At 45.2% G+C, this 202,172-nt stretch overlaps 11 protein-coding genes, 3 long non-coding RNA genes and 2 other non-coding genes across 48 annotated transcripts; 8 read left to right on the forward strand and 8 right to left on the reverse strand.

The window, feature by feature from the left end:
* Positions 1-3,102: 3,102 nt before the first annotated feature.
* On the reverse strand, positions 3,103-3,295 carry LOC121059925. Its single transcript, XR_005814686.1, has one exon. It is a non-coding gene; the product is annotated as a U2 spliceosomal RNA (small nuclear RNA).
* A 1,482-nt stretch (positions 3,296-4,777) lies between these two features.
* Positions 4,778-6,749, reverse strand: LOC121059873. Of its 5 annotated transcripts, none has more exons than XR_005814675.1 (5): positions 6,617-6,749; positions 6,187-6,370; positions 5,969-6,083; positions 5,663-5,885; positions 4,778-5,150 (listed from the first exon to the last, which is right to left on the reverse strand). It is a non-coding gene; the product is annotated as an uncharacterized LOC121059873 (long non-coding RNA). The 5 variants fall into 5 exon arrangements; XR_005814677.1 differs by having other exon boundaries at positions 6,664-6,680; XR_005814676.1 differs by lacking the exons at positions 5,969-6,083; positions 6,187-6,370 and having other exon boundaries at positions 6,567-6,749.
* Positions 6,750-8,359: 1,610 nt separating this feature from the next.
* On the forward strand, positions 8,360-13,897 carry PHB (prohibitin). Of its 2 annotated transcripts, none has more exons than XM_040537062.1 (7): positions 8,360-8,500; positions 9,065-9,190; positions 9,588-9,749; positions 10,266-10,408; positions 11,184-11,300; positions 12,437-12,532; positions 13,526-13,897. In XM_040537062.1, exons 2-7 carry the CDS (start codon positions 9,103-9,105, stop codon positions 13,736-13,738), a joined length of 819 nt encoding a protein of 272 aa, XP_040392996.1. In that variant the 5' UTR covers positions 8,360-8,500; positions 9,065-9,102; the 3' UTR covers positions 13,739-13,897. The 2 variants fall into 2 exon arrangements, with proteins under 2 accessions (XP_040392996.1, XP_040392997.1); XM_040537063.1 differs by lacking the exon at positions 8,360-8,500 and adding an exon at positions 8,519-8,683.
* An 8,022-nt stretch (positions 13,898-21,919) lies between these two features.
* Positions 21,920-52,411, forward strand: ZNF652 (zinc finger protein 652). 2 transcript variants are annotated; one of them, XM_040537048.1, is made up of 6 exons: positions 21,920-21,938; positions 39,115-40,274; positions 43,675-43,822; positions 44,131-44,246; positions 47,005-47,149; positions 47,553-52,411. In XM_040537048.1, the coding sequence occupies exons 2-6, from the start codon at positions 39,366-39,368 to the stop codon at positions 48,065-48,067; spliced, it is 1,833 nt and encodes a 610-aa protein (XP_040392982.1). In that variant the 5' UTR covers positions 21,920-21,938; positions 39,115-39,365; the 3' UTR covers positions 48,068-52,411. The 2 variants fall into 2 exon arrangements, with proteins under 2 accessions (XP_040392982.1, XP_040392981.1); XM_040537047.1 differs by lacking the exon at positions 21,920-21,938 and adding an exon at positions 22,130-22,450.
* Positions 52,412-62,141: 9,730 nt separating this feature from the next.
* On the forward strand, positions 62,142-71,090 carry PHOSPHO1 (phosphoethanolamine/phosphocholine phosphatase 1). Of its 11 annotated transcripts, none has more exons than XM_040537058.1 (5): positions 62,479-62,616; positions 64,579-64,681; positions 67,405-67,691; positions 67,906-67,995; positions 68,552-69,929. In XM_040537058.1, the coding sequence occupies exons 3-5, from the start codon at positions 67,647-67,649 to the stop codon at positions 69,308-69,310; spliced, it is 894 nt and encodes a 297-aa protein (XP_040392992.1). In that variant the 5' UTR covers positions 62,479-62,616; positions 64,579-64,681; positions 67,405-67,646; the 3' UTR covers positions 69,311-69,929. The 11 variants fall into 11 exon arrangements, with proteins under 11 accessions (XP_040392993.1, XP_040392992.1, XP_040392988.1 ...); XM_040537054.1 differs by having other exon boundaries at positions 67,575-67,691; XM_040537055.1 differs by having other exon boundaries at positions 62,526-62,616; positions 63,730-64,681; positions 67,575-67,691.
* A 28-nt stretch (positions 71,091-71,118) lies between these two features.
* Positions 71,119-76,822, reverse strand: ABI3 (ABI family member 3). Its single transcript, XM_040537017.1, has 8 exons — positions 76,472-76,822; positions 75,361-75,528; positions 74,284-74,460; positions 73,493-73,575; positions 73,137-73,232; positions 72,540-72,722; positions 72,289-72,455; positions 71,119-72,062 (listed from the first exon to the last, which is right to left on the reverse strand). Exons 1-8 carry the CDS (start codon positions 76,706-76,708, stop codon positions 71,902-71,904), a joined length of 1,272 nt encoding a protein of 423 aa, XP_040392951.1. The 5' UTR covers positions 76,709-76,822; the 3' UTR covers positions 71,119-71,901.
* A 630-nt stretch (positions 76,823-77,452) lies between these two features.
* Positions 77,453-80,757, forward strand: GNGT2 (G protein subunit gamma transducin 2). Its single transcript, XM_040537064.1, has 3 exons — positions 77,453-78,440; positions 79,056-79,145; positions 79,533-80,757. Exons 2-3 carry the CDS (start codon positions 79,062-79,064, stop codon positions 79,656-79,658), a joined length of 210 nt encoding a protein of 69 aa, XP_040392998.1. The 5' UTR covers positions 77,453-78,440; positions 79,056-79,061; the 3' UTR covers positions 79,659-80,757.
* A 1,291-nt stretch (positions 80,758-82,048) lies between these two features.
* Positions 82,049-82,120, reverse strand: TRNAQ-UUG. The gene has a single exon. It is a non-coding gene; the product is annotated as a tRNA-Gln (tRNA).
* Positions 82,121-91,617: 9,497 nt separating this feature from the next.
* Positions 91,618-123,066, reverse strand: IGF2BP1 (insulin like growth factor 2 mRNA binding protein 1). Its single transcript, XM_040537049.1, has 16 exons — positions 122,983-123,066; positions 121,383-121,985; positions 120,284-120,344; positions 99,940-99,988; positions 99,368-99,419; positions 98,077-98,140; positions 96,040-96,321; positions 95,177-95,311; positions 94,815-94,937; positions 94,168-94,303; positions 93,915-94,037; positions 93,488-93,604; positions 93,215-93,289; positions 92,734-92,865; positions 92,435-92,548; positions 91,618-91,841 (listed from the first exon to the last, which is right to left on the reverse strand). Exons 2-16 carry the CDS (start codon positions 121,555-121,557, stop codon positions 91,749-91,751), a joined length of 1,731 nt encoding a protein of 576 aa, XP_040392983.1. The 5' UTR covers positions 121,558-121,985; positions 122,983-123,066; the 3' UTR covers positions 91,618-91,748.
* Positions 123,067-131,512: 8,446 nt separating this feature from the next.
* LOC121059484 (gastric inhibitory polypeptide) lies at positions 131,513-140,287 on the forward strand. Of its 3 annotated transcripts, XM_040536364.1 has the most exons (7): positions 131,513-131,717; positions 132,031-132,216; positions 134,287-134,414; positions 135,476-135,622; positions 135,970-136,101; positions 138,946-139,038; positions 140,064-140,287. In XM_040536364.1, exons 3-7 carry the CDS (start codon positions 134,341-134,343, stop codon positions 140,071-140,073), a joined length of 456 nt encoding a protein of 151 aa, XP_040392298.1. In that variant the 5' UTR covers positions 131,513-131,717; positions 132,031-132,216; positions 134,287-134,340; the 3' UTR covers positions 140,074-140,287. The 3 variants fall into 3 exon arrangements, with proteins under 3 accessions (XP_040392298.1, XP_040392299.1, XP_040392300.1); XM_040536365.1 differs by having other exon boundaries at positions 131,513-132,216; XM_040536366.1 differs by having other exon boundaries at positions 131,518-131,717; positions 138,183-140,287.
* A 464-nt stretch (positions 140,288-140,751) lies between these two features.
* On the forward strand, positions 140,752-145,526 carry SNF8 (SNF8 subunit of ESCRT-II). 3 transcript variants are annotated; one of them, XM_040536361.1, is made up of 8 exons: positions 140,752-140,871; positions 141,096-141,146; positions 141,611-141,749; positions 142,082-142,186; positions 143,752-143,824; positions 144,423-144,564; positions 144,787-144,861; positions 145,286-145,526. In XM_040536361.1, the coding sequence occupies exons 1-8, from the start codon at positions 140,818-140,820 to the stop codon at positions 145,421-145,423; spliced, it is 777 nt and encodes a 258-aa protein (XP_040392295.1). In that variant the 5' UTR covers positions 140,752-140,817; the 3' UTR covers positions 145,424-145,526. The 3 variants fall into 3 exon arrangements, with proteins under 3 accessions (XP_040392295.1, XP_040392296.1, XP_040392297.1); XM_040536362.1 differs by lacking the exon at positions 141,611-141,749 and having other exon boundaries at positions 141,096-141,183; XM_040536363.1 differs by lacking the exon at positions 140,752-140,871 and having other exon boundaries at positions 141,098-141,183.
* A 285-nt stretch (positions 145,527-145,811) lies between these two features.
* UBE2Z (ubiquitin conjugating enzyme E2 Z) lies at positions 145,812-159,056 on the reverse strand. Its single transcript, XM_040536360.1, has 7 exons — positions 158,513-159,056; positions 156,711-156,783; positions 154,708-154,895; positions 152,723-152,834; positions 152,004-152,116; positions 151,385-151,475; positions 145,812-148,334 (listed from the first exon to the last, which is right to left on the reverse strand). Exons 1-7 carry the CDS (start codon positions 158,845-158,847, stop codon positions 148,164-148,166), a joined length of 1,083 nt encoding a protein of 360 aa, XP_040392294.1. The 5' UTR covers positions 158,848-159,056; the 3' UTR covers positions 145,812-148,163.
* Positions 159,057-161,118: 2,062 nt separating this feature from the next.
* On the reverse strand, positions 161,119-163,393 carry ATP5MC1 (ATP synthase membrane subunit c locus 1). 3 transcript variants are annotated; one of them, XM_040536368.1, is made up of 5 exons: positions 163,284-163,393; positions 162,771-162,819; positions 162,106-162,183; positions 161,654-161,829; positions 161,119-161,335 (listed from the first exon to the last, which is right to left on the reverse strand). In XM_040536368.1, exons 2-5 carry the CDS (start codon positions 162,807-162,809, stop codon positions 161,221-161,223), a joined length of 408 nt encoding a protein of 135 aa, XP_040392302.1. In that variant the 5' UTR covers positions 162,810-162,819; positions 163,284-163,393; the 3' UTR covers positions 161,119-161,220. The 3 variants fall into 3 exon arrangements, with proteins under 3 accessions (XP_040392302.1, XP_040392301.1, XP_040392303.1); XM_040536367.1 differs by having other exon boundaries at positions 163,226-163,326; XM_040536369.1 differs by lacking the exon at positions 163,284-163,393 and adding an exon at positions 163,023-163,205.
* Positions 163,394-163,478: 85 nt separating this feature from the next.
* Positions 163,479-176,210, forward strand: CALCOCO2 (calcium binding and coiled-coil domain 2). Of its 8 annotated transcripts, none has more exons than XM_040536357.1 (14): positions 163,479-163,590; positions 164,926-165,042; positions 166,945-167,133; positions 167,658-167,760; positions 168,127-168,260; positions 168,990-169,115; positions 169,617-169,744; positions 169,856-169,946; positions 170,742-170,864; positions 171,615-171,701; positions 172,740-172,835; positions 173,515-173,656; positions 174,057-174,094; positions 174,638-176,210. In XM_040536357.1, exons 3-14 carry the CDS (start codon positions 166,951-166,953, stop codon positions 174,812-174,814), a joined length of 1,428 nt encoding a protein of 475 aa, XP_040392291.1. In that variant the 5' UTR covers positions 163,479-163,590; positions 164,926-165,042; positions 166,945-166,950; the 3' UTR covers positions 174,815-176,210. The 8 variants fall into 8 exon arrangements, with proteins under 8 accessions (XP_040392291.1, XP_040392293.1, XP_040392292.1 ...); XM_040536358.1 differs by lacking the exon at positions 163,479-163,590 and adding an exon at positions 163,950-164,143; XM_040536359.1 differs by lacking the exon at positions 164,926-165,042 and having other exon boundaries at positions 163,491-163,590.
* LOC121059487 lies at positions 170,871-183,566 on the reverse strand. 2 transcript variants are annotated; one of them, XR_005814571.1, is made up of 3 exons: positions 183,447-183,566; positions 178,420-178,646; positions 170,871-171,606 (listed from the first exon to the last, which is right to left on the reverse strand). It is a non-coding gene; the product is annotated as an uncharacterized LOC121059487 (long non-coding RNA). The 2 variants fall into 2 exon arrangements; XR_005814572.1 differs by lacking the exon at positions 170,871-171,606 and adding an exon at positions 173,663-173,859.
* A 151-nt stretch (positions 183,567-183,717) lies between these two features.
* Positions 183,718-198,583, forward strand: LOC121059839. 3 transcript variants are annotated; one of them, XR_005814660.1, is made up of 3 exons: positions 183,718-185,088; positions 186,148-186,301; positions 188,371-198,583. It is a non-coding gene; the product is annotated as an uncharacterized LOC121059839 (long non-coding RNA). The 3 variants fall into 3 exon arrangements; XR_005814662.1 differs by lacking the exon at positions 183,718-185,088 and having other exon boundaries at positions 185,669-186,301; positions 188,371-193,064; positions 193,585-198,583; XR_005814661.1 differs by lacking the exon at positions 183,718-185,088 and having other exon boundaries at positions 185,669-186,301; positions 188,371-188,448; positions 189,786-198,583.
* The last annotated feature ends 3,589 nt before the right edge of the window (positions 198,584-202,172 follow it).

Genomic DNA, 202,172 nt, shown 5'->3' on the forward strand with positions numbered 1-202,172 from the left:
AGGCCTAGGCCTAACACTAGGCATAAACCTAGGCCTAGAAATCCAAACCCTAAACCCTAAACCCTAACCCTAACCCCAACCCCGACCCTAACCCTAACCCTTATCCAATATGGCCTCCGGGAATTTCAATGCCCAGTAACTACATCTCCCAGAATGCTCTGGGCAACCAATATGGCCTCCAGGAAGCCCAGTGCCGGAAAACTACCTCTCCCGGAATGCTCTCTGAAACCAATATTGCCTCCCGGAAGCCTAGTGCCGGAAAACTACGTCTCTCGGCATGCTCTGGGAAACTAATATGGCCTCCCGGAAGCCCAGTGCCGGAAAACTACATCTCCCGGCATGCTCTGGGAAACCAATATGGCCTTCCGGAAGTGCAGTGGCTGAGAACTACATTTCGGAGCACACTCCGGAAAATTGAGCCTCACTGCTTGCCGTAGGACGCCATTATTTGCTTTCTTCTATTTCTCCTGTCGTTTTGTGTTTATGGAGGTTTTTCCCCCTAACCCTAAATACTACCTAACTATATACTAACTAATACTACCTAAATACCTAACACTAGGCATAAACCTGGGAATAAAAATCCTAACCCTAAACACTAAACCTTAACTCTAACCCTAACCCTAGGCCTAACCCTAGGCCTAGGCCTAAACCTACGTCTAGGCCTAACCGTAGGTCTGACCCTAGGCCTAGGCCTAACACTAGGCATAAACCTAGGCCTAAAAATCCTAACCCTAAACCCTAAACCCTAAACCCTACCCCTACCCCTACCCCTAACCCTAACCCTATGCCTAGGGCTAACCCTCGGCCTAGGCCTAAACCTACATCTAGTCCTAACCGTAGGTCTAACCCTAGGCCTAGGCCTAACACTATGCATAAACGTAGGCCTAAAAATCCTAACCCTAAACCCTAAACCCTAACCCTAACCCTAACCCTAGGCCTAGGCATAGGCCTAAACCTACGTCTAGACCTAACCGTAGGTCTAACCCTAGGCCTAGGCCTAACCCTAGGCATAAACCTAGGCCTAAAAATCCAAACCCTAAACCCTAAACCCTAACCCTAACTCTAACTCTAACCCTAACCCTAACCGTAGGGCTAACCCTCGGCCTAGGCCTAAACCTACGTCTAGTCCTAACCGTAGGTGTAACCCTAGTCCTAGGCCTAACACTAGGCATAAACCTAGGCCTAAAAATCCTAACCCTAAACCCTAAACCCTAAACCCTAACCCTAACCCAATATGGCCTCCGGGAGTTTCAATGTCCAGTAACTACGTCTCCCAGAATGCTCTGTGAATCCAATATGGCCTCCCGGAAGCCCAGTGCCGGAAAACTACCTCTCCCGGCATGCTCTGGGAAACCAATATGGCCTCCCGGAAGCCCAGTGCCGGAAAACTACGTCTCCCGGAATTGCTCTGGGAAACCAATATGGCCTCCCGGAAGCCCGGTGCCTGAGAACTACATTTCCCAGCACACTCAGGAAAATTGAGCCTCACTCTTGCCGTAGGACGCCATTATTTGCTTTCTTCTATTTCTCCTGTCGTTTTGTGTTTATGGAGGTTTTTCCCCCTAACCCTAAATACTACCTAACTATATACTAACTAATACTACCTAAATACCTAACACTAGGCATAAACCTGGGAATAAAAATCCTAACCCTAAACACTAAACCCTAACTCTAACCCTAACCCTAGGCCTAACCCTAGGCCTAGGCCTAAATCTACGTCTAGGCCTAACGGTAGGTCTAACCCTAGGCCTAGGCCTAACACTAGGCATAAACCTAGGCCTAAAAATCCTAACCTTAAACCCTAAACCCTAACCCTAACCCAAACCCTAACCCTAACCCTAACCCTAGGCCTAGGCCTAACCCTAGGCCTAGGCCTAACCGTAGGTCTAACCCTAGGCCTAGGCCTAACACTAGGCATAAACCTAGGCCTGAAAATCCTAACCCTAAACCCTAAACCCTAACCCTAACCCAAACCCTAACCCAAACCCTAACCCTAACCTACACCCTAACTCAAACCGAATCCCAAACCATAACCGTAAACATAACCCTAACCATAACCCTAAACCTAAAACGAAATCTAAGCCTAAACCTACCCCTACCCCTACACCTAACCCTAACCCAAACCATAATCCTAAATGTAACCATAACCCAAACCGTAACCGTAACCCTGACCGTAACCCTAACCTTAACCCTAAACATGACCATAACCCAATCCCAGACCCTAACCGTAACCCAATCCCAGACCAGACCCCAGACCCGACCCCAGACCCGACCCCAGACCCTAAACCCTAACCCTAAACCCTAACCTAAGGAGAAACCTAACCCTAACAGTAATCCTAACCGTAACCATAACCGTAACTGTAACCCTAACCCTATCCCTAAGGGATCTAACATAACCCTAACCCTAAAAGTAACCCTGACCCTAAAATTAACCCTGACCCCTACCCCCTAACGCCCCCTACCCCCTAACACCCCCTACCCCCTAACGCCCCCTAACCCAACCCTAACCCCTAACGCAACCCTAACCCTAACCCGAAATATAACGCTAACTGTAGGGTTTAAGGGACAGGACCTGTTGATGTCTGGCATGCCTCAGGAACATGGCCGGAGGTGTAGTCTGCTGTCACAAGGTGCTTGCAAAGCCTGCCTGACAGGCAAAACAGACTAACAACATCCCCCGACCAACTCAGGGCCCACACTGGCAAAAGGAATAAACAGACTGCAAACAGGCAGTGGTAAGTTTACAATATCTATAGAACTCAGTCCTGTCCCTGTGGTTAGTTTACAGTATCTATAGAAGTCCCTTATCCTCCAGGGCTATCCTGTCTCAGTACCTGCTATTGTTCTACTGTTAACCCTTTAGTATCCATTTCTTACTTCAACTCAGGCTGCCCCTAAAGGGGTATCCGTAACACGCCGGGCCGCGCCCGTCCCTCCGCGGAGCCAGGAGCCCCGAGGCCTTTCCTCGCACCCCAGGACGGTACGGCGGCAGCTGCCAGCGGGCTGTTGCTACACGTGCCCGGGAACCGAGAGCACTCGCCTAAAGCTCGCTCAAGACCGCTCCTTAGCCCTGCTTTCGGCACCACCGCAGGGGCTTTCCAGAAAAGACGCACCGTTCCAATAGGTGCTGCAATACCGGGACGATGCGCGGAACCGACGGAATCAGGCTCTGCACCCAACTCCCGAGCCCAAAATCCCGTTTAACACAAAAGTCCTCTCACCGTCAACGTATCAAACATAAACCTGACAAACACCTATACTACACTCGATCTCAGCCAAAAGGCCGAAAAGCAAACTATCGTCATCCCCCACACGCCCCTCCCGCTCCCGCACACACCACCCCTACGTCATGGCCACTCTGCCAACCGCCTGCCCCGTGCTCTCGACGCTGAACCAAACGCCTCTCCGCCTTTTGGCCGCTTCCTTCGGAGCCATGACCCCGCCGCGCCCCGGCGCCGCTCAGCCGGAGCCTCCCAGCGGCCCGTTCGGGCCTCCGCGCGCCACATTAGCGGAGCTCCGCGCTTAATTTGCATGCCCCGCCCCCGGCACCGCCTCTCCCTCCCCACCGCCCACCAGCTGCGTGCACCGCCCACGACGCCCCTGCGCCCCACCCCTGCGCCACGCTGATTGGTGCTGCTCGTCCCTGTATTTGCATTCGCCCCGCCTCTTCCCCCCCCCCCCCTCCGCCCCCGCCTGCCTGCCTCCGTCCCCGACGCGATTTGCATGCCCCGCCCATCGCTTCGTAGCCGCGCCGCTAGCTGCCGCCTCATTGGCCCGGGGCCCAGCGCGACCGCCCCGGCGGCACCGACCCCGGCTACGGCCTTCCCGGCCGCTCCGGGAGGCCTCGGTGGGAGGGCTTGGGCGGCCGGCCGGGCTCCGCAGATCGCTGCCGCCGGCGGGGGTCCTCCGACCCTCCGTTCAGCGCCCGAGGCCGCCGCCTCCGGAACGAGGCCCGGGGCCCGGCCCGGCGCGGCGACCGGGGGACGGAGCCGTCGCACGAGGAGGGGCTGCGAGCGCTGAGCGCCCTCGGGCCGGAGGGGAGACGCTTTTTCTGCACCAGGAGCTGGGAGGAGACACAACCGGGACAGTGACCCTAAGGGGGTGTCCGTAACGGACGACATCACGCGGAGCACCGACTGGGAAGGATGGCGACGGGTGGCCACTGCTCAGGAACTGGCTGGGTATTCGGACACACATGGTGAGCAATTGCAGCGTGCATCAATAGTTTTGTGTATACATACACATGATTATTGTTGTTGTTATTATTTTCCCTTCATTTTCTATCCTGTTAAAACGGTTTTATCTCAATCCGCAAGTTTTACCCACCCCCAATTCTTTCCCCTTTCCCGGGGCAGGGGAGAGGGGGGCACTGGGCACCAACGGCTGCACATGGTGCTGAGCTGCGCGCCAGGTTGAAGCACAAGAGCCAGAGAGGCTCCCACTGCCCCGACATCATGGCCAGACCATAACCTTAGGAATGGTCAAATTAGGAATGGTCACCTGCTGTAGCCATGGGCTGCAGTGCAGAGGTGGAAGAAATAAAACTAAGCGAAGAATGATATGGAGCCATAGGGCTTGGCCCGGCGCAGCAATATGAAATGTGACCAAGGGATTGGAGACGCTATTACAAAGAGGGGCTGTGGGTAGGGACTGTGCTTGGGCTGGAGGGGAGACAGCTCCAGGCCCCCATCCCATGCAGAGACACCAGAGAACAACACAGGGCTGTGTGGGCATGGGGTCACAACCGAAACCAGTAGGCACTGCTCAGAAAAGGAGCTCCAAATCCAGCTCTTTACCTCTATGATTACATTAACATAAAACCATCTCACTGTCAACTTGCCAATCATTAAATGCTAAAAAACAACAAGTCTTTTTTTTTTGCCCTCAGTGTTCTTTCTTGGGGAAGCTGCTGGCTGCACGCTGTTATCTGCTCCTGGAACATAGCTACTTCTTCTTCACAACATGTCGCTCACAGATCCAGGTGTCTGTTCCTTCCACTCTCACTGCCATTTGCATTGTTAATGGCACTAGGAATGGACCTCGCCATCGCGGTGGGAGTTCCTCCAGCAGCATTGTATGTACACCCAGTCTCCAGTTTTCAGGAAGTGCTGCCGTTCTGGATTTATTTGGGCCAAGAAGGCTTCTTCCACCTGTAAATAACAGTCACTGATGTTTTACAGAAGTTAGTGAAACACAGTCATCAAGATTCATATCTGCCACTGGCCAAGGAGGCAATGCAAATCTCATGCATTGGCCTGTAAGTACCTCACAGGCACTTAATCCCAGCTGTTTAATGGCTATGGTGCATATACTAAGTGAAAGGTTGGGAATCACCTCAACCCTACTCCTTCCTGTCCCTTAACATAAGTTAGCTGATTTTTTTTTCTAGACTTTGTGGAGACTAGAGGCAATGAAAACACTCAACATAGCAAAATGCTGCATTAAATGTTGCACTATTATCCTCATCAAGTATGCACCCCTATCTGATAAAGGGTGGCAGGGATACCCCCAGGGTAAGAGAGGGGGTTCAGAGAGCCTGACAGAAGGATGGAGACAGAGAGCCAGGGCAGTGAAGAGCACAAGAAAGAAAGGGAAGCAGGGACAGGTGGAGGGGTGGGGGGGGGGTGGGGGCGGGTGGCGAAATGGGCTGGGCAGTACTCACTGCAGTTCCCACTCTTGGTGCCACCAGGAGGATTTTGCAGTTCAGGCACTTCTTGTTCACTCTTTCCCCCAGCTTCCTCCTCTTTATGGGTCTGGTGGCTCAGCTGTCACATACCCAATCCAAGGGGTCTTGCACACTTTACATGGGCCAAAGCTCTGCCAGCCTCAGCCAGACACAGATGACCACAGTGGCCACAGGGGATAAAGGGACTTCAGTGCCAGCCCTGGCAAAGAAAGGGAACAAGTCACTGATAGCTGCTCTTCTTCACAGAGCCTGCCCTGGGCTGCTGGCCCTCCTCCAACTGACCAGGAGCTTTTCTGAGCAGTTGCTTGGAAATTCCCTGCGTGGGCAGACCTGGGCCTCGGGCTGCCGCCCCTCCGTTCTGCACTGGGGCTCCTGCCGCTTCCTGCCCGTGGACACCCTGGGTAGCATCCATGGGAATGGCCATGCTCCTGGCCACTGCAGTCCCCCACACCCACTTCCAGCAGGACACCAAGCATGCCCCCCCCTCAAGCCCTCCTTACCAATATTCACGGGTGGCACCCTCGAGCCTGTAACCACCAAAGGGTCTTGCCTGCCTCACTGCCAGGAGCTGCACACAAAACCACGTGCAGCCAGCAGGACTCTGTGCCTCCCAGCGCGCGTGAGCTGGCCGGGCTGTGGGAAAGCCAGCCTCACAGACACAGCCCCCAAGTCCAACACGGCCCCCTGCAACAGAGCATCCCTCTCTGGCCCCACGCGGACACCAAAACGCAAATAACGCCCCCCACGCCGCTCCCCCCCCTTTCTGCTCAGACTCTTCCAATGTGGGTCCCAAAAGGCCCCCGGAGCACCGACCCCACTGCACCGAGCCCGGAGCGGTGCAGCCCCACCGCTGCCCCACCCGCGCGATGTCCTGAGGCACCACCAGCCTCGGCTGAGTCGCTGTGGCTCAGTGACCCGCCCCTGTCGCACCACCGCCGCTGTCGGCGAAACGCGCCCTCGGGGCAGCCGCGTCGCACCGCGCACGGGCGCCCCGCGGCCCCGCAGGTGGCGGCAGCGAGCGCCGCGGCAACACCCCCCAGGCTCGCCAGGCCCTACTGCGCATCCTCGCGGCGGGGCGCTACTGCGCATGCCCGAAAGGTGACGGTACTGCGCATGCGCTGAGCTAACTCCCGCAGTACCACGTTTTGGCCACCGGGTGGTGGGGCTCCCAGCCGCGGGGCTTCCTCGCGCGCGCAGCTCCGTTTGCTGCAGTGCCGCGGCTCGGTCACCAGGGGCGCGGCAGAGAGCGCGGCGGGTTCGCTTCGCGGCTCGGGAGCTGGGACGGAGCGCTGCCGAACTCGGGACACGGCTCCCAGAGCGCACCCGTCGCGCGTTCCGCTGCTTCACGGACCTGTGTGACCCTGGCGTGGCGCGGAGGACCCGAGAGGGGACAAAGCACGGGGGCGTCCTGACATTCGAGCATTTGCTGTGACTTTCCCGGGCAGGATCTGCCACAGGCTGCGCATGCTGAGTTGCAGGCACACGCAGGCAAGAGCTGAATTGTGGACGTCCTGTGGGACCCGCTCTCACTTTTAGAGCCCCCGTCTATCACCCCACTCAAAGGACAGTGGATGCAGCCAGGAAGGTTTTGGCACCAGAGCTTCTGTTTCTGGGTTGCAGAGTAACTCTGCACCTTGGTTTCCCCACCCTGAACAGAGCAGATAGGAAAGGGATCCTGCTCTGAGCTCACGGAGAGGACACAATGTTCCCTAATTGCTCCTGGGATCTGCTGGGCCTTAGAGGGTTTATCGTCATTTTCTCCCTGCTACACGGTCAGGAGTGGGCATGGTCTGAGGGGTAATGAAGTCCCCTGTGCTCACAGGTGTCACATCGGAGGGAAAATCCATCAGGGAAGGTGCCACAGTGGGTGCACAGTGGACGTGGATGCCTCTGTGCAGGAAGGGCATGCTCTGGGGTCTCCCTGGGCAGTGTCATGTTGTTTTTGTTTGTTTGTTTCTCCTCTCGTTTCCCTTTTAGTCAGGAGTCATGGAGGCAATGGGAGACAGCTGCTTCCCTTCAGCAGCACTGGTCTTCCTGCTTTTGGGGTTGCTGGGCCAAAGGGTATGCTCATGGTAATGGAATAAGGGGCCTTTGTCCTATGCCAGCACCTGTGCTCACAGCAGGAGCCAGGGTGACTCTGGGGCTGTCTCGTTTCTCACACGAAAGGGGTGACTAAGTGCACAGCAGTTGGATGCAGAACCTAGCTGGGAATGTTGCAGTCAGGCAGGGGATGTGACTGGGCTTCTGGGGTCCCTGCTTTTGTCATCACTGCCACTTCTCAGAAAACCATTTATGGTGCCCTTCAGCTCTGGGCATTCACTAGGCTGTCTGACAGCCCTCTGCACTGCCAGGGGCAGCCATGGCCCCCTACAGCCCCAGAACCCACTGCTCCTCTGCCCAGGAAGTACTGGGAAAGGCCAGTTCCAGCCCCGTTTTCTCCTGTGATTGGAAAGGAGTGGGCACACGCTGCTCCATCCCGTCTGGGCATTTAGGTAGCAACTCAGAACCCTCGCAAGTCTCAGCATTCCCCCGTGCTGGACACCGTACCAGGACAGCCCCCATCTGTCTTCAATCTACCAGGACTACAGTTCCCAGGACAACCTGCGCGCAGCGGGAGAGACACAGCCAATGGCAAGTGGCCTTGCTCAACAAGAGGGACGCCGCCGGGCTCGCCTGGAATTGTATACTGCCCGGGAAGGCGGAGAAGAACTACACTTCCCAGAATGCCACGAAAAAGCGTGGGCCAATAAGGAGCGGGCGTCTTGGCATAGTGCGCAGACGCAGTGTGGCTGGCGGTCGTGGATTCATGTGGAGGTCAGGGTCGCTGCGGGAGGAGGAGAAGGAGTGGGGGAGAGGGGGGTGAGAGAGAGAGAATCGGGGACGGCCTGGTTGGCTCCGGGGCCCGGGCTGCTGTGTGGGAGCGGGCTGGGCTGGGCTGGGCTGGGCTGGGCTGCGGGAGACAGCAGGACGTGGGCTCGCGAGGCGCCCGGCCTAGGGGTGAGCGGCCTTGGAGCGGGTGGAAGGAAGGAGGATGGGGGGGGTCAGGGTGTGGGCAGTGTAGAGGAGACCGGGGGTCGGGGCAGCGCGGGGGGATGGGGAGAGCTGTGGCCTAGGGGCAGGCGGCCTGGGCCTGCGCAGTGGTGCTGCAGCAGGGGAGAGACCCTGGAGCGCGGGTATCGGCGAGGCCTTGGGCTTAGAGCCCCAGGGAGAAGTAGCGCGAGGTGTCAGAGTGGAGGATGCCGGTGTGGTTGAAGTGGCCGTTGAGGGGGAGAAAAAGAGTTTCTGGGGTGAATGCGAACATTGCAGGTTGGGATTTTTGGAGGAGGATTAATTCTCAAATCTGTAGGCAAGTGCATGCAAAGTTGTGTGTTTTTGCAGGAGGGGCTTCTTAAAGGGGCTAGAACCTCACATGTGAAATGGCTGCAAAAGTGTTCGAAAGCCTTGGGAAATTTGGCCTGGGGTTGGCTGTTGCAGGTGGAGTAGTTAATTCTGCTCTTTACAATGGTGAGTGGCAGTATATCCTTTACTACATAAAGGATATCACTTTATATTCTTTTTGTCAGCATTTTGGTTGCTCTTTTATTGCTAATGGCATCTGGGGAAAACAGTCATGAAGCCTTGCTGAGCTGTTTTATACCTTATACGTTCCATAGGCAAGAGGATTGCAGAGTCCTTTCTCAAGAAAGCTGTCAATTAGATGCTGCTTTTGTGAGCAGCCTGAGGGGTCACCAGTTATGGCTGAGACTTTTTATTTCCTTTGTTCCTGACAGTATAATTAATCTCACCAGTTTCCTATAGCAAAAGATCTTAACTCATCTCAGTAGATTGTTTCTACAGAGAAGGTTCTGATGGTGTGTACTTTAAACTGATGATAATAGTTAAACCACTATTTCTTCCACAGTTGATGCAGGCCACAGAGCCGTTATCTTTGACCGATTCCGTGGGGTCCAGGACACAGTGGTAGGAGAAGGTACCCACTTCCTCATCCCCTGGGTACAGAAACCAATCATTTTTGATTGCCGTTCTCGCCCTCGTAACATACCTGTCATCACTGGCAGCAAAGGTGAGTATTTGAACCAGACAGCTGTAAGATTTCACTGCTTAGTTAGTAGCTAGATGGACAGAGGCATGAGAAAAAGCTTTATCACAGTCATGACTTCTATGATCTCTAACCTGCAGAAAAGGAATATTTGTGTGAGGCTTTTCTCTTCTGGACACGGGGTTTCCATGTATGCTGAGTCCAGTTTGGCACAGCATCAGTAACGGTTTGATCTGTCTTTCAGTTACAGAATGGATTAAGGGATCTTTCCTTCAGTTTTGTAAATCTTCCCTTAAACATAAAATCTCTATGTGTACAGTAGGGCCAGTAATATCCTGCATTGCAAGCTGAAGCTTAAATCCTATCTGTAAGGAAGATTTGGATCCCTAGATGGAAGGAATATTAAAAGTTACTCATTTTTGCTGGCAAAAAGAAGTCCGAGTGTTTATCCTTTCTCATTTAGTTACTCTAGAGAGGACAACTTCAGAATATTTCCTATTGCTGTGGTTTGCAGCTAAACTTCTGACTGTATTTCTCCAGATCTGCAGAATGTGAACATCACATTGCGTATTCTGTTTAGACCAGTGACTGCCCAGTTGCCCCGGATTTTCACAAGTATTGGAGAGGACTATGATGAGCGTGTTCTGCCCTCAATCACAACTGAAATCCTGAAGTCTGTTGTGGTAAGAATGGTGTGAGAACTGCTGAGCTCCACCTGTCACCTTTCTTTCTTCTTTTTAGTATCCAAGGGACCTGATAGAGTGTAGAAGATATAAGATGTAGTGCTCCAAACTAAGAAATCTCTTTCCACCTCCAGCTCTAATGGGCAATCCAGAAGAGCTAATTGTAGCTGTGCTACAATTTTGTGTTCCTCTGTCATTCTAACTGCCTGGCCTTTATTCAAGTGGAATGATGTCTGGATGGAAGGAGGCTTCTTCATGACTTGCTGTTAGCGCTGCCTTTCAGAGTGGGAGTCAGAAGACTTGGATTCTCGCTTCTCATTTATTCTTACATTTCAGCTTTCTGAAGTTTTCTGGCTTTGGAAGCATCCCCAGGGGACTACTGAATAAGCACTAACCATCTGTAGTACAGTTTGTATGCTTTTATGTGAGGTGCTCAACTGGACAGCAATTCCCAATCTTTCTCTTAATTCAAATAGAATCATTTAGGTTAGAAAAGATGAATAAGATCATCAAGTCCAACCATCACCTAACACTACCAAGTCCATCACTAAACCATGTCCCTAAATACTACGTCCACACCTCTCTTGTGTACCTCCAGGGATGGTGACTCCACCACTTCTCTGGGCAGCCTGTTCCAATGCATGGGTAGCTCAGTGTTTGCAAGCTTTGGGAGATGAATTGGATTAACTCTGGGGCTCATGGGTGCAAAGATGAGCAGGGCATGGAGAGTCATTTATGGGAGCCTTTTTCTCACTGTTGTTCACCCTGACTTCAGGCTCGCTTTGATGCTGGAGAATTGATCACTCAGAGAGAGCTGGTCTCCAGGCAAGTGAGTGAAGACCTCACAGAGAGAGCAGCAACTTTTGGCCTCATTCTGGATGATGTATCCTTGGTAAGGGTTCTTCCTTTTCAGTTTTTCTCTTTGCCCAAATAAGAGCAGTAGGGAAGAGAATCGATGGATGACCAAAGAAGGGGCCTGGAAGTTTAGACTATGTTTGTCTGTCTGCAGTTGCATGTGATGTAGTGGTTACAGTTCAAGTCAGTACCTCTAGTTTTGTCACTGGCCTTCTGTGACCTTGAACAAGCTCTTGCAGGCTCCAATGCACTGGCTTATCAACAGACTTCACTACTGTAGGGCTTTTATAGTTAAAAATGAGAAGAAAATGATTTTGTGGGTGATAGATCAGTCTGCAGTTTGCTATAAAGAAAGGCTGCTGTTCCACAGGCACCCTGAGACACAGGGAGAAAGTCTTAGGCACGAGGAGGTAGTGAAAATGTACACTTTCGATAGCATCCTTTTTTTCTGCTATGTATACTACTTCCTCTTAGTTGTGATGTCTTCTAAGGCTATTCAAGGGAGGGAGCTCTCCCCTCCTTCCCTCTACCTCCTTATAAGCTTTGAAATGAAACCTTGTGCAGCCTGACTTGTATGTGCATATCTCTCTTCTGGGATTTCCTTCACAAAATCTGCCTAGAGTAAGTAAGTAACTCTCATTTAGCTTTGAACACATAGGAAGTGTTCACAGGAAGGTGGCTTTGTAATATTTTTTTTTAAAACTTTTTTTCTGAATACACCACTTAAAGAAACTCCCCTTTCCCCTGTAACATCGCAGTGTATCTGTATGTGTCTACAGCAGCTCAGGCAGAGTACACCAGTGAATAATTGAGTGTGAAAAGTTCACGGCTGCTTGGCAGACTGCACGCTCCCCTGGCAAGGGAGGGGAGCAAACAGACTCCCTCCTCTAGGTGTGCAAGCAAGTGATGTCAGGAGAGTATGGTATGTCCCTTAAGGTACTCGTGTTAACCCATCAGGTGGATTGGAGTTGCGCTTATGGTTTCTCTTGACACTTCCAAACAAGTTGGGTAGGCCTGCTTGGTATAGTTCCTGTTACTTTGCAGTTCTTTTAGGGATACTGGTTTTCCATCTTCACAGATACAGGCAGGCTGCCCTCTACCTCAGAGGTGTGCTGTTCATAACAGTGCTGCAGTAAATTGTCATTGTTGTGGACTGTGATTTCTGTCCTCCAGACACATCTGACCTTTGGCAAGGAGTTCACTGAGGCGGTTGAAATGAAGCAAGTGGCCCAGCAAGAAGCCGAGCGAGCCAGATTTATTGTGGAAAAGGTACATTATCCTTCAGAGGAACTTTCACTTGGAAACAGTCCCGGGTATCTCTTTGCCAATCCAGCTCGTAGTGAACATCTCCTGTTCCGGGTACTGGACAGGTGAATGACAGATGTCACTGAGGGTCATAATGCTTATACAGCTCTCAGCTCTGGCACATCATTGTTGGATAGGTAAAGCCTAAGGTTCTGTTCTTGGTCTTTTGTTTTTTTTTTTTTTCCCTTTTTTTTTTTTTCATGTCAAAGTCTTGTAAGACTTCAGGACAGAAGTGCCTGCAAGGATGAGAAGAGAGAATACACTCAAGGGAAAATGTTACTTATAAATGGGGTTAAAGGTTGAGATTTGCAACCTGAGTGATCCTGCTGTTTGTGAATTTTGAGAGGTGGCTGAAGTTTTCCATGGTGTTTGGTATCATGGGCGTGAGGCCTGTGTCGTAGGAGTGTTATTAATTGCATGTGAGACTGTGTAATCTCACATCAACCCAGGATGTCAGTGAGGAGCCTGAACACCCACAGAAATAATTTCATGTAAAACTACCCTGATAGAGCTGAGAACCTGCTGAACACCTGTTAAGATTGCAAGAACCTGAAACTACACCCAGAATTCATCCAGTGGATGTAGTAAGATGCATGTAATCAGACAGGATAATTAAACAGCACAAGAGTTTATTTAGCTCCACTGGCGAAGATCTCAAATCTTTTTTAGATAACTTTCTACTAGGAGTACCCTTAGGTGGGTTGATGTTTCATGAGGTTAAGATAAGACAATCTCAAAAAGATTTTTTAAACCTTTTTTCCACAGTAGACAAAAAAAGTCAAAATACAACTTTAGAATAAAACCACCTTCTATTTTATCTCTCTCAAGTCTCCTGCTTGGGGAAAGAGCAGTAGGGTGGTGAAGTAGGAATTGCTACTTTAAACAGGACAGTAGCATTTTCCTTCCCTTTTGCTCTTGTTTTCTGTTTCATTTTCCTTCTCACTTGTTCCCTCTCAGGCTGAGCAGCAGAAGAAAGCAGCTGTCATCTCTGCTGAGGGAGACTCAAAAGCAGCTGAGCTGATTGCCAATTCACTGGCCACTGCAGGTGATGGCTTGATTGAACTACGGAAGCTGGAGGCAGCTGAAGACATCGCTTACCAGCTCTCACGGTCCCGCAACATCACCTACCTGCCTTCCGGACAGTCTGTGCTCCTCCAGCTGCCACAGTGAACCTGGCTTTGCAGCTGTAGGTAGCCTGATCACCTTTATCTACCAGATCAGCCCTTTGCAAAAGAATCTTTGTAATTTCCTGGTTGCCTAAAAGCAGAGAAAATTAAAATACAATTGATTTTGAATTCTTAAATAAAACTGAATGCTCTTCAGAACAAACTGGCATTCCTCCCATGTATGGTCAGAGTAGTGGCTCCACTGACTGTTAAGCTAGGTTTGAGAATTGCACCTTTTCATGCAGTCTGTGCAACAGGAGCAGTTTTAATCTGTTTGCTCCTGGCACAAACAAGCAGCCCAGGAGCCTCCCAGAACATGAGTGCTTGTATCAGGTGTCACAGTGATGTTCAGAACCTTTAGGCTGGCTGAACAGGGGTTGTCACATAATTACAGGTCTTAGACTACGGAATAGGGATGCTCAGGGCTTGCTCTTCAGGGAGACTGTATAGCAGCCTTCCAGTACCTAAAGGGGGCTACAGGAAAGCTGTGGAAGGACTCTTTGTCAGCGATTGTGGTGACAGGACAAGGAATAATAGTTTCAAACCAAAAAAGGGTAGATTTAGATTAGATATTAAGAAGAAATTCTTTACTATGGGGGTGGTGAGACAGTGGAAAAGGTTGCCCAGAGAAGCTGTGGATGTACCATTCCTGGAATTGTTTGAGGCCAGGCTGGATGGGACTTTGAGCAACCTGGTCTGGTGGGAGGTTTCCCTGGCCATGTCAGGGGGGTTGGAATTAGATGCTATTTAAGGTCCCTTTCAACCCAAACCATTCTATGATTCTGTGATTCTATAACAGGCTGCATTAGCTCAAAAGAACACTTGAGACGAGGTCACCTCTTTCAGAAGGCAAAATGAATACAAACTGGAGTGGATGAGGCCGGCAGCCAGGCTGCTCTCCCACCAGATGGCAGCAGCAATTCTGCTCTTTGCACCGGGAGAGTGGTGGGGACAAAGAGGTGTGTGTGCCTCTGCCTCCCCGTATGGACAGGTGAGCAGGTCACCCTGCCCTGAGCTGAGGATGCACGGAGTGGATGTGGACAAGGGCACACACAATAATACACAGTGTTTGGGCACGGGGGGGGGTGGAGGGGGGAGCACAAGCTGCCATACGAGCTTTTGATGAGCTGCCATACGAGACAGGCAGTGCTGCACCCACAGGCAGGCACAAACATTTACTCCCTGTACCAGGCTGTGCTGGTAAACGTCTGATGTCCATTTGACTCTGTATTGAGCATTTCTGATCCCTTCTCCAGGCTTTAACCCCTTTAACCTACAGTAACACACTGAAATGTGCAAATGTCTGTCTCCTTTTCTAATGCTGGTCCCAGGGTGGCTTGGCTTTACAGCGTGTCTCTTTGTAGCCCTTTCAGTGTTCCTTCTGTGCCCTTTTTGTAACCCCCAAAGGCCTTCCCTAGCTCAATACTAATTCAGGGTGGACAGAAGTAACAGAAACATCTATAGTAACTTCAGTGGCACAAGCTCATTTAGCTTGATATTAGAAAACTGCATTGAGTCTTTGGATCCAGACCATTAGTATGATGATTTCATACCGGAAGACCCGGTGTTGGTAAAAACTTGGCAGTTTTTTAATCTGAAGCCTGTATTTAGTTAGCACCAGAGCAATTACAATAATGGCAACACAGGTTTGTTGCTTGTATTTCTCTGAATACAGCCCAAAAACTAAGCTATGGGAACCCAGTTTGAGGCAAGGTCTTCTGTTTATATGCAATGAGAGACCTGCTGGGGCTGCTGCAGGGCCCTGTATGAGGGGGAGTGCAACCCTCTGTGCTGGCAAAAAGTTGCTAGAATGCATCTCCCACTTGAGAGTGAAGAGCAGCAGTTGGTTGCCACCTTTGCACATCAATGCCCTACAATCCATAGTGAAATCTCCCTGTCCACCCCACTCTGCCTTGGCTGCAAACTTCCAAAGAGGTGGTCTGTGTGTTTTTTTCTTCTCTATTTTCCCCCCAGGAGATTTGGTTTTACTTCTCTTTCCTTTCATGCTAGTGGAAGAGCTCAGCTTTTGCAGCTGGGCCAGTCTGCTAGCAATGTTCAGACCAGCCAAACAAACTTTTGTTCGTGATAAAGAGGAAACTGCCTGATTTCCTCTGTTCACCCTCTCTCTTCCTATTTAATAGATAACCAGCCTATCTGACTTGCGAGGAGACAACCAAAAGCGACCATATGGACAGATACTTGGGAGCAGTTGTAATTTGCAGAATGGCTGTTACATAGGAATGGGCATCTACTTCCTGATAGTTACTGATGCACCAGAGCTGCTGACGCCTCTCCAGGTAGGGGAGCTACCCAAGCTTGTAATGATTTGTACCCTGCAGCAAGCTGGCAGCATGTCTGAAGCAGTTAGAATGAGGAATAGGGAGGAGTTTCCTCATAGCTCCCTTTGTGCTGTTTATATCCACATGGATCAAGCAGAAAATGCCTCTGACCTAAAATGCAGAGGACGGGGGAGAAACACTCATGGTAGGAGGTAGGAAGTGAATAATTGCCTCTTCCAGGCTAGAGCTCAGATGGACTCTCAGATGGGAGATGGGGAGCAATTCTTAGGGCCAAATTTAGTTTAATTATTCCTCAGCTGGCACTAGGGCACTGAGGGCAGAGATGTTCCTCATACGCCTGTTTTCCATCAGCAGAATTAAGCTGATTTCAGTCCAGCAAGTCCATCCTGACATACACTAGTATAAGTAAATCTCAGAGGTGGGTCAGGTTTACTTAGAGATGACAACTCCCTGTGCTTTGTTTTTCTGCTTGGTGAAGCATGAGGTGAGAGTCACACCTAGTGAGAAATATCAGTGATGGGGGACAGCGTACTCTAGCTAAAGGGATGCAGAACAAACTCCAGAGAAGGTGACGTATCTGACGCCTCAGAAGAAATACAGTGGATACTTCTTTTAACCATGTGCTCACCATAACTATGGTAAATTCACCTTCCCCACCCATAGAAAGTAATAAAAAAATAAATTTATAGGCAAAGGACCTGCGGTAGAGCAGCCATCCATTTCTTGCTGAGCTCTTCTCCGGAAAGGAACTAGAGAAGCTGGGGAGACACCAAGGGGACCTGTCCCACTTGAAGAAAGCATCATCACAGTTAGTGGTTCAGCTACAGCAGCCATTTATTGCAGCTGCTTTAGCCAGGCTGAGTTTAAACTCTTATTGCACACGGCCCTGTAAAATCACGCTGAAAACACCTGTCCTTGCTATGTCCCTGAAGACACCGAGATTCCTGCAGCATTAAAATACTTGCCGGGGAAAGCTGTGTGTGTCTTCTCAAAAATGTAGAGTGAAAGTCACCACTACCACTGGTAAGCACCTCAGTCTGGAATTCTGCTTCTCAGGTGTTTGTTTATTGTATAAACACTACCTACATCCTGCTGCCCTTGAGGTCTAATCTAGGGCATGAAGAGATGCTGGTGTGTGTTAACTTCGCAATATTATTTGAAGGCAGATAACCTTTAATTGTGACCTAACGCTTAACTAGTAAAGGTGAATGGAGAGTGGGGACAAATTTCCTCTTTGAACTTCTACTTTGCTCTTATACAGTCTCAAAGGACAGCACTCAGGAGTGGTGGTTCCTTCAGAGAGCGTAGGGCTTCCTCTGACATGAGCTAGCAGGAAAAGCCCTTTCTTTTCCCATTGCTTGAAAGGATCCTGAATCCTGCAGGACATAGCAGGATACCTAAAAGATAAAGTGTCGGTCCAAGAGAACTTGGTTGGGTTGCAGTCTAGATCAGCAAGCTGTCAGTGTCCCTGCCCCTGCCTAAGTTTCTCTTCTCACCCTTGGCTTGTTTTCCCAGATGGGGCTGGGCCTGTTTGTTGCAGCACCCTTCTCCAAGGACATTCCTCCTTTGGGAAAGGAGAAAGAGTCCCACTTGCAACTGCATACTCGCGAGGTCCTTGATGCTGAGTCATGCCCAGTTCAGGCTGCTCCCAAAACAGAACTGTTAGGATGTGGAAACCTCAGCAAAACAGCAAGCTTGTGGAGAAGAGCTAGTGCTGTTCCACCAAGTCCTTCTTAGTGCCAGCCCCGGCACCAGCACCAACAAGCTACCAAGAGTCACCTCTCACTTTGGGAAGAGGCAGGAAGGCAACCCATCTCCCTGTTGGCTGTAGAAGAAAGAATGCTAGAAGGGCTGTTTCATTGGCTGCTGAGAGTTTCCCAAGAAATCATTGTAGCAAGAGCCCTGATGAAGCATACAGCCATCGCTGCCTGGGTGAAATAGAGAACTCTCATAAATTGTGCCTCATTCCGCAGCAGCACAGTTCACATGGGATTGCAGGCCCTGGACTAGACAGACATCTCCCTTACAAGAGGACTCCAGCCTGGGATTACTACCTGGTAAGACACAAAAAAACAGCCAGAGCAGCCAGCTCAGAGATTGCCCAGGAATGCCCAGCTTTGCAAACCCAAGAAGCTGAACCATGCCACAAGAAAATTAACTGCTGATATATGTAGGAACTCAACTCTGATTTTCCCCTCCCCATGCTATTCTGCAGCTGGCGTGTTAGCGGTTATCCCCAATGCAGAGAGAGCTGCATCTCAGCAATACTTGTACTCATTAGGTTTGCTTTCTCAGCAAGTCTAGAACACCCATTCCTATAGGAAAACAACAAAAAAACAGAGGTGGGTAATGCTGTGTTCTGGTGTGTGAAGTAACTGGTCCTGCAAGTTCTCATATTGTTACTGTATTTTTTACCCTGAAAGGTCCTAAGCCACTTAGCAAGAAATGATCTGGTATCTAGCAGGGGATAATTTCACCTACTGTTGTATTGCTGCTACTTCTGGAGTGAGCTGCAAAAAGCTCCTTGCTGAAACACTGCCACAGTTTAAGGCAGGAAATGAAGATCTGTATCACCTGTTCCTGGCACTGCATGCAATGAGGAAGGTGTATGAGAGCATTTCCCATACTGGTTATACTTCAGTGAGAAGAAGAATGCCAGAAGGGGCAAGGGAGCACAGCACCTTACTGAACAGTGAACAAGATGCACAAATTTGCCTCTAGAAGTTAAACAACAGTGTGAAGGGAAAGCAGAGATGACAGCAAGGAAAACAGAGGGCTGTGATAAGGATCTGTGGCTATGAGGCAGGTGTGTGCTAGGGAGCAGATCATGTGCAACCGGAGATGTGGGACCGTTCCTGTATTTTGTTTCCCTCTACCTGGCTGACATGTCTTTTCACATCAAAAACTAGATCAAAGAGAGGAATGTAAAGAACTGAAGGTAGTGGCTGAGTATAGCAGCGAACCACTCAGCTGGCTCTCTCCCTAGGAGATGTGATGGGGCTGTCTCCTGCCAGTTGTTTGACTAAAGGCAAAATGTGCAAATGTGGGCTGCCCTGGGCATTCAGGAGACAAACCACACAGTGGGACTAGGAAGAGTCAGTCTCCTCTGCAGCAGCCCATTCCCCAACACCAATGCTTAAGTGACACAGCAGGATGATAAGGACAAATGCTTTGGTGTCATCACGTCAGAAGTCCTTCAGACTCAATATCTGCACTTTGTAGAATGGCTCAGGTTAAAAGGGACATTAAGGACCGTCTAGTTCCAAAAGCCCTGCCATGGGCACGGATGCCACCCACCAGATCAGGTTGCCCAGTCTGGCCTTGAATACCTTCAGGGATGGGGCATCTTGGCATTCTCTGGGCAACTTCTTCCAGTGCCCCACCTCACCCTCTGAATAAAGAATTTCCTCCTAACCTCTAATCTAAATATCCCCTCTTTTAGTTTGAAAACATTTTCCCTTGTCCTCTCACTATCTTCCTGTGTAAAAAGTCACTCATCTTTTTTTTATAAGCTCCCATTTAAGCACAATGAGGTCTCCCTGTATCCTTCTCTTCTCCAGGCTGAACATCCCCAGCTTTCTGTCTTTCTTCATAGGGGAGGTCCCATATTTTTCCCCCCTCTCCCTCTGCAGAGTTCTGGTTGAGAAAGAGGGACTTAGTAATTCCTTTTAATTTAGGCACAGCTCATGGGTGGAGTAACATCACCCTTGTTGGCATCACCTGAAACTGAGGATATGGAGCATCTTTTACAAGAAAGGCCTCTGTAATCCTCCAGTAGCCATTTCAATGTAAGGGGACCTCATGCTGTATGCTCAGGGTAAAGAAGCCAGGGTAGAAAACTACAGACACGGCATCAGAGAAGAGGGAACAGCAAAACAACCTGGGAGACTAAATGCTCTTCCCCACACACCAGAGGGAGAACTCATCAAGGCACTGGCCTACTCTTGTCCCATGAACAGACACCAGCAGTGGCTGTGCCTTTGTGCAGGTATTAAAATAGTTGGTGGCTTCACTCTGCACCCGTGCTCCTTTGAGCAAGAATGTCCACTGCTTTCTGATGTCCCTCTGATGAAATTCAGAATTTTGAAGAGGGTCACCGCTGTCTTGTTCATTCACCTGCCAAAAAAAAAAAGGTGTCCAGCATTTTTCTTCTTGTCCTCTTAAGGCTTGAAATTCAGTTACATGGCATCCCTCGCGTACACCCAGTTAACCAACAGCAGCATCGCATCATCCCATGACATTCTCTTTATTCTTCCTCAAGAAGCTGCATTGCACAAGGGTGTTGGGCTGAACTGGAGCAATGCTAATGCTCCCAAAGCCCAGGGTCTCCCTTGACCATCCCTTCCCCCCCCTCCTGCTATACACAGTCCAAGCAGAGGAGAGAACAGACTGGGCCTGCTAATAATAGCTCCCATGGGGCTGGTCTTAGCAAAGTGCTTGTGCTCTGCTCCTTTCCCATGCCCCCACAGTAAGGGTTGCTAGGGCAAAGAAGAAAGCTCGCAACATGGTTCTGATCCACCACGGGGCTTCTCCAGCATATACTGCCCCTATCTGATCATGCACTTTGAGAGTCCCAACCCCTGCTCTGCACAGGGAGCTCAAATCTGGATTTTAAGTTCAGTAATCAAGAGAAGATCAAATGCACTAGCAGGAAGCATTTCAGAGGACAGATGGATTATTTTTTTACAGAACCTCAAATCAAGTGCTCTATGCTGTTAGGGGAGCATTTGCAGCAAACAGCAGATAAGACAACAAACCACAGGTAAAGAAAGGGTTGTAGACTAAAAGATAAAAAAAAGTGGGTGCTATGGCAGGGACATGAGTCTGAAAGTGGGCAGGAGGGAGTCCAAGTACATGACATGAGATTCCTGAAGTCCCTGGGATGCAGCTAACTACCAAAAACACTGGTGCCTTTCACCCTTCTCCTGCTTCTGCTGCTTTTGCTAATTCTTTTGCTGCTGCTAAACCTAAACCGCAGCAGTGCTCTTCCCTCCTACACAGTGCTCATAAGTGGTTTTCAAGACTATGGAGCAGGCTTTGCAGCTTCCTGGCAGAGGTTGTACTGCTGCAAAATGCTGTGCCGGCCTGGAAAGAAGCCCTGACCCACTCCACATCCTTTTATGAACCCCATACCTGACACAAACAGTGAGTTCTATCAACAGATAAACACTTCTAACTTGTCACATCTCTCATATATCACACTTAGGCCCTGTAGGTGGGTGCAATCAAGAAACCACAAGCTAGAGTTAAGTATTTATTAGTATTGTAATGGGAGAGAAAGGTTGGAACAAGTGACTACTTGGGGTTTGGCATAACAGAAACGATAGGCTCTTCCATCTACTGCGAGTCAAATTGGGCCTCGCTAGTAAGGCCCTTTTTAAGGTCTTATCTAGCTCTTGAGGGGAAGCTCTGTGACACCCTACGTGGCAAGTAGCCCTTCCAAGGCGCCTCCCAGCCCGAGACCGCCACCGTCCCTGCACGGCGGCCGCTCTGTGAGGCCTTACCCACATTTATCCCGGCGGAGCAGGGCCCCGAGGCCTGGCACTGGCCCGGCTCTCGTTCCGGCCATTACTCCCCAGGCCGCCGGCGGCAATACTGCGACCGGGGCCTTCGCCAGAGCCGCGGAGGGAGGCGCGGGCCAGGGTTAGCCACAGCGCGGCGAAGCGCTCGCCACGGCTTGCCCGGCTCAGCTGACTGCAATTAGGGCAGCCTCTGTAATTGCCTCAGCAGAGTAACGGTCGGCCCTGCCGGGAGAGTGCGGCTAAGAGGAGCCAGCGCCGTGCTCCTCCCCCCCGCCACCTCACCTGAGCCCCGCGGGGCGCCGCAACCCGCGCATGCGCGCCCCCCGCTCCCCCGGGCCTCACCTGCGCGCCGCGCTCCCCTCCGGCTCCGCCGCGGCCCGAGGTGAATCGCGAGCGGGAGGGGAACCGACGGCCGCCCGACGGCGCATGCGCCCCTGGCTCGCGTTCCCCTCGGCCTATGGGAGTTTCCCCCCTGCCCAGCGCGCTCGCGCGCGCGCGTCCCCCCCCGCCCCGCTCGCGGCAGCCACCTCCTCGGCGCGCTCCCGCGCGCGTGCGCGCGGCGGAGTCGCGAGACTGGCTGCGGCGGCCACGTAGCGCTGCGGCGGCGGCCGAGGGGAGCGGGAGCCCGGGCGGCAGCCGCGTCCGCCGGCGGTGGCGGAGCCTGGGCCTGCCCCCGAGCTCGACCCCGACCCCGAGGCGGAGGCTGCTCGAGCGCCGCTGCGGCGGCCGAGGGGGCCGAGCGGAGGCAGGCGGGGAGGGAGGGCCCCGGCCGCCCTGCCCTCCGCCCTCCCGCCTCGCCTCCTCCGCCCGCCCGCCGCCGCCCCTGCTGCGCCCCCCGCCCTGCGCCGCCCGGCATGGAAGGCGGCGGGGGCGGCCCTGAGGGGATCGGCCTGGGTGAGTGGGGGCCCCCCGCCCGGCTGGGAATCTCCTTCCCCCTTCTCCGCGGGCATGGCGGCAGCAGCCGAGCAGCGCTAGGCCCAGCCGGGGGTGGGTGGCGGAGGGAGCGGGGCAGGGCCGCCGCCCGGCCTGGAAGGGAGCGGGGCTGCGAGGGGCGGGGGGGCGCGTCGTGCCCGGCCCGCGGCCCGCGGGGGCAGCGCGCTGCGGCCGGGGCGCCCCGCGGGTGCAGGAGTGCTGCCGGGGCAGCCCCCGGCGAGCGGGGGAAACGCTCCTGGAGGCCCGGGGGTCTGCCCTGGCAGGGCACCCCGCGAGGAGGGGGCTGGTCCACCTGCTGGGAGGTGAGGGGAGAGACGGGTCAGTTGCACGAAGTGAGCGGAAAAAATAACCGTGCTGCATCTGGATGTGTTGGACCGCCTTTCCGCACATCTTGCTTTGTGGCACTGCTTTCCAGCCTCCTGTCGTGGAGTGGTAGCACGGAGGTACGGGAGCCACTGGCAGCCCTTTACATCCTTCTTGCTGCTTGCCTGCCTAATTGTGCACCCCCAGCGGTATGCAGTCCGTGATTGTTAGGAGGAAACGTTGTTGCTAAATGCACTAGCTTCTGGGACTACAGTTGTCCTTGGGTAGGTGAGGAGCTGAAACATAGCCTTCTCCAGTGGCTGTTTCTGGATCTAGGTACGTGTAGGAAAATAACAGATGTTTTTCCTCTTCCTCAGTTGTTTGCTTAGGTATCTTCCTCTTCTCATTGCTCTCAAGGTGTATGTTGTAGGCTGTGTGTCCCAGGGTTTTGATTTTTAACTGTCTTGCATCCACTTGCAGTTCTGTGGATGTTTTGGTACAGGCATTGTTAGAATGAGAAGTTAATGCTTTCAGTAAACGTTTCTCGTTTGGTTTTAATAGTATCGTGTAAGTACCTTCTTCTGTCATCACAGAGTTTTGGCACCTTGTGCAGCAGAAGTGATTTAAGTCAAAGAGAGGGAAGTACTGTTAGCATAAAAGATGTGAGGAATGTGCATTTTTATCTTTCAGGGGATGACCTGAGCTGTATTGTTCTGGGAATGGCAACTGGCACGTGCTTTGTTGGCAGCAGTGTATGTGGTGAATCGAGAGAATGAGGGTGGGTTATGCATGTAAACTGAATAAAGGAGATGTAATGTGTGAGCAATGATTTGTGAAGCATGGTCTGATGCACCTTGATCTGTCACTATACTGATTGCAGCTTGCTTGTTCACGTGTACAAGTTAGACACTCTTCCTGTGGAGGTAGTTGGTGTGTATTAACAAAACGCATATTGTAGGACTATAGACAGGACTAGAGAAAATGTTAAAAAAACACTGTGGAGTTTCAGAATCTCATATAAAAAGGAACTAATACTTTATCGTTGCAAATAATTTGCTTCCTTTATGTGGGTCTGCTGTTATCACTGGTACGTATTTGATGCCCCTTTCTCTGTCTTTCTCCCAGCATATACAATGCATTTTTTGTGCTTTTTAGAGATTAATCAAGTATATGCAATATAATTGTTTTGCTCTATGAGTTAAGTCCTTGCCCCAGGCACAACAATCAGATGTCGATAATAAAGTTGAGATATAAACTAACAATGTAAATGTGTAGTCAAGGGACAGAGATTTTGAAAGCATTTTCAGAGCGTTTGAAAGAGGAGTGAGAAATCATAAAGGCTTTTTTATTTTTCTAACCAAGCAATTGTATGTAGTGGAATATCAGAGACTTAAGATTGTATTTATCAATTCTATCTAGTATTTGGTGAGCCTAATATTCATGGGTACTTCAGTATTTATTTGCAATAACAGAACAGTTGTATTTGGTAAGATCAGTAAATGTTTTGTGGCTTAGCATTTGTAATACTTTTTTTTAAAAGTTCAAAATATTTACATGCTCAGAAGAGACTTTTTGTCATTAGAGACTTGTTAATTTGTTTTAAAGGACTTCATTGATTATATTATTATTTCACGTTTAATGCTGATACAGAAAGCATTTTGCTGATGTTCTCTGGAGACTAAATTCTTCAGCAGTTTTGTATGAATGTTTAGGTATATACAGGAACTAAATTAAAAAATCTGTGAAGCTCGTTGCAAGTGCAAGGTACAGGGACGTTCTGGTTTTGCTCTCATTGCTAGAATAATAGACTCTGAAACTTTCATGCTGAGAAGTACAATTTCGTCTAAAGATGGGAAGTCTTTATACGCACAAGAAATAGTTTATAGGTTGGAAATACTTTGTGTAGTGCAATCCCACTTAGAGCGTAAGATATACTTGTAAGAACTACTTGGGAAGAATCCTTTGAGTGTGTACAACTGCATTAAATTGATATTTTTAGTAAACAAGGTCCCATCTTCTGTTCTTTATATCATGTGCCATACCAGTGCCTAATGGAAGAGTGGTATACCATACCATATCAGATACCAATAGTGTTATCTGAGTATACGTATATTTAAGGTGATTACGACACTACATGACCTATTTCTGTGGCACACTATAATATGCCTTGTGAAAGAATAAACCTCTTTCTAACTCCACAAAAAAGACATATAATTGAAAGAGAGTGCCAACCATATTAGAAAATTGATATGTTCTCATAACAACCTGATTCTGTGGATTATTATTATATTAAAATATTTTTAACCATTCTCTTACTTGGTTAAATTCCTATAGCACAGAACAGCTCGTCTTCTAATGTATTCTGCTGTAAAACAGCCCCCTCCCTGCAAGATCCAGATCTCGTCTTCTAAACTGAAGATTAAGTACATTTTAAAAGCACACATTTTCTTTAGAAGTCATTCGTTTACATTTTGTTAAGTCTTTGCTAATTTTCTTTTTGGAATCTTATAGTTCGGGGGTGGGGGCGTCCCCCACAGTAGTTAGAAAAATTGCGGGTTCTTATGTGGAGATCATTGTATTATCATGAAGTTATACGCTTTAAATATTGATGCAATCAATGTACCTGGTGCTGTCTGCAGTTGACATCATCCTATAATATTTTGAGCTTTTTCAAGCTGAGTAAGCATGCTGAATTGTTTCATTGTTTTCCATGAGGATCTGTAGTTTTTAGCCTCTTCTTTTTGTGGATTGAAATGCCTAGCTTCCAAATATTTCCGCTAGCAAACATTTCCTAGCAAATGCTAGGCTTACAAATTTTAAAGCCTTTGCAATAACTCCTTTATTTTGTATCCAAAGCCTAAATTACTATTCTCTATTAACATAAAAATATGTTTTGTCTACAAGTTAAAAATTTAATTATTTTAAGAACAGTTTCATAAAAACATTATTTGGCCTTGAAGTTGCAAGCTCTGTTTAGGCACCTGTATGAGTAAAATTATATACTATCTCAGGTCTTTAAAGGATTTTCATTTTCAGTATTTTGAAAAGTGGGTGGGATTTGCTTATAAGTAAAAGTCATGCTTTTACTGGTTGTGAGATCTATGTGAAGACTGACTTTCCTAATTCAGCTGAAACATACATTATAACTTAAACTTCTAGTACCTAATTTCAAATTAGTTTTACAGATGCTTAGTTTTCTGAGTGGTTTTAAATTGGTGATTTTTTTTTGAATTGCTCCTCCCTCCCAAAAAACAACTGCGTGGGTAATGAAACACTGGTGGTAGCTCTGGTGCCAGCATCGTGAACTCATTAACACAAACAGCTTGCATTAGTTTCCTTGACACTTTCAGACACCCTCCCCTCAGGAGGTTTCAGACTAGTACTTTTCACTCAAGAGAAACATTTAGCTATGCTAAACATCTAACAACACTTACATGCTCTAGTGTTCTTGTTAATGTATTTTTTAAGTTTGGAAACTTGATGCTGTGGAACAGTGATTTTAGAAATGTTGTGGAAGGCTAGTCTAATAGAGGCTGGGCCTGCTTAAAGATAGGTTACTGGAATTAGGATCCGTATTGAGAAATTTGAGACAAAATCTGTTAAGCCAATTTCATTCTGGCTCCGGTACTAAATACAAGCAAACAAAGTTTTTTCAGCTGGAGTTTTGGAGGAATATTTGTGGTACCACTGTGAAGACACGTGGCTTGGTAAGGTTTTCTTCTCCGTACTTGCCCCCCACTCCACCCACACACATTTCGTAGGTTTTATAGTTGAAAATGTATGGACAAGCATCCATTGATTCATGTACTTTCTTTTATGGAAATTTGGTACACAAAAAGTTGCAAATATTTGAGTTGGAGCCTAGCTTAATCTTGCAGGTGCAGAAAGATGACTAGAACTTTGCTTTTCCTATGGCTGACTAGTCTCATGGAAAATGGTGAAAATCTGTTCTGAACTCTGTAGTTGTTTGCAAGTCATACTCATTTAAACCTTTTTAATGCTTATGTAATGAAAGGGAAATTATGGAATGTTTCTTAATAGTGCTGTCTGAAGGCAAATGACATATGGTGACAACTGTGAATTTTAGTGATAGAAGGCAGGTTATTTCTAACTAAAAGTCTGATTGCTGTTATATATTTTAAAGAAGCAGCTCTCCTTCCTGGCCACACTTCTGTAGCTTTTCTGGTTCTGTCCTTTCTAACAAACTATACTGTTTAATACAATAATGGGGGCTCTTTTGCTGATTCCTGTAACTTTTTTTTTTCCAGGCTAGTAAATTTGAGGTATTTCTCATAGAAATTATGGGGTCGGCTGTATTGCTCTTCCTCTGTTTTGTATGCTTTCTCACTGTAGTGAGTTCTGTGAATTCACTGTTAAATGTAATGCACTACACTGAGATTTCACATTTTAACTGCATGCCACTTCAAGGAAATTGATTTGGGATAGGTGTGACATGCACTATGACATCAGGAGTCTCAACATTATGAAAATACAAGTTTACAAGTTGTGGCATATAGATGTAAATTCAGAAGTTTTTAGCAGGGTCAGAAACGTGTCCTAATAAGTCTTCATCATCTATGTCATGTAATAATAAAAATGTCTGCTGTTAATCTCTAGTAAGCTGTATTGTAATATGCGTATCTTGAATCATTCGTTTCACACTTCCTAACTGCAGGACAAAATCTATTGGAGTGAAGTGCCTTTCTGACTGCAGTCTAAAAGTCTGAGAAAAGTTATGTGCAGAATTTAATTGCAACTTTTTGCCCAGCAGTTTTGTTTTAACATTAACCTTGTTGCACTTTCCTTCCAGTAGTACCTTTCTAAATTTATTCCAAATCTCCTGGCTTTGTGTTTGGTATCCCCTCTCCTTTCTCATTCTTTATTATGGTGTTTTCTATTGCCTTTTCTGAACTTGTTTCTTAAAACAGTCTATTACCTTTTTTCTTTTCCCTCTTTTAAAGTTTCATAGCTCTACCTCTAACCTGCAGATTACTCGATGAATTATCCTGCCTTCTACTTCTCTTGGTAAAATACCTAGCCCGCTTATAGTGCTATAAAATCATTTAACATAAAATCTACTGTGGACAACTGACTTCTATTATCCCACACTCCAGTCGCATTAAATTCAGACAGTAAAATGGAGCTGATTATCTGTGCTCAGTGGACACCCCTCTCCTCCTTCTCACTTCCCAACAAAAACACCAGTCTTTGTCTGTAGGGTAGCATTGGGCATTACAGAGATGCTACTCCCCGTCTTGCTCTGGAAATTAAGTAACTGTTGTTAATTTCTGCCAAGAGGGAGAAGAAAAGTTTTGTGTGTGTCTTTTTTTTCCCCAAGTGTTCTCATTCTCGCCCTGAAACTCGCTGGCTGCTCTGAAGACTGTCACTGTTACTGCAACTTGGAATTCTTGTGCTATGGAGTAGGTACTGAGGTGGTTTCTGTGATAGTTCAGACCTTTGAAAAGGTGTGAATTTGACTTGAAGCCTATGACTCTAATCCTAATGTTCTTAAGATACATCTGTGGTTTTAGATTGTAACATATTAGTAAGAAGAGAGAGCTCATACCTGGAATATTTTTATAATCATTAGGCCATGGAACTCATTTTTAAATGAACGCTTGAGCTACACAGAGGCTGAAATCATTGAAGAAAATTTCCAGTTTGCTACAGGCTCTTGAAAATACATTATTTTTTCAAGATCGATTCTTTAGCATCATCCTTGGATTTATTCTGCAAATTTGTTGTGCTTCTGGTTTTCTTACCTTGCTGTTTTATGGAAGTTGAAAGCCAGATTGCACCTGTAGAGCAAACAGGTTGTTTCAGGAAGCAAAATCTTGTAATGGATGGTAGTATTCATCAAGCTGCTTGGTGAGCTGGTTCAGAGAACTGATCCAGCTGAAAACAAATCCCAAGGAATTACTGTTTTTTGGATTGTTTTCACAAGGCAGCTGTCCCCGCAACCATAAGAATGTTAGTGCTGGCGCATGAATAGGGAAAGAGTGTACTGGCTCATTTGGCCATCGCACAGACTTAGATCAGATAAAATGAACAAATAACTTTTGCCTTACCTGATTATTGCCCTCACTTCACCTAGAGGGAAACTTAGAGCAGAGGCAAGATGTCTATAGTTGCCTGATGATGTAGAGTTAAAACTGGGAATCACATCTATTGTATCAGTGAAGAGATTTTTATGCTTGAGAATTGCACCTGACAAACGTGAAGCATGAGATGAACTGCTGCCGTGGTACACTGTGTGTTTTGATCACACGTTCAGGTGAATATAGACTTGCTGAATGGCTTTCTATCTCCATGCCTAACTGGTAACTTTAGTGAGAGTACTTAATGTAGTTTCTACTTGCAAAGGTAGAACTTTTGGAAATAAGAGTTTCTCTTGAAGTATTGTTACTTGGTTAGCATTTCTTGACAGCTGATAAATTTGTTATTAAATGTGCTTTTTGAAATTATGTAGATGCTACAAAAGCAAGACTTCATGTTCTTCCAAAAGTTTATATTGTGCATTTAAATCAATCTCTGTGTTCAGTGTTTGAAGAGATTCAGTAGCTCAAATATACTGAATGGTTTTCAGGGTTTACAGAAGCGTTTTGACACTGTGCAAAGAGAAACACACGGAGTAGTATAGTTTTAGTATTGGCACATTTAGAGTTTGTCAACACTATCTTACCTAAATGTCTCGGGAATTGTTCCAGGACGTCAGTTCCATCGGTGATTTGTGCTTGTGTGAACACACACCTCATCTTTGTACTAAAAACCACAAGGTTAAATGGAGTTGGTTTGAGTAGTGTTTGGCAATTAGGTAGTTAAAATGCTGCTAGAAGTTATAAAACTGGAACTCTGCAGGCAAATGCAGCCATATAATTTTTGTGGGCAGTTTGAAAAGAGGAGATAGTAAGAAAAGTCCAGGTAAGGAGAAGCTCCTTGTGATAGTTCTCAGTGAGTGCAGCATTTACCAGCATGAGAGAGAGACTGGTGAGTCAGGTTCCTAACCTCCTAACCAGTGTGTCTGCCACTATGCAGAGGACAGTTGTGCAGCTGCTGCAAGTATTTTGGGAGGTTTTTACAAACTTGCTGCTGGTTTCAAAGTCAAAAGTTACCTAATGTGTAAAGAGTTCTAGATTTTAAATCGGGAGGATTTCAAACCTTATCTGTAAGTACATTCCAATGATGTGAGAAGAACAAACTTTATTTTAGAGAAATCAAATTCACATTTCCATGAAGCCAAAGATTTTGCTGACTGGAAGTGAATCAGTGTTGTTGTTTTTTAAACTACATTAAATAGAGGGACTCTGTAAAATGGGTGGGTGTAACATCATGCTCTCAGCTTATGTGGGATTATTTTAAACATTCCATTATTACAGTTTAAAAGGTGAATGATATAGGAGCACATTACATGCTCTGAGGTGTAGTACAGGTTGATCAAATCTGTAAGCAAACAGAGTGTTACGGAACCTGTATGTGAGCTTTCAAAACTGAACTCTTGTAAAAAGTACAAAACAAAATGTCTTTTCCATTCTAAATATTGCGAAGGTCTCCTTTAGGGCTCACTAGGAGAAGAGCTCAGCCTATTCTGGGTATAATTCTGAATGTGGGTATTCCATAATATTTTTTTTTCCCTACCAAGATAGTGCTGTTAGCTTAAACTGAGAAAAAAACTTACGGAATGAATGTCCAGATGGAAGTTAATACTTGTCAACTTTACTTTGTGGACAGACCATTTAATTTCTTTAATAAAAATCTAATCCACTGATCTGTATATTCAAAGACATAGCTACACATCTACTGCCACTTTTGTCACAACTCACCCTGTAGGAGGAAAAATGCTAACTCTGGGAAAAAGAAGTACAGATCTTGATGACTGATTTCCTTTTTGTCTTCGTATGGCTTTGTGTGTAGCCTATGTTGTTAGCGCAATCACTTGCAGCCTTGCTAGTGATGTTTAATAAGTGTCATCACTGGGCATCCATGAAAATAAGTGAACGGTTTAAAACATTAGAATTTTTACTAGTTTTCAAAATATGCAAACAGATAATGAGGAAAGGAAGAGTTTTTAAAGCAGAGAGGAATCTAGCTTCTGAATGAGAAGAAAACCAGACCAAAAAAGTGCTTTGGAAAAAGGGTAGACTAATAGGTGAAACAGTTGCCTTTCAGTATCATGGCAGTAGGTAGTTTTGTGAACTTCTGGCACATATTTTTAGGAATATGTACATTTAAAGGGACAGAAAATCTTTCTGTAATAAGTTATTACAGAAGAGTGATTAGTGTGAAAGCTAGGTGTGTATGTGTGGATGACTGCTGTTGAGTGATAACTACCTGGTTTTGTTTTAATCTTGCTTTCTCTTTTTTTGACATTGAAAGAAATAGACAAGTCAGAATAGTTTTGAATGCAAGGAAGTTCCTAATCCAGTCACAGTGTTTAACTTTGACACATTTAAGGTAGCAGGAAGTACTAAGACTTTTTTGAATGTAGATTGTGCTTTACTAGAACATTTTTCAAAAGGGTTTTGCCTTGAAAAAGAAAACTGTTGGGGTCCATGGCTGTCATATCTAAAACTAGTTCCTAGCCAACAGAAAGAAGCCTTCAGCTTATTTCATAAACTGAGGGGTTAGAATGCTGCTGAATTCTGAAATGGTAACCTTAAACTATTTTCTGTGGAGATAATGCCTGAAAAAATTCCAGATTTACAGTTCTGGAAATCACTGGTTTGAAAACCTCTGTCCCATAAACCACATTTCTAGATACAGACAAATAATTCATCCTAAGAAATGGAAAAAATCTGGAGGTTTTGTATCCTAGTATTATGCTTTAGCTGCAAGATGTTACATAAGGCATTTTTCTCAAATTGGAAATGTGGTCTGCTTCATTTTCCATTAGACTGATAAATATTTAGAGGCAAGTTGCTCCTTACGATGAAAAAGTTGTCTGCTGAGTTAGCAGGATACCTGTCACAGATTATTTTAGGAGAGGTTGAAAAAAATAACTGGAAGATGGGACAGTCTGAATGCTGTACTGCATCTTCAGCCTTTTGTATACTTTCCTGTCATATTTCTGCCAACCTTTACTTTGAGAACTGGACAGTATTGATTCAGTCTCCAGTCTTTTGTTTCCTTCCCAAGACTGACTGCAATATCTTCAGTTACTGCCAGTGCTGTGGTGTGTGTTTTTTTGTTTGTTTTTGCTTGTTTGTTGGTGGTGTTGTTTTTTATGATGCCCGAATAGCTTTAATTTCATCAAAATACAAGCCACAGTGCTACACTTTTATATCTGATCTTTTATGTAAGTTGATGGGAAAATCTGCTTCAAGCGATTTCTGGGCTTGCAGTGAAAAGAAGATTGTGGTGATTTTTCTGTTTTCACAGTACAGTCCCAGGAATTCCTTTGTGAATGCTGCTTCTGAATGTCCTCTCAGCATGTTAAACCGTATTCCCAAAGTCTGCATCAGTTGCACAAAATAAACATTCTGATACAGTAGATTGTAAAAGCTATAGAGGAAAGTAGAAAAGAGTAATCCTAAGTGTTGACCCTATTACAGATACCATCTCTTAGATGGGTATTAAACATGACAAAATAGGCTGTTGGTCACGTTTAGTCTTTTTGTTCTGTAGTTAGGTGGGCAAAGGCAGGTTTGAGTACATCTCCGTAGAAATGCAAAGTCTGTGAAGATGTTCTGACTGTGCCTTTGTCTTGAGATAGAACTTAGAATTTAAGAACACTTTTTTTTTTTTGCATATAAAGTGTCTGAGATGCACAAGAAGGGAGTGATTTTATGATGATATAAATGATTCCCTCCTGTCTTATAGTCCTGATTACTATCTACTGACATGATGTAACTTGTACCAGGTGTGTTTTCCCACTAACAGAATTGCTATGGCTGCTGTCCTGTTTCACGCACCTGTTCTTCAGATTGTGCAAGTGTATTGAAACACTTTTTCATCTGCTCTGAAATATTGCTGATATATTGAAATGTACATGATTGGAATGTTTTAGTCAAACACTGTTTTTCACATTGCATCCACAGTTGTTTCTTGCTAATGTGCTACTGAGATTTCACAGGAAAAAAAAATAAAGAACTCTTATTACTAAAGGATTCAGTAAATCTAAACAGATATCTCTCTGATACATTTTCTTGTATTTCTATCCTGTCATGTAAAGAAATTGACATGAAATTGATTAACAGGTAACACAGACTGTACAAATGTTAACAGAAGTTAAGTGAAAAATCACACTCCTGTTTACCTCTACGTTTATACTTACCAGAAAGATACATTCACTTATCAGCCTTTCAAAATAAACACAATTGTGCTGTCTTAACATAGCCCTAATACTCTTCCTGTACCCAAATAAGGTCATTAATAGGTGTGAAAATTTTTTACTTAAAATGATTCTGCTGTTTTGAAAGGGTGAGCTATCCTGTTGTATTCTGATTTCACACAGTTTTTAGCTGTACTAGAAATTTCTACCTGTTGAATGAACTTTGACCCAGCTTCAGGAAGCAGAGAAGCTGGCCCTCCAGTTTTGGTTCGAAATTTGGGTGGTGGTCAGACTGTCACATGTCCCAGGTATGGCATAATGTTGGGGCTGTGTTTAATTAATCCCACAGCCTGCAACCACTGCCTTACATCTGTTCAGAGTAAAGTTTCATCAACAAAAATACTTGACTAGTTTGAAATTAGTGCGTTATCTTGAGTAATGTAAATGATTTATTTATACACATGGTTGTTTCACTGCTTGTAAACTGAATGCAACTCTAGTTGCCTTGGGCTGTAGTGGAGCTGCTGGATTGTAGCTTCCAACCAAAAGACATTCAGGATCCTTAACACCTTCACATTGTTAATGCATGCACAAAATGGCATTGCCTTTAATTATAACACAGTTATGTTTTTTTCTTAACTTTTGCTTTTTCTAACAGTATTTTGAGAGGTCTCATTTTATGGAAAAGAAAAATTTCAAATGTCAAGATACTCAAGCTTTCTTTTTGAACTTGGTTTAATATATAGTGGTCTATATATTGGTCTGTAAGTGGCAGAGTGGAAAACCTATTCACATCATGCAGTGCTTCTTGATTGTAAAAAGTTGCTGTGAACAGATTACTCTTAAACTGAAGCAGCAGGATGTGTGTGAAACTTAGATCTTGTGAAGTTATAGGACTTGTGTTATGGAAAGGAATTGTTCAAATAATTTGTAAAACTTTTATATAAGGTGTTTGTTATTTTGGTGCTACAGTGTTATCTATGGTTCAGATTCATCCATGGGTCAAGTTCTATATACTCGGTGGAAGAATAATTTTGTCAGGGTGTCTTGTGAGCTATATTAAAGTTGAGAGCACTTCTTACTGTGCAAAGTTGGAAGAGAAATCTAGTACAAGTAGCTCATAAACAAAAACGTATATATATTTTTTCAAGACAGGTACAGTTATTATATATATATGTATAATCATGTGAATATGTATATGTAGTCTGTATCTGTCTTGAAAGTGTGTATTACAGGGGGAAAAAACAGCTGACCAATAAACTAATGTATTTTTAATCTTGGACAATGACTATTGCAATATCTTTTTTCACAGTGTGCACTTTTCATGCAAGGTATAGGTGAGCTTCAGGAAAACCCCAAGCTCTTATCCTTCCTTCTCTTTTTCCTCATGGTGTGTGTAAAACTTATCCAAATGCCAATGATTTGCAAATTCAGGCATGGATTTTTATTTTATTTTTTACTGTAATTTTCTGGCCCTTATAGCTGTCTGGGAAGAGTAAGGGAACCTCCAGATGTTAACTAAGTAATAAATCCATACAGTGCCATCTTTGTTTCTCTATACAAATCATCCTTGTGCCTGCAGTACTTTTCCTAGACTTGCCAACCTGTAACAAAGTGAATTATACCAATGTCTGACAATTTTCAGATCTAATATTGATAACTTAATGTGGGTAACAATTAAACTGGTTTTAAAAATAATTAAATTAGATCACTCTCACATTGGCCATGAGTGGCAGGGTCATAGTTGGTTGTGGAATGCCCTGAGGTGCCATTTCATCCCTTTTCTGGGAGCCAACAAACAGTCCAGGCAGAAAGAATGAATTGTTAAGTGTATATCTGTGGAGCTGGCAGCCAAAGTACGATAGCAGGCAAACAGCTGTAGGACGTGTAGGGGTCAGTAGCTTACAGGGCCTTGATATGCAGAAATGACCATGTAACAACCGCTTCACTTACTAGCCAGGGTAAAAGCAGCAGTATTTTTTCTTTACTTATGGTGGATGCTTGCCAGCGCAGAAATCGTATGTCCTTGGCACAGGTTGGACTAAAATATGAGATGTCCAGACTTTCAAGCTGGTCCCTTTCTGAGCCCAACCAAGGACACGTAATTTGAAGCCATTAACTGTCGAGTATATTGAAGTTGGTCTGTAGTGATTTCAAGGCATCTACTGAGTCAGAGTTGAGGCAGGTAACTATCTGTACTTGTGTCTCTGTTATAAATTGTTCTATTTTTGGTACAAATAGCGTGAAGAAATGTGGTTTTTCTTCAGAAGCAGCGAAAGCATTATACAAAGTGTTAGTCCCGCATACACATGCTTCCTCCACCTACATATTTGCCTGCAAGTTGTTTCTACTTTTTTTTTCTGGGTGTGAGCCTTTAATATTTGTAGGCTTGCAAACCTTTCTCATATGATCTTTGATTACCAAATGTTGTATGTACCTCAAATGCATTCTATGCTCGTAATAGTTATTCCTCAGTTTCATGTCTTGATAGGGTTCCTCAGAAATAACTTCGAAACTGCATTTAAAACAGAGTGTAAACTACTGTTTACATTTTAATCAGATCTTTTATTGCTTCCATTTTTAGTATGGCTGAAATTCATTCTGTGAGCCCAAGCTGTTCAGCAGCTTTGAAAAAAGTGGATTTACATTTATTAAAGGGGAGGGAGGGGGGAGTGCTTCCTTATGTTTGGGATCAGAAAATTTAGAAAAAATTGTTCTGGTAAAAGATTTTTCGCAGTATTTAAAGTACTGTCTCTCAGAACTGTCAGTTGTCTAATAGCAAGTTGTTTATCTCAAGTATATAAGGAGGACTTTGCTTCACCATCTGGTTGACTGCTAAATAATGTTGTTCGAAAGATGTGGGTCCCTTGAGGGTAGCAAGGGATGTATTCAAAGTGAAAGTAGGTTACTGTTTCTGTAGAGTGAAGTGGTTTTAAGACCCAGTAGCTTTGATAATTCAGAACATGCCCCCTTTTTTTTTTTTTTTCAATTATTTTTTGAAGTGGTAATATGTTCATACAAAGTGGTTTATTATACTGAATATTCTATAAATGAGCAGAGATTAAATGATGGCAGGGTATGTAAAGAGAATATTTCAAATGCTTCAAGAGGCATTTGGACAACACTCTCAGACATATGGTTTGATTTTTGGGTGGTCCTCTGTGGAGCCATGAGTTGGACTCGCTGATCCTGGTGGGTCCATCCCACTGTAGGATATTCACAAAATTGTAGGGGTTGGAAGGGACCTCAGGAGATAATCCACTCCAACCCCCCTGCCAAAGCAGGTTCCCTAGAGCAGGTTGCCCAGGTAGGCGTACAGATGGGTCTTGAATGTCTCCAGAGGAGGGGACTCCACAACCTCCCTGGGCAGCCTGTCCGAGTGCTCCATCACCCTCACTGTGAAGAAGTTCTTTCGCATGTTGGTGTGGAACTTCATGTGCTCCATTTTGTGGCCATTGCCCCTTGTCCTGTCCCCACAGACCACTGAAAAGAGATTGGCCAAATCCCTCCATCTCCCACACTTAAGGTATTTATAGACATTGATAAGATCCCCTCTCAGTTTTCTTTTCTCAAGGCAGAACAGACTCAGGTCTCTCAGCCTTTCCTCATCAGGTAGGTGCTCCAGGCCCCGTATCATCTCTGTGGCCTTCTGCTGGACTCTTTCCAGGAGATCCCTGTCTTTTTTGTTCTGGGGAGCCCAGAACTGGACACAATGCTCCAGGTGAGGCCTGAACAGTAGGGCAGAGTAGAGGGGAAGGATCACCTCCTTTGATGTGCTGGTCACGTTCCTTTTAATGCACACCAGGATCCCATTGACCTTCTTGGCCACCAGGGCACACTGCTGGCTCATGGCCAACCTGTTGTCCGCCAGGACCCCCAGGTCCTTCTCCACAGACCTCCTTTCCAGCAGGTCATCCCCCAGCCTGTACTGATACATGCGCAAAATTCTATATGTTCTGTTGTTCTGTTCTGTCGTTCAATGTCAGCATTCAGTAAATGGGGGGAGGGGAAAGGTAACGCTTCCTTTTCATGACAAGTTTTTTTTACTTTTCCTGGTTATCTAGCTGCAGAATTCTGGCAGCCTTCCTGAATTACTCATGCAGTTTTGAAAAATACTTAATATGCTGAGGAAAGAATCTCAACATGAGTGGTTTTTGGACATCTAAATAATTTTTTAGATTTTCTCAAGGGAAAAGTTAAACGATGGATTTCATTATGTCCACTGCTTTCTAACCTCGGTATAGGGTTGTTAATTTTGGCTTGCAGTCACAACCAGTTTATTATTTACTAGTTTTTCCATCTGAATATTACTTTGTATCACAAGTCAGTGTTAACAGCCCTATCTCCATGTATTTCCTGGCCCAGCTGGGTCTTGACAACCCCCCTCCTGCCTCTCACCTCTGGAGATCGGAAGCTGGGACCTGAGACCCTGCTGAGCGGTATGCAGCAGTGGGGGCAGACCCTGGTGTTGTGAGTCTAGGTTACTCTATCTGCAGGGTGCTTGTTGAGTGCATTTGGAAATACTGGAGAACTGTTCAAGAATCTGTTTAATTAACTTCAGGCTGGTAATCAGACAACTGCTTATTGGTAAGTCACTTTCACTAGTATGTTACTTCACAAAGATTGTAGGGCAAAGTTTGGTCTTTTGTTATTCAAACCACTTAGAGGTTCATCTCCTGTTCAATTAAATTTATTTCAAAGGGGGAAATTTCTTGTGGAACAGTAAGATTGAAACTACAATATATAAAAATTGTGTCAAAATGTGTTTGCAAGGAAGGTATTGCATTTGTAGTGTAGAGAGCATTTTAACTTAGAACGAAATGGACAGAAATTTATTGTAAAAATCCTGTTTGTATTACTGCTTCAGATTGTTTTTTTTATTGTTGCTCTGATAATAATGAAAATAAAAATCAGCGTATGATTCTGCAAAGTTCAAATGTTTTATACCTGTCTGCTGGACTTTTCCCAAGTTTATAACCTCAAACTCAAGGAATTTTTCAGACCCCGACAGTAGGGATCCAGTGCTCTTCATACTTAGCTGCTCAGTCTTTCCATTTTCTCTCAGGGATCTTCTCTATCATCCAGTCATGGGATCTCCCTCAGACTCTGTATAATGAACCTCTTCTGTCTGCACCCTTTAGTTGCAAGTTTGGCTCTGACCAATTGGTATTGTAATACTGTGCTACTAAAATGTAATTGACTGGGTAAAAAATAAATGCCAGAGGTTGATTACTTGTATTTGTTAGGGATCACATGGTACTTTTTGCAAAAGGTAGTAGTAGTGTCTTGGCCAAATTCCAGCTTGGATAACTGCAAATGAAATTTAGATGGGCAAAAGTAATATTGTTTGGCTATTGCAGTGAGGAATAAATAGGTGGGGGAAAAGAGAATGAGAAGAAAAGAATAAGGTGCCTTAAATCAAGAGGCTTTGAGGGATGTCTGATGTGGAAACAAGCTGGGGGACACACTGTTCTTAACCTGATTTAGTGCTGCCAGTTGAAAATGTTTCCATTGAAATATTTTGTGCATATCTACGTTAATGCAACGTTGTTTGATATAAAAGTTCTTAATATGCCCTCTTTAGGGGTAAGGATTTGCTTTCTGTGGAAGTTACAGAAGAAGAGGTATTTCTGCATAGGTATACGTGTATACACGTTTGATGAAGAGGCATATGGGAGCTGAGCAGAGTCTTGGGGCCATCAGTGCTCCAGGAGAAACAGAGATCAGCATATTGGCCCAGCTTTCAGTTAGAAGGTGGTGATTTTTGACAGGTGCAGAGTATTCATTTTGAAATGAATAGCATGCCTTGATTTCTACTTCTGAGGGTTCTAGTACTAGTTCTGGCCCACTTAAAAGATGCATGTGTTTGTACCTAACTCCCAGTTTTGCTTGAGATAATGCTATAGGACAATCCACCCACAGCAGATACAGGTCATGGATGGTATATACCTTGTTTTTTACCTTACTTGTACAAACCCAGAAGAAATTTGTAAAGATTTTAGGGTGCTTTTTTTTTTTTTGTAATTGATCATGTTTTCTCTGTTGTCTTTTATAGATAAAATGTTCAACAGTTCATTGACAACTTTCGTCAGAAGAATAATTGCTACTGCTCTGCTCTTGGCTTAATGTCAGAGTTCTGTGACCTACGCATCAGTGCTAAACATCAGTAGAGAATCCTATTCTGTGTAGATGAAACAGGCATCGGTCATGAGAACCCATCTGAATTTAAAGCTGCTTGCTTGGTTTTCTGGGATTAAAGGTGTTCATTGAATCAGAGTGCCCCGTCCCGTCCCGTCCCCCCCCCCCATGAGTCAGACAACCAATTCTTGTCAACAGTTGGTTGAAAACTGTGCAGTGCATGTAGCAGGTATGGCGCAAGAGGACAGTCACCGTGGTCAAGTGCCACCCACATTTTATCATGGTGCCAGCCAGGAACTTGATCTATCCACCAAAGTATACAAGAGAGAGTCAGGAAGCCCTTACTCAGTGTTGGTGGACAGCAAAATGAGCAAACCACATCTCCATGAAAGAGAAGAGCAGCCGTATTTCAGGGAGAACAGATCAGTAGGAGAAGTCCGGGCTGTGAAAGAAGATAGAGAAAACTCTGACGACTCTGAGGAGGAGGAAGAGGAGGAAGATGAAGTGACTTACAAAAGGGAGCAGATTATAGTAGAGGTAAACCTTAACAACCAAACATTAAATGTATCAAAAGGGGAGAAGGGTGTCCCCTCCCAGTCCAAAGAGACTGCTGTTCTTAAGACCAGCAGTGAGGAAGAGGAGGGTGACAGTGGGGAAGAGGCCACTGAAGAAAGTAATGATGATGAGGAAAATGAGAGGCAGAAGAAAAAAGAGAAAAGAGTGGAAAAAGTTAGTGTTGCACAAAGGAGAACAAGGAGAGCTGCATCTGCTGCAGCAGCCACAACTTCCCCATCACCCAGAACTACAAGGGGTCGTAGAAAGAGTGTGGAGCCCCCCAAGCGTAAGAAGAAAGCTGCAAAGGAGCCCAAGGCACCTGTGCAGAAATCAAAGTGTGAAGAGAAGGAGACTTTAACCTGTGAGAAGTGCCCCAGGGTGTTTAACACACGCTGGTACCTGGAGAAGCACATGAACGTCACTCACAGGCGCATGCAGATCTGCGACAAATGTGGGAAGAAATTTGTTCTAGAAAGTGAGCTGTCCCTTCACCAGCAAACAGACTGTGAAAAAAATATCCAGGTAGGTTTGCTCACCTGCTTGCCAGATTTCCATACCTTCTGTTGTGCCCTAGATACAGCTAGTGGACACTTCAGAGGGGGAAATCTCTTGTGCAGACCAGATTCTGACCAAGACCTTGTCTCTACCTATCAGCGCTTTTTGGTGTCTCCCAAAAGAAGTAAATTGTAGGGAACAGAGTATGCAAGTGTTGTCTGGTTTAGCAGAGTTACTCTAGTATTTAACTACATGTTGGGGAAAACACAAAGCTACTTTAACACATGTCAAACTCTAGAGTAACTGGCCTGAAAACAAGTGCACATGACAGGAAAAAACCTACTTCTTCAGGTGCTGAGCACCTGCAGCTATCACTAGCTTTAAAGTTTCAGTGTCCTGATACTCAGTCACATATTATATCCAGATAACATTTCAAGGGAGAACAAAATTAGGATGTATATGTGGTATTGTAATTAGAAATTTTTACAATACTGGAGAGGCAAGCAGGTGAGAATGAAGCTAGTGAAGTTAGGATTTGGATTTGTGTTAAAAAGTAACCTTTTTTTAGTCCTACTGAAATAATCATAAGTAATGTACAGCATTGCTTATAGTTCATGTATGTATAGGGGAGTATATGAATTCAGTGACTGAATCTGTTCATGAGCCTGCCCTTTTTCCAGTGCAAAAAGTTCAGTAAATCTCACTGATCATAAAAAGATGTCTGGTCTTTCTTGCCAGAGGATTTGCAGCTTTTAATTGTATACAACAATGGAAACTCGTGTTGTAATGGAACTATTTTAAAGTTACAGTTGTGGAAAGAGTTTCAGAGGTTCTCATTCATCTGTGGTTTGTTCTTTGCTCATGGGCATCTATGTTCGCATGTAACTGGAGGCAATGTTGTTTTATATGGCGATTTTAACAAGCTTTTTTTGCCTTGTTAAACTAGGTACAGTGTTACCACCTACTTCAGAAATACTCCCACTGCTAGGATGAAGCAGATGGGGTTCAATTTCTGTGCAGCTGAAATGTTCCTAGTTTGTAGGGCAACAAGTTTGTTTTTTTTAGTCTGTCCAATGAGTTTTACCAGAAACATTTAAGACTTTTTTGTTGTTGTTGTTTGCTTAAATGCTAAACTGAATTTGTATTCAATTCCCACTATGCGGGAGATGGTTGAAATGTTTGTTGCAATTTCTCTTTGCTGTAAGACTCAAATGCAGCTCTATATAACACTATGCTATTTTTCCTTATGTTTCAGCTCATAGGAGGAAGACTGAAGGAAGGAATATAATATATGATAATGAGTCTTGAACATAGTAAAATACACAAACATTTCAGTATGTCCTTGCAATTTTTGAAATAAACTGAAGTTTTATGTGGCAGAGAACATTTTAATGTAAATTTCAGGGATGCTCTGTCATCCAGATGGCTCATTCACAGCATTAAATCTTTTGATTTGAACAAGAATTTATGAATAGTTTGAATGTGTGGCATAGAATGGAGAAGCATCCCGTAATCCATGCACCCATGTGCTTCTGAGGGGTTACATTCATTTCTCCAAAGGAATAAGGAAAGAAGAAGTTGTAGAAATTGTTTTATATCCTATACCAGAAGAACCAGGTCCAGATTTTTTCCCTGATATTCATAGGTGGTAGAAGCACCACTAGTTGTCTTCAAGTTCTCAGTATAAGTATATATTCAGCAATTATTTTTGTCTGTTGTAACATTTGGAATATGTTTCACAGCTGCCTGCAAATTTTCTATTGCACTTGGCAAAAGGAGTACGGGGATAGGAAAGTGTTACATTAATATAGGGTTTAATATGTCAAGGGAGATACGGAGCTTTGTCTAGAAACATGGCTTCATTATGTAAGTGGTAGTTGAACTGATAAACGTGGCTGTGTCTTCTCTGTATTTTTCGAGAAAGTGATGTAATATGTCTGTTTTTCTAGGTAACTTCTGGTTTTTATCCTTTCCAAATTAGCACCCTCACAGAATTTCTGTTGTCATCTTAGATTCCGTGTGGTAGATGTTAACAGTCTAAATTACTTGCTGCTGATCATCAGTGAAATTGTAGATTGACAGCGTCAAGGTCTCACTGAACCTTAAATGATTTTTGATCGTTTCTTAGTATTACTTTGCTCTATAGAGTCCTGTTCCGCCTCACGTCCCCGTCCCCCACCCCGGACTACAGTTTGATCCTGACTTGCCTCCAAGTAGGTACTTTCAGAGGTAAATGATCTCCTTGGAGTCAGCATGGTGAGTGGTGTACCAGATTTTCCAGGCCTGCAGAGACTTGAGCATTGTGGAAGCAGCATAACTTGCCTGTGCAGAGAAGAAACAACTCAAGTTGTCAGAAGGCATAGTATTTGCTAGTTCTTCAGTGAGCAGCAAACAGCTGTTCTTACTTGGGGGAGGAGAGTAACTGACAGGCAGAAAAATGGAGATGTACCAAAAAACACCAAACACCCCAACAGCTAACAAAAAACAACAAGCCACAATTCCTTCTTCTTTACTTCAAAGATGAAAATAACTTTGTATCCTCACATGTATGGCTGCTATCAAGTTTATACTTGGATTATTCTGGAACTTTCAAAATTGCACAAGGATTTTTATCAAGTCTTTAGCAAGAACTCTGTTGAAAAATGAGATGTGTGAAGGCCTGTGGATCCTGCTCATCACTGATTTTCTGAATGTTTCACAGTAGTTGTGCGAAGAGGTCGAAACGTTTGCACGTGGTCATTTTAGACCTTCAGTGCTACTGATAAGTATAAATGAAGAGTTAGAACATAAAAGATGAAGCCGGCAACATAAAAGATGAAGGCAGCAACTTGCTTTGCTGTACTGAATGTGTGTACAGACTCTCTGCATGGCCAACAGCTGCAAGATAGAAGCTGTCCTCTGTACAGAACTAAAAAGGTTACAAAAGGTTCAGAGTGGTCCTGAAAAAGACAGGGCTGGATGGGCAGATGGGGGTTAACAACTAGGTGGTGTTACCCTCCTCCACCTTTGTTGGCTTCTTCCCACACCATGGTTTAGATTACCAGCAGCATCGGTGCCTGTGAAGTTGTCATTTTTGTCTTAGGACTCGCTCAGTTCCTTGGAGGCTGCATCCAGCTATGTATGCTGTTGTGTTTTGGATATAAGGTAGCACAGTGGCTGTGGTGCTCTTTGGGTGGTGTCAAAATGCAGTGTATTAACACCATTTCTAATTGTGCTTGATCAGAATTTCTGGCTTTTCTTAGTGTATTTGTTTCAACTGTGAAACAGTAAGAGTAGGCTGTAGCGCAGTCTGAGACAATATACAACATTTTGCATTGGTTTGGGTTGCCTTTTGTAATGCAGGAGTAGGACACATGGATTAACTCTGCAAACTTGAATCACTGAATCTTTCTAATTTAAACTTCCTTGTATTATCCCATTCATTCAGTGCGTTTCCTGTAATAAATCATTCAAGAAGCTCTGGTCCCTCCACGAACATATCAAGATTGTCCACGGATATGCAGAAAAGAAATTCTCTTGTGAGATTTGTGAAAAGAAGTTCTACACTATGGCCCATGTGCGAAAACATATGGTTGGTGAGTTATTGATCAGTGCTTCTGTTGTTTCTGCCTCAAATGTGTCTTTGTGGTTCTTCACTTAGAATTGCTGGTTTTGAGGAGAAAAAAAAAGCAAATTCAGTTTATCCATAGCTTAAATGTTCCAATCTGTGGTACTGACAGCAAGCAAAGTGTGTATATACATACATGCGTACAAACATATATATACGTAAAAGCTGTACAAGACTAATAATCATTTTCCTTCTCAGTACCGGAGAAGAAATTTTATTCAAGAGCTTAAATGTTTGTGTGGTAGTGACCATCTCTAATGTACTGTTGTGTTGCAGCACACACAAAGGACATGCCGTTTACATGTGAAACCTGTGGAAAATCATTCAAACGCAGTATGTCTCTCAAAGTACATTCCCTACAGCATTCTGGAGAGAAACCTTTCAGATGTGAGGTGAGGCAGCAACTGTTAATCTGCTTAGATATAAAGATATAAGATATTTATTTTGTTTAACATTCTTACGTTTAGATATTATATATAAGACATAAAAATAATAACACTGTCAGTAGGGCATATGGGTGGAAACTGAATTGACTAACTTGTAGATGAGGAACAGTTCCATAAAAATTTGGGGAAAATTATTCTCTGTTTGGGGAGCACAGCAGGAGTGCATTTAACAGCAATTCAAACTGAGATGTATTTGGTTTGCTTTTACTATTGGCTGTCATGTTTTTCTCAGTTAGTACACACTACAGCAAGATTTGAATGCCAGTTTTCCCTCGGTGTTCATAGTAAAGCAGTATCATGATGTAAATTATGGTAATCCTGTTCATCCCGCCCAGTGACTTGAAACAGACAGAGGTGGCAACAGTGAAAATAAATTGCTGCTTGATTTTCGCTTGTGAGGAAAAACTATCAGCATCACTGCAAACTGTTACCTCCTTGAGATACAAGACTAGTCTAAATTGGCATTTCCTAAACTGAGTGTATGTTGTTGGAAGGGGGAAGTATCTTGCTAGTGCATTCATGTGTATTTGTGATTTGTAATTTTGCACCTGCCCTTGGGAAGGAGATCTGTATGGTATAGACTTAGCCAGTCATATGTCTAGGGCAAATAATGTCTCGGTCATGTGATGGGGATGCTTGTGGGTATCACATGAGGGAGGCAGGCCCTGATGTAGAGCCCTTCCTGTTTCCAGGTCGGGTTGGGTGGCTCACCCTGTCCACAAAGTGGAGCACAACTTCAGCATGATATGGAGTAGTAATGGTGGTATTGCAGCCATAGTCGTCTTGAGGAACTTGTAGGGAAAGAAATTACCTCATGTCAATTAATTAAAGCTGGAAAACTGTCTGCTTTTCTGAAACACAAGCCTGCTTTACAGAGCCGCTGTTGGTTTTCCTGTGTGAGCAGAGTCCTCTAGTGGAGGCATGCCGTAATCCAGCAGAGAGATCTGGCAAAGCTGCAAAACCTCCAAGTGATATGTTAAGTGAACTTTTCTGTTGGCATAACTGTGTCCCTCCCTCAGCTTTGCCAACAGCTATGTCAGCTAAAGGCTATGACTGTTCCATGCTTCTTGTCAAGGCTATTGTGGCAGCAGACCTTTTAGCACAGGTCAAATTCTATTCCCATTGAGTAACTTAAATCCTGCATTCGTAGAGTGTGAGGGTCTGTATCCATGCTGATTTCATAGAATCATAGAATGGTCAGATTGAAAGGCACCTTAAAGATCATCCAGTTCCAACGTCCCTGCCATGGGCAGGAACGCCACCCACCAGATCAGGTTGCCCAGGGCCTCATCTAGCCTGGTCTTGAACACCTCCAGGGATGGGGCATCCACAGCTTCTCTGAGCAATTTGTTCCAGTGCCTTACATCACCCTCAGAGTAAACAATTTCCCCCTAATCTCTAATCTAAATCTCCCCTCTTTTAGTTTAAAACCATTCCCCCTTGTCCTGTCATTATCTGATTGAGCAAAAAGTTGCTCTCCATCTGTTTTATAAGCCCCCTTTAAGTGTTGAAAAGGTGCAATGAAGTCTACCCGGAGCCTTCTCTTCAGGCTGAACATCCCCAGCTCTCTCAGCCTTCCTTCGTAGGAGAGGTGCTCCAGCCCTCTGATCATCCTCATGGCCCTCCTCTGGACCCACTCTAAGAGATCAACATCCTTGTGCTGGGGCCCCAGACCTGAACTCAGTACTCCAAGTGGGGCCTCACAAGGGCAGAGCAGAGGGGGACAATCACCTGCATCCACTTGCTGGCCATGCCTCTTTTGATGCAGCCCAGGATGCAGTTGGCCTTCTGGGCTGCAAGCGCGAACTGCTGGCTCGTGTCGAGCTTTTCGTCCACCAGAACGCCCAAGTCCTTCTCTGTAGGGCTGCTCTCAATGAGTTCTTCTCCCAGCCTGTACTCAAGTCTGGGATTGCCCCTACTCAGGTGCAGTACCTTGCACTTAGACTTGTTGAACCTCATTAGGTTCGCATTGGCCTACTTCTCAAGCCTGTCCAGGTCCCCTTAGATGGCATCCCTTCCTTCTGCTGTATCGACTGCACCACTCAGCGTGGTGTCATCTGCAAACTTTCTGAGGGTGCTTTCAATCCTGCTGTCAATGTCATTGATGAAGATGCTAAATGGTACCAGTCCCAGGACAGACCCCTGAGGGACACCACTCATCACCGGCTTCCACCTGGACATAGAGCCATAAACCACCACTCTCTGGGTGTGACCTTCAGGCCAACTCTTTGTCCACTGAATGGTCCACCCATCAAATCTCTCCAGTTTGGAGATCAGAATGTCATGTGGGACCATGTCAAAGGCTTTACAGAAGTCCAGGTGGATGACATCAGTCGGTCTTCCCTTGTCGACTGATGCAGTCACTCCATCACAGAAGGCCACCAGATTGGCCAGGCATGATTTGCCCTTGGTGAAGCCATGCTGGCTCTCTCGGATCACTTCTTTGTCTTGCACGTGCCTTGACATTGCTTCCAGGAGGATTTTTTCCATGATCCTCCCAGGCACAGAGGTGAGGCTCACTGGTCTGTAGTTCCCCAGATCCTCCTTTATACCCTTTTTAAAAGTGGGAGTGATGTTTCCCTAGTTCAGGGAAGTTCAGGTATTCTGTACTCCTTCACTTAGTACTTTTGAATGCTGTCCTGTGACTGCCTTGCTTTCTGATCTGTGATGCTTGAATATCATGGTTGCTGTTCTTCTGTTGCAGAACTGTGATGAGAGGTTTCAGTACAAGTACCAGCTGCGCTCCCACATGAGCATCCACATCGGGCACAAACAGTTCATGTGCCAGTGGTGTGGCAAAGACTTCAACATGAAACAGTACTTTGATGAGCACATGAAAACACACACTGGTAAGAACTTAGCAAAGAAAAGTACAGGTACTTCCAGGACAAAAACATTCCTACTCTTCCATCTGTATTCCATCCCTTGGAACTTGGGATCAAAGCTGTTATCCAGCCTAGAAAATCAGAAAGGAGAGATTAGTATGTTAATTTACGTTAAATCTAAAGAACTGCTTATAGTCCTGTGATTCACTGCTGGGGGAACTGAGAGTTTAGGCCTTATAGAAGGTTTTCTTGTGCATCAAAATCCAAAAGAGGATTTCATAAAGACTGAGGACTTCTGTAGAGCAGCTGTCTCTGCTGAACGTAGCAGTCAGAATAGATTTTGTAGTATACAGTTTGTATAAGCATGCTAAAGGAAGTCTTAGAAGATGTTTTGTGCCTAACCAGTTGCCATATCTGTGCTCAATAGGAGAAAAGCCCTTTATCTGTGAAATCTGTGGGAAAAGCTTCACCAGCCGCCCAAACATGAAGAGACATCGCCGAACTCACACAGGGGAGAAGCCCTACCCATGTGATGTGTGTGGCCAGCGATTTCGCTTCTCCAACATGCTCAAGGCACACAAGGAGAAGTGCTTCCGTGTTACCAGCCCTGTGAATGTGTCATCTGCAGTCCAGATTGCGCTGTCCACAGCTTCTCCTGCCACCACAGTCCCTGCTGTAGTAAACACACCCACCACCCCAACTCCACCTATGAACCTGAACCCAGTGAATACACTTCCTCCACGCCCCATTCCCCATCCATACTCACACCTTCACCTACATCCTCATCCTCACCATCCACATCATCTTCCGGTTCCTCCTGTTCCCCATTTACCTCCTCCTCCAGCTCTTTTTAAGAGTGAGCCTTTAAATCACAGAGGTCAGAGTGAGGACAACTTTCTGCGACACTTGGCAGAAAAAAACAGTTCAGCACAGCACCACTAACATCTTAGCTTCCTGTCAGTCATTTTCCCATTTTATGCACATGAAAACATGCCCTCATGGAAGTACAGAGGGTTAGCTGATGAGGACTTTTGTCCGTCTCTTAGCCCCAGCAGGTGATCCTTGTTTTTCCTTTGAATTGGTTAGCAAGTGAGGAAATCCTGGTTTGGATCAGCAGTGCTCATTTGAACCTGGGAATCAACAGGACTCAACCCCAATTTGCTTGTGTTTTACTGGTGACTTTTATAAATTTCAGATACTGAAACTTGTGGAATTTTATAATTTCATATCAGCTGATGAGGTATGCTTGCTTTTATATCCTGGACTTCTCCTCAAAGAGGAGAAAGCCCGGGTTTTCTTTGTACTAATCGGAAAGGCTGTGAGATTAATACAGAGCATTAATTGTATCACTGTGTATTGTAATGGATTCTTTTCAGCTTTTGGTGCCGGCTATGGAGTGAGCCAGCCACGTATCACAGTATATTTGAGCATTATAAAGAAGACAAAAAAAAAAATCTTGTTTCTGTAGCTCTCCTAACACACTCTTTATTTTACTACAGAAATTATTTTAGAGTTTTTTGTATAGACCTATTTAGTAGTTTGTTTCTAAAATGAGATGTATTTCAATAAGCGGTGTAATTTTTTCAGTGTAGCTGGACTTATGTTGTATAATAGATAAATTTTTATAATCATTGAAATGTGATTCTTAAAAGATGCATATAGCTTCTATAGTTAAAGTTATTCTTACAACTATACAACTTACAGCAGCAAAAGGTGCTTCATAGAAGAAAGCAATCCAAGAGGTCTCTGGAAATGTTGCCTCAAAAGTGATGTTGTTTTCAGAACTTTACGTAATTTATTTTAGTAGGTTGGTGGGTTGTTTTTTTTTGTTTTTGTTTGTTTGTTTGTAATGTTGGCTTTTGGTTTTTTTTTGGGGGGGGCAGGAATGTTTGGGGGGGTGTTCTTTGCTTTAAGTTCCCCTTTTCAGAGTTTCTCTTAAGATTTATTTTTGGACAAGGATGTTGAGATACCATATTCTTCCTACACTGGTTATTGTTTAGTTCAGTCAGAGTCAGGTATGAAATGGGCTAGAGAGAGAGTATCTCAAGTCAGCCAAACATCTTTTCTCTTTATGTGGGAGAGCCAGTTTTAATGGCTTTTCATGGTATGGTTTTAAGCGGGGGATCATATAAAATGCTGCTCTTCAGATTGCGTGTTGGAATTCCTGGAGTTGTTAAGAGAAGGGAATTAAGTGAAATCATAAATGTGGTGTTTCTGACTGATTGTAAAAGTGAGAAGAGAAGTTTGAATGAGACAGTGGTGTTTCAGTTGCTGTGTTAAGAAAATGCTGGTAGTGTATGTACCATGGGAAGCTCTATCCCATAAATGTAATATGCGTAAAATTATGGGATGATTTCTAGATGTTGTAGTAATACGTTTGGCAAATATAAGTTTTACAGTTGTAGGACAGGAAACTCTTAATTGTAGGCATGTCACTGTTTCATAATCTTGAGAGGCTATGAGGAGGAAATGACAAGTTTAGTTTGGGAATTGTGGGCTGGAATGCCAAATGTATTTGTTTTAACCCTCGTGTAGCAGTTATTTTTTCAGGTTTGTATGTCTCTTCAACTAAAACTAAACATAGCAGCATTATGCAATCTAGTAAATTGTTGCTACCTTCAATGAAGACAGAGGCCCAAGGCAACGTACTGTAAGTCCTCTTTTCCTTAAAATTCATACTCTCCTGTGCTGCTTTTTAAATTTGTACTCTTCTGAGCTGCTTTTTAAATTAAATCCCACCAAACTATACATCCAGATATTCTCATAGGCAGATGTCTAACTTACTATTCTGCTTACTAATGAACTGGGTTTCTGTGGCTAATGGGATTAATTTTTTTTTAGTTTTCAAGGTAGCAGAAATGGTGGAAATTCTTCCTACCATTACTTCCTCAAAGTTACTGCTGTTAAGCTCTATGTTTTTAAAACACTATATCCTTTGTCTGTTGGGAATTAGCTCCGTAGTTCATGCTTTTCATGATTTTCTACCATCTAATCATTAATGTTGTGGTTTTTTTTTTCATAACAAGCATAGGAAACTAGGAAACAGGATGGGCAATTTTGGCCCAACAAACGTATTCAGTTTTGAGCTGAAGCCCCTGCCAGCATTTCTGAAAATTAAAACAATGTGTTTTTTAAATGTTTTCTCTATAATATTTGTGTACACTCTTATCTTCTAGACAAAAAAGACAGTTATGAAGGTGAATTTACAGTCGTGATTATGACTGTTGTATTTACTGTGGCTGGTCCGCCCTAGAGGTTCTATGCATTCCATGTCACATTTGCAGCCTATATTTTCTGTTGTTCCACTATTTTATGATCAGGCCCATTATTAAATGATTTTTCAATGCTAAAAAAAAAACACACCAAACCTCTTGGTAAATCAGTTGTATTCTGTTTTTGCAAAATGGTTTTCTTCTCAATAAATTTACAGTATTAGGCGGCTATTCAGAATTCCAAGATCTGGGGCAGGTTTTTCTTTCTTTCTTTCTTTCTTGGGGTTTTTGTTTGCTTTTTTCTCTCTTTAGTTCATAGCAATGATACACTTTATAATTTTTTCCTTCCAAGACTTAGGTACTTAGGAATTCTTTCTGTGGAAGAAGATTAAACTGTTTAACCTGTTTAACTAGGCATCTGTGACAAACATACTGAAAGCTCATAGACTGGTCTAAAAGTGTTACAATCTGGTAGTTTATAAAGTACATATTTTAGAGAAAAATGAAAATAGATGTTACAGAAGACACAAAATTAAAGGTTGAGATTTGCTGTGGCATTTCACTTCTGCTTAAATTTGCATAAGTATGCACACCTACAGGGTTTGTGCAACGCTAAGGAATGTATTCAAGTGCATTTACTACTTCTTGCATATGTTGATAAGCTAACGATAATGTTTTATATTAGCTTTACTATAGTTAGTACATTAAGGGGTTGGTTTGTTAAATTAAGGGATTGGTTTGTGTTGCTGAAATGCTTCCCTCAAGAAGAGCAAAGACAAATTACACAAACTTTGGGTTTGGTTTGAATATTTCTGGGAAGTGGGACTAACATCTCTTATTTTTTTTCCAAAGCATCCTACAGCCTAAAGCAAAGTTTTACTAAATCTTTAAAATGAGATTTTTAAGAAGGAGAATTCACCAGAATTAACACTATCATTGGGAGATAGGCATTCCAAGATGAGCAGTTTAAAGGGCAGTATCTTTTCTAGAGCAATTTAAACCACTAGTCCTTTGGACAGTGCCTTATCCTTAATAAAGGCATAGGCTGTGCGAGGTTGTTTAATCAGTGTGTTATCTAAGATAAATTTAGCTTTTTGGATAAAAGTGTGGTGATTACCTGTTTTGTATTGTCATGCCTGTCTGAATTATTGACTCTCCTTTTTACACAGCTAATATGCTTCTTAGATGACCTAATTTGTATTGCTGTTGCACGTCAAAAGCACTGTCACCCACCTTGTATGGGTGACAACTGCATCTTTAATTACGGGCTTTTGAAAGAGTGCTTTAAGCTGAATTCAGGCTCTTTTCACTGGGAGATTAGTTCATATCTTAACAGTGCAGTCCATCTGGATGTTTTTGTCTTTGCCCAGTTGCATCTCTTGAGCATGTAATAGCAATTTTCAGTTTATTGGAGAGGAGAAGGTAAAACTCACAAGCATGCAGTATAAAAGATAGTGCTTCCCTTTGACAGATTTAGTCTGTTTTAGCCAAATAAGTGAAAGACCAAGTTCACCTCTGAGCTGAAAAAGAGTAGTATTTTTGTAATTTGTTTAATTTGTTGTCTGTTTCTTTGCATTATAATGTACGCAGTGGTGTCACCGTCAGTGGGACTGCGTACCATTTTGTTAGGAGTTTTAGAGAGAGGCTGTTGTGCAGAGCTGTTTCTATGCTTACAAAGATAGTGTTGCATTGACACTTTTGGTCTGATTATTACTTGCGCAGTATGTAGGCCTTTGAGAAAATGATAAAAACAATACGCAGTGTGCAAATAAGGCACTCAAGAACACTAAATAATGTCAAAATTGTACTCTTAGGAACTGAGCTCAGGGTTGTAAAATGTTTAAATGGTTATTTTATGGTTTCATATTTCATTTAATTAACAGTATTAAAACAAACAGTAATATATGTCTCCACAATTTATTTACACCCACCAATGAGGAACATCTCACTTCTAAATTAGAAGTTGGATCAAGTTTCTGTTCTTAAAGTTGGTTTTGGTCTTAAAACTGGGGAGACGTGTGGCACCTCTGAGAGATGATGGAGGTATATTAAATAAACAGTTTGCCCATTTTCATGCAGAAATGAACCAACAGTTTTTCCAGCCCATTGTGTACTAAACTGTGATTAAGATATGAGTGATTCTTAATGGAGAACGTGACTTTATTCTTATAGTTTTCCCACTTCTGAACATTGAGCTCTACTGTTTTTCAGGAGTGAGTATGAAAGTTCTTCAGACCTCTGTCCTTACAGTCTCATCGCTCTCTTTCTTTTTCTTTAATGGGTATATAATTTTTTATTCTTTTGTTTGGTGTAATTTTTATTGCTGAGCAGAAGACTCATGTAAAGTTCAAGCCTGGATATGATCTTGTGCATCTTGGTTAGAAAAGCATAGAATGGAGGTATGTGTACTTGATATAACCAATAGCCACATGTCTTTAAAGGATTATATTTGTGTGTTAAAGAAAGTGAGACTGGCACTAGATATTTTGCTGAGTAATTATAGATATTATGCACTATTTCCCAGAGTTTGTGTGCATGTGGATGAAACGCAGTAATTTTCTTTGAAGATTTAGGGGTGTTCAAAACTGGACTTAATACAACTTTCACTGTTTTAGCAGATAGAAATAGAAGGCAGTTTTGAAGTAACCTGATACTAATAGGTAGTAGTGTTTGGCAGGCCTTGGAAGGTATAAATTATTTAATTTTTGGATTTAAGCCCATTGAAAGTGCTGAAAAAAAGTTGCATGGTATATTATATGTGTATTGAAGACATGGCAGAAAAAATAAAATCCACCCTTATGGAAGGAGAAGTTCAAAAAGGCGGCAAGGACTTCTGTTTCCTTATAGACACTAGAAAAAAAGTCTTAGGGTTCCCAGATGTTCTTAATAAAGACTTTCATCCTGGTAGCAACAGGATAATTTTGCAGTTTTTAAGCTTTTAATATCATTCTGAATAAGAAATGAGAATTGCATTATTTTCATAATTATTTCCCAATTCTCCAGTAGAATTTCAGACCGAGTCAACCTATTCAAATTTATCCTGGTGCGTAAGAAAGCTTGTTGTGGATTGCAAGGGGTACCCTCTGCTTTCGGAAGTAACCAGTGCTTTTTCAGACAGAGTTGCATTCTTCTCTGTTGTTAGCTGTGCCTATTCAAATGAGGATAAAGATTTGAGAGGGATTTTTTTGGCTTTTTTTTCCATTTTAAAAATTCACCTCTCTCTGTATTTTTGCAAGTAAATCCTCATATTTTCTTGATCTGTTGCTGCCTTTACAGGTTGGAATTAGCAAATACCTTCTGGTGAAATTTCTTTGAATATTGGGAATAGCTTCCTTTGTACTGAGTCATGGCCTGTGTACGTACAAATAGTAATGTAGGCCTCTCTGTACTGAGAATTTATGTTACACAAATACTGTAGTCAAATGAAGCTCCCTGAGAACACCAGTTGGTCTAAAAGTTTAAAGTCTCTTACTTCATTATATTGCTAATTATTTCTTTCATCCATGTCTTGCTGATACCTTTAATTTAGCATGAAAATGGGTTTGTGTGATATGTGGTTGCATTTCTAATTCTTATGCCATTTTTCACGATCTACGGCTCTTCACCATGTACTGTGGCAAAAGAGCCTTATAATATGCAGTTCAAACACATTTGAAATTGAGACATTATGTAAAGTTTCCACCAACAAGGAAATACTGCTTTTGTTTATTTTGTTTGAATTCCCTTCCCTGAAAAACCTGCCAAAAGCTCCTGGGCAGAGTGTGGTAGCAGACCAGAAGTCCCCTGTGGAAGTGATCTATTAATGTTAATTATTATCTTTTGCTTAGAGAACTCTGAACAATGTTACTTTTTATTCTTAGTCAACCTATACAGCAATAGCATGGTTCCCTGTTTTTGTTTTGGTTTGGTTTTCTTTTTTAATTTTGATTTTGCACAAAGATAAAATTTGTAATAACACTGACACTGATCAGTAGAGGATGTTTTTTCAATAAACTACACATCTAAATTTTCTTGAACTAGGTGTCTGGTTTCCTAAAGGGTCATTGAAGTCAGGAGAACAAGTCAGGAGAAAGCTACAGTATTTACACCAAGTAGCCAAATTACTGACAATCCTGCCCTCAACAACCTTGAACTGAAAAAACCAGTAAGGATGGGTGTTGGTTATACTAGACTTCTTGCTTGTGTGACCTGAACAAAACTGAATGTTATAAGTGCTGTTTCTGTTTACACAATTTTGCAATTTCATTTTCATATTGCCTCCATGCTGCTTTACCTTATAGTCTGAGTAATAATCAAGGGGTAGCTGATAGTGCCCGCAGTAACTTGATCTTTTTCAGTCTTTCATGTGTGCTGGTACTGTGTGCTGCACATTTGAGTGGGATATGTGAGTTAAAACTATGTGACATGTTCATGTCTGTGAACTGTGAGCTGCAAAATAATTCTGCAGCTGTGCGTTGGCGCATCTGAGAGCTTGCAAAATGAAAAACTGAGACAGCATATTACAGAGTAGCTTCCAGTTTTGCTTTCAAACAGGAATTCAGCCTGCCTTTTTTCCTGAAGGAAAACTCAGTGCACGGCAATGAACTGAAGTGCTCTTTGCTTGCTTTCGATATAAAAGCACTAGCGTGCTTTCATCTCCATGCTTAAAACTCTTCAGCCTCTCTCCTGCACTAAGTGAGAATTTCTTAATTCCTTTACTGGGAATACAACTTTTTCCATAAGCTTTGATAAAATTAGTAAGTTTATTCAAAGAGAACTGTTGTAGAAGAGAACTTACTTAAGGGTTTCCAGTGGTGCTTACTATTGTGTCTACTTGAGCAGCCTGTGTGATTAAATTTAGTATATTACTGTCAGATGAGTAAATAAATATCCATGTTTTGCAGATGTGGAACTGAGACACTGACATTATGTAAGCAAGTGACAGCTGGGGACAGAGTTCTGAGTTATTTCTGATCCAGACTACTGCCATAACCGCAGGATCACCATTTCCCCTTTCAGTTCTTTTTTGATTTTCTGCATACTTCCCTCTGTAAGGTTTTTTCAGATAGTGGATAGAGTATATTGCAATAAAGGAGATGAGAATCAGTCAGCCCCTTTGTGGTTATACTGAAGGTACTATATACTGGCAAAAAAAAAAAACATGAACAGGAAAAATAGCAGCTCAGAAGTCTTACTCATCTCACAATGTGTTTCTGATCACTTAAGCTAAACAAGGAAGAGAACATAGCCTATGTTTCTGTTCGAGAGGTCTCAGAAAAATGATAAACAAAATTAGACTGAAAAATTATACCTTCCAAGTCAGCCGAAGCATGAAGGTATCGGCTTGCTGTTCAACCTTAGATATCCTTAATAGTCTGAAGGTCTTATGACACTTAAAATAATGCCTGTGTCCTCTTCAAACTCTAGTTTGGTAACTGTTCAGATTCTTCTGTAACATCTGCGATTTCAACAGGTATTCTACACCTCCCTTTCACAGAACAGTTCCTGCAGGGTGCTAAAATAAAATTTATTGTATGTCAGCGGAGAGGTTGAATTTGATATTAGTTGCAAGATGACCTCATTCCCGGGGGTAGAAAGAGAACCAGTGCACTGAGGGAAGAAGGTGTTAAGGAAGTCTGGTAGATACCTGTCCATTCTAGTTGCAGGTTTGTAATGGAAAAAGTATTCATCAGCCACTACCAAGGAAACTGAGTGTGTCAGAATATACTAGTTTACATAGAGTTTAGACCCCCTGAGTGGTGTTCTACAAGAAAGCCAGAGAGGGACTCTTTATTAGGGAGTATAGTGACAGGACAAGGGATAGTGGTTTTAAACTAAAAGAGGGTAGATTTACATTAGATATTACAAAGAAATTCTTTACTCAGAAGATGGTGAGGCACTGGAACAGGCTGCTCAGAGAAGCTGTGGATGCCCCATCCCTGGAAGCATTGAAGGACAAGTTGGATGGGGCTTTGGGCAGTCTGGTCTGTTGGAAAGTGTTTCTGCCCATGGCAAGGGGGTTGAAATTGGATAAGCTTTAAGGTCGCTTCCAACATAAACCATTGTATGATTTCTAAAAGAATCAGAGGTTTGCTAGTTTAAGGTTGTTAGTTCGTAGGAAAATACTTGGCTGAAGTGTTGTCTGAAAATGTAAGCTTTTTGTTATTACTGGAAGACAACTGTATTCTGTTACAGTGTCTCAGATTTTCATTTATTCCTTTTAGACATTTTCATCGTTTACAGTAATCCATCCACTCTGCCTCCTGTTTTAAAAAAAAAAAAAAGGGCAAATAATGTTAGATTGTCACAGAAGATAAATTCAGATGTTTAAGTTAATGTAGCTCATGGTACCTCACGTTTCTATCATAGGTTCAAAAGGGGAAAAGGATAATATCAGGCTTTTTAGTGATCAGGTGTGTAACAGCAGGACAATGTTTGAGGGATGGTGTGCTGGTGAGGGCTTTCACTGTGCTCCACGAGGTACTGAGTACACTGCAGTGCATTTGAAATGTTTATAGACCGAGGCACGCTGTTTGAGAAACAAACAAGAGGAACTAGAACTTTTGTCTCAGTTGCGGAGGTACAACATCATTGGCGTTAAGTGAGACTCGGTGGGAAGAGTCCTGTGACTGGAGTGTTGTGATGGGCACTTACAGGCCCTTCAGGAGAGAGAGCCAGAGCAGGTGAGGTGCAGGAGTAGCATTGCATGTAAAGGAGGGGTTGGACTGTGCAGCACTTGCACTTAGGAATGATGTGGTTGAAAGCCTCTGGGTAAGGATTGGAAGAAAAGCTAATGTGGATGTTGTTGTGGGAGCGTACTATAGATCACCAAGCCCGAGTGATGACACCAATGTATTATTCTATAAAGAATTAAGGGAAATCTCTAGATCAATTGCCCTTGTCCTTATGGACAACTTCGGCTTCCCTGGTGTTAACTGGGACTATCATACAGCAGACACAAACAGGTCCAGGAAATTCCAGAAACACGAAATAACCTTTTTTTGTTTTATATAGGTACTAAAGGAGCTGACTAGGAAGGATGTTCTCCCAGATCTGTTGTTCGTAAATAAAGATGGTCTTGTGTGTGAAGTGGTGATGGTGGCTGTCTTGGCCACAGCAATCATGAAATGGTTGAGTTTAAAATCCTTTGTGATAAAAAGCTGTCAGCAGAGCTACTGCCATGGATTTTGAGAGAGCAGACTTCAGGCTGCTCAAGAAAATAGTAAGGTACCCTGGAAATCTGCTTTTGAGGGTGTTGGGGTCCATAAATACTGGTTACTTTTTAAAAGACATCTTTTAAGAGTGAAGGAGCAAGCAATTCCTATGTGTTGGAAGTCAAGCAAGCAAGGCAGAAGGCAGGTTTGGTTGAACAGAGGTCTCCTGAAACTTAGGCAGAAGAAGAATATGTATTGACTTAGGAAACAAGGTCAGGCTACACCGAGGGACTAGCGAGATGCCAATTGCCACTGTAGGGAGAAAACTCTTACAGCCAAAGATCAATTGGAGTCAAAGCTGGCCAGTACTGTGGCAGATAACAAAGGGTTTTTTTTAAGTATGTTAACGGTTATAGAAGGGCTAAAGAGAACGTAAGTCTGTTGTGCTAATGGGTGAAGTTAAAGCAGGGATATTTAATGCCTTCTTCATCTGTTTTTAGACTGTCTGGTAGACAAAGGGAAGGCAGTGGATATGTTTGATTTTATTATTTTATATTTATTTTATTATTTTTTATTTTATTATTTTAGCAGAGCTTTTGATACTGTCTCTCACCGTATCCTGAACAAAATGTCCAGCCTACAGCTAGATATGTACACACAATATTGTGGGTGAACATACAGCTGAAGGGTCAAGCCCAAAAAGTTATAGTAAAGGGGGTAACATTAGGCTGGCAGCTAGCCATTAGTGGTGTTCCCCAGGGCTTAATTTTAGGGCCATTTCTCTTCATTGTTTTTATCAACGACCTGGACTTAGTAAGTTTGCAGATGATAGTAAATTTGGAGGAGTCCTTGATTGCCGTAAGGGCAGAGAGGCCTTACAGAGAGATCTTGATAGGTTAGAGCACTGGACAATCACCAACTGTATGAAATTTAATGAGCAAATACCAAATTCTGCACCTGGGACAGTGTGTTCCTAGTGGTACGTGTAGTCTGGGGGACAAATGGCTGGAGTGCAGCCCTTCAGAAAGTGCTCTGGGAGGGTTGGTTGATGGTAAGCTCAATATGAATTGACAGTGTTCCCTGGTGGCCAAAAGGGTCCACCATATCCTGGGGTGCATCAAGCACAGTACTACTAACTGATCAAAAGACATCACGGTCCTACTATACTCAACGTTGGTGCTGACTCACCTTGAGTAGTGTGCAATTTGGGGCTACACAATATAAGAAGGATATGCAAATACTAGAATGCTCCCAAAGGAGGGAAACAAGGATGGTGAAAGGACTAGAGGACATGACTTATGAGGAATACTTGGTTTGTTCAGCTCAAAAAAGAGGAGACTGAGGGTTGACTTCATTGCTGTCTGCAACTTCATCCTGAAGAGTAGAAAGGGAGGTGCTCATCTCTTGACCAGTGAGAGGATGCAAGGGAATGACTTAAAGCTGTGTCATGGGAAGTTCAGGTTGGATATTAGGAAAAAGTTCTTCATTGAATGGGTGGTCAAGCACTGTAACAAGCTCCTCAGAGAAGTGGTCATGGCCCCAAACCTGTTGGCGTGCAAGAAGCATTTGGACCAGTCTCTTAGGTACTTGGTTTAACTCATAGGTTCTGTGTGGAGTCAATTGGAGTCAGTAATCCTCATGGGTCCCTTCCAACTCAGAATGTTCTGTGATCTTATGATTTTTCCCATCCCACAGAGAAATTGTTCCCCAGAAGGCTGGAATTTAGTCTGTGTCCTTCCTGTTGAGAACTGCAGGAGGAACATTTTGTGGAGGATTAGCCACGAGATGGCAGTGAAGCAGGTCACTGACAGCTACTCAAAGAAGCAAATGAAGTAGATGAAGGAAGTCAGCAGCATGCTTCTCTAGTCATAACAATGTTGGAATCTTTGCATGAAGTAATTTACTGAATTAGGAATTTTTCTCCAATTTTGAAGCTGGTTTCTAATTAACTGCTAATGTCTCAGATCCCCCAAATTTTCACATTATTTAAATTGAATTTTCCTAATTAGGGCCACTAAGCACTCTTAAGTCAGTCCACCTCATAAAAGCCCTATCTTGTTGCCTATGTTCCCTGACTTCTATATGTTATATGGACCCGAACATAGGAAGTAATCTGTTTTATACAGAGCTGCATAATTCCAGTTTGGCTTCTTTTAATCCCTTGTAGTGATTTGATATCATAGCTGTTTGTTACATGAATCCTTAGTGGTAATTAGTCTTGTAAATGTTTTCCTAACTGTAATTTTTAATATAAGGCTTCTCCCTCAAGATGCTTAACTAGAGAGACAGGAGCTTTTGGTGAACAAGTTATCTCAGGGGAGTTCTTTCAGTTTGTCAGAACTAGGTGGCAGTCCTGTTGGGGAGGGGGAATCCATATTTTCCAGGGTGGAGGGGAAATATAAATCACCTTGTGGTCTGTGAGCCAGAGGATAAAGAACTTGCCCAGGATTTAAGTTAGATATTTGATAAAATTTTCTTTAAAAAGAAGTTGGAGTCGTACCCTTTCCCCTGACCACGAGTACAAGTAAGGTGCCTGGAGTGCTACAGAGCATGACTGTCTTACCTCATTTAATAATTTATTTTCATAAAAACGAACATTTACAAAACAGAAATGTTGGGGTTCCTGTCTATTGCTGGGTGAACCTAGCCACTCTGGGGAGTCTGTCTTTCTGTCTGTCTGTCTTTTGTGTCTGTCTTGATTCTTATCATTACAAAGCACGAAACTGAAGCCCAAGTTGGAGAAACCTTGGGAGAGCTGAGTTTTGACTGGATTAGCCTTGAACTGAGTGAAGCTGGCCACTTTGTGTCCAGTGTCCCAACTGCTGCACTGTGGGAGACTGCAGAAATAGATGCATGGGAAGGTCACCCCAAGTAGTGAAATGAAACAAAAGGAGTGTACAGTTTGTTGGTTTTTTGTTTGTTTTTTGAGGGTGGGGATTTTGTTATTGTATGCTCAGTATCAGAAAAAAATATATAATTTGGCCACCAAAAGTATATTGTTAGAAATAATGTGTAAGATAATACTGTGTTGAGAAGATGGCACAAGGTGACTAGCTGCAATTGAAGATTCCTTGTCCATGTGCCTTAAAGACAGCTGTAGAGGTGGTCTCCCCCCTGTGAATAAAGGAAAGCTTTAGTTTTACTCTGAGGTTCCCCGAAATACGTAGTGCAATAAGGGTTGGACCCTATCTGAAGCAGGTGGCTGGATGGATTTCATGGCGTCTACTGAACTAAGACTAAGACTAACCTAACTTTTGTGTGTCACAGGAGGGAAATTGGGGGGGGGCAGACACAAATACGTGGATTTTGTAAGCCTACAGTTACTTAAGGGCTGATGCAATCTACTTGTGGGTTAGAAAACAGGAGGACAAACATGGAGAGAAGTGTATATCAGTGAATTTCCTGCAGCATGGGGATGTTACACCCATTGCGGGGAAATTGTGTACTCATGAGAGGGTTGCCTGTCTGTTCAGGGGTTGCCAGGAGCCAAGTCAGCCCAGTGTAGGGAATGCTGTCCTCACTTGCTCTCCAGAGTTCTTCACAGTGGAAAATCACTGGGAGACTGGATCACCCTTGCCAAACTCCTCTGCCTGTGATGTTTCTGGAATGATCTTTGCCCTAGTGCCTTTCAGTAGGAAAGCAACAGAAGGCAGGGGAGAATTTGCCCTTGTTGAGTTTCCCACTTGCCTTAGACCCACTGACAAATCACTTTGAGTACAGACTTCTGTGTTCATGGAAGCTGGTTTAGCTCTAAGGGGGAGCTAATGCAAAAAGAAAAGCATCAAAATCCATGCTGTACAGAGAAACTGTGTGTGCTCTAAATCAAAAAGGCAAAATGTCTCTAACTAAATAGATGATAAAATATTTGCTTGATAAGTAGGGTTCTTTTATAAGGACAGTGACTGCTGGCAGTTATCACTACTTGAAGGTTAGTGTCCTTTAACAACTGGGAGCAAAGTCCCATTAGGAGAGGTCTCAAAATACCAACAGTTGGGCTGCACTAGTGCTCTGGTCGGTTGGAGCTGGAACCGAATTTTGGAGAGATAGGGAAATGTTAAAGGTCTAAGGACTGAGGCTTGACCACTTCGGCAATGTGGCTTTCCCCAGAGCAGCTGGCACCGGGGTGGGGGGTCTTAGTGGTCCTCATCCAGCCTGTGTACCATGCGTGCACGTAGGCAGCAGAAGGCCGTGCTTTTTGCAGCTCTTTTGAGGTTTGTGTCCTTCTTTTCTTAGACGTCGTTAATTAAAAAGCAAGACAAAAACCCAACCTCAGGCAGCCTCCTAAGTACATGTTTGTGAAGGCCGTGCTGTTACGTCCCCTCCCTGCCCACGCCCTCCGCTTGCAGACTTTGAACGAGCTCGGCTTTGCGCCCCCTTTAATCGCTGGTGCCTCCCGTACAAATTACACGTTCTGCAAAACCCAAGATACCGCTCCGCCGCCGCCCCGGGAGCAGGCGGCGGCTCGGGGCGGGGACGTGGCCGGCGTGTTCCCTGCGATCCTGCGGCGGGGCGGGCGCCTAAAATTAGCCCGGCTGCGGGCAGCGCCGGGCCGGCGGCGCCCTGGGCGAGGCGTCGCTGTCCCGGCTCGGCAGACCCGGAGCGTCCCGGGGAGCGCGGGGGGGGCCCGGCCCTCGTCCCGCCCGGGCCGGGGGCTCTGAGCCTCCGTCGGCCTGGGGAGGCAGAGCCCCCAGAAGTGCTCGATTACAAACCCGCGAATTTGCCCATATCTAGGAGAGAAAAAATAGTCTGCTGCTTGCTGCTGATGTCCCCAGGCACTCGGAGCAAAGCCCGGCCGCACGCCCGCGAGGTGCGGGGGGGGTGGGGCTGCCGGCGCCCCCGCTTGCGGGAGGGCGTCGATAAGGGCGGGGCTCTGGCGGGCACCGCCTCCTTTGATATGCGCCGGCGTGGCTGCTATTGGTTGTGCGGGCGGTGACGTTTCAGGACTGCGGTTGTCCCGTGGAGCGGCGCCGTGCCTCTGCTGCGTCGCTTTAAAGGGGCCGCGCTCGCGGCAGCCCCGGCGTCGGCGCTGGCCCCGAGGCGCTCCTGAGCCGCCGGTGCCCGGCTCCGATCGCGGCGGGTACGCAGGTCTGCTAGCGCACCTACGGGCACCGGCGGGACCCGGGCGCGCCCGGGAGGTTCCGACCCGGTAAGGAAGGTCTGGGGGCTGATCGGGCGTGAGTCGGCACCGGAACGGCTGGCGCCGGGACCGGGAGGTGCCGACCCCGGTCGAAGGCTCCGAGGGCCGGTGTACGGGGGAGGCTGGTGCCTGCTCCGGGAGGTGCCGATCTGCTGGGACTGGTGCCGGTGCCGAGAGGTGCCCGCTCGGTAGGAGTCTCCGACGGCTGATGCTGGTCCTGGGAGGCACCGATCCGGTGGGGCTACCCGAGGACCGCTGAGGCTGGTGCCGCTCCCGGGAGGTACCGGTACCCGGCAGGAGCCTCCAAGCACCGATCACGCGTGAGTCAGCCCTGCTGCGGCTGTCGCCGGTACCGGCGGGTCCCGAGGAGCGGCCACACGGGAGCTGGCACCGGCACCTGCCCTTCTCCTTGGCAGTGGGCAGCGGTTCGGGACACGTCGGTCTCGGACTCGGAGCAGCGGCCGCTGTCGGTCCCGGCGGGCTGGGTCAGGCAGCGCTCCCGGTACCGCCTCCCCCGGGGGCGAGTCGTGCCCGCCGGCCCCCGGGGACGTGTGTGCCCAGCGGCAGCAGCGGCGCCGGGCTGGGCTCTGGGAGCTGATTTTGGACTCTGCAAAGCGGCCACCGTCTGTCCGGATCTGGCATTCGTTAGCTCCCAAGTGCAGCGTTTCGGGGCCAAAACAACCTGCTTCAGCTTTTTTTTTTTCAGAGTCGAGGAGGCAGAGAGCGGTGCTTTGGCCCTGACGCTTGTTTCGGGAGCCTTTGGCTGGGAGCACGCTGTGTTTTGCTTCCTGCTAGACAGAGGGGGGGAGAGGGGGGAAAGAAAGGAACATCCCATCACCCAGAGTGACTGGAGTGTCTGCCATGCCCCATCCGAACACATGGGAAGGGAGCTGGGAGGACAAGTCCTGGCCTCAGTGGCTGCAGGGAAGGTGTTTTCCTATTTGCTCTTGCAAAGGGAATTCGGGGAGTAGCGAGAGCTATGGGGCACAGGATGCTGTGGAGGGGAGGGCAGGAATTAGGCACCATGCTGTGCAGATGGGGTCAGGGCTGGCTGAGATGTGCTGCTCTGAGCTCCAGTGTTTGGTATTTTGTTACTGGTTTGCTCATTACCTTCTGTTTCAGGAGCTGTTTAAAAAATGGTCCGAGCCAGGGACACAGGAAGGTCTGGTTTAATTCCAGGAGCAGCAAAACTGTCCAGTGATCCCAATGACATGTTCGATGGTGTTGGCGTCTGTGCTAGAGAGGAATATTTTCCTCTCCTTTGCTTTTGGGGCAACAGGACTCTGTTTTTCCTTTCGTACTGTTCTAGTGGGTGGTCAAACAAGTCTTCCAAAGGTTAGTGGTTGGATTTTGAATTTAAAAAAAAAAGGTTGTACGCTCCAGAAACATCAAATGGTTCGATAAGCGTAAAAACATCAAAAACAGAGGAGCAGATGAGCGGAGTAAGCAGGGTGATTAAAATCTGCTTGAGGGACTGTTCTTACAACTGGGAAATGCCCCAGTGCCCCATTTGCTTTCAAAGCTCAGAAGTACCCAGCTCTGAAACCAGGTGCTGATCCCTGTCCACACTCGCACAGGGCCTGATCCTGCAGCAGAGGGTGAGCGTGCAGCACAGTGCTGCTCTTCTCCCTGCAACTTGTCCTGCATTGAACCCGTTATGGGATTAAGCCCTAAATCCCATGGCGAGGCAGAGTTCCCCTGGGATGCACAGCAGTAACTAGTCTGTGGAGATAACAAGGGCAGCAAATACTGCTGGTTTCCAGTCTTTCCACTCTGGGCCTCTGTGGGGCAGAAAGATGCCTGAGGATGACTGGAGGGACAGAAAACATCAAGATTTTAGGGATAAACTACCCTGGGAAATTCTTCTGTCAGTGACACCAACAGCTCACTGCTTTTATCAGGTGTATTTTGACCCTCATCCTGAATTGGTTGTTTAACCCTTTGTGTTTCATTTTCTGTTTCAACATTCAGGCTTTGAATAATGTTAGGAAGCACAACCACTTTTATTTTATTTTGGAAGGACTTCTTTTTTTACAGAAGGTGGAAGGACACTCTTCCAGGAAGCAGCTGCCCGGTGAGTCATCTTCATGTATAAATAGCTCTGGTGGGAGTGGTACCATGGCTTGCTGCTTCACGGAGCCGTGAGGTGCAAAGTTGTGGAGGGATTTGGTCATCCCCACCACCACAGGGGAAGCCTGGGCTGCCCCCCAGCCCATACAGAGTCAGCTGTGCCCACCCTGACTGCTAGCACCACAGCCTCCCCATGCTCCTGGCTGTATTTGTCAGAGTACTTCAGAGCTGGGACATTTGTTGAGTATTTTGTCTTGTCTCTACTGCCTTCCACCTTGTGGCAGAGTCTGGGTTTAACGTGGCTGTTGCCAAATCTTGGAGTGTAGCTACAGTTCACCCTGGTTATCTTTAGATGGAGAGAAAGAGCATCAATTTCTTAAGAAGATCTTCTAATTCTGTTATCTCATGTTTCCAAATTGTAAGGAGAAAACAGCACACAGGAAAAACATCATTTGTCCAGCCTTACCCTGAAGGCCAGCAGTGAGAAGTCCCATCCTGGATCTTTATTCACAAAATAACGGTGGCTTAGATTTTATTTCCTCCTCTCATACAAGTAATGCACATACTGATGCAATTAATAGTGGTGTCAAGGAGGGCTGAGATTGGAAGAGGCCTCTTGCTGAAGCATGGCAGGGACACTCATATCTCCTGCCAGTAGATGGGGGCAGCAAGAATCCAAGTTGACACTGAAAATGGTCCAGTGGTCTCATGCTTCCGCCACAACCCTGCACGGTCCAGGAAAGGAGAGTATTTGCTCAGAGCAAGGGGTGGGATATTTCATTGTCCCCAGATGCTTCATTTTCCTGTCTGCCAGATTTCATCTCTGAACTTGTCTGCAGGTGCTCAAGTGTGTTGGAGGGACCTGGATGGGGGATGCTGCTGCCTGAGCACTCACCTCAGACCCCTGGGGCTGGTCTGAGGCTCTTCAGGGTAACAGGGACGTCACTGCAGTGTCAGTGCTGGCAACACTGGGAGCAATGAGCATGGTGGAACAACTGATTTTTGTTTTCCAACTGATGGGCACAGCTAGATTTATCCCCAGTGGGGCTATTGATGTCCATGGCACTTCAGTGAGAGCGAAGTGATGTCTTGGAGGTGGGGAGAGAAGGAAGGAGCTTGCAATGGGGCAAATTCACATGAGACCTGGGTGGCTAATGCTCCTTCAGACCTCATGCTGGTCAACTTTAAAAGGATGCCACGGTAAAATGAACCAACCTGGCTTTTCTCCAGCTCATAGATTTTTTAGGTTTTGTTTTGTTTTTTTGTTTTCAAATATTTATAACAAAACTTTAATTTGGGAGAGATGACTACATATAAGGGGATTGGGGAACCTCAGATGACAAACACTAAAGGGACTATAAACTACTATAAGATTTCTATAATATCTATGTTCAACCTCATCTGCCCATGTGTGGTATCTGTTGAGATCTGTTCTGTTTTCTGTTCTGCAAAATACAAAAATCTTAGACCCAAGAAAGCTCTTTCAGGAGTCAGATAAGCTTGTCATAGCCACATCATCTCTTATAGCTGCCTGTAACTGCTGTCATCCATGGGGGCTTTAACCAGCTGTTCCAGGGCTCTTTCCACGTGCCTGTGACTTGCTACCATAATGCATCCTTATGGTTTGAACCAAAATGATTTTTTCACTGTTGATGCAACTTTAGAATTTAAAGAAAAAAAAATGCAATTACTCTTGCACACACATTTAATACTTTTTTTCCTGTTTCTTTTGATTTGGACCTGAAAATCACAGTGACTGATTTCACCTCCAGGCTGTCTGTAACTTCATTTTGTTTCAAATAGTGTCTGTTAATAAGCATCATCTTTTGATGGAAAATTTTAACATAGAAGTTAGTTTGGGCAACCTGATCTAATGGAAGGCATCCCTGCCCATTGCGGGTGGGTTGGAACTGGATGATTTTTAAGGTTCCTTCCAACCCAAACCATTCTATGATTCTGAGTAACTAGATTTTGGTTTGAAGGTTTCATAAAAAGTTTCTTTTACAAAATTTCGAGCTGGGGTTTAATTTTGAGTGACCACTTTCTTTTGCAGTGTGCTACATTTGCTTTGCAGTTATGTTTTGTTTTAGTGGATTCAGGAACTGTTTGTGGCCAAAATAGCCTGATGCTAGACTTAAAACCAGACACATCCCAAATAAATCACCTTCAGATGACAAACTTCCTATTGTGATGCTAATATCAAAAAAAATTGAAATCCTCCTAGCTTCAGCTAAGATGAGGTACTAGCAAACAATTAAAATTTCCCACTTTCCAGTATGTTTTTCCTCATTCTGACTGTCTGCCAAAGTTCCCAGACAGGTTGATCTGTGAGGTTTGGCATTCTGAGCTTTTCTGTCACTCTGTTTTTATCACTATGGACCACAAGAGGTCGGCACAATTCAGGCAAAGTAGTCTGGGGCCTCACTTTGCTCTGGGGTAGCAGACTGGCATGTCTTTACTGGAGCTGCCTGAGCCTTTTTTTCATTCCAAGATAATTATTCCCTTTAAAAATAAAAATAAAAAATAAAAAACTACCCAAACTAATTATACTGGAAGAAAATCAGGACAATCATGGAACAGGACATGTTGGCAGGGTATATTGCTGAGCTGGGTCCTTTCATATGTGGCAAAGCCTGAGCACTTGGGAGAATTAAGGGGGCTCAGGTGCATGCCCACTCACCCTGCTCTCTACAGAGTCATTTAGTTGTTTATTTCCTGGTATAAAAGGTCGCGAGCTTGGAAGCTCACTGCAGGCCATAGACAACTCAGCGCACCACTCCACGTTGGCAAGCTGGAGCCGCATGTTTCTGAGTGCATTGTGACTTCTGATGTGGTATCCGAAGGTGACAGACAGGGAAAACAAAGTGATTAACCAACATCACCCTTGTGGTTTGCAGTGAGGAGACCAGCACAGAGAGCCCTAAACAGGACCTTCATCAAAGCGGTGCTTGGAGAGTGATGGTCTTAAAATGAAAAGGTGCTGTGAGGGTGTTGGGCTGCCATGCCTGTTTAAGGTCAGTGTGATTCTCATCTGTTTTGACCTCTCTGTCTCTTCTCAGGGTCAGGGAGCAAAAGTAAAGTGTCTGTCCTGCACTTCTCTTGACACACATGAGATGTGCAGAGAGAGCAGCTGGGGGCAGTGAGCAGATGCTGCTGGGTTCAACACTGAGAGGCTGGGGCTCTCCGGCTTCCCACATTGTCAGCAACGTGGTTTTACTTTGTTTTTAGAGACAGGCAGGCCCCAGCTCTGAGTTACCCTGGGCCTTTTGGGAGTCCATGGTGCCTGCAGAGCCCAACCCAGAGGCAAACCATGTCCAGGTAACAGAGCAAAAATTAACCTGCAAAGTCTTTTCCTCTTAGGAAGAGCTAGACTTGTCCTTGAACAGGTGAGCCTATAAGAAGGAGCAGCAGGAGGGGTTTACAGGGACACAAATCCCTTTTTGCAGGTGTGACAGGAGTGGGATGGGGAGCAAACTTTCCTCCGTCCCCTCCCCAGGACCCTTGCTGCACATAAACTCCCCAAGGCTCATGCTGTCCATGTCCTTTGGAAGGACATGTATGGCAGTAGCTTAGCACACCAACCACCTTGACTGCAGTAAAAGAATTAGCAGTAGCAAAATGATCTCTCTGTAGGAAGGATAAACACCTTAGAGTTAGGGCTAAGGTATGTCAGCAGTGGACTACCCGCCCCTCCCCCAACCCTCAGTGGGGTTAACAAGCAACATGGCAAAAGACAGGCAATGATAACTTAGCTAGGAAACATTGCTCTGTGGAGTTGGCAGCCTCTTGCTACTGTGTTTGTTGCCCTCATTGTGCTGGGTCCAAAGCAAAGCACCTTCCACTAACTGCTGGGCTTTACTCTTCCACCTCACAGGGTGTTGGTATGGCCAGCTCCCAGCCTCCAAAGTACCTTCTCATCTTCGACTTTGATGAGACCATCATCAATGAGAACAGTGACGACTCCATCATCAGGGCAGCACCAGGGCAGGCACTTCCAGAGCACATCCGGCAGACCTTCTGCGAGGGTTTCTACAATGAGTACATGCAGCGTGTCCTGACGTACATGGGAGACCAAGGTGTCAAGATGGGGGACTTCAAGACTGTATATGAGAACATTCCCCTGTCCCCTGGCATGCCTGACCTCTTCCAGTTCCTCTCCAAGAACCATGAAGTCTTTGAGATCATCCTCATCTCCGATGCCAACATGTTTGGCATTGAATGCAATCTGAGGGCAGCTGGTTTCTACTCTCTCTTCCGCAAAATCTTCAGCAACCCATCCAGCTTTGACAAAAGGGGGTACTTCACCTTGGGGCCCTACCACAGCCACAAGTGCCTTGACTGCCCAGCCAACATGTGCAAACGCAAAATCCTAACAGAGTATCTGGCAGAGAGAGCCCAGGAAGAGGTGGAGTTTGAGAGGGTCTTTTATGTGGGAGACGGTGCCAATGACTTCTGCCCTTCTGTGACTTTGACTTCAGCTGATATTGCTTTCCCACGGAAGGGCTACCCCATGCACCGGATGACCCAAGAGATGGAGAATAAGCAACCTGGAGCCTTCCAGGCCACTGTTGTTCCCTGGGAGTCAGCTACAGAGGTCACCCGCTATCTCCAGGAGGTCCTCAAGAAGTGTTGAAGATAGCTCAAAAGAAGCTTGTTTACTATAAGCATCTGGGAAAGGAGAGTCCTGGAGGGTCAGGTCCTGTACTCCATGCTCATCTGGCACTACTCACTGGGACTCCGATTCCTGGGCTGCTTTCCTGCCTTCCTCTCCACGCTCCTTTCTCCCCGGTGGTAAAAGCACTTTCTCTACCCCCCCCCCACCCCCTCACCCCAGCCTTTCCCTTTTCCATTGCCGTGTTGAGATGACGCCTTCTCTATGCAGCTTGGACATCAACTCCAGTGTCGGTGCTTGACAACACTAACAGTGTGGGTTTTTTTTTCCCCTTTTGACTTCACAAGAGCAATTCTTTAAAATCCAGAAGCCAGCTTTCCTGAAGGCTGAGCCCTGCACATGCTTCCTCTTGACTTCACCCTGCTCTCCTCCTGCTCATCTTTGTTTGTTACGCAGAAACTGCGTGCTGTCACCTTCAACCTGATGCTCTGAGGGCTCCTTGCCTCTTCAGGAAGCTATTAGAAATTTAATCCATGAAATTTGTGCTGCCCAGGCTCCACAGCTTGCCATGCACCCCACACCTTCCTCAGCTGGTGAGCCTTTTGCTGGAGTTAATTGTTGCTTAAGACTTTATTTTCTGCAGAAAGCCTTGTGGAAAGGTGGTACCTTGAAAAAAAAAAATTATATATATATATATATATATATATATATATATATTTTAATCTCTCCTATGAAGAAAGGCTGAGAGAGCTGGGGCTCTTCAGCCTAAGGAAGAGAAGGCTCCAGGGTGACCTTACTGCAACTTTTCAGTACTTAAAGGGGACTTATAAAGAAGATAGAGAGCAACTTTTTGCTGAGTCAGATAATGACAGAACAAGGGAGAATGGTTTTAAACTAAAAAAAATAAAAGAGATGGAGATTTAGATTAGGTGTTAGGAGGAAATTCTTCATTCAAAGGGTGGTGAGGCACTGGAACAGGTTGCCCAGAGAGGTCGTGGATGCACCAACCCTGGAGGTGTTCAAGACCAGATTGGATGAGGCCCCAAGCAACCTGATATGGTGGGTGGCATCCCTGCCCATGGCAGGGACGTTGGAACTGGATGATCTTTAAGGTCCCTTCCAACCCGAGCCATTCTATGATTCTATGATTCGTTAGCTCCCATTGCCCCCACCCCACTTTCCCAGGGTATGGGCACGAAGGCCACGTCCCACTACAGGGAAGAGGACCTGACTTCACTTTCTTCTTCCACCCACTGCTTTCACTTCCAGGGCAGAAGGTCCCCTGCATTCTTGATGCAGACAGGTTCCTCCACACTGAGCCAGTCTTACCAGCTGTCTACTTGCGTTTGCTGAATCGTATTGACTCCCCTGTGACCTCAGGTGTGACCTGGTCAAGAGGTGCTGAAACTCCCCCCCCAGCTGGAGAGGGAGGTGTGGTGCTTTGGCATTTCTCCTGGTACTGGATCCCTGGAGGCTAAACCTTCTGTGCCCTCCTGCCCTACTGCAGTATTAATTGCCCCTTCTAATTGCACTCTGCAGGGGGGACCTGCAGCATTTGTTGCTCTCTGGTGTTGGCTTTTCCTGGATTTATCCACAGCCTTAACGGCCCCAGAGGGTGATTTGTAACTACTCCAAAGCATAGAAATCCTGGCAACAAATCTGAGCGGTAAAGAAATAACCAAAGCAGCCCTGAGTTGTTCCTCATTTATGTAATTTTTCTCTCTCTTTGTTCTTCCTCTTCTGGACACTGCTCAACTGTGTGGAACTCGAAGCCATGGAATTAAAAAAATACATATATATGTATATATATATCTCTCTATATATTACAGATACACAGTTTATTTTTATCCAGAACGTACACCTGGGTGTGAAATGGCTGTGAGGTGCATGTACATGGCATTTCTCTTCCTTGGGCTGCTGAAGGAGGCAGAAGGGGGGTGGGGGGGATGGGGGGCAGGGATGGGGGGAATGGGGCTGGGTTACAAATCGTGTTCTGCAGATTGGGCCTCTTTTGGCTCGGCTGCTGCCCCCCCTGCCCTCTCTCCGTTACTCAAGCAGCTGGGCACAACGAGCATTTTCCTTGGGGTTACTGCTAGAGTGCTTCTCTCCTCCTTGCACCCATGATCATTCATGATTTCTGAGCTTTGGTTCTGCTATACCCTGGGGCCTCCCAAAGGGCCAGGAGCATCACCAGGGCTAGTCCAAGGGATTTCAGGCTTGCTGCCCTCCACGTTTCAGGCAGCATGAGGGACAGCTGAGTTGCCCTAGTGCTGAACCTTCACCACATTATCAGCAGTGATTTCTGGTGTAATTAAAAAATAAAACATGGGTGAGAGAGCTGCAGGGAGCAGGCAGTGGGGATGCGCTTGGTGCTGGAGGCTGCCAGGGTGCAGCAGTGAGGGTAGCAGCATCTGAGATGGAGCCCTAGCATGGCTGCCGTTGCCATGCTGCAGCAAAAGCTTTGAGTTGTGCAGAACACCATGTGTGCAAAGCCAAAATTCAACGGCATAGCAGAGCCCTCCCCATCTCTTGGAGCCTGAGCATGAGTGGATGCAGCTGAGCTGGGTGGGTGATCAGGGGCTGGGGGTGCAGAGGGTGCATACCCCTGGCACTCAGAAGGGCTCCACATAATTGCCAGGGAAGAAACCTACTTCCTCGCCCATGATGCCCTCACACCATCCATCCGAGTACCTCCGCGTGACGTAGATGAGGGCCCCGGGCTGGAAGGAGAGCTCGTTGTCTTTCTGCTGTGCATAGGGATAGAGGGTCACCACTGTGAGAAGAGGGAGAGAAATGCCATGGAGCAGGACAAGGCCAGCTCCAGGGCAACTCACCACCAGGAAGGGCAGGAGAGAAGGTGTGAGCCCCCTCCATGCTGTCCTCTAGGGGGAGCAGAGTTGCTCCCTTGGTGCTGTGACTGAGGTCAGGGGCTCAACGGGGCAAAGAAATCTGGTGGATCCTGGTGGATCCTGGTGGACCTGAGGCTGGAGCTGCTGTACCTTTCTCCAGGTAGCTCGCTGGGACCCAGGGGGGCTCCTCCACATCTGGCGGCAGTGGTGGGGTGAAATCCTCAAAGTCAGGCAAAGCTGGTGGTGGCAGCAGCGGTGGCTTGAGGTTATCAGAAACTGCAAATCCCCCCCCCAAAAAAGCAATGGGGGAAAAAGGGCTCCACATGGAACAGGGGCCACATGCAACAGTTGTGTCCCTGTTTCCCTCATGACGAGCACCCCTAGACCACCTCAGCACTCACCTGGGGGGATGATGTCCAGTGAGGGCAAGGCCAAGTCCCCCAGCGGTGGGGGGGGGTAGGTCTGTGGGGAGAGGTAAGGGTGGCAGGACAGTGGCTGCAACCAGGGGAGGTGGCCCTGGGAGGGACGGGAGCGGTGGTGCTGCAGGGATGCCTTCACCAGTGTCTCCCAGGGCTCCAGTTGAGCTGGGGGTTCAGAGGCAATGCCAGGTCAGAGGAGCCAGGCCAGATCTGTGGCTCAGCCCCTTGTCTTTGAACACAGACACCTCCCCTGTGCCAGCACAGGGTGACACCCACTGTGGTCACCATGGTCAGGGACCTCAGCATCTGTGTGCAAACCATTTCCTCACTCCATACCTCAATTTCCCCATTATGTACTCTCTCTTTAAAGGTATTTTTGCTCTAGAGATGAGCACTGACTAGAGCAGTGAATCTCAAACTCCCAAAAACCATATATATATGGTTTATGGTTTATATATAAACATATATATATATGTTTAACCAAAACCTCTCTGCAAGTGGAAGCTCCCCAGAGCAGCGGGGTGACCATGGCTGCCCCAGGCCCACTGAGCCCTGGGCCTTTCAGAACCATGCCTGTACCTGACCGATGTCAGAGAAGAGGTGGACGAGGCTGTGGAGAGCTTTCCCGGAGGAACCACAGGTGGCTGTATGGGCTCAGGGACACGGGTGCTCCTCCTGCAAGCAGAGCAGCCGCTGAACCCCCTTCCTCCTCCCACTGCACCTCCTTTACAGAAAGTGGCTTGGCATGGGGTTAGGGACAGGACACCAATGACAGCAGCATCACATGAACCTGTGTAGTGCACCTTGTGACTCTGTAAACACCATTGTCACCCGCTCAGTGACACCAGCAGTGTTGGCCCTGATGGTCACAGCTGGTCCAGAAAGATGAAGTCCCCACCGCTGCACCCCCTCCCCACCGCTCCCAGAAGCCTCACCCCAGGGTGCCTGCAGACTGTGTGGCTGACTTAACCCCTTTCCGAGCCAGGGTGCCTGTGCGGGAGAGCTGGGTGCTGTGGTCCTGCAGGCATAAGGAAACATGGAGACATGACAAGCACACTGCACCCCGATGTGCTGTCCCTGTGGGCAGCAGCGTCCCTGCGGTCTTTGCACCACCCTTCCCCAAGGGATGCTGCCAGGTGGTCCAGGGAGCTGGGAGCTGCCCCAGCTGACGGAAACAGCCAAGCAGCAGAAAGTGCTGGTGCAGCAGTGCTGTGTTGCCACCGTGGGAACAGCAGCCCCAGCACCACCACTTCCCCTCCAGCCCCATGGTGGTTTCACACTGTGCATGTACTTGTGATGCTGCTGAACACCACCACCACCCTTCCCCCCCCCAGCACCTTCTGGCAAGGGCAGCTGATGAGAGCAGTTTCGGTGCTGGAAAGGTGCTTCGGGAGTGAGAGCACAGTGGCTCAGCCCTGGCCCCAGCATTGCTGCCAGCCTTGGCCAAGCAACTCCAGCATTGTGTGTCTTTGCTGCATTTGACTATGCCCTATTCTCCTCCTGCCCCAAGATAGGACCACTGAGCCCCAGTGGGATGAGTCCTGGGATGGGCTGGGGGAGAGTACAGACAGACCCCTCCCACACACACTTCTCCATCCAGGAGGAGTTTGAGCCCATCTGTGCACCACCAGCAGAACCCCAGGTCACTGGGGACTGAGAAAGCCCATCTGAGCCTCTACCTTTCCATAGGACATCCTCCTCATGCTGACCCCATCACCAGGCTGACCTTTATGCCATGACCAATGTCATCCAGGATGCTAAAGTTGAGGGGTTTCCTGTAGTAGGGCTCCAGGCAGGGTGGGCCAGGAGGTGATATGATCTTCTGGTGGGCTGGAAACCTCTTGCTGATGGTCAATGACCCAATCTCCCGTCGAGAAACTTTCTCCTTGTGCATGTCAATCCTCTGTGGAGATGGCATTATCACCACCATCCCCTCCTGGGTTCTCCCCACCTCCTGCTGCCATCTCCAAGTCCCACCAGGCCTTCACAGACCTCCCCATGTCTCCCTCTCCCTGCCTATAAAATAAGTCAGAGATCAGGCCTAATTCAAGTTTCAGCCTGATCCCGCTGGCCTGTGCGGAGCCCCCATAGAAGTCATGGGGTCAGAACCAGCTCTTCTACATCTCATCAAGGCAAGCAATGCCCTTGATGCCACCATATCCACCTGCAGTGGATTTGGCCTTTCCTAAAGTGGAAGAGCGAAGGCATGAGACAATGGTGAGGGATTTGCAAGTTTCAGCCATTTTCCTGCTGCTTCCAGAGTGACTGCCAGGTCCCTTCCACGGCAGTAAAAGCTCCAGGCAACTTTCAAGTAGCAGGAAGAAGGTGGGTGGCTGCAGAGCTCTGCGCCAGTGTCCTCAGGCTCCGAGAGGATGAGACCAGTCTCCACTGAGGCGAGAAAGCAGCTAAACCAACATGACTGCTTCACACTGCAGGTGGCTTCCCAGGTGGCTTCCATGGTCCCCTCCACTGTTACTTGCAAATACCCACACTGAGACAGCGCCTGCTCCCTCCCCCCCACACACACCCGCAGAAGACAACGGTTTCTGAGCCCCAGGTGGACTTGTCCTTCAACAACCTGTTGAGTGACCACCATCACCCTGGGGAGAGAGATCAAGTACTGCAAGATGCTCTGATGGACTCTTGAAACCGTGGTGAAGGATGGTCACCAGTCCTTTTAAGCTGTCCTAATGTTCTCAGTAACAGGCCCTTTTTCTGGAGACCACCCCACCCTTTTCAGGGCCCAAATCTCACAGCAACATGGACCCAACACGAAATGTCAGTGGTTGGAGAACAGACACACCTGAGCCACGCAGCTGATGTTGGCCTCCACCTTCTGCAGCTCGGCCACCTGCAGGTCTAGCAGCTGGAGAAAAGTGGTGGCCAGGCTGCTGACCTGGTACGCTACGCTGGCCAGGGACTGAGTGCTAAATGCCATTGTCTCCTCCAGCGCCTTCTGCTTATCACTCGCCTGGAGGGCAAAACACACCTGGTGAGCCAAGCTGAGACAGCTGATACCACACCATGTCACGTTCACCCTCCTGCCACCATCTGCACGCTGGGGTCATACGGGAGTGAAGATGCTTCTTCTTTCCAAATGCATCACAGTTCCTCCAGCTCAGCCAGCAGGACTCACAAACACCAGACAGTCAGCAGTGCTCAGCTTTTCTGGCACTGAGAGATCACAGTGACTCCTCCCTGGACAGTGACAGCACCATCCCGGTGCAGTGGCACAATGCAGGGTTCTGCCATGCGTGAGTGATGCCACCAAGAGAGGATCCTTTAAAGCACAAGGGGACCCCTTTGTCATGACACTCTCCTCAGCAAACAGGGCCAAAACAACCCTTTTCCCTTCTATTGCATCCCAAAAGCCCCTGCCCCACCTTTCCTTCAGCTGGTCACAAGGGGATCAAGGCAGGGAGGAGGAGGAGGGAAGCCGATGGCAGCAGAGCTTTGTGCCCACTCTACATCAGGACATGTGGTGGGGACAAGCCCTGTGCAGGTACCCAGCTTGCTTCTGTCCTGTGAGGAGACACCTCCACAACCCCATGGACAGCTCGAGCTGGTGTTCATGGTCCCCTCCCTGGTTATCTCTGATGGCATCAAAACCCTCGGAGGACTTTCCCTTTGTCCTAGTCCTAATTCTGAGACCTGAGCAGAGAAGCATCTGTGGAGCATTAGGGGAAACCAAAGCACGAGATAAACCCTGAGAGCTTTCACTGCTGGGTAGGAAATGAGTGGGGAGGCTTGAGCTGCCATCATCAAGAGTCTTCATCATCACACCAGCCTCCCCACCCCCTACCCCTACCCCCACCCTCATCCCCAAGTACCACCATCTCAATAAGAAGCTTGATAAGGCTCCTAGCTGACTCTGACATCACAGCTCACCCCATGTTGTCCCTCAATGCCCTCACCTGCACATAGTTGCTCTCACAGTAGTCAGCGACCCGGTGGAGATTGCAGTGGTTGTCGCGCAGGACCTGCCTGGCTGCTGGGATGTCACACTGCTGCAGCTGCTGCAGCTCCGACATGGTGCCGGGCTCAAGCGCCCACTTCCTCCCCAACCGCCTCGGCACCGGGTTTTGAAGCTCACAGCGGCGCTGACGCAGGGCCTGCGGGTCCCTTGAAATCCCAGCCCCCACCTCCGGCATGCTGCACAGGCATATGACCTCTCCAGCCGCCTTCAGGCATTGGCCCTGGGAGAGCCAAGGAGAGGCAGGGGAACACCAGGAGAGGAAGTGAACGTTTCCCCAGCTCTGCTCACCGTGGCCCTGCGGGGAGGTGGGCTAGCAGGGGAGCCCCGTGTCACAGCCAGCAGCCATCCCACCGGGGCAGTGGACAAGAGTGGCTGCAACAGTGAAGGATCTGGGTCATGGAGGAACCTGCAGTGCAGGGGGGGGCAAGCAGCTGAGGAAGCCTGAAAGCTGTTGGTGTGCTGGGACCCCAATACCCACCTCTGCCACCTGCACCCAACCTGCATATCTGTATTCACCTCCAGACTCCAAACTGCAGTTCTTTGTGGCTCTCAAGGGGGAACAGCTTCTGGAGCAAGAAGGCCTGAAAGCAAACAACACTGGAGACAGCAGGCTCAAAACAGGGCGATATTCCAGGACAATGCTGCAGTTCAGCTCCAGACAGCCCAAACTTGCCCATTTCTGAGCATTTTGGAGCCAGCTTGTAGCAACTATCAGGGGATGGAGGTGCTGCTGCCTTCCCAGAGGGTATGAGGACAAGCCCAGATCCACTGCATCCAGGGAGGGGAAGTTCCTTCCCCTTGCCTTTATCAGACAGGCAAGAGATACACCCCCTAGGGCAGTGCTTCAACTGCCAGGTCTGCCTTCCTGGAAAAGCCCTGTGCACCCCATTTGGGATCAAGCTGTGCCCCCTGACCTTGCTCAGCTCAGGCTGTTCTTAGCCACCAAATTCCTGCTGGAGCCCATGTGCCAAGTGGCCCAGTGGAAGCTCCTGTCCTGCTCTCACCAAGGGCAGAGCATCCCCTATGGCGCTTTGCTAACTGTGTTTTCCAATGCCACAGGACAGTGGGAGAGGCTGTGCCGAGCAGAGCTAAGGGCACGAAATTCCCACTTCCCAGCACTGTTTGAGGAAGGTCAGTCCCGGGTGCTTGAAAAAATCTGCCCTCCACCCTCTCTTCCTCCTCCTCCTGCAGGCACTTCCTCAGGGCCTCCTGAGCTCTGTTCACAGCCTCAGCAACTTTGCGTGGGCCAGATGGCAGCAAAACACCCTTACTGAGCCCACAGACCCACGAGTGCTTGCCTCCCTCCTCACATATGAGTACAAGGATGAGGGAAATGATGAATTTCCTCCAGCACTGGCTCTGCTTCTCACACCCTCAAGAGCCAAGAGCTACCCAAGCTGCTCCCTAGCCCCTCATGGTTTCCTTGCCCCAGCTCCCCTCCCCTTCATCCCTTCTGAAACAGGTGAAGCCTGCCCCGTATGCACAGGGGATGTTCCCATTGCTCCATGGCTGCCAGGCAGGTCAGGATCTAACTGCCACACAGACTCAGACATCCACAGTTGGAATCAGGGGCTTCCCAAGTGCCTTAGCCATCAGCTCCACAAAGCACTCCTCCATCCCTGCCCTTCCTTTCCCATCCTCACCCTCTCCCAGCCCTCCCCTGCAGCCCTACCACTGATTACCCTGGGCTTTGAGGCTAATATTCAACACCTGACCAGCTTATTTGCCTGAGTCTATTATCAGCTTAAGGACCAAAGACATCTGCTCCCTGCTACTGGCTGGGAGATACAAAGGAGTCTTCAAGCCCACAGCAGGAGAGTGAGGGTGCAAAGGACGGCATCTTGTCGGCACATATGGGTTTCTGAACACCTCCACCACTGAGAGGGGGCAGCTCCTTGTCCCTGTAGGTAAGTGGCTTTGCTTCCTCCAGGCACAAACACTACCGTAGGTGCCACTATCTTCATGAGTTGGTAGTTCCTCAGAAAACCTGCAAAACTGCTCCTGCCCAAGCAAAGGACACATTAGATAGCTCTAGTCTGCATTTATGTTGCTTTGCTTGTTCAGGAGACACTGAGAAATTTGATGCATTCCCATCTGTGTCCTCCTAAGGGGCTGCTAATCCAACATCCCTAGTTTTTTCTCTGGGCTCAGCTGGCCCCACTGAACTGGCCACCTCATGCTGTTGGGAAACAGCCTCTGTGGTAGGCAAAAACCTCTTTAAGAACTAGGCTAGATCCTCCTCAGCTGCCCTCAAACTGCATCTTTTGCTTGATTTGTCTAGTGAGAACAAGCAAACAAAAATCTGCTTACTGCAGATGTTATACAAAGTGTTTTGAAATGTGTGTTGTGTTTTTTTTGTTGTTGTTGTTTTGTTTTTAAAGCTTCAGCCCCTCTCTCAACATGAGGGTAGTTGAGATGTTACCAGCATTTGCAATAGTGTTATGGCCAAAGTAATAGTCCTAATGTGCCCTAGGCGAAGCCCATCTATAGTTTAAGCACATGCCGTTTATGCGTGGTTACAGGGCAAAATGGCTCAGGATATGACAGAGAAGGAACTGCTGAAGATGGAACTGGATCAGCTGAAAAAGGAGGTGAAGAATGAGAGGCAAATGGTGAGTATTTCACTCAAAATGGAAATGTGCTTTCCCTGGGGTAATGTTCTGACCCGATTGTGCTGTGAAGGGAAAACAAACCACAACCCCCTGAAATTAAACCTCATATACAGGCACAAGCATGTGAGTTCAAACCTTTTGCCTCGAGACAAGCATCCCCTTGGGGTTTAGCCTCATGTCTCACAGTCCTGTGGCTGCAGCCCCATGGTGGAGTGTCCGTGGCACCTTGGGGATGTTCTTGGGGATACCACAGCCATGGGTAGCTCCACAGTTCTCCTCTCCCAAAGGAGCAAATGGGTTTGTAGGCAGATGACGAGCAAGAGTGCAGGTCTGCAGTGAAGGCTTGTTCCCGTAACCCATGTGGGGCATCTCCTTCCTTCCTTGTAGGTCTCCAAGACCGGCAAAGAGATCAAGGAGTACATCGAATCCATGGCAGGAGAGGACCCACTGTTGAAAGGTGTCCCTGAGGACAAGAACCCCTTTAAGGAAAAGGGTGGCTGTACAATAAGCTGACAACCTTCCTCCTCCCTCCCTGCCCTGGCCAGGAACTGGGCTGTTTCATGCAGGAGGCAAGACTCTAAGAAACCTGCTTTTCCTGTAGTCTGACCTTGGCACTGGGGAGTCCTGAACCAATATGTAGTTGCATCTAAAGTAGCAAAAAAAAGAGAAAGAGGAAAAAAAAAAAAAGCTATCCCCTCCCCCCCAACACCGGAGATGCGGTTCAGCAGCCAGAGCAGAGTGTGTTTTTGTGCTCATGTAACTGATTTACATTTGGTTTCCGCCAAGCAAAACTTCTGTATTTTTAGCAGGCAGCAGCAAACTGGGCTTTAATGAAACCAGAGGGCTGTGTCTTGTCTCAGACTTCTCCAAGCAGGCCAACACCAGCATAGGCTCCAAAGCCCTGAGCTGAGCGCCCCCTCCCCCCTCCCCCCCCCCCCTCCCCCCACTCAATGCAGAAGAATGCTCCCAGTGGGACCTCACTTGAGTTATTTCCCTGTTTCCCCAGCTGGCACAGCCAGACAATATACTGTTGCTAGTTTGAGGCTTCCAGAGGTCTGAAGCTTTATTCTCTTTATTCCAATGTATACTCCCAGCCCATTAATGCTGTCCATCGCTCCTACAGACTACAGCTCACATCCACAACGCATCTAGAGCCATGGGATGGTCCGAGTATGTCTGGGGACTTCAACCAACACATTGTGAGCCACAGGAAGGCACAAGGCACCAGGCAGCTTGTTCAAAAGCTTCACCCTGCCTTTTGGTCTCGCTTCCTCCCTGGGAAACCCTCCAGCAGCCACAGGAGAGCAAGCTGTCAGAGCCTGCCTGCAGCTGTGGCAGCTCCAAACACTGCCTTGGCTTTACCATCTGCTCTCCTCTGCTGCTGAGGCTGTGCTGTGGGCAGGTGGGGAGGATGGACCAATTCCATACAGGTAGTGGTGCTGCAAAGTCTTGTCCCACAATGTCTCGTTGGTGACAGGGGTGACTTGGAGCTGGCAGCCCAGACAGCCTCTGCTCAGAGGTGGTACATGCACCAGGTCAGACTTAAACACATCAATGATAATTGCTACAAATTCAGTGCAGGAACAAACCTCTCCCACCACGTGGGACATGGCTGTTTGGGAAGAGGTGATGGTGCAGAAGGTACCCATTGCATATTGGGTATAGCCTTTGTCTCTCATGATGCTGGTGGAGAAAACAGCCACAGATGGGGCTCCAGAAGAGCATGGAGGTGGGCTTTGGGTTACTTTAAATGCTGCACATACAGCGAAATTGCTCCTGAACCCATCCAGAGCTGCAGTGCTTTCCTGGCTGCTGGGTCACTGCTGGTCATGCTTGACACTTGCCTGCAGGAGGCCGTGGGACTGGAGGTCCTCAGCTGTTCGACCTCAGACAGGGCCCAAAACCTGGGGCTCCCCTGTGGAACCTGAACACAACAAAGAGGTTCTTCCTGGTTGCAGCTCAGGAGGGAACTAACACAAATCCTCCGCATCTGGTGTTGTGTACCTACCTAGCCATAAATAACTGAATCAATAAAGGTTTTGTTCTTTCTCTTGCCTACGCTAAATAAATCCACTCAGTGTGCACTCGAAGCACAGCCTCTGTCTCTTGTGTCTGGAAAGGACAAGCTTGCCACACAGCACGGATCAAACCTAGCGATAAGCATCCTCAGGCATCCCCCTGCTTTATCCAGACCAGACACCCTTACTACAAAAAAAAAAAAAAAAAAAAAAGAAAACCAGCTTCTGTGCCAAAACAGAGCTTTGTTGTCCATCCCTGCTCCTAATCCCGGAGGAGGAGGTCTCAAACAGGCCCGGGTTTCCTGAGCCCTGGGAAGATCGCGCGGTTAATCCCGGCTGAGCTCCCCAAGCCCTGCGTCAGAGCCAGCTCAGCTCCGCCGCACGCCTCGGCGCTGCGCGGCCGCCGCCCGCCCTCCGCGGCGGGCTGATCCAAGCGCTGCCCCCCGGGGGGGGGAGGGAGCGTTTCTCTACTGCCGACCCCACGCAGGGGCCGCAGCTGCACCCCCTCCCCCCCGCCCGGATTTATGGTGCCGCCCGGTGAAGCGCTCCGCAGCCCGCGTTACGGAATCCCCCGAAGCGGCGGCGCCGCTTAACGCAGAAGGGGGACGCTCCCAGCCAATAGCAGCGCGGGGAGGCGGCCGCGTCACTCCACGCGCGCAACCAGCGCCAGCAGCTGAACAGCGCCCTCCTCAGCTCCGCCCCGTCTGTGCTCATGCGCATGCGCTCATGAGAGTCGGCGCCCCCGCACAAAATGGAGGCGTGCGGATGCCCGCAACCAGTGGAGGACGGGACAACTTTCGGGGCAGGCCTGGTGCCGCCGCCGCCGCACCGATTCGCGCCCGCCTCCCACTGAATTATTGGGACAGCGGAGACAAAAATGGCGGGAGGTCCCACCGAGATTTGAACTCGGATCGCTGGATTCAAAGTCCAGAGTGCTAACCATTACACCATGGGACCGCTACAGAATTGTTTTGCCGCTGCGTCTTGACTCTCGTCGCCGCCGCTCCGGTTGCTCGCCCCAACCTCGCCTCTGCGGCCGGCCCGGGGCCTCCTCTGGGCGCCGCCGCCCTGCCGCCGCCGCAGGTAGACCGCCCGCCACCGCACGCGTCGCTCGGCACCGCTCCACCGCGCCCCGCGGGCCCGGGGAGGGGCTGGATGCGCCAGGGCTCTGCAGCGCCGCCAAACCCAACGAAATCTGCAGTCCGGTCGCGCCGGTGCCCGCGGCGTGCCCGTGTGCCCGGGCAGCTGCCCGGCAGCCGGCGTGCCCGCCTCCCGCCGAGACCTCGTTTCTTCTATTTTAAACCAGGGCACCGTGCCCGGACGCCCCTGTCCCCAGCGTGGGCCGCGGGCAGAGGGGCCGGGGGTCTCGGTGCTGCACGGCCCGACCGCGCCGTGCCCCGAAACGAAGTGGGGTTTTGGGCTTTGCAAAGGGCCTGAGCCCCGTGCCCAGCGCCCCTCAGAGGTTGTAGAAAAGTATACCACATGCTCCTACAAACCCCAGTCGTGAAACAGACCAGGTTTGGGTCCCACCGCCCATGAAGAACAGACGGCAACCTCCAAGGTTTCCTTGGACGCTGCTGCTGCCACCACATGCACGTCCTCAGACACCCGTTTCCCCACCAGCACCTTTCTTTCTTTCTTCCTTCCCCGCAACTCGATGAAAAACACACAGGAACAGTGTTAGGTTGGTTTGTTTGTTTGTTTTCTTCTTTATTAAAAAAAAATAAAACAAAAACAACCAGAAAAACAGTGGAGTAAAGCGGTTTGTGGCAAAACCTTGCTGGAAGAGAAATGGAGCCCACATCCATCCATAATCCCAACTCCACATCCAAACCAACAAAATGCCTCACACCAGAGTACAAGGGAAGAACACAGATTAGATGAGGCAAGTAGGAGAGAGAGGGGGAAGGTGGAAAGAAACATTCAGCTGAAGGGAGGAAAACCAGTATCATTACAATGACGTACAACTTCTTTTGAGGAATAGTTCGAAATTGCATTGGAGTGGCTGCTGGAAAGAGACACAGCTTCGCTCTGTGGGTTGAGGAGCACTTTTAGGTGCACCTGTCCCATGGACGAGGTGCTGCTGGGTGCTCCCGGTGTCAGGATGCGGAGTAAAACAGGACCTCATATTTGGCTCCATTGCAATTCATTGGATTGCTTTGCATGGCTGATGTGCTGCTCAGGACACCCCTTGCACTGCCATCAACCTGATGCCACCGACCTCCACCAAAAAAGATGCATAAACACATGGCCACTGAGAAAAAAACATTGAGCATGATTTCCCTAGCATCTCCCACCCATGCAAGATGGGGTTCAGCCCCACTATACTGGGGAACTGAGGAGGATGGATGTTCTACTGCTGACAGAAGTGAATATCAAAGCTCAAAAGCAAAAAAGTAATGGAAGATTGAACATTAAAAAAAAAAAAATCAGTCACAACTAAACAGTTTGGACTGCTGAGGTCTGGAGCTTTTTCAACTAACGACCACTTTAAAGTGAAAAGAAAGCCCATAAATTCTATTTTTAAAGAACATTTTTCTTTGGAAAAAGAGGTTGGTTTTTTTTTTTTTTTTTCCTCTACACTACAGCATGTGGAGTTGCCACTACCTAGTTTTAATCTATTGTTGCTAAGAGGTAGATAAACAAAAATGACTTGGTTATATATAAGGTCATGCCCCCGTGTTTGACATGCAGTGAAGCTGGCAAACTCCACAGGCACCAGCCATTTGGGGCTTTCAAGAAACTCTAGGGTTTCATCTGGGGCTTTGTCTCACCTGGAGTGACCCTAAAATTTGTCGTTTTTCAATTCAGCCTAACAGAGCTGGTTACAGAAGCAACGTTGGGGCGGGGGGGTATGTGTCATGTTTTAGGGCCAGATTTCCTCTTGAAGTCAACAAATTTGATCTCGTGATGAATCCAGATACATTTCAAATGAACCAATATGCTTAACTGCTTGGTAACGAACACTTAAACACATTATGGTGATTTTGACGGTTAGCTTCTGCACTGATTCCAGACAATCCCACCAATTTTCTGGGACAATCCACCAACAGCAACAGGAGCCCGATGCATCCAGTGCTACTCGCCACCTCCTCCAGGATACTCTGCCTGCACAGGAGCTCAGCAGCTCTCGACAAGCCCTTCTCCACTCCATGCTGCTGAATCCCTATGGAAAACATTTACCAACTATGTCCTGCTGGACTTAGTGTTGCTTTTCGAAAACCTTTACCCAAACCGGTCAAAAAATGGCTTCAATTCTGTCATACAGCTGACTCCTGGGTCTTAATTTGTTGTGGTTTTGTTTGTTTTGTTTTAGCAAAAAATTCCTTTCATCTTTAGCTCATGTTGATACTTTGCTAATGCAGCACACAAATACTTTCCATAGTTCATAATCCACTGCTCTGTCACAATAGCACGGACAGGCTGCCACTGCAGACCAGGCAAAGCATCCTGGCATGCCCTGCCACAACTCAGAGAGGTATTTGTCTTCAAGAAAAACTAAAAAAAAAATCAGTAAGGTACAGTAAAGCAGCAGGGTTCAAATGCACACTGAAGTCAGTAATGGGCTTACTTTCAAGGAGTCCAATTTACCGCCCATCCTGACCAGTGACTATCCCAAACCAATGGTCCCAGGAGCCTTCCTCATCAGATCCCTTTCCTCTTCCATGCTGCAATGCTCCCTAATTGTGGGGTGGAAGGACAGGGTACCAAACCTGCCTCTCCACCACCTGGGAGGATGTGTCTTCTGATGTTTGTGAAGACTGTCCCGAGGCTGTTCCCACGTGGCAGTGGTGCCAGACCCTCCCCTGTCTGTCAATTGGGTCAGCCTTGAGGTAGTCTGCATGTGTACATTTCCAGCTTGCATCATCTGCATGTTCTCCAAGAACTGCAATTTAAGAGCCTCTGGGTGATTTTGCTCTGCTCCAGATCTTACCCATAATCACAAATTATTAAAAACAAACAAACAAACAAAAAATAAACACTGAAACTAGTAAGAAAGGCTTATTCAAGGCTGAATTGGGATTCGTTTTTCCCTCCCTACACATCATTGATGTGCATCTCCTACACACTGTACCATGGCAGCTAAGTCCTTCAAGAGAGTTTTGCAACTTTAGATCCTCATTTTGCCTAACAATAGTTATCCTGTCGTGGCGCTCTGCTCCCAGTGAGCTGCTGCACAGGTCTGCCCATCTGACATTCCAAATTAAATTGAGCCTTGGACACGTTTATTTGCAAGCACCTGCTTGGAGGCAGTTTTCTAAGCATTGGGCAGCCGGCACTTGTCCACCCACTTTCGACAATCAGGCTGAATTGAAATGGAATTGAAACTTCCATGCGCTAATTCACGCTGTCAGTCACCATGCCCTTCTCTCACAGCAAATCTGTGTTCTTCTCTTCCAGTCAGCAAAGCCCAGGGCCAGGCTGGGCACAGCACATCCCAGCCATTTGCTCTGCCCAAGCAGCCTTCAGAAGCAAGCACGTTATTAGGATGTTTAAATATTCCTATGCCCTCTCAGGGGCCTGCACTTTTCACAGGCTCACACTGATTTCATCCAAACAAAACAAAAGCCACAATGGGGGAAAGAAAAAAAGATCCCCACACATCCCAAAATCTCAGTTACTATTTTTTTTGAAAACAAAAAAAGTTCCAAAAATATTAAAAGCCTACGTTCTGTGAACCACCAGGGGACAGAGAGAGAAGAACTATATTAAAAACAAAGAAATTAAATTTATGTCTTTTTTTTGTTTTATAACAAGTCTGCATTTCTGAACTGTTTTTTTCAGAAGCTAGAAAACACAATATTTGGAGCTAGAAATTAAGAGAGAATTTTATTCTGGCACTGATGAACTATTTGACTAACTTATACTGATTTTTTTTTTTCCCCACTCAAAACTTAAAACACAACCAAAACGTAATGTCCAGGAAACATAAAGTGTATGTTAGAGGCAGTTTCTTTTCAGTATTTACAATGGATTTTCATCTATTTTGACTCTGTAAAACTCTTTCAAGCCTGTCAGTGCAGTCAGACTACAATCATGACTGCCAGGAGGGAGCATGGCCCAATTGTTGCTGCTGAACCCCAACTCACCTCCCTACCTCATATACACTTAGGGGATGAGAAAGTGGTCAGAACTTGGAAGAGAAAAACATTAACTGTTGGGTTTTGTTTGTTTGTTTTTTTTTGTTTGGCTTTGTTTTTTGTTTACTCCTTTTCCCTAGCTGAATGACAAAACAAGATTCTGATAGCATTAAAATGAGATGAACCCCCCAAAATCCACATAGCATCATGGTTTTTAGTCCTGGCAACAATATTTTGCTTGGTATATGGAACTGAGGATCACAAAGTGCTTCAGAGACATTAATTTGTTAATCCTCACAACAGGCCTGTGAGGTAGGTAAGAAGTATTACTCCCATTGGGGAGAAACTGATGCACAGAGATTTATTTATTTGCTTTCTTTCCATTTTGCCCTATGGCCTCAGAGCCAGCCAGTGGCACAGTTGGGAAACAAACTCCGTGCTCTACCCATGTATTGCTTCCTGCCTGAAGCTACCACCCTGGCACGATCTGTCGAGCCCCAAGACAGCAAGCAGAAACTCCCTCTCCTATCCCAGAGGCTCTCTACATGCCTGCCCCTGCCTCAAATTAAAAACTTTCTAAACTGACAGGAAAGGACAATTTCAAGAAACGAACTGACCTGCCATGCACCCCTTCCAGCACCTAGGAGGAGCAGGGCTGGGTTTGCTTGGGGGGGGGGGGTATAAAATGACGGGGGGGAAAAAATCTGCTAGTACAAAAGCGAGGCAGCAGCTCAGGAGAGGAGCAATTGGTGCTGCTCATCACCCTGGTCCCCAGTGAAGATGAAGCCACAAGCAAGCATCTGCCCTGGGTCCCTGCTGTGTCTCAGTCTGGTTTCATCAGATTTAGCACAGTGGATGTGGGTTGATTTTCTTGCCATTAAAGGGCTCCTATGGGAGGTTCCCCCTAAATTGCCTATTTTTCCAGTGCAAAGAGAGTAGCTATCAGGAAGGAGGTACTGCAGAGCAGTTATCCTCCTTTCTGCTTGCTTTCAGGTTTTACTAGAGATTTGTTTCCTGCTTCTTCACTCCAAGGCTAATTCAAAGCTTGCTTGCATCTCCTTCCCCTGGCCCTTATGACCAGTCTGGATGGGGATCCTGGTTTATGCTGGTTTAGCTGTTCCCAGCTCAGCTTGGCTCTGGAGAAATACAGAGGTGCTTAGAGGCATCTTCCTTACTGCGAATAATTTTATAAAGCAAAGTTGCTTTCCAGAAGTCCTGTTGAACTCAATGGGATATCAGTAGGAATTTAAGCAGGTATTTAAGTGCTTCCCCAACATGGGGAGAAGAGAAACGGCCAGCAGCAGACTTGCCTCTTCCTGGCAACTGGGTCTGCCTTATGAAACCACAGCTGATGCTGCCTTCCCTCAGGGAAACAGTGATATTCCCAAAAGAACCACTCACTCTTATGTGACAGCACCAGTGATGTCTCAGTTGCCACAAAGACAGCCTCAGGCAATGGTGGCAAAGGGATCAGCCTTGAGGTGGCTTTGTGCCTGTAGCCCTTTGCTGGTGAAAAGCATCAAAGGTGTCCCTGAATCATCAGATTTTAGGTATGTGTCAAGATCTTCTCACTGCAACAATCCAATTAACAGTATTGTGGGCGTTTCGTGGTTGTTTTTTTTTCCTCAATGATAGTTTGCACCAGTTATCAAAAACACTTGCTGTTGGAAAATGCAATTATAATCACCGATGTCTGAATACACTGATTTATGCAAGGCTGTAAAAAGTAGAGAGCCAGAGATTTAAATAAGAAACTGTTTTTCCTAGGACAAATGCCAGTCTCTGAAAGAGAAGGAAAAACAGGCAGAAGCACCTTCTTGTGGAGGGGCACAAGTGCAGGTGCTGCACAGGTAGGCAGGGGTTTCCTCCTGCTGCCACTGTCCAGCTTTGCTCCTTTGTTCCGATCTCTCTGGAAAAGGGCCAGCACTTCTCCATCACTACAGGTGAGCCTGATCCTGTGTTCCTCATGCACCCAAAATTTCTGTGGGGTTTAGGAGTGGAAGAGAGGAGTGAGGCTGGGGAGCCAGCTGGCCACTTACAAATTGACTTTACCACCACTGATATATTTCCAACTAATACTCAAGAAAGGGTCGTTTTCCTGCAGGTATAATGAAAAAATAGCAAGATGGGACATTTTTTTTTTTTTTAAATAAAAAAAGCACATGAACCTCCTCAGACAGGGAGAGGTTCACACCTATCATTCATTAGGGTTGTTCACTTTTTCTCTCTCCTTAGTGTGTGTTTGTATAAAAAAGTTGGCTCCCATTTATTTCTGTTGTTCTCTTTTTTTTTTGATTGCTTGTCCTCAGTAAAACTGAGGTAAATCTCTGTAAAATATTTAACAGCATCATAGTGGAGAAGATGGTTTGAGACTTCCTCTGTGTCAACACAGGAGGACAATTTGTTTGCATTTTGAAAGATATGGCTTACAACTGTTTGTAAAATTACCCAAGCTGGCACAGTTAAAATATCAGCAAACCCCATGTACCCCACTTAGCATAGCCAGCTTGATGCCTAGGAATGGTGCTTGAAGGCAAGTCTATCCTCATATTGCCTTCAGTAGAATATTTCTGATTCCAAGCACTTTAACAATTTGGTTTCCTGTTGGAGTTGGATTGACAAAGGCCTTTCATCCAGTGGCTTTTTTGTTTTTAAATTAAAAAAAAAAAGTCTTTCCAACTGAAAAAGTTTGTGGGCTCCAATTTGGCCAAGTTCTCAAAGAGTCGCGACATCTGACAGCTCTTGTGTCATGCTAAAATTCATTTCTGGCTTGAAAAGGCCAAAATAATATGCTGCTGCCATCTTTTCCACTATGTCTGAAGTTTCTGTCGTTCTCCATAGAGAGCTCATAACACTTGGTTACCTGCACATAACTCCTGGCTCATAAGAAATTATGAAACTTAACTTCTCTTTTCATTAAAAAAATAAAATATTCAAGACTATCAGCTTTTATATAAAATATCAGCAAGCCCCCCCCCCCCCCAAAAAAAAATTGCTGAGGTAACTTCATACCTTGAGGTAGCTTTTTTTTTCCCCCTTATTTTTTTCTTGTTGCTCAAACACACAGCAATATCTGGCCTTCCCCTACACCTTGTTGTTGTTGCAATGTCTAAAAGGACAGTAACTGCTGCCGTGTTCCCTTATCAATAAACCACCCGCCTTCCTGATGCTGCATGATCCAAATTCAAAGCCAGTTCTCGCTTTGGAGGATGCACCCAGGAAAACGTCTGCTCAAATGGGAGGTCTGGTCTCCATTTCAGAAAGAAATGGTAAAAGCATCAGTGCGAGGTTTATTTCCAATTCCCTCCTTTTAAGCCTTGAATCAGCTCGCCCAAGGCTGCTCCCAGGTCTCCTCCTGCCTCCTGGGACGCCTGCTTTGCCCCTCTCCCCACAGCACACTGCAGGCTCCAAGCTGCGCCACCTTCCCCCAGAGCCAGAAATAATTTTGCTTTTTCACCCCCCACCCCAATTTGCAGGAAAACCAGCATCAACCAGCGTTTGGGCTGGATTACAGAGAAACATGGCACAGGGGCTTTACCTGGCATGCAGCCCCCCTGCTCCAGTCAGAGCCATGGCCAGGGGTTGCACAGGACCAGGGCCCCTCTGCCACAGCAAGGAATGCACACCAAGCCCTGCCCCAGCCCCCGTGTAGAGACAAGACCTTACCCTGCATGGAAGAGGCAATCACAGCAGTTACTGTCCCTTCCAAATACTCAGTATTAAAAACAAACCATTAAAATATATCTAAAATATAAAATCCTCATAAGAGTGACGGGAATCAGTAACCATCTTACATTTGTTTGACGTATATATTTGGTACTGTCTCATGAGAACAGTTATTCTTACCACAGAAAGAAGGGTGGTGGTGGTTGCGTTGTTTTGTTTTTAAATAAGGAAAAAAAATCTTTTAGTGTGCCACATTTCAAGAATATTTTTCTCCACCTAGAGAGAGTTGGGTAGAGGGGAACATCAAATAACCCCAGAAGAGTTAAAACAAACTGGCACATCCCAAGTTTGTTAACAATATTCCCCTGGATATTTAAAAAAAAAAAAAAGCAAAAACCAAAAAAGTTGTGTTGCCACACACCCACCTGTGGCTGAGCCCTGGAGACACCAGCAGGATTTCAGGGCACAAGTCTCTTGCTCCAGGTGGGGAAACTGAGGCTGAGTTCACATCCCCAGCCACCTGCAGAGGACTTTGCAAAGGAGCTGCTGCTCCTCCTTGCGCCAAATGCCAGAGATCTTGGGGCAAAAGCATGCCCTGGTTCAGCAGCAAAACTGGACTGAAGAGCCAAGTCTGCCAAGGCTCTTTTTCAATGCCTGATATATCCAGAGCCTTAAAGATCTGTCCTCCTTCACACCCCCAAATCCCTTTGGCTTTCTCCTGAACTCCAGAACTGTTCTGCATGCATTTAGTTCACATAATCTGATTACTAAAGAGATGCAGATTAATTCATACTTCCTACCAAGCAGGGTTTTCTTTGATTTAGTTATTGTTGTTTTATTGCTGTTGCTTGAAGGGAGGAGGGAAAACCAAATCACTTCCCTCACCCCTTCCCTTCCCCATGCAGTTTGCCTCATCTCTGGAACAGGTTGGCACCTACACAGCTAAGATTACTGAGAAAACGGTCACTGCTAAAGCTGTACATCCCACTTCTGCCATTATTTCAAAGGCTTCAGAAGAAACTTCTTTAAAGTAAACTAACCTAAAATGAAAAGAAACATTAAAACAAATGAAACAAAAAAGTCATCCTGGAAAATAGAGGTGCTGTCCTGGCTTCTAAGGCACTGCACACAGCACAGGTGAGAGGGAACTTCTCCAGCTTGCCCTTGCGTGTTCCTAAGATTCAATAGGTTCAGAGCTCCCAAGGGATCCAAATCCATTTGGCACTAAGGCTTTTTTTTTATATCCCCCCTTGCAATGAAACTTGTTACCAATGGGAGTTGGTAAGTTTGCTACAGTTTCTTTAAAAAAAAAAAAATCAAAATCAAATGCTCCAAAAAGTTTAAAAGCTCTCTGGAAATATCCATCAGCTATGCTGCCAAGGCAGGAGAGGGAGGGAGGGACGGGGAGATTCAACTGCAGGGAAGCCCTGGTGGGAGCCAGAGATGGATGGGGTGGTACCTCCAAAAGCTACTTAAATGAGAAGGCAAATGTTGCACCCAGAAGAGGGGCTGAGTGCTGTGGCAGTTGCAGGTTTGCTGCACTGTCCATCCCTGGCACCCAGCAGCGCTCCAGCCTCAGCAGCACAGCTGGTTCTCCCAGTGCACTGCAGCACCTCTCAGTTCATTTAAGTAGCTGTTCTGGCATGGGGAGCTAAAAATGGATCAAATTACGTGGTCTGATTCTTAACCTAGCCCTCTAACTTGGAAGCCAATCAAACTGCCTTTTAATGTCAACCAGTCAATGAAAAAATTGTATCTGTCTATGGTAACTGATTCCCAGCCACTCTTAAGCCCAGCATTGGCTTGTTCCACTTTTCACATTGGTGTCATTGCTGCTCTTATTTCCTCCTTGCTTGCAGCTGGCCGCTCTGTCCCTTCTGATGTTGCTGCTTCACCTGGGCCAGAATGTCTCTGATCTTGCGCTGTGCCATCTGTGGACAAGAAGAGCAAAGAGGGAAACTAGGGTCCCTGTGCTGGTGTCAGAGCACCACTCCCTAGCTCTCCCCCTGCCTGCCTGTCCTGTTAAACTGCAGGGAAACAGCACTGCATGTCATGACAGATGTTGATGTGGGCAGCACAGGTAAGTCTGTCACAGGAAAAGTTCAGGACATTTTTTCACCCAACGATGACTGCAAAGTGGAATGGGAAAAAGGAATCTCTGTCACTGGTTAGTTTCAAGAACATGTGAGATCAAATACTGGCAGGAATTGTTCATGGTGACACGGGTGGGCTAGGTAACTCCTGGAGATCCCTTCCTCTCCTATTTTACTATGGTTTTCTCAAAAAGTTGGGTTTTGGACATCACACTCTGTGAATGCATGTGCACATAAGCCCACACCTCTCCCTCCTTCCCCCACTATCTCACACCATCACCCACAGCAAAGGGGACAACTCATGGACACCTAATTAAAAAAAAAATCAACAGCTAAGTGCAGAAAAAACTTCTATAGGAGGAAATACAGGTGAACACTACTCCTTATGAGCCATTAAGGGATCTACCAGCACCGAGCTGCCAGGACCATACCTGGCTGGCATAGAAGTGCCCGATGATCTTCACAATAACTTGCTCGTTCTCATCAGGGGTCTGATCTCGTGGTACCACCACCTCTGCTGCTGTCAGGTTCTGCAGCTCATTGACCTGCACGGAAGGGTAGAGACCAACCTGTTGCATGCTGTGGGAAGAACATTCATGTCCCCCAAGCCATCCCACTGGGAAATCTGTCACTGGGATTCCCCTGGGTGCTAGCACAAAGTGGGTGCCCTCTCAAAGACATCACAACCCCACAATGCTCTCATCCCCTTCCAAATGTCACTTTTGCTTACAGTTTTGCCTCCTTTGCCAATGACCCTCCCCGCAGATGAGGCAGGGACCCGGATGTGTGTCTCCAGCTTTACTTCTTCTTTCGGTCCAAAAAAGTTTTCCTCCTTCAGCTTCCCATAAATCCTGCCTTGTGCCTGTAGAGGGGAAGGAATGCGGCATCAGGTGCAGCTTAAGATGTCCTGTCCCCGCACGCCACCTCAGTGCACCCAGCTTGGCAGGTATCCATCCTGGGGACCAGGGACATATGCCAGATCCCAATCAAATCCCAGTTCCTCAGGGCTTTATATCAGCTCAGCCCTGAGGAGGGCTGGTGCTGTGTTAAAAAAAGCCACGGTCCAGGGGAGTCTCAAAAGTGCACACTAGGAAGAGGTGGCCATTCTGTTCCTCCCCACCCAGCTTTGCAGGGAAGGGGATAGTGGAGGAGGGCACTGGGAGACCCCTTCCCCCACTCCCCCTCCCAGTGATGGCAGCAAAGGGAGGGACCTTGAACTGAGCTTCTGGAGGGCCCGTGATGATGACCATGCGCACTTTGGAGTCCGGCGTCTCTGGGGGTGCAATCTGGAGGGGAGGAGAGAGACGGTCACTGCAGCAGTGAGTTGCATAGGCAGGATTATGGCCATGCCATCCTCCCCTGCAGTGCAGGATTGGGCACCCAGACACATCACCTGGGCTTTTAAGGTGTTTTTCACCACCAGAAAGGCACCCACTTGGTGAGAGGTGCTGGCAGGACGGAGCTCCTTGACAGGGAGACACTACCTTAATAGAGGCACTTGCAAACCGGGAGAGCTGCTTGATGTGCTGGCCCTTCTTGCCAATGATCGCACCAACCGCCTGCGCAGGGATGAAGACATGCACGGTCTCTTGCTCCGGAGGCTGCAGGTACAGTGTTACTGCTCAGGCTCAGATGCCATCATGAGGATCTGGGCAGTAAAGGGCCCTGAACCCCCCTCTGCTAGCCCAAGTGACAGCTATGCCTCTCCCGATGGTGCTGGGTGAGTACTTTGTCTACTGTATTTGCAATAAGTTAAAGGTCCAGATTCTGCACCCACACTGGACCTGACCTGCCAGCTGACAGCAAGAGATGCTAAAGTCACAGCCCCATTCATTGCAAGGATCTTCCCAATGCAGAGGAGATCTCTGAGCTGGAAACAAGAGTGATTTTAGCTGCCAGGTGTTCACCTACCACAAAGGAGCTGTATGGCGTGGCTCCAGAGACACTGCTAGGAGGAGGAGGTACTGCATTGGAGGAGGCAGGGAAGAGGCCAACAGCAGCCAGGTTAAGGCCAGGGATGAGGTGAGATTGCAGCTGAGGGTGAGAGGAGAGAAACGCTCATTGCTTTTACCAAGACATCCTCTTAGAGAGCGCACATCAGATGAGAGGTAGGGCAGGAACTCTGCCCAGCAGAGCTGCCGTCCCTGAGCCGAGCTGCACTCACGCTCATGGCTGCTACATCATTCTCGTAGGCTTCCCTCACTTTCTTCATGATCTCCTGCTCTGCTTTGCAGCAGTTCTCGATGGAGCCCTTCACTGTGATCGTCCTTTCAGGGTTGTATAGAGTCAGGTCCTGCAATCTGATGGGGGGAGGGGGGGGTCAGTGTTACCCTGGTGAAGCAGCAGCACCATCTCCCTGCCATGCTTTCCCAGCAGTGTGTATCCTCCTCCCTTCTCATGGAAGACTAGCTGCTATCATCACAGCAGGCACTGCAAAGGCAGCACCTGCCCTGGTGCCAGTCAGAGCAGGGACCAAAATAATGGTTTGCATTGGGAAGTCCATCCAGCCTTCCCCAAAAATACAATTCAAGAGGAAAAAAACAATTCTCACTGGCTATAAAACCCAGCCAGACCTATGGGCCACTGCAGCACAGAGGGGAAGAGGAAGTGAATAAAGAAAACATAATACCAAGATTTTTCAAGACAGCTTTGGGAACCAAAGTACCCATGCCATAGGTTGGTTTCCCATGTGATGGACAGGCATCTTTGCCCACTTTCATCACATCATCCATCTCTTCCTCATCCTTCCCATCCACCCCCAGGCTGGAAAAGTTCTGCCCTGGTTTTCCCAAAGACAGCAAGGAGCCTTACGATGAGATGGTGATTTTTGTCTCTGTGTCCTGCTCCACTTTCTTCAAGTTTCGCCCTTCTTTGCCAATCAGGCGCCCCACAAAGTTGTTATGGGCCAAGATTTTCAGAGGCACTTCATCAGCTCTAGAGAGAGGAATGAAAAAAAAAAAAAAAGATTACTACTGCCAGAAGAAGAGAGATTGACTACAGAGTGACAGGATAAATTCATGTTTCCTTGCTCAAAGTACTCCAGCTCTCCCAAGGCGAGGCTCCGACATGCAGATTGGAGTGCCACACAGGTCCAGGTATTAAGACAGTAATGCAGCCCAGCAAAGAGCTGTGGATAGGATATGCATGCACAGAAGGGAAGGGGGAAACCTTACGTCTTGGTGTCCTTTGCCTCCTTCTGCATGATCTCCAAAATCATTTTGCAGGCAGCAGAGCAGCCCTCAGGGGTGGAGTGGATGCTGATGGCTTTTTCTGCAGCTCCTGCATTCTCTTTTCGGTGCACATCAATCCTGCAAGCACAGGACCAATGCTGGGGTGGGGCACAGGGGAGAGGCTCTGTGGCTTTCCAGCAGTGTGAGTGCTGGCTGCTCTACTCCCCCAGCATCCCTGCAGACTGCCCTAAGATCAAGCACTATGTTATATGCACACAGGAAAGGCAAGGGGAGTTAATTCTGGGCTGAATACTTGACATGGACACAGTAGCTATAAGCTCAAAACACAGAAATCCAAATAAGGCAGCAGCATCTATTTATATTAAATAACAGGAGTGATTAAGTGGTGGAACAAGCATGTTCCTGGGAGATGGGATGCATTGTCCATCACTTCATGTCTTAGAAAAAGCCTTCCTTGGAGAAGAGCAGTAGTCAACACAAGATTGTAGGCCAAATGCAGGCGGGTGAAGCTCGGCAGGCTTGTGCTAAATGAGACCAGCTGAACTAGTGACTTCCCCATGCACTCCCTGAAGTTGCTCTGCTGCCCAGCAGTGAGGAGCCTGTGGGCCCTGATTCAGCCAGGGCCGTCCTGGCAAAGGGAGACACATGGGGAACCAGAAGGCAGAGCTGAGGAACAGCATGGGAATGTGGCTCTTGGACATACCACCCTGTACAGCAGGAGTGCCAGAGCATCCTCCAATAGCCCATGCTCCACAAAGAAATCCAGCCTCAAAAATCACTGCAGACAAGTCCACTAATTAAGGTGCAAACCAGCTCACAGGGGAAGGGGAGGAGAACAGACTCACTTGGACTGCGTCTGCTTGGTGATGTTCCTGATGGTGGCCCCTTCCTTGCCGATGATAGCACCCACATACTGTGTGGGCACCAGGAGACGGAGGGGAATGTCAACTGGCTGCTGTTTGACCGGTGCCCCTGCGGTGACAGGGGAACCCTGCCTGGGAGCACCACGTGCCCCAAATCCACCCCGCCGCCCATTCTCTGGCCCTTGCATGGACTGCTCATCAGGGATGTAGGAGACCTTCAGCGCGTGGTTTTCCAACTGGTGCCCATTCAGCTTCATGATGGCTCTGGAAGACAAGCAAGGAGAGAAGGGGTTGGGGTGGTGGATGTCCCTCCCCAAGCAGCAGCATATCAGCACCACCCAAAACAGGTCAAACCCTCCCTGGCACCAAACGTCCATTGAGGAAGCATTGGGAATGGTGCATGGAGAAGCCATCAATGCCACGAAGACCTGGCAGGGCTTTTCACCCAGCCTGGATAGGGCAAAATGTTTTAAGATGGCTCTCTCTGAGCACCCAACCCTGGGTCAGGGGACTAGAGCAATGGATGCAGGACAGGAAGGTGCAGGGAGTGATTTCCAGGTCTCCTCTGCCGTACAATTTTATTTTTTATTTTTTTGTCAATATTTCAAACCCATCTCCTAGTGGGGATTTTGAGTACTGGCTGCAAGAGCTGTAAACTGTCGATAGATGGGGCTGGCAGCAAGAGCAAAGTGACTGCTCTTGCCACAGTTTCCCACAGCTCTCCTTCTAACCTCCCAAGGTTTCTACAGAGACAATCCAAACTGCAGGTTTCCAGAAACTGCTCAGTGACTCAACTCGTGGTGGTGGTGCTAAGCAAAGCCCTGCAACTGGCTGAACAGAGACTAGTAGCCCCATCCCTGCAGGATGGGGAGGCTCCAGAGGAAAACACTTGATAAAGTGTATGCATCCACAAAAAAAAAAAAAAACAGGTGAGAAAGGCTGCAGACCTGAGAGTAAATCTACTCACAAAAAGCTCTTTTGCTACAGGCTTCCTAACAAGGGAAATCCAAAACATTTCCAAGTGCAAAGCACAGGGCCAGTGCAGATAGACACTGGACAGGACAAACTGGTTATGCATGGGAGCAATACCTTTGCTGTGCTCCATGCACGCTGTAGTGCTGGGACTCTGTCCCATGCTATTACAGAAAGTACAACTAAAGGGTTGTGCTCCAGTGAAGCTTTGGCGCGGCCACACATACAACCACAGCAAGTTCATGGTGGCCGCAGCTTTGACAGTTGAAACATTATAGGCCAGGCAGTGATTTGGAAGCAGATGCTTTCATGGGGTGACCACACACAATGTCCCTGGGGACTGTGGCATGACCACAGTGGCCACAATTGAGACATGCCCAACTCAGTGACGTAAACCTTCCTGGATGAAAATATCAATTAGCTCCTCCTGGCTGTCCTCCGAGGAAAGTGCTGATTCCATCACTTTTACAGCTTTCCAGAGCCCTTCATCAGAGCAAGAGGAAAGTGAAATAAACACAGTGGTGAAAAACCAACTAATTTTCCATTTGCATTTAGTGTAAAGCCTAATCTTCCCCAGGCAGGATAAGGATTGGAGTTGAAAGTCTCCCAGTGACACAACCATTAGCCAGAGAGGATGCATGTTGCCTCACACCCAGGAACCTACCAGTTTCTATGATATTCGGCCTCAGTATTACTTTTTTCTGGAGCCACAATTCCTTAAATCATTTGAATACAAGAAAATCTGTGTTTTCTTTGAAAAGGTTGTTTGTTTGTTTTTACTCTTTGAACTGCAGAAGAAAAAGCCTAACAACTTGGATGTCTTCTAAAGGGCTTTAATCTGAAGGCAAATAAAAAGAAATCCGAACAAGGAACGGGGTGTTTCTCAAAGATTTGCCATATTTTTACCCCAAGTTTATGAATTCTGGGTTAATGTGACTCCCAGCACTGAAAATCCTATTTTCTGCACATAGGAAAGGGTACAAAGCCACAGCAGCATGCCACGTAAGGGCAGCCTTGTGCTGCTTGGGTGGGCTACAAGGCACTTACTGCCTGGTCTGCTCCCGGTTTGCATAGGTGACGTTAACAACGGCGGTCTCGCTGTCTGTGTTTACTGCAAGTAAAAGAAGCAGAAATTAGAGCCAATGCAAGCATCTCAGGCCAAGCACACCTGGAAAGCAGAGAGACCATGTTCAGGATGGCCAGGGTCTGTCCTGTCCTAGCCCAGTGAGGGACGTGTACAAATTTTTCTCCTGCAAAGGAGAAGATCATCCAAGGTTTTGAGCCATACTGGTACTACTGACAACGTCCACAGACACTGTCCCAGGCAGCACAGCCCCTCCTGCTCTATTAAAAGGATACCAGTATGTCATAGAATCATAGAATACCCCGAGTTAGAAGGGACCCACAAGGATCATCAAGTCCAACTCCTGGCTCCACACAGGTCTACCCAAAAATTCAGACCATATGACTAAGAGCACAGTCCAAATGCTTCTTAAACTCCGACAGGCTTGGTGCCATGACTGCATCCCTGGGGAGCCTGTTCCAGTGCATGACCACCCTCTCAGTGAAGAACCTTTTTCTGATATCCAGCCTGAACCTCCCCTGTCACAGCTTGACACCATTCCCGCGGGTCCTATCACTGGTGACTAAAGAGAATAGATCGGCACCTGCCCCTCCACTCCCCCTCAAGAGGAAGCTGCAGACTGTGATGAGGTCTTCCCTCAGCCTCCTCTTTTTCAGGCTGTCCTTGCTCTCTGCACTGAAGCAGCAAAGATGCCAAAGCCAGCTCCATCCATTCTCCTGCCACCCCTTGCTGGAGTCCAGGGATGGTCTAAGCTGCACCCCCCAGCCCTCCTTTCTATATCTAGGAGGGTTATGGTAACTCTACACACATTAAGCATCTCTGGGGCAATATTTAAGCTCCTGTCTCAACTGATTACCATTAGAGACTGAGATAAGATCTGCTAAGCAGAGACAGTAGTCCCTTCACCAGCCTCCAGAGGATCCTGAAGGAGCTGCTGATGGCCCACATTTGTGCGGCCTTTGTGGCTCACTGGAGGGAGGCCCAAGGGTGCAGAATGATGCTGGCCAGTAACCTGTGAGGGAGACCCATGTGCACTACCCACAGCCTCTGCTGGACTTACCTCTTAGGGGTTGAGAGTGATAACAACAACAACTAAAGGACCCAGTGACCAGGCTGAGACCTCCTGACACCTTTAGCCAGGGATACAGCTGACAAACAAAAAACATGTGTCTGTCCTCTCCATCCTCCCGCCCCAAATACACAGGACAGAAAATACCTAAGTAACAGCAAGTTGGCTTCTTTTTTCAGCATTACCTTGTTCACAGTTTTCTACAGTGCCATACTGGGCTAGCAAACCATCTAGGACCTGGAAAACAGAGAAAAAAATCACATTACATGGGGACAGTCAGGATAGACTCAGAAAATACATTCAATCAATAAAGACAGAGTTCTAAACATTAAGATAGTATAAGCAATTTGAGAAGCAAAGGTCCTGTCTGCCCCAGGATAATGGGTCAACGGGCCTCAGAACCAGCTGTGGGGAGCAGAGAGGTAGAAAAGAGTCAGGGAAAAGTCCCAGCAGCTGGCTGGAAGAAAGGATCCATTTTGTTCCTACAATAGATAAATCATATAACAGTATTATAAATGGGGATTTTGTTGATGTAGCTTACATTGCTTATACCAGTTGAATTTACTCTTGTAGCAGAAGAGGAACAAGTGATGTGGACACAAGGATCCAGTATAATTAGATCCAGATAAAAACAAAGAAAAGGATGAATCAGTTTTAATCCCAAGTACAGAAACCTGTGGGGGAATTACGCCTTAAATTTGCTCTAAAATTCTTAGTGGCAAGTCCTTGTGCTGTTTTCCCCGCTTGCCCCTCTTACCTCCCATCGCAGCTGGGGTGGGATGTTTCTGATTTGAATTTTCCGGCTCCTGAAATAAATGAAAAGCAATTAAAACCAGATTTGGTGTCAGAAATTCATCCATCTCACATTGAACTGTTCCTCATTGATGTATTTAATCAAGCTTTGCATTCCCACATGCTTCCAGGGTTTCTGATGGTGTTTGGTTAATTACACCCTGCTTTACTGCCTGGTAGGTGCTAGATATACGCTGTGAGCTTCTCAGAGAACAAGATGCCAAAATCCACCCAACCCTTCTGCACTGACTATAGCCGTAACAAGGGCATAGCTAGAAATGCATAGATTTGACAGATTAATTACAATGATTAGAAAGCAAAAAGGGAACCATGCATTCATTTAACCTGCCCCCCACACTGGAGACAAATCCAGGCTATGAAGGGGAGACTCTGGGGATGTCAGAAAATGCCGGCAGGGAGCTTCCAGGGCATGGCCATGGCATCTGGAAACTCAGCTCCAGCATCTGAGTTAGTCTCAGACCACTTCTCCACTCAAATTTTTGGCTCTTCCTAACCTAACTTTTCCCAAAGTAGAAACTTTTTTTTTTTTTTTTTAATTCTGATGTCAAATTTACCCTATAGGTGCTGCTGCCTGCCACCCACTCCTCACCCAGCAGCTGCCACAGACAGCTGAGGGCAGCTGTGAGCCCTTCTGGACACTCCAGCCCCAGCACACAAACTGCTGCTGCTGATACCCCAAGAGCCCTTGCCAACAGTAAATGCCAGGAAATTTTTTTTTTTTCCTCACCATTGTGATATTTCCACCATATGGTTTTGCCACCTTCTACAGTGTTGGTAGCCCACAGGAGAAGAAAACACATTGTGCACAAGCAAAGGGAAGCAGAGAGCACTCAGATGAGCCTCCTCGATTTCCTAATTCACAACACCCAGTGAGACATTCATCTCACAGCAGTAACACCCTTAGGTGCCCAGTGCTGCTTACACCCTTGGAGGATGGAGCTTTGTGAGGGCAAATGCACAAACACGGCTAGCTTTGGTCCAAGCAGAGTTGAGTTAAAGGTGCAAATATCTGCTGGCCTCCTGCTTATGTTGCTGCAAAACACCCTGTGGGATTGACTTTTTAGCCCTCTAAAAGTTCAGCATCTAATTTAAAGGCCCAATCTGAAATGAGTGTCTAAGTGCAGTGGGAGACAGTCTCTACCCCTATACACACTCAAGCTGCTCAGCAGAACATGGAACTTTAAGATCCCTAAAGAAAAGGGAGATTAAATGGCATGACCGTCACAGGCAGCTCAGCACTGGCAGCACTATTTTTGGGTGAATACACTTGGACAAGCTCATCACAGACCCAAACTTCAAATCCAAAGTATTTGTGAATGTGTGAAATAGTCCAAAAAAGGAGAGAAAATGAGATTCTAGTTTTTTTTTCTTCTAATTACACAACTTCAGAAGGTGGCCCAGCTCATTTGTCAATGAGAATAAATTGGTCTCAGCATGAAAAGGTCAAAAGCAATCAGTATTATTTAGGCACACAGGTAAAGATTCCTCATAAGTGCCTTTATCATGTCAGGTAAAAGCATCTGTCTTGAGCTCATCCTCCGATCTACGCTGCAGATTCAAATTCACACATATCAAAATGCCTGAAAGGGCTGGTTTGGTTGGTTTCAAACAAATCAACTTTGGATGTTTCCCAAAGTCATTTAGATTCATACTGGAGGGATGGAATATCCAGAAAGATGTGGGATTGCTCTGCCGTCTGAAAGCCCTAAAGAAGCACAGAAATAAATACATAAATAATCAGCACTCTCATCAGCTCAAACATCAGCAAGGCTCTGAAACACCAAATTTTGTTGCTACTATGGATGCAAACTAGGGGGGGGGGCGGGGAGGAGACATGAACAGATAACCCAAACCCTTAAAATTCAAGGTATAGCAGAGGGGTGCAGGAAGAAAGGGGAGAGTAGAGACACTAAGAAACCAGATCTCTTGTTTACATGCTCATCTACATCCCAAAATGAATAGGAGAGAGATTAAGAAATTCAGAATGCAAAGAATGTCACAGTCCAGTGAGGGACAAAAGAATTTGAACTGACAGAGAAACTACATTTCCAACCATCCACCCCTGCCACAGAAACTTCTCCACCTAGCTACCTACAAGCATTTGCACAGGCAGAGCATGTGTTCTTCACATTTGTGACCAGAATCAAATGCACCATGGAGAGAAAAAATCTTTTATTAATTATTAAATATTATACAAATAATATTATACAATAATATACAATTATATATATATATATATATATAATACAAATAAATATCATATTATACAAATATTAAATCCCAGCAAGGGCATGCTTGGATAGAGAGATGAGTTTTATCAGCCCAACTGACAGAGCTGCAAAACACAAAGCAGGTTCCTGTGAGCCCACATGCCCTCCTGCACTGAAAACTGCAGAGATGTCCATCCAAGGAGCCAGCACCCTGAATATTTGTGGCATCAGCGCTGCAGTGCCCATCCTGTGCTGAGGCAGGTGGAACTGGGACTGCATCCATCTGCCTTTCACTAAGTTCTGAAGTTCTGGCTCGATATGGACTCTCCCTGCAGCAGGTGGAAATCACCCCGTCTGAAAAGCCGCCCCTGCTTGGATTTGGCTCCTTCCAAGCCCTCGGCACTAGCTGTGGTTAGAATTACAGAGGAAGTCATGAATAAATAAATCCATCTTATTTGCTTTACTATAAGCAGGTCCCAATGTATGTTGAACCCTGTTGTGAATGTCACTCTTCAGAACACTGAATGCGACAGCCTGGTTCTGCTCCCTCCTGCTTTACTCCAAATAAATAACTCTGCTTGTCGGTGATTCCCAGCTTTTTATTCATAATGTGCCAAACCCAGGGAGCTCCTCCCTCTGCACAGCTATCTAACTCAGTGCACGCAACCTCAGCTGCAAGCTGGGACTGGCTCAGGGGCTCTGTACTACACAAAGATGTAGCACCACCTGTGCTTGCATCCCTCAGGCAGGAATCACCCGATAAACCTGGCATGAGATGGCAGGAGGTCCCCACGGCCTCCAGCTGTGCTGCTTGCCTTATGCCAAAAGCAGGAACATCCAAAATCTTTGGGGTGATCTGATGCAGAGCAAACCACCTGGTAAAAATGTCTGTTTGCAAGTCTGGCCAGTTCCTGTCCGTGTGCTGGTAACTTTTTAAATAATAAAAATAATAATTAAATAAAAAAGGAAAAGGGAAAAAATGGGGAAAGGAAAGAAGAGGGTGAACAGCTGTAGGGCTCTAAGGGGAGAGGAAATGTGAGTCCCAGGAACAGATCCCAGTGTCACCGTCCTCCTGCTTCATGCCTATATTGCTATCTGTGATAATGGGATTTTAGCATTCAACTATGTCAGTTCTTCAGCCCTCAAAAACCTGCACAGCTGCCTGGCAGCCCAGTACAGACATCCTGGCTCTCTTGGGGAATCAGGAGGCAGACCAAGATCTTTGAAATCACAAACAGAAAAGCTTGGTGCTTTCCACAAATCCTCCTGAGCTGTGGATAGGGCTCACTGGAAAAATAAAAACTCATCGTGATGCAACCAGACTGTAAGAGGAGGCTAAGATGGCTCCATATTATGGATATTGGGTTTAGTATTTGTGACTCCTGGACATCATGATGTACTCTGTCAAAGTCTTCCCTGGGTTTTTCCTTCAACTGTCTCTCTCTCAAGAGCTGAACACACTACCAGATTAAACCTCACAGGGGGACAAAAGCAAAGAGATGGAGCAAAGAGCCCTGAAGCAACCTGGAGTGTCCAGAAAATGTATGGACTATCCTGAAATATCCAGTACCATGGAGATTTTTTTGCCCTCTCATACTGTGCCTATCAATACAGCACCTGGACAGATTGCATGGTTCAAGAACAAAGTGGATCAGCAGCAACCTCTTTTCCAGAATGGACAAACTAATGCAGAGATCATTTTTTTGAAGAAGAGGCAGCAAAACAAGAGCTCTGTTCATTCAGAAAATACCCACTGCTGTTCTCTGACAGTCCTGAAACCAGGTGGAAACCACGCTCTGTTTTTAACACACCCAAAGCCCTCCTTACTCACACAGCATTGCTGGCTGTCAGTGCCACAGCAGCAGCTGCACTCTGAGTTGCACAGCATCTCTACTACGGGCAGCACATCCCACTCAGCACACAGTGCTGGTATCCACTGCATCCTTCACAGAAAACCCTGATCACACCGCAGGCAGAATCATTGTTAACAATTCAAAATTAGATGGGTTTGTTTGTTTTTAAATTTCACTGGGAAATATCCCAGTGCAGATTCAGCTGTTGGGATCTCCCTTGGCATTCAAGAGGGTGGCCAGAGCCTCCCACTTAATTAAGAATTTGCTTGCAATTCCCCTGGAGTGGACTGGCACAGCAGTAGTGGCAGTGACCCAAGAAAAGGGCACTAGCTAGTTACAAGCAGGCAGCCTGGCTGGGCGCCAGCAGGAGGATGGGGCTGGCTGCTGCAAGCGATGGCAAAGCAGAATTGGTACAATCTTTTCTTGCTCAAAGTTTCCCTTCACTTTTGTATGAGCTTCATGGGGTATTTTCATGGGGATGCTTTCAGGGGCAGAGCTGCTCCTTGCTGTGTTGCCAGCACAGGTGCGTGTATTTTCAGCAAGGAGCTGCAGTGAGACTTGCTTCTGCCTCCTCCCAATAAACTTTTGACCACATGCTCCAACCAAGATGAAACAGACAGTCTCTCCGTCAAGGGGGAAGAGCTGGATGTTTGGAGAGGAGCATCACTGCACCCACACAGCCACTGTGCAGGTCAGCAACAGAGGTTAGAATAAAACCCTCATCTCCCCACCTGAACCTGCAGACGCACCTCTTTCCCCCCCTCACAGCACATGGAACTTCGCGATGCAGACAGGGACACTACTGAGGGATTTGGATTGTTTTCCAATGTGATTTAGCCCTGAGCATTGCAGGAGGCAGCTGGAGGATTTGGTGTGGGGAGTGCATGGAGGAGCCCTATCATGCTGATGCCATGCACTGACAAGGTGGGTGCTAGCACAGGGTCTGTGGCAGGTCACACTGAAGCACAGGGCTGTCTTGGGACATGCACTTGGAGGTGGCACCTGACCAGCATGGCAGTGAACACCCAGGAAAGCTACTTTCCATAGAATGGTTTAGGTTGGAAGGGACTGTAAAGATCATCTAGTTCTCACCCCCCTGCCATGGTACCTGATGCTCTCTCCACCCTCTGTCTGTATTAAAGTGTCAGTAATGGTGGATCAAGCTACACAGACACACCAGAGCTGCACATGCAACAGACATGGCTTCTGTGTGATACTGGCTACAGCATCTCCCTTACATCTGATGTCTCCTGGATCTTCTCTATACCTCACCACATATTTCTCAAAGCAAAGGTGACTAAGGGCACAATAGCACTGAGGGACCGAGTAATTCCAGCAAAGTATAGCCAGGCTCCAGGCTCTTCACAGCCCTGAACACCAACCAAGTGTGACCATCTCCCACTGAAACCATTTCTGGAACTCCTAAAGGCAAGAGAATGGCCAAAGACAGAGACACTGGGAGAACCTACTAGAACTGAACAACATTAATGAGGGCTTTTCAATCAAATGGAAATGTTATGCAAATTTGGGGGTTGAAAACACAGTGCATCCCTGATTCAATTAACAGCATTTCATTCATCTAGTTAAGTTTTGATTCAGGAAAACACTTATTCCTGTGCTTAATGTGTTGTTGTTGTTTTTTAACATTTTAAACATTTTTAAATAGGAAAATGTGGTTGCTAAGACACAAATGTTGCCAAGGGACTCAGAAAAGTTGTAGTTGTGAGACATGAACATCCCTACACTCACTTCACTGACAAGGAAACAAAAGCACAGAAAAGGAGGTACCTGCTCAAAGACCACAGCAGGTCTCTATCATGCCTTTGAGCACAACATGGCACCACAGGAGCTGTCCACCCACTCAGGTGGGATCAGCCTCCAGACTTCAGCCAATTTGCCTGTTATCTTTTGCTTCGCCCTCCAATCCAACATGGCTCTCAGCTTCCCCACATGCCAGTCAGTTCTTGTACTATTAAACCCACTGACACATGGACTTCCCAGAGAGACAAGGCACGCATCAGCAAGGCAAGAGGAAAACAAACTCACCAGATGATGCTGAAGCAAGCCTAGAGATCATAATTCCTTACTTGGAAGCAGAATCACTAAAGTTTGAGACATACTTACCCAGAGGCAGATATTTGATTTTTTTTCTGAATCTAAACCTCTCAGAGGTGCAGGAGGTCCAGGTTTAATTTTCATAGCCTCTGTGATTTGGTAGGAATGTGGGCATGGGAAGGAACCAGAGGAAAGTCCTCCCTTGAGCTTGTGAAAAGCCTAAATTCAGAGCTCTGAGATTAAGAGGCACTGTATTTGTTTTGTGCATTAACATCCAGATGAAACATTAAGTATATTAAACTGAAGCACATGAGCTAAAAAAAAAAATGCAGATCTGGATTGGACTGTGTGGGGGGGAGACAAGTGTTGGGAGACCCCCAAATTAAGGGCATTTTTTCCACAGCGCTGAATTTTTCTGCCAGAGTTAAGGTCATCACTGCCCTCTCCTGGCTGTGCTGCTCTCCACCACGGATGTCCCAGTAGCAGCGTCGCTAGGGTTCCCGTGTGCACATTTGTGCGCCTGGCTTCACTGCTGGAGTTGCTAACTGAGGTGGACTTGGACCATGACCTGGACTGTGAAGTTGGACAGGTGAGGCACAGTTATACACACACCCATAGAGCAAAAGGAAAACCATCTCCATGCCTCCAACACCTTCTCCCAGACCTTAATTTAATGTAATCAGTGAAGCAAACTTCACTCGCTGCAACATCCTTCATCACAATACACACATCTCTTATCACACCCTTTTTTCTAAAACCATCTTGTGTTATCCTGAGCCACTATCTTGCTTCTTTCCAACTCCAGTGACTTGCTTGTCCTCATACCCTAAAACCTCACAAAGCAATAACGTATCCATAAACCACATGGTGGCAAAAACTCTGAAGCCAGTGCTTGCTGTTAGCTGGGGATCCCAGCTAAGGCAAGAGATGAGAGTTCCAGCTGTGTGTGCAAGAGCAAAGCCAGAGCTGCAGGGTGGCTAACTAGAGAGTGAGATTTGGGGGTGGAATAAAAGGAAGAGGAGGTTGAGAAAGAAATATGCAAATACATGACAACATTAAAACAGCAGTAGCAAAAAAAATAAAAGGCAGAGAAAAAACCTGGCTCATCCCTTGAAGATTTGCTAATGAGGCCAAGAGAAATGATCCAAAACGCCCCTCTGAGATCATGCTTTTAGGAAGTCAACAAAGGCATTCAGCTTCTTGTAGGAACACAGAAGTGAACCTGCCATGGGATTTTGGAGAAATGCATACGCATCCTCCATGCACGAATATCATACAGACCAACTTGCCCTGGTTGGTAGTTATCTCTGACATTCAAGCAGAACATGATAAACCTTTCCATCAATCATCTCGGCAAACAGAATTTGATCCTGGACTAGTAAATATGTTTAATTGGTTTCTCCCCATTAGCTCTTTTTTGGAACTGCTTTGTACACAGAGAATTATACCTAATAATTGACACGATTTTTCAGAGAGCTGGTGAGAATGATAAGTTGTCCACGAACAACCCTCTGAAAGACCAAAAGAACTCATTCCCGTTTTTTAAAGAACTGCTGAATCTCAGGCAGGGGAAGAATTGGTTGATGCCCAGTGCTGGAAAAAAACTCTCTTAAATTCCTTCCTCTACAAAGTTGCTGTGCTACCTTTCCATTTTCCCCACTGATCCCAGGTAGATGGTGTTGGCACGAAGCACATGCCATGTCCACCCAGCTAAGTGTCAACCTTCGAGAGGAGTCAACACCTCATGCTTCAAAAGATGCAAGAAATCTCAAAAACCTTTATATTCTACACACCCAGAGGAAGACTCTAATCATCCCCCAGACTTCTGGGGTTAGTCCTTGCCAAATCAATACATCAAGTATCTGCAGACAGGACAAGTTTAACAGTAAGTAATAGAGGAAAGATGGATGAGTTTTATACAATGCATCCATTATCTTCCAATTCCAATTTGCTGGCAAGTTGCCATTTATTGAAAAGCTCTTTCTGATGCTATGAACATGACCCAAAGCCAAACCCAGCTAAATTTTGTAAGCCCCCACAACTGGCAACCCAGCTCCAAAACTGAACAGGACATGCTGCCTCTGACAAACAGGCAGGGGATAATACACTAGTTCTTTCCCAGCAGACTCCAACCATGGCTCTGCTCAGTCCCACTTCACTGAGCAGCCAGTGAAACAAGTTGAGAGATTTTCATCCCTTAAGAAAATATAAAACTGCAAATCTCAAGCTAACCTTAATCAAATCTGGCCCTTGAGCTCGTACTGGCATCAATCAAGAACTAGCTGGACTACAAGCCTGCCGATATATACGATGCTTAAAGGCATATTGTCTTGCAGATATTACATATGGAGGAGGAGACAGAAAGTGTGTCTTGTTCCACAACTCATTTTTCATCTGTGAATCTCAAAGCACTTCTGAGACCATTACTTTGGGGAACAGTAGAATACAACATCTGCCAAAGCAGCAGGGCAAGGGAACATGTGGTATCACCTGCATGCCCTCAAAATGTTGAAGCAAGCACTTCCAACTTCACCTAAATAAAAAAAAGCACACAAGAGGTAAAGTATATACTGCTTTTTTTTTTTCTTTTGAGACCTGCAGTTTCACACCACATTTCAGACCACCTCTCTTTACCCACTATGACTGATTTTGAACAGAAAAGATACTAAGCATGGATTCTCAGTCAACCACGTGCCTCCAGGAGCTCTGACTCAAGCCACCAACACAACACGTGTCAGCCTACTATGTTTCCTGCTATCCCCCTCAAATCTGACAATGCATAAATTAAAAGCTCAGATGGTGTGAAACCTACAGCATGGTCACACTAAACCCTTTCCGGTTAATACCACCTTCATTGGTGTGCTAGGGCCAAGGTTTCAACTGGGTGTCATCTACTTCTCTTTGCCACAAGAGGGCACATCTGCCCTCCTCCAGTTCCCAGGATGCATTTCTAACCGGTTTCCAGTGGCTCTAATGGTGCTGTGGGCTTGGGGCTGCTTCAATTTGAGTACAAACATTGCAATGCAGCCAAGGGTAGCCCCCATGCAGCTGACGTCAGTGGGAACCCCAAACCCCATCAATACATGCTCTATGGTGGGTCTCAGACCATTTTAATTTCTTTATATTTAAGCATCTTTACCAGGTGATTGACAGTTGTCACTCCCATTTCATATAGTTTTGCTCAGAGAAAGTGGCCAGGGCCATCTTTTTTTTTCTTTCCTGTGCTTCCAGTCCACCAAGGACAGTGGGGTGTTGGTCTGTTACTGGAGATCTTACTGCAGGCTCAGAGTACTTTGAGCTATTTTTTTGCAACTAAGGGAAGCTGCAAAGATTCAGGCTCCTCACAACTTCAGATGCTTAAGCACACACCAGTACCATGCAAGAAAGGAAGAGGAAGCAAAACTGCATGAGAACTTGGGGGTATTTCTGATGGAGGTCTGTGCCACAAGGAAGATGAGGGAGGCAGAAGAGGCAGCACAGGCGTGTGCAGGTTTGATGGTTGTGGCAGTACAGCAGGAGTTGATGTTTCGCTTCGCCATACTCCCTGAGGGGGGCACAGTTCTGTATCCCTCATGCTGGCAGGTACAGATTTGTCAGACAAAGCTGCAACAAAAATCAATCAGAGTCTCCATGCATGGCTCTGTGCCAATGGCACTGAATCTGTTTTCAAGCTAAATCAGGTTAAACTAGTGTAATGACTGCATACACACAAGCTCTCAAAGATCAAAGTGAACTTGTCAAGGGAGTCTAGTGAGAATCCAGAAGTTACAACACAGATTATGCTATCTTATGAACCTAACTCAAGGGTGGAGAATCTTTTACCAAAACTCAAGTTAAAACCTGCGATGCCATATTCAGGCCTGCCAGTCCTCCCGGTTTGGCTGATGAGGTGGTGTGTTTTTTTCAGACCTCCAACAGCCTGTAGAGGGCAAAACAGCTGTGAGCATCCCTCATCACATCCCCCATCACATCAGACATGAAGTTTGACACAGACCTGTGAGAAGTTCCCAAAGCCCCTTCGAGCTTTCATGGGTCTGCGTACAGGGATCAGACAAGCAAGGAAGACAGAAATATGAGAGCAGGTTTGGTACCAAGATTACAGTTGAGCATCAGCTGGGTTAAAAGTATTATGTTTTTTCCATTGACAAGTGAAATCAAAATGCTTCTGTTCTTTCTAAGGGAAGGTAAAGAGAAGAAAAACTGATATGAAGAAGTACATGTGGGACTTCTTTTCCTGCATTTCCAACATAAATTTTAAATAGGAGAATTCTTCACCAAGTCTGGTTGAAGCCATACTCCCTTTCTCTTGTATTTCCTCTTCAGAAAGGAGGTGAGAGCAAAGCAAAACTTTTCCAAGAAAACATGATCTAGGGTTCTCACTAAAAAATAAGATTTCCCATGCAGAGCCCACAAAAATCACCCTTTGGGAGCAGGAGGAAAGATGCCAATAAACTCACAGAGAAGCCAGAGGCACCCACAGAGTCTACATGTATGTGGCCATGTTCTGGTTTCTTGCTGTGGCTCCTCCTTAGGTATCTAAATGATTTGGGAGAAGGTTAAACAACAGGGTGGTTAAACCACTCTGGCTTCTTCCTTCTCCCAAAGCTGGAAGAAGAATTTATTCAGCAGAAGAAATGTAAACTTTCCAGATAGGGAAAGCGATCTTATATTTGTTAGTCCCGTTGTTTTTTTGTTTGTTTCGTTTTTAAAGAAAGTGTCAGGATTGAGAGGAGAAAAGGAAAAATCTGAAGCTTGGGTAGGACAGAGCAGGAGCTGAAAACAGCAAAAATAAAGCTTTTCTACTTGATTGCCATTCATCTTATTACAGGGATGCCTAAGCAAAGCCATTTAAAGCCCACCAGTACTACTTTGGCATAGGCAACATTAAAAGCCAAACTGACACATACACCAAATAAATTCATTGCACAGTTAGGGGAATCCAGCACAAAGCTGTCTGAATATCTGATCTGGATTTTTTCCTAAGTGAATTCCCCACAGACATGTTCATGCCCTCTCTCCTGTCTGCCTTCCATAAACATTCACAAGTCAAGTTTTACTGGTACAAACAGCAGCAGAGAGTAGCTTTCAAAGTTGCATGAACAACTTTGGGGAAACTAAATATAAAATTTGCACTGTGCAAATACTCATGCCAGGCATGCAGGCATGTGCAACCAGTAAGGCACAGAAACAATATCACAAGACAGATAAAAACTCATTGATGCAAACTCTTCATTCAAGCTATAGTTTTAAAGAAATTGCAGAAATTCACTCTCCACAAAAAGTATCAAATATAAAAGTCACAGCTACTTTGCATCTTTGCCATAATCAAGAATAGGCTACAGATGTCAGAGAAATTTGTTATTAGTTCAGCTGTAACTGAACGCTAAACAATGACTATATAAAGTTCATATAAAGTTGTATACTTAGGCTCAAATTCAGCATATGCCTCATTTTAACATTGAAGCAACCCCATTAACTTCAAAAAGATGACTTCCCTGTTTAAAAGCATGTCCTTAGGAGACTTGTGAATAAGAGCCTAAAAGCAGAAAATTTATGTGAGGTTCATGGCTCTCCGTGAAATTACACCCTAACAAACAACTCCATAAAAAGAGTATAGCAGCCACATCTTCTTACTTATAGTGGAGATCACAAATTTCTTTTATTCTTTGCTCATTTGACCAATTTGTATACACTTTTATGCCAGAGGCTTGAACCACAGGAGATCACAAAACACAAGCTAGTGTCTTCATAGCAAAGAAAACATACATTCTCACGTATATTTATATAAATGCGTGTACACATGACTACTACCCACTCTGGTGATCAAGCCTGCTTGGACATGACCAATATTAAACAAGGAATGATTAGGATAAGATTGACAGTCCTGGATATAAGGCAGAACAGCAGAGGTCATCCCACCCCATTAGCTTTCCTGTTGAGAATACAGTGTTTCCCAGCACCTCAGGTAAAAGCTGCTTATTGTTTGTGATATTACAATATAGTTATCATTTACCTGCAGGTAGTTCTCTGCATGCAACATATTCAGAATGTCTGATCCCACAGCCTTGATTCATGAAAGAGTTTAAGGAAAGGCAATGCTTTGCAGGTGACAAGTCAGAGAAAATTGAGAGCTAGACGGGAGAATCATCCCCACCTCCCTGTGCAACAACTTAGTGTCCTTTATTTCGCATTTAATCCACAAATCCAGATTTATTTTCAATGCACATTCACCAGAAGGAACCATGCTACTGAAATTCCCAGTTTTACAAGCCTTTCAGCACAAGCTCTATATGCAATGGTTCTCAACACAGCTAGAAGCACAAGAGTAGGGGGACAAGTAACTTTTCTGGATTTGATAGCCTGCATGGATGGCATTCATCCCCCACCTCAGATGCTTTGGGGCAGCACCAGAGGCTGAAGACACAGGACCTGGTGGGACAGTCACCGCTTAAACCTCCCAGGCATCATCTGGCAGAGCTAGCAGATCAAAATCTCAATAATAAAATAAGAAGAAACCACACCAGTCAGATTTTTCAAAAGTACTCAGCATATCAGGTGCTAATCACATCTGAAAACGTAGCTTTTATTTAGATGATTAAGTACAACTTGGAAAATCTGGCTCTGAGTACATTTTTTCCCATCTCCTTTTATTTGGCTCAAGATCCTCATCCCCCCATTTTATACTCCAGTACAAGAGTTTGCTCCCCTAAGAGCTACACTTCCTACTTTGTAAAAGGAAGCTGCTGCAGGACCTGCATCAGAATCAAACTTTCTCCTTTTTGTGCACATCAGTTTCACTGTAACCTCAAGTGCTGTTTACACTTCACAGCACCCCCTGGATGGTGCAGGATTTGCATCTTGCTGTGCTCTGCATGGAGCCTTGTCAGCTCAGAGTGGTTCCTGGTGCATGAGGTTGCTGCTACTTTTATTATGGTCATACTGTGGTCATAGCACAGTAAACTCAATGTGGTGTATTACTCTTGAAAAAGTGCGGACCCAGTTCTGCCACAGATGCAGGTGGATTACATTTTATGTCCTTAAACTGTTTTCCTGCATAAGGACCAGACAATTAAGGTAGCCAGAAAAGTGTGAAGTTTCAGGTCTGACCGTGTCAGAGCTCCCAAGTGTCAGTTACAATAAAACAAATGACCCATTTCCTGATGGATCACAAGGGCTCCTCTAAGAGGAACAGATGGACAGATTTTTATGTTTGTTTATTATTTCTTTTTCTGCTGAGAAGGCTGCACTCCCCTGCTCTTTGGCATCAGGAGGTCAGAGCAGGCTAGGGGTGCATTTGTGCTTGTGCTACTGCCCTGATAGTGCCCTCCTGACTGCTCTTGCCCTGTCCTCAGTAATGCCCCCCTCTGCCAAGGCTCTGCCAGGTCCTGGTCCACTTTGAGCAAGAATCAATGAAGTGTCCTCTGCTCTTGTTTATTAGCCATGTTGGGGAGCAGCCCCAGTGCAGGGGCTGTAGAAGGCTTGACCAGAGGCAATAGTTCAGGGAAGGGTGAGTGGTAGCTGATGGTTTCCCAAAAGCACCACAAGTAGCACAGAAGCCCCCCACGGCACACAGAGACCACTGGGATAACCCCAGGCACCTTGAAACCACAGTACTACAGAAACGCAGTCTGGTAGAATCCCGCTCCAGAAACTGCTCTTGCACAGAACCTGCAGCTCCTGAGAGCCAGCACCCACCCACAGAGACCACGCGCTCCCTGTAAAACCTCCTATCCACAAGTCAAGGGCATGCCAGTGTCACGCACAACATTCAAAATGAAGCCAAACCCCAGGAAACATAGAAAGATTGTGCAGTGTCCCCTACAGGAAGAGCTGGCAGGAGCCAGCATGGTGGCATAAAGGGCTGCAACCCTTTCAAGACCCCTTGCAGAAAGCCCCATTCATTACTGCCTCCGTCCAGAGGAGAAAACTGAGCAGGTTTCAATTAAAGCATGTTTTTTCTTTTTAATCCTTATACTTAGGATCATGAAGACCTCTCCAGCATCTCCAAGAGTGTGCTATGGACACTGGACATAAAAAAGATGGCAAATTGGTTTCCACTCCTGTTCAGCAGGCTATTCAATCAGAAGAATACACACTCTGGTTTTAAGAAAAACAGCTTAAAACAACACCTGACACTAACTTTCCAACAGAGAAACACTTCAGTTTCCCAAGGGCATTACCAATACACAAGCAGTATAAAACCTCCAGCCCGCTTTGGTCTGACACATCTTCACTAGGTTCACAGCACAACTCAGGTGGGAAGGGACCCAGGAGGTATCCCAGACCAACCTCAGTGTTTCCCCCAGCCACCCTGTCTGCAGGTAAACAGGTTTCAAAGTTGCTCAGGCAGAATGGCTTGCACATCACAGAAAACATGCAACAGAGAAGAGAGGCATATGCACACCCACAGCACCACTTACAGAAACAAGGAAAAGAGGAGGCCTCTGTAATTTTCCCCAACCCCACAACATCTAGGATAAGCTGACAATTGTCAGGTAAAGTCCAGCAAAGATTTCTGAACTAAATTCCCATGTGCTGGTAATGACCAGTTGACCTGGGAAAGCAGTCACGATAAAACCACATACAGATTACTGGAGAGGAGAAAAACATACCCCTGGCGCAGGTCTGGGCTTCTAACTTCTTAAAAAAAAAAAGTGAAAAACTTTCCCACTGAGCAGACTATCCCACAACTGCCTCTGCAACACTTTGTGGAGCAGGTAAAAGCAATCCCAAGCAGAGGCAGAATGCTGCAGGACATTACCCCCATCTCTGAGGCATTTTTCTCCCATGCTAGTTGTTTTCCTGCATATTGTTGTAGTTGTTTTCCTTCCCTGAGCAAGTGCATTTTTAAATACCTGCAGGTATTCAGTGAAGGATTCTTCCACAACATTTGAGGACTTCACACTGGGCACAATAAGAATTTAAAGGTGCACAAAGGCTCAGACACCATCAGTTGGTGATAAACCTTGCAGTGAGGAGGATGGACGGATCTTGCACTCATAATTCTGCTGTTCCTTCCCCCCCCCCCCCCCCCCCATCCCTTATTTTAGCTCTGTTTGGTGTCTGGGAAACCCCTCACACACAAACTGAAAGATGCAGCTGGCTACATGCATTAACACTGCTCAGGATTCGGCGATTTAGCTGAAGTGAAGGTGTGAGCTCCTATTAAATGCCTTCAGGCATGCTGAAAATGGGAGTTTTCACCTAAAACTTTTGAAAGTTTCCTCTCTGGTGAATCAAAACCCCAGAAATGTCTCTGCAACTTCTAGAAAATGCCTTTTCCTCAAAAGAAACCTGCAACCTCAGTTTCTAGGTTCCCTGAATTATTTGGGTTTCCTTCTGCTCATCTGCTGTCCTCCTCACTTTTGGGGAAGGGGGAGACACTGGCATCCCCCAGGTGCTTCTCTGTGCAGTTGCTTTAAGCTCCCACTTCTCCCTGTGCCATACAGGTATGGCCCCATTTCTAGAGTATTATAGCTGCCATGAAAGCTGTAAACCAGTAGCATCATTAAGAGAAGCAGGAAAAATCCTTTCTGGCTGCATTGAAGTAGGCAGAAATACCAAATTTGCTAAATTCAGCAAATTTGGAAACAAGAGGAAAGGCATGTGCTCAAGTCAGTAATGCCATCTCCAGAAGGAAAAGGGGCTGGAGACATTTCCTCCTGCCCCAGACTGGAGTTTCATACTTCTGGGCTAACCTTGTGCCATCCTGAGCAGCCTCTTGAGCCTCCTGAACTCTCCCAAACCCTACTGGTAACTCTGGAAAACATTAACATTTCTGGGGGCTTGGGCTGGGGGAGGGGGAAGAGATCTTCTACATTTTTAATTATGAAAGGTCTCAATTTTCAAAGTGAGTACTTTAACCCCACTTCCCTTATCCATATCTCTGTGGTTTGTTTGCTTGTTTTTTAACCTAAAAGACAAAGACAGACACAGATTAAACTGGAGAAGCAGATTGAGCCCTAGCAATTGCCACCAATGCAGTGAATTTATTTTTGCCACCAAATTAATTCTTTTCTTCTGAATTTAAAAATTATCAGACACTTGAAGCAGGCGTCTGAGCAGGACAAAATCCATCTTCTATTGGTTCAAAACTTGAGGCTACAAAATTTATGGTTAAATTGCAGTTTCTCGTACTTATTTCCCAGTTACTGCTCCAACTTGGAAAATGGGAAGTAAAGGCATTTCTTTAACTTCAGACTGCAAATTGTTAAATATAGTTGTTCTCCCAAGTTGTTAAAATTAGTCAAATTATCCCAGTTTTAAACTGAATTGATGAAATGTGCTCACAAATTATTAATCCATCATTGAATGACAAATTATTTCTATTTTTTATAGCTGGAAAATATTAAAATATATTAATTTCAAAATGATCACATTTCTGAGCAGTGTAAATTCAGTATTGCAGAGTTCAGCTCAAAGATGGGCACTCAAAATAAATAGAGAAACTCAGTATTATTACCCTTTTTCGTAATCAAGAAAAGTAGTAACAAACCAAATCACATTAAACATCCTCAGAAAAAAGCATTCATCCTGTGCTTCAATTTTCAAACACTGCAGTGTACAAGGGTATTGTTAATTTTGTAACGATACTATAACTTGTAAAGCACACCTGTTTTAAGGGGAAGAGAATGCCCTTAGAAATGGCCTAAGGGGATTTTTTTTGTCTCGGTATTCAAACAGTCTTTATTTTACATGAAAAAACTACCAAAAACTTTTTTCAGTTCATTTTGTCCACAGAATCCAAACAATACGAGGGGAAAAAGGCATATTTTCTGATTAATATATACAAAGAAAACATAGTAGCTATTATCAAGTTTTAAAATATTTCATTACAAATAATTTAGTGTATGATTACGCACACACAAAGTATTTCTCCAGTGCAAAAACATTCATTTTAAACAAAGACTTAAAAAACGGCAATTTTAAAATTTCTCCATCTGATTCCATGTGCTACACTGTATCTTCATGTCATTAACAACATTTAATAATTCCCACCTCTACTCAGGAACTCACTGACCCTTCTAAATAAGAGTTGTTTATGAATGACTTCTACATAAAAATACCTTGCACAAAAACTTCTAGTTTTAAGTCTACTGGCTGTTATCAACCAAACTCCCTCTTTCCCCCAATTACTTGGTTTCATTCTCTCTGGTCGACTCACTTCCACATTCCTCATATTTGGAATGTCTGCTTGATGGATTCACTTTTTTCCCCCCTTGCCCCTCCTCCTTCCTTCCTTCATTCATTTGTTCTAATACTATCTACTGAGGTCTTTTCAGTTTTGGAGCTCCAACCCCCCAAACTGATTTTGAATCTTGAGTTGGAAAATTGAACTTTTTTCCCCCTTAAAACTTCTTATTGTTTAACCTTCTGAGGAATAAAGCATGTAGAAATTTTCAGGTTAAAAAAATATTCTTAGGTTTCCCCAAGTTTTTCCATCAGCAAAGTTACAGAAAAATAACTCCAAAACAACAAGATACTTAAAATAAGTCTAAACAAATTTTAAAATTGAGGGGTTTTAATCAAATGTTATGTTTATCATCAATGGCTCTCCTTTACAGTAATACTTTTAAAGTATTTCTTCAAAATGGTTTCCTATGATCATTAGGATAATTTGCAGCTCTAAGTGTTATTTGAAGAATTTACTGTAATTAAACAGCTATAAATCAGTTTACTCTTCTGTGAGTTTTGGAGCAGCTACACACCAGTCACTCTTTCTAATGTCATATTAACAAATTCTCTATTTTTTAATTCATTTCTGCGATACAGTTAAGGATGGGAGAAAATTTAATGAAGGAAATACACCAGCAAGAAAGATTTCCTTACAATATGTAATTTCATTGAACACGTTTATTTCTAAAAGCACCCAAATCAGTTTTCCTGAACATTTGTATTTGCAGTTTCAAAGAAAAAAAAAACACAAAGACAAGCTCTTCTTTTATAAATTATCTGGGAAGCATACCATAGATCATGACTTGTTTTCCCACATTTTTACACTCAAAAAAATAATATCAGGTTGGGGGATGGGGGCAGTTTTTCAGATCACACCAAAACCATCTGATTTTGTCCTCACTGCTCATACTTAATTAACCATATCGTATGTGCCTTTAAACTGGAAAATCCAGTCTTAAAAAAAAAGGGGGGGGGGGGGGAAGCCACCAACTTCAAAACAGAGGCAGTCCATCCCATCATTTCAGCCTTCATCCAGAATGAGGAGCAGAGGGGGAGGATAGCAAAATACGCCATAACATCACACACCACCGAAGATGAGGGCAAACAACCAGCAAAGTCTACAAGCTGCTGCCAAAGTTGCCTTTGCTGACCCAGAAATACAAACTTGCCTCCCAAAACTAAGACAAAGTAACTGTAGCAACTGCTCCATTGCAGTAGGCAATCACTGAGCAAGGAACAACCAAATCTCGGCTAACGAAGTTATTTCAAGCAAAGCACATGAGGAAAGTCAACAGCAAAAAATGTCTCCTGTATCTTTAAAGGCAACAGACAGGGGCTATGGGGCTAAAATTAAAAGCCACCCTCTCACCCCCCACCCCGGGATTTAGCAACGAAATATAATGAATTGCATTTCTCCTGGTTCTCATTAAACCGTGCTAACTAACCTTCCGTTTGCTTCCACCTATTGTACAGTTTCAACCAGTATTTCTTTGAATTACAGCCATCAAAGAAATATTTACATTTCCATTGAATTTCTCCCGGAGTGCTCTTAGGAAAAGTCAGAGGGGGAAGAAGGGAGCTGGGAAATACCCTGAAATCTGCTCCACTCCCCACAACCTATTGATTATCCAGCAGCACTAGGAGAGGGAGGGGAAAAAAAAAAAAGCGACCCTCTGTGCCGCTCCCCCCCCCCTTTTTTTTTTGAGTGTCATTATGTTACCCTTCATAGGGTAATTGGCTTTCCAATAACACCCCTGCATTCATTGATATTTAAGCCACAGCAAGTCTCTGAGTGCTGTAACGAGCAATATCGATCATCCTTCCACGAGGTGGGTCTTGCTGCAAAAAAAACCTTGGATAGGAAATTGTTAAATGGATTTTTGCCTTTGGGATCGGCCCTCCAGGACTCATGGTCCCACTGAGGGGGCAGAGGGGCCCCTCCAAGGAAGGAATCAGTGCAGTTTCACAGCCCCCTGAGGGGGTTAAGACCCCAAAATGGGGTCCCAAGATGGGTTTCTCAGTGGTGAGGGAGCCCCACGAGTTTCAGGAGGAAGAGTTCACTCTTCCACCTCCTTCTGTGCCCAGGCATTGAAGCAGCCGCCTCATCACACGGGCGAATCGGGCTGCGTGGTCCAACGTGGACTACTGGAGTTTGGGATGAACTCGCCCAGCAGAGAGGGGTGCAGCATCTCCATGGAGGGGCCCCTGCAAAAACAAACTCTGAGCACCCCCAGCGCTCAGCAGCTCAGTTTGTGAGCTCTTCAGAGCTGCTCTAGGGCTTGGCATCCTGCACATGAGCCGAGCACACAACAAAGGGCCAAGAACATGGAGAGGCTGGACTAGGCAAGGCCAGAGGCCCATGAAGCCATTTCTCAGGTAGACCGAGAACGTGAAGAAATGCAGCTCCAGCCCCGAAAAGAAAAGTTGACAGTAGCCAGAAGCTAGGGCCAGCACCCTGCCCTTGCCAGGGTTTAAATCCCTCCCCAGCATGGCAAAGAGCAATAAACCCCATATTTTTTCTTTTCAAGTCTTCACCATCAATCCCAGCAAATTTTGCTTTAAAACAAAGAACAATCAAACAAAAACTTTACAATTCTGCTAGAAAACAACAAACTTCACCCATTCTGCAGAGGAGGACAAGAGCAATGCTGGGAAATTCTTCCAGTGCCACAAGTTTGAAAATCCCAACCCAAAACGTCTCAGTCACTCATCACCTTGGGTGAGTTGCTGGATAATTGTTTAACCATTTTTTAAAACAAACAAACAAAAAAGCTTAATCACAAAGAAAGTTTTCTTTAAAAAAAAATAAAGAAAGATAAGGAATCAAATGCTCATCTTCAAAACTGCCTCTTATCTCACTGGGGACATACCTAAAGTAAAATCTCTACCGTACCTAATTTCACATGCACATATTTATATATATTTTTTCTGCCTCCTTTATCTTACGATTTTTTCCCCCCCCAACAGAAAAAAAAAAAATAGAACACTGTATTACCTTTGCTTTTTAGGTACTGAATGTTCAATCTCTAGCTGTTTTCCATGAAGCTCCACTTTCCCTAAAAACAAAATGTGTCTGGTTTTATAATCTGGGTGGAGGGGGTCAGAAAGCTTTGGATAACATTCTATCATGCGAAACTTTCGATTTAATTCGAATTATTACAAAGCACACAAAAATACATTTTCTGATTTCTTCACAAGTGCATTTTATTAAATACAAGACTGGCTTCAAATGGGAAGCGGTGGGAGGGAGTGGTGAGTTAGCTGTCTGGACAATGTTCCTTAGGAATATTTAATTCCTTAGTTCATACTGGTCTGCTTTGACCAAAAGAAAATGAAGAATAGTATTTTGAGAAAAAAATCTTCGTCTGTATTTAATTCCGTATGTTCGATCCCTCCAAAACTCCTCTAGGCAGAAATCTTCCTCCCTATTTAAAGACTAGAAATGTTAACTCCACGGCAGAAATGGATTTCTCTTTGAAAACGGGGTGGTTTTCTTTACCGTTCGTTTATTTATTTATTTTGGGGGAGGGAGGGGAAGAGGGGAGCAGCGATGGGAAGAGCCTAGCGGGAGGAGCCCTGGGCATGGGGAAACATTCAAAAATTTTAGAAATTATCTGCTTCCCGGGGAGCTTTTTTCTGTCTGCGAGCAGCATGGCGACCTTCGCGCTACTCCACACATCACATGCCCCAGGAAACCCAGTTTCAAATCAAAATGGCCAAAGTCCCAGCCCACCGCCCGTGTCGCGACGGGACCCCCACGCCGAGCCCCGCCGGGGCAGGCGCCGCGCTGCCCCCGCCACGGCTGCCCCAGGGGGTGCCCCCGGAGACGGGGGGGGCGGCGCGGGGCAAAAGGCTGCGGGGGGCCCCGCTCTGCACCCCCACACTGCTCGTCGCTAACGCTTGGAAGGGAAAGCGGGGTCTGCCCCCGCCGCGCCGCGATGCAAACCCCGACGGGGAGCGAGGGCACGAGGCCCCCCCACTCCCCGTTGTGCAGTGAGCGAGGCCCAGGCGGGGGGCTGAGCCCCGCGGGTGTCCGCAGTTCGCCGGGGAGGTGAAAGCGGATTGGGGAGAGAGGGCCAGAGAACGCCGCTTACCCGAAAAAGTTTCGATGGCTTTCATGGCCCACTGCTCGTCGGGGCAGTCCACAAAGGCATAGCCGGACTTGACCAGGAACTGCCCGCTGAAGGAAATTTTGTGGTCGTTGAAGACTTTCTCCAAGTCGGCCGGAGTCACGTTCTCGTTTAGGTTCCCGATGTACAGCTTGTTCATGGTGGCTGCCGGCGGGGCGGCGGCGGGGGGCGGCGGGCGGGCGGCGGCGCGCCGGGACTCGGAGCGCGGCTGCCGGGGGGGCTCCACCGTGCGTCCGCACCGTCGGACTCCGGCCGCGCTCTGCCACCCCACAGCAGGGGCGGGGGCTCGGTGATTTTTTTTTTTAAGCCCCCTCCTTTTTTATTTTGTTTGGTTTTGTTTGTTTGGCTTGATTTGTTGGATTGACGGATTTGTCTTTGGAGAGGGGTGCGGCGACTGTTGGGGGGATCCCAGGGAAGGGGGCGGCGGGGCGGGCGGCTCCGGCGGGCGGTGGCGGAGGGCAGGGAGGCGGTGGCGCCGGCTCTGGGGGCCCCCAAGTCGGTGGAGTGGCACTAGAGTGTCACCGGACGCCTCTCGGCAGCCGGGCACCGCCTCTAAATAAAACCGACCTGGAAAATGAGTGAAAATGTTTGCTGGAGGAAGCCACGTGGTGATGCGGGAGGGCCCGGCCCCCGGGGGGAGGGGCCGAGGGGGGAGGGGGCAGCCACCACTTAATTATTTATTTTAATTTAAATACTACGCTATTTACCTCCACGCACACACACCCTTAGGAATGAGGAGCGCATCCACCCCTTTCCCCCCCCAACTCCGCCCGTCCCGTCGGAGGCACTTTACCATCTGCTACAGTCCCCCTCCCCCACCGCGACCCTCCCCCACGCCTTCTCCGGTGCCTCAATGGGATTTTTCTGGGTGTAAAAAACTTCGGCATCAAAGGGGCCGGGCGGTCCCCTGGCGCCAGGGGAGTGGGGTTGTGGAAGAATGGCCCTCCCGCCCCCCGGGGGCGGCCCGGCGCGGCCGGGTGAACAGGGGAGCCCCCCGGGGGGGCTATTGTCCCCGGTATTGTTTTAAGCCCTTCATGTGCAGCCCTGCGGAAGCCTTCGGGGGCGGCTCCTCCCGGCACAAAAGGGCCCCACGATGGAGAAGGTCCGATCCCCGACGGGGACGAGGCCGGGCCGGGAGGGGAGCGCGCCCTGTCGGCCAAGTGACCTATGTGGAGCACACACCCCCCTCCCGAGACCCTGCCTCTTTCCCTCCCCGCCTGCTTTTTCTGGATACTTTTATATTTAGGTTCGAGACGGGTTGAAAATAGCAGCGCGCCCCCCTCCCCCATTCACCCACCCGGCCGCCTTCCTGCCTCCCCCGACGGGGCGGGCGGGGGACCCCGGTGCACCGAGGGCTCTGCCCGGGATGCTGCCGGGCGGGGAGGGTGCCTCCCTCCTGCGGCGCTGCAAGTAGAGGCACGGGCCGGCCCCTCCGCGCCTGCAATTAAACGCAACGCTCCCGAGCAGGACGCGCTCCTGCCTGCCTTGCCCGCCGGACCGAAGGTCCCGCTCTCCCCGTCCCCCCGATAAAGAAACAACACAGAAAAATGATTTCCGAACGCACGAGTTTTTGGGGTATCGGTAGAAACGCTCGGCTCAGGGCTTTCCGGGCGCGCTTATCTCGGGCAGCTCCGCGCCTTCTGCGCGGGCACGCGGCGGGCACCGCGCCCGCGCCTGCCCCCGCCGCCTTTCGGGGTGGCCGCGCGGAGGGGCCAGGCCCCGGGGGGGGGGGACCGGCACTAGCAGTACGCCTGGGTTCTTTGGTTGTTCTCTCAGTACTACACAGATGTGCTGTGCTGCTTTATATTTCTAAACATTTCTTTTTATTATTACTATTTTTATGCCAGCCACGGCAGTGCTGGGGAAGAGCCACGTGGAGAATTTGTTAGTAAATAAATTCGGTATTATTCAAGAATCAGTTGCCGTGTAAACCTTAAAAAATAGATGCACATACCCAAGGACATTTCTATGTGCTCTGTGCTACAGCCATTTAGGAAACTCAATAAAATGAATAATAACAAAACTGGGAAATAGTAATTTAAAGCAATGAGTCCTTAGCTTTCCCTTCTGTATCTGATCCATTCTACTATACCGGGGTTTTTGCTTTAAAAACACGTAGATGCTGCTCACCAGGGGAAATTTGGTTCCCATACTTCCAGCTGCATTACTTGGCTCTCCTGGAAGTACCAAACCAAACTCGCCAGAGGAGTTTTTGTAGAAGAACTGCTGTGTCCATGTGCATGCTTCTGAAGCTACCAATGAATAATCCATGCTCAAAATTCATAGGTGAAAAGAATAAAGAAATGAAATTTGGAAGTAAATTTCATGCAGCTTGGAAACTGCACTTCAAGCCATGCCTGACTGAAAACTGGAATATTCACTTTCTTCCACAGTTACATCACACACAAATACAGCTAAAATAAATGATCCACTATCTGCTTCAGATCTATTTCTAATCTTGACCAGAATACTTTTGTTTTTGCTTTTACTGGTTTACAGACAACTTTCCCCATGTAACATAATCCTTTCAAATAATGAAATGAAAGAAACCAACTTTAAAAAAAAATCCAAACAAAGAAGGAAGTCTTCAATTTAGATTTGAAAAAAGAAGGCTATCAGTCAAACTCCTTCCCCTTGGTAGAGCATTCCAGATGCAAGGTATTTAGAGAATGCAAACAGCAGAGACTAAATCATTGATCTGCTTGGGGGTAATAGAGCTGCATTCATCCCTGGGCAGGAGATGAGGGAGAAGGCTGCCCTCCAACCCAAACTCCATTCACCCCTGCCCCAGCTGAGATAGGGCAAAACAAGCTCTGCAAAATCATCTCCAAAGGGAAACCTTTCTTCTCTTGCAGATTTAAATGCTACCAGGAACTGCACCAAAAATCCAGTGGGATATCTGAAGCTAGGGAAGAGCTGAGCAAGTTTTCACCCAGGCACAGTCACTTCTAAAAGCATGTGTGGCCTTTTTCCTCCCCCAGGATTTTCTTGCAGTAGTAAAAATCACTCAGAGTACTTGATTCCTTTGTGCAAGTTTACAAGCATTTTCAAATTTGTATAGCCACACTCAGTATCAACATAATGCTGCTTATGATTTTATAAATAAATTCTAATTTGGGCAAAAGTTGTTGGATTTGGGGTATTTTTTTGGTTTTGTTTTCTTGTTGTTTGCTTTAAGATTTAAATCTTTGAGTCATGCAGAAATGTTTTTAATCAGTTTTTACAATTTATCTGTAAGTCCAAATAATCACTGTTGCCACTTTGGAGTTTTGGTTTTTTTTTTAAGGTACAAGGTTAAAACTGGGTGGTAAAAAATACATCTAAGATTTCAGTGAAATGTGGGTTTCAAATGCAAGGGTATAATTACTGCAGTCTGGTGAGGTATTGTTGTTGATCTGAGGCATAAAATATTTCAAATAGAAATAATCTTTATGACAGATTAGTGGTAAAATAGAACGGAATATATTGTTATTTTTTCTGCCAGTTATTTGGTTTTAAAAAATGTTGTTGTTATTTTGTTGTTTTGTTTTGTTTGGTTTTGTTTTTAATCTCTGGTGATATCACTAATGTTTAATTTGGACAACATTAAAGATATACTTGGAAACCCTGGAAACTTCAAAAAATCTTCATTTTCAAAAGTTTGAATGTATGTATTAGTTACTATGAAATATTTATGGGTTGAAAGTTTTTAGTAAAACACATAGGTCACAGAGGGGAAAAAAATAATTTATTTTCATAGAATCTGTTTCAAACAAACCTCAGCTAACAGAAATAATCTGAATATAGAGCAAGCCTGTCCATAAAATGTATGTGAGAATTCAACAGAATAAGAAGTGTGAGGGTTACAGTTGGAAATATTTCCTTTTACTTAAGTGGAATCACAGTTTAAACCAACTTCTGTTCAGTTTTTGTTATGTGGAAACATTCTTCACTGGAAAAAGCAGCTCATATCTAAGAAGATCTAGTTGATCCAGTTGATTAAAACTTGAGTGGACAAATTAGATAAGAATCAAACTTACTATGAAACTATTAGTTTAATTTAAAACAAAATTAAGGTTTGAAGTAGATTATTAATAATCTCCTGATTTTCTGTGCATTTGAAACACAATCTTGACATTCAAATGTTGTTTTGCTAAAGCTCAGGAGCAGAAGTGTGTCCTCAGCCCCAAGGAAGGTGCTGAGCAATGGGAAACACCCTCTCCTCTCTGGAAGGGCTATTCAGATGGGAGGTTCAAAAGAAACAGTGCTGAAGATGCAATAGGTTAAGCCTGCAACTTGTTTGAAGATCTGGATATTCCCTAAACATTTTACTGCTTCAGTTAAAAACAAAGTAAATGCTGCAATAAACTCAGGCTCCAAAAAATCAACTCACATTCTGAAAAATCCTTTTGTTCTGGTACTAAAAGATGGAGTCCCTTTAAAACAAAAAAAGAAAACCACAACAAAATAGCTATTTTCTTCTCCTCTCTACGTCTGTTTGTTAGCTACTTCTGTGTTCACTTCAGGGCAAGGTGCTCATCTCTCTCAGCAACCTAAATTCTCCATTGGGTCTTGCAAATATTCAGAGAATTGTTCAAACTTAAACAAAACAAACTTGCTTTGCATAGGTATTTTTTCTCCACAACGGAACTGATTTGCTTCAGTTTTGATTTTGCAGTCCTTTTTTTGGCTAAGTAGTAAACTCTAAATGCAAGGAAAATAAAACGCTTATTGGAATGAACCCTGAAATTTTTCTGTTCAAAGAATCCCTTTAATTTTTCATTTCCCTCCTTAATTTTACTTTTGAATATACCACCACTTCTTTATAGCAGATCTCTCTAACATGTCAATTTGGTTTTTTCTTCCTCAAAATCACTGTGAGCAGTTGGACAGATAGCTGGAGCAGACATTTCTCCTACTGATGGCTAGAAAGGTGGAGGAAAGTTTTTGTCTTGGTATAATGATAAACAAAACTCACGTAGTTCAGAAAGCATTGTGGGGGATGAATCCTGCCGTTGCTGAACTCCCCCTGACCTTGTTTCAAGAAGGAGCTGATCTTTTGAACCCCCCTCCAAACATTCACAGCATTTATAAAGCACAGATTAAACATTTTCCTCTTGGTAACAGTAGGCATTTGTATCAAATTTCCTCCAGTCTGAAAGAAATACATTTATATCAGATTTATGCTACGTGAGTACAAATTTGGGGGTCCTTTAATTTCAAGTCACCATTTAAATCCCCTGAAGAAAGGAGGGCACTGCAGCACTCACTGCTCTTCACCCTTTCACTTTCTGAAAGTCCCTGAAGTCCAGGAGGCAATGAAAGGCTCAGCCACTAATACCACTTCATTTTTGTGTAATTCCTCAAACCCAAAACAAGTTTATCCCGGGAGGTGGGTAACTCTGCAGCAACAGTTTCTGTTGTGGGTCACAAGTATAGGTCATTTCACAATCTAAACCTTGAACCATACACCACCGCCTGTGCCGGGGCACCAGTACCGCTGGGCTGCTGGAAAGGTGATGTTAGGAGAGTATCAAAGGCACAAGATGGAAATAATTTCATGCTAGTGAACCAGCCACTTGGGCAGGTGCCTTGCCATTGACTGTGTTGTCTAATTTCTTGTGTTGCTGGTATGTACTTGGGATTTATCAGGACTGATTATTTCTTCTCCTTTCCTGCAGCTCCACTGCTCTAGTCTCTCCAGCCATTTAGTTCTGGCTCTGTCTTTGCTTAAAGACGGAGTAAAATATGTTTAATGTTAAAATAGCTGCCACAAGGTAAAGAACTAAAAGGACAAGACATGTAAGTTTTGATGCTATAGCAAGTGCAGATCACCTCTCCACGTATTTGAAGCAATGACAGTGCACAGCTGCACGGTGGTAAAAGGAGCAGTCTTTGGATTTTTCTCTAGAGACATCTTTGTGGTCCAAATAAATCTGTCATGCACTGATGTTACATGGGCTTTTTGCTACACTAGTTACTGTGCTGTAGCTCCCTGTTCCTGGTGTGTAAATTAAGCATTCAAGAAAAAAAGAAATAGATGGAGAGTGGGACATGTAGAAGTCCATAGTTCCTATATTTTGTGGTTCCCGGTTTTGGGTGTTTTTGTTTGTTTGGTTGGTGTTGGTTTGGTTTGGTTGGTTGGTTGTTTTGGGGTTGTTGTTTTAAAAAAATAAAAAATAAAAAGCAGTCATGAAGGACCAGAGACAGCCACGCCAGTGAGCTGAATTAATCAAGAATACACTAAAAGCTTTAAAAGGCCCTAGTTTTTTGTTTGTTTGTTTGTTTTTCAGTTAAAAGGGAGTACTGGCATTTAAAAACATATCTGGTATTTTGCTATTGTGAAAAAAATAAATAATAATTAAAAAAAAAATCTATTCCTGCAAGCCCAGGAAGGGAAGGCAGGCTTGAACCCAGAAGAGAGGATGAAATGATGCTCATTGCTTGAAAGATCCGCTGTAACTCTAGTCAGAACATCACTCATGTCCCATATGCAGCTAAATGAGAATGTTGGATAGGTTTAAGCACCAGGGACGAGATGAGGAACCAGACAAATGCTCTCTGCCTTCAGCTAGAGCTGAAGCTGCCTTTGGTGCATTTTGGTAAACCTGAGTCTCCTGACAGAATTCTGGCACCTGGGATAGGGCAGAAGTCTTTGCTACTTCTGATATAAAAGATCCATGTATGTTGGCCAAGGCTATGAGCAGGCAGTGAGAGCCCAAGCAGTCCTTGGAGGAGAGAGGGGAAAGATGGATCTGTGCTGTGGGATCAGGGCTTGGAACAAAGAAGCTGATATTCAGGACCTTGTGGTCTGCCAAGGTGGATTAGGATGAGCAAAAACAAAGCATGTAGAAGTTACATCCCTGCACAACATAGCTGGTACCTTAGGGAGAGAAATGAGCCCCCCAAAAAAGCCTCAAGCCTCTGTGCCTTTGACAGCAGCTAAGGTAAGTTAAGAACAGAAACAGTCCTGAACGAGGACCAGAGTTTGAAAGCTGTTCCAATGTCTGTGATTTCAGTGAGAGGATGAGGGTGGAGGAAAAACAACAACTAAAAATCCTCTCTTCCTTTCTCTCCCTGTGATTTGAGGAGTAGAGCAGATGTTAATACTGATCAATCATAGCTGGATACAGCCAGGAATCTCAGATCAGCCTAATGTTTGCAAACAAAATGGAGCAGAAAGTCTTATTTTCACATGTCACCTGCAACACCTGAAATCCTTCTCTATCAGAAGAGATCCCCTAACTGGTGCCACACAAGACAGCAACTAGACAGCACTACTCCAGAGGGAAAGGGAAAACCTTACTCATCATATCCACTGGGAAAAGACAGAGGTGTAAATTGTGCCATTGAAGGTGAGGTTACAGCTAAATACTGCAAGAAATTTATTGGGAAGTTCACAGTATTTCCATTTCTGAAAATTTTTGGGAACAGATCAGACTCTCATCCATTCAGAATGGTTTAAACAGAGTTGACCCCGTCTGGCAGCAGGGGAGTGAATGGATGACCTGTTAAGGTCACTTCAAGACCTATTTTCCATGATTATGGGGACATCTAATATTTGAAATGCTTTGTAATCAAAGTTGCCCTTGAGATGTTCCAGTGTCTCAAAGCGGAGCAGGACTGTTTCAGGAGCACAGCTGTGTCCTTCCCAACACTCCCAAACTCCTGAAACAACTTTTCAAGCCAGGTCTGCCACAGACAAGAGGAGAACTCTGTCTCACTAAGTCACACTCACTAAGTGCTCTGCAGCAGAATATGGTGAAATGGGGCAGCACCAGCTCTCTTGCTTAATGTGCAGGGAGACAACTGCCCCAGCTGGATGAAACCTAATCTGAAGTGCTCTTTGTCCCAAGCCAGGATCCAGCTGAAGCTCATGAAACAACTTGTTATTAGAGAATGCAGCAGATCACAGATAATGCTATGGATAGCATTGCTATCTCATATCATAGCTGTGATGGGCTAAGGCTAGAGAGGAGCAAGGTTTACATCTTTAATTAGACCCTCTGTTACACTGGAAAAAAAGCAAATGTGGGCACATGGCCCTTTTCTATGCCCGCAGTTCAGTCCTTGCCCCTGCACTTTTCAGAGCTGAACTGGCAGGCAAATGTTCATCCTTTTACACATTGATCAGTGGATATCACACTGATGGAATGAAATGCAGATAGTATCTGTCTGTCTTTAGGAATCTGTGTACCTGGTTTTTGTTTATTTGGGTTGGTTTTGATTTATTTATTGTCTGAAAGATTGTGAGAAACTTTAGAGTGATGCTGCTGTCCAAACTGGATCATGAGCAGATGCCCTGAAATAACCGTAACTGTGAACAGTGGGTCAACATTTAATGTTGCTGGATATTTATTTCACTCTATTAACTTGACATCATACAGAGGCAGTTAATGAGAGGAAAACAAATAGGTTATACTTTGGAGAAACAAGATATCCAAGTTGGCTAGGAGTGAAGTACCTAGAATACACATAATAAAGATGTCAGGTTAAACTACTCCACTTTATTGATTAACAACTGTGATAGGAGTGTGAATTGGTTACTTTTAACTATTACAGTGCATCATTTAGTACAGTAGGCATGACGCTTTTGCATGGGTGAAAAGCTTTTGAACACTCTGGCATGTGTGTGTACTAATAGTTAAAGGATTAAACCAAATGTTAAGTAGTTCCTGTGAAAGTAATAATTACTCCCTAATAGCACTGAAATCTCAATCTACCCTAAAAATATCCTTCTGATCCTTTATCTTAATGTAATAGAGATGCAAGACTTTTTGCCCAAGAGGCTGGTTATGCCAGGGAGTTGTGTAACTACAGAGTAGCAAGAGTTTTGCTCTGCCAAGGAGGGCTGCAGTAAGCTGGATGCATGCTCATTCTGCACTCTATGCACTCCTGGTGTAGGAAGACAGGTGGTGGTTGAAGCAAACCTATGCCTGATAGTGTGTCACAGCAGCATTTCTCAACAACATTTCTCAGTTTTTCCCCAGGGAAGCTGTCACAGCACCGAGCCTGACAAAATTCAAGAAGTGTTTGGACAATGCTCTCAGATACATACTCTGATTTTTTGGGTGGTCTTTTGAGGACCTAGGAACTGGACTCCATGATCCTCATGGATCCCTTCCAACTCAGGATATTCTATGATTCTATTCAATTAAAAAAAAAAAAAAAGGCAGAAAAAGTATGTTTCAGGAAGGAATTTCAAAGTAGAAAGCTTTACACAGAGACATGTACTTCAATCATGCTGGATTTCTGCATTTGTTCAGGACAAGTTACATCATGGACACTGTGCTAGCACGGTGAAACCCTTTCCCACACTGAAATCATTGATATACTTCAATTTCGCCGTTATTACTGCATTTCCACTAAGGTCTGCTTCTTGTGCAGCCCAACAAGAAAGTCTACTTCTTTCATGCACAAATCCATGATGTAGCTAAGCCAGCCCAAGCCCAGGAGAATAGGCACACATATCCCTCCTATATCCAGGTGTGTAGGGTTACTGCTCCAAGCAGCTCAGCTGAACTCCATAAACAAGTGCTGGCAGACCTGAGGGGAAGGTTGTAACTTGGATAACCTCCTGTAAAAGTTCAGGCAGCTTAGGGGAACTAAGCCACAGGCAGGACTATGTTTTACAAGTCAGCACAACCAGCCACAGGCACTGCTTCAGAAAAGATGCAAATAGAGCTTAGCTTGTGTGTTAAAATAGCACAAAGATATCCTTCTCTGTTCCTTCAACAGATTAAACCTGGGTGCAACAAGGATCCTGGAGCAGCTAGGACACCCGTGGAGCAGCCCCTGACCAGAACTCACATACTAAAATGCTGTAGGCCCAGTTCTCCTCCCAGATAGGACTTGGGTTGGGTAGGGCAGGTCAGACACCACAGAGAACATCTTACCAGGCACACAATCACAGCAGAACTGGTGGGAGTGGGGTTTAACCCCTTACACTTTAATGGTATAATTAACATCAGGGGTACATCTGCTCTCCTAAATCCAGCTGTACAAGGGCAAGATGAAGTAGTTACCTTACTGACACATACCTCCAGCATCTACAGAGCCATAATAAAGCACTTGTTCAGGACAGGAGTCAAAATAGTTGCTGTGCTTCAGGCTAACTTAGCTGCCATCCTTGATCCCATATAAGCTGCTGCTGTGCCACCACCATTCATCTCGTTAACCAATGCTGCCTCACTATTTCCTAATAGTTTCCTGTCTGCTGCTATCCATCCCAAATTTTGTCCTCTTAGATTGCAAATTTTAGGGGATAGATACTGCTTTCAGTATCTAGGTTTGCACAAGGAGGTTGCAGACCACAGTCAGGTTGCCCAGACTCAATGCTGATGATGACAAAAATAACAATTGAAGCTCGTGGTTTTAGCAAATTTATTTGAATTTTAAGAGAGAGAAGCAGCAAACTGGATCTCTCTAAGATGATTCTCGTGCTTCTCAAAAGAAGAGATGGATATTAATAAAACTTTTGCTGGGGAAGGAGGTGTTATGTGGAATTAAGGTTTAGATCAATACCATATGCATTATGTCCACAATACACATTCATTCTTGATTTTGCGATATACTAATGTGTAATTACCATTAATGTAAACATATTTTTAAAGGTTATTTTCCTGCTCTGCAGGTCAATGGACCTAATGAAGCAGATCTAAGTGGGCTTGAGCTACTTTGAGTAGGTGCTTGATTTCCTGTTTACCTCATGGAAGTGGGTTTGGTCCCACACTGCTAATGTTTATAAAGGCTCTGAAGGATCTCCTCTGAGCACTAGAACTGGTTGAAATCTTCTGAGCAGCCTCAGTGGAGTAGAAAGGTAAGAAGCTCTATATCAGTCTATATTTTTTTTATTCTTTTTCCTAAGATGAGAGTGAGCAGTGCTTGACAGTGTCAGACAGTATCTATAGCAGAGTAGGAACAAGCTGTACCTTCGGCTGAGTTTTTCCTGAAGTGGTGTAAGACTAGCAATTTTCTTGATAGGTTTGGTGGAAAAGAACTATAGCAGTACACATCGTGTTGTAAAGGGAAAGACCGTTATTTCAGAGGAGGATTCAGTACATGGCAAGTCTCAGGCTGGGATCTGCCCCTTTAAACATATTCTACACAGGGAAATGATGAGAAATTGGTTCTTGGCTGCTTTTTGTATCCTTTTAGCTATGAATAAAACAGGGATAACTCTTCTTCCAAAGCAGACGGTATTGCACAGGGGATTTGAAGACCTTCATGTAGTAAAGATCCCACAAGTAGATACTACTCTTCCTTTTGTGAAGGAGTCAAATTGTAAAATCAAAACAGTGTAATGACAGTTAGCAGTAAACGACACTCCAGGCGGGACTAACTGAGCTTTATTTGAGTATCATACAGGCAAAGGGGTCTTGTATTAATTCAGGAATGGTTTCTCTACAATCTCCAAAAATGCAGACTGTTTTTCCTTGCTGCTTAGATAAATTCTGCAGAGAATAAGTGCTACCCTTTCTTAAAATTAAGGGTACAATATATATCCTCTCCTACTTTCATAAATAATTATCTTAAGCAGAACAATATTCTTGAATGACTTAGCTATTTTCAGATTCATCATCATAACTACAGTGATATATGTAATGAATAGCAAATAAGAGGGAAAACTTGTTTAATCATGACACTTTTCTCAACTGTCATTTAAAATACTCTTTGGCTTTTTGTATAACGAAACCTACTTTTCCTATTAATACACTCTGTAACTATTTGCCTCTTACTGCTTTAGCTGTAAATATTTCAGGGGTTTTGTCACTGTTCAATATATAACACCTTTGCTTTTAAAAGTATTCCTCTCAATTTGATATCTCTGAGATAATGTAACACATTTAATATTCAGCCTATATATAGGCCAAAACATTTGTAAAAAAGTCACAGTTTTCCAGAAACAAACAAACAAACAAAAAAGCCTCAGTTATGAACAACATCCAAACTTACAAATTCTTGTTTTCTCCAAAATAATAATTGGGCAGTTGTAAGAATGCAAATTGCTACTTATGAGTAAAGTTTCACTAATGTATGAATGAATTTTTGAAGGACGGGATACCTAAGTCCTGATCTAGACTTCTTTTTGTTACTATATTATTCCTGTTAACAGTAGTTCTCCAGTGCAATGCAGATTCCAGAAATATTGATAACAAAGAGTGAGGTGAGAGACAATAAAATACATCCATGAGCCTTGATCAAAACCATTTTTGTACAGAGTTTGCAGAGCTGGAATAGTTATTAAGAGCTCAAATGTCCAAGGTCTACTGAGCTGAACTGTGGACATGAGGACTAGGAACAGCTTGAAACTAATAAATCTTGGAATTTGATCCCGTCACTATCCTGAGATATTTTTCATAACAGATATTCACTGACTCTGGCACCAGTCCCGACATAAGGCATTATCCATCCCTACAGAAAGTTTCACAGGAATTAGATCAGGCTGCTAAATCCTGCAGAACTGCAGTATGGGATAAGCAGGATATGATGTAACTCCTGTTTGCTCTTGAATTGCCTGATCCAACGTGCATTCTCATTCACATACTTAAGATTGAATTGGCCCTTAAAACACAATGAGGTACCCACAGGGTCAGCTTGTAAATGTGGAACAATACAATGTCCTCGCCTCCACGAATGGGCAAATCACAATTAATTTGATGGTTGCAATAAAAGTATAGGGAACAGATGTTAATAGACACCACTGTGGTGAAAGAGCATTGTTATTGAAAGAGTAACTTAACTGTGAATGGCAAAGGAGAGCTTTGTAGGTTGGAGAAGGCTGTTCCAAGCACAAGGACAAGGAAAGAAACATGTTTACAAGTGCAGGCACATGCCTAACCATTGCCCATCTCCTTGGGTTCACTGTCATGTCACTTATGTATCCCAGGGGCCAAGCATCTGGATTGCCCTCTGCTTTTGAACAGAGAAATCAGCCAAGAAAATGATGTCTTTGAAAGTTCTTTCTCTGCTTTTTGCTTCTTTGAGCTTTGTTTTGATGGAAGAGAACGTCTCAGGGTAAGTGTTTTGGAAAACCCACAATGTATTTTGAGCCTTTTCCAGCTTCCTACTGGAGGCAAGTAGACTATTTCCCTTGGCATCTTGGTAAATAGGTGAGAACATGAGTCCTGAGGTAGCTCTTGGATAATAGAAAGACAGCAAAGCATACAGAGATGAGCAAATGATAAGAGAGGTCTCAAATTAAAGCCTTTGAACCAGAGCCAAGAACTCCCAAGTTTTCCCTAAAAACTACATTGCTCCAGGTTGGGAGTAACAAGCTGGAAGGCAACCAGGAAGTGAAGGTTGGCTGGGAACTAGAAACAAAATGTAATTGTCTCCCATGAATAAGGCTAGGGGGCATTTGATATTTCAAAGCTTCTGAAAATGTGACCAGTTATATAAAGCAGGTACATAAAGACTTTCCATCTCTTCCTCTGATTTCTGCCACAAAACTTCCAACTACCACATGAGAAGATCTAAAAGAAACCCTATTAGAGCAGCAAGAGTTGCTGCAATTCCAGATAATAACACTAAAAAAAGATCAGCCTTGATATCCTTTGCTAACTTAGCTAGCCACCAAGTACGTCTACACTGTCAGACCAGCACTGGCTTCAAGTTCTGGACCTTGTCTCCTGCTGTCCACCCCTCAGGCTCTTGAGGACACAGGAAGAGGTTCCCTTGGCCTTATGTGTGCAGCTCACTAGAGAAGGGAATCTGTATACTCAGTGTCTTAGCACTTAGTCAAAGTCTATATCCATCAGGCTATGGCAGGAAAGCTACTCTGACTCCTGACGTCAGCAAATATCCCAAGTTCATCTCCTCCTGAGAAGTCAAATGTGAGCTGCAAATGTGTTAGCAGCCAGAAAAATGGATGAGGAGATTGCTAGCTCCTTCTCTAGTTAACTCTTCACTTTACAATGCAGGAACAATCACCTGTGCTAAAAAAGAATTAAAAGTGGTCACAAAACTTTGCTGACCTTAGGGGATGCATGGGCAATCCCATGCAACCCAAGCAAAATTCTGCATAGTGTTTGCTTCTTGTCTGAGCAAGAATCACTCTATCTGTACTCTTACTGTAGCATAAGTATAAGGACTCCCAGTGCCAGACCAGTGCAAAAACGCTACTCTGAGGCCACCCTGGCAAGTGATTACAGCCGCACAATGGATAACATGCTGAAGAAGAACTTTGTGGAATGGTTGCTAGCCAGGCGAGAGAAGAAAAGCGAGTAAGTACATAGACTTTCAACGCTCCCATGATTTGAACTGACAGCTGTTGTCAGGCAACTGATGGCTACAGAATACTGTAGAGCTGAGGATATTTTCCTTGGACTGCAGCAGTGATTCTCAGGGGACTTTCTTTTCCTTTTTTTTTTTTTTTTTCCTAAGTCCTTGAAGCGTTTTTTGTCTGTCAACACACAGCACAACTATCCTTCTCTCTATCCAACACTGCCTTCTTCTCTGTATGCTTGGTAGATGGAGTGGGAAGGAGTTGGGTTTTGTGGAAAAGCAGCATTTCAGCACCCTCTTGTGGCATCTCAAGCCGATGTCTTTCTTCCCATTTTTGCCTTTTCAGCAACGTCATTGAGACATACAAGAGAGAAGCTGAGCCACAAGTATCAGCTGTGAATGGCCAAAGCTTGGACCTGCGCAACCATGAAGCCAAAGACTTCTTTGCTTGGCTTCTAAAAAACAAGAAAAATCAGAGGTGAGATTGGCAGAATAGGAAATAAGGACGAAGTCTGGTCCCCAAGGGAGGGATGAGGTCCCCAAGTGTTCAATTTTTGAAGGGATGTTTTAGGGCAGGAATTGGTGATAACACTGTCAGCACAGGAAAACAAAACGACTTCTGTTTCAAAAGGGAATTCCATATTTTGCAATTGTCTCATGAGTGACAAAAATAACAAATACAAAAAAGCTTCTAAAACTTTACAATTTCTCACAAAATACATACTTCAAAAATAGAAAGGATTGAGGTTTTTTTTTTTTTTTTTTTTCCTTTGGAAGTATCAGAACAGCCTCATCAAAGCCCAGCACTTTAAAAAAGTCAAAGTGCTGTCTTTTGACAGGGCTGAAGCACATCCATTCCTGCAACATACTAACACTACAGTAATGGAGAAGTTAAACTGAAGTGCTTTGACCTAATAAAACCATTCCATTCTATTCAAAACCCTGACAAAAGAAAACTTTCCAGTGAAAATTGGGATGAAACTGATACATTCCTGCAAAACTTTTTTGATTTGATCAAATCGTCCCACAGGGCAAAAATAAACAAAACAGTTATTCCATTGTATCATTGCTACAAACTCTTACTATGAAAAGCATGAGATCTAAATGTGAAATTATGCAGGAGAGATGCCCGAGTGACTCAAGGAATTCCCCAGTTTGTTTTTGATCTATGTCATTGGAGACACTTGCAGTTTTATTCAGATGTATCTACACTGGTTACAGGAATGATGGCGATGCAATCTAGTTCTTAAAAGGTACCTCTCAGGAAGGTAACTTAGTCCATATGGTGCTCTCTCTTGTTCCAGCTAGTACCTTCATTTCCCAAGCCATCTGGCTGAGAGTGCCATCTCTGTGTTGCACAGCTTTGTGCTGTGTCAGCATATCCACGGCCTGTCAATAGCGTGTTTCACTGCCCCCCAATCTTACCTCATGTCGCAAATGTTCAAAAAGAAGGTTAGACACTTGAGTCGAAACAAAAATCTGTTCTTGGGCACTTTCTATTAAAAAAAGGAAAAAAAAAAAAAGCCAACAAATGAGGGAAACATTTCCTTTCTTTAACATGAAGGGGATTTTACAAAACCGAACAGGTTGTTGCTGATTAGTCCCAAAATTGTGTCAGGAAGGAAAACAGGCACTTACTGCACATAGCTCACATCCTTCAGGCACAATTCTAGTGTCTCTTGATAAGAGAATGAAACCTCTAACTTACAGGGAGTCATGGACAGTCACCCAGAACAAGAATCTGGGGGCATTTGTTGTCTTTTACAGCCTTTGCATGAAAACTGCTTTAGAAACAAAGGTGCAGGGGATGACCCAGGGGTGGGGGAAATGAGCACTGTTATGGTTCACAGAGGTGTTAAGGCCAAGCACCCAGAAAATCAGACATTGAGAATTGCTAGTCATACTGAAAATGCAGAATCAAAGAAACAAGGGCTTTGTGGGATCTCAAAAGGTCATTTAGTCTGACCTCTCCTACAAGGCAGGATCAGCTTGCTCTAAACTACTCCTGACAGATATTTTTCTAACCTGTTCTTACATAGGATTGGGGGGGAGGGAAGGAGAGGGAGAATGACACACACACCTTTGGTGCTAGAGATTAATCAGCTTGATTAGCCTCATTTAATAATAATATTTTTTAAAAAATGCAGTGTTTCCCCTAATCTCCTTAATTGCAAATAAAAAACACAATTTGTGGGGTGAAAAGGTCCTTCTCAGAAACAAAGGCTTCCCTTTGTGAGCTCGGGGCATAGATGCTGCTTCACTCTGCCTTTGTTTTGATGCCTGCTGGGTTTAAGAGAGGACATGGGGCATGGGAGGGGCGGGGGGTGGTACAGGACTGTTCCTTCTCATCTCCTAAGCCTGACAGACACATTCAGTGCTAGATATCCCAGACTGATCAAGATCAAAGCAGTGTTCTGTAGCAGGATCTCATCATGTCAAAATAGGTTCTGTTGTTTTTTTGTTGTTGTGTTGTTGTTTTGCTATGCTTAGGGGAACACCCCCCCAGCCACCAAGATGTACGTTTATTCACTCTTCTTCACTGGCACTTCTATTTTACAGAACAGAAAAACAGTTACTAAGAGCATAGTGTCCTTTCCTTCAAACTGTCTCTCCTAGTCCATGGCTCTACTGCACTGCCCAGGAGGCAGCAGAAGGACTTTTGTTAAGGAGCAAATGACTAACCTTGTCAAAAATCTAAGTGGTGCCTGGAGGAAAAGATAATGAAGAAAATGCCATATGGATTCAGACCTTTTTAGTTAACTAATCCTTGATCTAGGCTGGGAGGCAGAGATTTGTACGTGGCTGTTTCAGAATATAGAGGGACGAAAGACTCCCTTTTAAGATTTAAAAAGTTTTTTATATATATACAAATAAATTTAGTTAAGAATTACACAGTACTGAAAAATAAGAGAAGAAGAAAATGAATCCTCTTGGCTGTGGAGATAGGAAGTGGTGAACAAAGAAGAAAGATGAACTGAGACAAGAGCCTGAGGTGTCTAATTTGAATCATGCCCAACTGAAACCCAGAAAGAGAGAAAGAAATCCTCCTGGCTTTCTTTCCTTAAATCAGCTCATCCCTCAGTTCCTCCCCACTGTCACTGATAATGTTGCAGAACAGTCTCATTTCCCAAGAACAGGGAAAGAAAAAGCGAAAAGTTGGTAGGATTGACAAGATGACAAGCAACGCACTAAGTCAAAGGTATTAGACGACAAGGAAAATAAAATATACCTGTGAACTCGATGCAATTGGGATAAGATTGTTATATACACATTTGGATGTTTTCCTTTCTTCTGTCTTTATGGCATGGCACATTTCTTGCAGTTTTACTTCTCTGGAAGGTTCAGAAGATTTGAAAGATGTTTTGAACCAGGAGTTTCTGACATGGCTAATGTCGATTGACCTCTGCAGACCAACGTGAGTGGTTGTTCTACCTGTTCCTGTTGTTAAAAACATCCCTTCAGATCCCATTCCAGCACTGTACAAAGGTTTTGCCCCAAAGGTGCTTGATGCAATGCTCATCTTTTGATAGCTGTTGAGTGCTCACATGGTGTAGCTCAGCTGAATTTCATTGGAGAGTTAAGAGCTTTGGCCAGAGTTTGGCTCTGCAAGAGAATCTTCAAATCACTGATATGATAAACTGGGGGATGGACAAATTTCAAGTTATGACTGTCTAGAGAAGGCAGGTTAGTAAATTCTTTTCCCTATTTTTATGAGAAAATTAGATGTTCATCTAACCACTTACAGAAAATACTTTTCTTTTTCTACTCAACATACCTAAGTATGAAAGACATTCAGAAAGAAATACAACAAGAAATTGGGATGCAAAATGTCCAGGGGAAGGTCCTGAGAAGGCTCAAGGAAATGGAGAGCCCATCTTAGGGGCTCTAGTAAAATGAAGGCTGAGAGAAACAAAGTCACCATCTATTTAAAAAAAAAAAAAAAAAAAAGGAAAAAAAGAAACAGAGAGAAGAGCTATTTATGCTAATGGCAAAAGTTAGACAAGAATGAAAAAGGATGAACTGGCCACAAATAGGCTGAAAATAAAAGGCAGCTCTGTGCTACAGCCAATTCCATGCAGCTTGGTCAGACAATGTGAACTAAGTGGCCAGCAAGCAAGCAAGCCAGAGAAAACAATTAACTTTTGAGCTCATCCTGCAGCCTTTCCCGCAGAGGGGGAAATAAAATAATAATAAAAAAAGCATTTATCTCCTAACCAGTTGCTGATTTTTTCTCAAAAGCTGTAGATACTTGCTATTAGATGCTTACTAACTTTGAGACGTCTGTCCTGCTATCAGAATGGATTTCCAAGGTATCAGAGGGGACTGGTGGGTAAAGAAGCCAATAACTTATGCTTTGTTTCACGTAGAAACCAAATTAAAATGGGTTAAGTGTGGTCCCACAGGGATTTATGCTTTTCTCTCCCGCTTCTGCTTCATTAGGACTGTGTAACTCCAGGACCCTGTCTCAAGGAGCTCTCCACTCTATCGACGGACTCACTACGGAGGAAGATATTCTATGTTCATTCTGTTCTATGCATATTGTCCACTTTGCCAATGTAAGAAATAAAGATTTTAGCCTGAAGCTGAAATAAGATTTAGTTAAGACTTCATTTGGGGATGGGCTATAAAACGTTACTAAATTACTTTTTAAAAAAAGACGTCATTCCAAGCAAGGCTCATAAGGGTCACGACACGCGTTGCATTGTGCGGGTCGGTGAATTCGGCCTGCAGCTGCCGGAGCCGTAACGCGGTACGAGCCCGAGCGCAGTTTGTCGGCAGGCCGGGCCTGCCGCCGCCTGGAGATTCCGGAAACGGCGGGGGGGCGGGATGAAGTTCATCCCGGGCTGCGCAGGCACAAGCCCTGCCCGAGGGCTGCCCCGGCACAACACCGGCCGCAGGAGCCCCCCCCCTCCTAGCGCCCCCCTGCACGGGGCGGGCACGCCCTCACAGGGGCTCCCCGCACGCCGGGGGCCTGACCACCCCCCGGGCTCCTCCCGCAGCGGGGCCCCGGCCGCATAAGCAGAAGCTCTGCCCCAGCCCGGGGGCACCCGCCGCCCGGCGGGGCCCGAGCCCCCGGTCATGCCCGGGCCCCTCCGCGAAGCGGAGCCGTACAGGCCCCGCCCCCGCCCTGCGCCAGCGCCGCGCGTCGCGGGGAGGTGACGTCGGCAGGTGCGCGGCCGGCGGAGGGGCCGCGATGCACCGGCGGGGCGTGGGCGCGGGCGCCGTCGCTAAGAAAAAGCTGGCGGAGGTGAGGGGGCGGCGGGGCCCGCGGCCGGGACGGGTGTGTGGGGTGCCGGTCCGCGGAGGGAGGTCGTGGCGGGAGCGCAGGGTGCCCTCTGGTAGCTTCCTCGCTTGCCCGGGGCCGTGGGTCCTTCTGATTCACGCGTCCTTAAGGAGCGCCGCCTCCTCCGGTCTGGGGTTTGTTCGCCCGTTTCCCGGCGCTGTCCCCAGCGCCCTGTTTTCTTCCTGCAGGCAAAGTACAAGGAGCGAGGGACGGTCCTGGCCGAAGACCAGTTGGCCCAGGTGGGAGATCCCCCCTGCCGTGGCGTGACTTGTGGTGGTGAGCCCAGCCTCAGACCTGAGCTTCGTTTTGTGTCCTGCTTTGGGTTCTGCCTCCCTTCCCGTCACCTCCGAAACATCTCCGTTCTGTGGGGTTGTTTCTGTGCCATGCACGGCACAGAATATCTGTTGCCGTCCTTCTGAGCCCAACTATGGGTTTAGAATAGCCTTGTCTTCTCTCCACTCTTGTTTGATATTGGTTTATATTCAGTGTTAAAGCGTACACATGTGAATTGTATCAAGCATTTTTTTCTTGTTTCCTGCTATTTGAGTCCACTGGTGCCATTCGTACAGGGTGAGCAGCATGTCTGAATCTTGACTGCTGCTTTAGGACTGTGTCCACTTAGTGCATTATGGGGTCTGTGATCACCAAAAAATGTGTTAAATAAGTGTTAAGACAGAAATACTTTTCTGTAATTCTCTTCCAGATGTCTAAGCAGCTGGACATGTTTAAAACCAACTTGGAGGAGTTTGCCAGCAAACACAAGCAAGAGATTCGTAAAAGCCCAGAGTTCCGGGTCCAGTTCCAGGATATGTGTGCAACAATTGGAGTGGATCCTCTGGCATGTGAGGAGCAGGCACCAGGGGTTAATGACTAAAGATTTGTTTTACTGTTCTTCTGTTGTAAACAGTTCTTAGTGGAGCTGGTGGAAGTTGTCCTTGAGGAAAGCTAATGGTATTTTGATTCTTGGGGTTTGTGAATTGGTGTAATATGCCTGTAGGTGCTATTTACTTTAAAGGGTAGCAAAAGAGGTGGAGATGACCAAAATGGAGACTCTTCACTGAGGCATCTGAGTCCTCACAGTGAGGTTTGTGAGCAGGCTGCTTCGTACCAGTAACTATTAAGGAAGATGTTTTTGCCAGTGGTCCAATCACTTTCCCCTTTTCTTGCTTCACAGCCGGTAAAGGATTCTGGTCAGAAATGCTGGGAGTTGGAGACTTTTACTATGAATTGGGTGTGCAGATTATTGAAGTTTGCCTGGCTCTGAAACACAGGAATGGAGGTGAGGATCGCGCTGTGTCTGTTTTCTAGGAGAATGGGAGTATTCCTTGTCCACGTAGAAAATGAGTTGCATCACTCAGCATAGTGTTCTTTACTAGATTTCACAGAATATGGAGCTGATGGTTCTGTCTTCCTTGCACCCCTGAAAACCCTTGTTTTGTTTCTACAACATTTTATCACTGTGCCACTGGTAGTCACCTAGCTTCATTGATTTCTACAGAAATCAACCAACTGTGCCCTTCCTAGGTAACAAAACTGTAATTCCTGGTACGGTGGGAAGGGAGACAGTGATAAATGACAATCTGGAAGGAGTACAAAACCAGTAAGTTACTGCTTTGAGACTGGCAGTAAGACTGTCTCTAAAGGATCACAGCAATATCCAGAAGAGTTAGTGTCGATGTGTCGGAGGGGAGGAAGGCCCTGCAGAGGAACCTGGACAGGATGGGGTGAGGTTCAAAATGGCTAAGTGCTGGGTCCTGCACTTTGGCCACAACAACCCCATGTAGTGCTACAGGCTTGAGGCAGAGTGGCTTGAAAGCTGTGCAGAGGAAAAGGACCTGGGGGTGCTGGTTGACGCTTGCTTGAACGTGATCCGGCAGTGTGCCCAGGTGGCCAAGAAGGCCAACGGCATCCTGGCTTCTATCAGGAATAGCGTAGCCATCAGGACCAGGGAGGTGATTGTCCCCCTGTACTTGACTCTTGTGAGGCCGCACCAGAGTACTGAGTACTGTGTTCAGTTTTGGGCCCCTCACTACAAGAAGGACATCGAGGCCCTGGAGCATGGCCAGAGAAGGGCTATGAAGCTGGTGAAAGGCCTGGATACAAGTCTTATGAAGAGCGGCTGTGGGAACTGGGGTTGTTTAGCCTGCAGAAGAGGAGGCTCAGGAAGACCTTACTGTTCTCTGCAAGTACCTGAAAGGAAGTTATAGGGAGCTGGGGGTCAGCCTCTTCTCGCAGATACCTAATGATAGCACTAGAGGGAATGGCCTCAAGTTGTGCTAGGGGAGGTTGAGGTTGGAAATTAGGAGACATTTCTTCTCTGAAAGAGTGGCTAGGCATTGGGACGGGTTGCCCAGGGAGGTGGTGGAGTCACCGTCCCTGGGGGTGTTCAAGAAAGGTTGGACCTGGCGCTTAGGGACATGGTTTAGTGGGTGACATTGGTGGTAGGGGGATGGTTGGACCAGATGATCTTGGAGGTCTTTTCCAACCTTAATGATTCTACGATTACTAGTGGTAAGTGCCTAATGAAAATATACTAGGTGTTCTTCACTCCAAAAGGGCAATCGGAGACCAAGAGTGGGCTACAGCAAAGCCAATTGAAACTCTGTCTGATAAGTTTGTGGAAGAAGGCAACACCAGAGTGCTGCATATTAATTGTAGGAACAGAAGTGACTAGATGCTTATCTCATCCAAGGCTTGAAACGGGGAACAACGAAGAACCCACTTGTATAATGTAAGGCAGGAGTGATTCAGTGGTAAACACACAAAGGAGCCTTTACTACTTGTGCTGGAGTAGTTTTCTTTCTGTATAGTAATGTTTTCCTGTCCCCTTTTGTTAACTCCTAGGTCTGATAACACTAGAAGAACTTCATCAACAAGTGCTGAAGGGAAGAGGGAAGTTTGCTCAGGAAGTAAGCCAGTGAGTGTCTGGATATTACAGGAGGGTAGAATCAAGTAGCATTTGTAGAAGAAAAGAGGGTGACCGATCTCAACTAGGCTTGAAGTTGCTGCTGTTAATCGGACTCCAAATTCTAGCAATTGAGCCACTTACACATGCTCTGTAGTTAATGACTTAAATATTTCAAAAAGCAAGCGTGAGCACTAAAGCATGAAGAACTGTTGTCTTGAGCTGGAGAGGACTAGTTCCCTGCAAATCCAGCTCTCTTACTGTCACAGTCTGCTGAAGCTGCTGTGGTCTGAGCTATAAGGAAGGGACCAATACATGCCCTTACAGAAATCAATGTTAGGACACAACTCACCATAATTAGTAAGTTGGGCTGAATCTTAAATTTAGCACTTGCAGCTTAGATGCTACAAATGTCTCTAATGAAAATCTGCACTTCTGTAGAGGGGCAAAGATATGCACACTAAAAGAAATTCTTGGCTGTTGATTACCTGAAATTGCAGCAAGTAGCCACTTGCTATAGCTTATAGCTTCTTCTCATTTACAGAATTGAGGATGCAGTTTGAGAGAGGCTCTCTTAGTTTAAAGCCTTGTATTAACCCTTGCTTTTCAGGGATGATCTCCTTCGTGCAATCAAGAAACTGAAGGTCTTGGGAAATGGCTTTGGGATTATCCCTGTTGGTGGAACATATCTGGTCCAGTCTGTACCAGCTGAACTGAACATGGATCACACAGTTGTCTTGCAGCTGGCAGAGGTATTGATCCAAGCGATTTTAAAGTACAACCACCCTGAAAGAATCTTATTACTTCCACGACAGGGAAAGCATGGTGTAGAAAGTGCAAATTCCAGCATGAATGTGAATCTAGAACTTGTGCTATGATTAGATCAGACCTGTAGGCAAAATTGTCCATGTGCATCTGAACTATGGACTTAAATATTGACTATAAGCACACAGTATTTTTCTCTCTCATTCCAGAAAAAGGGCTATGTAACAGTCAATGAGATCAGGTCCAGTCTGAAATGGGAGATGGAACGTGCAAAGCAAATACTGGTACGTATGAAGGTCTCTTGTGCACAGTGGAGTTCAGTGACAGGGTAGAGTGGCTGTTCCTGCAGCACAGCTGCGTACACTATGGTGAGGATGTGTTATCATAGCATGCAGAGGTGATAGACCTGAGGCAGGGTATGTACTACTTAAACATAGGTTAAAGACAGTGGAGTCTCAGGAGTTGTAGATATTCCTGTGGCTTCACTAGTGTTGGTTAAAACTTGAATTTTGTTAGCTCAGGTCCTGCATAAACATGCAGGGTAGATTTGACTGGATGTCCAAACTGTATCTTTCCCTGCTCAAGATGAGTAAAAATTTTGAGTTCTGCACACTCCATTACACTACAATAAATGTGGGATGAGGCCTGTGAATGGCTTCTCAGCCATTTAGTTAAGTTTTACTCACAGTTTCTGCTCTGTTTGAATAGGAACACTTGCTGAAGGAAGGAATGGCCTGGCTGGATACGCAGGCAGCAGGAGAACCTCAGTACTGGCTGCCTGCTCTCTTTACAGAGCTGTACTCTCAGGAGATCACTCCAGAGGAAGCTAAGGAGGCAATACCTTGACTAAGTGTTCCATGCGTGTATATAATTCTTCTTGTGAGGTTACTTGCATATCACCTAAAACACAGGTACAATGGATTTGAAATAAATTTTTTTAAAAAATGTCTAGATTGAGAAGTTTAATAGGACTAATTCATACTTGCTTACCTTTGGATTTTCTCCTCTGTTGTGAATTGAAATACCACTTACTGTTACAAACACTAATTACCTTGTCACAGCAAGAGAAAAAATACATAAGCTGCTATTGCAACTGCAGTCTCAGAGGATGCATATGTGACTGTCTAATGAATCTCAGAGCCAGCAGTGACATTTCCAAAGCATCTTAGAAACTGTTTTGTAGTCCTCTGCTCTGTGAATGAGCCTTTGTTTCACTAAGGAGTACCACAGTCTAGATTCTGCCAAAACAAACTTTATTGCACAAAAAAAATCTTATGTACAATAGTATATAAACAAGGTATCTTAGAGTGACTCTTGTGCATATATTTCAACTCAATTAGGTCTAAAAATCTGTTGCTAAAACATCTCTGCCTAGAGCAGTCATTTGAGGATTGTCACTTTTGAAATGGAAACATTCAGAAATGGTAGGACAGACAACATTAGAGCTATAAAACTAATACTTCTCTTTTACAGCCACATGCTAGTTATGTGAATAGTGTCCACAATAAGGCATTTTCTTGTTTTGTTGTATCAGTGGATGGTAACGCCACATGCATCACAAACAGATTTCAGAACCAGCTCTGCCTTTAAAAGGCAGCAGAGTCACAGCTCTATCCACAATGCTACTGAATGGTGACAAACAACGTGACATTTACAATGGAATTACAGAGGCGGAAGAGTAGCATACAGCTCATGACTTCCCAGGAGATCCTGCTGCCTCCTGAGACCTTATTTCAAGGTGAACACAGCTTCATTTACTCTCACCTGGTGTATGTGTTGAGTGAGTCCTATGTAAGTTTAGCTTTCCCTTGAGGGAAGACAGGGTTTAAGTCAGACTCGTACCAATGACAGACCCAGGGGGTGTTGCTTGCTAAAAGGGAAAGGTTCCCAAGTTGTTAAATGGCACACTTACAGTTCAGAAATGTTTCCACCTTTCAGCTTTTCAGAGCTGCTTAAGGAGTAGTGTGCAGGCTTCTGACTTCTACACAAGTTGATATAAATCGGAGACTGAAAATAATTAAGTAATTCAGTGATGTATGGGACATTGCCTTTTTGTACATTGCATGGCAGGGGTTTTCTGGCCCCTTCTTCTATGGTTGTGTTTTTTTTTTAAAAACAAAACACAAGGATGACCATTGGACGTTCTCCCACCACCACTGGGAGTCTGAAACAGAGCCACACTGGTGGAAGGTGTTTAAGGAAAGGGCCTAGGACAATGTGCAACTTTGCCTTCTATCAAAGCTCCTATGAAAACAAGTAGATTAAGCTATTTATCAATGAAACATTTTACTGCTGCAATCAATCATCACCAGGATCTTTTACCTGAAGAAACTTTGTATTTCTTCTCCACCCAAGTTGCATTGAATACATCTTTCATGTAACTGTACTCGCAGCTAGCAGATACTTCTCTGACAGGCTTGCCCCTCACAGTAAAAAGCTGCTGTCTAAAACATTCAAAGCACTGAAGTGTTAACTTTACAACACTTGTCTAGCTTGCACTCAGCCAAGTTTGGCAAAGGAATTTCAGTCAGTAACTAGGTGTACACCTCTGAAAAGCTCCACCCAGAAACAGTGGCTTCCTTAGCTAGAGTTGCCCCTTATTCTAGCATTTCAATCTGATGGATCAAGGTAGCAGTGGGGAGTGAGGTGGTAGTAAAGAACGGCGGAGGAAAATAAAATATTACACTGACTAGAGAGGTGGAAACTGAGAAGTACTTCAGTTAAGGAACAGCTCCAAACAGAGCAGCCAGAATAAAATATTTCTAGAATACTAAATTCAAATCAAAACCTGAAAGATATAGACAAACTAGACTTATTTTTAGTGACCCCCCCCCCCATCTCTGAACCAATGTTTTTCTCACTCTCCCTTCCCCAAAACACCAGGATGAACACATCTGCACTCAATTTATGGATTCTTGCAGCTTCCACTTTTCATCCTACCCTTTGTGCCTAAAGTCTCAGTGGACAAAGTCACCCACGGCTTGTGTAAAGCCTTCAGAAAGGAGCCCAGATTCCACCACTGCTCTTTATCTTTGGTCTGTCTAGAACAGCATCTAGAAGAAAGACATTAGGTAGATGGGCTCAACAGAGCAGAGAGGCTCCATCTCTCCCAACCTGCAGAAAAAGGTTTCATCCAGGCACGTAGTGCCTGGGCCCCGTCACACCCCAGACTCAACAGAGCGCTCCCACCGCTACAGCTCTGTATTCAGCGTGGCCCCAGGGAAGGGCTCACTGTCTAGGAACAGAAAAGCTGTAAAGAGGAGTCGCAGTCTAGATCTCGTTCTTTAATCAAATGGAGACAAAAAAAATAACCAGTGTAGATATTTTCAAAAAATAACCTGATGCCACATGCTCCGGCTTTCTATCAGAGTAAGTACCTTTTAAGAGTAGCCTGTCACAAGCTTGGCTTTGTCTAGCATGAAGTCTTCTCATTCAACATTATCCACCAGAGCAGTAAAAGGAGACGGAAGAAGATATCCTGTAGTTTTCTCCACTCTGGCATTGGTTTGGTTGTTGAGTCTGTCAGGGGTACTCTAGTGTGAAGACAACATTCCCACAGCTTGGCCTCTCCATTGGTAACACAGCTCTAAGCTTTGGAGCAACTTTGAGTGTCTGTCTCTGTCTCAGAGGAGCTGCTCTCAGAGTCTATTTCTGTATTCTCCTGCTGATGTTTCTCTTGCACCTTCTGCCGAATTCCTTGCAAACGGACTAATAGGGATTGATAGTCAAAGTGGCCTCGTTTTTCACCAAAAGGATCCTGGAAGGAAGCCATAGATAAATATATTAATATAGACCTTTGTCATTCTGGCAAGAAGTAGAAATAAGAAAGCTGTACAGTAACTGGGCAACAAACAAATAGTTAAAGGTTAAATCCTGTCATATGACCAAGAGGCCTCTAAACAGTGTCATGGTAGAGGTTGAAGACTGCAGGTATTTTCTGTTTGGAGTCTTTTGGGAAACCTTACAAACCCAAGCAAACTTCAAAGACAGATAAAAGGCCAAGCAGATATGAAGTGGATTTCTCCTAGCAGGCTTGAAGAAGTAAACTATTTCATAGAATCATAAAATGGTTTGGATTGGAAGTTACTTTTAAAGATCACCTAGTTCCAACCTCCCTGCCATGGGCAGCAACATCTTTCATTAGACCGTCCAACCTGGCCTTGAACACTTGCAAGGATGGAGCACCCACAACTTCTCCGGACAATGTGTTCCAGTGCCTCACCACCCTCTTAGTAAAGAATTTCTTCCTTATGCCTAATCTAAATCTACCCTCTTTTATTTTAAAACCATTACCCCTTGTCCTACCACTACAAGCGCTGGTAAAAAGTCTCTCTACATCTTTCTTATAACCCCTCAAGTATTAAAAGGTCACAATGTGGTCTCCCCTGAGACTTCTCAAGGCTAAACAACCCCAACTCAGCCTTTCTTCATGGGAGAAGTGTTCCAGCCCTCTCATTTTTTTTGTGGCTCTCCTCTGAATCTGCTCTAACAAGTCCATATTTTTCTTCTGCTGGGGGCCCCAGAGCTTAATGTAGTACTCCAGGTGGGGTCTCATGAGAGCAGAGTAGAGGGGGAGAATCACTTCCCTCAACCTGCTGGCCACACTTCTTTTTATGTAGCTCAGGATACAATTGGCTTTCTGGCCTGCAGGCACACATTGCCAGCTCACGTACAATTTTTCATCCACCAATATCCCCAAGTCCTTCTCCACTGGGCTGCTCAATCCATTTATCACCACCCAGTCTGTACTGATACTAGTGATTGCCTCAACCCGTGCACGTTGCCTTGTTGAACTTTATGAGATTCACATGGGTCCACCTCTCAAGCCTGTCAAAGTCCCTCTAGATGGTATCCCTCTCCTCCAGCATGTGAACTGCACCACTCAGCCTCCCTTATGTTACCTGCAAACTCGCTGAGGGTGCACTCAGTCACACTGTCATTGATAAAGATATTTAACAGTACCAGTACCAATATGGAGCCCTGAGAGCCACCACTTATCACTGGTCTCCATCCGGATATTGAGCTGCTGACTGTAACTCTTTGTATGCAGCCATCCAGCCAATTCCTTATCCAGTGAATACACCATCCATCAAATCCATCTCTCCAACTGAGAGACAAGGATGTTGCATGGGACCATGTCAAAGGCCTTACAGAAGTCAAAGTAGATTACCTCATTAACTCTTCCTTACCCACCAATGCAGTGATTTCACTGTAGGACATCAGATCACTCAGGCACAATTCACCCTTTCTGAAACCATATCTACTTCAAAGATCGGGTCTCATGCTCACTTCCAGGAGGCAGGAAAATATTACAAATGAAAGCCTCTAAAATCCAGAGGCCAAAGACTTGACCACACTTTATATTAGTGCTACAGACCCTTTCCAAATTAAAGCATTGCTATTGTCATTTTAAATCAAGGCACCCAGCTGCTTTAATACTTTTTGCTTTTAACCCTATTCCTGGTTAAAGACACGTTGCCAGGGCTATATAAGGTGGTGGTGGAATTTACCCTGTCCCATCTGATGCAGTTCTTTGGTGCAAGCCAACATGCAGCTCCAGAGTTAACCAGGCAGCACATTTGGCAAGTACTAAACTGATACTGAACATGGAGTGACTTTATTTTAAATATAGGGTAACGAAGACAACAATGGCATCTCTCCGGCATGTTGTGTTCATACTTCCTGTACTACTATTTACAAGCAAGCAGAAAACAGACCAAGGCAGTCACTACCTCTGGGAACTGAGCACAACACAGTTCCAGGTCACAGTGTTCTTCGTAAACCCATGGAGAAAGCAACTGAGCCCTGGATCCTTGAAGAATAAAGAAGAGTTGGCCACACCTGACAATCCTCTACCCTCAACAAACTGCAGCCTCTCTGTACAGCACTCTCTGTAGGTATGTCTGTCACAGATCTTCCTTATGGGAATTTCTCACTTCAGACATGAACTCTCCTATTTTAGGAGTGCTTTCAATTCATGAATTAAACGGTCAATGATGGTACTTACAGGAAAGAAGTATCTTTAGAGACACTAGATCATTAAACCAATCACCTCTATCTTTTCTTAACAATGTAATTTCTCAATGAGTCAAACAAGAGGTGCCTGATGAGGGAGGAAGACGTACGTGTTCATATGCAAATAACTTGGCAACCTATTCTTTAAAATGTACTTCCCTGCAGAAATAAGCTTCTTTGTTCAACCTGTCTATATGTGTCTGCCATATTGTCACTGTTCCCCCACTCCTTCCTCCTCCAGGAACTTTTGTCTCAGCCAGCCAGCCACTTTCAACCTCATCTGAGAGAACAAGGAGTGTCAGAGAAAAGTTCTTATCTACTGTATGAGCAATGACACCTCAGGAAAAGAAATCCCACCAGTGTCTCAACAGGGGAATGCTGCAATAGAGTTCAGTTGCCACCAGCACTGGATAACCTACACGTGCCTTCCCTCCTTAACCCCAAATCCACATGAAAGCAAACTGTACTGATTCCACTGCTCAAAGCACCACCTGCTTGCCTTGAGAGTGACCCAGGTTCAGCAATGAAAGAAATCTAACAGCCTTGAAAACACTGTGTGCCTATGCTGGACTTGGGAAAGGTAGCTTTTTATTCACAGGAATGTCTCAGGTCTCAAGTTCCATGGTTAATTCAAAGTTGAAATGTACAGTTGATAGAAAAAGGTCCAAATCCACCCCACACACATTTAGTTGTTGCACATCACCCATTGCAATTGTCTGTCACTAACTACAAGTGACTTTAGGTATTTTGAATCAAAATTTTGAATCAACAAGAAAATTGTCTGCCACCCACCTGCATTGTCTGACCTTGGAGATAAAGTCTCTCTTTGCACACCCCTTCATAAAAGTCGTAGTATTCCATGAAGGATTTCTCCATTACACCCCTGAACACAATCAGAGCAAACAGTCAACAGAAAATGACAGTGTTACAATGGTCACATCATCCAGGGTTGCACCATCCCACTGAGCAGCAGTCCATGTAATCAGCACAGCTCAACCCACACAGGGCATCCCAGACAACTAACTGGATACAGCGAGGCAGGACACAGAACAAAACAAAATACAGCACTGCTACTGTAGCTGAACAGATTCTGCATGTGGTTCCACAACAGCTTTGCTTTTCTCTCCCTCAGATTTTTTTTTTCCTCTAAGAGAAGGCACATTGATCCTCAAACAAGTCAGAGGATGCAGCCACTGTGCACAGTAACACAGCCTTTGTCAATGTACAGCTCCTGGGCAACACATAGATGCAGCCATCCATTTCAAAAGAAACAAAACCACTCTTCACTGGACCAGGATGAGTTAAAGACTTGCTCTTTCCTGTAGCAGCTCTCAGGAAGGGCAACCAGAGAACTTTAACCTGCTTCCCCACACCCACTTTCTTATGTTCCCTCCCTGCCTCTTTTCCATACCGTAGTGGCTCAGGACAGGGACACTTTCCTTCCAGCATGTCACATACTGCTACTCGGATGGTCTCATGCCGAATACACTCATTATAGTTCTTGCTGTCCCCAGGGTGCCTCTCCTGGAAACAGAATTTGGGCCAGTAAGTCCATGTGACTGGAACGATTCTTTGTATCTCTCTCATGGGCCCGATGAATTTCACTAAGGCAAGAACCCACTACAGCATTGTCTGTTTTGCGTACACTGAGCTAACTTACACTGCAAATGAAAAGCTGGCAAGATTTCCCATGTCTAAAGAGCCTTGGACTCACACAGCTGTGGAGACAGACAGCTGATAAAGTTAGCACAGCAACCTGCCTCTCTTGGATCCTGGAGACATAAAAACCTGAGCAGTTTGTTTCCTGCATGACATTATATCTCAAGGAAGCTGTATTAGGAGTCACATAGCAGAGAAATGAAAAGCCATCCCAACTCCTCAGCCACTTCTTGAATGCCTCTTGTTCTTCTGTTACTTAACACATACAAGAGCTAAGCAGCCTCCAGTCCAGAGCTGGGTTGCAACTTCTCCTCAAGATCTGACTAGAGGCAAAGCAAAGTGGAAAGGAGCCACGTGACATAACCTGGTTTTCTCCCCCATTTCCAGAGCAGAATTTGCCACCAGGAGCAAGGTGTAGAGTGAAGAGACAAATAGCTGCAGAACCAGAGATGATCCACCTTCAGGTCTCACCTGCTCAAAGCCGGGTTCATTGTGATAGGGGTTCTCAGTCATCAGAGATTGGATGGAGATGAGGACTGAAGAGATACTCTGTGCTGGGCTCCACGCAGGCCCGGTCCAAGTGCTGAGGCATCAAAACAGAAGAGCATCAATTAACAACGCAGGACCAGCCAAGTGACCACCGTCCCTCCAACTACCAAGCTTGTGAAACTACCTCTATAGCTTACAGAAATATGACAGGAAAACCAACAGCTGCTACTGATATACAAAGCACTGGACACTAAGAAAGTTTTCAGGTTGAAGGTAGTTTATTTTCTCAACCAGATGAGTATGCTAGCTTGCAGGAGGCTGGTGAACTTTGCTGCCAACATGCATAGGGCACCACATGTGAGCTGAGCAAAAGTAACATTTCCAAACACCTTACAGGGCACTTTAAAGCTATGGCTATCATCTCGCACAGCACCCTGAAGCAACACATCCTACCAGCACTACAATAAATCAAAACCTGCAACTCTTAAGAACTGAAATCTAACTCTGAAGACTTGAACAAGACCATCACTTTTGCAGTTTGTAATGCAGACATTCAGCACAAAGTCTGCCACCAAAAACACTAATGGATGCTCTGCTGTAAGAACGAGGTACCTGTTTAATACATACAAGGTAGCAAAAAACTGCATAGACAAACATGATCAGGAAAAGCTGTTCTGCTGCTTGCCCTTAATATCCTAGTTCCAGATACAGACTTGTTTCCCTGTGAGCTGAACAAGGATGTACTGACCCATATATGCTCTTCCTAAATCCTTTCATTCACAGCTTCCCATTTCTGCCAAGGCTGAGACTCTTTATTCACTCTTCAAGACAGGGCTACACTGCATGCGCAACAATGCAGCTTGCATGGAAGTTGCTGGGCCTTCACACCCCCGAGGTACAGATGTGCCTGACACACCTTAGTGCCTCACAGGCATTGGCATCCAGCTTATTGGATCAGAAACCTCATACAGTGAGATGTTTCCCAGCACACTGTCTCTCTCACCCAGCCCTGGACCATTAACTATCAGCTGACAAGTATCAGCTACTTGGACCAGCTTTCGTTTAAGGGGCACATGCAGAGAACTGCAGAAACAATCCCAGCAAAGGCAACGTTATAAACTGCATCAATGCTCAGATTTTGTTTGATAAAATTCCTACAGCAATTCAAGCTACCACTGCCCCTTCGACACCTAGCTGCCTGTATCTGTCTGCAGCCAAAGAAAAGGGACACTAACACCCCAGCTGCACCAGTCCAGAGTCTCAGCAAAAATCTTTCTTTATTGGCAGATGAAACTGTCACAGCTGGCATTAGGAATATCACACTATGGCCACAGTTCCTCTGGTAGAGCCCTAAGAGCCACTGAATCAAACAGGACTTTCACATGTTTAAAAATTAAGTAGGTGAGTAACAAGCATTTGCAGCAGTGGAGCCTGTTTGAACAGGCAGCATGGGAGCAGCGCTTGCAAATCATTACACCCACCACTCAGCCCCACGTACATGTAGGTGGAAGCCCAGAGCAGTCAAATGGCTCTCAAGGAAGTTCTTAGTGGCTTTTAATCTTATTTATTTATTTTTAAACCCACATGGAGAGAGGAAATTAAAACCGCAAAAACCTACATTCAGACAGCATTAAGGATCAGGTTGCAAAGCGCAAGAGCAGAAGAAACACAGTGCTCGGGCCAAGACTTTGCATGGGGAAGAAGAAAAGTAGCAGTGTCCACTGAACTCCATGCTTCCCTTTCTCCATTCTCAGGCTCTTTTAAAGACAAATTAGACTCTTATTTCAGAGGAATTTGGGCTGCTTTATGACTCTGATCTAGCACATGGTTTTACAGAAGCATAAGTGTGCATCAAACACATCTGGGGCAAGATCAGGGCACAGTGCATTGAAAAAGATGCATGAGGCAGAATACTACCTGCAGCTACCTCCTGGTTTCCCACCAAAACAGCCAAAGTCTCTTCTTACCCTAGAATACTCAGGCAGACTTTCCCATTGCGGTAGAAGTTGGGGTTAAACCTCACTGTGTTATTTCCTGTTGTCATCAGTTTGACCCTTGGTGGGTGGATAGGATAATCTGGAGGACAGCGAAACAGGAACAAGAAGAAACCCCCTTCATAAGGCGTGTCAAATGGGCCTGTGATCAATGCATGAATCTGGAAAACAAAAGCCCATCTTGCGCACCACTTCAAAACTGCAGCACCCTCAAATCCTCAACAAAGCCAACGGAAGGCAAGAAACCTCCACCCAGGCAGCAGTATGGATGCAGCATCTTCCACAAGCACACACCATACACAGGCCATACTTAACCCTCCCTCCTTCCCTCATTAGAGGGAGCCACTGCTGCGCACTTCTCTCCCCTCTGCCACACTCAATGTGCAAAGCAAGTTTCTAACGTGAGGTTTGGCCAGAGTCCACAACAGCTGCCTCCCATACATCTCTACACAGCTCAAACCAGAACAGATCACAGTTCAGCTGGTAAGCTCTGCTTTAAAAAAGAAAAAAAAAGATTTCAAATATGAAAAAAAAATATAGCTAATTTTAGAAAGAAAACGTCAGAATTTCTGCCAAAACTGGAACATTCCTCAATTTTATTGTCTTGTGCTGATTTGGTCGTATTGTAACCAGTTAAATCCTCTGCCAGGATCTGAAGTTAAGACCCTATCCTCGTCATGCTAATTACCCTCAAAAATCTCAATAGTGTACCAGGAAATCTTCTCCCACTGGACTATTATGAAAGTTTTCTCCCTTTCAATCCTCCCAAAGTGATCCAAGCAATCTTCCTTAAATGATCCTCTTACTTAGCCTAGGATTTCAGTTAAAAGCCCCAAGGCTGGTGTTCTACAAACCTGCATTTCCACTGAAGGGCATTTCGGCACTTGCGGCTTCCAAGCCAAGGGAAGCCAGAACTACAGCTAAATGCCTGAGGTAGTTGTTGTCTGTGCAAAGACCCTCCCTTTGTGCTATCTCCAAAAATCCAAGAGCCCTAAGCCAGGAGGTGCTTACACTGGGGGAATCAGGGGAGTACCAAGTTTGTCAGGGCGGGGTGGGAGAAGTGCACAACAGAGAAACCAAAAGCAACCCCACATGCACACACACACAACTTTCTCAGAAAACAGCACAGCCAGATGAGGTGACATTGGCTGGAGAAAGGGTAGCACCAGCCAAGGAATGCACTGGATTACGAACACTGTTTGAGCAACCTCACCCTCCCAGATCACTGCACTCCCTCAGACTTAATGGGAAATTCCCAGTTCTGGAAACCCCCTAGAGCCAGGCAGCCAGGAGGGGAAGAACTGGGGCAGGAGAGGCCATAGACATGCCTGCCCCTAGGGCATAGGTGCACTAGAGGCAATCTGGTGGAAGTGGCTGTGCAGGTCAGACTTGCACGAGATCCTGGTACCCGTGAGAACCAGGCAGGCAGCTCCACAGCAGGACGGGATCTGGGCTCAGAGACAAATCCCATTACCAGTTCACAACAGTTAAACATCTCCACCTTACACAGGTGGGTTACAGATACTCCAGCACTGTCTGCAACTGATAGGTGCTTCTCATTTCCAACTCCTCAAGAAATCCCCCATGGCTGACAGTTTTCCACAGAGCAAATCTCTTCTTTGAGATGCTCCATTGATTGTTTTCAAACATCAGTAGAATAAAACAAGCTGGAACAGCACTCCACTAGAGTTCATAGGGCCACAAAACAGTGCTGGCTTTATCTGTGGAAACTTCTCAGATTCCTGTGATGTTCTCTCTCCACAAAGCCAGTTTCCTTGATAGCCTCCTCCCATTTAAAATGCAGCCCATCTCAATATCACCAAGAAAACTGGAGGTGCATTGTGCTCTTACAAGATTCACCCTGACTTCTCCCAAAATACTACAGAAATACTCTACTTGGGAGAATCTTTAGAGCGGCTGTCAACAGCAACATGCAGAAGAGCATGAACCTGAAGCAGTTCCAAATCTTCTCTCACCTTGGTCATGTCATGGGGATCAGGCACAACAAACATTCCTGGTGGTGGTTCCTTGTAAATGGACATGATATCCCTGAACAAAGGAAACAGAAATTAGTCAGGATTTCCCTTGGCGTTCATCAGCCCTCGATGCACAGAATGTTCTAGATGACAAATCTGTGTAAGGATGCAAATGGACAGATTTTAAAGATGGAAACCTGTAACTCAAAGTAAAAGATGTTCTTTTTCTTTAGTCTGTTTTCTGGCTGAGTTCTCTTAACTTATTCTAAACAATAGCTGAGGCAGTTCAAGAGTACAAGGAGCATTCAATCAGTCAATAAGCAAGGCATCAGACCAAGAGCACCTTGACTACCTGCTGCCTTGTGTTTTACCACGGATCAACTCCAGCATATAAAACTTCAACCATAAACTTCTCCTAAGGTAAGCACATAAAACTTCTCTCAGGTGAATTTTGTTGCTTAACAGTCAACTTTCCCTCCCCATGTTTTCCCTCTCCACACTCAGACTGTCTTTTGTATACCCAGTCACTTGTTTTCCCCAAACATACAGTGACTCAATTGTCTTTGAGAATATAACTGCTCTGTCAAATTTGGTTTTAATCAAACAATGGGTTCAAGCATTATGAGGATGCGTATATACATGCAACTTAATCACAATGCCCTTGTTTTTCCTGGACTAAATGAACTGAAAAATAACAAATTCCGTACAGTTCTGCGTAGTTTACAGATTGACTGAATGACACCCACCACCTTTTATTGCCAAGAGGTTCCCCCCATAATCAGAGCTGCACCGAGCTCCAGGACAAGCTATCACTAGACCTTCCCGTCCAGGAAGCAACCACAGTTCAGAGAGGTTTAGGGCAAGAACAAAAACAAGTGTGAGAGCAACAGGAGAGTTTTGCCTTCCTACCTAACAATATGAAGTTAGTGTTTTTGGCATTTGGATCGGAAACTGACAAAACACCTGGTGCCATCTTTGGAAGACATTATACAAGCTCTAGAACAGGCAACGGAACAAGGATGAGCAAGAGCCTGGCAGGCAGCAATACTTGCTCTGAAGGAAGAGGAAGAGCTTGTTGAAACACTGCCAGTATTTCTAACAATAAAAGACCACGTTGCTCATAATATCAAAGGCTATCAACACACCAGATTTAACTAGATGATTATTTAAAGAGTGGGAGCAGACAACTAGGTGGGCACCACCAGGAAAGAGCATCACTACTGGCAGGTTTAGGATAAACGTCTTGCAAAACTCCACTTGACTGCTGATGGGGACTGGGAGAGAAGCCTGCTCCCCTCCCCATTTAACAGCATCTTGAAGAAGCAGCCACTGATCCCAAGGGCAGGATTTGGGCAATGCGCCACAGCGCTTAGCAGCCACAGGCACCAGCGAGAGCAGCAGAAGAAAGCTGTCCTGGATGGAGGTACAGGGTTCTGCGGCTCCAGGGCAGGTGAGACACGAGAGCTGTCCTCGTCCGAGCACCTGGGCGAATACAGGCCCGGGGCCTGCGCTCAAGAAAGCCCCCGGGCACGGCGCTGACCAGGGGCTGCCCCACGCCCCAACAGGGCGAGCCCCGGGACCTGTCCCCGGGCCCAGCGGGGAGGGGTCGGCGAGGCCCGGAGGACAGTTACCGGCGACCCGTGGGCACCGGCCGCGAGCCCAACGGTTCCGCCGCGTTACGGGGCCCGGCTCCCTGGGGGCGGGGGTTCCACGGCGCCCCGCTGGGCCGTCAGAGGGCGAGGGCCGGGACCACCCCCAGGGCGCCGCGGGAACCGGCGCCGCTGGGCCACGGCTGCTCTCACCGTTTGATCCGCAGGAGGCAGGCCGGGCTGGGCCGCTCGCTGTCCCAGTCGCCGCTGACTGTGGGGTCCCAGAAGGCGGAATGCGTGAGGAGCGCGGCGCCCGCGGCTGCGGCCGCGGCGGCGATGGGGGCTCCGCCGCTCCCCGGGGCGACGCCGGCGCTCGCCGGCGCAGCGCCGAAGCCCGCGGCCGCCCACAGCTCGGCAGGGATGAAGACGCCGGGGCTCCCCGCGCCGCCGCCGGGGCCGGGGCCGGCCGAGGTGCCGCTGCCACCGCCTGCCGCCAGCACCGCGGCCGGGGCCGGGGCCGCCTCCTCGGCGGCCGGACTCTCCGCCATTCCGCGCCCGGCCTCGGGGAACGCCGCTTCCGGGACTCGGCACCAACGAGTCGTCCGGCCGGAGGGGCCGCCCCCTCGCGCCTCCGCCGCTCGCCGGCCAGAGCGTCACCTCCCCCGGGCCCCCCTCCCGCTACCAGCGCAGGCTCCCCCGAGCAACCATAGAGTCTCCCTCTGGCGCCAGAGCGCCCTTCCGCGGAGACGCCTCCTCCTCCCCGCAGGGCAGAGCGGACCGGCGCGGGCAATGCGCCCTCTACCGGGCGGCGGCGGCGGCGGCGGCCTCCCCGCACAGCCCGGGCCCGCCGCCCCCGGAGGCCGCGAGCTCCCACCGCCAGCAGCGCGAGCTGGGGGCTCGCTGCGTTTGCCTTCCACGGGGAGGGGTCGGAGAGAAGCGGCTTCTGCGGCAGCCTCGCTTCCGGCACGCCTCAGCCCGCGGAGGCAGGCCGAGCCCCCAGCAGGGCGGAAGCCGAGCACGGCCCCGGGCCGCTCCCGAACCCCCCCCGGGGCGGAGCCGCCCGCCACGACCTGCGGGGAAGCGCCCGCGGCCCCCCGTCCTCGGCCCGTCTGCGGGCGCCGAGAGGAGGCGGCGGAGGAGGCCCCGCTGCCAGCCCCGTGCACCTCCGGCACCGCCAGGCGGCACCTGCCTGCTGACCCGTTTCACTTCCAAGACCCCTGTTGCTGTACCAGAGATACAATAAATAAATAAATCGTATTTAACCACAGTTACACGCACAAAAGACCCATATTTGGAAGAATAAAAGGTCAGGTAACGCTGCCCTGTGTTCTTGAGGCAATAAATGCGAGCGGCTGACATGCTAATAGCTGCAGCCAGCTATTAACAGCCAGGTTTTAGACTGAAGGTTCCTGAAGCATGATATTACTGACCTGGCCATTCAGTTCATTCTAGACCTCGACTGATCATGTCATTTTGCCTTCCTGCTTCACAGGAAGCACAAATAAGCTTTCCCAGATATTTAGAGAAGTCTTGTAGTAACCCTGCAGCAGTCTCTCCCTAGATCACAGTCTCAGAGGTGGCAGCTGTCTGTAATGCTCTACAAAGACTTCTCTTTAAAGAAAACATGAAAAAAAAACCCACAAGTTAACTCGTGTATCACCCCCTCTGCCAACAGGGGTTTCTGCTACTGCAGCCTGGGATGCTGCTTGGCATAGTTAAGACAAAATCTGAGGCTCAGTTAGAGTAGAAAAAAGGGCACAGAGGAGACAGTCTTCTCCTTTGCACAACTACACATTTGTCCCTAGCAGCCAGACCATCTGACTATGTAGAATCTTCTCCTTCTTCAGCTAGGGAGTCTCCTCTGGGCTCTTTTTGGTTTCAGAGCCACTTTTCTCCAAGTAGTCTCAAGGACAGTTTTTGTCTGTTTGTTCTTAAGCACAAGTCAAAATCCTTGTCTCACTCCCTTACCCTCACAGGGCATAAGCAGCTCTTACAAAGGAAGACACAGCAGTTACTGTACCCTGCTCACTTCCCCAAGGAGGTCACAACCATGCTTCAGAGGCTTTAGTATACACAGCAGCTGCTTTAATTCAATTACCTAAAGCAGATAACCAGACAAGCTTCCCAAATGGTCACCTTCCTACCTTCCTTAAAGGCACAGCTGACTTACCACAAGGTCCAAGATTCAGGTTAGATTTTAGAACTTCTCCTGCCTAGTGTACTCCAATCTCTAAAACAACTGAGGCATAGAACTGTTGGGGAAGACCACAGGTGTGGTCCTTTATTTAAACTGATGCTTTGAAGAAGCCTATGAATAGTGTGACCTTGAAACCAGCTCTTCTTTGTGAAAGAAAATTCAGATGATATGGTAAATCCTTGTGTATTTACTGTTTATTTAATTTTTCAAATGCCCTTAATACACTACAATTCTAAGTACACTCATCTGCACCCATCACCTTTTCAATATTGTCTTCGCAAAATAAAGTGGATATAGCATTTTCATTAATAGTATGTGGAGAAAACAATGCTTTATCATCTCACATAAGTATTTGCTTTACTAGGGCAAAACTTCTTGGGATTTCTGAATAGATATGATGCATTGTTTGAGCTGTTCAGGGACATCTTCTCTTATCTGGCTGTCTTCGCATTTATTATTGTCCTTTCTTCTCACTACCATTTCACATCTCCCTTCTGCTTTGTCTGTGGGTACCCCTATACTTAGGATATGACATTGTTCAACTTATACAAAAACGACCCCCAGGATCTTCCCCATTGATGGACCAGAACATAAGAAAAAAATAAAGCCACCAGTTTATTTAGAGAAATCTTTTCTTTAATTATCAGCCTTGAACACTCTGATGGAAGCAGACTCAAACTGCAGAGGACAAAGTGATGAAAGCCACAGCCAGGGCCAGAAGTTGTCACATAGCAAAGAGGATAAGGAATGCCACCATCAAACAGAAGAGACCCATGGCCTCAGACAGGGCAAAACCCAGGATGGCATAGGAGAAAAGCTGCTGCTTGAGAGATGGATTCCTGCATGGTACACAATGGGGGAAAAAAAAAAAAGTGAAGAAAAAATAGATCCACGGAGAGTGGAAAACAAAACAGACCCCGTATCACCAAAAGCCAGGATTATGCCACACAGTCAACAAATTTTGGAGCACAAACCAGATTTATGGCAGGCAGCCAATGGCTGGAATGAGAAAGGACTGCTTCACTTAAACACAGTATCTGCTTATACATACTACACATGTGGAGTCGAACATACATTCTAGGAAAAGCTCTATCCATCTAACAAATTTAATGATATAAGAAGGGAATAAATTCAAACCAGCCTGGCACCTTACTTACCTGGCATAGCCAATGATCAAGCTGCCAAACACCGTCCCAATACCTGCTCCTGAACCAGCCACCCCAACTGTGGCAGCACCTGCACCAATGAACTTAGCAGCAGTGTCAATATCCCTGGAGACAACACTAGTTTGGAACTCGCGGCGGGACAGCTGTGGATAGGAAACACCAGCTGGCTGCGGGATACAGAAGAAACACGTTAATAATGACACTTAATCATAAATACAGAACTTCCTTTAATAAAATTCTTAATCACCATTTATCATCTACTCAAGAGAGCAGGAAACAGCCAAACTTGCTAAGCCAGCTTCTAGCCCAGATCAGTGGTAAGTGTTCTTACTAGCCATCCTCTTGATATACAGACTTACTCTTCCACCTCAGGAGAAACCATCAAGTACCCCAGACTGCAAGCACAGAGATAAAGGAGTCAATTTACCACATAAGAGTCTTACCTGTACAGTCTGAGTCTCAGGCCTGCTGAAAACAGACACTGGAACTGGCCTGGCCAGAGCCCTGGAACAGCACCGGAACTGAAGCAGAACACAGATAATTAACACCTATAGCTGGACGCGTCCACACTAATTCTCAAAACAGGTATTTTATTAAGAACAATCTTGTTTTTTTTAAACACATCTCAAGAATGAAACAAGACTCATAACGAGGTATGTGCTAATTTAGAGTATTTCTAGATTAGCCAGTTGGATGAAATCCATGAGCGATACCACCACAAACCATGCACTGCAGTACAGTGAGTATCACTGCTGCTACTGCACAGTTCAGTCGTTATTATGACTCCATACGTTTTATTCTTAGTTCACACTTTGAGACAAAAAGATGACTGAGTATCTACGTGATAATCAGTTATCTTGTAATTCAAGAAAATCTTAGGCTTGCAGTCTAATGCATGGCTCCTAAAGCCGTAGGTATCACTCTCTGGTCACCAGAGGTCACCTTGTTTCCCCTCCTCATCCAATGCGCCGTAAAACAAATCCACACGATGCCGTCCCAGCTAGGGTTGTCCAAACCAGCATTCTGAGCCCAGCACCACGGGGAAAGCCTCCGCAGCTGCATAGCGCCACTAAACGTCGTTATTCTGCTCTGAACAAAGACAACGTACCAGAGCTGGAGAGCTGAGGAGCGCCACGGGGGTCTGCATGTTGGTTTACCTATTACAGACAGAACAGCACCACAAATGAAGACCCGGGAACCGCAGCGCTGCGGCCGTGCCTCGGGGCTGCCGCGCCTCGGGGCTGCCGCACAACGCGGCCCCCGCAGCCGCCTCCCCGCCGCCCGTCCCGCCTCCCCCACCCCCTCGCCGCTCTCTCCCCGTTAACCCTCGCCCCGGGCCCCGCACAGCCGCCTCGCGGACCCGCGGCTTCGCCTTCCCGGGCCCAAAGCCCCGCCAAGAGCGCGCCCGGTGCCCGAGCCCCGGGGGGGAGCGGCGGAAAGCGGCGGAGCCACAGCCACCCGCGTCCTCCGCCGCCCAGCGAAGGGCGCAGCACCGCTCCAGCCGCCTCGCGCGGCGCGGGCGCGGGCGCGGCCCCCGGCCCCGGCCCCGGCCCCCGGCCCCACCTGCGCAGCTCCCGCTGGCGGCGGCTGTGAGAGGACCGCGCACCCCCACCCCGCTCACCTTGCGGTGTCCCAGCGCGTCCTCCACGCCCATTGGCTGTCGCCGCGCGCTGCGCACGGCATTCTGGGACAACACTTGTGCTCCCCATTGGTTGCGGCCAAGCAAGCCCCTCCCACCAGCATCCGGGACAGCAGGACAGGGCGGGAGAGCAGTGTGGCTACGCGGGTCTCCATTGGCTAGCTGTTTTCGCTGCGCGCTTCCTGATTGGCTGGCGGCGTGGAGGTCTCCCTCCCAGAAGCTCATAAGGCGCGCGGGGCCGCTCCTTGAACCCCGCAGCAGCCGCTGAGGCGGCGGTGGCGCATCTGGGGTCTGTCCTGTTGTGGCTGCAGCCGCCCCGGGCAGCGCCTGTGCCTCGCTCGGCGCCGCTGCCGCCGGAGCTGCCCAGGGGAGGGCTTGGGGCCGGGGCTAGCCGCCCGGCCGCGGGAGAGTGGCGGTGCTGGGCCCAGCGGCCGCTACCGCCAACCTTGGGGCTGGGGCCGCAGGGGCGAGCCCAGCGCGTGCGCTCGCGGGGGCGGCAGCGCCGCCCGAGGCTGCCGGGGTCCCGTCCGCCGCCGGGGGTAGCGGCCGGAGGGGCCGCCGCAGGCCGTGACCGGGACTTCGGGCTCCCGCCGTGCCGAGCCCGCACGCTCTCGGCGGAGCCCCGCGGCCCGTGACGGCCTCAGCGGCGCCCCCGCCGCTCCCCGGCCCCTGCAGGGCGCGGCCCCGGGCTCGGGGCGCTCTAGCGCCGGACTCCACGTCCCGGCAGCGCGGCCGGGGCCACCTAGGCGGTGCACGGGGCGGGGCAGCGTGGGGGGACTCCGCCTTGTCCTTGGCCTCCGCCTCCTTCTCGCCGTCCCCGGGGTTTCTGACCGAGCCTCTCGGTGAGTGAGGTGGGGGGGGGGGGGGACGCGGAGGCCGCGCGCCCCCGCAGTGTGCTGCCCCCGGGGCCAGGCAGGAGTTTGGGGGGGGTCGGGGCTCACTCGCTTCGAAGCGGCGGCGCTTTCGCTTTCGGTTCCCGGCGGTGGGGCGGCGGCGCCGAGGCTGTCCGGCTCGGTCCGCTGCCCGGCCTCCGCTGAGACCCCACGCACGGGGATGCTAACGGGGACCGGGTGCGGGGCACCCGCCTGCGCGGCGCGTCTGGGCCGCGGTGTCCTGGTGTCGAGCCGCGGCTGGAAGTTGGTCACACTCGGGAAGGGGGAATCCGCAGCTCTCGGCGTTCTCAGAACGCTGTAGTATATGACAGGAAGAAAGCAACAACAGCAAAATGAAAACAAAACAACATTAAAAAGAAGTCCCCAGAGAGAAGTTGGGCCGTGAATATCACAGGAAGCATATGCTATGCCATCCTCCATGCGTGCTGTAATGATACCTCATTACCTCGGCTGGGGGCTGGGACTGCCTGGTACGCGTTACCATCCCCGAAGGTGCGGCTTTCACCATCTCCTCGGGCAGCAGCAGCCTCACAGGGCCTCTCCTTCCTGTACTGATGACTTAAAAGCTGTTCATAGAACAAAAATTTGAATGCTAATAAAATCTCTTCCTACTTCCTGTTTTTTCCTTGAAGTGAACTGCACAGTGTGCTGTCAACACAGTCTGTATGACCATTGGGTTTGCTTTCACAATTATTTTTACCAAAACCAACACTCTTCATCTTCGTTTTCAGAAGAATGCATTGTTTTGCTGCATCCAGGCTGTGACGCTTCATTTTCTTTGCAAGTTACATTGAAGTCTTATGGCAGCAAGGGCACGTATCCTGAAGCTATTAAGGATTTATTCTTAGGTTATTATTATTTTTTTTCTTTTCGGTCTGTTGGCTGTCAGGAGGTCCCAGGGCATTAGGAAACTGCATCATAAGGCACGTCAAGGTAGGAGAGGTTGACATCAGCCAAATAAAGACTGAGGCTTAGGTAAGGCATGTATAATTTGCTATGTTTTACTAACTAAAACTTAAACTGCACTCCTGGATTCCGTGGAGGATCAAGGCACACTCATTTCGAGGCCTTCAGCTTCTGGCAGGAGGAATTAATTATCCATCCTCCCAAAGCAAGATATATCAGTGCTGTTATTAGTGCTCTTTCCAGCTGTGCAGGTACCATTTCTTTTTTGAATACAACCCCACAATGTCCATCTAAACTCCTGCCTGATTTTCAGTCTGTTCTTTGGCACAGAATACAGATGATGTCCTCGGTCATGACAAAAAATGAAGGGTTTCATGGATTGGAGATGACCTTAAATCCTCCAGCAGGATAGTTTTTCAAGATGAACTTTCTGTCATTTCTGAGGTCAATACCTATTTGCTACTACTGTCACTAAGATCAGCTGAGAGGTTTCTGCTTTGGATTCCTGGAACTGAATTGTCAGGGATTGGTGGCAGGGTTTTCTAAGCAGTGATCTGTCTGTTGACAGATTGCCAGGGCTGAAGTCTGGTTGCCTGCAAGACACAGTGGCATAGAGGATAATTTAGTGTCGTTTCTAATCATGCCTAGGCATCTGGCAGTTCGAATAGATCCAGTAGATGCACGCACTGCATGTTTATGTTGTTGTGCATAACACATTTGTAGTGTCACAATGCACTGAAAAGCTTTCTGTGTAGATAGCATTGAAGCTCATGCATGAGTTATTTGTTGACTCTGTTGCCGTGCAACATAATCATTTTGATACTGAGAATCATCTTGCAGTTTCACCATAACAGTCACAAGTAGCAAGGCTATTAAAGCCTCATAACACAGGCTTGTGAGACAGAACTACAAGAACCTGCCTAACCAGGACCTCCTCTGTTTGTGCTTTTCCATGAGAGCTGATCTTAGCAAGGTGCCTCTTTTTCTTGGAGCAAAAAAGCTGAGATGAAAGATGCTATATTTGGAGGTCAAATCATCACGTTGGATTTGAATGCAGAAAACAGCAAGGCTGTTGAGTTTGCATATCACCAGCATGAGTATGTCTGATGTGTCTCACCGTGGTCAGACAGTGAAGATGAAGTGTGTCAGGGCTGGGACTGTACAAGCGTTGGAGCTCCTAGCATGATGGATCATATGCTGCTATTTTTGTGTATTACTGCTATCTGCAGGAGCACTTCACTGACGCAGCAAAACCTCTGTTTTTCTCAAACAATATGCTAGTCTCCAGATTTCAAAGAGGTGATGCACCCTCACATTAACCACATATAGTGGAGATGTGTCTGGAGCGTCAAATCACATTAAAAACATGATGTAAGGCTGCGTGTAGGGACAGCTTGTGTTCCAGCTGGGTTGTCAAGCAGGGAATCACACCAGTAGGCATGCATGCTCTTGCTGCTACAAGGTACCACTGCCTCTCTCCTGAGTAGCAGATCTTTAGGATGGTCAACAGGGTCAGGTTCATGGAGTCCCATGCAGGAGAGGGGCTGCTGTGTCACATTGGCAGCCTCAGAGCATCAGACACTGTGGCTAGGAAGCAGGGGTCAGCCTTACGCTCTGCTGAAGAGAAACTGCAACCTGCCATGGATGTAAGGAGCAGTCTCGTCACAACAGCAGGGACTCCAGTGAGTGCAGGTGCCTTGCTGAGAAACATTGGTGTGTCTGCAGGGGGTTAGGACCTTACAGCTATGTCATTCATCAGCTGTACCTCTTCATATCCTTCATGGATACAGCTATGTTGGCAACATCCAAAGATGAGATAATGACATTATGCTTTCCTCTTGTAGGCTTCCATGATGGATGAGACTTCGGACGAACCTCCCACTTCCGCTGTCCTCTTAGACAACTGCCACTTCTCCCAGGTCATCTTTAACAATGTGGAGAAGTTTTATGTTCCTGGAGGAGATGTAATCTGTTATTATACTCTCACACACAACATAGTTCCTCGTGGGAAGGACTGGGTGGGCATCTTCCGGGTAAGTGAATACTGTGTAACCAGATATGCCATGTATGAGAAGGCCGCAGCTGTCAGAAACAAATAATTTGACGTTTAATTCATACTTCATCCCTAAGAAAGGCCTTAGGGCTTTGGTAGAACAGGGTAAGAGATTTTTTTTCAATAATAACTGTGTGTAATACAGCATTTTTCTTGTGCCCTGAGACAAAATGCCAGACATGTTGTTACTTGACCAGCTTCAAGACTAATTAAACAGAATGTGATTCACAGAATCAGTGAAGAATAATTGCATTAAAGATCATGTTGGCACCATCCCTTCCAACACATTTCCTACTTCAGTGCTCCCCTCGCCTCCCTAACACAGACCAGAGAATAAGGCATATGCTAGCGAGTAGCTTTGATTTATGCATAGACCACAACTCTGTGAAGTCAGGATATCAACACAGAAGTCCTACCATTAACTGATCTATGTGGAAATATAGTCCAGTTGCCATAGGATAAGCATGAACTATGTGATCCCTTTTAAGAATTTTGTTTTTGCAGGTGGGATGGAAAACAACCCGGGAATATTACACATTCATGTGGGCTCCTCTGCCCGGTGATGTCCATGGTGATACCGCTGTGCAGCAACAGATCCAGTTCAAAGGTGGGTTGGGAGGTTGGGTCACTCAGGGAATATATGTGTATGTGTACACACAGGCACATACACACAAACTCCCACACTACTGCCACTAATAAGTATTACATTCAGAATTTCAGAAAATCTGTAGTAACATGCTGTAGTAAACTTCAAGTCCCATAATTACAGCCAAAAAAATCAAATCTACTGGATTCTGCCATCCTGACTGAGTGATAGTTTGTGTTCTTATCACTGGCACAAAGACTTACTAATGGTGGAGGAACAATATTGAAGTAAGATGCATGTTTTCTTAGCTGCTGACTTTCTGTGCTATATAGTTAAGAGACTTGAGTAATTACAAGCATATGACAGGATTGTTGTGTTTGTCTGAAGCTTACTACCTACCGAAGGATGATGAATACTACCAGTTCTGCTACATCGACCAGAATGGTGTGGTACGTGGAGCCAGTGTTCCTTTCCAGTTCAGAGCAGAGACTGAGGATGATATCCTGGTGGTAACCACACAGGTATGTGTCCTCTCTTCCCCTGCTTTTTTCTGCCTTTGCTTTTATTGGCATCTGCTCATTGCTAAGTTGGAGAGATCCAGTAAATTGGATGCTGAGCTGGAACTCAGCAGATCTGGATTCTATTCCCGGCTTTGCTACTCATCTGTCACCCAAATTTGGGCAGCCTTTGTTTCTCTAACTGACATTTATCAGACTAGTTTACTTAGATTGTGAGCTCTTCTCAATGGGGAGTGACTAAATACGTAGTGTTTCAGGGCATTTTGAATATTTTTTAGTGGAAATGTAATGTTCATAGAAACAGCCTTCCATTAGATGGGAGTAAGAACATACACATGGACAACAATTGAGGTGTTGTGAAGCCAAGCACCCTTATTTTGCAGTGTCTTGTGTGCAGCCCTTTTATTAACTACTACACAGAAAATCAGTCCGTGGTCCTAATTTTACAAACTACAAAAAAATTTGCAGACTTCTGCCTCTGCTTTAAGATTGAGCATCTTAAAAGATCAGAGGTAGTGTGTGCTTGGTATTCAAGGACTGTGTTGATGGTCAGCTTTGGACAGACTATGGATAGTGAAGTAGCAGTCTGGTCTGAACTAATAATGAAAACATGAGGAGGTACATGATGTTCCCTTTTCCAGAATTCATCTTTTTTAGCTCTTCATACTGTGCTCTTCGGAAGATAGCTTTTCGATGTTTCCATGACGACTAAACAAATTTGTTGTTTGCCAGGGAGAAGTGGAAGAGATTGAACTACAAAACAAAAATTTGCTTAAAGAAAATGAGGAGCTGCAAGCAACCTGCGCAAGTCTCCAGAAACAAAACACGGAACTGCAAGAAGAGCTCAAGAAGACACAGGTACAACAAAAGTTAATATATATTAAGTCAGAAGCTTTAAGTCTGAAAGATGAAGAGAGACTGAGTCAGGTCTTGCTCCACTGTATGCTTCCAGGAAAAAATTAAGGAGGTTTCTCCGCATATTACCTATTTAATCATTTACCAGATATCACAACAACTCTACTACAATAAGAATGATAATGATGAACAAGAGGCATCACAAGAAAAAGGGATCAGGAACATATGGGAAAGGGAGTTTTCACAACTGTTTGGTAGGCTGTCCCAAAATTGCAAGGCCAGCCCTGTTTCTAATGTTCTTTCATCATTATTGTTTCCTCCTTCAGTTTTGCTCAGGACTTAATATAAATAAAACAGGGTCTGAAAGATGCAAAGGAGAGATTTTTCTCCTTAAGGTGGGCTGCCTGCAAGTGTTGCATTAGAAGGATTTTGCAGTTCCGCTTCAGAGCAGGACTATTGCCTGGGTCCCATTTTACCTCCTATTGACCTGTCTTTGATTTTCAGGAGCTGCAGAATGGTTTAGAGTCTCTTAGGAGCAGCACAGAAAAACTGGAGCTGGAGCTGAATTCCCTGAAAAAGGAAAATAAACATCTAAAAGAGCTGGATGAGTGCAGAGAGGCAGAACTGCACCAGTAAGTGTATTTACAGCATCTCTTAAAACAGTATTTCATTTAAGCACCTTACCTTTGTGCATTAAATTTCCATTTGTGAAAGTATGGTGTGTTTTGATTTGTTCTGAGTAGATTCAAAGAGCAAATTCAGAATATGACCTCTGAAAAGGTATGCTTGGAAACCAGATTGAAAACAGCCCTGGATCACATGGATCAGCTGCAGGTAGAAAACATATAGCTGCCCTCCTTTGCTTTTGTGAACTGTCGCTGATGGTCTCAGTTTGTCTGACAGAGAGCTGTGCAATCTTGAGCAAATATGTGATGTATAAGTTTCTTTTCTGGTTATGTGGGTTCTTTCAGAAAACGTCAGGCTCTGATATGGTTTATGTCCAGGAAACCTCAAGAAAGCTGTATTATGGAAGGAAGGATAGTGTGGGATGTGCTAAAAGAAATTATAAGGATTTTACTCCCTAAACACGTTCCCTTTGCATGCTCATTAAGTTGACCAAAATCACACCATTGTTCACCTCCTGCTAGGTAAGGATCCAGGCAGAAAACACTTCTGTTTTGAAAAATTTTCTAAAATTATGTTCAATATTGGGTAAAAACAAGACAAAATCTGGGAGGTATGTGAAGGTAGAAGGTAAACTGAAAATAGCTTGTTTGTTAGATGTGGGATATGGGAAACTCAGAGTAATAGGCTAAACATCTGGCTAAACAGCCGCTATTTTTCTCTTTACTCTCTGAATTCCCAGACTAGAAGTGACATTTTAAAATGTAGAAAGCTCCTCAAAGAACATATGAGTGAATACTGAGTTTTAATGAATTTATCAACTCTGATATATCCCCATGCAACTATTCTAATTTTCTACAAAGGTTTTAATGGAAAAAAAGTTTGCAGGAAAAAAATTAAGTAGCCGCGGGTTCTGGTGATTTTCTTTGTGCAGCAAAAGGGGCCTGTGTGTCTCAATCATAGCTATTAAATTTTCACTTTCTGCCCATTCTTCTTTCTCCCTAGTCTCAAGAGTTGAATTATGAGAAGGAAATGGAAAACCTGGTTCGTATGGACCATGACAAGACTGAGCAGCTTGAAAGTTTAAAGGAAGAGAATAGTCAGTTATGCATGACTATAACTCAACAGGTAAAACCTCCCCTGAATATCAAGGTGCTTGGGGAAGCCAGGCAATAGAGGCTGAGAGGTGTACTTGGCAGTAACCAGGTACAAATATTGCTCAATCTTATGAAAAGTCTAGGAGATTCCATGACAAACAGAGAAGTCTTCATGGTGGCATGGGAATCCACATAGGTGGTTCTGCGAACAAACCATCTGACAAATTCTTATAGTACACACGTATGTTGTGGTTTTGGAAGAAACACCTGTATAACTAAATTTTGTAATTCTAATTCTCTAGCAAGAAAATTCAGTCTCTGTCTTCATCTCTTTTGAGCCAGCTCAAGGGATGAGGTAGGGAAGTGGGAACTCAGGACTGATATTTGGCTGATTGGAAATTGTTGCAAATATGCAAAACTGTTTCAGGCCTGGGACTTATGTGTAAACAAGACAAGTTATCCTAAATCTGCTTAGACTATATGCCATTAATTTTGCATCCAACAGGAAGCTACTAGTAACTGGTGAGAGGCAGCAACCCTGCTGGTCTCCTGTCTGCTTATGTTTTTGCCCCTTTCTCATCTTTACAGTCATAGATTTGGCATTGAATAATCAATAAAATAAAAAAGTGAAATATGGTCAGAATGCCCCCCAAAAAGCTGTAAACAATACAAAGTTTCTATTCTATAGTTTGATGCTCTGCCCCCCATCCTTACCTGACACCTCTTTTCTTTGACATTGCCTTTGCAACTCTGCCTTTGAAAATCTGGGATTCCTGTGCAGAAAGAGCAAAAGAAGGAGCTTGAACATCACTTGGAGAACTTGAAAGGGACAGAGGCCAACTTGTCACTTCGTCTGCAGAATGAGCAGGTAACCACCATTTTTGGGGGTGAAGTTGGGGAGATGGTTCCAAAAGAGCTGAGCATAGAGCTCTGCTGTATTGTATAGAATCTGCTGGTATTTGTGTAGGGAAGCTGACATTTACTTAAAGCACCATTGTCCACCTTTTTTCAATTTGCAGAACCATCAGAATTTCCCTGGGATGTTGCAGATGCCTTTATGTGTAACACTTAAGTTTATGGTCAAAAGGCTTGCTTTTCTTAGGTAACTTCTGCAGATCTTTGGCAAGTAATCCACAAACCTCAGCACTGAAAATCACTACATGAAGAACTGTGAACGTTAGAAAAGGGAAACATGCGGTGGCATTTTCTTTCTACTGAACCATTACTGGTGATGTCTGAGGCTGTCCCATCATCATCTTTAGCCTGTTGCCCTGAGTGACCTTCTAAAGGTGCTTCTCTCTCTCTGTGCTGCTCAGGATGCTTTTTGAGGCTCTACTCTGTTTCTGACATTGAAAGTTAGATGCCTAAAATTGATTATGTGATTACCTCCACTGTGATGCCAAATGTTCAGGATTTTTAGAGTGATACTTTGAGAATGACTGCTGAATCCCTAAGTACTCTAGCTTATCTAATTTACTGATTTAAATCAAGACTTAGGTACAACACTGATTCCTAAGGAGGTACTAGCTATCCACAGTCAATGCAAGTCTCACAGTACCAGAGAATTTGGCAGACTTGGAGAGTTCTCATCTGCCAGTGTAGATTTTTCAGCAGTCATAGTTCCTTTTCTTCAACCTCCCACTTTGTTTGACCTGTCATATGTCCCCTTTGGAGGTCATGTCATCTCTCATGTTGTGCTGAAAATGCAGACATTAAGTGGTTGGTAATGCGGAGATATCCAAGGTCACAAACTATGGAACGGTAAGACTTGTGGTGCAAGTGAAGGTTTATTTGTTGGTACTAAATGCAGTTAGAGGCTGCCTGTATATGTGAACAGTGATTGGAGCTGTCATGGTTTTGTTTGCCAGTTTTCCACAATTTACCAAATAATCCTCTTCCTTTATAGCAACAAAACAGGGACTTAATGAAAGAACTTGAAGAGCAGAGGCATTTGTTTCAGATTTTGCAAGCAAAAAAGAATGAATCTGATGAGGAAAAACAGGTGAGAACTTGGCACAGCTCCCTCACCTTTCTCCTGCATTGAATATGACACGAATATCTTAAAGTCTAATGTCCAGTTCCATTAACCCTTCTACCACGCTGATCACTGTGTCTGTATGTGGACCATCACCTAAAACAAGGCTGCTGTGCTGTCTGCGTGCACATAGGAGTGACCATGTGCTCACTCTCACAGTATGTTGTTGCTGCTACCTCTGTACAGCCTAAGAGGAAGGAAAACTTACACCCTTTTCCCCCACCACAGACAAGACCAGTTCACCCATAATAGTGTGGGGATTTTCAAAAACTCCTGTTATTTCACTGAAGTGAATGGACTTTCTCATTTAAATGAATATAGCTTTTTCATCCAGTCTAGAAAATGACTCTATGGTGTTGTTCCTTACTCTGCCATTATCTGCATGACTTCAGTCTTCTGTCTTTTAAAGTGTATTACTCTATTGTGGTCATCCTGTTTGCCTTTCTGAGCAGGTCACAGAATAGATCCTTGCACTTCCTTACCTCACTTTCCCATTTTGTCAAGCAGGACTAAGACTGAGCTGTCTAAAGGAAGAGCAATTTTGATTCTGGTCTAAGAGGATCTATATTAGTGCAAAGTATAACTTCTCTCTGAAATGGTCTTCTGAGCTTCTGGAAATTCATTCTGTCCTTCTGTCCCTTTGCAGAAACTGAGGGAAGAGAATGATACCCTTCTGAGGCATCTCTCTCAGGCTAGAGATGTTTCTTCTTTCTCTGCTGTTTCACAAGCTCAGGCCCCAGTTCCAGCTCCTGAAGCAGGATGCCTTGTGTTTGGTAATCCATATTATGGTAAGAGTACTTGGCAGTCTGTCTGAAACCACAAATCCATGGCAGTAAAAGTCTCAACAAATTGTACTCCCTCTTGAATTGGATGCTGTGGAAAATAAATTCTTAGCAGTACCTCTGCATAGTTTTGCATGTGTGCAGGTGACTTGGCAAAATGCTGCCAGGTGTTAAGAGTTGATTTAAATGATCAGCTGTCTGTTCATCTTCTGTGGAGAGAAACAACTGTTAGATAGTTTATTCATCTGTGAGACAGCTAGTTCTGTGGCTTATGTCCAGTTTTCATAGTCCTAAGTATAGAGGTCTAGATCCAGGGCCACATACTCATGTTTCAAGAATTAATATTTATCAGCACATTACATTGTTAATCATTTGTAGTGGCTAAATGAACTTCTTTCTTTTCCAGCTGCAGAAGCAAACCTGGAGTCAAGAGCTGCCAGAACAGTAAGTAAAGTGGATGTGAATGGACATGAATTAGTGGTTTACAGACAGAAATTAACAATTTGAAATGAGGAGCTACAAATTCAGCTCTGTAGCCTATTGTCTACGTACCGTTTTAGTCCTGGTAATAAAGTGGACAACAAAATGGAATCATGTATGCTTAACCTGTAGCATTAAGTTGTTGTAATAACAGTTGGTGGTGTTAGGGAAGAGAAAGGAAGCTCTGTTCACCTTAATCTTTAAGGAACAATTTTTTGGCAGCATCTGGTGTCAGAATGAGAAGCATTCAGCTGCTAAATGACTTATTTCATATTGTAGACATGGACATGTGCTATTTAGGATGGAAAGTTAGAATACCTCGTAGAAGTTTGACTTGTAAGTACTATTTACAGAAGCCTGGAGACATTTGAAAACTTGAGAGTATTGCAAGTCAGAAAGACTTGTCCAAAGCTGATAATGTCTGACTAATAAAGTTTTCTTTTTCTTCTCTTTGAATGTGAATACAAATCTTAAACTGTCTTTATTTGCACTTCCTTTGTACTTCAGGATTCTATAAGGAAATACCCCATGTGTGATGACATATTTCCTGAAGATATTGAAGCAAGTGACTATGAGGCCCATGTGCAGAGCCATCTTCTGGAGTGCCCACTCTGCAATGAGACCTTTGAAAAGTCCAATCAGCAGGTGTTTGATGACCATATTTTTTGTCATGGCCTGGAATAATTCTGAATTCCTATCTGTTCTGTAGAATAGATGGCAGAGGCCACAGGATAGAATAGAGCAAAAGTATTCTATAGACTTGATTCATACTAATAAGATCAACCTGACAAAACTGCATATGCTACTAGTGCTGTGATTCTGAGCTTTCTGTTCCATGCAATATGTGCATAATTGGGTCAAATATCCATATCCTGAAATTGAATTGTCATCAACTTAAGTCCTCCATCTTGGATCAAATATATGTGCTTTTTAAATGAGTCACAAATCCTATCATTAGTAAAGTAGTTGAATATGGTACCAGTTCTTTATAACAGGATTGTCTATGTAGCTGTTCATCTAGGTAGGGCCAAATAATAGATGTAACAGTTTTCTGTACTTGGCTGATATATCACTATTATAACAATTTTATTCTTCAGTATAGCACTGTGATTGCTAACCAAAGACAAGAAACATTGCGTAGTCTTTTAGGATCACACCTTCAGTCCAGCTCAGCTTCTGGAATGCTGATTTAATTGCTAATAAATATAAAAGTCTTAATGAAAATACATTTTACTTTCTTTTGTCATCAGTCATAGAACAAGTGAAATATATAAAGAGACTAAATACCTGTTTCTAGATCTAAAGGTCTAGGGCTCTTCTTACAGCGAAGTAGGCAATATAGCTTGTAGAACAAGGTGCATGCACTGTTTTCCCTTTTCTCTATATGACCAGACTTAAAATGGTGATAAACTGTGCTTGTGCAATCACTCTGACACTGTCATGCCTCCATCTCATAATGAAGGAACCCTGAAATTTCTGAAACAGGAAAGGTCAGCATGGCATGGAGCCCATAGGAAAGCAGTAGCTGAGTTTTCTTAACAGTGGTGAGGATAAATGGCCTCTTAGTCTTGAAACTGGGCATCCTCATTTAAAGGAAGTGATGAATCTGAATTATTTCTCTTTTATGTTTCTAAACCTTATTGATTTAAGAAGAAGAGCTTATTCTGAAACCAAAACATTGATTCAAAACTGCTAAGTGCCTTGGAATATTACAGTACTTTGTGAATAGATTATCCAGTTACTATTTTTATTTCTGCCTTGGGATTTTCAAGTTGTGATTAACAGTTATTTAGTCTGTGCAAACATAAATGGGTGAAATTTTATTATCCAGCTGTATTAGACTGGATTTTCTGCTGAATATCTGAAGCAATAGAAAATCCTAAGAAGTTTACGTAGAGTTTTAAGACTAATAAGAGTAAGAAAGACTTCAAAATGTTTTACTGTTTTGTTTATACATATTTTTTTATCAACCTAGGTTTAAATAGAGTATTTCTGTCTTTAAGATGTACTATACTGGAAAGCATTTTTTTTTTAAATTGTAACAGAAAATAGGAGTTGTTAAAAATAAAAACTGTACTGAGAAAATCCTTGAAAAAGATGACTCTATTTTTCTTAAATAAATTGGGGAAATTGTTGGGGTCTTCAATTACTTTGTGAAGCTTCTCTTGAACAAAGTACTCAAGCACACTTCTGAATATTTTTTAGCATGTAACATAGCATCTCTGTCGTTAGTGGGACTGCTTCTGTTTAACAAGACATATTTAACTGGCTGATCCTCACTGGTTCCTCACAGCATGGGAATATATCAAGAAAGCCAAAGAAGTATGAGGTAACACGAACAAATCTAGAAAGTAGAATGAGCTGTATGGGATCTGTTTGTTCATATCAGTTCCAAGTACTGCTGACCTAAAAGCCTAGAGCTGGCTGAATTTCTGCTATGTCATAGGGACATCCAGTATATCAACATTTATTTCTTCCCTAGACTAAAAGAAAAAGCTGAAAAAACGCTCACTCTGGACACTAAAATATTTTTTTTAACATTGTGCATATACTTGGTATTGTGCATATTTTGACATTTTTGGTTACTATAGTATATATCAACATTCCTGACATTTTTCCCAATTTTGACAAATATTCTATCATAATGAGGCCAATTTTTAACTGAACACCTGTTTCCTCAGGAAATGTCCCATTGTTTTTCAAGAAAATCCCCCCTCCAACTTTTTTCTGTTGTGTCCTCATTTCGAATTACATTTATCTTTTACTGCTTTACATCTTGACAGAATCAAATCAAATGTGGAGAGTCACAAAAGCAGTCTTTATTAAAACCCTGATAGTTCACCCTAATACCAGTTACCAGACCTATTGCCTTTCTACACTTCTGCTGGAACTGGCTCAAATCCTAAAGCCAAACCCAATCATTTGGGGTTAGAGTTATGTCACAATGCTGTCTGTGTCCTTGAACTATCAGTGCCAAGTGTCAGTGCCCCTGAACTGCCAAGTCTCCATCCCTTTTATGCTGGTACCTATCATTTTCTGCTTGCCAGCACCTATCATCTCTACAAATCACAGAGCATGTTTTGAAGTGCAGGTTATGGTACACTGACAGCAAGCACGTCGCCAGCAGAGGGGGTCAGACTGCAATAAATCTCCTGAGGATGCTGAATTTTTACAGCGTTTTAAGGTATGTCATTTGTTTTCTGTAATAATAATGCAGATTCAGACTCCAAAGACATATACTTCAGCCTGATGCAGGTCATACCTTCCCTATCCTGGGCAGCCAGGAACCAATTTACCCATAAGCACAAATTACATTATATATTTTCTAAGTAAATCTTCATTTTGCTTGTATTTTACAGTTTTATTTATGATATTGCTGTATTTAGCATTTGGAATCATAAGAAGCTTCAATCCTACCTCAATTTGATAGTTTAATACAGAAGTCGCTCAAATGGCTGATAATTAGATATAGTTATACTTTGGATGAGTTCCAATTTACATTGATATAAATCGCACATAAGGACATTGAAATAAATTTTCAAGAGGGACAGTAGGGGTTTGGCATAATTTATACCCAAACTCACACAGAATCTGAATGGGCATTTATTATAAATGTATCTAGAAGGAAGGAGCTATACTTTGTGGACCAAATGCCTGAGGACATAAATCCTACTACCTCCTTATACCTTTACAGGGCTTATCAGTTTGGTCCAGCTTAGGTTTGGTTTCTGTGAGCAGTCACTGCCCCAGCGCAGCATAGTGTGTTCTGTTCCCCCAGCTAGGCAAACCCACTCAGATGTTCATCTTGCTTTGCTTGGTTCTCCCTTGCTTTTTGACAGATCTTTTGGCTATGTTTTACAAGAAGTTGGTTCTTCCCTTGGGCTTTCTCTCTCCCACTCACATAGAGTACATTTTGAATATCTCTCTCCATGTAAAATCATTTGTCACTTGATAGGTATTTTTGTGTGTAAAATACAAACCAGATGATAACATCTTCAAGCTGCAAAGGCATGCTGTGGATCCCAACTATGGTCACAGAGGGTATCACATACTAACTGATGTCAGTTCTTTGCATAGGAAAGGACATTGTTTGCCTGGGAAGTTATTTTCACTGCAGAAAAAAGAGACTGGCCACAAGGGAGACAGTTACAGATTCCAGAGTCTCAAAGTCTTTCAGCCTTGACAGAGTATCTGAAAGGCTGCTAAGATAACTGGCTGCTGTCACTGTTCCTTTCACAAAGTGATATTCACAATCTTACAGCCACTTTCTCTCTTTAGCAGCCTCTTACCTCTGCCCTTTCTCCTCCTGTTTCCTCTTCATTTGTCCATGTCTTCCCCCCCTCTTCCTGCAGAACAAGTTGGCCCTTCAGCATTATCCTTCTCCCCTGAAATCACAGTGCTGAGATTCAGGGTGCGGGAGAACACAGGAAGCATGGAGCACAGTCCATCCGGCAGTGTTGCAAGAACACAGTCTGGGAGCACTGCTGGTGCTTCTCTTCACTTCACCTTATTGAGGCTGTCATGTAAAGCAGAGAAAACAGAAAGGAAATAAAAAGATTCCCAACAAAATGAATGTAAATAGACAAGACACAGGTGAACAATAGAGAAAAAGGAAAGCAGTGTCCAAGCCAGCAATTGAGTGGTTACACTTGTTAATCAACTTGTCTGATTTTAAGACTCAGCAGAAGAGATGGGTAATTCTTTACAGCAGCATAATGCACGTCCTAGGATTTAAAGTGTTTTGATCATCAAAGTCCTTATTTCAGGGATCGAGCCTGTACTGTTTAATACGTGGCACTGCTTCTGTATTTGTCAAGTCAATGATGGAAAAGGGAAGAGAATAGAGGACGTAATCATGGTTAAAAAAAAAAGGGTTTAAAAATTACACCGGTAGACTGCCATACTGGTTTAGATGGGGCAACTCAGAAAAATCTGGCAAAGGAAATTCTCATATGTCCCTGTGAGGATGAAAAATGAAGATATTATACTTATGCAGAGCTCTTTTTTTGCTTATATTATTTTGTAAGGAGAAATTTATTTATTTTTGTTTTGCTGTGGAGATCCAAACTGAGACATACTTGCTTGTACAATGAGTCCCTTTTTCTCCAGTGCACTAGCACAAATAGTGCAAAGTGGGTATATAATGGCATGAAATCAGAACGCTACTGTTTATGACCCTCTTTGTACTGAATTAAATCACTATGTGAAACGCACTGAAGAATCGAACCTTTATAGTTTTGTTGGTGAAAAGGCTGGGTCCCAGAATTACATCAGTTGTTTTCTCTAAACAGCTATTAGCCACCTCCATTATACTAACAGAACTGGTTTCCATCCTCTGGCTCATTTATTCCAAACCAGCATTATTGAAGTGAATGGGGTCTAGGCCCTGGGTATTAGAAGAGCTGTTCGTCTACTCATAAATAACAAGTTGTCAAGGTTTTTAATGGAAACCCTTAGAGTGCTGTAAATCTGTGCAGTTCTGCCTGGATCCCCTCCCTCATTTCCATCACAATATCACTCCAGTGGGACTGCAGCTTGCAGCATGTGCCAGGCAGCCTAGATTGGTAGGACACAGGGGAAGGAGGGGTAAAAAAAAAGCTGGAGATGGGATGGGGGATTCAGAACAGTTGGTACTGCGGAAGCATCTGCTGGGTGGCCGGTTTTGGAGTCACCTGGCCTATTCAGCATGGTGAGGGGGAAGGGCTATTCATCCAGGGGGACTTGAGAAGGGAAGTAACAGAACCAGAGATGCTTGTGGAATAAAGATGGTTGTGTTGCAGTTTACATTTTGCTCTGTTAGTGTGTGAAGTAGTAAATCTCAGCAAATAGAGGGTTTTGTTATTTTTTCATCACAATTTAAGCAGTAGAGCTACTGCAGTGATACTGTGTAGACAATCTCTTGCTGTTAGTAAAAGAGAACTCTTCTCAAGATGAAATTTTTAACCTTCCTAGCCAGACCAAACTGCCTTCAGGGAAAATTTAACACTGCATCCTGATCCAAATAGCAATGTTTCTGTGATTCACTGAACTTGGCCAGAAACTGGGTTAACACAATGTCCCTTGACCCATATTTCATCCACCCTGAAATATAGCTTAGCTGTGTGCAGAGATCATAGCACCCTGCTGCATATAACACTGAAGTTTTCTAGGAAGGAGCTTGAGCTCACTCATCTATTCTCTGCTGACTATATGATATCATGGGATATAATATGATTGGCTTGGATCAAGAATACTTGGTGCCCATCCCACTTGAAAAGTAGATGGGACTGCATGGTGCCCTATTTAAGAGATCATGTGGACTCTCTCCTCTCAAGCTCCAGAACTTACTAAAATTTGTACGCAAGGTCACTTTATGCTTAAATGTAGGTTTGCACCTTGGCTTACCATGTAACAGAAATAAAAAAATGAAATTGATGACAAAGCTTCCACTAGCATCAGAGTACCCAAGGCTTACAGTCTTATAATAATTACTAGTCTGGCACTGAGAGCCTAAAATACAGTAAAGCCATCAACAACACAGATGCTAAATTAATTACTATAAAATGTAGCTCCTTTCACATTACTATGATTCTATGACTCTATGAACCACCCAAGCACTGAAGAAGTAGGTCTTATATACATATATATATATATATAACACAATTAAATATTGACTCTGTGTAATAGATAGGGAAACAGCTATGTAGACATGAAGGAATTTGGCCAGTCTCAGAAAATGTGTGGCATAATGCCCCTCTCCCTCACTAGATTTAACATTCATTTTGAGAAAGGCTGGACAGCACAAGAAGTGAGCCAGGATGGAGGAAAAAATGGATGCCTGTCAAAAGGGATTGATGTCCCTCAGACCCCAGGGAGTTTTTAACTCTTCCCAATGGTTTTCCCAGTCTGAAAAACCTGGTGGGGTTCATCAGCCTGTACTTCTCCTCTGCTGAGCCATAAGAGATTTGCCAGTGGGAGCAGCTGCTTTGAGAGTGAGTTGATAACTCAAGCCCTGGGGCACTTATATCTGTATGTCTCATACCCTGCCTACATCCCTTCCCCAGTAACAGGATGAGACTAGAATATTGCATGTGCTTTTATAGTGTGTATTCCTGTGGGGCCTTGGTCATGATTATGGCATCTAAATGCAACCAGAAACAAATAGTGACAAAGAAAAAGACAAAAAGATGGTGTCTGAAGATTCTGAACATTTTTTTTTACACTAAAACTGCTTCTGTAATAGTAAGTTGCATTTCTGTAAGCATCATAGTGTAGTTAATTCCATTTTTATTAACAGTTATTAACATATTTTTGAGAGCAGGTACTGCATGTTAGACAGTACAGCTGAGAGCGCGATATGGATTTTTAATCCCTAAAGGTATTACATGGTTGTAGCAGTATATATGAATCCATGTTTGTCTTAATGAATTCATTAAATTTGACAATCCTTCCTTAAAGAGTGTGATTGCTAGGATAGATCTGATACAAAATATTGGAAAGGTTTGGATGAAGGGCTCTTCACTAAATCATCCAGAGAATATCAGCATCTTCTTTGAGGCAGCTCCGTGTTTTTCACACCTTCAATAAGCTCCTTCTCTGTTATTATAAAACAATTTTAATTACCTGTATTGTGGGTGCTTGTTTTTGTTTGTTTTTTAATGAACCAGTCAAAATGGTGACACTCAAACTTTCTTGCAAGCTACCTACTAGAACACCCCTCTGTTCTTAAAAGAATAATTTTAATAAGAATACTCAGGGTTATACTGCTAGCATATATTTTGGAAAATACATTAACTTTGAAAGATATATTAAATTATATTTCTCAGTGCACTTGTCTAAGACAATGCCTAAACACGAGATTCTTGCATTTTATCCTAAAACATGTGGCCCAGTAGGAGACAGAATATAGATCTGATGCATCACTGTGAGATCCTGAATGAAAATTTCTCTAGCAATAAAGGCTCTAACATTTGTGTTTATAAGCAGCAGAAGAGAAAAACACACTGCTTTAATGTAGAAGCTATATACCAATATATCACTCGGATGTATCTTATTGGGTATGCTACAGATTGCTCAAATAAATCTAAGGAGCTCACTGGATCTTTAACTCTATAGAAGATGTTGGAAAACTCTTAACCTTATGACATATACCAGGATTGTAAAATTTAAAATGAATTCTAGTAAATCTACTGCTGGCTGCCATGGAAATGGAGAAGGTTAGTTTAAAGGAATCAGTATCTGAAAAAAAGAAAAAAAAAAAAAAAGGAATCCAAGTTTTTTTTGTATCTAACAATTAGCTTAGAACAACCTGCTCCATTTTTAGCACTCTCCATCTGTTTCCATGGCAACAGAATTAATATAACAACTGCAAATTCTGGATGTAGACGGTGCTACCCGTTGTGTCAGCAGCACCAACAGACTTCAGCATCTAATTTCGCTTTCCCAAAGCTGGTAATTTTGTTTCAATATTGCTTATTTCGGATGACTTTTGTGCCTGTTTAAATATGTAACACAAGTCTGCGCTGCCACTTACACAGATCTAGGGTAGCGCTGACAGAGCTGGCGCGGATCAGCCTGCAAACTTGTTTAAAACTGCGTCCTGAAGTCCCGTCCCAGCAGGCAGACGCACGGCTGCTCTCTGGGAGCACTGCTGCCTCACGGACAGGAGCACCCTGCCCTCGCGGCAGGGCAGCATGCCCGCTGCTACTCGAGCACCAACGTTTTAGTTCTGCCACGGGCTCTGACACCCTCCCGTTACACGAAGCTGGCACGGGCCTCGCAAGACACTCTTCCCCTCACTTCTCTCCTCCGGCCTCCCCCCAGCGGTCACAAAGCGGACCAGAGGTGCAGCCCTCCCCACGCGGCCTGCCCGCAGCAGCGGCTGGAGCAGGGCCGCCTCAGGAGCCCTGCCCGCGCCCGGCCGTGAGGCGCCGCAACCAACCACCAACCACCAACCAACCAACAACCAACCAACCAACAACCAACCAACAACCAACCAACAACCAACCACCCACCAACCAACCAACCAACAACCACCAACAACCACCAACCAACCAACCACCAACCAACCAACCACCAACCAAGCAACCACCAACCAAGCAACCACCAACCAACCAACAACCAACCAACAACCAACCAACCAACCAACCAACCAACCAACCAACCAACCACCAACCAACCGCCCCGCCCCGCCCCACTCCCCCGCCGCCCTCGGGCGGCAACCAACCGCCCCTCCCAGACGCCCCTTCGCAGCCCCAGCGCCCTATGAATATGCAAATACGCCCCGTCGTCGCGGCTGTGATTGGCTGTGGCCGTTCAAATGAAGGGGGGCAGTTACCGGGCCGTTCGTTCGAGGGTGGGAGTTGGGGGCGCCGGAATGCGCATGTGTAGCCCTAGCGCACGCCAGTGACGCCAGCGCGTCGTTTCGTTGTCTTCTCCATTGCTACGTGTATCCAATCACAGACATTCCCGGTCGCTCGGCCCAATGGAGCGGCAATATGTTAATAAGGGGGCGGGGAGAAGGGGGTATGCTCGTCGATTTGCCCAATCAGAAGGCGTTAGAGTGAGGGATAGGGCGGGTTCCGGCTCCGCCCCGCCACATGAGGCTGTCCGCCGAGGCGGGCCGGGCGGGGCCGCAGCAGGCCCCGCGGGCACCCGCACGGCGCGACCCGGCCTGGCCCGGCCGCCTCCGGGGCACGCCAGGTGCCAGCACCTCTCGGCGCCTCCGAGCCTGCTGGCGGTGGATTCGGGGAGCGGCGGCCCTCGTAAGGGCGCTCCTGGCAGTACGCTGCCGGTCGGGGCGTCCCGCTGGCGCTGGACCGATCCCCGCGCACCGCAGCTACACGGCTGGGCGCGGGGGGCGGGGGCAGGGCCCCATGGACGAGCCCGGTGGGCTCTCGGGGCTGCCGGGCTGGGCGCTGGTCCCGAGGGCTGGCGTCGGGGGGCGCGCCTGCCGCCTCGAGCTGAGGCCGCAGCAGTCGCGGTGCGGCCGATTCCTGAAGGAGAAGCGAGCCGACGTTTGTGCGGGGTTGGTCACGGCATGGTTTTAAAATGCCATGTGGAATGTTGCATGTCAAAAGCTTTCGTGTCTGGCTTTGCGGAGTTTGGCAAAGTGTCTCAAAGTTCCCCTCCTGATGCAGTTCGCTGCAGCCATACACAACCGGTCATTAGCCAAATCTTTATTGCCCCCAGAGTGTCCTCTGTTGTTCTAACACTTGCTCTTTGCAAGTGTTCGCTGTCCCTAATGTTTAATCTTTTTAAAGGAGTAGCTTGTGAGCATTATACATATTTCTCTCATAATGACTGAAGCTAGGCAAGAAGTCAAAACTTAATACGCCTGTGAGTTCATGCCAGCACTTCCTGGACTCATGCCTTGAGTGCAGAACATGAAGAAGCACTACAAATGGCTCCGTTCCCAATTCAAATAAAGCATTATTCAGGCTCATATTCCAGGAATCTTTTGTTTTTCACCACTCACCAGGAATATCAATGGAACTGTTTGTTCTAGCAGTTATTGCTGGCTACTATGAAGCTTCTGAAACAGCAAGAAATTGTTTGTCTTGGTAGTCATTTATGACTAATTGCTCAGATTGACATCTAAAACAGGCAGTTAGTAAATAATACATCCACAGCAAACAGAAGCAATCCACCTTGATTTATTGCCGAGGTCTAACTGAAAGGTGATGATACATCTCCCTCAGACGACAAAGTCTGAAATTGCAAATATTCATTCTCTTGAAACTGCTTCTGCTTTGTGATGTAGTGCATGGAGCTGCTAGATGGTATGGCTTTTGGGGAGCAAGAGATAACGAGGAGTGGACAGCATACTGGACAGGCTATACCATCTCAACAGATTGGTTAATGGAAATGAAAAATCAAGTCTAATCAAGTCTTTATGAATGTGAGCTGGATAGTGTGTTTTTTGTATGTATAATGGTCCCTTTCTGACTGTAAAAAAAAAAAACACGATCAAGATACAGGTGGGTTTTGTGTTTTTATTGTTGTTTGTTGTTTTATTTTTGTTTGGTTGGTTGGTTTGGTTTGGTTTGGTTTTTCCTTGTTTCTTTACCCAGAAAATTAGCTGCTTTCATGGAAGCAGTGAGATCTGTAGAAAAAGAGTTCCTGGCTAGGAACAAGAGCAGGGTGGTAAAGCTGGTGTCTTTCTGCAGAGTAAATTCTAAAGCCTGACTTTCTTGGCACAATTATTTTTTCCTGTCTAATTTCTTATTTGCATTTTATTAAGTGCTATCTTAATAAAATTCTTAGAGGTCCTATGAAGAAACTTCATAGGAGTCCTATGAAGAAAGGGTGCGAGAGCTGGGGATGTTCATCCTGAAAAAGAGAAGCCTCTGCGGTGACCTCATTGCAGCTTTTTCAGGACTTAAAAGGAGCTTATAAAAAGATGGAGAGCAACTTTTTGATAAGGCAGACAATGATAGGACAAGGGGGAATGGTTTTAAACTAAAAGAGGGGTGATTTAGATTAGATGTTAGGAGGCAATTCATCACTCAGAGGGTGGTGAGGCACTGGAACAGGTTGCCCAGAGAAGTTGTGGATGCCCCATCCCTGCAATTGTTCAAGACTAGGCTGGATGGGGCCCTGGGCAACCTGATCTAGTGGGTGGCATCCCTGTCCATGGCAGGAGGATTGGGACTAGATGGTCTTTAAGGTCCCTTCCAACCCAAGCTATTCTATGATTCTGTGAACTTCAGCGTAACAGTAGAAACCTTTCCTGAACTAGACAAAGATTAATATTCTGTGCTAGAGGAGAGCACATAGTTCTGTTTATGTTAAACTACTGGGAAATAAATACGGAAAAATAACCAATTGTCAGTTAAAACTTTTCTAAGTGTGGAGAGCGGAGGGAAAGTTGTCCTGATTCTTCACCATTATAAGTGCCTTACAGTCCTATTTTGCTGTTACAGTAAGTTGCAAAAGATTGAAAAACTAGATCTAGAAAGTCTACCTTAGAAAGCAGCTTTAATGCAATTATTTCATAACTTTTAAAGAGTCTCTCTATTCTGTTTCCCTCCTCATAGTTATGACAATTTGCAGCCCAATAGCATAGCAAGGAGACACAGACTTATATCTGCAAACTGGACTTTGGCTGTCACTGGAGAAGCATCTTCATCAACAAAACTGAGAAGGACAAAACCTGGGCAGGATAGGATCTGCCAGGTCTACATCTCAAGGGTAACCACTCCATTCCATGTTTCAAGATTGCTGTTCTGTCACTGAGCTACTGTTTTAATATCCAGTTTAGCCTTGCTTTGATGTGGTCAGTCAGCCATCAATAGCATTCACTGGTCATTTTCTTCAGATTCATCACTGTCAAAAGAATTCATCACTGTCAAAAGAAAGATGTCTACTTTACATGTTACTGCGTAAACTCTTGTTCAGAAATGGCCTCTAATATTTTGAGATGGAATCACCTTGACAAGAATTCAGGCTATTCAGGATAGACAAATTGGACGGGGAAAAGTTTATCCCTCATGAGTGAATGAGCACTTAAGCAATACTCATTTTTCATGAGCCTGGTTAAGCCTGTTGTGCGGTTCCTAGCATTCTCTCACCAAAGTGTTTTAATTGATACTTAAGTCATGTTCCTAATGAAGTCTAATATACAAACCTCAGGAAGCGTCTAGTTGTTTGGACTTCTAATAATTTTAGAGGAAGAACCTTAATTTACTCTGGTTTATTGTTCACATTTAGACGCGCTTTATTTTAAGGGCTAAATTTGCTTGACTTTGCATTGACTTTATTGCTGTTTTTTAGGGAATGTATCGAGGAAAGAATGAAACTCTATGGAAATCTGAAAAAAGCAATAGAAGGGAGGGCAAATGGAGCCTCTGGCTTGTTGAAAAAGAAAGTAGGAAATCAGATCCTCTTGAGCGGGAGATAGGCTAGACTGATCCATAGGCTCCTTTTATGTTGTTAGTGTTTCATTCCTTCAAACATTCATGCTTGAAGTGAATTTCAAACACACAGTGAGTTGCATGAAGAATAGCTAAGGCTTTAAATCAGGTGAGAACACTTGCTGTGGTGCAGACCCAAGCGCTAGTCTGGTCAGCATTAGGGACATAAGCCCCAGTAATAGACATTTACAATATCTTTCCTAGTTCTGTATTAGCTGGGCTAGACCATGCTGGAAGCATATCTGGAATAGGAAAGAGTTCAGTAGAGACATCTAACTAGGCTTATAACCTCTGTTCCAGTGGTTAATGAGTTACCAGTGTTGTTCATGTGCTTCAAGCAAGTTTAGAAGCAAATTGGTTTCATGTTCTCCTTCCCAGACTTTTATGATTGGTAGATATAAGTTTGATCTGAAGATTTACGTGCTGGTGACGTCCTGTGAAACTCTGAGGATGTTTGCCTATAATTTGCCTATAATACCTTACACATTTTGCAGTTCCAGCATTCTCTGACCCTTTGCATAACAGCTTCGTAAGTAAACAAGCCTATTAGCAGAAGTTAATGACAGTTCAATACATTGCAACCAGAAATACAGAGAAACCATAATGGTTTGACTCCAAAATATCATTCTCTTGAGAATATCCAAGCACTTTATAAATGCTAGTAACTTGGCTTTGTAGCATCTGAGTACCATAAATAAAATTATGCATGAAATATTTGAGCAGATTCTCTAGTAGAATACAGCATGTGTTATATTATCCAGATCCATGCTGAATACAAGTTTTAGGCCTATTAATACTTCCATAAATACATATCTAATTGACCTTTTGCATAATTTTGGTACTTTTTTTATGAAATATTATTGTGGGGAAAAAAAGGTAGTAATAAGAAATTAAACTCTGGAAGGAAAAAAAATTGCCTACATGATAAGATATTTTCTTTTTCTTCTTTATAAAAAGAAGTCATGGTTTAGTTGATGGCTGGAAAAGGTTCTGGTATGTAGTTCTGGATCATTCTAACACAGAATTAGCTCTACTAATAAGTAATTTTAGAATGGGACCTGACTGAGGAAGAGGGTTATCTTCAATTGAAACTGCTGATTTCTTAGAAGTGATGGAATGAGAATGCTGATGACATTGCAGTGTAGTGAAATTGAAGCTGTTGAGCCTCATTTATTGTGTTCTTTAGAATAATGGGATCAGTATAGAGCTGATCATACTCAGTGCCATTAAATCTTCTGTGCTTAGTTAAGATGCTGTGTATATTACCTAGTGTGACCAGGATCATGTAGAGAAGAAGGGAGGAGGCTAATACCTTTCTAACCCTGTATCTTGTTCATTCATTTACAGATAATGTTTGCTTGCGTCTGACAAATTATTCCATTAACAAGAACAGTGTTAATTCTGCTAAAGAAGAAGACACTGGTGGTAAGAAGTAAAAAGGAGAAAACATTTCTAAGCTACTCTCGGAGAGAGTATTATTTACTTTTTCTGGTACATCTTCATATGCTTGATTTAGGTCTTCAAAGTATTTCTTTGTGTTTCCCCAATGCAGCATATTTTTTGCTGTTGAATTAATCAAGTGAAGAAACTCAGAAGAGTTACAGAATTGGACACCGAAAGCAGGGAGGAAAACTTTGCAAAGGGGAGTTAGGACTCAGGCTTGACAGCAACACTGGATTTGTTTCAGTTTTTCTCTTGAGACTAAATGCTTACCTAGCTATACGGATTTGTCTAATGAGATATTGCTACTCGTTCCAAACTTTGCTTGTAATCCTAGATCATTGTGCTGCAACAGCTCTACATCTTCACATCTTCGGTGTATTTATTATCATTGTTTGCTGTGATAGGCAGTTTTACATTAGTTTACCTAGACATAATATTTTTCCTGTTGCACACATTTCTCTTGAAATGTTCCTTCTGTTTCCTTCTTTCTAAATACTGAGATCCCTTGCATCTGTCTAGTTCTGCTTAACATCTCATCCCTTGCTAGTAAAATTTAAATGTTATCTGTTCATAGCAGCAAAACTCTTAACAGTACTAGCTTCTCAGCTGCAGTGCTGCGATTTTGTGAGGCTTAACAGTTGTAAGACAATCCAGGAGTATAGGTTTCTTCTTTCCATTTGCCTTAGAATTATAGTCTTAGAATATCCCAAGTTCGAAGGGACCCACAAAGATCATTGAGTCCAACTCAGTGCTTCCCAAAAGTCTTTTCTGCACTAGGAAACAAGATTGCTGTAACTCAGTAATAGTTTGTGCAATGGAAGTTTCAAGGCATGAATGCGGTTTTAGTGGTATAAAGAAGCTGTATACAGATTGATCTATTGCAATATTGGGGTAGGAATACACCAGTTCAGTTGTATTTGTGTTAGCAAAGTTTCCAGTGTTTCACCATTTCTAGGATACTGTCCACTTTTAATAACTCTATGCAGAAATGTGGCTGTGATACCTACCAGATGTGGCCAGATATTAGCGGATACTATTGTTAAAACATTGAGATCAGCACATTCTATTATGAAACATAACTATCACATCTGCCTCCCTAATTACGTTGGGGTAGTGGTCTATTTGAAATACAGAGGTTTGATGTTGTCTTGATTCAAAAATTCAAGCTCTAATTGCTTGAGGTGAGAACCCTGATAAAAGTGTCTACTTGCTCCTGAAATATGTTCACGTATTAACTGGTCTCTTTTTCAGCCTGTTGGTTGCTGTCATCAGACTCTGTTTTAACACCAGTTTCGAATTGTTTTGGTTATCCTCTGTAGGATCTCCTGCAGAGTTCCCAGAGAAGAATGGCTCATGGGTGACCGGCAGGGGGGGATAGACTACACTGAATCAGTGTGAAAACAGCTTGAATTGTGCTCCAGGACACATGCATAGAACATTTCTTGCCTGCAGGAGTCCTCACCGTTGTGGACAGCTTCACTCAAGTTCTTTGCATACAGAAGTATTTCAGAGTTAGCCATTACCCAATGTGGAATTTACCTGCTAATGGAGGGTGTAGCCTGTGGTTCTCAGATGACAGTAAGTTAATACCAGTTCCTCCTCTTCTACACCTAGCAAATACTAGATTGGCATCAACTCTACATTCAATCTCAGGCCATAATTTCAAACTGAGTGTGTCACTTGGTAGTTCCCACTTTGCCATATATAAAACAAACAAACAAACAAAACCAGATGGTTTCACTGCTTTTTTTTGTTGTTGATTTGAGGAATGTAAAGAACATGCTGGATAAGAAGGCATCTTTTTCAGCTCGAGTGACTTGTTCAAAAGTCCTTGGTGAAACCAACAGAAAAACTACAGTTTTCCTGTTACCTCAGACCTGTAGACACAGGGACAGACAAGCATAGTACATCCCCCAACGTGGCTCCACGCAACTGTCACCTATAAAATATCTAACTTTATAATACAATATACCTACCGTGTTCTTGGTAAACTTCAAACTACATATGAATTTAATTTGTATGCTGTTTGAGACAGGCACATGAGGAAGTCAGATTAGCAAGTGAAAAACACTCAGAGGACTATATTCACAGTGTTTTGTTTTGTTGTGTTTTGTTTTGTTTTTCCTGCTCCTCTAAAACATTAATCTCCTTATGAAAATGCTAAATGGCTTGTGACAGCAGCATACTAGTTATTTGATGCAAAAAATGGTATTGTGTGCGCTAAGTTACAAACAGTGGAAGCCACAAATAAATTTGAAGACAAAAAAGAGAGGAGAAGGAGAAACTATGTGGTAATATCTATCTGGCCAAGAACTAACACCTTCCAGAAGTATTCTTCAAATAATAGGCACTAGCCATCCAGGAGTGAAATGCATTCAGTGAAGACTGGTACATTTCAGTGGTCCTGATCTCTTGTTAGGTTTGACTTCAGACTGTAGGAGCACTGTGAGTTAGCAGGTGATTTTTCTTCCTCTGGTTCAGTATTGTATCCTTAGTAGACTATTTACAGATGGTAAGGCAAACTGTCAAAAGAGCAAACGATTCCTAATTTTAATGTAAAAATTGTTTAGGAATGAAGGATTGAACACTGCTAAGGGGGAACCACTTTGATTTGTGCATGAGATGATTAATCAGCAATATTCAGCGTATGATAACTGTCTCAGAAATGATGCATTGACTTGGTAGAAGCTATAGTTAGAAGGGAAAACCTTGACAAAGAAGGTGCTAACTTCTGATGGTTTTTTTTTTGACCATCATGTCATTGGAGGCAGTACAGGACAAATATACTGTAGCATCTGAACTTAAGCAAACTAGGGAAGTTAAAACAGGATGGATGAAATGTATTGCATCCAGCAATCTTCCATGCTCTTCCCTGAGAGTTAGCTGTCCTTAAATCACCGGCAACTGAATAGCTCATCCAGCAAATTATGTCTGTCTAAAATTTAGCTTTGTGTATAACAGTAAGTTGAAATCAGGAATGGATTGTGTTCATATGCAAGTTATTCAGTAGCGCAAAGCACAGGTTTAATAGAATCCACGGGAGAAGTGTCACAAGCCAGCAGGGATGGATTTTTCGACTTTCATCAAATGATTTTAGTCCACTTCCAAAGCATGTATCTGTTCTGCAGTCTTACAGTAGTAAAATGGAGTAGTCATTCTCAAACTGCAATGTCTTTATGAGCAATAGTACATAGGCAATTCAAGATGATAAGCAAGTACCACTAAAATGATAAAGAAGTACTTCTCTGCATGGAGGTTTATAGCATGGAGGAGCAACCTAATTTAGGAACCCCATTGTGTGGTGATAGCTAACCTATCTTTAGTTTATTTCACTGACAAATGATCACGCATGTGCATGGCTGGTCCTGACTTTACGGTTTCCAGAATCTGAGTTAGGTTGTTTAAAGCTTCAGTCTGTGGTGTAGATATTAAAAAATAAATAAATCTATTTACAAGGCAAGATACGTATAAAAAGAATACGCGCATCTATTATTCTTCATAAGACTGTAAAGAATATAAAACCAAATACAGTAATGTGGTATATTAGGGTTTCACTTCTCAGTCTCACAAAGAGTAAAGGATAGAGGCCAAAATGAAGAACAACTGTGATCCTGTAAGTATGGGGGTTTGGAAGGGCTTGTTTATATTGTTCCATTGGGAGTTGTTCATTTTGCACTTAACTCTGTTAAGAGAGCACTCAACTACTTATAAGTATGCCCTTCCTTGGCCTAGTTTTCATCTGATTAGAGGCAAAAAGACCTCATATATCTCACAAATTGCTTCATTTGATAGGGTGATTTCTTTTTCAAGCTCAATTTCAGTAAATATACATTCATTTACTATGTATTAACAAAAATGTTGATTATTCATATTAATACTCACTACAGATCCTCTGGTTATCCAGAAAACTGTGGTAAGGTGAGTGGAAGAGTAATGGAATGGCTGCCGCTGGGGCTTAAAGATAGGAAATGTAAGTAATGCTTATTAGATAACACACAGGTCTGTTGGAGTTATGCATAGATCTGTCATTCTGTCTCACTTGTGAGTTTCAAATATTTGTGATCGGTCAAGAATAAGCAAATCGGTTTTATCATTAATTATTTTATTTTATGCACACTTTTCAGCAGATGAGGAAGCACCGTCCTTGTCCAAAGTACTTAACAACATCTGCCCTAATAAAAGAAAGACTTAAGGCTATGGCTTCATGTTTCTTCTACTAGCAACTGAACAAATATAACCCAGTGTCTCATTCTACCTGATCTTAATCCCTGTGTCCAGAGCTTACTGCTCTGTTAATTGTATCAGTTTGGTGTTCAGTACTCATGCTACAAAATTCATCTGTGGAATGATGTTATAAAAATGCTGAAAAAATAACCTGGGCTTTTTTTTTTTTGGTTGTAATTTTTAACAATAGCACTTTGCAGATCTCCTTTAGATGTAGCTACGGACACTGTTAAGTTGTTCCCTGTTCAATTGTTTTTATTTGCAGTGGGCAGTCATTGAGGGAATGTGGGGAGCGAGCAGCTGACTGAGGAAGGAATTAGAACCTCAGCATTAGCTCTGCCTTGCAGAATTCTAACATGAAACAAAATTAAAAGGTAATCAGTGTCTCATCCTCACTTTTTTAATTTTTTAACAGTAGCCAACTTTGTAACATAGACTGAGAAGATGCTCTCCATTTCATCAAGAATGAATTTAGCCTATGCAAGCTATTTGGCTTTGTGAGACAGATGAGTCTGTGTTTCAAGGAGGACCATTCTAATGCAAGATGCCTATAAAATATTAATCTTTTAATATATTTTAATAGAAGTTTTATTAGAAATTAGGCTACCCATCCCAAGACTGGTCTACTTCCAATATAAAAATAGAGTACAATGTATTGGAAACTACCACATACTTTGTACGTATTTAATCAGTTCACTGTGAGAAGAGAGGTAAGTGGTTGTATAAGCCTAGAAAGTGATCATGAGTTGCCTCCCTGAATTTTTTGTAGTAGCTGGGTTCTTGGTGCAATGATCCACTGTCTTGTGCCCATGCAGTGGAACATAGAGGGATTTTTCAGTTGAAAGGAGATCTGCCTACAGAAAAGGTGGAAGGATAAATTTTGTTTTTTTCCAGAAACCTTCTAAAGACTGGAAAAACGTTTAAGTGTAAAGGAGAAGGGAGGAGCACTAATTCAACATAATAACTAAAGGCATTCTGAACAACAGCTGTGTAAAACAGGCTTGAGGGGCAGCGATCAAGGCAATTAGTATCTCTTCCTCGTATCCTTCAGTTCTGGAACCGAATGTCCATGCAGAAATAAAGTAAGGCATATTAGAAACACTGTCTATACAAAGTATCACCAATAGGTTGGGAGAATATAGCTATGACAGTATTGTGGGTGGGGAAACTGAGGCACTGAGTTTGATGCAAGTTGGCAGAGGTGCTCATCTGTGTTGTTGGACCTCTAACTTTCTCTGTAATCCACTGAGTGAGGAACAGAACCAAGTCTCTTACCCTCTCCAATATGGAGTAGATAATAACCTAGTTTTGGTTCCTGCTTCAGCTATTAACAGCACAGGCTTGGATCAGATAGCAAAGATACCCCTTAGTGGTTTTAGCTCTTACTGACTCTTAGGCAATGAGAGATCCCATAACATTCATTTCTACAGCCTTGTTCTGACCAATTCAGAGTTGATAATGAACCTCCATGGTGTTATAGGATACATTCAGTCCCTCAGTCAGCTCTTGCCTTTTAATTCTGGAAAAATGAGCTCCACACAGTTATTTTTCTAAGTCATCTATTTCAAATATAAGAGGTTCTGTGTCTACAAAAGGCTGTTTACAAGCTGTATGGTTCTTCATTGTCTTGTGCCACTGTGAAAAAAGAAAAGGGGTACAGAACTAATTCTTTCCTTTTTGCTTCAACAGTGGTATCAGTTAGGTATTAAAATGGCCAGATTTGTAAATGTAGTCAGGAAACAGCAAATCAAAGCAGTTACTATCAGAAGAACTGGATTTCTGAAAGACCTTCAGTGTGCCATGCAGGACGCGGACCAATGAGTTAAGACAGGATGGCATATCCTTGAGAGCAGGTGCATTGGGAATGTACTTGTTATTCAAGAGTTTAAATGGGAAATGGCCATTTCTCATTTCTACATAACTGCTAAACGCTTAAAAATCTGTCCAAGCTGTTACGAAAGCTTAGTCCTTTGAAAGCCCCTTAGAAATAGTCCTCCAGGTTGTGAATATTTCTGAAAAGTCAGATTGCTTCAATTAAATGCCTAAATGAGAATTATAATCCTTTAAATATCTGATCAAAAGAGACTGGCAACTGCACCTTTTCACTCTGTGGAAAACCAGCCAAGCTCATATTACAAAAATAAGCTACTGTCCACTTGATCTGGCTGCAAAGCACATTTTCAATAAGTTTATGCTCTAACAAGCTGTATCAGTTTCATCTCAGTAGATCTGATGGTTATTGAACAGTGTTCAATGTTCTGGAGGGTGCCAGGCACATAATTGTTTTTACAACACTGTAAAATGGATCAGACTGAAATTAGTGTCACTCAGCAGAATCACTTTCCTTCCCTTTAAATTACTTAATCTGATGATTAATCAAACAGCAAATGAAGTTTTGACACTGCCCTTCAGCTAAGGGCAAGTACAGGTTCAGTTGTCTTCACTTCATTTGGCTGTGGAGTAGTATTTTACAATATCTGCACTTGTACATGAGCAACTTTGCTGCTACTCATTCACGGGGGGGAAGGAGAGGGGGTGAAGCAGGATGGTGCTGTCTTTTGAGTGCTTCACACTTAAACATCAAATTTGCAAAAGAAGGAAGCTGATATCATTTTTTATTTTAATTCCTGTGAAATGGGAGATAGCAAAGAGGAGTTGCAGGAAAGATAGGGAAAAGGGTATTGCTGAAGGAATACTCTCACAAGAATAGGCTGGCAGCTTCATCGATTATAAAGCACAGAGAGGTTCTCACCCCTCCTTTGGTGCCACTTGTCCTCAGGAACTGAGATGTAAATGAGTTGTATAGCTAGGATATCCTATTGTATAAAAATATCAAATAGCATCTCCTTGATTTCTCTGGTATTTATTGACTTCTTGCTGAGATAAACTAAGCTTCTGTTGCTCTGCCCACTTTCAATTGTACATTCTGGAAACAATTCCAGTAAATTTCTCTTTCTTGAAGGCTTTCATGTCTCACTGTATGTAACTATTGCTTTGTTATGATCACTCACTGTAACAGGTTTATTATTTTTCACTGTGTCACATTTTGTATGCATGCAGTTTTCAGTTTATCAGTATGCTTTTAGAACATCATCTGGCTGATGAGTTCTATCAATAACATATGGGCAAAGTAAAATGATCATAAGCTATAATTATTATATACAGCAATTCTGTCAACTAAAGGCTTCTGAGAAATGATGTAGGCTAGAAGATAGCTGTAGTTTCAATACTGTATAATCCCTTTACAATAATGCAATCATGCAAAATGAGATTAAAGTGATTATCTGCATGTGAAAATTGCATCAGTTTCTATTCATATTGCTTTTCTGCTAGCGTGGATTATATTTGTCCTCTGGTGGCCTCAGTTCAAAAGCTAGTGGCATAACAAGCCTCAGCATCCATTTTTCCTGCTTCCCAGAAAGAACTGGTGCATTAAAGGTATTTTTGTCTGTTCAGGTTGAGTTCAGATATCTTCTTAGACATCTGGTTTGCCAAGGCTAAGCTGCTGCAGGTCAGTCCTCCGCCATCCTACTAGGGGCTAATCAGTTAATACAATTTTCATACAGTCCTATCAACATGGGACTTGCCCTGCCTGGTGCCAGACACCAAACTGTAAGTTGCTGCAGTCCAGCACAAGCAATATGGATAACCTACTGCAGGTTTAAGGTGGGATACGCCCACCTAACAAAAGGAAGTATGTGTACCACCAGAAGACAAACCCACATCAGCTTTAGAACAAGTATAATTAGGAACAAAAGCAGCATAAGAGAGGCTTAACACAGGCCAGGAGTCAAAACATTTGCTCAGCATTTTTCAGGGGTGTGTAATTCCAGCTATTAGCCTGTGTAAGAAGGTGCTAGTCTCCGCTTGTGTTCATGAATGAGCTGTGCTGTTCTCAAGGCATGTCTCCTGTGTTGGGAACATGTGATTCAGGTTTAATTAGTTCCAGCGCATATGGGATGGCTTGTTTCATTACAACATATAACTGAAGATTTATATTCTAGCAGAGACAGGGAGGGATGTAGCTTGTGGAGTGCTCTGACTCTTTTCTGATGAAACTGTTCTAGATTTCCTTCCCTGCAGCATAGCCAGAAAAGGCATTGTGTCAGCCAAGGTCTAAAATCCCTGGGATATTATACCCAAGAAGTGTAGGGGCCAAGGTGAGGTAATACAGATAAAAACCCTTTATCTGGATACCAATATTATGGTATGAGGAAGAAGTATTTTATATGTTTTAAGTATATTTAAGTATACTTATATAATTTTAAGTAAATTATATATTTTTTATATTTCAGTATTTTATATTTTTTTCTACCTTTAGTAAAAATATGTGAACTCAAGAGAAGAAATTATTACAGTAAGCCAGTCATGAGGAAACAGTATTTACTTCTTAATCTATTTTCTTATGCAACAATCTATAGTGTTTCTGACAAGTTTAATAGTGAATGAACTGTGAAGCCACTGATGGCAATATCACACCCTGTTTTTAAGAGCTGGTGCCTGGATACAGAAATATATTATTGCATTAAGTCATACGGGTGGTAACATTGCTAACAACCACTGAGTACCAAAAAGCAACATTTATTGGTCCTGGCATTCATAAAATGATCCAGCTCTGCCTGATATTTTGTAGTACGTGACTAGTCAGCAGGAGTTGTACGTAATGACAGTGGGAAGGCAACATTAATTGCCAGCTGTCAGAAGAGTACTCTGATGTGGTGTACACACTACACAAGGAGAAAACTCAGATCTGCCTCTCCGTCTGGCAAATATAAAATGATTTAGGCACAGGTATTGAAAAGTCTATGCTATCTCGGAAATGGGAAGAAAATGACTAGCCAGGTACAGTCTCCTACTGCGTGTTCTCAACTGTATGCTCAATGTGTACTTCTTCTGCTGTAAAGAAACTGTTCTGGGCAATGTTGGAAGGAAATTTGACAAAGGGAATGAATTAAACATTTTTTTGAAGAACTTTCTATTGTGGCAGTGAATAACTCTGGCTTTGTGAATCTTTTTTTTTTTTTTCCCCTATGCTATGCTTCATAAATCAAAGTTATTCCCTGATTGCATTTATCAGCAGCAAGGACTGGACTAACATGAGAAGGAAGAACATAGCTGGAGACCACCGAAATGGTCCAAGACATGTTCCCCAGGGAGGCTGCGGGATATCACTGAAGGGAGGTGGATGGCAGCTTGGGTATGCATGACTGCATGTTCAGAGCTGGGCATATTAAAACTACAGCTTCTTTGAAAATCTGTGCTCTGGGTTTTTCAATGTCCAGACTTTTAAGAATATCATGCAAGCTAAAAAATCAGAATTCTGAAAATGAGGAATTTTTGAGCAAGAATCACACTGTGTAGACAACTCCAGACAGCACATAAGCACCTAGCACAAAGACACTGAGAAATGCTTCTGGGTAAGAGAAATGTATTGGTCAGTGGAAATAAAGAAAAGTACCTTTGGTTCAGACAGATATAAACAGTAGAAAAAATGTCCAGTTTGTGTATAACTTTTTTAATATCGTGCATGCATATGTTTTAACTTTTTACTGTTTATTGTGCTTTAACCTGCTTCAATTTTTACATCTTGATTGTTTGATAAATAGGAAATAAAATTGATTTTCCTTGCTGAAGGACAAGAAGCTGTAGAGACTACCTCGAAATAAAATGTGAACGGATATAAATCGGGTTGGGAAAGGTTGCTGAAAAATGCGTTATTCCATTTCCATTAAGGTTTCTTGAGGACATGAATGATTCAATGGAGAAAGTTTTGAGTTCTTCCTACCAGGCCAAAGGGTATCCCCTTTCTTCACCTCCCAGGATCTCAAGGACCCGGACCCCCATAGTTTTCTACATGGTAAAACTACTGGGAAGAAGAAAAAGGAAAGAAAATGAAACCAAAATAAAACACAAGTTAGATGTGGAGGTGCTCCCATCTGAGTAGTTCACTAACCATCCTCTCCTTAAGTGAATGGCCACATTGGCACCTTGTGGGAACCTCCCGAACCCCGGAGTCCCTGGGGGGAGCAGGGAAAGGGCTGCCCGGGGGAAGACTGGAGCTCTCCTGGGCTCCCTCCCAAGTCGGAGGCGAGGGATGGGTTTGGACGCCCTGCCCTGCTCCTCGCCAGGACTGTGATGTCGTCCTGGAGACGGCCAGATTCCAAATCCACCCCAAAGTCACCCAAATCCTCCACTTTTTCCCCTGGCGCCCAGGTCCTGCTCGATCGGTTCCGCGTGGTAGAAAGCCACGACCTGACTGCTGGGTGGAAAAGGGTTGTTAGCTGCTGGTGACAAATCTGTTTCTCTGGCTTCCTCGGGCAGCGAGAAAATAGCGAGAAGGCAATTTCCCCATCCGAAGGTAGCTCTCCTCCGCTCCGCTCAGAATAAAGGGCCATCTTCAATTTCTGCTTATTTTTAACAATCCAAATAATTAACACAAAACAAAGCATTTACCTTCGCAGAAGGGAACTCGATCCCTTTAACAGCCCACGAGAGAGGAGTTAGTTATTAGCGGCAGTTAAATGTGTGCTGCCTTCCCTGCCTCTGAGGATACCTTCCCCCTTCGAGAGAGGATTCAGGGGTGGGGAGGTGCCCCCTTCGAAGTCCAGCGGGGGCTGCCAGGTGCTCAGGGGAGCCTCAGAGTTGGTGGCACCAAAATGAGAGAAGAAAAAACATCATTTTTCCCCAGACAACTGAAAAAGAAAAAAACAAACAAAAAAAACAGGTAGCGCTAAAATATTACAGAGAGGGAGGAAGGAAGGGAAAGCCTTCTCTCCCGTTCGGGGGGAATTAGTGTAATTCGGGCAACACAGGAAGCAAGTGAAAAAAAAAAAAAAACATTTCTTAACCGATTTTAGAATGATTTCTCTGCTTTGCAGTGTTATCTCGGTACTTTATTGTTTTTTGTTTTGGTTTGTTTTTATTTGATTTGATTTTGTTGGTTTTTGGTGTTTTTGTTGTTGTTGTTTTGGTGTTTTTGGTGGTGGTGGTGGTGGTGGTTTTCTTTCCGGTTTGGCAAGCAGGAATAAACTAAGGGAAGAGACAGAAAGAAACCTTTCCTATCCGCTCTGTTAACTGATAGAGAAGATACTTATTTGTGAATCTAGTAATTTGCTTTCTTTCTGAAGTCGGCAAAGGCACCTCGCCGCAGCCGCGCACCCAGCCGCACACAGCACCTTGGGTCCACGCAGGGCTGTGCTGCCCTCGCGACATCTTTACACACACTTCGGGTGTACACATATGAGATACAGGTATTAAATAAAAACATCTTCTAGGTGATGTCTTGTTAGCAATGATAATAATAATACATAAAATGCATTAATATTTTAGTATTTATCAATACTGCCATTACTGTGTCAATATTAACACTTCATACTAATTTAATATTTGATGTTAATGTTTATTAAGTTGCACAAAGCTCTCAGGAAAGCTCGTTAAGGGATATTGGGTCTTTATTTTAACTGTAGAGTCTTAATTGTTATATCTCCATTGGTCAGAGAGGAATGCAGTGGTCTCTGCCCCCGTGGGACGCTCAGTGCTCTGTGTCCCAACCAAGGGGATAAAGCAGCAAGTGCAGGAGGAGGAATCCGGGTGGGGAACGGGCTCGCGGGGTCTCAGGGACGCGGCGTGAGATAGTCCAGTGTCCTATCATTCAGTCAACTCTGGGTCTGGAAAAATAAAATCTGTGGAGAGTTGGCCGTGGTAACACTTGTTCCGGCCAGTTTGCCACAGAACTCGCATAGATGTGATTCTGCAGGGAAACAGCGAAAGAAAAATGCAAAGAATTTCCTTGCTTTTTGGAAAAACGAGTTAAAAAGTCTCCGGCATTGATGCTTATGTTGACGCGAGGTCTGAACTGTGTAACGTACTTGCTGTTCTGCCACCGTCCTTATTTATCAGGAGGACGTTAAGAGCAGTGATTATTAAAACCTTTATCCTGCTCTGCGACAATAGAGATGTGTGTTCCTGTACCACCATTGACTAATTCAGTGACCGGATTTCTTTAGCTGAGTAAGACGCGTAGATAGGAAGAGTCAACTAATTTTATTATTTACTTTTTTTAATTAACTGCCACTGCGGTAAACTTTCCAGAGTGATGTCTTCAATCCTAAAGCAACTATTACCTTAATCGACAGGAACTGCTTCTTCTGCCGTTCTGACCTGAGCTTCTGATCCAGCTTCCCTCGTTGTGCGCTGAAACCTGTGGGGCTTTGAACTGAGTTCAAACGGCCAGAGTTGCCTGAGAAATCTCTGCTCGTGCCAACAGCTAGCAGGACTAGGGACAGGAGCCTCCGTCATCCCTCCCAAGATAGAAAAGACGGGAAGAAAAGTGATTTCAAACATCGGTATCAGGTAATGAGATCTCCTTGCGTTTTGCCCTTTGGAAAAGGATAGAATTGCGTTTCTGCAATGCGTAATATAAAGCATCCGCCCCTGTACGGCTCGTAAACCAATAATCCCTCCATCGTATTCAAGCATGGAATTTAATGTAGCCTGACACTAGTTGTAAAGAAATAATTCACTAACCCATCGGCTGATACTTGGCGTTATATTTTCCACCATTCTGGCAAGTACCATTTGGGTGCTTAATTGACTCACAGCAGCGCATTGATTCTCCAAACCAAACTAATTGGACATCAGCTGAATAGTCCTAGCAGCCGGGACGTGTCACAGCGTTTAAGCGGCAGCATCTGAAGCCTCGTCCGAGTGAACTCGTCGCTGAAAATGCCAGGAGCTGGATTCGGATTTCGGCTTTCATTTAGGGCTAAAGCTGTTTAGGTCCCGGACCCCCGGAGCCGCGGCTACAGCCCGGGGCAGGAGGCGGCTTTGGTCCTTCCCCCGGCCGCTCCTCCCGCCTGCTCCCCGCCTGCTCCCCCGCTGAAGGCAGCGGCCGGGCCGGGCCGGGCCGCCCAGCTGATAAGGGCGGGGGCGGAGCGGGGGGAGAGGGCGACCTTTGAAACCGCCCCGCTCCCTCCGGCACCCGGGCGTCCCGCGGGCAGAGCCGGGGCAGGGTCGGCGCTCAGGGCCACGCCGGGGGCCGGGGACCCTGCGGAGAGGTGAGAGACACGAGGGGCGAGCGGGCGAAAGGGTGGGAAGAGGAGCCCAGGGTGAAGCGCGGCCGCCGCCTGGCTTACTCGGGCGGGGAGGCTTCGCTGCCCGCCCTGTCTGGTTTAACCGCGGTGCTCTCCGCCTCCCCCAGCAAAGTGGGCGGGAGAGGCGAGGGAAATCAGAGCAGCATCGGGAAGGGAAACTCTGCAGACCTAGCCTGGCCTCAAAGTGTATACAGCGATGCGTGTCTCACATTGTAGTCTTGGTCCTTCCCTATCGCTACTCCCGCTTCACACGTGATATCAAACTAAACTTAAAAGCTGAGGTGGAGACAGGGGAGGAGACTGCTCTCAATCCTTAAACTGCTGAATAAGTAAAAATACAGTCAAAGCCACTGGGACTGGGGACGTCGCTCTGTGTTGCCCGCAAAGCTG

The sequence above is a fragment of the Cygnus olor genome, chromosome 25 (genome assembly GCF_009769625.2).
Source record: "Cygnus olor isolate bCygOlo1 chromosome 25, bCygOlo1.pri.v2, whole genome shotgun sequence".
Lineage (NCBI taxonomy): Eukaryota > Metazoa > Chordata > Aves > Anseriformes > Anatidae > Cygnus > Cygnus olor.

Coding starts and splice junctions, on each gene's coding strand:
- PHB (XM_040537062.1), top strand. CDS start 9,103: ATGGCTGCAAAAGTGTTCGAAAGCCTTGGGAAATTTGGCCTGGGGTTG. Junction 9,191..9,587: donor TAATTCTGCTCTTTACAATG/GTGAGTGGCAGT, acceptor TTTCTTCCACAG/TTGATGCAGGCCACAGAGCC. Junction 9,750..10,265: donor TGTCATCACTGGCAGCAAAG/GTGAGTATTTGA, acceptor GTATTTCTCCAG/ATCTGCAGAATGTGAACATC.
- ZNF652 (XM_040537048.1), top strand. CDS start 39,366: ATGAGTCAGACAACCAATTCTTGTCAACAGTTGGTTGAAAACTGTGCA. Junction 44,247..47,004: donor AGAAACCTTTCAGATGTGAG/GTGAGGCAGCAA, acceptor CTTCTGTTGCAG/AACTGTGATGAGAGGTTTCA. Junction 47,150..47,552: donor GCACATGAAAACACACACTG/GTAAGAACTTAG, acceptor TGTGCTCAATAG/GAGAAAAGCCCTTTATCTGT.
- PHOSPHO1 (XM_040537059.1), top strand. CDS start 67,647: ATGAAAAGGTGCTGTGAGGGTGTTGGGCTGCCATGCCTGTTTAAG. Junction 67,692..67,905: donor GGCTGCCATGCCTGTTTAAG/GTCAGTGTGATT, acceptor CTTTGTTTTTAG/AGACAGGCAGGCCCCAGCTC. Junction 67,996..68,551: donor CAGAGGCAAACCATGTCCAG/GTAACAGAGCAA, acceptor TCCACCTCACAG/GGTGTTGGTATGGCCAGCTC.
- ABI3 (XM_040537017.1), bottom strand. CDS start 76,708: ATGCCGGAGGTGGGGGCTGGGATTTCAAGGGACCCGCAGGCCCTGCGT. Junction 75,529..76,471: donor GTGAGAGCAACTATGTGCAG/GTGAGGGCATTG, acceptor TTTGCCCTCCAG/GCGAGTGATAAGCAGAAGGC. Junction 72,063..72,288: donor AGCGAGCTACCTGGAGAAAG/GTACAGCAGCTC, acceptor CTCTTCTCACAG/TGGTGACCCTCTATCCCTAT.
- GNGT2 (XM_040537064.1), top strand. CDS start 79,062: ATGGCTCAGGATATGACAGAGAAGGAACTGCTGAAGATGGAACTGGAT. Junction 79,146..79,532: donor TGAAGAATGAGAGGCAAATG/GTGAGTATTTCA, acceptor CCTTCCTTGTAG/GTCTCCAAGACCGGCAAAGA.
- IGF2BP1 (XM_040537049.1), bottom strand. CDS start 121,557: ATGAACAAGCTGTACATCGGGAACCTAAACGAGAACGTGACTCCGGCC. Junction 98,141..99,367: donor TGTAGAAAACTGTGAACAAG/GTAATGCTGAAA, acceptor TTTTACTTGCAG/TAAACACAGACAGCGAGACC. Junction 92,549..92,733: donor TTGGCAAAGGAGGCAAAACT/GTAAGCAAAAGT, acceptor CCTTCCGTGCAG/GTCAATGAGCTGCAGAACCT.
- LOC121059484 (XM_040536365.1), top strand. CDS start 134,341: ATGATGTCTTTGAAAGTTCTTTCTCTGCTTTTTGCTTCTTTGAGCTTT. Junction 135,623..135,969: donor AGGCGAGAGAAGAAAAGCGA/GTAAGTACATAG, acceptor TTGCCTTTTCAG/CAACGTCATTGAGACATACA. Junction 136,102..138,945: donor AAAAACAAGAAAAATCAGAG/GTGAGATTGGCA, acceptor CATTTCTTGCAG/TTTTACTTCTCTGGAAGGTT.
- SNF8 (XM_040536361.1), top strand. CDS start 140,818: ATGCACCGGCGGGGCGTGGGCGCGGGCGCCGTCGCTAAGAAAAAGCTG. Junction 142,187..143,751: donor TCTGAAACACAGGAATGGAG/GTGAGGATCGCG, acceptor GTTAACTCCTAG/GTCTGATAACACTAGAAGAA. Junction 144,565..144,786: donor TTGTCTTGCAGCTGGCAGAG/GTATTGATCCAA, acceptor CTCTCATTCCAG/AAAAAGGGCTATGTAACAGT.
- UBE2Z (XM_040536360.1), bottom strand. CDS start 158,847: ATGGCGGAGAGTCCGGCCGCCGAGGAGGCGGCCCCGGCCCCGGCCGCG. Junction 154,896..156,710: donor ATCCCCATGACATGACCAAG/GTGAGAGAAGAT, acceptor TTTGTTTTCCAG/ATTCATGCATTGATCACAGG. Junction 152,835..154,707: donor GTCTGCCTGAGTATTCTAGG/GTAAGAAGAGAC, acceptor TTGATGCCTCAG/CACTTGGACCGGGCCTGCGT.
- ATP5MC1 (XM_040536368.1), bottom strand. CDS start 162,809: ATGCAGACCCCCGTGGCGCTCCTCAGCTCTCCAGCTCTG. Junction 162,184..162,770: donor TCCTCAGCTCTCCAGCTCTG/GTACGTTGTCTT, acceptor GTTCTGCTTCAG/TTCCGGTGCTGTTCCAGGGC. Junction 161,336..161,653: donor TTGATCATTGGCTATGCCAG/GTAAGTAAGGTG, acceptor TGTACCATGCAG/GAATCCATCTCTCAAGCAGC.
- CALCOCO2 (XM_040536357.1), top strand. CDS start 166,951: ATGATGGATGAGACTTCGGACGAACCTCCCACTTCCGCTGTCCTCTTA. Junction 169,116..169,616: donor AAGAGCTCAAGAAGACACAG/GTACAACAAAAG, acceptor TTTGATTTTCAG/GAGCTGCAGAATGGTTTAGA. Junction 173,657..174,056: donor GTTTGGTAATCCATATTATG/GTAAGAGTACTT, acceptor TTTCTTTTCCAG/CTGCAGAAGCAAACCTGGAG.